At 29.7% G+C, this 243,793-nt stretch overlaps 5 protein-coding genes, 2 long non-coding RNA genes and 1 pseudogene across 15 annotated transcripts; 6 read left to right on the top strand and 2 right to left on the bottom strand.

Moving 5' to 3' along the window:
• The first annotated feature begins 5,117 nt into the window (after positions 1-5,117).
• LOC114121691 (uncharacterized) lies at positions 5,118-37,302 on the top strand. Of its 4 annotated transcripts, none has more exons than XM_050203380.1 (10): positions 5,118-5,433; positions 25,417-25,579; positions 25,906-26,023; positions 26,466-26,539; positions 28,477-28,605; positions 29,944-30,151; positions 32,869-33,016; positions 33,146-33,284; positions 33,626-33,824; positions 36,251-37,302. In XM_050203380.1, the coding sequence occupies exons 1-10, from the start codon at positions 5,348-5,350 to the stop codon at positions 36,400-36,402; spliced, it is 1,416 nt and encodes a 471-aa protein (XP_050059337.1). In that variant the 5' UTR covers positions 5,118-5,347; the 3' UTR covers positions 36,403-37,302. The 4 variants fall into 4 exon arrangements, with proteins under 4 accessions (XP_050059337.1, XP_050059339.1, XP_050059338.1 ...); XM_050203382.1 differs by lacking the exon at positions 5,118-5,433 and adding an exon at positions 15,949-16,099; XM_050203381.1 differs by lacking the exon at positions 5,118-5,433 and adding an exon at positions 21,662-22,219.
• A 4,140-nt stretch (positions 37,303-41,442) lies between these two features.
• Positions 41,443-42,366, top strand: LOC126551092 (venom serine protease Bi-VSP-like; annotated as a pseudogene).
• Positions 42,367-45,631: 3,265 nt separating this feature from the next.
• Positions 45,632-61,513, top strand: LOC114121702 (uncharacterized). The gene is made up of 16 exons (XM_050203859.1): positions 45,632-45,897; positions 47,326-47,402; positions 47,671-47,988; positions 48,196-48,343; positions 48,430-48,596; positions 48,810-48,923; positions 49,971-50,122; positions 50,197-50,355; positions 54,510-54,613; positions 58,695-58,771; positions 59,150-59,341; positions 59,482-59,629; positions 59,763-59,929; positions 60,179-60,292; positions 60,697-60,845; positions 60,918-61,513. The coding sequence occupies exons 2-16, from the start codon at positions 47,333-47,335 to the stop codon at positions 61,077-61,079; spliced, it is 2,241 nt and encodes a 746-aa protein (XP_050059816.1). The 5' UTR covers positions 45,632-45,897; positions 47,326-47,332; the 3' UTR covers positions 61,080-61,513.
• Positions 52,995-56,073, top strand: LOC126550661 (uncharacterized). 2 transcript variants are annotated; one of them, XR_007604741.1, is made up of 4 exons: positions 52,995-53,647; positions 53,726-53,958; positions 54,241-54,428; positions 54,510-56,073. It is a non-coding gene; the product is annotated as an uncharacterized LOC126550661 (long non-coding RNA). The 2 variants fall into 2 exon arrangements; XR_007604740.1 differs by having other exon boundaries at positions 53,726-54,061.
• A 2,574-nt stretch (positions 61,514-64,087) lies between the features above and the next one.
• LOC114128047 (venom protease-like) lies at positions 64,088-69,004 on the top strand. The gene is made up of 8 exons (XM_027992458.2): positions 64,088-64,298; positions 65,292-65,381; positions 65,624-65,770; positions 65,886-66,033; positions 66,607-66,773; positions 67,070-67,171; positions 67,417-67,559; positions 68,576-69,004. Exons 2-8 carry the CDS (start codon positions 65,312-65,314, stop codon positions 68,720-68,722), a joined length of 924 nt encoding a protein of 307 aa, XP_027848259.2. The 5' UTR covers positions 64,088-64,298; positions 65,292-65,311; the 3' UTR covers positions 68,723-69,004.
• Positions 69,005-69,352: 348 nt separating this feature from the next.
• On the top strand, positions 69,353-83,596 carry LOC114128051 (uncharacterized). The gene is made up of 15 exons (XM_050203858.1): positions 69,353-69,659; positions 72,714-72,803; positions 73,724-73,858; positions 73,996-74,143; positions 74,409-74,575; positions 75,044-75,145; positions 75,389-75,531; positions 75,673-75,816; positions 80,016-80,145; positions 80,236-80,430; positions 80,513-80,655; positions 81,163-81,275; positions 81,642-81,901; positions 82,569-82,735; positions 83,270-83,596. The coding sequence occupies exons 2-15, from the start codon at positions 72,734-72,736 to the stop codon at positions 83,444-83,446; spliced, it is 2,094 nt and encodes a 697-aa protein (XP_050059815.1). The 5' UTR covers positions 69,353-69,659; positions 72,714-72,733; the 3' UTR covers positions 83,447-83,596.
• Positions 83,597-85,076: 1,480 nt separating this feature from the next.
• LOC114128048 (uncharacterized) lies at positions 85,077-89,098 on the bottom strand. Of its 2 annotated transcripts, XR_003592725.2 has the most exons (4): positions 88,947-89,098; positions 86,937-87,256; positions 86,656-86,882; positions 85,077-86,502 (listed from the first exon to the last, which is right to left on the bottom strand). It is a non-coding gene; the product is annotated as an uncharacterized LOC114128048 (long non-coding RNA). The 2 variants fall into 2 exon arrangements; XR_003592724.2 differs by having other exon boundaries at positions 86,656-87,256.
• Positions 89,099-103,915: 14,817 nt separating this feature from the next.
• Positions 103,916-215,324, bottom strand: LOC114128046 (mushroom body large-type Kenyon cell-specific protein 1-like). Of its 4 annotated transcripts, XM_050202707.1 has the most exons (7): positions 214,960-215,324; positions 184,789-184,871; positions 162,042-162,148; positions 153,737-153,895; positions 115,939-116,126; positions 109,431-110,215; positions 103,916-108,433 (listed from the first exon to the last, which is right to left on the bottom strand). In XM_050202707.1, the coding sequence occupies exons 5-7, from the start codon at positions 116,098-116,100 to the stop codon at positions 105,613-105,615; spliced, it is 3,768 nt and encodes a 1,255-aa protein (XP_050058664.1). In that variant the 5' UTR covers positions 116,101-116,126; positions 153,737-153,895; positions 162,042-162,148; positions 184,789-184,871; positions 214,960-215,324; the 3' UTR covers positions 103,916-105,612. The 4 variants fall into 4 exon arrangements, with proteins under 4 accessions (XP_050058664.1, XP_050058662.1, XP_050058663.1 ...); XM_050202705.1 differs by lacking the exons at positions 153,737-153,895; positions 162,042-162,148; positions 184,789-184,871; positions 214,960-215,324 and adding an exon at positions 140,788-141,195; XM_050202706.1 differs by lacking the exons at positions 153,737-153,895; positions 162,042-162,148; positions 184,789-184,871; positions 214,960-215,324 and adding an exon at positions 139,350-139,903.
• Between the last annotated feature and the right edge of the window lie 28,469 nt (positions 215,325-243,793).

The raw sequence follows: 243,793 nt of genomic DNA, 5'->3' as shown, positions 1-243,793 counted from the left end.
ATACAATGTTGACGAGCCGAACGGGGAATACATATTATATATTATACTATGGTCGTACAACTATAAAAATATTAAATTATATAGTCCGTATGCTGTGTACGTTTATACGTAATAATTTAACGAATATTGTATTACATTATGAGCAACGTCGATCGAAGACAGCGAAAATAATTTTTTACAGGTACCTGTATAGATAAAAATGTTAATATTTACCCAAAATAACATATAGGTATATATGTGTATAGTTACTTAGCTTTTTATCTATACGTTTTCGTTTTTATTTTTAGCCAATACAATGAGCAATAACATAAAATAATAAATTCTGTAATTGATTAAATATGATCATAATTTTATTATCACTTTATTGAATTTCTCAATGCATATTACAATAATGGACCAAAAAATCATCGATTTATCGAGTCAAAACACTATTTTACAATATTTTTCGTGTTATTATTTTTCTATTTACATATTATACACTTTTATTTCTAACCGTAAACATTTGTGTTTGCAGTCTAGACGAATAATAACGCGTATTTTTAAGTAAATCTCGGATATGCATGTGTGTTACAATATTATATTTGCATGGTTATTGATTTTAAAATATGTAATATGTATTTTATGTTATACTACGTACGGATTTGTCCGCTTTCGCTTACCTAAAGTTTATCAACAACTCCCCTACAAGGGAATATAAGGGTGCAGGAGTATAGAGTAGAGTGTTATATATATATATATTAATATAGCGTAGCTTTATATGGGGAGGAAAGTCCTTAGGGTGAATTCGGTTTAATAATGCGCCAAATTCTGGATGAGTACATTGAACAACCATGGTTGTAGGCAGCGGCCTGAAAGGACCGAGCGACACGTGTACGGAAAGTATAATATTATAACGGCCAATGCACGTAACGTAATCCTATATTTAAAAACAATTTGCAACTGAATTGTTAAGTTTCGTATTTTTTGGCCTATAAGTACACAATGTTGCAATCAGAATTTTAAGGGTGGTATAAAAATATTTTATTAGCCTTCGTCGATAAAACATGTTGATACATGTGACTTAGTCCCTTCGTTGAAAATTATCATCTTTAATTTGAGTTACAACTACTTCATTTCTTTCTTATATATTATACATTGACTTTATAGACATCTAGGATTACACTTAAGGCTCTACTGCATAGACGGAGAATCTATGACACGTGCAATCTTTTTTTTAACACGTGCAAGGCGTAACTTTCCGAAAAAAAAAAAGATCATCAAATTAGTTGAAATGTGGAAAAAATAAATTTCAACCAACATTTTTAATTTCAAATACACTAGGTATGTAAAAAACCATCTCTGTTCTATATTTTCATAGGAAGCGGTGAGATGTAACTCTAGGTTCGTGGAATCCTGAAATCGCCAAATCGATTTTAGACGATGCGGCCGACACACAGAAATTGTTATTAAAAATTTATGAAGGAACGACAGGCTATTGGTGACATGCGCAACATCATTTGCAACATTTACGTTCAACACTGAATCCCGTATTACGTGCTGACCCATATTTTTATAGAAATACCTACATGTGTCCTACATATTTTATTAACAAGAGCACTCCGGCAACGTCGACGAATCGTTTGAAATAGTCAGGATAGCCAAATGTTCAAAGATATAAATGAGGTCTTCAAAAGATCGATTCAAAAAGGTTTCACAATTTATAAGATACAATTGAAAACAATCACAAATCAAAAAATTGCCTACCATATATATAGGTGTGCTAATATATTATAATTTGTAAGCAGTGGAATTTAAAGCAGTTTTGAATGATTTGATACATGATATACTGATACTGTATACATAATATAAAATATTATATATACTAAAAACAACTAGAACTATGAGAACTTAAATTTAAGCGACCTGCTCAAATATTTTGTTTTTACATCGTTGATTAAGTGACGAAATAATAATGATACCTAATATATAATAATATTATCATGTTTTATTACGTTAAAAATACGGGAAAACGTATCTAATTACTTTTTTCTCAAATATCACCTCCGAACGTTGTGTAGCGACGGCTATTGATTTTACACTACTATCTGCAATTTATAATAACATGCAGTTTAGTATCTTCTCAAAACGTTCGTCGAATTTTTTTTAGATACAAATATACGATCGTGCTATAATGTATAAATTAATAATTCGTACCCGTTTTTATTTCAAAAAAAAAAAAAAGAAAAAAATCGCTGTAGCAGAGAAAAAACGACCGGTTGAGGTCGATGTGCAGATTTTACTTTCGATTAGACTCGAAACCGCACGCAACTCTATGGGGTCGCTGCAGTAAATGATGTCCTATAATCGTACCGGTCGTTCGAAATTCGATTAGAACGTATATTATTATATATTATATTGTGCTGTATTAGTGATGCGTATTTGTGAGAATTTCTCATGTATATACTTATACGAAACGACGACTACAAGATATAATAATTGGACAAACGGGTTTTCGCGCGTATTTGCACTATAAGCTAAACGTGATATAGTGTTTATGTATTGTATTTAGTATTAACATCTGCTGCTGCTGCTGCAGAGTGCAGGTTATAGTTGTACACGTCGAATACTGGGTTAGGGCTAGGTTAAATCGTCTGTCTGGGCGGTATTTTATCGGGTCGAAGTTTATAGGTACGTGCACACAACATAATATACTATAATACATATGTATTATACATACGGTGCGATCGTTTGACTTAACATAATATTCAGAAAAACCAATTACGTATTTTGAAAAATATTGATTATAGCTGCAAGTCATAAAAATAAACTACTCGTTCAAAATTTGACTTTTATACGTCAAAGTATACTATGTAGATGTTTAAAAATATTAGATAAATAGTTTAAAGTACCTACTTACAATTAATATATTTGAAATTTGAATCACTCGAAAAAAAAAATATTGAGAAACGTATTTTCCGAAGTGTTATTATAGTTTTTGAAATATTGAGTGTTTTCTCATCACCCGGTATACTCATTAGTTATTAGTTATTACCTATGTATATTATATTATACCAATTATATACTCTCCAATCGATCATAACACTTAACATAATGTGGACGATTCTACTGGGAACTGACGATATTACATACATTTTAATATCTGGTTATTGATCCTACTTATATTGTTCCTATATGATATTTATTTGTATCGATATCGTTACAGTACATTTATGTGTGAACTGTGAGTACTTGTATTGCCTATAACGGCCTTGTTAATTATTGGTGTCACCGTGTCAGTCGCATTGTTGTTTTTGAAATTATTAACGAAACACTAATGTTAAGTGTTAATATGACGTATTCGATTGCCATCGCTATGTATCCTTTCGCGGGAGAAGATACGCAGCATGACGTATAATATAATGAACACATTTTGTCGATGATCGTAATTATGTTGTCGAATAGAGACTTTGAGAACCAAATTGATAAAGTGTCAATTTATTTTATTATACTGCTTTAATTGTCAGCTACTGTCATACGATTAGGTACAATAATTGTGCGCAAATAAATATAAATAAATAAATAAAACATGATATTATTGTTCATTACCATAATAACAAATAACATAATATCAATAAATCGATTAATGCGGGATGTGGAGGTAGAACCCTGTATACGACAATGTAGTAGTCGTATTAGAAATTTTAATCACCCCCTCCACCGGCCACCGGGTCGAGCTTCGGTTACGCAAACTGTTATATTAGCGTAAAAATCGCTCGAGTGGTTCTGTTCATGTACGTCATAATATATAATATCTGCATGTATGTGCGTGATGGGTAGTGTCATTTTGGATTGCGTTTTGGATTAATTAGGTGCTTCAAAATATTATTTCATATTATGTAATAATTTGCGTGAGCGTACAATTTCGTCGTGTACCTACGTGAACGTCGTTGCAGAACACCCGAGATCACTCTTTTCGAGAAAACATAGAAATGCATACTACAAACGCCCAATCGGTATTGTACAATCATTTTCATACGATACTATATACCTGCAGATCGATGTGGCTCATGAGTCGTAGTGGTGGTTTCCGTTCGAGGCCGATTTTCGAGAACAAATGCTGCTGCAACAACGCTATGTATATGCCGCGAACTGATAACTGATTATCAAACATAAAATATAATAATATTGATAAGTGTACGACCTGTATTATATGTTATCTCGTGAGTGACATCAATCCAATATTATCATCGACGCGATCGAATCGGCGTAATGGACGCGTGTTCGATGTAAAACGAGTGCAGTTGCATTGCAGACGTCGTACGCGGTAAAGCCGCATCTCACGAATAATAATAATAATTGTAACGTACCTACCCGTTAAAAAAAAAAAAAAACTAATTTATACTCAACTTCGAAATTTGCTGAAATATCCTAAATAATAAGTACTGTCGATTGCGAGTTGATTTTAAAAATAAATACTCATTACAGTTTTTCCTTTTTCTCGTCCTTGTATATTTTATAGATTATCCAGATAAAAAAGACCCGATAACACTGACATGATATAATGATCGCCCGTTTGTTTTTAGCGATAAACCCGGCGTGGCGGAATATTTTTATCCGCCGTCGATAATGCGTCCAAATATGACAACCGGCCGTGGGAATTTTATTTCATGACATTATTAGCCGTTGGGCAACCGATTTCGTTACCTACGCCCGAGAATAATATTGTTCTACGCCTAATTAGATTGTTTTAAACCGTTTGTGTTTTATTATATATGGCTACGGAATAAAGCAAAAAAAAAACCAGTCGCCTGTATAAAGTATAATAATATGATAAAAGCAGACGATATGTACAAAAAAAAAAAAATTCCCGAATCGTGCAGAAATATTAGGAAAAACGATGCTTGCCGTTCGTCGAATTTTTTTCGCCGGCGCCCGTAATCCGCAGTGGAACTATGAGGCTGCGGAAAAACTGCATCACAACCCCCCCGCCGTTCAATTGCTTTCCCGCGCCGTCGAATTCACGTTTTTCCGACGCGTCTCTGAAAGGTTCTCGGATCGTCATAGCAACGATGCGCGACGCCACCGTCGGTCGTGCTGCGCCGTCGCGATAAGGGTCGGCGTTGCCGGCGTCCGTGCGTTTCGCCGGCACTCGGCAGAGTATGTCCGTCCGTCGATCGTCGCGGTCGTCGTTTTCGTCGCAGTGCGGTCGTGCTTTTCGCCCAGGAAAACGTGGAAAATCAAACGTGCGGCGTCGTAAAATAATTATTATAGTGCCGGAAACGTTTTTACGGAACAAAATGTGAGACGTTCTCTGTTGTAGGACCGATCGCATCCTCTGCTTTGAACTGTGCGCAATCGTTTCCTCGAGATGATGTTGTCCAGGCCCACGACGACGGCGCGTTCAGCACCGTCCGCCAGCCGTACCTCTTCCACCGCTGACGCACCGGAACCAACGTAAGTGCGAATCGTGTTGCATAAAATGTGTTATAATAATTATTATATAATATAGGTATCGTAAACGGTATACCGTGGGCCAATTTATTATTATTCATGAAACCGTTCTATATTATATTCGGTTAGTACTGTAATAGGACAGAGCCGTAAAAGACTTTTTACACTTGCACTTTTATTTTATTTTATTTTGCACAATCATAAAAAATTGATCAACTTGGAATAAATTTATTTCATTTTATATAAAAACTAAATGTGTAATTTTGCTAATTTCTTGTGTTTAGGTATTGCTTTGTTTTTTGGGCCATATTTCATATTTAGGGATGTTAATTTTATACAAAGCTATTTTTAACTACGTTTATCAAAAGGAAAAACAGTTCTTACACAATTTAATTTTTTGAAATTGAAAAATAATTTTTAGTACTAGCGACATGAACGTACGTAACGTTAGCTTAGAAGTATCTTTAAACAGTAGATAATTGCTACCTACAATTTATTAATATGAGGTTCAGTGAGAAAACACAATACTTTTGCTCATGTATATGGTAGATTTAATAAGCGATCACCGAGGCCCAATTTCCCCATACAAGCAACGCGTCCACTCATTGTTGTCACTGACTAAAAATAAAACACAATTAATAATTGATCATTGATCTGATGAAAAGAAATTGTGAACACTTTTATATTATTATGTAATTTTAAACAATTTATTATTGACTAGTGTAGTCGTATTGTTAATTAAAATTATGTATGTCTTGTATATTTAATATTTATAGATATATATAATATATAGGTATTATTTGACATTTTAGGAAGTACCAATATTCTACAATTCATTGTATAAAAATTTTTAAAATATTTATTTATAAAACACTTTTGTGTAGGACAAAAGAAACCCCTGATGACTGCGTGTATTCCCCAAGCATTATTTTACGTATATATATATAATTATAATATAATATACCGTATAAATACTACCTGCGAACATGTCCATGAACATATTCATACAGTTTACATTATAATTTATAATATAGTTAAAGTAAAAATAATTAATTAAGTGTTTAAATTTAAACGACTGTTTGGCAATTTAGTGTATACAGTATACTCGACTTTGAACCTGAATAATTCATAGTCAATTGTCTTTGAGATTTTGTGTTCAATTCGCTAAGAATTAGATCTACAATTAAGAAAACGTCATAAATGTTTAATGCGTTTCTAGTATTTTTATACGATGCTGTGCGTTGTATAATAAATGATGATCATTCAATTTACACTTCAAAAAATTAATTAGTATTTCATGATTGATGGCTTCGTTTTTTTTTTTTTTTTACTTTTATCTATATATTTTAAAAGTGTAGATAAAGTATGGCAATGCCATTTTATTCCTAACATTTTCGGTTTTAAAGTTACAAATGAAATGTTTTTAATATATTTTTTTTCGGGTATAAGACTTTTTTGGAATAATGTCTTAATATTAAAAAAATTGTTTTGCAAACAAAAATCGAATAATATAATATTCTTACCTTTTTTCATTTAAATAAACATGGTATGCATACATAATATACGTTAATAATACGATAGGTATATTTAAATATAACATACCTATAATTATCACATAATAACCATTCATTTATTAACTTGAATTTCTATTATTAATTTAATTAATTATAAATAATATGTTTTATTATTTTATACAAAATAGGCACAATGAATAGTCTTCGGCTTAAACAAATAATTTTAATGAATATAGTGAATTCAGGCAAAACTCTGATCAATTGTATTAAAAAATAATTATTATTGAAATTATTTTTTATTTTTTTATTAGTTTATGGAATTCTAGTTAGAATTTTTCATTAATCTAACTATTCGGGGTTAAATTTATTTTATTTAGATTCATAAACTGTCTCAGAGAAACCATTAAATTAATTTTTATTTTTATTATTCAATTTCTCATAATACTAAAAATTTAATTTGTAAAAATATTTAATATAAAAATAGTAATGTTAGCTTTAAAATCATATATGTCGATAAAGATACTTATATCAAATATTAAGACAAATTTGGGGTAGGTACCTAGGTGTATTATTATAAGGATAAATATTTATTGATTATGAGAAACTATATTTTACAAATTGGTGTTGTATCGTTTAAGAAAATCATTCAAAAATCATTTAAGATTGTCAGTAAAGACAATCAACATTATCAAAATATGCTCATCTCGTTAAAAATGGTCACGTATATTTATTTTTATTTGTTATATATATTTTTAAAAATAGATACCTAATATAATGATAAAAATATTTCTCATTATCTAATTTTAATACTATACATACCTACTTAAGCATACATTTAAATCATAATAATGTGGAGTATTGACTAATTGTTATTTAATGATAATCTTGATGACATTAGAGATTTGTATTATATATATATACAAATGTCGGTCCGTTCGTAGTAATCTAAAACTATATTTAAAACATATTTTCAGTTTTATAAAAATAATAATGAATAATAAGTGTTGGTCGTTGTGAATAAAAATACCATTAATTATTTAAATGTTACAAAAATTAACATATTATACTAAACATAAAGCATAGTCAAAGAGTCAAATCACTAGATAAATTGCGATTTATAAAGTAAATTTGAAATCACGTTCATTGCAGTAGCATTCATGGCTAAGTCTAAAACAAATCAAAAAAATTATAGATAAAGATTTATTTGAATCTTAGGAAAGACTTCAAATAAACTTGATTAAATGGACAAATTTATTCGCATGATCAACCTCCCTCCTTACAATATTTTAAATATTTTTGTTTATTTTATCTTAGATATGACCTATTGTAGTATTGTATAATAAATAACAGTCAATAATATATAGATTCCTATAACATTTTATAAATTAGTAATTATGTTAATAATAAGCAAAATAACCAAAAAATGGATTTATGTAACTGCAATCAAATTAAAAATGAAATTACCATTTTATTTAATTAACAACTAAAATAATAATAATAAAAAAAAATATTTTTTTTCTTGGATGAGACGTGTAATAATAAAAAGTAAAAAAAAAACTATATGACGACACCACACCCGTATTTTTTGTAGTCTTACAGGTGCGTACACTAAATGTACGCTCATTACTATATGTTTGTTTTCGTTAGCATCAGTGATAATACCATATAATTTTACGTTAAGGTAGGTAACATCGATTCCTGTTTTTGTTTATTTTTCAATTTTAAAGTAATTTATGAGTATGTAAAAGGTTGCAACTTAAAAATTGCTAAACATTTTAAATATCCCCATAATTTTACGTAAAAAAAAAAACAATAAAAAATCTTTCAAGTTTGATAGTAGGTAGTTCAAAATAATTTTTTTTCAATTAAGATAATCTAATTTTAAACTATTTTTTTAGGATAGTTTGAGAATTATTTTAGGGGCTAAACTTTCTTAAATAGCACTTCAGTCTTAAGACAGTTAAGACTACCTATGCGAGAAAAAATAAAACAGTTTTTAATATTAATTGTCTAATTATTAAAAATATGGTACGTATGTCGTTATATTTTTTATAAAGAAGCTATTGAACACAAAATTAAATTCTTTTTATGAATCAGAAGAAAAAAAACGGTAAATATATTTTTTATTGGAATTATACTGCCGAATGCTTTCTGATAATGATTGGATTATCAATGTGTTAAAATAATATAAAAATGTTTGATATATAAAAATTTGTAATAACAATATGTACCTACTTATTAATATTAGATTTAGATTAATTAATTTTATAATTATAGTAATGGCAAGAACTAAAGAAAAGTGTAGCACTTTGATTACTTTAATAACATATTATATCAATAGACCTAATTATAATTACTATGTCAATTATTTATTATTATTATTTTTTTTTTTTGAAATTACGACTATATTATTCTTTATTAAGTAATTAGTATTGTATTATAAATAATAAATAAAAATTATAATTGCAACCAATGTTAAATTCAGATCAAAAATATAAATTTTGTTTGACCTACTGCTCTCGCTGTTAATACAATATACTTTAAGCTTTAGTAGGAAGAAAATCGACCCCAAAACACCAGATAACATAAATGGATTTTTATTCTAGTATTTGGTCATATTGCCTATTTGTTTCTTATTTCAATGAATTTATATATATATTATTATACTGTTTTCCTTGTTATTTTAAAATCTATATGAATTATTAACAGAAAAACTATAATTTTTATCACGGAAATCGATAGAGCCGATAGAGAATTAAGATATCTACATTAAATAATACTCAATTTTGACAAAACGGAGTTAATATATTATATAGTTGCTTATGAATCATCACTGCAGATACACCCATCTATTAAAGTATCCTGTATTTAATTGATATTATATTGTTAATTTTTTTAAATAAAACCACACGGGTCATTTAAAAATAAAAACAAAACACAATAATTTTAGTTCATACACTACAAATTGAGACAAACATTGCTACTTGTAAATTATACATCAAAATAAAATATAATAATATAGGTACATTATTAACAGTCTTGTAAATATTTGTTAAATATATTATGAATATGTACGTATTTAAACATACTTGATGTCACTAGTCAGTTAGAAGTAACTACACATATCACATATGCATTTGAAATACATAATATAACGAATATTTTATTTAAAAAGTTTTCAATATATGCGTATTTTATAAATACTTTTTTTTCGTTCAATAAATTTAATATTTATATTTATATTTAATTGAAATATTTGTAAATTTATCACAAATAGGTATCTAATTAAATTTGCTTATAAATGTTTAAATCAAATACTTAATACTTACTGGGATACTTACACAATTTAATAAGTTCATAAAGTTCAGATGTCACTTATTAAAACATAGTTATATTAGTTCATCAAATCAAGATAAACTTTTGATTGGTAAATATAAATATTAGATATTAATATATTATGTCATTTGCTTATTTAATGATGTACCTATATGTTTTTAGCGCCATAAAAAACTATTATTGTAGAAACAAAATTTAAAATAGTAAAATAAGAAAATATTCGCTAATGAAATGCAACGGTACCTACAACAAAAAAAAAGTATTTATTAACCTGTTTACTCAACCTTACCTGTGATAAAAATTATAAAAAGAAGTATTTAAAATACGTTTTTTCAAAATGTATTCAGAAATTATTTGAAATACTAAAAAAGTATTTAAATGTGTATAATACACAAATATTTGAATACTTAATAAAACTGATTATCACTAATCATTATTCTTTTATTTCAAAACGTTTTATGGCATATAGCTAAAAAAATATACAACAATAATTATCATTGTGTTTTCAAAATCGACAAACAATAATTATTTAATAGAGTGCACTGAGTAATGAGTATAGTCTAAACAACAAATACAATAACTCGACGACACGACCTATGTACTCGCTGTTTCCTATGATGTAATAATAGTAATATACGTATACAATTTAACGAAATCCGTGCAATAGGTATACATTATATAAGTACGTATAAAAATAATAGTGATAATAGTTTTAGAGAACCGCGTGCTGTAATTATTATTGCCATTGTCTGTAAATCTGTAGTTATTCTTTTTTTTTTTTTTTTATTTAATTTAATGACGTAATTTACTGATTGATACATCATTATTTTTAATGTAAATTTAAAATTAAACAATTTTTACTACTACTACTAATAATAATAATAAATATATGATAGAAGTAGTTTATTCCCAGATTAATTACTAGAATTATATGTTATTGTGTAATGGATAATAATGAGTTGTTAAAAGTTGTGGTTACTTAAATAAGTATTTATCATAAATAAATGTCACATTAATAATAAATCCATTCGAAAATATATTATGTATATTCGTGATCATTGTAACTTCAAGTACTTGTGTCTTTTATCTCGAAGAAAGAAATTAAAATTTCAACATGGGTGTTCTAGAATATAGCTACCAAATCTAAGTAATCAACATACATAGTATATAAATATTAAGTATGTTTATACAAAAATATATTACTTAAGCAAGTTATCAATTATCATTATTTACCTTATGTTTCACGAGATGGATTATACATTTCAAGTGATAAAAACAACGAAATAATGTTATTAAATATCTCGGAACATCAGTTTACCTATGTACCCATTTTATACGCCTTTGCGTGTATTTTTATAATACCAAAGGTAGCAGTACAACACAGGTTGTATTATTATATTTATTAAGTTATCATTTATAATTATTATTACTTTATGTGTGCATAAAGCTTTTATTTGTAATTTTTAAAAATTGATGATTATTTTATCACAAATGTTTAAAAATATGGATATTAACTGCATTATCTAGTTTATTACGAAAATAAATAAATTTTACTTTGTTAAGTCTTATATAATTTTAAACACTACAATATTATATTATTAAGAATTCTAATAACACGTCATGTAACAATTTCAAAACTAACATCTAATATTTTTCTTGTACTGCTTATAGTGCTTAAAATATTAAGAATATTCTTTAGAAAAAAAAAGTATGTAGATACTCATGTTTTAATATAAAGGTATTATCTGATGGTTTATTTATTCATGATTGTATATGTACTTATATATAGTTCTAAACACACATAAGCTTATCACTCTGCACTATCGATATGAAGACATTTACTCGTATGAATTTTTTATCCCAGTTTTATATTTTCTCTACACACAAACACACACTTAGTATATATATTATAAATTTATCGCAATAATTAACGAATTGACATTAAAATGATAGTACACAAATTATTCGAAATAACAACCTTGGGGGTTTGGATGTATTTTAATGTATGAAGCAATTAAATCTCATTATTACCTATTTTATATAGTGTACACTGTACAGTTTTAAATGTAGGTATTGGTGTTCCATATTTTGTTTTTCAAAATTAGTGGTGACTTAAATGGGCAGTGGCGTATTTACGGGGGGAGATGAGGGAGATATATCTCCTACCTTGACCTTTTTTTTTTTTTTTAACTTATATCACTGCATTAGCTTGTACGAAAATATTAAAAACATATTTGAGAAATTCTATGAAGGAGGGAAATATTCACTATTCCCTTATAAAATATTTGTTGTATTTATTAGTTGTTAAAATTTTGAATATTATTTTATTTTAGTCTAGATTGAATGAGCTTACAAAGCTATACATTCATAACAACATTAAATTGGATGTTGAAAAAATTATTGACGAAAAAGCTAAAAATCCTAGAAGGCTACAGTTTGTTTTGTAAATGATAAATAAATAAATGATTCATTATTTAATATATATTCATAATATTTAATATGTTATATGTTATAATTATAAGGTTTATGCACCTACTATGAACATATTATATAATTAGGGCTCGGATTTTAAAGCAAAATATGTTTCTTTTTTATGTATAAGATAGAAGTCTAGTTTTTATACATAAATTCATTTCACGTCATTCTGATTCCAAATAAACCATTTTTTACTTTTTTTTTATATACAAATGCTTTTATTGCTATTTTTCGGTTATTTCAGCTGTAGAATTTTTTTATTTTTTGAATTCCGCTAGAAAAACAATAAAAAATTGAATTAATACACGTAAAAACCCATAATGCGAACTAAATGCTTATTTTTCATTAGATTATTATTGTTTTCGTTATCGGGTTGTTTATTATTAGATATATATATTATATAGATTGTCAATCTACATTTTATAATCTGCAGTACCTATACGGTCAGTAATCAGTATGCCTATAACTTCGATATCGATCGTTTCAAAATTTAAGATTTAATGTTGTAATAAATTTGAAACCTCTGGTATGAAGTATGCACCGAACACTTCAGTGAATGTAATAAGTTCGTTTTCTATGTTAGATGTTAAATATTCTATCGGACAATAGAGTCAGCTTCACTATAGAAAATCTAAGGAAATATGTGGTAATTAATTCTTTATTTAATTTAAATTAATTTTTCAAATTTTTTATTAATTTTTATAATTAGTTTATGTTAATTTTTTGGTCATGCTTTTTTTAAAAATAAATACTTAGGCTTTTTTTTGCATTTTTAAAATAACCGTGTGGTTTTTTTGTTGCTTATTATGCTTTAAAATTCGAGCCTTACATATAATATATATAAGGTATGAAGTTATAATAAATTGATAGTATTTTCATTTCAAATGGAGGGAGAAAAACTATTTTAGTTATACTTCCTCTCTCAAATAAATCCTAAATATGCCACTGCATTAGGGTAAGGACTGATGTTTTTAATAATTAAAAAATGTTTTCTTGAAATACAATAATTTCAAAATAATATGTATCTATAATATTCTATGTATATTTAAGGATTATTATTTATTTATTTTTTATTGCTTATTATTACGTTTAATGATACAATAGTAAAAATATTTAAATAATAATACATATACATAATATAATTATAGCTACCTATGAATTGATTACTAATTCATAATACAATTTCTCCTGCAACTAAAGGATCTCTTCTGTTTGTTTTGTACACGTAACACTAATATATTATATTTACCATTTCGGCATTTCGCTAGTTATATTATTGACTATTTTTTGAACTTATTGTTCAAATTATGTATGTAATAAAATGCAGATAAAAATGTAAATAAAATGCGTTGTTAGTTAGAAGCTCAATTGGAAGTCTATCTATATTATTTATTAGAGTTTTTCAAATTTTCATCTGGCCTTTCAAACATTTGGCCTTTATTCAAGTTTTATTATACATATGAACATACAATTATTTTTGATATTTAAATTTCATATTATATATTATACTTCGGCTTAGCTTCATTTCGTTTTTTTTCTTTTTTTTTTAATTAAAACATAATATCAATACAATTTTCGTTTCATTAAATAGCGTATTTGTGTTAATTTTCAGGGGGAAGAGTAGCATGGCTACTATACTTCCTTGTAAAGTGACTTGTTATAAAATGTATACTAATAGGAATAACAATCAATAATTATATTAAGTTGTGGGTTGTTCATAATTAGAAAAAAATAAAAATCAATAGTATTTTATACATTTAGTAGCATAAGTATACCCTTCAAGGTATTTTTTATATTATAATGCTTAAAAAATAATATAATCAAATTTTTAGGTATTGATATTTTATTGCATGTTATAAGCAAATTATATGTTTTGGTTTCATGTTTTTTTATAATTATCGCGTTGACAAATTCTTAAAATAGTTTTGTGCGCAAAAATCAAAAAAAAAAAAACATCATAGTTGTTAAGACATGTAAATTTGTGTTATTTTGTGCTCGTTTTAGGTATAGATTATACTCGTTTATGCACTTGTTTTAATAATCTTACAACAAAATATAACTCATTATAAACTAACTCATGTAACAATAAATTTAAACTTTCTGTGAAGATTATATTTTGTTCACAATAGTATTAACTTTTATTTTTTTTTTAATTTATATCATAACAAAAAGTAAATAAACTATTTTTATAAGATTAAATACTACAAAAAGTCTGTTACACATTTTATATAGGTATTGTTTTTATTGCCTACTTAATTGATTACAATTAAAACAAGTGTGATTAAATAAATATATAATAACGAATCTATTTATTATATTTTAATTAAAAATATTATTTGACGAGACCCAAGACTAATAACTTTTACTTATATTATTATATTTTAAATATACAATGCTTTTAAATGAATTCAAACTACCGTAGGTATAGTCAAATAAATAACTCTTTTTGTAATATAAATATATCACATAATATAGATAGGTACTTAGTATAATAGTTTAGATTAAAGAACCATTTTTGCGCAGAATTATATTTTTTTATTGGATTCAAATTATGCACATTAATTGTAGTGACTTACTCAAATCTAACCCATTACTCAATGATTGATATAGTCATTTGACACTTACTGTATAAATTTTAAAAAAATAATATATATTTTAAGAATATCGTGGAATCTTAAAAATATCATTACGTCGTTTATTTTGTGAAAAGTATTTATGTCGATAAAATAACTATTTATTCATCTACAGCGGTATTCTTTGCGAATGTCTGGATTTTTTTTAAAAAATAATATTTATTCATTTCAAATCTAAACACGTTAAACAATTAATGGTTTATTTAAATTATCATAAATATAAAGTTGCAAAGAATTTAATTTATTTGGGTGATAGGAATTAATATTGCGAATATTGACTGCGGGTTGTATGTCTGGTTTACAGAATTTATATTTATCTAACAGTTAACACTCAATTAATTATGTTTTATTAGTTGAATAATGAATTTCTTAACTAACTGCAGTATAACGTTAGAAAGCAACGTATTAAGTTAATTTAAACGAAGTGTTTACTGAAAAATTCAGTGTGTTGAGAATTAAATATCATCTACATGGACATATTAAAAAGAGGAAATGATGCATTGTTAATCATTTCGTCAGAATTATAAGTCGCACAACTTGAAACGAAGGATAAAATAATTTATACTGCGTGGTATTCTAGTGTGTACATTTTTACATATGGTACATTAAATTTGTTTAGTCTTTTGCTAGAATACGTCAATAGAACACATGAATTCTTTGAAACTGTCTTCACGAATTATTCAAGTTTTGTTTAAGAAAATAAAGAGAACTGTGAGTATATTATATTAGTTACAAGGTATAGAAGATAGTTAACAAAAAACTGATTAGGATTAAGTACTTATATTTAAAGTTAAGTATTTATTCGATGTATATTATTTGATAAAATGTTAATCATACATATATTTTAGTATGCATTTCCTCATATGAATAGTCAATAAACTCAATATTATTATCTACTTATAAAATTTTATGTACGCTATAAAATTAATTTTTTTCATGTTCTAATTTCTATATTTTTCTATATTTTATATTATTCAGCAAAAAGTAATTTCTCATTGCTATTATAGGTATTTTCCATTAGACAATTTTTAAAAATGCATATTGCATAATTTATGCACTATGCAAAATAATCGATATGCTATCGTTTAAATTAGCGTTTCAAGAAAAAAACTACGTCGCGAACGTTGATTTTCATTTTAACATATTCTTATTGTTCAAAAAAATATTTCTCAAAGTAGTTTCTTTTTTAATGGAATTTAATTTTACTGTTAGTGTTTCATATGTATTTTACATTAAAACCCATTTAATGGACTGATAAATACCTATAATTTAAACATAAAATTACAAAACTAATAAAAGAATATAACATTAGTGTAAGAATAAGTACGTATAATTTGTGTCGATATTGTGGTGTTATTTGATTACCCATCATCATATTTTCCACTTATTAAATAGGAAAGTCGGATCATAGTAACATGGTAAAGTTGTTTATTACTTAGGATTTTCTTGAGATAAATATATGCTTAAACTAACAAACGTATACTAAAATTCGTATAAACTATAAACACGTTAAAATCCTGGTCGGTGAATATAATTGTATCCGTTTTTTTCACATTTAAAGCGTCTAAAGTAATTATAACTCGAAGAGATATATTACCTAGTATATGTATATGGTGATAATAATGTATACCATTTTCTAGCGCGATATTCGAGTATATAGTGATTGTCTATAAAACGTGTGTCGACCTATAAATAATGTACGAAACAAAAAAAAAAAAATAAATAAAAACTAGCTCGTCATTTCTACTGCACGCCAGGCAGCACAAGTATAATGTTATTATTCCCTTTATTATTACGATACTGTGTCGTATATACTGTCGTCGTGTACATGACGTGTGGACGGAATAAATAATTGTATTAATAATATAATAATAATATGTTCGGATATGTGTATATATATATATATGGTTTACCAATAATCGATTGTGGCAGCTTACATACTGCTGCTGAGTGCAGACCACCGTCGCTTTGTGTTTTATTTATCATCATCGTATGTACACCGTACACAGTGATTCGTTGCAATATAAAATAATATACCGTTACGGTGCAGTGCCATTATAATATTATATATACATAATGTATGTGTGTGTGTGTGTGTGTGTGTGTATCCGGATCGGCGGCGGTCATCACCTTCATGCCTGTTTTTATTATAATAATGGAGTAAATATAACGATCATTACGGCCGAAGTATGAAGTCGTTGGGTACCCGTGCAGATACGACTCCCGTATACTAATAATAATAATATGATAATATTAAATAGTGATTGTCGGTCAGGAAAATTGTTCCAACGCTCCCGTGATCATCAACGTTTACCCGACCGCGACAGATGAGAGAAATAAAACGGTACCGCCATATAACAATATAATATTCGGAACTCACGGGTCCATGTGTTTTTTTTTTTTTTTTTTACTAATTTTTTACACGGTCTTCGTCAGAGCAGTCTGTTCCGGGGAAGGCCCTAAAAATTTATATCATCATATCGTCCCACACGCTAATTGTAGTCAATTGTGTTCAATTTATGTGAAGCGCTATGTTATAAATATATATATAATATCCGATACAGTATTATGGTATTATACAATTCATAAACGTAATTAATACAATATAGGTGGTCTTGTGATTAGTAGCGTACAGTTAATAGTGTTCTACCATGATATGGACGAGAACGAACAATAATAATATATTTACCCATAATCTGAGTTTGTTACACTGGGACGAATGATTTTATGGTTTCGGCGTTGAGAATGGTTTTTTTAAATCGTTTGATTTTTTCGTTATGAAAACTGTTTTTAAAGTTGTTATTCGGTTTAGGTTTAAAGGTTAAGGCTTGGGTCTTAGGTAAAAAGTTTTTAAAAGGTTGTTTCTCTACACAAGTTATAATAATATATTGCACTGAATGATGTATTTAAACTACGAATATAGTTTTTAAGAGTTTGGATTTTTTTTAGTAGTATTTTTACCGCATCCTTTTATTCTAAAATAACAAGTATAATGAACATCGTGAAATAGTAAATTATATTATTATTTTTTATTATATTTAACCCATTTTTTAAATATGATACATCTTACTCTTTTTATGCATGACTTTTTAGCATTTTTCACATAGTTTCTAAGGCATTGAAGTTTTTTTTTTTTAACTAAATTCTTAGTAAATTAAAATATACTATTTTCGTGCAAATCAAACATTTCTTCAAACCTTATTTTATTTAAGGTCTATGAAAGTTTTATTTTAATTTTTAGACATATATTACGATCATGATGATGTAAAATAAAAAACCTAAGTTTTAATTAGCTACAATTCGTTTTCTAAAAATAATATGTACTTTATCGGCGCTATTGTTGGTTTCGTAACATATATAATATAATAATGTTTGATCATAGGACATTCATGTCTCTCGTCTGCAGTAAGAAACGTGCATTTTGAATGGACTAGAAAAGTGAAAATGGAAAAATAACATATTTATTTATATATATTATATCGGATATCATGTGTGTATACATGACACTTGTGACAAATCGTATAGGTGTCTTATAATATTGTCTTCTATTCAGGAAAATATAATTGATACCCGTCACTGATATTATATTTTCTTCGTTTTTTTTTTTTTTGTTGTGCTACGAAACGAACTATGATAATGTATAATATGGCTCAGCTAGAATTTGGATTTGCAATGTTCATACGTGATACAACTCGAACCACTGAATTGTTTAAATGAACGCGTACAGTGTGTATTCAGGCCAGACTTATTGTAAAATATTGAATTTCGAGTTACGGAAAAAACCATGTTTTTTATTATTCAGGACTGGAATATTAGTGTATTTTTTGTGAATTAAAATTTTGGCTAATTAATGAATTGGTTAAGTATCTACTGGGAAAAATGAATTCGAGTAACAAGTGTTTTTATATACTAAAAACAATTGATGTGGAAATTTTTACGTATGTTTTATATGTAGTCGTGACTCGTGAGATAATGTTACAATATAGCATACTCGTATGTTGTTATGTATAATATTATAGGTGCCAATACGTGTGTTTATTATATTACATTTTCATGGATGTTTTTAATAGGTTTGGACTTGGTACTTGCAAGTAGGTATTATTCGCATCATGTGAACTCTTTTACTATAAATATAGATAAGATTGTTGCACAATATTAATTATTCCTGATGATTGAATATTACGAAATACCTTAGAAAATGTGAAATTATTTTTTTTCATTATTAAATATTAATAGCTACTAATTTACAACCTATGCATAAAAAACACAATAAGTAATTTTGATTTGGAAATTTACCTCTTTAAGTTTCTCATTTGTTCGTTTGAATTAATATTTTAACAACAATTTTCAGTTTTATAAGTCAATTTTCTTTGGACCTTAATATTAAGTTTAATTTTTTCCCTACCCATTCATGAAATTATCGTTTTTATAATATTTTTTTTTTTAATTAATTTTAAAACTACATTATAACGATTTGATGACCTAATATTTATCAACACAATGTCATATAATTATCAGTTATTTATAGCGTATTTAGATAATTTACCAAACGTTATTGTCGTATTTATAATAAATTATCAAACTTTAATAAAATCTAAAATTGATAGTTTACACGTTTATTTAAAAAATATTTAAAATTTTAAAAATGCGTGTAGCTGTAATCACATGTCAAAAATATAATATATTAGTATATTACTTTGAAAAAATGTAAAAGTATCTAAATAGAAAAATGGAAGCAGTGTAAAAAGAGTGTAAATTATTGAAATGATCAATATATTATTGTACAATTGCGTTCAATTTTATATCGATACCATTATAATGAAAAATCGAATATAGTTACTATAGTGCTATAGTATACTATAGCTTGATATTTAGTTTGTATTATATTATACTATTCGTGTATAAGTGTTATTATTATTCATTATCAAAAAAATTAACACTTTGTGTAAGTGTCATCAACGTCGTCATAATAATTTAGTGATGATTGTTTTATACATTTTCAATACAGAGCAAAATTCAAACTTTTTATTTATCATACTTATATTTTTATTGTTTGGGTTAATAATATATAATTTGCCTGAAAGTAAATTTAAAACAAACGTATATTCATAAGTCACAATAATCATAAATTGCAATATCTATTAACTATATAAATCTACTTAATTATATGTTGTACATTGTACACAGCTAGTATACAGCATACAGCTATGACAAAACGTAAATGTTTCAGTACATTTAAGCGTAAACAAAATTTTGCACACTTTAATTGCAAAAACAACACTCGAATAATGGGATATCGACGGAAACAATATATTATTCGAAGACTACTAATTATGTATGATTACATCCTATTGTAAGCGTGTATAGAAAGAACAAATCTAGCTACCTATTATAAATAATTTGCAAATTATCATGTTTTAATTGGTATTTAGGTATACCCACCATGTAGGTACTGTATGATACTTAGTATTGCATTGTGTATACTGTATAATATTATGTTATTGTTTACGTTGCGTGTACTTTACATTTTTTATTTATCAACATTTGTTGGTGCCATTTTTCATTTTTTGTTTCACTGTCGGTTAAAGTTTCATCATCTGGAAACATCAACAGCTTTATAAGATTTTCGACACTCCTTCACGCGGAGATCAATTTAATATTAGGTACATCAATGATCAAATCAACAAAAGTCGCTTGTTCGACTGGCAGTCATTGTGTGCGTTATCGAGAGATAAATAATAACCGTATAATATTGAATTTTTTTCTCGCACCCGTAACTAAATAAATAATGAGTATTGTAGTCGAACGAGCTGTTGTTTTAAGTCATCGGTTGTTTACTTGACTAGATTTTTGAAATGGATGTTATACGAAACTTTATGATAAAAATACAAATTTTCGATTAAATTTAAAAACAAACGCTAAATTCTTTATCTGCAGTATACATAATTATTTAAAGTCACATTTTTATTCGTTAATGTCATTATTATTATGGCGTACCGGTAAAAAAATATATGTATCGCACACGAAAACATCATACGCGCATTTAATCATAATCATAATAATAATAATAATGTATATTATAATATATTATGGGTAGCTCTACATCGTTAAAAATGCGAAAAAATTAATAAGTAAAATTTCAAAATAATAAAAATAAAAATAATCATAATAAAAAAACATTAAAAGTCTTGGTAAAGAGCATGCGCACAGGTGTGCGACGATTCGGAACAACAGTCGTAGGTACCTGTGTAGCCGATGGTACAGGTAGGCAGTAAGACTCTGCTCATTGTGCAGCAATCACTCGCTGAAATGCGGTTCGCGCGGTGTCTGCGTGCGACTTCAACACACATATTATTATTATTTTGCTGAGCGGTACGTTGCTCGCGCGCTGACGAAACTCCGTTCGAATTCGGCGCGAATAATATACATAATAATATTTATACATCGCGTAAGCGTTTCGATATCTAAACCGATCTTATATAGTACAGTGTTTGCGGTCATAACAGTAACGAAAAAAATAAATAATAATAACAATATAATTTAACAATACATAGAATGTTTACGGGTCTAATTGTAGTGGTATAACCATAATATTATAATAGTATTGTAGTATAATATTAGTTCCTATAATATAGTGTACCTAGCATTAGTATGAAGTGCTAGACACCGTATATACGTAGTAATGGTGATAATAGGTAAATACTAATTTTTTTTTTTATCATGCGTTCGTTTTGTATTGTTTTTTTTTTTAATCAATCATTAAACGCTACAATATAATATTATTAATATGGTGATTAAAGAACCGCCGTCTAGGCCCGACGTCGTCGAAAGGTTAGTATACGCCTAATTCATTTTTGCTGTATATAATGTTCTGCGTATCGTTTATAAGTGCATTTCTATGGGTGTGTTCGGTCGTCTACTCGTCTTTGAGTGTATATTATAACAAACACACAATGTGATTAAAACAAAATGAATATAATATCGCGGTCTTTTTAGGTACTCTTTTCCGGTCTAATCCGATTAAGATATAGTTACCGAAAAACACGTGAATATACTTATACTGTCCTTATAATATACTGTCGGTTTATCGTACTATAAGTATTATAAATCTGTACACATTCGTTTTAAAACGGTATAAGTACATCCGTTAATATTATTATACGCGATATTATATTGCTTCGAATAATTATTTAATTTTCATGACCATGCCCATTTAAATGTATTAATATTTACTCTTTACAGTCAAACGAATACTTATCAAAGTTTGCAAATCATTTTTATTGAATACAATAATATTATATACAACTATATTATGTATGTCTTATAAATCACGTTTTAATTTATTAAAATTATAATTTTTATGGTTAATTTGTGTGTTATTTATCTAACAATAATTGTTTCTTATTATTTGCGTTATTAAACCATATATCTTAAGTAGTATTGGTAATAGTCAATGGATACAATTATCTATCGATTACGACGGATTTCTCGATAAATACATTTTTTTTTTTTTTTTGAACAATTAGTCTGCTGTTTCATTCTGATATTTAAAAATTTTAACGATTTCATTTGCGTATCTAATTGCCATTAATGTTTTACTAATATAGCGTCGTACAATTTTTCTTAATAATTGTTAAATAATACTTTTTGATAGAATTTTAAATGTTAACGAAATTTGTCAAGTAAAATTTAATATTCTCTGAAAATATAATCACACGTAGATATAATATATATGGTTGTATATTTTGTTTCGCGATAACTGTAAACACTTAATAGTCTTAATTGTTATTAAAGTATCTATTATTATTTTTCAACTATTCGTAGTAATTATGTCAACCTACTATACAATACACACTCTTAGTTAAAATAATATAATGTTTAAATTAAAACAAAAACAAATAATATAATTTGAAACGGGACAATAAATAGAAATCTTAGTATCAAACAGTATATAGTTAATTTATGATTCATAAAACCGGAACATGTACTTAACTCATTACCCTACAGGATGATTCCGTTTCCATGATGGTAAACATGAGCACGTTTCACTATATTTATGATCGTAATTCATTTTATGTTTGATATTAATCGTCCGTATTTACTTTGTTCCGTCTTAATTTTATAATTGGGACCAAATCAAACTACTTATAAATGTTTTTTTTAACGATTTATTTTTGATTTTTAGAAAATATTTGTTTGACAGTGAAAATTATTACAGTAACTTTAGAGATTGTAACTGTTGTACCCAGTTATAATTTTATTTTTTATTGTTTATATCGTATAAATATAAATAATATAGGTTGTACGTTTTTAAGATAGTTTTTATACTATGCAAATCATATTTTCTTTAATTTTTTTTTTTTGTTACTTTTTTATGTTTTATTTATTGCATTAATGCAAAATATTAAAGTGTAATTAAAAAATCATCTTAATTCTTAACAATCAAAATCATAATCATAACTAACTAATATATTATGGTATGTGGTTATTTAGTACAAAGTTAGCGAATGTGGTATATTATATGCTTTTAATTATACAATTTAAACACACGTTTTATTAACAATATAACTAATTTATAACTTAAAATAAATAAATAGCAAATTTTTATAGTCTAAAACTTTTGGAATCGTTCTACCATGAATTGTACGCTTAGATTTGTTACACATGTGTTAATTCTAATTAAGTAAACAGTTAAATACATAATGGAAAATGTTAAAAATAACTGTAGATACGTATAAATATATTAAATTTTTATTTTAAAATAATTACAACACTGCTAACGATAAAAGTATAAATATTGAAAGTTTATGGGTCATAAAGTGTTTCCTGTTAAGTATTCTATATGACTGAATAGATACTACACTATACCATAATATACTGATTCATCTAAAAAAATATATATATATTATTATTAATATTCTATTAAATGTTAATTTAAATATAAAAATAATATTTTGTATGTTTTACACAGTCATATAGGTAATTATAATTATAAATTTAACATATATTTTTACTGAAATAAATGAAAGTATAAAATGATATAACGGTACCCAATCAATATTAATTAATGTCACATCGAGAATACATTTTACAATTTTTGTCTAATAACTATTTGTAAATTTGCAGCTATTTTTACTTTTGAATTGGTTTATTTATGTTTAAAACGGTGTTTAAAAAAACATTCACAAAAACGTCACAACTATATATGCACAAAAAGTAATTTAAACGTCAGTTCCAAGTAGTGTTTCTAAGTAAAGATAAACATCACTCGTGTTGGTGTGATTATATCATGCATTTTAGATTTTCTTTTAAAACTCAGAAACGTGTAAGCACATGAAGCCAGTTTACTGATGAAATGTTATATTTAAAATATTTTAATTCGAACTAGGAAATCGTATACCTACCGGACATCGATTGAAAAACAATTCTAAAAGTTATTTAGAATAAGATTATTACATAACTCTATAAATACTGTAAGAGTACAAATATGTATTAAATTTATCGCTTAACATAGACATAATACAATTCATTTGTTTTTTTTACGTAAGTGTTTAATTCTTTTTCACTATATACCCTCTTTTTCACGTTATTCAAATCAAAAAAAAAAAAAAAAAAATCCTAATGTTATAGATTTATTTTCAAAAATAAAAATGATTATATTTAGTATTTTATAACGTATTGTACAATATAAATAATAATTTATTTTAAACAATGTAATCCGATTTCTGTCACATAATGAATAAAAACAAAAAAATATTGACCCTAAATGTATAGTCCTCTATAACAGACGATAATTATTAGTTAATTTATTATCGATAGATTTAAACATTTTGTCTTACAAGTCAAATGCGGATTTCAAATATTTCGCATTTTTTTTTAATATGTATATATTATATTTATGTGAAATATATGTTATGAGTTTTGACTTTGGATGATTGCGCTGTTACAGTTATCATTATACATAGCTGATATCAAATATGCAATAATTATAATTTTCTTATTTACAATTAGATAATTTTTTTTTTTAGATTACGTTGTTTACCGAGACAAAGATATGCAAGTAGTTCCATCGACTTAACATCTTTCCAGGACTCCACCCATGGGCATGACTTCAATCAAGGTCATAGTCGAGTAGTCATGACCAGAAAAACGGAACGGAGGATATTTGTCGCCCCTTCAAAATTGGGACAGGTGCATTATTAAATATTATATTAAAAACTAAACAACTCATCTGTATAAATCGAATTACTGGCAGATGGCTGATTCAATCGTTAGATTTTATTTTTTAATCTCGTATAACCGGAAACGGGTTAATCGAAATTCAAAAATTACCATTAACATCGGTAATAAAACAATATTTATATGACACAAGGTATATTTAAAAAGGATAACAATTTATTTTAATTTAATCAATGTTGGTATACTTTAAAATCAAAATCAAAATTAGCAATACTGCGTAATAACTAATAAATACTTTATTTTATTTTTATTTTTTGATGATGTCTTTTTCTTCGTAGAAACCCAAGTTTGAGACTCTGACCAAAGAAACCGTGCAGACGTTTCGGGGTAACAAAACAGAAAGGAAAGTGACTTCTGAAACGAAAAACATAGAAGATACTATTGATAACAAATTGGGTACGTATTTAGAATATGATCTGATTCGTATAAAAAGCATTAAAATAATTTATGTTATATTTTTCGAAAAGCTACACAGTTTTTTACCGCCAAATTCATATTATTTAACACGCGTGTATATGAAATTGCTTCGATAATGCATTAATCTTCAAACAAATTGGCATAGGACATAATTTATTTTTTCCGTAACATTCGTGGCAATGACATTGAAAGACAATTGTTTATCTTCATGCAACGGTTGGTTTCCCAATTTCGTTCCAGAAATAATTCCGTTCTACCTATGTACAAACCAATTTGTCGTGATTTTTTTTTTTGTCACTACTGTGAAATTAATACATACGATGTAAACATCTAAAAATAACGATATTTACATCGCTCGAAATGTATCGTTGAAGTTTCGTTAAATGTATAATTTGACATTTGTTTATGTTTATTTTCGTAGATGGGTCTGATGACTTCCTTTCATCGTTGTCGCCGTCAACTTCGTCACAAGAATTAAAACCATCGTACAAACAAGTAAGTCGTGTAGTTTTATAAATATTATTATTTAGAGTATAAACATCGTTTTGGCATTTTGTTAAATATTTTTCTCTAATTTTTTTTTTTCTCCTAACCATTTTCCTAGCGTAAAATTGTATGATAAAAATTCCGGTAAATTTTGTAGTTAATAATACTTACCATATATGTATATCAACGTAATACGATTTCCTAAAACAAAAGTTACTACTAAAAAGTTGATTTAAATTTATGTAATTATGTATAATATTTACATAGCTATCTACAAACCTAATTTTGTTTATAAAATATAATGTATAAATATAAATGAACAAAAAAACAATAAATTGTATCAGTAGTTGTGTTCACTGCACGTACACTTATAAACTATAGGTATTGAGTTTATGGTGTCTTATGATATAAATTAATATAAACAGGACAAAAAAGTCCCGATGTACATTTACAAATTGAAAGCGGAAACGTAAGTTTTATCGAGAAAATTTATTGATGAACGTGTTGAAAATATTGTCATTTTCGTATTCGTAGCTGTTCTATAACTCAATGAAGTGATCTTATGATATGTATTAGGCATGACTGTAATAGGATGTGTTAATTAAACTTCAGATTGATATACTGAAGTATCATGTAAGTGACATTTGTGCATGTTTGATATACGCGCGTGCAACTACCTTGTGATCACGTATCAGTGTTGAGATACATAATATATAGAAACCTTGTCATACAATTCCGACAGATCTGCTCAAGCGATCATGTTGTTGAAAATCAGCAAGGACGCATAATCACCAAGCTTGCATTTGTGCATTAATAACGATATCGTGTAACATAAATAGTACAGTTTGTCATTTTTAAATGTACCTATTATCAAATAAGTATAATATTTGACTTTTAAGTATATATATAACCATAGTTATAAGATATAGACAAAAAATTGCTTTATGATAATATATTCTTTACTCGAAAATACTACAAAATATATATTATTTGTGGTATTTTTCGAAATTTCGGTAAAAAGTTAAAAAACATTAACTTTTCTGTTTGATTGTTCTAGACGAATTTTTAATCGGAATTAAATTGTAATTACCGCAGCTATACTTATTACATATCGAATCTAATCTTATCAAAAACATATCGCTTATAATTGTTGGAAACCACCTCGGCATACTAACAGCTGCAAGAATGTTTTTTTGTGCTAAATATTATATTTTTAAATGTGAAAACTAAGAAGGACATTTATGTCATTTTTTTTTTTTATAGAATAAACTAAAAACTTATTTATTACACGTGTGCCCTTTAATCAAGGCAGTAGAGAACTGCGTGATGAATGCAGAATTGAGCACCAATATATGCATTGAAATTGGAACCCATTGTGATTTGATAGAAAAAAAAAGACAATTGTTGTAATAGTAATTGATAGATATCTTACTATTACGATTATTCGTAAAAAAATATCACCATGACAATAAAAACACAAGCTATAATCGTAATTTTATCAATTTTAACGATCTACTAATATTTTAAATTTAATGTTACATGTAAAACCGGTAGATATCATTAGATCATAATTTATATTATTATATGACACACATTAGTTACCGTTTAATGCATAGGGATATTATAATATATCGTTGTTTGTAATGGTAACCTAGATAATTTCTAAAAATCTTTGTATAATTCTTTCAATAATTAATTAAAATTAATTATTCAAATTAATTTCACGATTTGGCATAGAAAATTTTATTTTATTTGAATATAATATTGATAGTTAGGTATATTATAATGCATATCGGTAACCACATTTTTAAAAAAAATTTCCTGAAATAATACCAATAATATATAAGTAATGTTCTACTACATTGTGTAAATCGTTTTTACTTTAATTTGTTTACATGTGTGTTTGATGATTTAAAATAAAATATTATGTATGTAATTTGTTTTAGAAATGTTCAGCTACAAAATCACAAAAAAAAATAATCATCGACAATAAAACATTTATTCAAGAATGTCTGGAAGCACACAATCAATACAGGAAAAAACACATGGTTCCTCCCATGATTCTGAGTAAAAAAGTAAGTATCTATTCAAATATACGAATATAACTATAGTGTATTGTATACAACGTCATATTATTGGAGAACCTATGCAAATATATATGATTATTTATATTATATTTTAAGTATGTTATTTTATTATGTGCAATTTCAAAATTGAATGAAATCGATGAAAATACTCTATGGCCAAATTATTTCTGCCATGCCTACCGCTATAATAATTTGTTTTTCTTCTTTCCACGTCATAACATGATGGTGTTGAACTTCGTAATAGAAATATTTTGGATAGATTACATGTTGACACGATAACAATACATCCACTCGTCTTGTACAACGAAGGCCATTAAAACGGCCGTCGCAGTAGATAGGGTTTCCGAAGTTAAGTACAAACTACCTCTATATAGTAGGGGGAAACAAAACCGCATAATAAAACGTGACAACTGTGCTTTCACTTCGTGGTCAGTAGACAAAATGTAAAAAAAAAAAATATATATTTAATATAAATATTCCTTGTTTCTCTTGTTACTGTACGTTATATTTTTATATACGTGCATTATTATTAAAACATGATTGACGTAGGTACACGCAGTATAGAAAAGAAAAAAAAACGTAATCGTTAATGCTATAAGAGTGAATGGAAAATCAAAATTTGCATTTACTAGTTGAGCTAATTTGCATTACTCTACAAATATACAGTACAGAATACGTTTTTGTATTTTATTTAGACTTCAGCTGTCTCGGTATTAATTTAATCTTTGAATTGTGTTTTTTTTTCAATTCCTTTGGTTTATGTTTGATTGAAGACTGAAGTGTGTATTATTATTTACCGCTGTGTTGTCATATTATTTTTGTAATAGTTTGATTACATATTATGTAACCGTTATGTTTTTCAAACATAAAACTCTGTTTCATTGTAAAGGTTGATATCTATATAGAATCATAATTAGTTCATTAAACAAAAATATAGACTTTTTTTAAGTCCTAGTAATTCCGTTCTATTTTTGTATTCGGTGAAATCCTTTTCCTTAAAACTTACTTCATAAAAATTCTCCAGATCTAATCTTATGCTTTCGGTAGTTGGGAAATAAAGTTTGGTAATGTATGATAAAAAATAAAAAAATAATTTGTGAACTGTCAGCTAAATATAAGTTTTGCTTGATTATTTTTATTTTTATTTATTTACAACGAGGGCTTACCTATTATAATATTATTTTAATTAAATTAAAGTTTTGGCATACCTAATTTGTTTATAAACTTAAATATTCAAATATTCAATTCAACAACTTGTAATTTCGTTTTACTTCCGTCATAATCATTAACATATAAATTTAACTTTTTAAATTTCTTTGCACGCAGCTCTGTAAATATGCAGAAGAATGGGCGAACTATCTAAGCGTCAAAGGTCTACTGGAGCACAGACCTTCGTCGTCGTACGGTGAGAATCTGTTTTGCTCTTGGACGTCGTTGCCCAACCACAGGATCGAAGGCAGGGAACCGGTGGACAGTTGGTACGAAGAAATCAAATTTCACCCTTTCGGCCGCGAACCCACCACCCTTAAATCAGGTAATTCGCTTTAATCATATTATTTTGTATAATAATTTATAATTTCGCCGTATTTTCACGCCACCTAGCTATACCGTAGTATAGTTCGGCGTGTAGGTAATAATTTTTAATGACTGCTCGTTGGGCCTTTACGAATCCGCGGGTTTATTATTATCGGTCAATATACACTCTGTGTTTGTCTTATTGAATTCGTTTTTCGAATCCTCCCAGAAGAGAACGATCTCGAACTGCCGGTTATTGCGCCATCGCGTACTGACCAATAAGTATATTATTATGCCATAGCCCCGTATTACCGCGAGTGTACTTATTGCGGCCTACGTAATTTGTTTTAGTGCTTACAGGCGTACGTCGTAATATAATAATGGTTAGCGTACTTCTTTATACTCCAGCCAGCGATTGGTATTGGATTGATGTAGTGTGTGTTAGATAATACTTACGCGGCACCGTCGTCGTAAGTTTCTTTATGCACAATACACTGCATAGGTAGGTATACGTTTATTATTTGATATGATACTCGCGACAATACAAAATGTAATTTAAAACTCATTGTAGAATAATACAGATACTTAATGATTTCATTTCCAACGAAAGGTGTGTTATAGTGTATATGCTGCCGTGTACAAAATAATATGCCGTCGTCGTACACTAGCTATATAATAATATTAACACTTTATTTTTTATATATATTGTGAGCGTATTTATTATTTCGTTTGCTTAATTACTTTTATACTAAATGGTACCTATGAACACTTATATTAACCGTTAATACGTGCTAAAAGCTATTATTCATAATATTTCCCGGCTATAGATGAAAAAGTCATAGGTTTACATTGTAAACATTGTAATACATTGTATACAACGTATAATAAATTATCATTTTTTTCTTTTCAAGCGTATAGTTTTTAAACTCGCTATGAGATACACATCTAAATCGCATGTTTGAACAGTAACACAACAAATACTTTTTATCGCTTACCGTTCACTATTATATAATTTATAAAGTTATAACTTGGTCATTAATTTAAAATTCAAATCGATATTAAAATGCTAACATTATTGTAAACAAACAAAATTGTAACATTTCGTTCAGTTTAAAAAAAAATTGGTGTATATTTTACGCTTGATAAACCGTATAGGCAAAAAAATATAAATTCAACTGTTAAAAGATAGGTACTATTATAATAAAACAACAGTGCTGTTCGAATAGGTATTTTAAAATATTATATAATAAAAAATTAAACAAAATAAACTGATGGCACACAAATTAAAACAAATAATTCAAGTAAATCAAAATATTCGCGTATAAAAACTTCTTAAACACTGTGGACAGCATTGAATTAAAAAAAAAAATTATTAACATCTAAAGCACTATAGTCGCAAAAAAACATTATGGTTTTGAATGACTGTCGATTCGAACTCTGTAAAGCGACACCGACGAGACTTCGAATTGTAATGTAGCTGTTGACTATTCGCACCTACGAACTATATGCTCTATACTATAATATCCTATACTAAACATACTATTATATCGTATTTGTAATTTTTGTTGCTTGGCGACGTATACTACAGTACTGCCCATCGAACTTCAAGCCGCCGACATGACTCATTAAAAATGTAAGGCCTGCCCTAACATACTTACAATCATAGACGTTAAATTAAAAAAATCGTTGTTCGCTTATTGTTTGTTTCATATAATTTGTTAAAATCCAGAATAATTCAAATAAGTTAAATGTGTTGGAAACAACTCGACTACTTTTTGATTTTTCCTAAATGTTTGTTTATTACGTTCAATTTTCATAGCAATTTATTATGTTATTTCCTAAAGAATATAAACGAGCATTTATTTTAATTTATTACTCAATGAAAGTGATAAACAGCAGCCACGTCACCAGCTAATTCTTTTTCTATTATGTAATATGTATCGGACTTTTTCTACTAAGTACATTTATATAGGTATACTATTGTTCCGTTTATAACTTATTATAACAATAGTGTTCGTCGGCATTCTCATATTTAACGGTTCACGGTTTTCTATATATTTCGTACTCTGCTATTTTATTTTTAACCCTACGTCGTAATAATAATTATATACCTATATTTTATGGAGAAAAAATGCAGACGAGACCGTAGAGGCGGATTCGTTCACACAAAAATACACCTTCTTGGCAGAAAAAAAATATACAACTTAGGTACGGCTTTAGCGAGTCGCTGCAGTATTCGTATCTATCGGTTTTACACGAAATGATCTTTACGCGCCGTATAATCACGCGCACGCGTATAGTAATGTTTAGTATGAAACGTGTTAAAATAAATCATAATATTATATTTTATTATGGCACTTTGAGACTCGTTTCGACGGTACCGAGTTCGGAAACTACCTTAGACCCGCGACTGCACGCTCTCCGTAAATATATCGATCGTGTTCGCCCGTCCTGCAGGATCCATATCGTCTGTCCGCTGTGGCGTGTATAATGTACTCGGGACACGTCACACGATAATAATAATACCTATCGTAATGTGATCGCGTGCCCTGCAGTCGTGGCGTCCTGAGTCCTGACCGCACCACGTCTACGCGTGTAAAATAATATTTATATACATGCACTGTTGATGTATAGTGTAAGTCGGGTAGTCCGAGAGTACCTACAGATTTTTAAATGTCTGCATCAGTAAACCCTGTCGGAAAACCGTTTGATTACCGTTTATTATCTCGCCCGCAGGTCATTTTTCACAGGTAGTTTGGGCGACCAGCAAAGAGATGGGAGTCGGCGTAGCGTCCAATCGTTCCGGCCAAATATTCGTGGTCGCCTGTTACGATCCGGCTGGAAATTTTCTCGGCCAGTTTAGAGAAAACGTTCCACCTGTCGGGTAAAATAAATCTATTGTTTTATTTTTTATTTTTATATATATATATATACATAAAATACTCGTCGAAGACACAATGGAAGTATAAAATAATATAATATAATATCGTGCGTATAACACGTTTGGTTTTAGTGGTTTTAAGGACGCGCCGCTCAGTCCTCATCTCTTACAGCTCGCGTACACGGACGAACAGTTGTACGAAGACAGTTTAAAACTACATAATGACTACCGACTGAAACACGGTTCCGGGCCGCTGACTTTGAACAAAATGGTGAGCAATAATACGCATATATATTATAATATGTACATGTCACTTTTAAAATAATATATGATACATATTCAATATTGCGTAATAATAACATATCGTATAGATGATATTTTAAAAAGGTGTAGTATGGTTTTATTTGATTAATAAGCTGCAATTTATTCGATCAAAACGCGTTAATTCGTACGGTATAATAATTTATCGATATCAAATAGATTTTCCTTTTATTGTGTATATGTTTGGGAGTTTTTCTCGGGATTTATATAAAAGTTTCATAATTATATGGGTTTAGATTGTTTAGAATTTGTATTTATTTGTATTTTTTTTTTTTTTTTTTTTTTTGTCAGTTGTGTCGCAACGCGCTGACCTGGGCAAAAACGTTGGCCAAAGACGACAAATTCACCCATCAACCAGATACTCCTTTTGGCGAGAATTTGTTCAGCATTTGGTCGTCGAACCAAGTGACGGCCAGAGACGCGATATGCAACTGGTACAGAGTGGGAAAAGATTACGATTATTCGAGAGAACCGAGAATTGTAAAAGCAGGTAACGATCACAGTGCGCGATTAAGCGTACGGCGTAGTGGTTCATTAAACGTTTTCTGAGCATATTATTATATTGTCATGAAAATTATTAGAAAGTCCGCAGAATGTCGTCGATCGCCGGCCTGAGTGTAAAAAACCACTTACCTACCTGCACAGTTCACGTAGTGTCGAGGATTTTTTTTTTTTTACTGTCTATGACTGATGAGTGCATTCTACTTGTCAACATATAGATACAGGAAAATCGCGCATCTTTTTCGCTGTTCAGAAAGTATAAATACTAATATATATTGATTTTTTTTTTTCATCTTGACTTAGAGCTTTTTAATGTATCTACCATATATTCTACACAAGTAATTGAATCGACTACAAATATTGTAAGAAAAAAAAATCCATACAACATTTATATCCTGCAGAGACCGGGTGTTACAATTATCCTCCAAAATCGTCCTTTTCGTTTGGTAAACGGTTCGTTTTTAAGGAGTTATACGTAGGCAATATAAGGAGTCGTAATTAAGTACAAGCCACGCGATTGTCGTGTAATATTATTGTTAAACATATTATTATATAATGCGTAATGTGCGTATGCACATGTCATTAAACGTGACAACCAATTTTTCAATATTATGCTTCAGAAACGTTTAAGGGGAGTTTCAAATCAACACGTAACATTGCTTTTGCGTTAAATTAGCACCGACGGGACCGCTAATGTTCAAGAAGTTTCATATATCGCATTTATGTTTCATTAACACAGATTTAACGTGTCTTCTAATATCTAAATAACATTGTAACAACTATTATACCATCTAATGTTATAAACTTCCTAGTAACACATACCATACTATTACTAGACATTACATAGACGTCATTCAACATAAAATATCTAGGTACATTGAACAACCATAATTATAGAATAATAAGAAAAAATTATATATATTAAAATAAAAACCCGTAGGCGAATAATCAAACCACGACCATCGGGAATCGACGTTCGAAATTAGCTATTGAATTTGGGAATCTATATAACCCCTAATCACCTTTACCTATCGATTATTCTATATTTGTATCTAGTAGGTATATATAATCGGCATTAAAAAAAAAAAAAAATTAAATTAATATGTGTTACATACTTATTACTTACATATTTTAGGAGGTAACTATGTATGCTATATCCGCAACCATCTTAAAAACGATTTCATTAAAATTGTATTCTATACTAGTTATGAATTATATACTTAATACAATTCTATTTTTGAATATTAAAGGAAATTGATCTCAACTGTTATTAAAATTAAGAATAATTAATAAAAAATTCAAAATTTTACTTATTAGTAAAAAAAAAAATGTTAATGTACTTTTTTCTCGCTAACATGGTGTTGTATTTTTGATAATACTTCTGAAAATAGTTTTTAATTTGGAACTTTTTTACACTTTACTCTAAAATATGTCTGTCTAATGATTTATATAAAACTTAGTAACGTTGATTATTTATAGTGAAATTATTTAAATTAAAAAGATATTTTTAAGATGCTTTGATAAACGATATTATGTTATCAGTTTCACTTCCAAACAAAATTATGTTAGGTATAACAATGAGTGTTTTTATTATTTTTATATTATCTATCATCGTCTTTCTCGGGAGCAATAAAAATGCTTAGATTTTTAACTTAAATATTTTTTTTGTTAAGAAAGTGAATCTAAATAGTATATAGGGGGAATATGTTAAATATAAAAAATACATAACACTTTTCTTGATGAAAATAAATAATTATTCAATGTTTAAAAACCCGAATAGCTTAATATTTATGTTCTATAATACGCCACACAGACATAAATATTTATGTGGTAATACAAACACTGACTTAGAATTTTAAATCTTAAACCAGCTTATTTGCACTAGTTGTGACCAGAATAATTTTAGTGGAAAACGTATTATGTCGTAAACGGAAAAACCGATTTTTCGGTAGGTAGGTACTTTAATATGATATTTGGTATGAGCAAAAACGTAACTAAAAAACGTAACGTATGTTCTGTAAACATTAACAATTTTTAATTGAAAACTATAAATAATGAACTATATTTACTTCGAGTTAACTTTTTTAGTTGGATTAATAAGCCTTGGCCGTCGCTAAGCCTAAAATAAATACAATGAACATAATTGTAGGTTAGATTTGTGGTTTTAGTTTATCTTAAACCGATAACTACCTACGGGCGGCTACGATATAAATTTGACAGAATTGTTTTAGCAAAAGATTATAATAATATAGGTACAGTGCACGCCGTCCCATAATAGTTCTTCCGAAAACGAACCGGTTGGAAGTGTTTCACGTTTAAAGTTTTCTGTAAACGCTTAAAATACTATTTCTTATATAGTATATATTTATATGAACATTTTACAGTAATTTGGTACACGATCTGTTTTGATTACAGGACAATTCACTCAACTCATTTGGAAGGGCTCACATTCCTTGGGTATAGCGATGGTGAAAGGCAAGTCTGGAAGAATTGTGATCGTCGCAAATTATAATCCGCCTGGCAACATAATGGGGAAGTTTATGGATAACGTTCTAAAGCCTAATTAGACCATTTATGTGTTATCTATAAACACATTAGTCATACACTTACATTCCTTTTTATATTTAAATATCTGTTTTCATTCTTTTTTTCTTTTTTTACTTACAATCGTTATTATGTAGGTATACTAATTTCGAAAGTATTATTATTGTCTTTCATTTAAAAAAAAAACATAATATTTATGTACATGTATATATATATATATACATATTATACGTAATATGGCTATTAAATTATATTAGAATTGTATACTACATATTATATGCGCAAATTACGGAGTACTAGAATATAATTTATAGACGAATCAAAATGTTCAAATGAATAATATACAATTATTTTTGCCAAATTATGTTTATAATATTTGAGATTAATATTTTAATATATTTATATATTATTAGTAAATATACTTGAAAATGTACAATGCATTGTTTTGATCGTGTCCGTGTTTTCTTTCTTTAATAAGAAATGTATTTTTTGTATTGTATTAGCTATAAGCCGTTATAATATTATGATGTAATTAAGAAAAAACGTTCGTAAAAATGTTTTAAAAGCTTAAATCAAAAACAAATGTAATTCCATGAAATCATTCAATATGTTGTAGACAATTCAATAAAAATATACTACAAAACGTTAAATGCGAGTAGATAGTAATTAGACAGTCGAATACAGAAAAATAGTCAATATTCTATTGAACAAAATATTAATAATTATTGTAATCGATCATTACGTTATTTATTTAAACACAATTATAGATTAGTACTGGAAACAATGGAAACTCGTTTTAAGTAGTGACTAGTGAACTAAAATATGAATACATGATTTGAACTATTTAATTGATTGTCTGGACGTTTATTCGTGTTAATCATGTACGTTATTAGTAAATTAAATCATATAAATTTGTATTTGTATTATCGGTCATTTTCTAAGATGAATAATATGTAGATTAAGTTGCCTATCTTGCATCTACCGTGAGTATAAAAGTATTAAAAATTACAATATTATAAATAATTATTATGTATCTATGCCACCAATTATTGTGTACACACGTCCAGATTATTGATGAATATTTTACTAAACTTGTATAAAAAAAAAAAATATTTATCGTATTTGGACGATCAAAACATCCAATTCCAACGATCAAATGCGGTTTTTATATGTATACAATCTTCGGCAAGTATAAAAACACTAACTATTCGCAATGTTCTATTTTTTTTATTGTTCGTAAAACAAGAGTCAAATAGGAATTATACTTGCTAACTTTGATTGACAGAATATTTTAAATTACGTATACTTGCAAATAAATATCGACAATTCGATCGTACGAAAAACTATTGACACTGGTGGTTATGATTTATTAAAATAAATATAATACATACAGTGGCACATATTGTGTTAAGGTGTGTCTAATAAAATATTGTTTACGATCTAGACAAATCCTCGTGTAGGTAACTGATATTTTTACACTCGGAAAGCTTCTGGTTTTACGCGTTTCCTCAGTATCGGGATAAAGGATAATTATAATATACCGTAAATTATAGGCTGTTACCGATATCAGCGTATTGATGAAATATGTATATATGTATGTAAATTATATTGTATTAATAACATGCGATGTTTAACATAAATTACGATAATTATTTTCAAAAATTAATCAGTTGAATATAAATTATATTGTACTATAGTCTCGGTTTAAATATAAATAATTATAATCTCCGTCATAAAGCTAAAAATACAAGCGTAAAAAATCGACATAAATTACAAATATAAAAACAAACCATTTTAAAAAATAGTGTAATTTGTAAATTAACTAAGAAAAATTGATTGGGATAACACTGTAGACTTAAAATATAGTTGTAGAGTTCACGAATTTATAATAAATACCTACCTCATGGTTAATTATATCTGTCCGTAGTTTGGGTTTTTCATTAACTAGTAAAGTGAGTAATACACTGCTCGCTTATTTATAGAGAAGATTTACCAAGGCTGGAGCCAACAAAATATTTTGGGAGTATTTTGAGAATAAATATTATGCAGTAAAATATGAAATTATGAAAAAATAATAATTCCGGTGGGGGAAGTCTGTACCCTAAAACTCCTACCACTGTCTACGGCCTTGAGATTTACCGTCATCATCGCTTATATTTTCTTTTTCGTTACCCACTTGATGAATTTTTCAATACGACGGAAGGTCCAGTGTCCGTCCACTTTGTTAACCATTAAATTGATAAACAAATATAACTTCCACAAATTATGTTGAAATATTTTAATTGGTGACCACACCCAAATAATATAGTTATTTATAGATGTATTTGAAATTCGCAGAGTAGTATTTTTAAAAGCATGTAAGTATAGAATATATAGCATTGTAAGACAGCAATCGGTTCATCATTTTGCCGCAGACTTGATCGCGGCAATATCGGCATAGGCGTAAACGTAGGGCGTTCAACAACGTATATTAATATACTCTTAAAATAATTATAGGTGAACGTTAGGCGTTATGTCGGAAAGTCAGGAAATTGATTCGCGTACATGAAGTTTCGATAGTTTCATTCGGCGTAAAAATGTATTTTAGCGAATAATAATTACACAGTATTATTATTGTTGTCTCCTGCAATTACGAGGAACACCATTGTTAACGATCGAATAATAGAAATATTGAACCAGTGAGTACATACAACACTATAATACTCGAAGTGGTAATTATTACAATAATGCTTAGACAATGATATCGAATTGCATATTATTATGTCCGTGTCAAACATTTAAGGAAAAATATTCGAAATAGAAAATCGAAAACTAATAGTAATGCGATATCTATTTAAAGAATTTCAATAACCGATTAATCTAATTTTTATTATAATCCAAACTACCCATATAATTATATTATGATATAGATAATAAGATTAATCGCTTTGTATTTATATATTTGCATACAATATAATAGTATAAATAGTGTACAAAACTCATGAAAATAACGATTGAAGGACGAATATTCACGAACCACAAAAGAAATCTATAAAACTGGTTTGTAATATTGAATAATATGAGGTTTTCACATGGTTTAATTTGATAGGTAATTTAAAGCCTGTGTGTTTTAATATTATATTATACTGTTTATATTAGACTATGGTAATTTATATAAAGTACTTGGTAATACGCTATCGAACCGAACATTCTCACTTGTTACGTTAACATCGAGTAAAAAAGGTCTGGTCCTTTTATTGTTATTATGATTTATATAAAAAAAGATTCAAAATTATCATCCTTGTCTAACATCAGCAAACACTCAATGTGTACTTTATTTGCCTATTATATGCGCCGTATTCAGTTAACTTATAAATTATTGTACTACCACTGATTTGTTTAGTAATTAGTATTTGTTACGATTTTCCTAATATTAGGAAATGTTTCAATACTAAAAACTTAATTGGTATTATATAGGGCTCGTATTTTAAAGCATGTTTCTTTTTTTCATATGTGAGATGGAAATCTAATTTTTATACATAAATTCGTTTCACAATATTCTGATCAAGTAAACCAATTTATTTTTATTTTTTTTATACATATAAATGCTTTTATTGCTTTTTTCAGTTATTTCAGCTGTAAAACTTTTATATAATGTTTATTATGCCACTTTAATTATAACAAAAAAACTGAATAAATAAGAAACGTAAAAACCCAGAATGCGGACTAAATACTTATTTTTCATTGGATCATTATTGTTTTCGTTATCGGGTTGTTTATTAAATATATTAAAAGTATAGATTGTCGATCTACATATTAAAGCCTGCAGTACCTTTACGGTAAGTATGCTTATAACATCGATATCGACCACTTCAAAATTTAAGATGTAGTGTTGTTATTTGAAATCTCTTGTCTATAGTATGCACCGATCACTTTAATGTATGTAAAAAGTTCGTTTTCTATGTTAAATGTTTAATATTCTGTCGGACAGTGGAGTCAGTTTCACTACTGCAAATCAAGGAAAATACACGGTAATTAATTCTTTTTTTAATTTAAATTAATTTTTAAAGTTGTTTCATTTATTTTATAACTAGTTCATGTTAATTTTTTGTCATGATTTTGTTTTGCTTTTTATAAACAAATATGTTTCTTTTTAAAAACAATCATATAATATTATATGATATTGAATAAATTACTTGAAAACTTCGGAAGTTGTTGAATTCTAATGTGTTTGTATGTTTTTCATAATTTTAAATAGGTGCTTATCTAAATATCACTTAATCGGTAGAATTCATCATAACAATAAGTGAATTTCATTAAATTGTTTAAATAATTAAGTCGTATACAAAATATTTTTTTTTATTTTATACGACTAACTTTATTATTTTATTTTATAATAGATTATGTTATAATAATCATAAAATTGTAACAAAGCTACTGAAAAATGTATAAATATTGTTGCAGAAGCATTTTTATTATATACGACCATTAATTATTGTAACTTAAAAAGAAAATAATATTAAAGTATTTTGTTATATTAAATATTATATTCGTAGGTATATATAAATAAATATCGTTTGTTTAATGTTAAGAAAGATATTACATTCATGTTTATAATAAAATCAATAAAATCAATAATACAATTGTTTTTTGTTTTCAGTATAAATATGACAAAAAAAAGTATTTTATTATTATAACACTCATGATTAGAGTGGCAACGGGGATGATTGGTCTGGGTTTAACCAGAAAATACCGTCGAAAACTGTATATGAAAGTGGAATAAGCAACGTCAACCGCATTCGATTCGTTGGAGGAAACCCAGCAGAATTAGGTATGAAAATTTGAAATGAATTAAAATGAAAATGAAAATGAATTAAAAATTCAATCGTTTATAATTTATTATTGATTGTTACTCATATAACGCTATTCTACAACGTTCTTATACTCATAGACCGTTTTTATTATGTACTAGATTAAATTTAGCACGTTGATGGTTGATGTTTATAACAATAATACGTTATCGACTGAATCGTAATAATGACTTTTAAAATATTTTATTATTTTATTTAGGGTCTTGACTTTGAATAGCAGCTCTGGGATATCATGGTTTAAATAAAAATAATCATGAGTTACAGTGGAGATGCGGTGGTACATTGATAACAAAAATACTCGTGCTGACGGCCGTACACTGTGTTTATAAATCTAAAAAAACAATGTGTGCAATACTGTAAGTAAATATTAATCAAATCGCCATGCCTTAAATTATTGTTTTAAATCTCATGTCTATTGAGAGAACTAACATTCTAATTTTTCAGTACTACTGTACGATTAGGTGAGTTAGATTTGAACCCAACTGTCATAGACAATGCAACGCCATTATACGTTCCAATCGACGTACCATCATACATTTTATGCTAAAATATAACATTAAATTATATTATATCATTATAATTTATGATTTATGATATTATAATGAATAAAATATGACTACAATGTTCATCGTAAATGCTTTTTACTCACTAAACATTAACAAAAATGTGTAAAAAAATATTATTTTCTTTACTATTATTATTTAGATGCTTCAAAAGAAGTAACTATACTCTGATGAAAGTTCAAGTTCCAATAACGGACACAGCCCAATGTAAAAAAGCATATTCAAACATAAAAGCAGCAGTTATTGATGAGAGTGTCATGTGCTGGATATCCAGAGGGAGGAAAGGGCTCGTGCAGAGTATTTGACTTTCTTGATTTCATATAGAAAATAACATATAACTTATCAATTTTTCAAATTTTAATTTTGCTTTCAGGGTGATTCGGGAGGTCCATTAATGTATCCAGAAGGAATAAACCAATACTATTTTATGGGTATTGTTTCTTACGGATATACAGAATGTGGTGAACCAGGATTCTCAGGCATGTACATTAGGTTAACTTAATCCACGGATTGGGTAATTGATAAAATAATTAGTGAAAACTGAGTTTCATATACGCATGACTCATCGTAAACTCATAACCTTTTTCATTATTTTCAAATTTTCTTGTATCGTGGGGGCAGTTTTGAATGATTAATATTAATGTAATTATTCTATGAAAAGATCAGTCTGTAATATTTTCATTTATTATATAATTTAATATTATTTTTTACAGTTACATAAGAAATATGATAAATTATTTGTACAAAACATTGGTCTTTTTTATCCAGGCTAATATAATGAAGATACTAAAAATCATTTAAATTTAAGTGTTTTAAGAAATCAGTTTAAATACATGTACATATATTTACATAATATGATTACACATAGGTATGTAAATTTTTTAATTAAATACAAACAATAAGGAAGTCGTGTAATACAGTCTTTAAAACATAAAATATTTGGATAGACTTCTTGTAGTATAATTATTAGTTGTAAATAAGTGACATAAAATGTTGGAATTTTCTTTGACTTCAGCATCGATAACTTGGTTTATTGTTACTTGATTATTTTTTTAACAAGTTTTTACTTATTTTAGTTCCTTTTTTAAATACATAGTCATCTATATTCAACATAATCTAAAGTAAAAATTTAAAAAACTACGTTAAAGTCAGTGATTTATTATTTGAACGTAAAAAATATGAAAAATATGATACGCATTATTTGACTAATTCTTTTAATATGATTTGAGTGTTATTTAATTACCTTATAATAACTATTAATAAAATAGGATTTTTTTTTAAAGTCAAGTTCTTAAAAGCATTCAACTGCAATGACTTGTCCAATCTTTAAGCTTTGTGAAGAAAATCTGAATTCTATCAAGTAAAAATAAAGGATTTGAACTTTCCACGCATAAATGACAAATGTCACCCTTTTAGTAGGAATTCAAAATATTATACAATGCAATATGCCTTTAATTATTTATTAATAATTTAAATACTCGTAAAACATTTTTAAAAAAAAATAAATTATAAATTATTAAGTATACATAAATGTATACATAATAAAGTATGCAATTTTTGTCGAACGACCTTTTGGGGGCCGAAATCAAAAGTGTGTGGTTTATGGATACAACATTTTTAAAAATTGTGGGGTTTTAATCTATTAAAATGAGTGCGGTTTTATTGTACCACATAATTATTACTATTGTTATTATTTATTTATCTATTAAGGATAAAAGGATCGACATCGTGGTCATTATAGCTTACAATTACATTTACAATGGTATTTTAATTATAATTATTTACTTTATTTACTTAACTGTATGTATAACTATGGTATTTACGATTTTGAGTTTACAGTCATACATTTTATTTTTCGATTAGATTACATTTTATGTCGTCTTATAATTAAATAATGGTATCGCTGCCAATCATATTATGTATAGATCTTACGGCGTATTGAGGTATTTTGAAATCGATCATAATTTGATGGAATGCTAATAAAACTCGATAGTCACGGACTCGCGTAATTCTCATAGTTTAACGAGTATGAAATAATCACATGATTCTTTACAGTATACGGGATACACCACTACGTCATTGGTAACTATTAAAAATAATAGTAAGTCGTTTGGTTTTTCGCGAACGAGATTTTATAACCACGTAGGTATAATGAGATGCTTTAGTTCAAACTGGCCGAATACTCTAATTATCTAATAGATTTGATTGCTGTTCGAATGTGTATAACTTCTCTCGTAGTAAAGCCTTTAATGGAGTAAATGCGAGTGACACAGAACAACAACCCTTGAATATTGATATCATACTAATATTTTATTCTAAAGTTATTTACAGTAGAGATATAAAAATAGGTCAGGTCCTCAGAGATATATAGGTGTACAGAAAAGTGTTACATATACATATATAGTATATACGAAAAAGAATGTATAGGGAAAGATTCATAAAATACTATTTTAGTAGGTAGCTATATTTTACAATCTACGTTATGGTTCCAGTAGTGGCAACAGGGTGTATTTTAAATCGTGTTGCTTTTATTATTATAATTGACTTAAAATATTAAGGTCTATAGTTTCGTATTCGATTAATCAATAGAGTTTAGTTTCTTAAATACCAACTATAACTACTTATGGTACTTGTTCTGATTAAATTTCAGTTTATTATATTTATGCACATTCACACAATTATAATATGTATAATACTAGAATAATATTAATATGGCTAGGTATAAATAGTACCTGATGAATGGAAAAATAGTAAATTGCACCCAAAACATTTGGTTTGAATTTATTTTATGTAATAAATTGTACCTGTCGTATTTTTAAGTCGCTATAAAATAGAGTATTTTTTCCGATCTTCCAGTGACATCCTCGATCGCATTTCGGTCACAACCTTAGTGGACTCAATGTGGTTAAAAATTTTTGCTCGTCAACTTCGTGGTTATGATTTATATTTTTTCAGTTGTATTACTGACTTTTCCTAATTTTTTTAAAAATACTTAACCCAATTTTATGCTACATCATCGTTTTGTTTCATATGAAAATAAATAAATAATTCACGTTTTAATTTTGATTATTAAACCATAACATAATTTTGTTTATGTACGAACAACTGATTCGTTATAATATACCTCTCATAGCAATATTATTATTAAAACCTATAAAGTTCATTATATACGATAAAAATCGGTTTTACACCAATAAAATGTACAACAGTGTATACAATTGATAATAATATAAGATCGAGGTCACTCGGGGGTGCAAATTATTATACCTACTCAAAATAGATATCGAAAAACGTCAGGGGTATTATATACTATATAACATACCCTTCTCTTATCAGTGGTCGTGAGAGTTAAAAATTATAATCGATCGCAAATATAACCCGCATTGAATTTTAGACACATATTATTAATAACCTTATAAAGTATAGATCCACCGAATATTTTATGAGTATTGAAAGTATATAATTAGTAGAGGTCGAAAATATTGTAATTTTTTTTTGTAATTACCGTTAGTCACACAACTATAATTTCGTCGTTTGATGTGCCTCAATTCTACGTCTTATCTGTGGGTAAACACCGTAACCGTAGCGAGAAAATTCCATAATACGCCTCTCGGTAGAATCAAATTAATCTTCACCCCTCCAAAATCGGATACTTATCAGTGCGCGCGAATCGCCGCCAAGTACACCTGTGATGCGAATTTTCATTGGACGTATAAACACAAACACGCGACGTCACACATTGACCGGTGTTTTCCATACCGGTTAAACCCGTTGGCGGTATAAAATAATAACAAAAATAAAAATTCGCATAGTTTAATATATAACATTGTAAAACAGCAATCGGTTCATCATTTTGCCGCACACTATCATCGCGGCAACATCGGCGTGGACGTACGGCGCTCGAAAATGTACATTGGCGTACTCGAATCATAGGCGAACGTTGGGCGTCATATTGGAGTCGAGAAATTTTTTTTTGTTTCGATAGTGTCCATTGACGTAAAAACTATTTAGCGAATAGTATTAATATTACAATATTATTATTGTCGTCTACTGCAATTACGAGGAATACTGCTGCTAACGATCGCATACCAGAAACATTGAACTAGTGAGTACTTACAAGATCATATTTGACACGATAATCATTACAATAATGCTTTGACAATGATATTGAATTCCATCATACGTCTGAGCCAAACATTTAAATAATATTCCAAATGAAAAATAAAGCGTTTTTAAAAATAAAAAAACCGCAAACGAGCAAAAGATATTAAGTATGAAAACCAAATATCGTCAGTAATGTAATACCATTATAAAGCATTTAAGTAATCGATATTTTATCCAATTTTTATTATAATCCGAACTAGCTAACTGCCTATATAATTATATTCTGGTATAGATAATAATATTAACCACTTTGTATTTATATACAATTTCATACTATAAATAGTGTAAACATTTCATAAAAATAACAATTGAAGGACGAATTCACGAACGACGAAAAAACTATAAAACTGGTTTGTAGTAATATTAAATATGAGGTTTTCACATGGCTTAACACTTTAATTTGAAAATTAAAATCCTATGTATTTGAATTATATTATTATATTGTTTATTACTCTATGGTAATTTATAAAGTACATGATTATACATAATCAAACTCAACATTATCACTTGTGATGTTAACATCGAGTAAAAAAGGTCTAGTACTCTTATTGTTATTATAATTTATATAAAATAAAATTCAATATTATCATCCTTGTCTGAAACAAACACTCACAGTGTATTTTATTTGCCTATTATTTACGCCGTATAATTTTTCAGTTCATCTATAAGGCCATAAATATTTTTACGTTGTCGATAATTTTTTATGTTGTAACTGTATTTGTAATATTTGTAATTAAATTGTACTACTAATAATTTGTTTGGTAAGTATTTGGTACGATTTTCCTTACATCAGCAAATGTTTCAATACTAAACAAGTAGTAGATAATGTACATACTACTTACCATGAACATTGATTGGTGCTAGCAATTTTGTTTATAAGAGATGTTCGATAATATAGGTATTAAGTAAATTTCTTGAAAATCTCGTAATTTGTTGAATTCTAACGTATTTGTATGTTTTTATAATTTTTAATAGGCGTCTATATAAGTATCACTTAATTAGTGGAATTCATTACAAAAATAAAATAAGTTTATTAATCTGTTAAAAGAATCAAAAGTTGTATAAAGTATATTTTTTTGTATTATAAACTACTAACTTGATATGTTATTTTATCATAAATTATGTTTAATAATCATACAATTGTAACAAAGCTACTAGACAATTTATAAATATTATCACACAAACATTTTTTATTATCTACGACCATTAATTATTGTAATTTAAAAAAAGAGAAAATAATAATAGTAATAATTTTAAAGTAGTTTATTAAACAATATTATAAACGTATGTATAAATAAATGTAATTAATTTAATTATAAGAAAGATATTATATTCATGTTTATAATAAAATATTGTTTTTCGTTTTCAGTTTAAACATGACAAAAGAAAAGTATTTTATTATTTTAACATTCATTTTTGGAATGGCAACAGCTCAGTTCAACAATGGTGAGTCATTTTCAATAAAATATTAATATTTATTTATTTTTACAAAACTGATTTATTTTTCAATGTTGAGCACATTTTTAATTTTGCCACCGATGGTACCATTTATTAACATACTATAACGTCTACAACGTTTTAAATTTTAAGAAGATTGTATCCGGTTTGTTATTCAGTGTACTTGACATTTCGAATATATAAATCACCATCAGTAGTGGAAACAAATAACCGTCACAATAATAACACTAATATTTGGTTTTATTCTCATCGACAGAATGCAATACTCCAAATTTTGAAAAAGGGATTTGTGTCGATATTAAGCGCTGTCCAAAGTTACTAACTCTATTAGAAAATCAAAGACACGTGCCGTCTGTTTTGGTCTACCTTAAGAAATCCTTCTGTGGATTTGAAGGCAGAAATACAAAAGTATGTTGTGCTTTGGAAGATAATGTAACACCTACAAAACCAAACGTTCAGCAACAAACTGGAAACATTGGTTTGGGTCTTAAATTAAAAATACCGTCGGAAACTACGTGTGGAATAAGCAACGTCACCCGCATTCGAATCATTGGAGGGAACCCATCGGAATTAGGTAAGCATTTTAAAATAAATTTTGAATTTTTTTATAACTATTGATCATTACTATTATTATATGCTATTTTATAACGTCGTCATGTTCATAGACCGTAGTTAAAATATACTAGACTAAATTTAGTTCGTTGATGATTAGTGGTTATAAAAATTAGTTATTGACTGAATCGTTATAATAACTTTTAACATATACTATTATTTTATTTAGGGTCTTGGCCTTGGATAGCAGCTTTGGGCTATCAGAGTTTAAATAAAAATAACCGTGCGATACAGTGGAATTGCGGTGGTACATTAATAACAAACTCACTCGTGCTAACAGCCGCACACTGTGTTCACAATATTAAGAACGCAAAAATGTAAGTAAATGAATTAGATTGCCATGCCTAAAATTATTGTTTTAAATCTTGCACCTATCGAGAATACGAATGTTTTAATTTTTCAGGACTACTGTACGGTTAGGCGAGTTAGATTTAGATCCTGAAGTCATGGACAACGCAATGCCATTAGACGTTCCGGTCGAACGTATCATCATTCACGAGCAATATAACGAAAACAAGATAGCCAATGACATAGCATTAGTTAAATTAAAAAATAGTGTCACTTTTAACGGTGAGTTTTTAAATATTCTCCTTATTAATTGTTCATTAGTCTGTAATGTGTTATACGATCACTGTACAATAGTCTTAAAACATGACGTGTAAAGCCCCAGAAAGCAATATAAGAGAAATGCTCATAACGTTTTGAAAAGAAATAATATTTTTGTGGTTTTAATATATATTTTTGTAGATATATTATAATATTTATATTCCATATTTTGTTTAGAATTGATACAACCTATATGTATGCCAATGTCTTCAGCTATGAAAAACATAGATATGTCGAGAAGTTTGCCATTTGTTGCCGGTTGGGGTACCACTCTACCTACGTTTTCTTACAGTAAGTGATAATATTAGTAAAAATAACTACTTAGTAATAATACTTATTATATTTATAACGTATTATAACAATTTATTCGCAAGAACAACTACTCAAATATTTGATTTAAAACTGGAATTTTTTATATATTTTTGGGAGTTTATCAATTGCTTTTAAAATTACTTTTTTATACAGTATCTAGGTACCAATTTTGTCCAAAATATTTTAAATAGGTATCTAAGGAAAAAATATTAGTTATACTTATAAATTATAATATTATATAACGAATTAATACACTAACCTATTTTATTGTTAGTGTTAATTCATAATAATATAATATAAATAAGTAAATCTTATTTCTTCATATTTAACAAGTTACTTTTAGATCGTCAATTATTCAAAATTAAAGTCATACTAATTTATAGTTACGTTATAAAAATTCACATTTTCACTTTTTTACGATAATAATATAGAATAATGCACTTCGTTAATTTTTGTAGTATAACGTCTAACAATGTAGTATACAATATATTATAACCAGTAACTTTAACAAGTTATCAATTGATAAGTTTTAAATAATTACGCATTTTTGTGTGTAGTTGTTTATGACGTTTATATTGATGTAATTTGATCGAACAACAATAATTCCATATTTAAAGGAAGGGAAATTTATATTTAAGCACAACTGGTATACACACCTTTAATAAAAATTTTATTTTATTATTTTAGACTCAAAAAAAAAAAAAAACCTTATTTTCCACGTTTTTATTAGACTTTTTTGTAACGGTTTTGTCTTAAAAGTGGGTGTGAAAATTGACTTCATGACAGAAAAATCGTAGAAATATCAAAAAAATATAAACTTTTATTAGAATGTACTATAAGGCGTATATATTATATAATTTATTTTTTTGTGATCTGGCTAATGTTAGTTTATGTTAAAATATAATATTATATATTATAGTGAAGAATATATGACAATGTTTACAGTAAATGCTTTTCATTCGCTTAAAATTGACTACATGTATAAACAAAATAGTATTGTCATTTGTCATTACTATTATTATTTAGGTTTTCCGAGAGTAACTACATTGATGGAAGTTCAAGTTCCAATAACAAGCACTAAGCAATGTAAAGATGCATATGCAAACGAACCAGCTGCAGTAATTGACGACAGAGTGCTATGTGCTGGATTTCCAGAGGGAGGAAAAGACTCATGCAGAGTAATTGACTTATTTAATTTTATATAGAAAATATCATTTAACTTATCAATTTTTCAAATTTTAATTGATTTCAGGGTGATTCAGGAGGTCCATTAATGTTTCCAAAAGGAAAACAATATTATTTGATGGGTATTGTTTCTTTCGGGCATAAAAGATGTGGCGAACCAGGATTCCCAGGCGTGTACACTAGGCTACCTTCTTTCATGGATTGGGTTATTGATAAAATAGGTAAAAACTGAGTTCCATGAATGCATAATTCATCGTAAAGTCATAACTTTCTTCATAATTTTTATATTTTCCTGCATCATGAAGGCAGTTTGGCCAGTTTGGTAATAATCAATGTAATTATTCCATGAATAAATCAGTCTGTAATAATTTGATTTATTATATAATTTATTATTTTTGACAGTTACATAAGAAATATATGATAAATTATTTGTACAAAATATTGGAATTTTTTATATTGGCTAATATAGTAATGATAGTGAAAATCATATAAATTTAATTGTTGTATGATTTAAATTTTAGAAATATTAAGTTTGAACGCTTTCACTTATATGTAACAGCTAGAGTCACCATTCGAATAAACATTATTTCTGTACCCAGTAAAGTGTTTTTTAACCTTTAACGTTTTACTGTAAAAATATATATGTATATTTACATACCTATTATAAATACACATATATGTAAATTAATTTCCAGTTACGGCCTTGTTTGAATAGACTTCGTATTGGATTCTTATTTATATATAAGTGAAGGAAATTGGTTTATTATTTGACATTTTTTGTAATTTGTATAAATATTTTAATGACATGGTTCTTTACATAATATAACAGAAACACATTCTGCATTTTAAATTTTACATATTATTTCGATATTTTGAACATTATTTATTTATATTACACCTCCAAATTAATTTTATATTAATGGACTTGTGTAATTTATTAAATCGTTAGAATATAACGTATAAATATATATTTATATTCCTTAGTAAAGTTTTGGAGAACAACTTATTTAAAAATTGTCGATATTTTTTAGTTATTTATTTTTTTAAATTATATGTTAATAACATTTATATCTTAGTCAAGACTTTGAAAATGTAATAAACGATTCTATAAATAATAGGTTTTTTTAACAGCAATAAATTTTGAAATATAAAAAATATATTTTTAATACTTAAAATATTGTTTTATAACTATTGATCACCTCTGTTAAAAATTAATAAATATTTGTATCGACTATCGAGACTTCACTCTCTGAACGAAAACCATATCCACTCCTAAAATACTTGTGTAGCCAATAGCCATAAGTGTATGGCTTGCCCTTCTAGGTAGTATTAAAGTCGTTTCGTGACGGTTTCTGCTTCATATAATTCGTCTTCAGTTCCAATGTATGATTTATCCAATGCAGAGTTGGATTGTCTAGTCATAACTTATAAGTTTGTCTATATTTATACAAATACAACACATTAAGTGGTTGATTAAAAATATAATATATTATAGACGTTGTCCATATGACGAAAGAAAATCATCTATAGAGGTAAAATTTAGTTTTACAATTAATTTAAATCCTTCAATTATATAATATAAATGAACCGCCGATTCACTCCAATGACTCGACAGGTGATGACTGGTAGAAAATTATATTTAAAAATAAATTATTTTCAGAAAATTGTTAATATAACCTCATTTTTATATCAAATATTTTTAAGGACACAAAATATTTAGGATAAATTAATATTTTGAAAAGTAAGTAGTGTGAAAACTGGGTAATGCAGCTAATATTCACCCATCTACAACGAAACAATACATTTTTTGAAACTATAATTATTAACAAACTTCAGTGTTTTAATATTTATGTAAGTAAAACTCAAAAATGTATTTAAATTCAATAGAATGATAAAATATTGAAGAACGAAGAACTTTTAATAGAAACATACACAACTGGTTTGCAATATTATCATATACATATAATATAACATGAATATACTGAGATATATATTAGTTTATTCCGTATACTCGTGTCAATTATCTGCAGTGCAACGTGAAAGATTTTTGCGGGACATTTTTTTTTAATGTTTCTCATACGAAGTATTATTATAATTTAATATATTTTAAAGTGAAAAAGATTAAACGTTGCCAATTTTTCATGTACTAGAGTATATTATACAAATACGATAACATAATTTATTATAAAAATGGTATCATTTGTACATACATTTCATATTTTAAATCATTAATTAATGTATATATATTATATTTTTAACTAGACTATGGAAAATAAAAGTATCTCAATTTGTTACTACTAAATTATTTAGTAAATAAAATTTTAATTAATGTTAGGTTCTAGGTAAAAAAAAAAAATTAATCGCAGAAAGTTAAAACATTCCACCAGTAATTAAATTATTTTCTATACATAGAGTAATTTTTAATACATTCACACTAATTTTAAGCGATTTATAGGTTATTGAAAATTTTGATTTTTTTCTCTTTTGGGTTAGTCAAAAATCCTTTGAAGTTAACATAATAAAAGTAGTTTTTGTAGTTTGAAACTTTTAAAATGTAATTTAATACATTGTTAGGTAATTTAATACTAAGCTTCTCATAAGTAGTTCTTACTTTAACCTAAAAATTATAAAAAATATTCAAACACGATTTCTCTTATAGACGTTTTAAATTCAAGTATTCAAAGAAGTTGGATAGTTATATAAACAAAAAATAATCATATTAGTTATTTTGTTGTAATTTAAAAATATTCGCCTATACTTGAAATGTTCACGTATATTTTCAAACGATATATTTACTATACAAAATTATAATACCAAAATACTTAGACTATTTTTAATCTATATTCTAATTATACCGTATTACTAATATAGTAAATACATTGTTATTGTATCAATATAAATATATAATGAAATATATTTAATAATATTGGCTGACAAATCGATTTGTCAATCAATATGACCACTTTGCAAAGAATCGTTTTTCGTGTATAATAATGTATTATTTAATTCAAATCAGAACCGGCTCAAGTGTTTCAATACACTTAGGCAAACTTGAGTTTTGCCACCCCTTACATACTACATCAAACATTTTTTTTTATCTATAATACGAAAATATTAAATGCCGCTCTAGGCGTGGGCCTATGTCACCTACCCCTTGAGCTGTGTCTGATTCAAATACATATGCATTATAGTAACTTATATAACTCAACGACTAGGACACGCGACACCTATTTTACAATAGAGTGGTTATACTTACTTGCCTACTTTTATAAATTTCTATTCTTACCAAGTGACGATGATTGAAAATAAAACGTTATGTCAAATATAATAGTTTTTTTTTAAAAATTTGAATTAATCTTTAGATTATAAAATGTAATATAATTTCTGACGTGCAGATTACAATGCAATAGTTTATTTTTGAAGTTTTAACATGACGTGGAAATACCAATATTTCATTTTTACGACATTTACCTATGATAAATTGGAGTGATAACTGAATATCTTAATATTTAATAATGGTAAGCTTATTTTTAATGTTATCAATGTTATAACGAGCTTGAAAATCAATGCCTAATACCATTGTTGATTTTTTTTAGTGATTGTACAATACGACGTTCACCGAACAATGAAAATGACGTTTGTATTGATGTTAAGCATTGTAAAAAGTTGCGAATGCTGCTGGAAAACTAGAGACAAATCCTATTAATCATGGCTTTTCTGAAGAAATCCTTTTGTGGACACGAAAATGGAATTACAAAATTATTCTATGACTTGGAAAATACATTTTCAGATGAATTGAAACCAATCAACATAAAAGAGTCTTTAAGTGGTATAAAGATTAAATTATAAAAATTTCCATCACAAAAAACGTGCGCCAACATATAGTAATTCCATTAACAATCGAATATCTTGCGGGATACAATCTATATTAGGTTTAAACCTTATTAAAATAAATTAACTGAAATTTATTTTAATTATTATTTACTATCCATAATATTATACTTGTAGTATATTATTATATTAATGTATTAACTGATAACATATTATGGTGAAGTAGAAAATTACGAATTCTCCGAAACGTTGACTTCACTAATATTAAACTATTTTATAGGATCTTGACCTTCAATGATGTTCATAGCATACCAGGATTTAAAATATAGTCAAAAATTACATTGGCTGTGTGATGTTGATTAAAAAATATACACGTATTAAAGCGGCGCAATGTATAGCTATTCGAAACACTGTTAGATTCTAAGTAATTACAGTATATCTTAAGTACATTGCACATCCGTTTCAATAGTTATGTATTATTCACAATTCACAAATTCATTAATCTGGTGGTATTTAGTATTTTTAACTGTACGCCCTTTTTTATTTTAGTATTTTAAAACAGTGGTGCGCTTAGGAGATTTGTATTTGGATTTTAATGTCAACGATGAAGCAACACCGTTAGATGTTCAAATGGATAGTATGATACACGAGATGTACAGCACTCGAAAAAACATTAATGCCATTGCGATATTGAAATGAAAAGACGGCGTTTCCTAAGACAGTAATTAAACTAATTTTATGACTGGATGGCATAATATATATTATAATAATTCGAATCTTAAGTTAATAATGCGTTTGCTATATTTATGTAGGTATTCGAAAGATTATATTTATTTGTTTAAAAACGATTTTTTGATTTAAGATTAAAATTTATTTTATTTGAGAACAAGAGTTCTTCGATTGCTTGAAATGGTTATAGAGAATGGCTATTTAGTGTTATAAAATGATTATAGACTAATGAGTAATGATACATTTGTTAAGCTCGTCACGTAACATGAAAAGACCAAAATATGTCCTTTTAAAACAGGATTGTTTATTTTTTGAGAACCATACTATGACCATTATACCAACAAACCTCCATATTATTATAAGGGCATAAAAAAAAAGACTTGTACACGATATAAAATTTAGTGAATATTTTTACAGTTTTATATTATTAAAAGATTATTGAAACGATTATTGTCAATAAATATAAACAACAGATGAACTTCGAATGTAGTTAAAAAATTGTGATGTATTGAGTATGTATATTGCACAGTCTTAGTATTATGAATCTATACGGCTTTAGTAATTTTGATCACAACCCTTAGCTAACAAATAAATATCATTTGCTAAATATTTTTGGAAATATAAAAATATTATATTGTTTTTGGAGATTTTTTTTTTTAGAGTTAAGCTTAAATTGTTTGTCTGTTCTATATTTATATAAATATGATTATCTTACTGCATAACATAATTATACTTAAAAATAAAATATTGAACTACGTTAGCCCAAAGCTTAGTATACGACGACCAACTACACAAATAAAAAACAGGTTTTTGATTTAATAACATTATAATATGAGTAAGTATGTAAATATTTTTATTTTGATCACCGCAAGTACAAAAACGCAGCCAGAGTAATGCTACAATTTTTTTCACACATTTGTTTACAGCTTAAATATTTTTACATCTTTAATAATTATTAACAATATATTATTAATACTACAGGTTTTACATATGAAATATCAGATGGATCGTGTGTACAGATTGCGTTTCCACGTAAAATAAATTGTACCCATACTCAAAATAAGTATTTTTTATGCAGGTGGTTTGTTTAACTGGTAGGTAATAGTTACATACAAATTAAAAATAGCAGTGAGCTCAAAATTAATAATCTTTTCGTTTCAATTTTTATAATGGGATAATCGACAAATGAAGGACGAATACAGTAATTAAAATCTGGTTTGTAACGAAATATCTAAAATAATTTAATGTTCTCATTTAAAAACACAAAAAAACGATCTTACGATGATCGTTAAATTTTAAAGTAATTTATATTTTGATTACGGCATATCATTTTTCATTATCATATTATAAAGCTAAATGCGTAGTATATTAATAAATACATCATGTACCTATATATATTATTATTATATTGAAATAAATAAAATAAGAAAACTTATAAAATCTGTTGTTAGAACATGGAATTCGTAATAATATGAAAAAGACTTCAAGAAAAATTATCGAATAATAATAAAGATTTACAATTATATTCATACAAAAAAAAAAAAAATAATAATATTGAAATATTCTTAAAAAATTATATTTTATATATGCCAATTTATTCAAATATATATTTTGGTTAGAATATTTTCAGAGCTAATTCATTATGTAAGATTATTTGATTCAATAGACTTATAAATGAAAAATGTATTTTTTTCTTGATCGATATATTTAAATCATTATTGTTTATAATATTATATAATTTAATTTGTACATAGTATTCTCGTTGTTTTTAAAACTTAAGTAATTTTGAAAATTTATGTATTTTAAATTACAAGAATATCAAAGAATATTTTAGTTTTATGAATGTATATGCATCACGAAAATTAATCGAAAAAATGTTTCAATTATTGTCAAGTTTGAAGATGTTTTCGAATAGCATATTGATTTAAATTTGTACCAACCTACTACAGAAAGATAAAAAATTAATAAAAAAAATAAATTAAAAAACAGGAATTTTAAGGTGGACCTAGTTTTTCAGTTTTTGACATAACCATTATATATAGTAATAACTCAAAAACGAATTATTTATATTGTACTATAATCTTACAGGTATTATGACAATAATATTATCCTTGTATATTACATTTCAAAATCATAAATTACGGAGAACAGAAACAAGGAAATGTGAAAATACCTAACTCGTATATAGAGTGTAACTTTTCCTCATTTTATTTAATTATTTTTATAATTTATATTTTGTAGAGCTGAAAATTAAACACAAGGTTAATACTAAATCATGTATATGATATGTTGACTATTCAGTATTCAACTATAGTTAATATACAGTTCAGTTAAATTAGCTAATGGATATAATTCATTTGTAAAGCTACTATAATAAATTGCATTAAAAAAAAAAAAAAAAAAATGATTTTCATCTCAGTTTACTAAAATAATTATAAAATCATGGTTTTAAACTGTAGGTTTTCGTTATCCAAACTTTCTAAATAAATATAATTAAAAAATAAAAATATAAAAACAGAATATTGATCCTTCTGATAAGTGTAGACATCTAGAATTTACTATAAAATAGAATGTCTCATGTTTAGGATATTAGATTAAAATTGGTTTCATTATGTCACAGACTTACAACAAAATATCTATGAATAATTAAACCTTATAATTTACTAATATAGTATCCATATTATTTTACTTAATTAGTTGTATATAAGAATTACCAATCAGAAAAAAAATATTGAAGTATATACTGCTGATCTATTATACCTGTGAATTTCAACGTGAACAACGTTAGTAAAAGATTTATATTAGGTTTTTACATCCACTATAATTTAATCATTTAATTATTTCTCCTCCCCCCCCCCTTAAGTTATTCATAACTGCTATCAAACTAAAAAATCGAGTTTAATCACCGGAAAAACCGTTTCACCCCTCCAAAATTGGAACGTAACTGCTCAAAAAGTTCACATAGATACACGAATTAGCTATACCTGTTCACAATAACGGTGTGTTTGTGTACCATAATATTTCAGACAGTATTCTTCGGTGTAGTTAAACTCGTCGATAGTTTGTAATAAAAGTTTTCTTTGATTTATAATATAGTCTTGTTACTCTGCTGATAACAGATTTAACGCTTATCAAAAAATATACAAATGTAAACGACGACATCGACGGAACAGAAAAAACTATACAGGTACCTATCTATTTTATACCTATTATTATTTATATTATATATTCTACTTAAATATGAATTTTTATATTTCGATAAAATAATACACTTAGCCATATTATAGGTACGTTAGAATGAATAAAGACAACAAAGACCTCACAAATGTTTTTGTAGGTACTAAGGTTCCTATGAGAAAGTTTAATTAAAAATTGAATGATGATTAATTATTCAAACATAAAATTATAAAATATAAAATACTACTATTACTAGACGTGTATAGTTAAATGTTATTAAATTTAACACATTCAGCAGATATTAATAATTATTACTTACTATAAAAATTTAGTAAAAACGTATGCTGGTAAAATGCTATATTATAGAACATTACATATTTTATATTTATATTTCTTGTATGTATATATATAAAGAATTATTTCAAAATGTATAAAGTGAATGTAATGGTTGTATATTTTAAACATCAGATAACATGTATCAGAATTTAAATAATTTATAAATAATAAATCGCCCAACATAATTTATTCATTATAAAATATATAGGTATGATCACGGCGTTAGGTTAGGTTATGAAATCGTTTTTTTATTATAGTAAAAATAATAAAATCTACTCAATCAAAAGTGTAGAATTATGATGACATTGATCGGATGTAGAAGAAATATGCATAGTGATAAATAATCATAAAGTATAACTACCATAATATCTACTAACCTAAGTATTGTGTAATGATGTTTTAATTTATATTTGGAAATTAAAAAACTATTGTCTACACAGTTATAAAATTATAACATTTAGACTTTATTATAGAAATAATTTTTATTTGCAGTCTCAATATGAAGAAAGAACAATATTTTATTTTTGTGACCTTTATAATCAGAATGATAACTTCTCTGCCCTATAGCGGTGAGTAAATAAACCATACTATTAAAATTCAAACTTATTTTCAATATTTTCACAAAAATCTTTTCATCGCAAAATCAAAATGATATAAAATGGTCAGAAATATTCGTACTTGAATATTACTTAAATTCGGCGTTTTCGTAGTTTAAATAAAGTTTGCTGAAATATTTTTTTTTCACTATTATATAATATACGTCATAGGTACCTACTCTGAATTTTTCAGCTTTATTTTGAAAAACTCATAACACTTCTTATTCTAAAAAATAACCACAAATAATATTTACTTATACTGTAATATACTATAGATAAATTGATACATATAATCATAAAATTTTCATTGGTCAGTTTAAATTTTGTAAATTTTGTTGTTTTTGTTTTTAGGAATTGTATTTATAGATTCGACTGAATCAATAGGTCAAGTAAGATTAAGTACTTCCTATTTAGAGTTCGCGTCTACAGTTACGACAAAAGAGAGGAGGAAGGATAATGCTTCTAAATTGCCAGCACAATCCATATGTGGCAAAAGAAAAGCCCCAAGCTTTCGAATATTTGGAGGAAGTGAATCAGAATTAGGTAAGAATTTGTTAACTACCATAGATTTTAAATAAATGATATCGATTTTATACTGAGGTACTATGTATAATTTAAACATTTTTAATAAGAAAAATCAAAGACCTAATAATTATTTCTATTAAATTATTATGAATGTCCAGGTGCTTGGCCATGGATGGTAGCCCTAGGATACAAGAATCCAGATGAAAACAAAAGTTCTGTAGAATGGTTATGTAGTGGTACATTAATTTCTAATACACACGTTTTAACTGCCTCCACATGCGTGGCCAACACTGGAAGAAAAGTATTGTAAATAAATCATATTAAGTCAAATTATTATTCAATAATTATCAACTGTTGTTCACGTGTATTTTAAAAATATAATGTACTCGCTACAACACCTATGAGGAACTAAGAAGTACCTATTTTTAATTTGTTACAGAACGGTGGCACGTTTAGGTGAGTTGGACTTGGATAACATGGTCGATGACGGAGCAACACCTTTAGATATTCCGATCAAACGTATTATACAACATGAGGAGTACGACTCACGAAAATCCATCAATAACATTGCAATACTGGTGTTAAAATATAGTGTTACTTTTAACGGTAAGTTTTAGAATAAATATCATTAAATAAAATTTTTGTATTGTAAGCTATTGCCTACGATAGTCATAAGATATGCATTTATACTCATGGAAAAGGTTCATGTACTCAAAAAAATGAGTTTATCATGTATAATATACGACTTAAATAAAACAGTAGGTACTTAAGTAGCAAATAAAAATGCTTAATATTATATTTCCATCATAATAATAAATATTATATTATGTATTAACTATGAATTATTTTTTGCAGAATTGATCCAACCTATTTGCTTACCAACATCGTTGGATATGGGAACTGTCGAATCAGCATATAATATGCCATTTGTTGCAGGTTGGGGAAGTACCAATGCTTCTCCTCAAAAAAGTAATAAAAATATTATATAATTCATAGAACTCCATAAAAATAATTTAATTCTGAGTACAATAAAATATAATTAAGTATTTATTAAATCATTATAATTTTCATCAATAGTTAGCAGTATTTAAGCTTTTATATATTTTTTTAGTCATACATTGACAAACATAATATAAAATGTCTTTAAAAACTCTTTAACTAGGTGATTTAATTTAATTAGTGTACCTATCTAGTTTTTTATTTGAAAAAATAAAACGATTGCTATCAATAAAAATGTATAAGAGTATTGAAAATTGTATGCGGTTTAAGAAAATTAATAATTAATAAGTACATTATAATTAAATTTTTAGTTTAGTATGACAGATTTCAATGATTTGATAATACTTTTAAAAATAAATATTAATTTTATTTAGATAAGACGGGTTCAACGTCTTTAATGGAAGTTCAAATACCGATCTCGAATTTAACAGCATGTAAACAGACATATGCATCTTATAATACCATCATCGATGATAGGGTGATATGTGCTGGATATCCAGAAGGAGGAAAAGACTCTTGTCAGGTATTAATTTTGTATTTTTTTAATTGAAAACAAAAAATTGTTAAATGATTTTTTTATTTCATATTGATTCAGGGCGATTCCGGTAGTCCGTTAATGTGGCTTAAGAGAAAAAAGTTTTATTTGATTGGAATTGTTTCTTATGGTTATAAGGTATGTGGTAATCCAGGTTATCCAGGCGTATACACTAGAGTAGCATCCTATATGGATTGGATTTTAAATACTATAAACAACTAATGCACTTAAACTCTATTTATTTTAAGATTTAAAGTAATTTTAAATAAACTGTACATCTAATAATGATTAATTATACGCTTTATTAATTTATGTAAATTACACTAGAATTTGTGTATTTTATTTAGGTAACAGATAATTATTTTAACGATGTTAAGTATCTAAATAGCTTTTATTAAAATAATTTTTATTTGACCACCGTTATATGGTGTGATTAGCATAGGTACTTATTACTTAATATAATACATAATATTTTCAAATTACATAAAAATAAAACACCGACGACAGATTTGGCTATGAATATCTTCATTTATCGTTTTAAAATATTCTATTTTATTCATTTATATGTATAATTTATGAAAATTAACAATTGTTATTGATGATATATTTGTATACACTTTGCATATTTTTAAATATAACTTTATAATTATTATTTATTTAGTATTCATTATTGAACTGAAAATTGCGAAATAATTCATTTTCCTGATCATTGTGTAAAAACCAGATGTGGCAGAAAGCAAAGTAAAATATCAATTTAATAATTCAAGAAGAGGAGTGTGAAAGAGTCGTTACAAACATCATGTTAAATTTTTCGTCACGAGATGTCTCCTTTATTTTAAAAAGGCTATGACCAAGTTACTAATATGTTTCCCCCAAGACAATTATGATTAAAAAATAGACACTCGGTAGTACAGTAGATCCAAATTTATTTCACAATTTCATAACAATTACTAATTTTTATTATTTGATGATGATGTCATAGAAAGGACCAGGGGCGTAATATTAAGGGGGGGATTAGGGGGATATATCCCCCCAAAACTTTTTTTTACTGCTAACATTTGATGAAAGTATTAATAATGAGTTATCACATTTGCTTATTGTACATATGATACAGATTGTAAGTATATATTTTAAATAAATAAAAAAAAAAAAGTCTGAAAACAGAACATTTTAATATCTTATTATATTATTATCTTATCTTATTGTGATAAATTTACAACAATAGAAGATTATTATCAACAGTGAACCATACTTATTTCTGATGGGAAGTATTTTCTTTGATTATATTATAAAATATAACCGTATGCGAGTTCGTATTTAATCGAATTATTGTTGTCACTATAATAGCCACTAGCCAGTAGGTGGTAAATAGTAAACACCAAACAGTAAATGGTAATACTTGTTGTACACATTATTCATATGAAATATTTCTATTATTCTTTTAGACTATTCAAACGTTAAGTCGTACAATGGAACAAAAAGGAAAAACACTTTTGCTTCCAAAAAAAAAAAAACATTTCATGTTATAAAATTATAATTGATGATCATACCAAGGTGAAAATTACTAAATTATACTCAATATTTTTTTTTCTAATTGTTTGAATGTGATTATTACTTATTATATTAATAATTAAATCCAATAATTAGGATAGGTTAAATGGGTTAAGTATGTTGGCGGTCCACAAAGACATTAAAGTTAATCCTGAAGATGTATTAGATGATGTTTCTAAAAGACCAAGGAAATTTCAAATTGGATCTGGTTTTGTAAAATTATTCAAGCTACCTAAATACCATAAATAAATACTACTTTAATTTTATATTGTATAATAGTTATAACGCAAATGCATGTAGATATTAGAATTAGAAGCACGTCGAGGGAAACTTATGTAATTCCAGTAATTTCTGTATTACTTCCAAACAAAACAAAAATAATTTATACTCAATTATTTGAACTTATAAAAGAGTTTATTCGGAATTGCGATCCCAATATAATTGCTATTGATTTTGAAACTATATTCAAGCTATTAATGATGTTTTCCCTAATAGGTACTCAAATAAGTGGCTGTAATTATCGTTTTAATCAATCTTGAAAAAGTTCTAAATATAGAACTGGTAGATGAGTATAGAGATGATGAAGAAATTTGCCTTTGTACTAGAATATGTTCAACTTTAGTTCTTATTCCACTTAAACATATTAAACAAAGGTTTGATAATAATGATGGAAAGCAATCAAAATAATGGAAAACTTAAAATATTTCACGACTGTTTTGTACAGTCGCTCGAAAGTGCAATAATATCCCAGGATACATTGAATTGTTACCAAAAAAGACACAACTACACAAGACAAACAATACTATTGAAGGTTGGAACAGCAGATTGAACAAAAAAAATAAATAGATCTCGACCAACTTTTTTAACTCTGTACAAATGTCTTAAAACTTGATTTTTAAATAAATATTCTAAAAAAAAAACTTTAAAGCCTGTCAGTTAATATTAAATATAGTATTTATTGCCAGTCTTTAAAAGTGTGAAGGAAAATTATATATTATTGAATTATATAAAAAATATATTGTTTAAAATCCTTATTATTATTATTATAAATACGTCAGTATAATATTGTATATAAATTGGTTGTTCATAGGTATAAAAAAAATGAGTGACCGCAAGAGCTATAAAGATAAAAAAAAAGCAACATTGTCCTCCGCATCTGTACCGAAATCACATAATATAATATTTATATAATAATATTATTCAGGTATTAATAAAAAAATTTACCCATTAATCAATTTTTAATTTCTTTCTCATTAATAATGATAATTATTTATTATACAAGTAATTAAAATTTATGAAAAAATGTGTGATTTTTAACATATAATTTAACATCACTTCAATAAAAATAAATGATTTCAGCATTAACAATAATAAATTAAAAATTAAAAATATATTTTTGCTAAAATTTAAGATTTTTCATTTTAACTACCTACATAAACTTGTATTTTCGATGCAATGACGGTCATCATAATATTTACATAATTTAAACGTGATTTTTATAATTGTCTTATTATTACTCCCCTCTTTAATCAATCACACACCATAATGTTTTAATTTTAAATATAAATTGTGAGTATTATTGACGAAAACAAATCACCCCTCCAAAAAAATCAACATTATATGCTGTATTCCCATACACGATCGACCAATGGTGGTATTCAAGGATTGAAAAAATAACATCGTACCAAAAGGTGTAGCCGCAGTTAAACTTGCTGGTAGTTCGTTACTTTTAGTAATAATAATTAAGTATAGTTATTAATATAGTTTGTATTTGGCTCGGATTGCTAAGACAGTGCTTATCTGCTGGCAACAATTTTTTACAACAGTTAGTACTAAAACAGAAATACGTTCATCATCAAGACCGTGCACGGAAGAAAATAAATAAATTAGGTATTTTATTTTGCATATAAATAATAAGTAATATATTATGTATTTTATTGTTCAATAAACCCGATAAACAAAATGACTATTTATTCATATTTAAGCCTTAGAAAAAAGTGCAATATATAATTTCGAAAAAACCGTAGGATAAAAATACGTGCGTCCGACTAGTTTCGTTTGTTCCGTGTATTGCAAGTCATCAAAAAAATAAAATATACCCTATAACTATCTTGTTTTAGTACATACAAACTGTATTTAGTATAACTAAATGTTAAATATTATATTAACATAAAAATCTTATTATACATATTCTCTCGTTTAGTATTAATCTATCACTGATATATCGTACCATGAACTACACTGTTTAATAGTTACCATAATATTACCGGTAACATAAATTAGCATGTACAATCAATCACTTAAAATGATACTAGTTAAAGTAAATGTTAAGCGAAGTGCTTATGTTTCAAAAAAAAAAAAAATTCGATCATAATATTAAATATTAATTACTATGCATATTAATAATATAATGTAATACAATGTAATATAATTTAAAAAGAGTATTTAAATAACATATAATATTATAATAATTTAATAATTATAATAGATATTCAATTTTTTAGCAAAATATTTATCTCAATGTTAGTAACATTATATTGTATTTACTTATTTTTAATATAAATAAATTATAATTTAAGGTGACTTAGAGAATAAGGAATGGTGATATGAGTAAGTGACCACTATTTATAATCCTCAAGACAAATGTCTACTTACGATTCTGCTAAAAATACTGTATTATATTATGATATTCACAATGCAAACTATACAATTTTGTTTTTTCTTAAAAAATAAGAATCTAAGTTAATCTAAACTACAAACAGCTACCAAATTTTATTACGTATATTCGTAGTTATTATATATTCGTATTTGGAGAATAATATCTACATGCGTCGTGCTGTATAATATGTCAATCGAAATAATTAAATTAAATTTTACTTGCAGTATTGAGTTCAATTATCAACATGGGAAAAGAACAATATTTTATAATCACAACCCTTATAGTCGGAATTGTAACTGCACTTCCTAAAGACCGTAAGTAATTTATGTTTTGTACTTAGAAACTAGGTGAGACTTTAATAATTTTCAAATAGTTTTACAATAATTATAAATTTGTTTAAAATTTACATCTCACCAAAGACTGTATAGCGTAAAATGAATAAATAAATAACTTTTATTTATAATTAATATCCCAGTTCTTATTTTGTATGTGTCGTTCCTTAAAATAAAACTTTATCCAATTGTTTTGAGATCATTATATGTTATTTATATTCTAGATATTGTGTTTATGGATAAATCTAACATACCGAGCAAGACATTTGTTGAAGAATCAAGTTTTGCATCTAAATTGCCATCACAAGCTACGTGTGGTAAAAGAAAGGCACCAAGCTTTCGAATAATGGGAGGAAGTGACTCTGAATTAGGTTGGACATTTTTGTGTATTATTTTAAACTAATTTGTATTTATTCACGAATTAATAAATTACGAATTATTAAGTATAAATTCAATTAAGTTATCTTGGTGTTCACGATCTGACAGGTGCTTGGCCTTGGATGGTAGCTCTCGGATACAAAGATGTAAATAATATCAATAGTTCTATCGAATGGCTATGTAGTGGTACATTAATTTCTAACACACATGTCTTAACTGGCTCTACGTGCTTCAAGAACCCTGAGAGTATGAAATTGTAAGTTAAATTTATAAAAATGTGAGATATTTAACGTGTTGAAGAAAGCTATTTATTAAGGAACAATCATTAAGATAATTTTTCATTACGTATACAATAAGTTTTTCTATACGGAAAATATGCAATAATTTGGATTTGATATTTTTTTATTTAAAAGAGGAACACTTTATTCAGATCGTAACTGAACTCTGATTTTAAAATAAGCTTTTAATGTTGATTGAAAAATACGAATGTTTAACTATCTAGAATTCATTGTAAATCCTAGAAAAATTGAATGAGATAAGTTAAAAAATGTGACCCACATACTGTCATAATATACCTAGTAAAATGAAAAATAAATTATCGAAATCTGATCATTTCACTATATGTCTCAGAGTTTTTTCTTCGAGAACAGTTGAAAAGTTTATATACTAAAAATGCATCAGTTTCCGACACCTTTTACTTTTAAGTTAAAATTTGTTTATAGTTTACACTTTCTTTATGAATTTTAATAAATTACGTTTTGAAAACAACATTTAGTTGCCAAAACGCTAATGAGAATCTCATAAAAATTAATTTTTAAATTTGTTACAGGACAGTTGCACGCTTAGGGGAATTGAATTTGGATCCCACAATTGATGATGGGGCAACCCCATTAGATGTTCCAATCGAACGTGTTATACAACATGAAGAATATAACACACCACGTTTTGCCAACGACATTGGATTAATAGTATTGAAAAATAAAGTTAATTTTAACAGTAAGTATTTTTTTAAAAATTAAAATTAAAAAAACTTGTTTGATATCCATGTCTACATTTATATTATCTATTTTTATCAGACATTTCAAACATATATTTTTCTTTATTATTATTAATTATATACATCGATATTATTAACCTGCGTTTAAATAAAATAGATTTATAATAGTGCATTGGCACAAACGTGCAATGTATACTGCGTGGTGGGTGAAATTCGTTTGTAAAAAAAAAAATGTTATTATTTATTTTTAATAAAATTTGATTTATTTATTATTATTTTTTTTTTTTTTTGCTAGCATTTATCCAACCAATATGTTTGCCACTATCGCCAGATATGAAAAATATCGATATGGGAGATAGCTTGCCGTTCGTTGCCGGATGGGGAACTACTGAATCGAGTAAACCAATTATTTATTTACAATAAAATAATTATCGAATATATTTTAGCAATTAGAATGAATCAAATTGGATATTTTTATAATCACTCTTTTTTTTTTTTTAATTACTATAGATTCCAATTAATATTCCAATTATTGAGGAAAAACTTTTATTAAAAAAATTGAATGTCTGTTAAACTTAAAAATAGATATCAAAAAAAAAAGAATTTCATAGTATTTTAAAAATAATTATAAATATTATTCAGGTGGCCCAAGGTCTTCATCTTTAAAAGAGATTCAAATCCCAATTACAAACATGACGGAGTGTAAAAAGTTATATGAAAGCCTAAAGTTTTCAATCGATGACAGAGTAATATGCGCTGGAGAAAAAGGAAAAGACACATGTCAGGTATTTGGTGATGATAGTTCATTTCAATTTTATTTTTAAATTGAGAAGAGTATAGGTAACCACTTTGATGTACATTAGAAGTCAAGTATATATCATCATTGAATATTTCCACTGTATAATGTATATGTATCAATAATATTATAATAAGCCATTGCACACGAAAAATACGAATTTTGAGTAAATATGATCTGTCAGTCCATATATAATTATTAAGTTTATTTATTATATATATAATGTTATTATAAAATAATTTATTCTAATGTATTGTTCGTAGTAGATTAAATATTATTGCTAAAAACTTTGAATATTGTGTGAATAGTATATAAATCACAAACATTAGTTAAAATTCTTATTCTTATTATTTCGTTCATTTAACTTAAAATTTTTAAAAATAAAATAACTGTACTTAAGTAAAGAGTTTTTATAAGTTTAAAAAAACATTTTGAATAATTTTTTTTTTTTTTTGTTCTTACAATATTTTGTAATCAGTATTCAGTACGTATTAACTTTAAAACGTTTTGACTAAGATTATTAATTATTATTAACATCAGAAAAAAAATTTTCTGGTTATGACTAATTATCGTCAAAACATTTTCATCATGTATTAAAACATCAATTTAAATATATGATGAAAATTTCAAGATTTCAGTTTTCTTTTTAATTTATAAGATTCACTAAAATATTTGGTTTTCTTCATATTATTTTTTTGTTTTTATCGATTATTATGAAGAATACTGAAACAATAATTTGTGATATAAGGATCTTTTAAAAAGTACTAAATATACGTATCTAATTAATCTAAAAATCACCATCAAAGTTGAAGTTGAATGTTAAATTATATTTCTGACTAATTTTCGTGTATACAGAGTACAGACAAACGAATTTATTCACATTTATTTTAATAAACATATTGTTATAAATTGTAAAATTTATTAATGAATCTAAAAATTGATAAATTGATAAATAATAATTAATAAGGTATAGTTATAATTACAATTAATTTCAATACGTTTCAGGGTGATTCCGGAGGTCCATTAATGTGGTTGAAAGAAAAACAATTTTATTTGATGGGTATTGTTTCTTTTGGTAAAAAATGTGGAGTTTCCCCGGCCGTGTATACCAATGTGGCTTCATACACTGATTGGATTTTAAAGAATATATAAATTTTAATGTGAACAATTCATACGCTGTAAAATTTTCCAAATATTATATTAGTGTACTAACTGTAGAGGTATATACATATATAACTAAATGATTTATTCACTTAATTAATTCATATAAATTAATTGTGCAATACTTTTCTCGAATGTTATTCTTATCTCATTACTGTTATTAAACTATAATATAATATTTTTTCAGAGAACAACATTTTTAAATATATTATTGATATTTGATTGATTGAGGTATATTTTATGATTAATGAATATATTCATATTTTGTTTCTATGTCTTCTTCCTACTTTATTGATAGTACTGTGTTTAGAATAACAGCATTATATTTATTAAATTTGTGTTATAATCAACTATGTAATTATACGTATTAAGCACTCTTCCAAGTACAAGTAATATTAAAATATATGAAATAATTTGTATTTTTCAACAAAAATTAAACATTTTATTAAAAATCAGTATCACTTAAAATGAAAACGAAATCGTTTCACATTCAGCATTATAAGCAATAATAAATTAAAAATTAAAAACATTTTTTTTTTTTTTGCTAAAATATAAGATTTTTCATTTGAGCTACATAAATACTTGTGTTTTCGATGCAAATTACGTCATCATAATATTTGCATAATTTAAACGTGATTTTTATAATTATATTTCTCCCCTCTTTAATCAATCAGACACCATAATGTTTTAGTGTTAAACATCAATAATTGTGAGTATTATATTGACGAAAACAAATCACCCCTCCAATAATAATCAACATTATGCTTTATGCAACATTATTCACAAATAGTTTGTTATTGGCTCGTATTACTACGACAGTGTTTCACTGCTAGCAACAATTTTTTTACAACGGCTACTGCAGGCTAGTACTGAAACAGAAATACGATCATCGTCAAGACCGTTCACGGAAGAAAAATAAATTAACTAGGTATTTTTTGTATTTTATTTTACATAAATAATAAGTAACATGTGTATTTTATTGTTCAATAAACCCGATAAACAAAATGACCATTTATTCGTGTTTAAGTCTTAGAAAAAAGTGTAATATGTTATTTCAAAAAAACCGTAAACGGTTTTACCTATTTAATATAATAAATATAGTCTTGAATTATAATTTACATATTACAGTAATTTATTGAGTTAATAGGCAAGAAATAAATTAAACAACATAATAGTTATTAAGTCATATAATTAAAATATAAAATTCATTGTCCAACAATATAATATAGGTATACCCTATATATTTAATCTAATGGTTTTCAGTTGGAATTTTGCATATTATTCTGTATTTTGAAAAAATACATGTACCTCTAATACTTATTTATTTCAGACGCAACTCTCAAATAATAATAATTATCATCATAATGAACAGTAGTAGATTGGATATTTTTGGTTTTCTGTGGTATAAAATTGAAGTGAATATTATGCATTTTTGTTAAGGATTATCTATTATAATACGAATATAATATACTCTTAACATCTTTTGTATTCTGTACTTAAATCTGTTTTACTATAATCGCTCATTTAAATTTTAAATTGTTTTTTTCGGAACCACTCACTCGGCCGTTTAATTTTTTCAATCTCTGTTGCTTATCATTCATTTTTTTTATAGTTAAAGGTAGATACTTTTAAACCGATTCACTCGTGGCAGTCATTTATTACGTACTTAAACCTTTTGCTAAATAGTTCGTGTCTTATTTTATTGATGCTAATGGTCCACCTCAGTCTGAGTGGTCCACAAAACAATTTGCACTAACACTGCAAATTACAGCCTTTGAACTTATATTTATTATTTTTCCCGAACAGAGTTGGATAATACAATTAACTAAAATTAATTCCTCTTTTTGTACAAATTGTATTTCTGTTTATTTCGTGATTTTATTTATTTTATATATTGATATAGTCCAAATATTTTAATATTTATAGGTAGTCTAAACGTTCTCTTCCTATCGGTATATACTTTTCAATAAGATATTTTGCATATTTCTTTGTTTCAATAATAATTTTGTATACTGATTGACACTGTTACTAAAAACATTTAAATTATAATTTTTCCATGGTCTAGCCCCTCCTGATTTCGCCTCTTATGAATGTTAAACATAGTAATTTAACCATGTATTATTAAACTGGTTTGTATATTAATAATTTCAAATTCGACATTGCTATACACTATACACGTTTTGAATTGTTTATTTTATTTTGATTAATGTTTCTACTTACGCACACTACAAATAGGTATATACATGTATAATATTATTTATATTAAGTAGGTACCTATACGCTCAAAACTTCATAGTTAAATATCCTGGTACACCATTTTAATTTCTTAAACCCAATAACCGAACAAACAAATATTTATAAACTTAAGACAATTTATATATAATTTAATAATAAAATGTACAATCTCAAAAATATACTTTGTACCATATATCATTGTAATATACAATACACAATATAATGATTTTCAATCACACAACAAGTACGATGAATGATATAATGCAGGATCCAAAACATTATATTATACAGTCGTCGCCTAATGCACACCGTTAACAGGTACATATGACTATAATACATTAATACTATATAGTGCTCATTAGTTGCAATAAATAATAATTCAGCACTTTTCTTTGTTATTGACCATTCTCTAGTTTGGGTGTATTATTGTTATAATTGTCATTATACAAATGTTTCAATATTATTTCACTATAAAGATAAATTTCTTGCTCTGAGTTTAAATTTATTGGTGGAAAGGACAATCTTCACTTGAAGCTTACAAGTTAGTAATCGTTTAATCAAGTATAAAAGATTATCTGGAATGTATTAAATAAATTTAAAATATCATTATTATTCTTTTAATCTATATCTATAGAGTATAAAAGTTTTACCAAATAAAACCGTGTAGATAACCTATACATAAAATCTTTACTCGAGGCTCTAGAGTCTAGATAATAACAGTGATAGAAGTATATATAGTCTTAAATTAATGATTGGAGTAAAGTTAAATATTTTAATGAATATTCCAAGTCCCATCAATTATTTTTTAATAAAAGTACCTACTTATAAAATCCTAATTAAAATATTATTATATTCAATAATATTGTAAATCTTAATTGATAACAATACTATACTATATGGTCGCCTGAATTAAATTCATTCCAACTTATGTTTACAAATAATTTAATATTAACCAATAACCATAATCATCCGTTTATATGTCTTTTGTATTATATTATATTGTATATCAAAATAATCCAACACAATCAAAGAAATACATTATGTCACTCGAACAATATTAAAGTTATTCAAATAAAAATAGTGATTTTAATTTTATGTACTATATTTAATAATTATTATAAATTTTAATATATAGATATGGCCATTAGTCATGTGGGAAACAAAAATATGTATTAATTTTTATTGTCATTATGTCGTTTTTACTACATTCTATACAATGGGTGAATTTAATATCAGTGGAAAATTATTAGTGGGGATGGCGGAGGAATATGAGGGTAGGATATCACCATTTTTCTTTTACTGTTTTCGAGAAAATGTATTTTCATAGCAGGATATTTCTATAATACAGAAAGTGCACAATGTAAGCAATACTTGGAAGCGTTTGTTGTGATGGCGAAGGGATTGCGACAGTAATTAAAACCCTCTTGCTCAATATTGGTAACATATATATTGTATTTACATATTTTTAATATACTTAAATTATAATTTAAGGCAACTTTGAGAGTAAGGAGTGGTGGCACAAGTAAATAACCACTATATTTGCAACGCTCCAAGACAAAAATTTAATTACGATTCTGATAAAAATACTGCTCAATTTACTAATAATTATGATAAGTTGGGTTAATAACAAGGCAAACTATACAATTTTAATATTTTAAAATATTTATTTAAAAACGAGAATAATAACTATATGCGTCGTTCTGTATAATATGCCACTAAACATAATTAAATGTATTTTTACTTGCAGAGTTGAGTTCAGTTATCAACATGGGAAAAGAACAATATTTTATAATCACATCCCTTATAGTCGGAATTATAACTGCACTTCCTAAAGACAGTAAGTAATTCATGTTTTATACTTGTATACTTGGAAACTAGGTGATACTTCATTAGTTTTTAAGGATATTTTTGGTTTCAACTCAGTTATTAACTAATTAACAATAAACTCTTTCTTTGTGTTGTTATGAGTTTGGTTTTTCTTGAATTACTTGATTGTATTAACTATTAATTCTCATAAGTTTTATTATTTGACTAATACAACTAATGCAACTTGTTCTTATCAAATTTGCCCTTCAATCATATTCTCTATACTATAATACTATGAAAATAATCTTTTTTATTTCAGTAAAACCTATCTATTTACCTATTCATTTTCACATTCTGATTCTTAAATTGCAAATATCTCTATTGCCTACTTTGTTTATCGTTTTATTGTTTTATTAATTTTTTTCAGCACTTAATTCACAAAGTATCTAGTACCTAATCTTCATTTTTATATTGTGCCAACACTTCTCTCTTTCATGACGTAACACTCGAAATATATACTTTGTTTTTATTTTCACATTTTTTAAAAATTAAATAATATATTTTTATTTTATAGGAATGGCTTTTTCCCTTATGTCTTATTCCACTTAAGTCGATTAGTAAATACATTTTATTAGTATATAATTGTAATTTCTTCTTACAGCTAAACTCATTCATTAATATAACAATAATAAAACTAAATTTGTTTAAAATGTAGGTACATTTAACGCAGTAAGGTATTAAACACCGTACAGCGTAAAATGAATAAATATATAACCCTTAATTAATATTCCAGTATTTATTTTGTGTGTGTTGTTTCTTTATATAAAACTTTTTCCTATTGTCTTGAGATCATTATATTATTTATATTTTAATAGTTTTTAAACTAGTCAATACATATCATATAATTATATTTAAGTTATCTAATGATCATTATTTTATTTATATTCTTAGAGATTGTGTTTATTGATACACCTAACATACCGAATAAGTCATTAAATCTTGAAACTATATTGCCATCACAAGCTACATGTGGTAAAAGAATGGCACCAAGTTTTCGAATAATGGGAGGAAGTGACTCTGAATTAGGTTGGACATTTTTGTTTATTATTTTTAATTAATTTGTAATTATTCACGCGTTACAAAAATTGAAAATTATTAAGTATTATAGTAAGTATATACATAAATTCAATTAAGTTATACGTTGGTATTTACGATCTTAACAGGTGCTTGGCCTTGGATGGTAGTTCTCGGATACAAAAATGTTAATAATATCAATGGTTCTATCGAATGGCTATGTGGTGGTACATTAATTTCTAACACACATGTCTTAACTGGCTCTACATGCGTACACAACATTGGGAATAGAATATTGTAAGTTACTGCATTATAACGTGTCGAAGAAGGTTATTTATTAAGGAACAATCAATCATTAATTTTTCATTATGCATTCAATAGCTTTTTTTATACGGAAAATATGCAAACAACGTTTTGATTTTTTTTTTTTTTTTTATTTAAAAAAGGAACACTTTATTCAGGTCATATTGAACTCTGATTTTATAATACACTTTTAAATGTTAGTTGAAAAATTTTACGTTTATGAGAGTCTCTTATAAATGAATTTTTAAATTTATTACAGGACAGTTGCACGCTTAGGGGAATTGAATTTAGATCCCACAATTGATGATGGGGCAACCCCATTAGATGTTCCAATCGAACGTATTATAAAACATGAAGAATACAACTTGCGCACTTTAACCAACGATATTGCATTACTAGTATTGAAAAATAAAGTTAATTTTAACAGTAAGTATTTTTTTATAAATATTAGGTATTACGCTATGTATTCCGGGAGGAAGCAATGCGAAAGCGGTCCCCTCCCGGTCGTCGATTCAACCCCCCCCCCCCAAAAAAAAAGGTATACTATATGTATTAAGTATCTGCAGCATACTTGAATGTAGTTCTTAGTTGATTAAACTTTTTCACGACTGAATCGAGTGAATATTATATCGTATCTTTTTATTACTATTATTTGTTTTAGTTTTATAAATTAAAAAAGCTTGTTTGATATCAATGTCTGCACTTATATTATCAATTATTGATAGACTATTTCAAACATAAAATGTTGTATACATATATGTTTATGCGTTTAAATAAAATAGATAGAATAGTGCATTGTGTATTTGTGTGGTGTGTGAAATTCATTTGTAAGAAAATGTTATTATTTATTATTGATACAATTTGATTTATTTATTTATTTTTATTTTTTACTAGCATTTATCCAACCAATATGTTTGCCACTAACGCCAAAAATGAAAAACATCGATATGGGGAATAATTTGCCGTTTATTACTGGATGGGGATATACTGAATTCAGTAAATTAATTATTTATTTATAATGAAATAATTAGTGAACATATTTTAGCAATTAGAATGAAGCAAATTGGATATTTTTATAATCACTCAATGTTGTTTAATTATACTATAGATTCCAATAATTAATATTATTGAGGAAAAAATTTTATTAAAAAATTGAATGTCTGTTAAAGTTATAACTAATAGACATTAAAAAAAATAGTATTTTGTAATATTTGGAAAATAATTATTAATATTATTCAGGAGGTCAATCATCTTCATCTTTAAAGGAAGTTCAAATTCCAATTACAAACATAACGGACTGTAAAAAGTTTTATCAAAGTGAACATTATTCGATCGATGACAAAGTTATATGCGCTGGAGGAACAGGGAGAGACTCGTGTTTAGTAATTAGTTTATTTAATGAATATATTATTAAAAATTGTAAAATGTATATATTGATCAAAGTAATAAAGCAAAAAAAAATATTAAATTCATAAATAGTAAAGGTATAATTATTACAATTTATTAATTGCAATATGTTTCAGGGTGATTCCGGAGGTCCATTAATGTGGTTGGAAGAAAAACAATTTTATTTGATGGGTATTGTTTCTTTTGGTAAAAAATGTGGAATATTCCCAGGCGTGTATACCAAAGTGGCTTCATTTACTGATTGGATTTTAGGAAATTTATAAATTTTATTCTAAACAAACATACGCTGTAAGTATTTTCAAATTTTATATTTATGTACAATTGTAGCTAAATACAACCAAATGATTTGTTCACTTAAGAAATTCATATAAATATTGTGCAATGTTATTCTCGAGTACCATTATTCTTATTTCATCGCTCTTTTGAACTAAACATTATAATATGATATATTTTCAAAAACCAACATTTTCTAATATATTATTGATAGATTGAGGTATATTTTATGGTTATAATTTATGAATATTGAATATATTTCTATTTTGTATCTACGTATATTTTTTACTTTATTGATAACATACTATATGTTTAGAATAACAAATAATTACAGCATATTTATACTATTTAACTGACATACTTCAAGCAAGGTAAAATAGAACATAACATATTTCTATAATTAAATTTATAAGTATCTAAAAGATATAAAATATTTGTGACTCAATATAATATATGATCTATTGTAAAGTATTTATAATCGTTTAATTTCAATTTTTATGCATATATTAAAGCTACTTATTTATAAGAAAACGTTATTTTCGATTATGAATATTGTAATTTGAACCATATAAACGGCACATAACCACGATCTTAAGTTAACTACAGTTTAATTATATTTCTTAATAATAATAATTAATAATAATTATGAAAACATGTATACCATTTCTTAAACTATATTATTCTATAACATACAATTTGTAATACAATTTTTTTTCAGATATATTAAGTTTTTTTGTGTATTCTGAACAATTTAAGATTTGTTTATATATAATATATATATATTACAATATATTATATAATTATTATTTAACAAAATTATAACGTCGTTGAACGAAAAACAATAATACTGATTATTAGACAACAACATTGGGCAGGGCGTACTGTGGGTCTTCGCATCGTGCAGCCAATCAGCGCTATGAAGACTTACAATACTACTTTTCAATTGGTCGTTATTATTATTTATCATTAGACGCGTTTTAATCTATCTTAGCATTTTGAGAGTCCCAACATTAAGTCCGTCAGTCGTAGTTAGAACGCAGTGATCGAAACTCCTAACTCCGAAGAACCGTTCAGAGCCCCGAGCCGTTGTCACAACTCATATACGCCGACCATAATAATTGATTCATCGTCGATTCTCTATACACGCATTTTGAGGTCAGTCGTAGGCGATTGCTTAACTATACGCTTTAAACAATTATTTTAATATATTATCTATACTATAAAAGCAAGTCCCGATTTTTTTTACACGCATATAACTCCACACCGTTCAACGTATCGTCACAAAATAATTTTTACTATTTTACCTGACAGTTTGGTGGAGGTTTTAGTACCACTTTTGTTAGTTAACATGTCCAATACTTTGATATTTTCAGATATTTTCAGAAATATTTTATTTGTATTTAAACACACTATTTGGCGTGTAAAACGAAAAATATCTACGCGTTCCTATAGTAACAGTATATGTATCTTTATTTAATTTATTTCGAAGAGGGAAAATAATAAGTTACACATACTGTTACTATAGGAACACGTAGATATGTTTCGTTTTTCACACTAAAACGTATGTTTAGATACAAATAACATATTTCTGTAAAAATCTAAAACTTTAAAAATACTGGACATGTTCTCTAATAAAAGTGGTACTAAAACCTTCAGCAATTATTATTTTACTCAAAACCAGTTTTCGACTTAAATCGATTTTTTATATGGTACCTAGTAACTTAAAAGCTAATCACTTTAAATACTTGAAATTTTCACCAAATGTTTATATTAACGTTATCTATTTATCTACAGTCCAATTTTAAAAATATTTTCGATTTTTTTTAGTAATTTATAGACAACTGAAATTTTCAATTTTTCTAAGAATTTTTTTTTTTAAAGTATCGATAAAAAAACTTTGGGTGCCAAAAAAACTTCAAAATTTAATACAACGTTCCTTATGAGTTGCTCTTTTTGTAGTTAAAAAAAAATCAAAAATTTATAGCCACAATTTTTTTTTTTTTGATTATTTATAATTTAAACTTTTACGAAATTGAGTAATGATAACGATTTATCCTCAAACGATTTTAAATATTTTGTTGTTATTCAAAAAGTATAAGTCGTATATTTGAAAATATCACCAGTTGGTTAGATTGGCATTTTTTTTACATAATTTAATTTTCAAAATATTTCGCTTATTATTTTAATGTTAGGTATTTATAGGCATTTGAAATATTCGTTTTAGTTTATTTTTTTTTTTTTTTGTATAAATATCGATAACATTTTTTTAGCAAGTCATAATTTAATAAAAAATTTTACATAAGTTAGTTTTATAGCGATTCAAAAATTAGTCAAAAATAGTAACAATTTTTTTTTTATTAGCATTTGAATTTCAAATGCTGACAAAAATTCATCAAAATCATGAATATTTGCAAATTATTTTGTAGGTGTAATTTATAGATATTTTTTTTGAAGAATTTAAAATTTAATATAAGATTTTCCTTAAGTTTGGCTTACAATAATTTTAAAACAACTTAAATTATTTTGGTGTGATCAGGCCATTAAAACATAAACCACCTTTTCACCAACCACTGGAAATAATATCCTAGGCTGACAAATCATCTCTGTTCAGAATTGTTTTTCGTATACAATAATACCTATTATTGGATTCAAATTTAATACAACCATTATAGAGACCTATTATACAGCAGAGCATTACTCACTTGACTACTCCTTTTTTACTTTTGAAGTATGTTGGCTAGATCTGTTTTTTTTTTTTTCATTGTCGCTCTGTGTTATTCTAATGTTGTACACGGAAAAGAAGTATTATAATATCTAGTATAAATGTGATACGTCAGTGGTAACTGTAATGAATTTATTAAATTATAAATAATTCGATAAAAAAACGATTCTAAGCGCTAAGACGATGTACTGTACTATATATTTTTCTATTTCCAATTTTACGGGAACATAAAAAATATTCCTTGTGACCCGATAAAATTCAAATATAATTCCTTAATATTCCAGATAAACTATAAATTTAGCATAAAAATATTCCTCCTCTAAACGTACCGTCGGATCTATTAAAATTAATTGTACTTTTGTAGTTTGAATATTATAAATATTTTGATGGACATGAGTAAAATTCTTATACAATGAGCTGTATATTTTTTTAAGTCGGGGAGTATTCACTGTTCAGGCATGGAAGATATATACAAGGTAAAAAAAAAAAAAAAAAATACTTCACTGTTACTAAAGATATTTTATTTATTATTATTTATACATAATTTATACATTGCTATAAAATTCTAATTTTTATGTTATTAAATTACTAGCTATTATATTAACTTATATAACTTAGTTATTAACATTTAACCGACATAGGAATAGATAATATATCTTATAGGCTGACCACCTATAAGGACTACTTTAAAAAAAGCAAAACCGTTTCAGCGTTGACGGCTTGATGCATTACATTATATACGGATTATAATTTTTAGGTTCATAACATGTAAAAAAAATTGTAATGTATTGTTTTCTTATACAAGTATTCAAACATTTTTAAACCATGATTTACTACATTTAAATAATAAAATAACGCACAGAAATACCGATCAATTTAATTAATTCGAATATAGGTACATAAATAGATTGTCGCATTTTTAGACATTAATAATTAACACTTACAATGATACTACTACATTCGTTTATTTTTGTATTTTAGTTTTAATAAAATAATTATAATAAATGTTAAAAAAGCTTTGCAGTATACTTTTACAGTTTACGTATAATACTCTGTGTAGGTAGGTAAGTACCTATAATCTATATATATATATTAAGTGTTACGATGCTATGCACATTATGTGATTTCCAGGAAAATGTTGTCTTTGAGCATCGCATTTAACGAAATCAAGGACTTGTTGTGTGTAATGATACTATTTTCTGTGTGACATAATATAATAATATGACAATTAACATTAAATATATTACGATGGAGGATATTGAAAAATTCAATCGATGACCACTTCTCCGACAATAATAATATAAACTATATAGCGGCAAACCGGTCTGTACCTACTTATAAAGATCGATTCGGAACGGTTGACGTTTCGATTGAAAACAGCAATAAACTATAGAGAATATTATTATTGTCTATTTTTTTTTTGTTTTATGTATATAATCGTAAATCATTCGCGTGCATTTGTGATTCTCGTACGGTGGTGTGATCTATCGTTTGTGTGTACGTTTTCTCGTTCTTGACATGTCGAAACGCGCTATTGTATGGTGTTTAATTTTTGCGTACACCGCCGATTCGCAATCTTGGGACCGGAAAGACGGTGAGACTGACAAATCGTAATATAATTAATAACTACTCGATTATGCTTGCTCGTACGTCTTATTATTTCGACCGTTTGTCCGTATTATAGATGACGAGCTGTGCAAAGTGATCACCAGGACCGACAACGATTACACGTGTAAGCCGATCGACCAATGTCCGGTGGTCCTCCGTGAAGCCAAAGACCTTTCGGCGTATCCAAAGATATGCAGATTCCGGGGACGAGTACCGATCGTGTGCTGTCCGACAACTGCGCGAGATGTCCCCGATAGAAACTCCACCGAAAGTGAGTGAAATATTATTGTTTGTTTTTTACTATCGACAATACCGTTTAAATCCGAATACTAACTCCCAGCGGTTTCGTGTAGTGTGCAGAGAATACTATTCGTTGACTACGAGAGGCGGTGGAACTATCGAATCCGGAGGTTGTCGAACGAACAATAGGGTCAGAAAAAGTCTTCTCACCATCGTCGGCGGGACCAAGGCTGAAGAAATGGAATTTCCTCATATGGCAAGTACCAATGAAAGTAAAAAAAAAAAAATTAAATCAAACTTAAATGAATAATTTTATTGAAATAACCAATAATTTTAATAATAATTGTATTGCCCGTGGTATAAATATGATGTTGGTAAACTCGTAATGATAAACTTGTCGTTCATTTTTGCAACAGTTCTATAGTGTACTTTACTACTTTATAACAAAAACAAAAATATTCATAAATATCTCATGATAATATTTTTATTTTTCAAAAAGCTGTGTTTCAAGGGTTTGTCTTACATTATATAATATACTTATAGAGCAATATTATCGCTGCGTGTATCTACCTATAACTTATAATGTTAGATATCAGCTATGTTGTTTCCAGGTACATCAATGTATGTATCCTTACTAAAATATAATAGAACCGTCAAAACCTAGACATCGAACGATTTGTAAAACGTACAACCTTCAAACAATAATAAACAATTTAAATGCGTGTGTAGCTAATATTTGTAATAATTAGTCATATTTATTCAGGTTCTTTTAGGATTTGGAGAGAAAATTAAAAATGTTGAATGGGCCTGCGGTGGGTCATTGATTAGCGATCGTTTTGTGCTTTCAGCAGCCCACTGTTCTGAAATTGGAAAAAAGTAAGTTACTGTTATTAATTATTATTGAAAGTCTACAGGTATCTATCTATTTTATAATTATTCATTAATAGATACACTGTTAAATTAATCTAATATATTGGTAATATTAAACGGGATAATATTTAACGATAAATATTTAAAAAGATAAATATTATTCGTTATTTAAGTGAAAACTAAAATTAGTTTTTAACGTAGATACCTATGAAGTGTTTTAATTATTTGTTTTTATGTACATACTTACCTACTATAATTTAGTAATTTACTACTTTATTTTTTTCCCTCAATACACGTTTTTATACATAAAATAATATATTATTATGAAACGAATTGTTACTGTACAATATATGATGGTTATTCTTACTTCAGAACTCCAGTTAAATGGGCCTTGCTGGGTGACAACGACATAGGTTCCAATGAAGGTGCTGCTGACCCTAAGATTCGTGAAATCGTAGAGCGCATCTTGCATCCAAATTACAAACCTCCTTCGATGTATAACGATATCGGTCTATACCGGTTAAGCACACCGGTTAAATTCAATCAATTTATCTTACCAGTTTGCTTAAACTCCGAAGAACAATTGACCACTAAACAAGCAATCGCCATTGGTTGGGGAAGAACTAGTTCAGGTTTTTATATAGTCTTTTAACTTTTTGTAAAAGGTTACTGTAAAATTGTTCATACATATTACTTATAATATGTTATTATAGGTACGATTGAAAAACCAAATAATATATAATATGCATACAAATTACAATATGCTGTGGACGATGTCTTAAATTAGATCACATACCACATGCGTACTAGTATCTTTGAGAATTTTTAAAATAAATCTTAATAATTTACCATTTTATTATTTAAAAAACAAAATTATCATATTATATTCTAATTAGTAATTATCTAATTTTATTTTATAAATGATATTGACTATACCCAATATAGGTACCTATGTTTAAATTGATATAGGTATTTTACATAAATATTTATGATTATAAAGTACCTACTTTTTAGTTTCAATTAGTGATTATCGTATGATTTCTAATGTTTTTATATCATGCATATCAATTGTTTCTTTTATCAAGTAGTTCTAAAATTATATTGTGCTCAAATATGTGATAATATTACACTTTTAAAAGAATTCTAAATTATTTAAATTTCAGTTTACCAAAAATAATATAGATAATATACTGCTCCGTATTGTATATAAACGGTTTCGAGCGTTATTTGTAGACTCGTTAAAATTATTTGATGATTTATAGATAAGTATTTTTTTTAAACTATTGTTTATTTTTTCAGCTGGTCAAACGAGTAATGTTTTAATGAAAGTATCATTAGATTTTGTGGAACAAAATGAATGCAATCGTAGCTATTCGTCTACCACGAATCCAAATTTGAAGTTTGGAATAAATCCAAGCAATCAAATTTGCGCCGGACAAATGGAAGGCGGCAAAGACACATGTCAAGTATGAAAATTCAATTTAAATAGCTATAAATACGTACCTAATTATTAGTTATTACCTATATAAGTAGTAAAAATATAATACATCTATAATCTATTTTTTATTAAGCCTAACTAGTCGGATTGAAATAGTCAGAGCCCAACTTAAGGGGGGGGGGGGCTAAGGGGGCTGCAGCCCCGGGCCCCGATATTATTATAATTTAAGTTGATAATTTAGAATTTAGATAATAATTATTTTTGGGGCCCCATTAGAAAATTTAACCCGGGCCCCAAAATTCCTAAGTTGGGCTCTAGAAATAGTCGTTAGTATATTTTAGGTATCTACTGTTGAGTATATTATATTATAGTAGCCAGTAGGTACCTATATATATGTCCTATATACGATAACTAACGTTTGTAAACATTTGTAACGTTTTTTGTTTATCAAACGATGTTTGAGTCACCTGATATTTCACCCAAGTCCAACCCTATTTTAATCTACGAACGTTTTAAAATTATTACGTTATTGATTTTGTAAATATTCTATGTTCCTATCTAGGGTGATTCAGGCGGACCGTTACAGATCGTACATCCTGAATTTGAGTGTATGTACACTCAAGTGGGTATAACGTCGTTCGGGAAACTGTGCGGTGAACCAAATGCTCCTGGCGTCTACACGAAGGTATCCAATTACGTGTCTTGGATCGATAGCATCGTTTGGCCGACCTCTTCATGAATATCGATTGGAGCGACTTAAAAATTATGATTATACAGCAAAAGATTTTATCCTATGTTTTTCTCTTGCCTATAGGCATATAAGCGCATATTATATTGTGTGGAAAATGTATATTCTTAAAAAATATATACCAATATTTTATTATATTCACGTCTGCCTTTAATTATTTTTTATGCAACAGTAGGCAGTTCAAGTATTATATAGGTAACAATACTAGCTAGCTACCTACCTACCCATCTCCTACCTCCTACCAACCTATCTCTCTCTACTTACCGAACGTTATTGTAATAAAATGTAAAGATGGACAACCTTTACAGCTAGGTAATAATATTCAATAATTAATAGATACTATAATCTAATACCCACAATCTATATGAACACCAAAACAAAACTTAGGTAGTGCAATGTTTAGTATTATAGCACATTTTTTTAGTAAAGTTTTAAATTTGGCCTAGAAAAAATTAAGAGTGTATACCTACATCGACAACACTTTTGTAAAAATCGATTTCAAATTAGTGTTAAATTATACAATTAAAAATCAGTTTACAACGGTAGATATTTTTTAGGTGTTATTTTTCTGTCATGTCAGTCATTGATATATGACATAAAGTTAATTTTTTTTTAAAAGTGATGAAATCACCAAGAGTATAATACCTAACTACTACCAAATTGTCTAAAACTAAATGTTAGAATTAAGAAAGTAAGCAATATCGATAGCACGGTCGATAGTAAATAGATTACCTACCTACAACCTACTGATTTATAAATTTTTATAAACCGTCTACTGCAGTACTGTGGTACTGTGGTAGGAAAATAGTATTAGTGACTAGTGACTACTGTTAAAAAAAAGTATAAAATAATGCCAATAAAAAAAACAAAAAAAAAACACATACTGGTAACTATAACTTAAAAATAGATTATAAATGTACAAGAGAATAGTTAATAAATAAAAAATTATGAAGAAAAATTATAAAAATAAAATTGTATATGATAACGCCATCTAGCGGTTAAAGACAGTGACCATCATAAACAGTAAGTTGTGAATAGTATTATACAAAATATTATTTAATATGATTCATACACTTTTTGTGTATGAGAAATTGAGAAGAAAATTAAAAAATTATAACAAATTAAAAAATATTAAAAGTACATAATAAGCAAAATTTGTATACACATATAACATACAATCTTGATAACATTGAATAATTTTAATGAAAAAATAATAACATATTAAGTTATTTTATTGTAATTAAAAAATCTCATTTGATTCATAGAAACTTGACATAATTTTTTGTATATTTACTACACATTAGAAATTTCAAAGTAATTAGATTAATTTTTAAGTTACTTATACCACACAAACATTTTCCTATTGATCTACAATATTATGATGATGTAATAGTATGAAATACATTTGGAGTATATGTATATATTAGATATAATAATATTTAGTTTAATTTTTTAAATTAGAAAAGTCAATATTACATTAATAAATTTATCATATTAATAATTTATAATTTTCTCAATAACAATTTCAAAAATACTTTTATTTGTTTAAGGTAAAGTAGAAAAAAGCATCTAAATAAGATGAAAGTGAATAGATTTCTATTTTAGTAATAGGAAATTTTTTAATAAAAGTTAAAATTACGATACACAATAGGTTATAACTTTATAAGTAAACATTAGAAAGGAAGTATAATTATCATAATTTGTAAGGGAAAAATAAGTTAAATTTGAATTCATAAAAAACCATTCCAAACGCAAAATAATAAGTGAAGATAATGGTTAGCCTGTTAGTTGTTATTAATTGTATCTATAGTTTGATTAAGTACATTACAATTTGTTGTTAATTTTTCTTTACAAGACAAGTAATATACAGAAGGTTGAACTTAAAATTGGCAAAAACATTATCGTATTATATAATAATAATTAAAGTATTATATCATATAATATTGTTATTAATTTATTATAAATAAATGTCATAATACTGTCATACTGTTAATGGTGTGAAGTCTATAGTATAATAATTGTTACCAACGTTAAATTAATTTAAATATTTTGAAAATGTAATTGCATATTGCAATAATAATAATATGCATAATAGCAAAAAGTTTCAAATATTTATAATTTTATACTTTTTGAATTATAACAAAATATTTTTTATGCTTCACCTTGCTGTATCTATAGAAATTGAAGACAACTATGTAAATGTATCAAATAGAATTTAAATGCTTATAAGGACAATGCATAATTAAGAGTCAAATTACCTATTATGTAGGGAATCTCATAGCATCTTATTGATTATTTTAACTTTTAAGTGAGTGATGGTTGTGAAAAAAAAATTAAAACTTTAAAATACACAAACTCATTTTAAAAATTAAAGTATCAATAAAAGTCTTTATGAATTTCTTTAATGCAAGCCAGATAAAACAAATTTCATTCAGTTGTTTTTACACAATAGCTGATAATTCAAATCTTAATGAGATATTCACAAGTTGCACACATTTTCAAAAAATATAAAATAAACTCTGTTGTATAATGCAAGGGTTAAATTAATAACTACTGATGTGACCATAGTGCTTTTGTTAAATTATTTTTTCGATGGATTTAGTGGAGGAGTTAGTCATAACTTCTTAAAGTTATTGAACAATTCAAGTTCTGTTAGTTCTTAATATTACTTAAAGTGAAAAAGATTTTTAATGAATTGTATGACTAGTATGTATCACAGTTTAGATAATTTACATAATTCCTAAGCGTTTTAAAATTTATGATAACCCCTAATACACTAAGGCAATATTGCACTAATTAATAACTAACTAATACATTTTAAACATTTCCTAGGAAATGTAGTTATTTCCTTCCTTAATCATTATTATGGCTAGTATATCTATTATATTATGCAGGTATCCACTATCCACACACATACTTATACATATTATAGTACCTAGATAGTAATATTTTTATGATTATAAAACTTGACGGTTGGACCACGTACAGTATACAGCAATTCCGGTCGTGAGGGTGGTAACTGTTTTCAATGTTGAAAAATGTTGTCTCTGAAAGAACAGTTAATTATTAACACACAAAAATACTAGTTACGTTAGAAGGCTAGGTACTAGGACAATAAACAATTTTATGAATAATTTTCTTTGGTTAGTTTATAACAGTAACGCCTAATAAATATAACATGAATGGTGACCAATACTCACAATCACATATAACTGTGTTGAATGGTGGATTTAATCTCATGCAAAACTCACTAAAAACCAAGGTATTAAAACTTAATACGATTAAAAGTGCAAGTTTCGGGTGTATGCGAATATCCAGTCACAGCTGCTTTCTGTAAAATCATCGAACAAGAAGTATGCTTTGGCGTTCGAACCACGAACAGGAACAACACTCCATCAAGACAGTTAAACACACAAACCATCCTAAACTAGAAAAAACAACATTAATACATAATATTGGCTGTTGCTCGAACAATAGTTACCAGAAAACATAAAATTCCACTGAACGAATTGATGACTGTTCATCGTGTGAGTGTGTTCTGTTGTCTGTTGACAAAAACAATAAAAAAACGGAGCTGCGCCTATGTGTTGTAATGACGGTCGAAAAACTTACTACTCACTACTCTTAACTTTAAGAATGAACAATGAACATGTTGCATAGTTGCATGTATGAGGCAGTTAGTTTTAAATCGTTACATGAGATAAACATATTGGCCACTGTCCACGCTCGTCACTCGGTATCGAATGGATAACAGCTGAGCTGTTATCATACCACAACAGTGATACGACAAAGGCAGTCTACCTTAAATTTGAATTTTTAGATAAATACTAGAAACTAACAACTTACTATAGTTATCATATAATTTGTAGTTATTTATAATTTACATAATTTATTTGAGTTAATTAAGTTAAGTTAACGTTTTTTAATCAACAAGAATTTTAAATTATTTGATGGTACTAAACCGTTATTTAACAAGTAAATAAAAATTTAAACTAAGGATATTTTTTTTTACTTTCAAGTTCTTTTATAATTATTGTAAGCCAAACTTACGGAAAATCGTGTATTAAATTTTCAACTCTTAGCTACTTATTGTACAACAATTTTTATGAATTAAACCTACAAAATAATTTGCAAATATTCATGATTTTTACAAATATCTGTATGTATTGGATTTTCAAATGTTAATAAAAAAAAATTGTGCCTATGTACCTATTCTTATAATTTTTGAAATGACTGTAAAACTGAGAACTTTGTAATAAATTTTCAAGTACTTTGAGCCAATAAAATGTTATAGATATTTATAAAAAAAAAAAAAAAACTAAACAAAAACGAATATTTCAAATGCCTAGAAATACCTAACATTAAAATAATAAACGAAATATTTTGAAAATTAAATTATGTAAAGAAAATGCAAATCTAAATAATTGGTGATATTTTTAAGTATCTACGACTTATACTTTTTGAATAAAAACAAATATTTAAATTCGTTTGAAGATAAATCGTTATCGTTATGCGATTTCGTAAAAACTTAAAATTCAAACGTGCATAAAATTTTTCCTATAAAGGATGTTTCGAGTTCTCTATAGCTTTTTGTAGAAAAACTTATGAAAAATATAGTGTTGACCTTAGATATAAACACAAAAAATTTATGATTTAAATAACTATAATAAAATTGCTATCAAATTTTCTCAATTTTGACATATTTCGTAAAAATTTGAATTATAAACGTTTATAAAATATTGTGACTAAAGATTTTTGATTTTTTTAACTACAATAAGAAGAACTTATAAGGAACATTATATTAAATTTTGAAGTTTTTTTGGGCACTCAAAGTTTTTTGTCGATACTATAAAAAAAATTCTTAGAAAAATCGAAAATTTAAGTCCATAAATAACTCAAAAAAAGATCAAAAATACTTTGAAAATTAAACTATATATGTATAGATAATACTAATATAAACGTTTGGTAAAAATTTCAAGTATTCAAAGTGATAACCTTTTAAGTTACGACCATATAAAAGAATCGATTTAGTCGAAAACTGTTTTTGAGTAAAATAATAATTGCTGAAGGTTTTAGTACCACTTTTGTTAGGGAACATGTCCAATATTTTTAAAGTTTCAGATTTTTACAGAAATATGTTATGTGTATCTTATCATGTTCTTTTTTCGAAATAAATGAAATAAAGATACATATACTGTAGGAACGCGTAGATATTTTTCGTTTACCACACCAAATAGTGCGTGTTTAAACACAAATAAAATATTTCTGTAAAAATCTGAAAATGTCAAAATATTGGACATGTTAACACGGTACTAAAACCTCAAGCAAACTGTCAGGTATAATACTAAAAAAAATTTGGGTGACGATACGTTAAACAGTGTGGAGTTATATACGTTCAAAAACATCGGGACTTGCTTTTATAGTATAGAATATTATAATATTTTAAAATAATTGTTTAAAGCGAATAGTTAAACAATCATCCACGACTAACCTCAGAATGTGTATAATATAGAATCGACGATGAATCAATTTTTGTGGTTGGACGTATATGAGTTGTGACAACGGCTCGGTGCTTTGAATGGTCCTGAGGAGTTTTAAGTGTAGATCACTGCGTTCTGACTACAACTGACGGACTTAATGTTGGGACTCTCAAAATGCTAAGATAGATTAAAACGCGTCTAATAACAAATAATAATAATAACCAATAGAAAAGTAGTATTGTAAGTCTTCAGAGCGCTGATAGGCTGTATGATGCGAAGACCTACAGTACGTCCTGCCCAATGTTGTTGTTTAATAAAGAGTATTATATTTATACATTCAACGACATTATAATTTTATGAAATAATATTAAATTAATATTAATATATTATATATATAAATACTTCAATAAAAAATACTCAGAAAACTTGAAAATTTCAGTTGTCTATAAATAGCTCAAAAAAAGTTAAAATATTTTGAAAGTTTAATCATGTATATATAATGCCAATATAAACATTTGGTGAAAATTCCAAGAATTTACAGTGATTGGTTTTTAAGTTACAACCATATAAAAATAATCGTTTTTTTTTTTAAAGTTCTGGAAACTTCTTACTTTTGACCTCTATAATGCATCAGGGACTTGCAGTCGGAAACCATCTTTAAAGTTTTAAATTAAAGCATTATTTCGAAAAGTTATCATGTACACAAACACAAAAAATCACATATCATTGTAGAATCAATACATTCATCAGTTCGTTCAAAATCTAAAACAAGAAATACGATCACATTGGACATGATATCTGCGTGGTAGGTACCTATATAATATTATAGTCACATAGATCTGTATAAACTATAGACTTAATATTACATATAGTATTACGTTTTCTAGGTGAACATTTTTCACTTCATTTATAGATTGTCGATCAAAATATGTTATGTGGTTTTATACTATTGCAATTTTATACAAACGTTTGTACACAATATGTTTTAAACGACTAAAAAATCCGCTAGACACAAAATATTGACTAATATATTATTATATTAAATAATACTGCAAAAGTATAATTTTATCATAACATACAACTCGATACAATACCGAACTGAATTTGTTTCCTTTGGGAAAAAATTAAACCATTAAACCATTTTCTCTAAATGAATTTTGCACGTTACAAAAAAATAATTTGTGTGGCAGAATAATATTTTATTTGATTAAATTGTATTCAGAACGAACAAAAAAAATCAGACGCGATTATACAAATTTATCATAAAAATATTAAACGACTATTAAATAGACCCAAGCGTGTTTGGCAGGCGTTAGTGTGCAGTGTGTACCTACACACTGCATACGTGTTAAAAAAAAACATATAAATATATTACGAGTATATTAATGATGCTTAAAATAATAATCATGATAGAAAATATATACTCACGTTAAACCGATTAACGAATTACAATGTTTACCATTCTACGAATTTTAAATATCCGTAAAATACTTCAAAAATGCACGCACACGTCTGATTTTAAGTTTCTGTGGAAAATTATTATAAAACATATATAATTTATATTGTATTATAGCACATGACGTTGCTAGTGTTAACTCAATAGACAATAACCCATCAAATTCGTATAATATTTGTCTGTTTGATATATTTTATCTATCAAATGCCAAAAAATACGTGACTTAACTCAGCATTCAAATCACAATTTCACATAATAATTGAAATCACTATTTAATTTTAATTTATAATATATTAAATTACACAGTACTGAGTACACATACCATTTAGGTGCGACGAGTGATATTTGGCACCCAATTTTTAGTGTTTCAGTTGTAGTTAGATAGTTAGAAGAACCGAAGAAGGAGGAGTAACTTAAATGGCTACAGATAACATCAATAACAATGTAAAGTCAGAATTATTTAAAATAGGTACCTCTAATAAATGAATAATACCTAACTTAAAGTTACTTATTATTTTATCGTTTATTTATATTTATATTTAATAATTTCATACTGTATTCATATACCTACATTTTTGTGACGAAAAATTAATTTTATTAATTTTGATGAATTTTTAGTTATAAAACTAAATAGTATGTCCTTTTATTTTATTATTTTATTAGGTTTAAAATATGTTTTATACAAATTTATTATAAAGTAATAAAAGGTATCATTTTGATAATATTGTTTTTAATTTTATAAACAACTAGGTATACTGTTCGTCCGTTCAATAAATTGTTATAAATTATAATTTAATTTTAAAATAACGAATTTAAATATTTTGTTAAGTGTATTTTGCATGCATTTTCCAATATAATTAAAGTATGAGTTTATTTTTTCACCTAAAAGTTGAAAATATATTATACATTATTCAAAAGTTTTAAGCTACTGTAGATTTTTATTACCTTCGAAAATTTAGTTATTAGTTATACTGTTTTGTATGGTAGGTATTTGAATAAAATATTATATTCAAATACTTTTTAAACGAATTATTTTAAACATTATTCCCCACATTTAGATTTTTTTTTATATAATTATTGTACCATTTTATTGATGATTAAAATAAAATTATTAAATATTTATTTATTTTATATTTTGTTCACTAATATTCATTGTTTAATTAATGTTTAATAAGTGTTTTATAATTAAAACAATAAGAAAAAATATTTTTCAGTACAAAATGAATAGAGGTAGTACCTACAAAGTTTTAATGATCCTTGAATAGTTAAATGTGACATAATAATTTTAAAATAAGTATTAATTAGGTACTCTAACCAAAAAAAAAAAAAAAATTCTTGCTTCAGAGTCGAAATCATAGTTAGAACGTTAAAAAAAGAAAGTTTTTGCTTTGTGATAGTATATATTTGTAGTCGTTTCACTGACCCGGTAACTATTATGATATTCGTTTATCTAATAATTATAAATTTTATTGAGTAAATTCCGGATTTGTTTATTAAAAGAAATAGAAATATTCTTTAAAAAGAAAAAAAGAAATAAAATCGATGAAAATCAAAATATGCTCGCTAACACTTTACACTCTAATTTTTAATTAGTTATGTCAGCTGGGATTTTAAGTTCATGTCCTAAAAATTGCATGCACTAATGCACTAAAAATCCAAGACTATACATTTAAAATATGCCGATAAAAAAAAAGTGTAGTCAAGTGAGCAACGCTCTGCTTTATAGTAGATTATTACTAGCTCATTATAATGGATTTTGAATTCAATGATATAGGTATCATTGTATACGAAAAACGATTCTAAACGGATTATATGTTTTAATGGTCTGAATACACCAAAATAGGATAATAAGAATATAAGAGTATAAGAACGATTTATGAGACATTGAGACCTTACATATAACCTTGTATTAAATTTTCAAGTTTTTTTGGGCAGCCAAAATTTTTTATCGACGTTTCAAGTTAGAAAAGTCAAAAATTTTAGTTGTCCATTAAAAGTTACAGAAAATAAGTTTTGTGTTACTCTTGTAAAATTTGAATTTCTACGTATAAGCGTATTATATATTATAATGTATTAAAATAATTATTAAAAGCGTATATCGTTAAGCAATTCAAATTTTACCGGAAAGACACAAAACTTATTTTGTGTAACCTTATTATGTTCTCATTCGAAATAAATGAAATAAAGATAGACATACTATTACTATAGGAACGAGTAGATATGTTTAGTTTTTCACACCAAATAGTGTGTTTATATACAAATAACATTTATAAATAACATGTTCCCTAACAAAAGTGGTACTAAAACCTCCAACAAACTGTCGCGTATAATAATAAAAAAAATTTGGTGACAATACGTTTATCGATGCAGTGGATTTGTACAAGGTTAGGCATTGACGAATTAAAAGTTAAAATTAAGTTAAAACGTTAAAACGTTGACTTGTTATTTATTTTTCAAATTAACTGTTAACTTAATAAGTTATTTATTTTTTAAGATTAATGTGTTAACTTTAAGTCGGTTTTATTCAAGAATATCTAAATTAAATTATTTTTCGTCCTAAGAATAATGTGAATTTTTAAATGAGGTTTTTAGAAAAGTAGGTTTTTTGATAGCGAGTTAATACTTAGATGTAACATTTTAAATTTCCGCAGTAATTTTTTTGGGCGTAAAGAAAAATATCTAATAAACATTATTACGTGTCTAGAATATTTTATTTTAAAAACTAGAAAATTTTAACTTTAAATTAATTTAAGTTATTTTTTTCAAAGTTAACGTTTAACTTAACCATTTAACGAAAAAAAAATTATGAATAACTTTTAACTTGACTTAACTTTATTATTTTAAAACAACTTAATTTAACGAGTTAAAAAAAAAATCATTTGAATGCGCTGTGACAAAAAATCGACAAAAAATCGATATTTGCTTTTATAGTATAGATATTATAATATATTAAAATAATTGTTTAAAGCGTACCTTAAGTTAAGCAATCGTCCACGATCCACCTCGGAATGTGCATATAGAATCGACGACGAATCAATTATTATTGTCGACGTATATGGTATATGAGATGTGGTCAACGGCTCGGTGCTCTGAACGGTCCTTCGGGGTCAGAAGTATGCCTATCGATCACTGCGTTCTAACTACGACTGACGGACTTAATTTTGAGATTCGAGTAGCTAAGATAAGTTAAAACGAATCGAACAATAATAATAACCAATAGAAAAGTAGAATAATAAGTATAGTGCGCTGATTGGCTGTATGGTGCGAAGACCCACAAGAACGCCCTGCCCAAAATTTTTGTTTAATAATTATTATATAATTATTGTTATGCATTTAACGACCTTATTATTTTTTTTAAATAATAACAATATAATATATATATATATATATATATATATGTGTGTGTGTGTGTGTGTATATTTAATTGGTAAATAATATGACATATATACACATGATCGACCTTGAAATTTTCCGCGATCGACTGCAGTTTGGCCGTCCCTGACATAACATACCGAAAGATAACGAAAAATAAACTTATATACAAATCACTATTTCTCAAAGATCCTGCAAAAACTAACCATCAAAACTAAACGGTGTCAGTCGGAATCCTTTTTTTTTTTTTTTGATCATAAGTTTTTTAACGAAATTAATAATAAAATAATGTCTCTTCTATATATAGGCGCTCGAAATAATTTATTATAATTAAAGAAAATTGTTAGTTTTAACGTTGACATGGGTACCGTAAAATCGATATTGTAAATTTTAGTAGGTAGGTATTCGATTAAAAAAAAAAAAAAAATGTTACGTACGCCGTGAAACACAATATACTTATATTACGGTTAAATAGACGTAATTCGAATTTGCAGCCATACGTGCAGTTTACGCAAAATACATATTGATTACCTATAGGCGCCTACCTATATATTGTCAGTTATCGTTCTGCAAAATTTTTTTTTTGATGCGTTCAAAATAATACAAACCCAAGATTATATTATGTACCGTTGTGGTTCAGCGGTCGTACCTATTTACCACATTTAACATTGTATTGTGCACGTATAATGATATTATTACATGTACTAGCCATGACAACCGTGGCTTTATAAATTATAGGTACCTATGAACTATCTCTGCGAATAACCGCCAAAGCTTTGAACGCGCTGTCGTAATATTCTGTTCAGCGGATCGTAAATCAAACAGATACCTTCAAGTGACACTCTCTTCTCCCGACGATATCTGATCTCAATCGACTATAACGTGAACGTATGTATATGTACACTGCAGGTCGTGTTAATAGGTATTGTATACGGAGTGGTTCGTTAAACCGATTACAATAATTTGCTAAGTGATGTTTTTAAAATTTTAAAAAATAAATGTATAAAAAAAACACAGGGTTTAAAGTTTTAAACCCTATATTTCTACTAAAAAAGTGTATATGATGTTTTTTTTTTATTACATATTATTTATTTATTTTAGATTCTAATGAACGGAGTAAAATATCAAGGGATTACGTCCCGTAAAAGTGTGGTCCACGGTTACTGCGCGTTAGCCTTTAATATTTAAATTTTTTATGTTAGTTAACCCAAACCTATATTATTCAATATATTTGATATTTATGCATCAACATTTTTATTTATTTATTTGTATTATAAGCAGCTTTTAGAAAACTATCTATTGCTTCCGATTACATCCTCCAAATCGGATCCAACCAAAACTGCAGCACATGACGTCTCATGAAATAGTATAAAACCTTAAAATACTTATTCGTGATGATAAAACACTAAAAATAAATATAGATTTTTTTTTCAGTTTTATAGTTAGACGTTTGAAAAAATTAATCTCGGGACCTATAACCCTGATAGTTAAAATGTTCAGTTAAATATGTATATTACTCTGTAGAGATAAATAAATAATATTATGTAGATATTATTGAACACAATATACCTATGCGCCCGTCCGAGTTCTATAATATGTAACACGACTATGTAGTTATGATAATATTATATATTTTACAAGGGTAAACCTATACAGTCTGTATACGTAAAACAGGTTTGGGAAAGTAAAATAGTAAAATATAATGTATCGCACCTATTCGTTTACGTGCCTATGTTTTATTATTGCGGTTCGCACATAGGTACCGAAAAATGTGCGTGTACGAGACTAATACGAAATTGTATACCTGTAGCATGCTTGGTGTGTGGCACACACCTGATGTACATCGCGAATTTGCAGATCGGCTGCATGTAGAGTAGACTAAGTAAACGATTATAACGGTTTTCACGTAGTTTTTCACAACATTTTGAGATCTATCCACTGCGATGTTTTCTCATGAGGTTTTCGCGGTAAAAACGCACCACAAGTCAATTTTCGATATTTTCGATACATATATATATATAGCTAGTAGGTATATAAAACATAAGTATTTTGTTATAATATTGTGTATTTTTTTTTTAAATTTAATCTATATATTGTCTTATATAACAACAACTGTTAGCTGTATATGTCTAGTGTCTACGATGTCTTAGAAGTATAAAATAATAAAACAAAATGTTTACTTTAAAAAATGCAGTATATGTTCACAAATATTATGATGTGCTTTCCTGCGTCACAGCATAGTTCAATATAAAAACATCGAAACAATGAGTAAATATTTGATTAAGGGTATTAAATCTATTTTATATTTAATGAAAAATTATTACTATTGTTTATTATTAGGATTTGCATCCGTATAGTGTACATAATACATTTTAATAACTCAAAATTATTCGTTGGGATTTTGAATTGAATATATTTAAAAATAAAATCATCTTCACATAACAAAAAAATAAGGTGGTTTTTATTAAAAGAAAAGAGGTTTGCATCGCCACTGGATACTCCTTTATTGATATAAAAATCTAATTATTTGAAAATATATAATCCTTATAATAAAAGCTCCATAACAAACAGACTTTAAATGAATGAATTATTATTAGCAATAAATAGCGTTTAATATAAGAATTCGTTTAAAAGCCGACAAAAGCTTAAAAAATGTCGGATGACAATATGAAGCGAATGAATACTATGAGTCATATTTGTTATTATTACTGTGTGCCTGTACATGAAAATCGTTATTGGATAACATTTATAACGATGGCTAAAGGCTAGAATTTAAAAATTCGTTTCAAATTTGTGATATTAATGTTTCAAGCGTTCGCGCCTCGCGCAGTACGTAGGTACAATATTCACGCGGTGGTATCTGTATAGTGTGTATATATATATATAGGTACGTGATGATGAAACGAGCAGCTCTCGTAATCTCGAGGGCGGGTGGAAGGGTTGAAAGGAGAGAAAAAAAACGAAAATTCGATAGCGACGCGCAAATAGACAATTTCCCTCAAAGTGCTAACGCATACCTATACCCGTGTATAATATGTATATATATATTATATATATATTATCGTGGAAGAGATGTGTTTGCTGCAGTGGCGAGGAAGAGGAAAAGTATACGAGTGGTGTATAGGAGGAAGTGCAGTGAGAAGCAGTGTATATAGACGTGGAAGAGAAAGAGATGAGAAGAAGTTGGGCGGGAAAAGAGTAGACGACGATGATGAGGTGCATACGGGCGCGTGCAGGTGCGTGGAAGGATTGCGGCAGCGGCGCACAATTAACTTTTAGGCCTTTAGTTTCGGTGCGCACAGCGAAAATTGCTTCCGTTCGGCGGGGCGCACACGGCCGAGTGCGCGGTCGACAGGGGTGGACGTGTAATATACCCCCACCGACTCTTCACGACTCGGCAGCAGCGTTTCGGCGCCGGCGAGAGGGTTAGGCCGGTGTAAGGGTGATTGCGGGGCTGGGGGAGAGAGCGTCTGACGATCGGCACTCACTGCGCTGCAGCTGTGGCGGCGCAGGAAAACGCAATTACGACGTAAAAATAAATACGTATATATATATATGTATGTGTGTATAGCTGGTAAAAACGTAAAACTGAAAAAATCCACCCGAGAGCGCAATCACTTCCGGATTTTCCGGGTTCTCGTCCGCCGTCTGCAGCGTACGACGCGTACCTAAATATATAGTGTATGTGTGTCTCTACACTACATATATATATTATATTATTATTATCAGTTCCGTCAGCCACCGTCACACCGTAGTTACATCTCCTCGTGTCTTCCCGTGCGACCTTCCTCGTACGACGCTCGTCGTCTTACACTGCAGCTGCAGAGCCGCGGCGGGAGTGGAAATGAAATTCAAATTCTCACGCGCTCACGGCTCCGGTTAAAACCGATTTACGATCCGTTCGAGTCACACACACACACTGGCGTAAAATATTATGAGACCTACGCGACCAATATACGACGATGATCGGGATGACATACATATATGCTCTCGTGAAATCCGAATGTAGGGCAAACAAGGTTCCCGCCCCCTTCGTCAACTACATAACCGTCGACACCCCAACTGACGACTTAGGCCGTATACACTGTCCCACATTTTAGCGTCTTCTCCCCACATTGACACACTGCGTTACTGATACACATAAGGGTGGACCACCGTAGGTAGGTATATAATATGATGTCACGATGTACATGCCTCTATTTACTGTGCCAATAGTGCCGGTGCAGATGATGCAGGTCATATAATCGCGAAATCGGGTCACCGCTGCATTGAACTTCCACGACGTGTGGACTCGCGGTGAATTTGTTGATCGCCGCCGCGTTCGATTTAAGACTTTGACCGGAGTTTCTGGTAGAAGATCGAGTCTATAGTTGCGTTGCGTTCGGTCAAATAAAAAATCAAAAACGTTAGAAACGCGTAGCCGACATCTTTCAAGTTCAAATTGCAACGGTACTATAGAAGTTTGAACAGAAAATAACGATTTTTAGTTGTTTTGATGTAATCTAAAAATAAATTTCTCAGCGACTTTCAGATTTTTCGTAAATCATTATTTACTGCGTAAACCACGAAATGTCAAAATGTTTAAATTTGAATTCAAGCTTTTTATAAACCATAAACTTAGCTATTCGTCCCGCTCTATATAGAACCTATATTGATATTGCAGACTTGAGTAAATAACATCTATATGGTCATATACGTATTTGAATACTATATGAGATTATATATTAATAATTAATTTACAAAATATCATGTTATTTAATATGCGCGTGCGCGGGGACAGCAGAGGCAGGATATGTTGCCGCTCCTGAACTTTTTTTTGCAACGTAAAAATATTTAATTATGGGTCTCGGCGAGGTAGATATATATAGGTGTATTCACTTTAGGCTTCGGTAAGCTTTAGCTTCATTAAGTTTTATTTAACACAAATTATGTACTTTATAGTGAAAAACAACTATTGATTATGGAATTACAGCTGTTAAAATCCAATAATATTTTTTAAAAATAATTGTTGATAATTTTAAATTGTAATTATATTATCGTAACATTAATATTATTATTTATCGGAAAAAAAAAACTAAAAATAAATTTGGGCTTTTGAAAAGTTTATCTCATTCCATACAACTCTATCAAAATAATAACATTAATAACTAACTAAAACAATTTTAATTTTGATACTATATAAGTAAAAAAAAGTGAATTTATGGGCCTGATTTCATAGAGCAAATCTAGAAAACGGGCCATATTATCTTTATTCTACCTCTGAAACTGGGATTTGCGTACATCTATGTTTAATTTATTTTAGGCGAAAATTAGTTCAACCTGCTACTGTATAGCAGTGACCTACTCAACGACGCGGTACACTCAAAACCAGCAACTTGCCTACTTCACAGGTTTTTTTTTTATTTTTCTTTAAGCGTGAATATAACGCTAATCGTCACTTGTATTTACATTTGTTTAATATCCTTTTATGTCGTATGTATGCTGTAGTGTTTCGTGTGTTTAATTATTTAAAATAGGAAGCAGCTGGCCTGCAGTTTGTGCTTCACTACAGTTATTTGTAAATTCGTGTACATGCAAAATGTGGTATGTGTGAATTATTTTTAGGTAACCGGGCATACTGTCTATAAATATTGTTGTTCGTACCGGACCCGTACACACGTGCTACTACTCTTTTTTTTTGTTTTTTGGCTTAGTTATTATCCCTCCCCTATGTTTTCCGAAATAACTACGTATCTTTCTTTGTAATATTTTCATTCCAATAGTTTCTTTTTTTTTTTTACGTGAATTATACAGTTATAGTTAAATAATAAAAAATATTATATAGAACAACGAGATTTACCTGTATTTATGTATATAATATAATTATTATTGTACCTACTAAGCATTTGTAATTTTTGAGAAGTTTATCACATTATAATATTTATGTCTGATATATAGCAAAAATTTAAAAAACGATTTTCGACGGTTTATTTGTAACAAAAAGCGGTCCGTTTGATATATGATATATGGTGTATAAATGCATGATGTATGTATATATATAATATACGTTAACCTGGTTATTATTGACTAAGACAAAGAGCAATTACCGATTGCTCAGTATTTTGTAATTATTTTGATTTAATTCATGAATCATATATACACTCACTCGTGTATAATTCAGAAAATGATTTGCATAACTTTTATTAATGACCACGACTGCATTTATGAATATTCTTATTAGATTAAAAAAAAATTGGTTTTTACTATCTATATTGAGTTATAATGTACAGTGTATTGAGCTTTGAACGAGGAAATAAAAATTTGACGTTTAATAATTAATATTGGCACTCTACCTTTCTACGTATATTATTCGTTCTATCTGGCGTTATTAGTTTCACTATATTGTACAACTTTTCTATACAGTATTCCGTATTTATTTTGAAACAAATTTCAATAATAATAATATATTACAACAATTTATATTTTTAATGAACAACAATAATTATTAAAAAGAAATTTTATATGACACATGAGAATTTGGTGATTATTATTATTATTTTAGTACCTATTTCATAATAATAATAAATATAAATAATATACTCGGTTAGGTTCTGGACAAACTGAATCACTTTAAATAGTAAGAAAGAAAGTAGTCAAATTAAATAGGCTCAAAATTTCTTCACATGCGAAGATCTTGCATCGATACTTGATTGGAAACTTAGAATCTCTATTATACCTGACATAAAAGTATATGCAATGTAAAAGTTTTTAAACTTAATCGCATTGTCGTACACCGTTCAAAATTTTAAAGAACTTAGAAACAAATTCCATAATCCAAATAATGAAAATATAAATTTTCAATCAATTTAACCATTTTCAGATGTGTCTATTTGTATCTTTTAATTATAAGGAAAAAAATGTTTAAAAAATATGAAAACGTATAAATTAATGTAATATAAATCTAATTTAAGTCCTAGTTTATTTTAGTAAACCGTGTTATAGTTGAGGCTCAAATGTTATTAACAGTGGAAATGAAAACTAATAAAATATAATATGAAAAATAAAAATATATAATTACAGTTATTGAAATACTTACATGAACATTTAAATGTCTAAAAGAGTAACTCAAAATATACTGCAGTTAACGATGTTGGGAAGATTCATATTATGCTTATTTAATTATTCTGTGTCGATAATATTTTTAGGTACGTAATTTTTAATACAGACCTAGTGTAAATTTAGAAGTCGTTATGTGGTGCCGTGTTTCTGAAAAACCAGAAGAATAGTCGTTAGATATTATTTCAGGATAAAATGTTTGAATTTTGTTAATGTAGTCTTCGAATCTGAAATTAAACTTAAATTACAAGTTACACTTAAAGTGTAAAAGAACAAAGAATATAGGTAGGTAAGTGGAAATTTGATAAAATTATGTGAATAGGGGAGGGGGTAAAAAAACACTTAAAATACCTAAATACAATTAAAGAAATATTTTCAATTCATTCGATAAAACGTTGTTATAATTTAGATTAATGTTAGAAAGTTCTATAAGTGGTTTTTTAGAGAGTATAAACTAGAATCAAAAATATTTAAAATCACAAAGAAATCGACAGTTCTTTTGTGCTTATAAATTAATAAAATATTTCATTTAAATTTTAAATACTTAAAACTTGAAAATGTAATACAATAGTTTCTCTTCGTAGGTTGTTGTATGCGCAATTTTATTTGATTAAATTTTAAATATAATATTTGTTAAAATTGTCTACCTCAAACGACCAGAAAAATTTTTCGTATACAATTATTTATCATGGAATTCAAATAAACAACGCTGCAGCAGAAACAAGCTTTAGTTATTTTATAATTTATTAAAAAAAAAAAAAAATAAATTATGTCAAAAGTATTACTGACTTATTACTGCTAGATAATTTCTTTTAATTTTTTTTTACATATTCATAATTTACATTATCTACTCACATAATATACATTTTCACTCGTTTTCAGGTGTGCTTGAAAGACTTTTGAGCGGCCTCAAGACCTCCCCAAGACCCCTTACGATTCCCTACAATGACATATATAGTTTGTTTATAATGCAATAGCGAATACATTAAATTTATAATTTATAATATTTTGCAGTTTTCCGGTTTAATAGAGGGTATATACGATATATATAAAATACATATAGCACATAAAACAATATTTTATCGAACATTTTATTTTTCGTACAAGTTTTCTAGTTATATAGGTACCTATACGGTTAATTTTTATTTTATGCACAATAAATTATACATACGTATTTATAATAAATAATATTATACTCGTGCGTGCATAACATAAATGCGTTCGAGTGGTCATTACACTAATACATCTTACTTGTCGATGACATCTACAAAAACGTCCTAAGTCGTAAAAAACTACGTAAATACCTGTACGAGACGGTTGAGATCAGCATAAAAATTTATAATAATATAATTTATACACCTACATGGTATAGGTATACCTATTATACCGTGATCACCGTAACATACGCATTATCACATGATTTTAATACCTGCAGTACTTTATAGGTAGGTACACGCGTGATCGACCGGTGTCCGATGCGCACATCTCGTTATATGCATGCGTATAGATAGGAACTTATGATTTTTTTTTGTCAGTTGATTTCGATTAATCGATATCGTAATTTCCGTTCGATTAAACATTGTTTTTCTATAGTTATTTATAGACACCTGCACCTCGAGTTATTCGTTCGATCACGTCTAACCTAACGTTTCAAACTCACACTCGTTATATAATAATATTTAATGATTCATAATAAAATCAATTATACTCACAATAGTGTTGTATGTGTCTTGATCGTAGCCACACTATAAAATCATAAATCATATTAGATTTCATTTTATCGTAGTATACGTATATAAGGTGAAATACATTCAAAATTAAAATGTTTAGACTACTGCAGATGATCTCGCAGATAGGATACGATAACTCGTAGGCACGACACGCATAATATTATACGAGTGATATCATTTAACCATAAAAACCATAACCTATAGTACTATATTGTTAGAAATTTATAAAAAATTCATTTTTATTTGTACATTAGTATATACCAATTATTATTCAGCTCGAGCCATGACATCGAGATCTTATTCAGGATCAACTCCATACGAAGTGAAGAATAATACAAATAGGTATAACTCACAATACTTTATAATTTTTATAGGTATACACGAGGTATGAGAAAAACATAAGCGGATTGTATAAGCATTGTAGGCAAGTGGTTTGGTAAACATGTGGACATTTGGTTGAATTATTTTTTTGTCTAGCGCATTATTTTCAAAGTAAAACAGCTAGCACACCGTTTACTATTATCGTGATGCAATAATATTGGATTACCATTGTAAATATATTATATTGAATACCGTAGAAGGGGAGCAATTGAAGTTTCTGGATGCTAAGTCTTCAGAACAGTCCCCTTCCCGATGACCATTTTGTATGAAGTACACACATAAACACGAAGAAGCAGATCCTGAAAACGTTGCAGCGATGACAACGACGTTGAAATAATATAAGATACATGATGTATATAATATGTACGATCATAAAAAAGAACGATTTTATTAGTACAAAAATTGACCTCAAAGAAGTTTGTATTATTATTAAAAATAATATTTTTGTACAGAGTAAAATGAATGACACAATTCGACAGTAATAATAATTATCATATACGATATTATTTCAATAAAAAATAATAACTAAAAACGTAAGGGTACAAATTGAAAAAATATTTTGTTTTGATCATATGAAATACACAGTTTTACACATTAGCACTACGCATGATGTCTGAGACTTAAATAATTACAAAAAAAAAAAATAATAATAATAATAATAATAATAATAATAAAAGAAAAAAAACACTGTACAACAATGCATTTTAATATAAAGACCATAAAACAGTTATAGCCTATATTTTAAAAATATGTTTTTTTCTTTAATGAACACAAATTATTTGATTACACATTAATATCAATAACAATATACAACATTAAATCCATAAGTTCCGTAACGCTCTGTCATATTTTCATATATCCATTTATCCCACTCCCCCCCCCCCCGGAAAAATTATAAAATGCAGTTGAACACGATACTCGTTATAAACGTACGTATATTTTTCAAAAAAAAAAAAAAAAACGTTTTATTTTGGAATGTTTTGCTGTCTTTGGGTTTTTTAAAAATAATGTCACGAGAACTGAAGATGAAAATTTGAGTTTAGCAGTTATTATATATATATACTATAAATCGCGTTGTATGGAATGTAAATCGATTTTATCATTCCCCTTATACACAGGTTTGATTGCGGTCGAATGAGTACATAATACAATCAAAGCACAATCTTCCTCTCTATATATATTATATATAAAAAAAAAACAACTACCTAATGTCGTAATGATATGATTAGAGTTTTAAAAAAAAAATATATATATATTAAAAAATCGAGAAAAAATTACAGACTTTCATGTGATAATAATATTATTATAAATCGAACACTAAAATAATATATTTACATTTATTTGTTTTTTTTTTTGTGTTTTTTTGTTTTTTCTTTTAATATTTGCTCTTTAATTTTATATAATCATCGTTTTCCTCGATACGTTTAAAAGGAACAATAATACAAAATAATAGTCTTAAAAATTATTCAATTTTTTATATATATATACATACAAATATAGAAGTGATTACAAAAAAAAAAAAAAAACAATTCCTTATTCCTTACGTATATAAAACGAAAAAACTTAATAAATTAAACGTTTTGTTCGTATGGAACACGTGATTAGAAAATATAATCAATTATAAACATTCGTTAAGCGCAAATACGGCTCTACCAATGAAATATTTCAGTACACATATTATAATATATTATACATACTATCAATATTTTTATGGCACAAACATTTTCATGCATGATTTTCGAGTACATGTATAACGTGTATATTGTATTATATAATAAGATATAGGTATATACATCCCTCTAGTCCGTGTATCGATTACCATTAATTTTAGATTAAATATCGTATTATGATATACTATAGAAAGGTATACGTGAGACCTTGATATTAATCAATACAACACAATATGACATACTATACGAGTATATATACCTACAAATAATAATGATTTATGTAATAGTATTGTATATATAATATAATATATATTATAATAATAAAATAAATTATAAAATTTTTTACACTGTACATAAAAACGGGACGTTTACAACCAAAAAATATTCGTAGTTTTAAAACATGGTAGTGCAATAAAATTTTAAGTAAAAAATCGTAAGATTTTTTTTTTTTGTTTTTAAAATCACAATAGAAAAACACAACGTAAACGAATATAAACAATTTTTTTTTTTTTTTATCACAAAGACGCCGCGAAATAACAATTCATGGTGGTTTTCATTACCGTCAGCAGTTTGGTAATGTGCGTTATTCATGCATGTATTATTATTTCAATTTTTAACACAGACTACGTAAAAATTGCACTAGCCGATTATATATTTTTAAACTATATCGTTCTCTATCCTCAATCGAAATCGTTACCGAAACAAAACAAACAAAAACTCACACCACCCTTCTATTAACAAGAATACATATTATAATATTTTTACTCAATCGGCGGCAATAGAATTCTGCAGTATACCATCATAATGATAATATTATATATTATTATATTATGTATTTTACACACTCACACAAAATCGTCTCACAAGACGTTTATATAATTATTCGATTTGTTCCCGATTTTTTTGTTTTTATTTTTTCAAACGCGCTAATTATTAATATATCATGTTATATGCATACCAACGGTTATACCTCTCAGACGACCGCATCGGCGATGTCGTCATCGTCGTTTTCTGTTTCGGTAGCGGCGCGTTCGGGCGACGCGGTTGACGCCCGGTCGGCGACCGTTTCGTGTTCGGAATCGTCGTGCTGCCGATGACGATGACGATGTTCCTGTCCGTCCGGTGACTCCAATCGTGACTTCTCGTCTTCGCTTTCCGCGGCCGAGTCCTGGCACGACGGTGGCGAGGCCGGTCGGTCTTCGCCGTCGTCTTCGGGCCCAACCGCTCGCGGCGAACCTTCCGGACTGCAGTCGTCGCCGCCACTGCCGACGCCGTCTCTACCTGCCCCACCTCCCTTCATGGCGTTCTTGGCGGCCGCTTGGACGGCCGCCATGGTGGCAGCCGACTTGAGCCCCGTCTCCAGACTGGACCTGATGATGCCGTCCAGGAAGCTGCCGTTGTCCGTCCCGTCGTACAGGTTTTCGGCCACCTCGCGGGCGTTTTTGCCCAGGCTTGCGATGGACGCGGCGGCTACGGCCGCGGCCTGGTGATGGTGCAGCCGCGACTCGGCTTGCATCCGTTGCATCATCGACATCGGTGGGAACGTGACGGGATTGCGCTGGAACTCCATGGGAACGTGGAACGGGCTCGGGGCCCAGAACGGAAACGACGGTTGGTACGGGCCCACCGGGCCGCCCGCGGCGTCGAACATTTTCAGCCCGTTGGGCGTCGGAAGCGACGACGGCTGTTGTTGCGCCGCCGCCGGGAACTGGACGTGTGCGGGCAGTTTGATAGCCGGTGGGGTGGCGGACGACGAGGACGACGAGGTGGTGGTGGTCTTGTCGGCCGGCCGGACGGCCGACGATGACGAAGACGACAGATCGGACGTCGACTTTTTCCGGTCCGAGTGATGGTCGGCGACGGCGGCGGACACAGACGACGATGACGGAGGGTTCTTGGGCTCGCGTTTCCTGGGCCGCATCAGATGTCTCTCCTTGACCTTGTACTCGAGCGTGGAGTGTGGCACTCCGTAGTAAGACCCGGCCCGGTGCACGCTCATCTCGCCGCGTTGCACCGCTCGCACGGCTTCCACCAGGCTGTCCCGGTCGTAGTTTCGATACTTGCCCCGCTTTGGTCTGGTTCCCTTGCCACCAGCCGCCGCCGCAGCAGCAGCCGCAGCCGCAGCGGCCGCGGCCGACGCCGAGTTGGAAGACGACGACGAAGAGCCGCCGGTGTGGAACCCGCCGCCGGCCGACGAGGGCGTTATGACCGACGACGACGATTTGTTGGTGGGCGTCGGCACTCGTTTCCGGCAGTCGTCCTGCTGCAGATTGTTGTTGTTGTGGTTCCTGATGACGGAGTTGCCGGTACCGAAGGAAGCGGACATGCCGATCGGTTGTTGCTGCAGATGATGATGGTGTTGTTGTTGTTGGTGATGGTGGTGTTGCTGCTGGTACTGTTGATAGGCCCGGGCGAACGACTCGACGGCCGGTATGGGCGGCGGGAGCGGCGGATCCGATTGGAACCTGTGCGTGATGCTTTTGGCGATCACGTCTTTCAGGTTTACCGGATGTTTTCCGCCACCGGTTGACGACGGAGGCGACGACGAATCGCTTCGGGCACTGTTGGCTCGGCCGGGAGACGAGACGTCCCTGCCGCTGGCCACCGACTCGTAATCGCCACCCTTACTGCCGGGAACCGGCTTGTACGAAGGTATTCTCAGGATGACGTTGGACGGATTGGAGTCGTCGTCGTTACTGCGACCCGTGTCCATTGGTTCGGACGAACTGCAACCGTTCGACGTCCACCGTCTGGCGTCTACCAGTTTGTTGCCGTACTGTAGCTGCAACTGCTGCAGCTGTTGCTGTTGCTCTTCATCCAATATTTTGCGCATCAAGTCCTTGACGGTGAAGTCTTTGAGGAATTCTTGCTGGTGGTGGTGAGCCGCTGACACGTGTTGCTGCGGCGGTGGCGGTGGCGGTGGCGGCGGACTTCCAGTCGATTGCAAGTGCGGCGACGCCAATCCGGCCGCGGGCGACGTCACTGATGAGGACAACAAGTGCGACAGATACGTTCCCATGTGTTGAGGGTCCAAGGCTGCCGCCGCCGCTGCGGCCGCCGCAGCCGCCGGCCACAGGTCCGCGGTTATGGGAAGCGGAAACCTGGTGGCGGCTGTGGGCGGTGGCGATGGCGAACGGCCGTCTACCGGTACGTCGCGTCCGGAGCCGCGGTAATGCGTTTCCGGTCTGTTTTGCAGCAGTTTGTTGTTGGCGTAATGCTGCAAGAACATCCGGAGCGTCTCGGCGTTGGGCATGGTCGCGGCCGCCTGTTGCTGTTGTTCCGCCGTAATTCGCAGCAAGTCTTCGACAGTCATGTACGACGACGACGACGGCGTTCTGGGCTGTTGGCCGCGATGCTGCGGCGGCAGATGTGGTTGGTGTCCCGAGTGGTGGTGATGGTGTTGGTGGTGGTGGTCCTTGCCGTCCGCCGTCGCCCTGTTCGTGCTGCATTCGTCTTCGACGGACGCCGTTTCTCTGTCTTCGTCGTCGTCGTCGTCGGCCAGCATCGGCAACATTTCGGCGGCTTGTCCGTTGGACGGATCGTCTCCGACGGTCGACGCGTCCCTGATGGCTACTCCAGCGCCAACGGCAGTACCGCCACTTCCGGTGCTGTCCCGTTCCAGCGCCAACTTGTATACCTTGTTCCGCAACGTCGACCTGGGTATGCCGTATATGACGGCCGCCCGTCTTGTGCCCAACTTTCCGCTCTGGATGTCCCGCAGAGCCTTTTGCAACTCGTCCTCCGTGTAAGTCTTCCGGCCGGCTAAATGACTTGGCTGTTTCCCCGGTCTCGACCTGCAAAAGCAAAACGTATTGTTTTAAATGAGCTGGTACGTATCGCGCAACATATTTCGGCATGTCTGACATGCGCGCGATATGTAGTGTTGTGGTCGTTACTGTTACAAAATATGTTCGAGTTGCACTCGATCGAGTCTATAACAAAAATCCGTCTGTGTGGGGTAAGTATGTATCATCGCATCACCGCGAATACGATTTATAGTAGTAGTTGTAGGACGAAAAAAATACTATAGAAATAATCGACCGATTTGTAATTATTGTATCTAGACAAGCTAAAATTTTAAGCAAACCGATTTTACGGCATAATATTGAACACAGTCGTGTAATACCGACTTTGGAATTTGGCCTATGTTTCGATTTGAGCGCAACGTGCACAATAATAGACAAACCAGCCGTATATACATTTTAAAAATGCATCTCATCAACGAAACCGGACATCTGTACGCCACAAACTCAATGTACTAAATACGTACGCGCATTCACGCACTCGTAAAACCAAAACAAGTGCTTATTACGGACATAAATCACTTTTAAAGTGTACGCACGTTTACATGTATACGAGACCGCCTACGTACAACTACTGCAGCGTGTGGCCGCGTGCCGTTTAACAACAACAACGACGAAAATAATTGCAATATGTAACCGCACGATAATTGCCGGCCAGAATAAATTATATTTTTTCATCAGTATACATGTAAATTCGTCGATGCAAATCACAATATTATATAACGAAACACGCCTTGTCGAATCGATCGAAAACGGAAAAGAGCGAAATATGCGATACAGCTGAAATTATTTTGAACCTCAAAGACGGTCTACTCCATTGACGGAAATATAATATTAATATAAATATTATAAGCTGTATTATGTTACACGAGTATAGTGGACCTACGGAAGTGTGGTACCAAACATGACGCGAGTAATAATTATAATTATAATGTATATATACAACGGTTTGGTATACGAGTTTTAAGGTTAACACACGGTCACTCACTTAAACATGTTCCGGTTGTTGGTGTTCACCATGGGCACGTTGAGCGTTGCAGGGTGCGGTAGGAACGTGGACGTGTTCGGTAACAGGTCGCGCAGCTGGTTCACCATGTCCGAGGCGATGAGATCTGACGTGAACGGGTTGATGGCTACGGTGGCGGCGACGGTGGCCGGCACGTTTTTCAGCTCGGCCGACGGCGTGGACGACGAGCTCGGGCACGACGGCGTGGACGACGCGGACGACGAACCGCCCGAACCGCTTACGTTGTTGTTGTTGTTGTTGTTGTTGTTGTTGTTGCTCTTGGCGCTGAGGTCGAGCGGTTGGTCGAGCGACTGGTTTTGTTGTTGTTGATGGTGACGGGGCGGTGACTTGCGACCGGTGGCCGCCGACGTCGCGGCCGCGGCCGCAGCCGCTGCAGCCGCCGCGGCGGCCGTCGTCTCTTGGAGCCTCAGCGTGGCGGCGGCCAACAGCCATTTCGGCAGGCCGGCGGCCGCGGCCTCCAGCGCGCCGGGCGACGGTGGCCCGCCGGCCGGTGTCATCGTCGTGGTGGACGACGACGACGACGAGTTGTTCAGTGACGCGACCGCGGCCATTGCGGCTGCGGCGGCGGCGGCCGTGGGATTGGGCAGCAACAGCAGTGGAGGTGGCGGCGGCGATCGGTCATCGGCGCAACACGGCTCTGATGCCGCCGTCGGCGGTGTGGACGACGCCCGCCTGCCCGGTTCCGGTTCCGGACTCTCTGCGCTGCGACTGCCGCCGCTCAAGCTTCCGGTTTCAGACGATGGCTCCTGCGAACACGGCAAGTATATTATTATTATATAGTTTTTAAGTAAACGATATCACGTATATTAGGTATACTTGATATTATTGTATTATATTCGAATTGCGCTGGGGTACGGTTTTGCAAAAAGAAACCGTACCTGCAGCGCCCTTTTAATTTAATTGATTTGCAGTATTTATATGCTTTAAACAATTATTTACTTAGACTAGATATTCAAACTGCGATGATCGGGGAGTTTTGGTCAAAGAGGCCGCAGTACAAAAGGGGAAAACTAATTATTATCGACAATATAGTAACGATAATGATTGCCATTACGGAGTTGCGATTGTTTAAACGATTAATAAATATACAGATATTCTATTTTTCATCACTATAACAATTTGGTAGCCGTCGACATAAAATATTATACAGAGATCTAGTCACAGTGGGATGAAACAGTTTGGAGAATACCTGAATACTTGCTTTACACTATCGATTATATGGGCGTCAAAAAGAGTTACATTTTTCGTGTGGGAAGATTAAAATAATGTTTTATGAACATTATAGGCACATGGATTGCAACGTATTTTACAGTATTATATATCTACCGTTCGTGTCGTCTGGCACAGATTTTCAAGAACTATCGTAACGAGGAATGCATTACACCTCGGATCCTGCAATGATGCACTGAAATTTTCCTATAATTAGGATATTATTTTACCCCTACAGGCTCAAAATTCCTAACATAAATACCGAGGGGTTGAGGAAGTTTAAATTCTCCGGGAAAGCAATACCTCTTTGTGGGACTACAAAATTCCTAGGATACATATAACGCTGAAGGCATTACAAAAAAAAAAAAAAAATTAGACAGCTTTTGCTGTATAGACCTTCGCCGCATGTGATAAGAATCTAAAATGAATCCGGTGAAACTGCTCGGCGATTGGTTTTTATCGTGATAAAACGAATCGATTATAATATATTATTTTACATAAATGACTTCGCATCACGCGGTACGTACGTGAAACAATAACGATAATAATAATAATAATACCACAAAACCGTATAAATATATTATACTATTATAGGAAACGCCAAATCGGGCGATCAGATGCAAGCATACCTACCATACTATCGAGATAATAATAGTATATTGTTTCAGGGATAAATAATATTATAGCGAAACAAGCGAAACTTTTCCAACGAGTCACGAAACACCTCAGTAGTGATACGGTCAAAAGTTTAGAGTATAAAATATTTTACACGACGAATTCCTATATCTGCACATTAAAATCGACAAATAAAAATGCCGATGAACTCGAAGGACCCTGCTGCATCCTCTGATCCAGTTGCATCGGTGCGAAACTTTTCTGTGATAATTAGAAATATATATATATAGTGTTCTCGAAAATAATAATTTATGCCGATAAAACGAGATCATACGTATATTACACATTACACAACAATTTAATCAGTTTTAATTTTTTTATTCAAATATTAAGTATAATAGAAATTACACTATTTTACAACTTATATATAGGTAGGTACACAATTTTTGTTGAAATAGTATATTTGAATCCTAATAAAGTCTATAATTGTATTTGTATGTGCTCTCCAAAAGTAATTATTTAGCAATAATTGTATTATAAATCAATTTATATTCTTGAAATAGTAAAATGAATGTAACATGATATAGAAATAAATCTCGATAATAAAAAAATTCTTGAAATTTCAAATCGGTTTTTTCTTTGATGACTTGCGCAATTATGACGGTGCAGTATCTATCAAATTATTGTATTGAAAAAAAAAAATAAAAAAACAACATTATTTTGCTAAATATTCTATCATTGATTATGCTTAATTAAAAGTATAAGATGTAATGGCATACATCTCTTAAATATTTTATAAATTATTCGCGTTTATACTATTTAATCAAAGATTTATAAAACATGATAAAAATTGAAATACTGATAGTTGAAAAACGAATGAAAAGGTTTACCGGTTTTAATACATTATTATATAGTTTTAAATTAAATATTTTTCAGTAGTTTTATTAAAACGATTAAAATATAGTACATGTATTTCTTTTGCAATATACGTATGTCTAATTATAAAAATATGCTCAGCCGATTAATACTGAAGTATGTTATTTATAGGAAATTATTAAGTATATTATACAGCTATACATACTTAACACGATGTAGATATTACACGAATTTTAAGCAAAGCCCGTACTTGTATATAATATAATACATCACATAAGTAATATAATAATTAATAAGTAGATTATTATACAGGTAAGAATAATTATATTATGGGTTGAAGTACACACCGTAGTACTACCTATTCACTTTAATATTACGCATTAATTATAATGTTTTCCTTAATAATTGCAATTTTCATAATTTTTATACATACATAATAATTATATTTTCAATACTTTCGCTTTTGACACGTTATGATTAAAATCATTGGCATATTTAGTACAGTATTGAATTTAATATTAAAGTGTATACATATTTAAATTAATTAATAATTATATATTGATAATAAATTGAAGTACACCGTGTTTCTTTTAGATTATTCACTGCTGCAGTTGTATATATACTTGTCGATATAATACGTATAAGTTAATAGTTACGGCTCGGTGATTTTCGATCATCCAAATAAGTTTATTAATTGAATACTTATAAAGTTTATTAATATTATTAATACGAACCAAATAATACGTTGTTATAATGTCATCATATAAAATGTGCATTACGATCTCTATATTAACGTCATGCCGAAACATAATTTATATAAATACATATATGATATATATTATATTATTATAATATGAACAATATATTTGTGCATTAAACTCAAATTAAATTACTCACAACGAATGGATCGAATGCATTAGATAATGTTGAACATATAATAATTATAATAGACTTTTTAGCAGTAAAGTCCTATATTATATTATAATAGCCTGCAATACACCTAACAAAATAATAATGTCTCATAACAATAACAATAATAAAACTCAACGCGATCGTCAATAAATTTTAAAAATATAAACATACATCAGACACTCTATATAGCTTATAGAGTTTGACAGTGTTTGTCGTGATTTAATTGGGTTGAGCTTACTGCATCCTACTGCAGCGTATAATATTTAATAAAATCGTAAGCGATATCGAGGCAATAATAATAATAATACTCTAAAAAGAGGAGCAAAGGTACGTACTTACATATTGTTATGTGTATAATACATAAATATATACTCGACAATAACTCGTAATTTGTATAATATGTTTTTGTAATTATTTTCAGTAGGTATAATTCGCTTTATTTGTGTTATTATTGTTGTACCCGCACTGTTCAGTCTGCTACATCCACGATTCATAGCGTCTGTAGTTAGGTATATATATGTATAATAATTTATTATATATTATTATTATTACGGTCGAGGCGGTCGTTCAATAAACTGTACTTGCGTTTTGTATTTATTTAGTGTTTACAACACTACAAACGTGCAATGCAAACGCTCGTTGTTTTATTTTAGATAATATACGAACCGAACGAATGAACGCGTGATTTTTCTTTAACACGATATCCGATTGTCGGAACACGCTTTAGATATTATAATAGGTATATACCTACCACAATTTATGCGAATAAAAAGACCGCGAAACGTTTTCTTTTGTTACACATTATATTCCGGTGTTTTACGATTTATGAATAAAAAAACAACAAGAAAAAAAAAAAACGACCATGAATAATAATAATTTCTCGGGAGCACCTAACCTCCTATCAGAGGTTAAAAACAAATGAATAAAATGGTACCTATATACGCGTATATGACGACCGCGCGAAATGTAGGTCATTTGGAAACGATGACAAGTGCACTCGATCGTATATATGTATATACACACATAATATTATGTGTGGACTGCAGTCATTTAAAAGGTAAATGTCCCACTGAAAAACTTCGCGAGCTTCCGCGCGCTGCAGTTATATTATACGACAACAATAATAATAGTATAATGTTATAATACATAGCAAAGCGGCTCGTGATAGACGTTGTTCTTAATTACGAAGATGAATTAAAAATTGGGTATAGCATTTAACTGTTGTACACACACACACACATAAAATAGTTTAAATTACGCACTAAATTGTTGTACTCGTATAGCTATAGGTATACAATGTGTTACATAATAAACTGTGTATTTTACGCCGTATTAGTGTTGTGTTCCCTATATAGATTTACGTCAGAGCAAAAGCATATCAAAGGGTGTCTAAATAGAAATTAAAACGATCGGTTAATATGATTTATACACTGCATATAGACGAATAACTGTATATAAACATTTTGGGAAAATGAATAACACTTGAAACTATAATTCTATAGGATGTACCTATAGCATAGATACCTATAATAATTCTAAAACGAAAACGGAGAAAAATATCATAATATTATTATAACCTATTATTTGGTAAAATAAATTGTATGTCAAATATTTTTGAAAATAAATTACTTATATACAAATTTATAGCCACTTCTGCTCATTTTTAAATCTTATTGGTAATAAATAGTTGTACGTACTACAGCACATATTATAGTCGAACCATAGTATAAGTATAATAAATTTATACATCTACACCATTTTAAATCAATAATTTATGAGTAGTCATTGCTAACAGATATACGTTTACATTTGCTAGTTAAGAAGGTAAACATTGAAGTGTCAAAAGACTATGATCAATAGACACTGGTTTAAAATAATGAATAAAAATGCATTAATATTTATTAAACTTATTTAAATACTTGCTTAACGTGGTTATTAAATATTTAAGTAAAAAGTGCTGCAGTGCGCTGAGTATTGCTTTCGTTATTTCTAACGCCAATTATTGCCAATTTTGGTACAGCTAAATAATTATATAGGTAGGTACTTAATAATAAATTACAGTTCATGTAACATTATTTAAAATATTTATAGGTATGTAAATTTAATCTAAATAATAAGAAAATTATAACTATTATGTCGATCGTATCTAAGCATATTATATGTTTATATGGTTTTCGTTCGGCATTTTTACAAATATTAAAATTTGTTCCCGTTCAGTTTACGAAGGTTAGGCAAATCTATATAATGATATGGGCATATCTCCCCCCCCCCATTTGTTGTTTTACGTTTGGACTAAAATCCAGTTTAAAAATATTTATATAAAACTCAAAACATCCAAAGGAGTCTGATTTTACAACCAGTCACATAGAAACCAAAACAAAGAATAAACGCCTATCATGACCTTGATTACAACAAGACATACACATATATTATTATTATATGACACTGAAAACTGACGACAAATAATATTATATACTGCACACAAACTTAGTTTGGTATATACTTTAATCCTATATTTATTGTTACTAATTAGAACAAACAATTTTTTTTCGTGCATTGTAGGTATCTTTAGTTGTAAAATTTTTACTAAAACTATTTAACTACTTGTAATATAGCAAACTACGCGTATATTCAATCTCATATGTATGGTAATGCTTTTAAATACCGATTGTGCAGACGTTAAGAACGAACGTTTATCGATAAAATAAAATCATTATTCCTATATAAGTACAATATAGTTAATTGACTGCCTTTCTCCAATAGTCTAAATTTAAAAAATCGCAATTGTCCGACATCATATAATAAGATAATTAATATAATATCAATAAGTACCTATCTATGAATTTGCGTTATTTACCAGTTCTGCAGGTGAGTGATCCGCTATACTCAGGTCTGTGTTCACATCACACGAATTACACGTTTTGACGGGAACCCATTCTCTCCGATCCATCAATTCTTCTTCCAGTAAATAATTTTTCGCCAAAATGTCTTGATACTGGTGCCATTTTCTTCTTCCCATTAACTCTTCAGCGATCCTTTCCAATCCTGTGAACACATAAAGAACGTTGACGTTGCAGTTAGGTACTCACAATAGATAATATAGCCTGCACGGTAATATAATAATTATAACACCGTAAATTATAAATATTATAATAAACGACGATGGCGGTCTGCGTATCGTGTGCAACGAAAAGTGTATTGCATTAAAATATGCATATAATATATTATAATAATATGAGCTCGGCAGCGACAAACTAGAATTTCCAGAAATAAAATCGGAGCGCACATACGAAATTGTAATACTGCACTGTTCGTTATACACGACCTATATAATATTTAGACACCAGATATGTATATTGTGTACCTATATGCACTGTAACAGCACACACGCACACAGCTCTGCACGTCATAATATTATATATGTTTTATATTATACGTATATTCAGTGTACGATTTCATGGTTTTCGACTGATTTGGTCCACGAATTTTCTGTATTCACTTATACAAAAAAAAAAATAAAAAAAATAATCTAATATAACGCTATAAATTCTATTTCCGATTGTACATTATATACATATATGTATAATATAACACAAATGATAATAGTATACGACGAAAAAATTTTGTTTTATCTATAATAATAATAATAATAATTAGTCAAAACAAACAAAATTGTATGACTACGATTTTTTATTTTAGAGAAACTGTATAAGGTCTAATATTATAGACAATTATAATATATATTATATAGTACCGACTTTATTAACATAATATTATATTAAATTAATAGCAATAACTGCAAAATATATAGCCGTTATGTGATATCGCAATTTTTTTCTAGGTTCTGCGATACTTATACGATTCTGTTTGGTCGTTCTAATCCAATATACCTACCTATGCTTATCCTATTGCTAAATACACCTGCTTATCGACCATATTTCAACGTCTACTTTCAAAGACGTTGAATGGATTATAATTTTTTTAGTACCGGCTATTATATATTATTATCTGATTAAATGTAAATATCTCACTATATTACATTACAAGCATAATATAATACAGGAAAATTCAACAATATATAGAGTAGCATAAAATGTCCTATCTATACTATCTAATATCTCTGGTAACTGTACATGTATAACAATATATAACATGCGTATATCATGAATACACGATTACAGAACATAGGTATATGATAATGATTTAAATTTTTAGTCTTATCTCACGCAGATTATTAAATCGTATAATTTTCAGCGTTATTTCAGATTATATTCTGATCGACGAAATGCTGCAAAGATATGTTATTATAATTAAAGTATTATCTTTGAAAAGAAGTATTTTTTTTTTTTAATATTTCCACTCGAGATTAAACGCATTCTATCATAATTTGCGTAATAAATTTGAGTTTATGATTTTTTATACTCTTTTAAATTAAATTTCTTATTTTCGCGATGTGTGTGTGTGTGTGTGTGTGTGTGTGAAGGAGAGAGACGCCACTTTCTAAATAGTCAAAATTTGTATGTAATATATTTAAACAAGTATAAGCAAGAAATATCATACGCGGCGTATGTTACGTTACCATATACTACTTACAAGAAAATAAATTAATGCAATTTAACTATATAGGTATGTATAAGTTAGTTATATATAAACTTCAAAACAAATATCAGACTACAGCACCAAATGTATATAATTAAGCACATCGCCAGAAACTCCAAGGATGCATCGTAGCCAATTGTATTTTACATACGAGAAATAATAAGAGTATATATACTTAAATATATTATATTCTACATCATCCATTGCACCTTTATAGTTTCAAGACAATATAATTTTAGATGTTTCTATTATTGATTATATATTTTATATATTATTACCTAATATAACCTATATACATAGATATTATTATATGTTTAATGTGACATATGCGTGTGTCTGACTTGTATATAATAAATTGGAGTATATGAGCATTCATTAAAAATAAGAATTATTAAATTACACTATAAATTAATCCGATATGAATTTATAAAAAGGTGAAAGTTAGCGTTCCTCAAATGCGATCAAATTTTCCAGGTAGGTATAATATACAATATGTTACCTTATATATTTAATCAGATTGGACATCATCGTATTAATACTGCAATGAGTTTTAAATTATAACAATATTTCGGTTTAGATCATTATATAAAAACATAATATAGTTATAACTATATACATAGATATTATATGTATGTATATAATATTATTGCAATAGCATAATTATTTTTTTATTCTTCTACTGTGTTAAATTTATATTACAATCAATATATTATAATATACCTATACCTAATGACATTATACTACGTGTATAAATTAAATTTTTAAATGTTATTATACGAATTGTTCAATAAAAAAATAACGAGGAAAATAATTTGTTACTACAGGTTCAGCTGCGACAGGTGATAAAATTGGTCGAGCCAAATGCGTTTACTTATTATATGAGAGTATATTATACTCGATTTAAAGTTAAACCACGTTTAAAAATAAATAAATATTTGTTCGTAAAATCAAAAATAATAAAAAATACATATTAATTTTACACATACCAATCTATTTGGTCAGATTCCTATTTATTATATAGGTAGTCATCATAATATACGAATTACGAATTTAAAAAAATCGCCGATATTTTAGGTTTTATTATAGAACATACCTATAATATAACTCGATGATGTATAATAATATTTTATAGTCGTTATTTATATACATATAAAACGTAGTTCTACAGCAGCTCTGGATGAACATCACACGACCGCCCGCCCGACGGTATTCGTTTACAATAATGTTATTTAGTATATAATATATTAGTAAAACGCGTATATACCTACCAAATAGGAACGCCTACAGAACAATATATTATATAACGCTCAGGCGACGAAAATATATCGGTAAAAAACACTCGTTTATGAACATGTTTTTTGGTAGATACGGTGACGGATTATTCAACGCATATCTATACATAGGTATTATAATAGGTATACAATATTATATTATATTTCTAACTCAAATAATGTATACGAGTACCTAAACATGTACAGATACATCATTACACGTATATAGTTACGAGTGGTTTGTCTGCGAACGGATCGTCTCGTCGTCTTCATATAACTATATATAGATATATACATAGGTATATTATATAAATACGATATATATTGTGTTTTAGTAATATTTTACTTAACTCGGGTATACGGGAAAAACTATACACCGCGATAATATAGGCGTGTCGTGTGATCGTCGAATGTCGGTCAATTATTGTACATATACCCTGCCCACCGTCTTCTCGACGATGGCGCTGCAGTTAACACTGCGATATTGCCTGCCGTACATATAATAGGCGTACATAATAATATCACCTGTACACATATACCTATATTTTATATTAAATTAGATATCTATATACTATTATATACGTGTGCCATATCGTAGTCGCAGCCATCTAAATCGCGCGCGTTCGGGAGGTAGACAGGTGGTAGGTAAGTATAAAAAAAAAAAAAAATTAGAAAGGAATTGATGACATTCCGTTTACAATGATATATTCAATTAAAAAACTCGGCGGTGGCGGCGCCGCGGCGGAATGAACGACGTCGTCGTCGGCGCGCGCGATACGCGCTCGCGAGCAGATACGCGAGGCCTACATATACATATATATATATAACATAATAATATTACTATTTCTATTATTATTGTGTGTACATGAAAACCGGGACCATGACGACGACCATTTTGAAAATGAGGCGGTGCGTTTGTCGTTTAGCGTAGACCGGTTCGCCATCGATTGGTCAAATCCGATTCGAGCCTATATATACGCGCATGTTATATACCTACCTATGTGTGTGAGTACCTGTATTTACCTGTTTCGGCCAAGGCGGCGTTTGAAAATAATATATTATATAAAAGTGTGTGTGTGTTTGTCTATATTTGTGCAAGTTACCTGCTAGGTACCTACTTATATATGTGTGTGTGTACATTTTTTATATATAGATACGTATTATTGTGTAGGCATACATCATCTCATGTACCTAGGTATATATACCGCGACTTTGGTGACCCCAAATAGAATCGGATTGGAAGGTTCCCCTCCCCCGCGAGTCGAAACAACTGCAGTGCTGCAGTAATAGATACTATACGTATATAATAACTGCACGTTCAAAGTAAACGGGAGGTACCTGATGCGTAGGTATATACCTATAATATAAAAGCCGAAGTACTGCAATAAATATATTACACTGCGACTGCAGCGACGTCCTAAGGACCGCGGGCAACAGTGCCGTCGTATACGAGAAAATGAGGAAAACATAATATAATATAATACGCGTGTCGTTTGGTGCATTATTATTATAGGTAGGTATGTGATATGCGTGTACAGGAGGAAAAAACTGGTTTTTTCTTTTACGTCGCGTTCAATTGACAGCCAAGGATTAATGTAAAAGCCAAACGCCGAACACACAATCGCCGTTCGACTAAAAACGCCTAAAACGAACATGGAAAACGCGTAGGTACTTAAAATATACGCTTTATGCTCGTGTCCATATTATATAGATACCCATACTATGTGCAGTATACCGCACTCTGTATATTATAATGGTATAATCTCGTTTTTCGATCGTTTCGTTTCAGACCTTCGGAGTTCTGACTGTGAAAACTCTGCTTCGATCGACTGCACGATTACGTGCTGCTGCAACATAATATATTATAACGTGCGGTCGGATAAGGCGATTGCATTCAGTATATATAATATATAGGTATACTCTCATATATTCTGTGGGCGGGAAAGTCCAAAAGCCCAATAGACCTCCATCCGAGAGACTATATAGGAAGCGAGTAAAAAAAAGCCGGCATATTAGGTTATATCTGTATAGTAATCCTATATTATTACGATTGCAAACGTCTATCTCTCGCCAAAACAACCATACTATCATAACATGACATGTATGTATCTATATATACTGCAGTTTCTATATTCTAACACATTATATAAAGTTATCAGTACCTATATCTATTGGCCTATATGTACATTTTTGTGTTCTAAATATAACTTCCAAATCATTTTTTTTGGTATAGACTTTTTTCACCTATACAAATCGATTGCGTAGGTGTACCGTATGTACCTACACATGTTTATACAAAACAAACGCAATATTACAATTAATGTTTTGGTTATAAAACCAAATCGATCTCGTCGCGCGCGCACGGTCCATAACAATAATAAATAAATTGTTGACTTTGCATGGAAGTCGTACTGCAGACATAATTATATAGGAAAGCTATTATTCAAATTCAATAATAGGTATACTGAAATCGATTTCAAGTAGAAAATATATTTTCTTTTAATTATACGCGAATAGACGCAATATAGCTATACGTATTTACTTGCACAAATGAAAGTTTACTAATCACTTCTTAAAACTGCAATTTTCATTTTTGAAATCGCATCATTGTAACCATTTCGATAATAGAAATTTGTGTGCTGCATCATACGCGTTCCTATATTATACTAAATTGATGTAATTGCAATTATTACTTTAACTATATAAACGTAATAGCATACCGCGAACGGTCGTTTGCAGTATAATATGTAGGTAGGTGCAGTAGCCGTGTATAGGTAACATATATAGTACAATACGAGTAACGACAACTGCACTTGACAATATCATATACCTACATCTTCATATATATATTATTATTATGCAAATCAAAAGCCGTAAAGGTCGTCGCCATTCGGCGTTTAAACAAAAAAAATGCCAGCATCTGTGGATCCTTACAATATTTTTACTACCGTTCCTACACCTATATTATATAGGTAAGTACCTGCGCGCAGTGTATTATAATATAATGTAAAGGTCTGTGATGATGATAATAATAATATAAAAACGTGCATCGTCGGCGGTACATTATACGTGCGCGTGTTATGCGTTATTTTGCTGATGCGGGTATAGATCAATTAAATATTTGTCCTCAATTTTTTCGTTTTTATTGGCAAGGCCCGGCATTAAAAAAAAAAAAAAGAATATATATTGTACGCCTCATCGCCCTGCAGACCGTGAAATATGTGCGTGCGTGGTGTGTCGGGGACTTGATGCACACACAAAGAGATGAGCAACGTAATCATATATAATATAATATACGCACATGCGATATTATAACATTATGTGTGTGTATATATATACATATAATATCGTGGAACGCGCTGTAGCAAATTTTAATAACACACACACACACATATGCCTATTTTAATGTATAATATTTTATATTATATTATTAGCAGAGAGCGTCGCCGCCGCGTTCTCGTGATGCTGCCGTACTCCGCAACGTACCATCATAATATATACGAATAGGCGAATATTATACGCATACATCTGAGGGTTTGGCGAAACATCAACGAAACTCCCCCGAGTGCATGTGTGAGTGTGTGTTCAACAATATTTGCCGACGACGTAGAAAATTTCGAATTCGCCATATGTACAACAATAATGTGATTATTATAATATCGTCGCGTGTCTAATATACAAAATATATAGTTCGGAGATCTGTTTGGGACGTATCATACAGTATAGGCAGGTAAATTATAATGATTTATAATATATACGCTCTCGTTTGAAATCGGTAAGTCGTCGGTTTTGTATTTTCGAGTTATAAACTCGCAGAAAAAGAAAAAAAACTATACATATAATGCGACGTTAAGGCTATCGTCGCGGTGTTGAAGCCTTACACGCACGTCGTCGTCTGCGCTATATAATATAATATACAAACAATATATTATATGCTTTTATAACGCGTATTGGCTTTTACTGCTGCACATCATAACGTATTATATATATATATATATATACACACGCGTACATTGTGTATATAATAGTCCATTTGGTACTCGCAAACGCGTTCGCATTATATGGACGCGGAAAATTGGACCGTTTTGCGATTACATGGCGAAACGTTTCGATAATCGTTTCGTAGCAAAAACAGCAGCCACGACCGCGGCAAGGCAGTATATATATATATAACATACCGGTGGCAATGCGATTTCATATTACGCGGTGTGTAGGTGTCTACATATATCTATATGTGTGTGTGTGTATAGTAAGTATAGGCGAGCCCGGAATCGCTGTAAAAATATATATATATTATAAAGTGAAGGGGGAGAGAAAAAACAATTTTAGTCACGTAGTTAATTGTGAAAAAAATAATATATATATATACCGAGAGAAGGCGAAATTGCTTATCAAGAGGTGAAGCAGAGAAGGCCCCCTCGTACGCGCACATATATAATATACTATATAGTTTGAGCGCGCTCGCGCACCGCAGCTATGAGAGATGAATAGACTCGCGTGTGGGGTAGGTTGCATGGCGTATTATAATAATAATAATATATGTGTGGTAGTTTATAAAGCATATATTATTATTATAGGCGTAGAAGATATGTGCTGTATGTATATACTGCACAAATCTGCAGCGTTCCTAGTATACGCAAGTTGTTAGGTAGGTATATATATACGTACAGTGTTTAATTCTGACAAGTCGAACGTGTATATTATAAAGACGCACCCCCGTTGGGTGGGCGTAGAGACGTATGAGGTGCGAGTAGTAAAAAAAATAAAAAAAACTGCCGACATATAGAAATACTTAATACTTATATTTATATTAGAATAGAAAACCCGCCGCGCGTCGAGTTTTTATGGCGTCGTCGACGCGTTTTAGACCTACACAAATATCGTCGTCGTCGTCGTCTCCTTCGTGATGTATAAATTCGACCGAATACCGGGTACATATAATAAAACACGAGCGTATATGAATAAATAATAACGAGAATTTAGCGTGGATATAAAAATAAATGGAAACAATATTTCGTATGTGTGTGTGTGTGTGTGTGTGTGTACCTAGGTATAAACACGTGAGTTAATAGAATATTTTTTTTTTTTGTATACACATTTAACGCACTTGTTGCAATATTTTTAATTAACATCAATATACGTGTATACGTAATATATACAATAATATCGAATAAAACTATATAGTTAAATAGCGTCAATTTGTGGTTAAAACGTTATACTAAATTACATTTTTAATGAAATTCTCGAAATTATACTTTATATGCAATAATATTACCAAGTAAGTATTTGTAGATCCACGAATACGAGTGCTTGAAGTAATATGATGTATAAATAGTAATCGTCAAAACTTAAAATACGCAATGCATATATTATAATTATTATTGAACTTTACGATGATAAACTATACATGATGTCAAATCAAATAGTAGCATAATTGATCTATTTGATCGAATTTAAAACAAACTGTCAAAGCGGTCTTCTTGAATAATAATATTAATTATCTGTAATTAAATTTTTATTAAGAAACGATTTAGACTTATGGGCAAAATAATTAAAATCAAATAACAGTTGTATTAGGCATAGCGTATAAAAATATACCTGACTCATATAATTGTTATACATGCATAGGAAGGTATCTATTATGTCATGTATAGAATTTAGACGTCTCCGGCAATTTTTATTCGTATTTTAAGTAATAGTCACACATCATGTATAAATATTATAAGTAGTAATAATACTTTGGTAGGTACTTATAATGTTATTGTGAATATAAAATTAAGATAAAACTTAAAAATAAAGATAAGGATATACCTATTATGTTATTTGTATTTAAAGCATTCATCTTAAATACATATATACATGTATTTATCCTACTTAAAAATGTTCAAAACAATACCATCAGCAAGAAAAAAAGAAGCGTTATCACATAATGCGAGTTGAATAATTACTTTTTAATGTCATTACTACGAATGAACTCGTGTAAATAATCTGAAAATTTGGCAATATTTAAAAAATTGTAATTAAAAGCACTTATAATGTATGTATACCTATTATAAACTTGAAAGTTAATAGCAATAAAATCTTTATCACTCTTTGTTTTTACCGAACACAATAAAATATAATATGCGCACGAGTGTTATTTGGCGATTCTTTATCTATTATAAATAATAATCGGACGAAATTAAATTAGTGTTTTTGTACATATGTAATTTTAATTGATGAGCGTTATTTATAAGATAATAATATGTTATACGAACATAAAAAATAACGCATTATAAATTATAATATGTTGGTAGGTAGTAGCAGGTATATATACCAAGTGAATGTATTATATAAGTTAGTATAATAACGAATAAGCGGTATGTATTTTGTTTAAAAATAAATACGCAATCGACCATCATTATATTACATGGTACAACATATTATACATTGCACAGCAACATTATTACTATCTGAATATCGCATATTATAATACGTCCTGCTACCCAGTACCTATCTACGAGGGTCACAACGAAACCTTATTACCGAGTTAAATAAACACAGCCGCGACGAAAGGATTGTAATAATAATAAGTACGTAAAATGTATTAAAAATAATAACGTGTTATTTTTTTGTTTGACGAAAATCAAGACGCATTACATACCTACTTTATTATAAATTATAATTTACGATTATGAATTTTAATTTTTTGACTGAATATTAAAATTTGATTAATAAAATTATTCATGCATGCAAATAATGTAACGTCGTATTATTATACATTATATCTATAAATAAGTTATAAATTATTATTATATGTATAGGAAAGTACCTACCTAATGGTACGAATTAAAAGCCAAACCTTAGTCGTCTGCATTCTCAAACGTAGATAATATTTAAATATTGTGCAGGTTCCGAGTATCGTATACTATTGAACTGACGTGTACATATTATAAATAGCAGCCGATTGCAAAACTTGAAATTCACTTAAAACAATAATTTACTTATTATTCGAGTTAAACCGATTTATAGAATAATTTTACACTATATAACGCAGAATATGTGCATCGTACACCAATATAGTGTATCGTTTTAATTGGTACTGATTTCAGCGCTACTATTGTCGAAATTATAAATATTGACCTTTATATAGGTTACCAGTTAAAATAATAATAATAATTATAAATCCGAAAAAAATCTACAAGCGAATATATGTATATTACACTTATATATATAGACGTATGTGTGTGCGAGTGTGTGCGTGTGTGCGGAGATAGTTAATCGGTAGCTCTTTCGGTTCGCAATAATATATATACATACATAATACATAACCTTCGCGAGCTGTGTTCTTTTAATTAATTTGCACATTGCAAATAAATCACTTTAACGATAAAACGAATTTGTTGGGCGAAAATAGGTTTCTTATCAGTATATCGAACCTTAGCTCTTGTCATGCGTACACATATAGGTACACTGTATTATATAATAGACCTTTTTAAATGCCCAATATACAGTATAATGTACGCTTAATGTTGTACGTTATTAGTTTATTACTTATTGTATTACAATCAATAATGTAGAACAAAAGCTGCGAGTAAAAAATATTATAATAAAAACGCGACCGCCGCAGACTAAGATAATATTATGTGATTTTGTTATTATTAGTATACCTAGCTGTGCTGTAGTGTTATAATTCATTATATATTATATAATAATATGCATATTCAAACTACGGTGTTCAGTTTTTAGGATTACCTTTTTCGGTATATACCATACCGTATTACCGTCTTATATATCAGTAAAAAGTCATCCCGGTTAGGTTATACTCAAATGCCGCTTGAACAGTCATTGCCGATATGTACAGACGAACCGTTTAAAACCAAAATAATACCGTACAACATACAAATAATATTCAATATATAGATACTATATAAGTATGGGTTGGCCGTGTTGATGGTTTTTTTTCGGTATACCGCAATATCGGTATCCGATTTCAATATATATACCGTCAACACCCTATACCTATAGGCTATATGGTGTATTTGAGTGCATACAATATGTAAAATAAAAATACGTATATAGGTATTAATTATTATAGTTTAACGAGCTATAGGGCTTTTTCGACATAAAGTGCCTGCGCACGTTAAATTCGTAATTATTTTAATTAAAACTAATAAGCGGTTAAATTAACGTTATCAGAATATAAATATTGACTAACTCAATGGTACATATTTGAATAGACAATCGTGATATAAAAAACAAAAAATTAAATACAATTTTTTAAATTTGGCAGTGTGGACTGAGTCAGCTGATTTAAGTTTGCCATTTATCGATCATATGGGCTCAACTGCAGCACATGTTATAATATTATGTGTGTCAGGTTTTTTGACGGTCGTAACTATACAAGTTCCATTGTTAATATTGTATCGTAGTTATTGCGGTAGTCGCTACTGCCGTTATTATTATTATTATTATAAAAACAGTCAACAATAATTATTAATAATATTATATTAACGGTCGGGATTAAAGTGTGTATTGTATAATAATAATTGTTGCAACCTCGGGCGCGAAAAATTCCGGCATTATCCTATACACACACACACGCCTGACGTCATTTCGCATGAAACTCGATATTTTATATTACACCCGATGAAATATTCGACGGCGATAAAATAAAAACCATAATAAAAGCGTCACGACGCAGACAGGGTACACACGCGCACACACACAGTATATATAAATACATAATCGTATAAACAATACTTAATTTACCGCACTATCTGATCGATTCGTATCATAGGTACCCATTCTTTGTATTATTGCAGTCGACTGATATCGTACAGGCGCCCGTCCCGCGGTCGCCCCGGTCAGAAATGAAATAATATTATAATATACGTTTTTAGAGACGTATATAGTATAGACAATAGCTGTTAATATATATAGATACGAGCAGTGATGCCCTATAGCCCGCGAGGCTGTTTGAGAACAGTCGTTTTTCGAAGAGGCCGGCTGAATTTTTTGGAATCAAACCACGTTTGAATTTGTTCTCGAAAAGCCGACTGCAGATTTTGAGACTTATTGTTACCAATACGCAGACTACATAGTACCATATAGTGATGGTATAATAAATAGGTACGACCAGAGGTGTTATCAGGATTTTTTTATTAGAGGGGGGGATAAGAAAATGTATTAAAAAGTGAACCAATAATGCAATATCAATACGCCTTGATACGAATATTGTGAAAAATTATATGACGTGTCGAAAAAAATGTTTTGTATTTGACTATTATCACTAGATATAAGTTAAACAGGAAACCCTATATATATATATATTACTTTAAAAAGACCATACAACGCCCATGGGTACAACAGTCAACAATGCATTGTGTATTATTATATTTAATTAAGTAATTGTTAAATGAAATAAAAGAATATATCTACACAATGGCAAAACAATTATTCTAAATTTACTATCTTACTATAATAATTAACAAAAGTCCATCTATGGCTATTTATTCTGGAATGAATGAAGAGTTGCGCGCTGAACGGTTTGATAAAAATTTGTCTCAAAATATGTTGCAATAAATTATCAGCTGAGGATAATTTAAAGAATCGTTTTATTTTTAATTTATCGATAGATTAGCTAAAAACTATTATATTTCGATATAAATCAATATAAATGGAAAATAATATATATAGATAGAAGCATAGCGTACATGAAATACTACTTTAGAACATTGTGTTATACGAAAAACTATAGATTATAATATAAAAAGTATTGTTATTAATTATTATTATGGAATGAAAACAACAAATGGTGAAACATTGTTTAATAACGATGTTAATAAGAGTAGTAATGGGTTAATAATGAATTTAAGTTCTTCGTGACGTTTAAGGATTGTACTTTCTGGTTAAACTGATGGTAATGCGTTAGGTGACATGGACAAACTCTAACAGGGTGTGTACGAGAAAATGAATAACTTATTTTCGATCCGCGTAAGAAATAGAAACAGCTTCTTTGCCGAGATTAATTGTGTATATAATGTATGAGACATAAATTATGTACCCAAAAGTATGTTTAGTTAAGACTTATAACAGTTTACGCGTCGTCACTGAACTATACGCCGTTCGTGTACCGTTTTATTGTATTATACACACATACACATAATAATTACACGCTTTTACATATTTTATTTTAAATACAACTGTTAAAACACATTATATTATATTATATTATACCTTATTATATGAGTTATTGCAGGTGGGCAAACGCTCGTTATCTCCGTCGGATTTGGTTTGGTCGTATATATTGCATGTATACGATCGAGAACGAATACGAACGACGGCGACGGACGTGTTGAAAACGATTTTGGAAACGATCGCGTACTCCGCGGTCATAGAACGGCTACTGTATGATAATATTATAATAATACAGTCTATAGACGAATCTATATGGCATATCGTACGATGTTGCGATTTGATGCGACGGTATAGAATATGTATACGTATATATATTACACGGCGAAAAAAAAAACCGCACGTATTATAAAACGGTCGCGCCGGATGTTATTGCGTGCGATAACATTATATTATATTAATATATAATACACGGCATCGGAAGCTGTGTGTGTGTGTGCGTATACGAATAAGGCACGGACGGCGGCGCTGAGAGAGAGAGAAGTTTAGGCAGCAGAACCGCCGTAGTCGTTAGAAAAATAATATATCGCGTACACGAAACGCGGTCCGCGTAGACCCATTAATAACATATCGATACATATAGTGCACAGAAGTGTTTAACAACGGAGAGATAACAACGTTTTTTAGAAGAAAAAAAAATGAATATCACACACTTTGGGACTCGTATTATGCGCGCCGCGGGTATTGCGTCCGTCTCTTTCTAACGGCGACGTTGGCGCTGTATATTTTTCATAATATTATAATGTATATTATAGGCGACCCTCGGCACGGTTTACCGGGAACGCGTCGCGTATAAATTTTTCTATGTACGTTCAGCGTATACACACCGGAACTGGAAATCGTTTAGCGCGATATTATAAGTAGTCGGCTGTACGTATATAGGTACAATTTTTTTTGTTTTTGCAAACGCACCACTACACGCGAAAACGACACACTATTGTTAAAAACATGTACACGCGATGTTGTTTATTTTTTCGACGTTCGAATCGTACGCGAATCGTGATATAATACCATACTATAATAATAATAACAGTAATATAAATTACCTATACCTACGTATTATTATTAAATTATTATATATTTTATCGTTATATACTAATAGCGGGGCACCGAGTATAGGCAATATCCGCACACACTTATACTAAATTATTATTGACTGGGTACACTCGACAACACTAAAAAAATGGCCGTTCGCGGGCGACGAACAAGACGTCTATTGCGGACTAGAAAACTCATACTCGACAGCGATGCGTTTTTATGAGGTGCGTGTAATATATATATATGTATTGTTTTAAAATATAAGTTGGTAATAATGTATATTTTGTAGCGTGTCGTTTAAAAAAATATTCGAATCTGTATAATATATTATATATATAGACTAGTATTTAAAGAGAATTTTTAGTCGTATGTGCGTCGCAATTTCGCGGCACAGCCCAAATGTTTTTTTTCAGAATTGAAGTCCGATTACACTGTAACTGCTATAATAAAGATTTTTTAGAACCGTTTAGGTCTATTCGCTATAAACTAATTATCGGCAATATGCGGTATCGAGATGTTTAGTGACCCCTTCAAATCAGACTGCTGCACACACGCGCACGCACACACACACGTTTGCAAGCACGCGTATGTTATGTGTATTTGAACAGAGATTGTGACTGTCTTATAAAAATATAACTTAAACGTATAGTACATAATGTATATATAAATGACAATAATAATAATAATAATAATAATAGTTAGGAAACAATTAAACGCGTTTATGCCATTGACATAGTTTTATATAGTTATAATAACGTTGAGAGTTTTGCATAACACGATTTATTAATTTATATATTATTATAAGATGCTAATGATTATGATATTAAAAATAAATAAACATCATTTCGCGCGATTAGAATAGCGCGTGTTAAACATTTTGGTATTTTTCAACAATCGATGTGATTATTTATAATAGTATAATAATTTATCAAAAACTCGAAACCCAATTTACGAGTTCTGGCAGCTGAAAACTGATTATAGTTTATTCGTTATTAACTTACACTGTGGTTTAGACGCGTACAAACTATACAAACTGCAATTTAACTTCACGGTGGGCTGATAAAAAGTATAATGCACAATTTGAATGCCACGCGTAATTTTATTATAAATAATAGCACAATCGAACTGCATATTAAGTATTGGCTATACCTATTTATGCTTTAAAATAAATAGTACCTATACTTTTATACTTTTGCACAATTAAAATTGTTTCATGATTGTGTATCAGATTTAAAATGAAGTACAGCTATAGTATTTTTTTTCTATACAATAAAATTTATCTTGTAAATAATACTATACAATATTTAATAGTAAGACCAAAAACAATAACGATTTTTTAAAATTTTATCAAATGGATATTTTTGCACAAACGAATTAATAACTATATTGGTAGATCATCTATGCGTATTCATCTGATAGAACGAACATTTAACTACTCGTCAAAAAACAAATTAAACAAAAATTTAAGAAGATAAGTTGCTACTTTGACTTTTACAAATTTTGCAAATAATTGAGTGCAATTGTACTCATCTTCCATGAAATGTATCTGATACGTAAATTATTAGAATTTTCATTTAAAATGAATAATGTTTATGCAAAATCAACTTTTATATTATTTTTGCGATTACTATACATAATAATGTGTTACTGTGTCCATTTTTTAAAATATTGGTCGAGTTCAGTAAAATAAAATTAAGTTAGCAATTTAATTATAATATAATATTATGTATGATAAACATAAACGATTAAATGTAATAATAGCATGCCAATATGCCATGACCGTATTAAATTAGCATTTAGCAGAGTTTAATAATATTGCATAATTTTTAACCAAAAATACACCACATATTATTATGTATTCATCACAGATTTTTAAAAATTTAAGTTAAATGAATGTGAATCATAGAGGACATCATAGTACCTCATCTAGCGATTCATAATTATTTAGATTACAATTCAATGCGCAAGTAAAATTAAATTATATAACCTTATCTTTCCGGGGTATATATACATATTTTAAAACATTCATCTTTATATTATATAAAAACTGTGAGATTGATGAACCTACATATTATAAAATAATATAACAAAATAATATGATGTATAATCAACATAATTATGTAATATGTATTATAGATATTTTAAATGTAGAATTTTATTTAAGGCAAACCGTTATAGATTGGACGTTTAAAATTATAAGAAGAGTGAAAATATTTAAATGAATAAACATTTTTTTAAGTATGTTAAACGACTAGAATCATTTCATATTTCATATTCCTATAAGCAGAATATGAACAAAATTTAATGGAGTTATTTTCTTCACAATAATTTTGTTTTGAAATAACTTCAAATCATGTTTATACCTACCTCTATATAGGTATAAAACCTTTCGAAAAAGTTAATACTCCTGAAGACGATTAGAATACTAATAATGTTAACAGTTAAAATAATTACCCAACGTATAATAGCACAACAGAAACATACACATCAAATATAGGTACACAAGCACATATTCTGATATTCAACAACATTATATAGATAGGTAAACATATTATACACAAAGCACATAATACTATTTTAAATCGTGTAAATAAATAAATAAATGAAAAAAATGAATATAATATAGCAATTTTTAAAACGTACCTATTGTGTGTAATTTTGGAGTCGCTCGTTTCGTCGTATAGTTTGGGAAAAAATTTTAACAAGTATAACACGAAATATTTACACGCACGATAATAATATGTTATAATATTATTATATAATATTTAAAACCATAACACATCCTATAGACGTTTGTAATACACAAACACGCGGTAACGCAAACTTACACACACACACACACACCCATATTTTATTACAATATTATACGTACTCGTATAGTATGCCGGACATTCTTCATTCAAATGCGATAAGGTTGATTTTGCCCAGCGAATAACATCATTAAACGATAACAGTGTGTTGAACTTTCGTCTGATCGGCGGAACAGCTGCGCGGTATTTTATAATATAATAATATATGTATAAAACATAAGCGTTTAGTAGTATTTTGTCGTTTTACGCAATGTCATTGCACTCGAGTATTACAATATTTTCGGATTAACTAACAATACCACCGCCGCCGCCGCCGCAGAGTCCAACGCGAACGACTTATTACGAAAAACAATATATTGACTCCGTTATTATAATGCGCTGAGTACCAGCTATATAGTAGGTGCACCTTACTGTCGTGTGGTTTATATTATAATAAAAATAAATTTTATTCGGCTTGACACGCGGCCGTTTAATGTTTAATTTTGCAAGTCTATGGTGTGATGTACGAAACAAACAGTTGACGATAAACATTATAATAAATATGCATTTTACATAATATTATTATTATTGTGTATATTTAAATCGTCGTTTTCGAATTATAAAAACAATATATTAATGACATTTGCCCGCACTGAAAATTTGCGACGATTCGCGTTGTTTTCGTCGCGCACGCGCACACGCGTCGTGTGCGTGTAAGTACTATAATACGCGGTTTACCAAATGTGTCGTTCTCGAGTATAAGAGCCCAGCATTTATTATCTAATAGAAAAAAAATCCTAAAAAAAACGTACGAAGGCGTGTTTGACATAAAAACTATTCAGAGCCAAATAAAATAACATTCGTCTGCAAAACTATAAATTCAACCGAGCCGACGTCCCCGAACGAAGGAGTTAAAATATTACGTTATTAACTTTTCGAAAATTCTCACAAAATAATAATCTTATCTTTCATATTTTATTCATGCAAAAATTCTATTCACTCGTCGTACAAACAAACAACAGTTTTTTTTCTTTCTTTTATACACTGCAGAAATGTATATATTAATTGCGATGATGAGATTTAGCAGAATTGCACAAAAGTGCGTATACATATCATCTATTTGTATAACATATTTTAGTTTTAAACGTATGTTATTAGGTATACAAAAAGATTGTGCCGACATGGAACAACATCGTTTAAGCACAGTATAGGCACATCATATGCGTACAATACGGTTAATCTCAAATATAGACGTGCGGATTGATAGACTTACTGACTTTATTATATGCATATAATAATGAGCATGTACCTGCAATAGACAATAATATATAACGTGTGCACAGAACTTGATCTAAATTATAGAATATAAGTACCTATGGCTACTTCAATCTTTAATTTTCTCGTCTCGAAAAACGAGTTGTATATTATTACAGTAAATGTGGAAATAAATCTACAATCGTGATTTAGCCTGTATTATTTTACTTCAATATATATTATATAAAATGACAATTTTACCAGCAATTACTTATACACTATATAATATATATAATTACATACGTCTTATATACATATATATGCGGTAAAATTATACGGATGCCAACAATTATTTTTCAGAAACTTATCGAATTTTATATTTTATTATAGTTTAAGAATAACATATAATGTTATTCTATTATACTTATACATATATATAAGTACATTGCGCGCATTGATCGGTTAAACACATCATATATATATGTTGTATTATGTGTATATGACAAATACGTTATCTTCGCGAATCTCAGGGAAACAAATCGATTTGTGCAGAGTTTTCATCGGTATTGCAGCAGACCTATATATAAGTGTGTGTGTGTGTGAGTGTGTTTGTAGGTATATTATATATACGAACGACGATATGTGAAAGTCTATACGGCGCGGTTTCCCGGAGGAGACGCTATAGAAACGTCACGAACTTTGAATCGTGCGTAACGAGACGCTATTTTATAATCGTAAATTTAGGCCATCGTCATTATATTTTAAACACAAAAAACAGTAGAGGAAATATACGCGAATTATAATAAATTGGTATTATGGTTATAGGTGTGGTGATGGTTATACATCACTATAAAGGTATGTATGTATATTATATTTACACCTGTGCGGGTCGAAAACGATGACGATTGTATAATTATTAATAAGGATAATAATCAAATATGTATACGCGATATTATTATAATATATTAAATATATATATGATTATTATGTCGTTAAAAAATGCATAGAGATGATGTGATGTGCTGTACAACGCAAATGCAGTGTTTGCAGCTTTGAACATATATTATATACGAGTGTATTAACTGTTTTTTTTTTGTTTTTTTTTAGAGACTTTATTTTTTTCGACTTTATTCCCGTGCCCGCCGAGGATTTTAAAAACAATGAGTCACATTTTTTGGCACGAATCCGCCGGGAAAACGCGCTCGGTCGGCCGACCGTACAGTGTATATAATATTTTATCCTCGTAATAACAATTTTTTCACTTTGTTTTTTTGTATACAGACGTATATTATATTGCATTATTGTGTATGCGATCGGTTTGCTCGCGGTTTTTATTTCAGCAAAGAAACACAAACGTTTACAAAATAATAATCAAATCCCGAGAAAAACGTGCATTATGATGGACGCATATTATTATTATATATTATATTATCGTCGGGCGTGCGAGCGTTATTTCATTGATGATCGAAACCATTTGCGCGATTTCTGCTATCGAAAAATATACGGCCGTATACATAGTGTGTAACAATTAATTCTATTATATATGTAAATGGTATACTATATGGTTATATGTATATATTATAAATAGTGGTCAGTGGGCGAGCACGTTGATCATTAAAAAAAAAAAAACAAACCATAAATTAATCTGCGCTTCAATCTGCACACTATTCAAAACGTCAAATCACACCTTAAAGAGGCCAATTTCATTTATTTAAAATTATTATATACATATATAGCGTATAAATTGTTAATATTTCTATATGAATATGCGCATATTATATACCTTGAAGTAATGTTTACATTTCCTTCTCGCGACTATACTTATTAAATTCCTACTCTGCAGCTCCTCTTATAAATTTGACGTAATTATGATTTTTTCTCGACTTAAGAATAGCCGTTTAACTATGTGTATACATACAAAGCAAATAATTCAGTGAGTTCAACTAAACCATTCGAGAGCTTGTTTGTATTGTTAAAATTAAATTCACTTTCAACTTTTATAAAACTCGCAAACATATTTTTTTTAAAACGGAATTTATATAATAAATGTACCTATATAGTATATATATATATACAATATACATATATACTGCAGTATATTATAAGACTCTCGGAACACTTAGAATATGATAAAAATTACAATCACGTCTTTATAAAGCTGTTTTTATGAACTTCAAATGAGTCGGAATATCATTACTGTGTTTCATGGTTTTTTACTTAAATTTGTATAATATGCGCCTATAATAATGTACTGTTTATTTTGCGTCGGTTGTGTATATATTTATCTACTCTCTATATATTATAATCATATATACCCTTTGGCCTTTAAATGCATTACCAATTACTATATTATACATATACATTACGGATTTTCATTAATTTACAATACATTTATATTTTATTAGATAAGTACGGTAATAATGCAATTGCGCTGTATACCAAGTTTATTATACGTGTTATGTGTATATTATTATATACTATACCTATCATATTATATATATATATACGAGTATTATAGATACCTACCTATACCCGCACAAATTCAAATGCGATTCGTGCAAAATGTTTCACATCAAATTCGTATAATATCAAGTCCGTATCGTACGCGTGTCATTGTCACGATGATGGTGCGGTCGGTCGGCAGGCTGTTTCGTGTGATTTGTCTGCTGCAGTGTGTATCGATACCGACAAAAAGTTTCATAGACAATAAAATGCTGGATTTTACGAGTACTTAATCGGACAATATCATAATACGTACTGCGTCGAAACGTGTATAATATTTTATTCCGAATTGATCACGGGCTTGTTAAGGGGCACAGCAGCGTATTGGCGGCGGTATATATAGGTCTGAGGTCACGTCGCAGTCGCGCGTATAGGAACCGAATGGTAAAGCATTTATTTGGTAAAAGGTTATCAGCAGGTTTTCTCGGTTATTTTTTTTTTCCTACAGGCGGGTCAAATTCGTTATCAATAATACACACTACACATATTATATCCATATAATATTTATAATATTATTTAAACTATAAACCGAAAAAGAAATGGCGTTATTCGTTATGACAATAAATCATATACATTATTATACATATACTATTCAATATTTGTAATGTTACGTACGTACGGAGCAGAGGAGTGGGGCAATTTGTAAATTATTGTTTCAAACCAGACTGCTACAATATGTATAATGTATACTAGATATGTATAGGGAAAGAGAGAGAGAGAGAGAGAGAGAGAGAGAGCTATACAAAATTATGATATCAAAGCAATCGACAGCAGCTTTATAAACATTTAACTATACGCAGCCTTCAAAACCAACGATGATTTAAATAAACGAATGTGTGTAAGACAAGACAAGTATAATAATATTATAATATGCGATTACAATTATTATTTATAAAATAATTATTTAGGTAACATACACGTATTATATCTATATGATAATATATTAATAATTATTATTATAAAAATATAATGTATGTATATATTTGTTATAATATTTTTACCCGACGACGATGACGGGTTGTTGAGGTGGCTGTGCGTGTGTGTGTGTGTGTATAATGTATACACGTACACATGGAATAGTCGATTATGGCGGACAATTTGCGATAACCGTTGAAAAACTGTCGTTTGTTGTCTGTGTGCTATTTTTTTTTTAACTATTAATCAGTTTACGGTCGAACGAAAAAAAAAATAAAAACTTGAGAACAAAGCGATAAATACGAGTTTAGTATTTTATAGTAGTATATATTATAATATAATACTATAACCCACAAAATATTAAAGCGAAAAAAATAATATATGTCATCGGAAATGTTATAATTTGTAAAGTCTCTCTCCTAGCGCGTCTACTTTATGTGCAGTGTTTATACAACAATCACAACTATATACAAGCGCGTAAGTATACTTAAAAAAATACATAACGCAAAAAACAGGTTTTTTTGGAGGGTATTTTGTTCTATCTAGCACATATCCGATTCCAAGTTATCGTGTCTATTGGCACACCGTATACGTAATATATATATATATAGTATTATAATGTAATATATTATATTCCCCCGTCACGTGACATCGCACGAACCCATCGTATATTGTTATTAGTGTTACACCTATACAACAACAGTATTATAGTGCTCAAAAACAAAAACAAAATCACGGAAGGCAAAAAAAATCGATCGGTCGAGCCGTATTAGGGCTTTTCCTTTATATTTCTGCAGCGATATAATACATGAGAACCGCGCGTGTGCGTAAGATTAGTTATAATAAAATGTGCATTGACCGTTTTTACATAAAATAATAATTGTCCGCGATGGACAAATACATAATATTACATATAAGTTTACCAAAAATATAAATTCAATAAAATGGCAAGCGGAAACGTCCTGAAAAATTATTGTTATGGACCGATTGGATTGTTTTTCGAAAACATTTCGTGCGGCATAACGTTGTATAGAATCTAATTTGGCTAATGACCGGCAAATCACGGGGCCCTTCGTCCGGCGGCGATCCCATTTGCATAATTGCTATTGCATACTGGACCCCCTACCCCTAGCGCGTATTGTAGGTACCTACACATAAACATACGTTTTTTTTTTTTTAAAAAAACGACCGTTTTTATCCACGTGCGAGTTCTCCGTTATAACACATATAATATAATAATAAGAACCGTGTAAAAACGAATAACCACTTATTCTGTACACTTAAATTCTGCATGTAATAAAATTATCGAGGTGACGAAGTTACACGATTCGTTGTATCGAAAACAACACTCTTTGAATTTAATCGTTTTTAAATAAACAACACACTCGAGACATATTATGCATATATAAATATGTATACATGCGTATATATAGAATATGTGTAGATAGATTTGGTAACGAATTCGGTGATAATAATTATACGATTATTTAAATATTCACATATACACAAATAATTAAATTAATTACACTGTCAGTAATTACATATTATGTTTTTTAATTTTACTTGACGCGGTTCAGCGAAAAAGAGACAGAGAGACAGAGGGAAGGTCAGTCGCAATTTCAATAACGCCTAATAAATTTAACCTAATCTAAGGACGCGGTTTAAACAATGGTTGACCTAAAATCACATGACGTCAAACAAATTCATAAAAATCATAAACGTACCGTGCCTGAACGCTCTGGATCGCCAAGTTTGAGGCGACGAAAAAAAATTTGAATTTTGCGGCGAATTCGGTGTCCAACAAAATAATATAGTTGTTTGTCGCTTGCAACACGAACACGGACTCGTCGAACACGAGTTTAATACATTTATTACGAAACGAAAATAATTAATTATTTACATAGAACTGGTATATAATCGCACGAGCACAAACAAACGAACACTGCGAGTAAATAAAAATAACGACGATAATAATAATATAATAATAATTAAAAAAAAAAAAAAAAATTAAAAAAAAATAAAATAATAATAGCAAATAATTAAAACGATTGAAATAATTATAAAATTTTATTTTTGATATTAAAAAAGTAAAACGAGCAAAACGGAAAAAAAATATTAAACCGATTGGTAATAAATTTATTTTGAAGTCGTTGCGACCGCCCGTTGGTGCATCCGAGCACAGTGCATCTGAATGCAGGAGGACCGCTCATTTAGGTTGGTCGGGCCGTCGTCCTTGGAGAACACGAAATGTGCAACATGCATTAGGCTGTCGAAAAACTGCATTTCGCCGTCGCCGCCCGGCGCGCACACACGCACACCCGCCCGCCCCCACCCGTCCGAACAAACGCTGCCGCCGGGCCGGAGGAGGGAATTCACGAAGACGTCCGATGCACGGCCGGCGCCGAAGACGGCCGAACCACTCTCGCGCAGGGAGCGGTGGGGCACCGGCAGCACCCCCGACCCGCAAGTCTTTTTTGTCTCACGCCCCGCCCCGCCGCCGGCCCACGGTGCATTTCCTATAAAACCCCGCCGCTGCCGTTGCCACCCCCACCCCCCCGACTTCAACGCCGACAACGTCGTCGTCGACGCCGCCACTACTGCCACTATCATCACCGTTACCACCACCACCACCACCACCATCGCCGCCGTCGCCGCCGCCACTACAACCACCATCACCACCTCCACCGTCGGCGTTGTCGACACCACGCCGCTACCTCCTCGACCGCATCGCGCGCGCCTACCCTCGGCCTACTCGGATTGACCAGTGTGCGTGCGCGGTTTTTTTACGCCTAAAAAAAAAAATAAAAATAAAAATGAGAGAAAAAAAAGAGGGTCCTGGGCCGAACGAAATAATCGATTTTTGTTGCCGAAACGTCGTCGTCGTCGTCGTCGCAGTCGCCGTAGAAGATATATTATTATTACTGCACACACTATCGTCGTCGCGGCGGCGGCGGCGGCGAAGGAAAACAAGATAAAAATAAAAATAAAAATACGTTACAACGCGGATCGCGTTGAGGCAGGTCATAGTCACACACACATACCGCATAGTCGCGCACAATATTATAATAATAACGTTCTGTCGTGGATCCTATACCTACCTAATATACCTATCAGACCTACCTATATTTTTACTTATACGAGATAGCGATGCAGCTGACTTACCGATGATGAGCACCATGTTGTGAGACCACCGGCGCAAGTGTTTCCTGACCGCCTGACGGTCGTGCGCCCCGGCCGGGCACGGGCCGCATCCGACGGCCGTGCGGCGCTGCAACTGCATCGTCCGCGCTCTCCTCGGCGTATACGATCGCGCACACGCACACACACAGACACACACACCCCGTGTACGCGCGCGTATTATATTGTGTTATTATTGTCAAAAGTGCACTGTGCACTGTGTGCAGTTGCAGTCGCAGTCGTCGGCAAACACACTCTCTCTCGCGCGCGCGTATCGATAATTGGCGGGACGGCGCACGCGGCTCTCGGCTACGACTCGCGGGCCACACGACGACGACGGTGACGAGACGGTACGCGCGCACGGCGGACGGTCGCGTAGTATATTACAACACCGCGCGCCGGCGATCCGACGTGTGCATGTACATTGCATGTGTGCGCGCGCGCGCGTGTGTGCGTTTGTAAGTCCTGCACCGCGTGCGTGTGTGTGTGTGTGTGTGTGTGTTTGGGTAAATCTGAGCGCGAGCGTGTGTGTGTGTGTATTTCGTCGGACGCGTTCTTCGGCAGTGACGTCACGAGTCTGCGGATCGGGCCAGGCGGGCGGGTTGGCACGTCGTGATGCAACACGTAGTTGCATTCGTTCCCCACCAGTAGTAATAGTAGTAGTAGTAGTAGGTATACATTGCAACCGAACGTGTATATAACACATATATATATATGTATAAAGCGTAAGTGTGTGTGTGTGTGATGCCGAGTATACGGGGGCGCCCCCGCCGGCCGCCGTCGACTTCCGCTTTTTTCCGTTCCCCTTCTCGTCCGGCCGAATTTTATTTTTTTATTTTATTTTTATTTTTTTTTTTTTGTTATAATCACTTAGCAACCGAAAAAAAAAAGGGGAAGATAATCAATACTTCGGGTCTAGCCGGGCCACGCCAAAATACCGTCGTCTCTACGCCGCTTGCACCGCGTATATATATATGTACACGACCGCTTTTTTAAAAACTTATTTCACACACGCGCGTACGAGGCCGTTTTTTATCGACTCGGCGGCGGCGGCGGCGGCCTATACGCTTCGGCGGCGGTGGCGGCGGGAACGGTAGGGAGAGCGGCGGCGGTCTGCGCGATAATGCACTCGAGGGAAAAACGAATACATTGCACAAAACCGAATCCCCAAAACGCGTCGCGTCTTGTGCCCTCTTTTTCCGACCCGTCACCGCCCCCGTTAATATACATTATACTTATACGTACTGCGTGTATGAATATATTATAATACGTAGGCTCTTACACCGTATACACTCGTATTTTCAACGAATTTGACTCGATGTACACTTCCCGTATTATCACGTCCGTACAGTGCACGTATACGTTTAGACAACGAAGACCTTATTACTTATTAATATATACTTAAATAAAAAATGTAAATGGACGTTTCCTTACGTGAGATCCGAAGACTTTTATGGGACCTTATATATACTATTTTAACCTACACGCAGCCACGCAGATGATAAACATATCCGTGTGTATAACGTCTTTAATATTATGTATTATATTAATATAAATAATATATAATGATATTTATTATATAAGTCGAACGAATATAATATACGAGAGTTATAGAATACACGCGATGTCTTCTATTATTCATCTTTTCAGCTTTTAGTGTACCTACCCGAGAGGAGGGGGGGAATTCTTGATAATCCCGTTTATAAATAATAAATGTTTGTTTCTTCTGCTTTATTCGTTCTAGCTAATTTCTCCGCTACCAGATTTTTGGTATTTATCACCTATATTAATTTTAAGCATACACGACATAAGAAATTTGTCTACAAATTTTTAGTGTAAAAATATTATGTATACATTTTTCTTTAGTGTATAAATTAAAAGAATATTATAAATTAACTATATAAACATACTTCTAATGTATTTTTATTTACACACACGTTTTTTTTATATTTAAATAAAGGCAATTAAGATTAAAAGTGAGAAAATTTCTCCTTTTATCCCCGCCCAAATGACGCCCCTTATAAGTTTATATAAATTCTTGTAACGCGCGCATATCTAATGGACCGACCGAACACGAAATGCGACGGGGTGCATCCCAGACAGATCGCTAACGATTCTCGTTTTTTTTTTTTTCTATACACATCTTCAGGGCATGCAGTTTTCGCGAATCGGCCTAAAACAGTTTCTCTCGTGAAAAATTTCCATTTTTTTTTTGTCGTTGGCGTGACAACCCTCTTTGTTCGGATACGTCGTCCCCTCTTCTTTTTTTATTTTACTCGAAATATGTATTATATACAGTGCGTGCAGTATATATACGCATATATATTTCGTTCAGACATTGTTCTGAAGGGTCACAGCGGCGGTGGCGGTATTAGCGGGAGGAGGATGTATTTATATATACATAATATATATTATGTACATATATACTGCAATTTATGTATTACATAGGCCTGGCACACGTATATATAGGACGAAGGGGGTTGCGCTCCGCGCGTGGTTGCCGAATTTAGCTGGGCTTTTCTTTGTCGTCTCGTAGTGCATGGGCCCCGCGCGCGCACCGCCCGCCGCCGACCCGTCTGCCGTCGCTGCCGCCGTCTGGTGCCGATAGCGAGCAGCGGCGGCGGCGTAGGCCCACGTCGATAAAATTCCCGGCGAATTTGCATCTTCTCTCTGGCCGACGCCGCCGCCGTCGTCCCGAACGTTTTGGGGCGGCGTCGGCGGCGGCGGTGGCGATGACGGTGAGTGTGCAGTGGCTGAGAGCGCATTGCCGGGCGACGGAAGTGCGGCGGCGGCGGGGTTGGTGCAGCGGGCAAAGAACGCGAGTCGGCGGGTGGCGGCGTCCGGTGCGTAACCGAAAAAAAAAATATAAAATGCCGCCGCCGCCGCCGACGAAAATTAAACGGCCGCCGCCGCCACCGCCGCCGCGAAAAAAGAATTTCGTTGATCGATCGCCGCCGCGGCCCGCCTGCGTGCAGTCGGCGGCCCATCGCACCCTGCACTCGTCTCGCCGTCAACCGTCGTCCCAAACGCAGCACGCATCGCGCGCGGCGGCGTTATCGGCGCGTCTGGCCTCTTACGAGCGTGTCGGCGGCGGCGAGTGCATAATATTGTGTGTGTACAGGGCGAAACAGATGCAGCTGCGAGCGATATCGCGTTATTTTTAATTCATCTCCTCGCGCCCGCATCGATTTACGAGCGTATAATACCCGCGCGGAGCTGCTAAAACGTCGTATACCGTAATAATGTTACCGTTTTGAATGACGAGCGGGGGCGGTTTATACCTTACGATATTATTTATACTATATATTATATTATTATTATCGTCGTCGTGTTTACCGTAATAACATTGTGACACGAGTTTACAAAAGTCGCTATATATATACTTATTATTAAACAACACATAATCGTCATATTATTATTATTGTTATTTACGTATATATTATATTATTATACAGTAGTTTACACTCGTATACACACAAACTTGACAGGCTATAATACAATGACATCAAGAATATATACCGCGGTCGGGGTATGTGTGTACGGTCTATGCTGCAGTGTCCAAAACACATTATATCGTCTCTCCCGTTTTATGTGTATATAATTTATTGTACGTTTTCGCGTTTTACACACATTTATGCTTGACTCAGAGCTAGAGAATTTTGGCTAAAACGATATGATGACTATAGAATTCGAGAAGATTTTTTTCCACGTTATATGGCTGAAGAAATTAAATTCGAGTGGTTATTGTTATATCTACGTAAATAATTATATAAGTTATATATATATAGTAGGGCGTATAATACAACAAAACATTTTGATTTGTTTTGAAGAACTAATTTCCCAAATCAATCGAACAACAAAGCTTTTAAATTATTCTAATTCTGCAGACGCGTATTTATATACCATTCAATATATGATTACGAAACAATTCGTTTGGTATTTTGCTGTATGAACTATGAAGTTTAATCTAAAATTATAGAAGATATATATTTGGACAGTGTTATACTGTTATCTAATACAAATCACAGAAAATAGTAAAAATGTAAAAATTAGTTACCTATAATGTCCCAGTATCGTAATAAGATAATTATTGTAAAAACCAGAATATATCAATAAGTCGACACGTAAGTATATTATTTTATCAAATAACAAAAAAAATAAGTGTATGTAAAAAGTTAACTTAAAAACCAAATGAAAATATGTTTTTAATTCAAACAATTCTACAAACGTATATTATGATAAAATAAATATTTTATAAAAATTCAATAATTTAATATTATAATGTATGAAAAATTAAAATTTTTGTAAACTCAAATAATGCTATGAATACTTTTATTATTTATAATAGTTAAAATTGTATTCTATATTAAGTATAGGATGATTAGTAAAATTTATGGAATATACTTTGCAAAGGTATTGCTCAATAAAATCTTAAATAGAACGGTAAAGTGGAATTTTCACTTAAATTCAAACAAATGAATATACAATATAATACGTATGCAGATTATATATATTATTTCAAAAACCAAATTAAAATGTTTTTCTACGCTATTATTAATTTGAGATCTAAGGTTGATGATTAAAGTTTATTTGATTTCGTAAAATGTAAAAACCAATAAGTACATTATAATAGCTATATAGTAGACTTTTATATAAAGCAATTAAGATTTGTTGATGGGGTTTTAACACGTTTTTTCTTAAAAATGTATAAGGACGTTAAATGTTAAAACATTTGTAACGAACGTTGAAAATGACAAAAAAAAATGTATAGTATAATAAATACATATTTTTGAATACACCAATAACACCATAGAACTTTTCTACTCATTAACAAAGGGTAATAACTATAATTGTTCCAGGAAATCATTCATGCATTGCAGTGCATATCTCAAAGAAATGCAGCTTTTTTTTAATTTTTACCTAAATATATGTAACAGTTCAGAATACATATTATACTCATGTACATCATCATTAAGAAATATGTACATCAGTATTCAATAAAATTATTAGTTAAATTAAATTAAAATAACAATAGTCAAAAGAATTTCCATAAATAACTATACTTATAACTATAGAGACTGGATTTTAAAGCATAATAAGCAACTAAGAAAGCATACGATTGTTTTAAAAAGCAAAAAATAAGTAGGTATATTTATTTTTTTTTTAAAAGCATGACCAATAATTAACACGAACTAGTTATAAAAACGAATAAAAAAATTTGAAAAATTAATTTAAATAAAAAAAAGAGTTATTTACCATGTATTTCCTTAGATTTTCAGTAGTGAATCTGACAGAATATTTAACATTTAACATAGAAAACGAACTCTTTACATCCACTGAAGTGATCGGTCATACCTACAAGAGGTTTCATATTACAACACTAAATCTTAAATTTTGAAATGGTCGATATCGATGTTATAGGCACACTGCCCGTATAGTTACTGCAGGGTATTATGATAATATGTAGATTGACACTATACGTTTGATATAATATTTAATAACAACCCGATAACGAAAATAATAATAACCCAATAAAAAATAAGCATTTAGTCTGCATTCTGGGTTTTTACGTTTCTTATTAATTCAATTTTTTATTATTATTAAAGTGACACACTTAATAAATATATAAAAATTCTACAGTTAAAATAACTGAAAAAAGCAATAAAAGCATTTATATATATATAAAAGCCAAAAAAAAAGCAAAAATAAATTGGTTTATTTGATCAAAATGACATGAAACGAATTTATGTATAAAAATTAGATTTATATCTTATATATAAAAAAAGAAGCATATGCTTTAAAATCCGAGCCCTATATTCATTACTATTTATAAAATACAAACGTCTAGATATTAAATAATATGTTTAATAATATTATAATATACCTTAAAAACTCCGTGACGAATGTATTTATTGGCAGGTCGAAATCCTCTCTTAATAAATACAATGAAAAGGTTTTATTATTGGTCTTAATAGATAAGTCGTTCTTAAGAATAAAACAAAAATAAGTAAAAATAAAATATTAAGTTCTGAGGTCATAACTATGGATCAAGTGGATCAATATTTTTATTAGAAAACTCTAAAGTTTAGACTTTTCAAGAAAAATTGAAAAATGTTGATTAAAATAAAAGTTTTTACTAAACTTTTATTTTAAGTTTTTTTTTTAAAGGAAAACACAATATATATTATATTTGTCTACAAGTATTAATTTAACATTTAAAAATAAATACAAAATATTATTATAACGATATTTTTTTGTAACAAACATCTATATTGATAATATCGTTAAAACGGCATTTTACTGACAACAACAGTAGGTATAGCTAGATTATAGTACCTACAATACATTTCTATTTTCTACATTACTGGACTGCACCTTTTTTCTAACTTGTGTATTTATTGATGCTAAAAATGATAGTCAGAATTCAACGCTCAGCGTTAGTTTTACCTATATAGTAAAAACTAAAAGCTGTAATTTTAAATTAGTTCGTTCTTTGTAGGTCATATTACTGTAGAATACATAAAATGGTTTTTATGTAAATAAATAAAGTTTTGTTTATTTGTCATTGTTTTTTAATCATATTTGTTAAACACTTTTGAAAAATTATTTTAAGAGTAAACGACCTACATTTTATTCATATTCCGAAAAATTCAAGTTTTTTCTGAAATGTATTATCTAAAAATTCTTTAATTTTTCCATGTTTTTTGGGGCTATTTTTACTGATTTTTCTTTGAGAATTTCATCTCTAGTTATAATAATTTTTAAAATATTGAGTATAAGGTAATATTGTTTATAAAATACTCATTACTCTTAAACAAATTTGTAAAAACGTATCGAAGAAACATTTTCGAATATTAATTTTAAGTTTATGAATTAAATGCAAATAATTTGCAGAATAAAAAGTCCCACTTTATTATTAAAACATTTAAAGATAAATTATTTAAAAGAGTCGTACTACTGCAATATTATATGAAAAAAAATTAAAGAAACCAGATGAGCAATTCAATAAAATCTGCAGTAAAAAATATTTATGTTTACTACTGTTTTTTAAATAGTTATAAATAATTAAAACAGTACAATGATAAGTATTTTTTTTTTAATAAAAAAAAGGCAACAGAATTTTGACGTAATAAAGAGACTTTAGTACCTAATAACTTACAACTTATCTACAAGTAATTTCTTATTTCATGACTTTAATTAGCTCGTATTCAAAAATGAAAAAAAGAACATCGTACTTAAGTACTTCATATTATTATTATTATTATTTATATATTATAATTAAAAAAATAGTTATAACTTAAAAGTAATTTGATTACTATTTTTATTTTTTAAACTAGTAAGTTATAGTTACACAAGTGCATAAATAAATTATGTTAATTATAAACTAATAAAAAGCCACCAATTACTATATAGATTAGAAACTAAAAAGTAAATACTCGTAAAAGTATTTCTAAACAAATTCATTGAATTAAATTCTACTTTTGTTGTCATATTTTCCCAATTCATTTATATTAAAACTTGGTCACTCTAAAATTCAAAATGGGAAAACACGTTTCTATTAATACAAATAATATACAACTTTCTGCTCCTCTTTGAATAGATTCAACTTGAGAGTATAATATTTTATCGAATTGAAGACTAAAAATAATAATTTAATATATGAGTGTATGGCCATTGCAGTTAGCTGGAGCAGTTATTCAAAGTAATGACAGTATTAAAAACGAAATGCATTGCGTAAGAAATATTATTGATTAATATCAAAAAGTAAATATCAAGCTTAGAAATATAGCTATGTATATTACAATGACATCACACGTATTTAAATTTTAAATAACAGTAAAATGTATTGTGATTATTATACAGAGCTAAGTTCCATTACAACGAAACAATAGACTATTGCTGGATAATTATACAGATTTGATTGTAATAATGTATAAATCTATATTATAATGTGCACACATTTTTTTAAGTAATTTTCTTGTATCGCGCTTTACTACAATATGAACGTATTTAATAAAATTAATTTAACCATCAACGGGCATCAACTCATTTTTGCAACATATAATATTATACATAATTTACATAAAATGGATTCAATATTAAACGCTGCAGGGTTCGATTCCTTTTGATATTTTGGATATTATATCGATTGCCGAGTAGTAGGGGCATAAAACCATAAGAGTGAAAAAGAGAGAGTGAGTGAGGAGGTTAAAAGTGCGTTTGCTGGTTCTCTCGTTGAAATTCGATTTTTTTCCAATTATATATACCCGGCCGGGATTCAATTCAGCGAAAACCTTTTTGAAAACCGACATCAAATGAACTCTTCCTCTTGACATAATTATTATTGTACAAAAGGTCCAATAGCTATTTTTGTAATTAGACACCATTCCTTGAATTGAACTAAGCATGAACACAGCAATTAAATTCTGTATAGTCTCTGATAATAGGAATATATTATATATATTTTTTAATTAAATACATTTTATTTTAAACAATATAATGATAGTAATATATATATATATAAGACGGAAAATGAAAACTCTATACACACACGTACACGCAACATTTTCTAATGTTACTAAATTACCCAAAAATAGAACAATGTTGCAGTGCTATGCTTCCGGAATCATTCGCTTCATCACTCAACCAGGACCCCTGTATACTATATATTTCCGCCTCGATGAAATTCAACATAGCCGTCAATCCATTTATATATATACTCGACGAGATATTACTCTCCAGTCTCCCCGGCTCCCCCGCAATATTATGTTATTTATGTAGTCTTTTGTTATAATATTTGAGCGTAGTTACCTCTTAGACATTATACGCATAATATATACATGCAATTAAATCTTATCAATACTCAATGACAGTGTCCGTTCGCCACTACATCATCCGTGAACTTATTTTTAATGATTTTTTTTTAAAAAATACGAACGATATCCAAATAGTACATGTTATATATTTCGATAATCGCGATATTCTTATTTAATATATACATATATATATTAACTGTACGGTTTATTATAAACATAATATTATTATACTATTGTGTAATGTGTATACATCATTCGCATTAAATAACATCAGTGCAGTTTCCGCCTATCTGCAGTACCTATATATATGATATATATGTTATGCACAAAATGGAAATTGACGGTGTAATTTTAATTGACGTTAAATATGATGATATACAATATACGTAGAATAATGATTTAAGTTTATTTACCAGAGTGTAAAAAAAAAATTAATTCCAAATCATTACAATCTATTTCATCTCCGTGGACTTGGGAGTCGACGGACAAATACACGCAACGAGGGGTGGCTTTGCACCGCGTTATATTTTAATATACTGTGATTAAACTCACATTTATTTACAGTGTGCGCATTTAATCAATGATACACTAGTAGTCACCGTGATAATAATGGCATGAAAGAGATCAAAAGAATTGCGGTAATGCATACACACTTTATATTTAAACGAATACAAATTACATCAACCCTATGTAATATTTTACGTAACCCTTCGTATTGTTATTGTAGCGCAATTTATTTCTACCAGTCTTTTAGTCTATTTTTTTTTCTCCGTATATTATATCGGTTTCATATACCTATATAATATTAATAAACACATTCGCACACGTACACTTTACATACGCACACACACAGACACACATACACATCTGAGTTCATTGCGAAGTGTAACGAATCGTTTCTCATATAAAAGTGTACTGCAGAATATAATTATTTCATTTTCATATGTGCACGCGTATATGACTATATGGTCGCGGTATATAACATGATTGTCTAATGAAGTGTTTCATATTGTGATAGTTAAATACGGATACACGACGATATTCATGTTCCACGATATTCCACTTACATATATATGCATGTGTTTGTGTATAAAGTTAATATAATTAAATTAACACCTAATTGATATTAAATAAAATTCTAGCTTTTTTTTTATATAGATACCTATAAAGGAAGTAATACAGTTAATGGTTTGAATAATAAATACCGAATATAATAATTATTTATAAAACATATTATAGACAATAGTAACCTGCAACTATAGCTATATAAGATGTTACCAGAGACCGTGTACCTATAGGTACTGCGGTTGCAGATCACGTCGCTCTTCAGCCACCTATATAATATTTACCTACTCATCCCGCGGCGGACGTTAAATTACAAAATAGCTCCTAAATATTAAATACCATTTTACTGTACTTACGTCTCATTCAAAATATTGTAAATAATAAACTCGTATTGTCTTCAAAAGTATACTATTTCTGCACTCCTATATATACTTACGCTGTTTGTAACTTATAATTACTAATTAGCAGCATTTAAAGTACCCACTTTGTTAATTCTGTTGAAAAACTACGCGTTATATTTTGTACGTATTATAATATAATATTATTATGAAATATTTGCTGGTTTGGCGTTTGCTATAACACTTTTTCAGAGGTGAGCGGGCGAGGGTTTAGGTGCAGTATTAATGTGCCGAGGCACGCAAATTTTTTATAAGTCATCAGAGAGTATATAGGCCCTCTCCTGCATTTTTTCAATTCAATTTGCACGGTCTATATAAACGTCGTGGAGAGCGTATAATTGTATTTTCAAATGTTGAATATATTATTATTTATTATAGCATTAGACTGTTTGTGTGGCTATATATATATAAGTACACGGAAAACGGTGTTTCGCTAATTTCTTTTTCGATACACTCCTCCGGGGTAAGTATATATACACATATTGCATATTTGCATATTAGGTATATACGTACCTACTAATATATACCAACAAATGGGCTGCAGATTCATTAATTAACGTGTATCGTGGACCACCGTTTGAGATAGATAATAATACGATAGCGCAATGTGGTCGGACCCCAGTGTATTACACTGTATATATATATACTATGAAATATGAACGTGTACGGACTTTGTCCGCAGGTCATGATATACTGTTATGGTGTGTATATAGACATTTTAAAATCCTACACAATATAATTATTACAATAACAGTTGAGTATGTACAAAATATAATATCATAGATTTCCCGACTCAAGCAGATCGAAATTTAGGCGTATAAACAATGACATCATATAATGTATAATATAATGTAACGTTACATTGCCGCCGATGGAAAAGCTGCTGTATGTATATATAGGTGCATGTACAATGTTGACATGCATAATATGGAAATAAAGCTAAAGTATATTCAGTTAGTACGTGAATCCACGTAATATAGACATTAAACGCCGCGTGTAGGGTGGGGCTCGAAGGGTTATAAACTATAGTAAGTGGAAATTAAAACCCTTATAACGCTATATATACCAATATATGAAATATATTACAACTCTTATTTCGAATGTAGTGAACTGGAACTGTAAAAAAAAAAACGTATAAAAATATGTTTCTATAATAATAGTAATGACATTATTAATAATTAACTAGGTACTATATTATAATACGTCGTTAGACGTGAGTAATATTAATCATCGTGCTTATAGGATGTAACAAATAAGTCTCTGTTTAATAAACACTATAAATTATAATAGTAGTAAGTAAATATTCGGAAAATGGATCATAATATTATATCTACAACCACGTCTTTATATATATATACGTCATACAAGTCTCAGCCAGACTCGATCTCGTCTTCTCGCGTGCAACGTTTCGTAATTGGTATGTTTCCTGTGCAGTTTAGGCTTGCACGACGACGATTACACCGTCTGTATTGGAAATCATTAAAAGAAGATTTTAACCGTTCGTAGACACAATAATATATTATTTATAATACACATAATATACCTATATATTATTATAATATATATTATTTTGCATGTATAACGTGAGAGTGACGACCGGTTGCCCGCGGGAGCTACCGCGCAAAGACGATATCACGATAAATAATATTATAATAAATAGGAGAAAGTGCAGCGTTTATAGATATATCAAAACGTATACATATAGTTATATATACCTACACGATGTTATATATTATTATATATTCGCATTATAATAATTTATGTATATAAAAAAAAATAATATGATGTATGTTAAAGATATATATATTATATGAACGGTTTTCGACGAATTTTTGTGTACTCGAATAGCGGTCGAAGTACGCAGCTGTCGAAAAAAATGCAATTTCATGATGTCTGGAAAACATGTGCCAGATGTCTAATTACGTTATTGTATTTCTTAAGCAAAACTATTATATATATATATATTTTTTTTTTTTGGTTGCAGTAAGTATACCTAATAAGTTATATAGTATCCTCTATATGGCCCCACAATATTATAATGAATCCCGGACAAAATGTCCGAGTACAGCATTCTGTGAGTTATAGCCTATATACTGCAATTATATTACTTGTATAGAATATTAAATACCTACATTATATTTTAATAATTTTGCAAATTTTTAGCAACAAAAACGAATCGGGATTCGTCGTTAAACTTTTATAATTATCGCAGAACTTAATTCCCAGGGCTTTTCGGCTAATTATCATATATAATAATATAATATACGTATATTATAATATAGATAGGTATACACGCGTACAGTGTACACGTTTACAAGAACAATTTTCTCATAGACCTAATCACGGTCGCACACTGCGACTTATTGTCCCATTATAATAGTGGAACGCCGAACCACGCACTGCATGTTTATGCGTTTTCTTTTGGCTGCAGTAAATTGAACCAATTAAAGACAAATGAAACGTACCTACCTACGTATAATACGTACACGCGCGCACCGAGTCCAATAAATTCGAGTATACTTGTACACGTATAATTAGTATATTTATAGGCGTATTGTAATTACGCGTACAATATTATATTATACATAACATATATTATTAGTACTTACATATAGGTAAATGATTAATACATAGATACAATAGCTCAGTACATACCTCGTTAAAGACGCAGTAAACGCGCGTACTTGTACAGCTATAGAGTGTATAGATTCTAATGGAGATTTTTTTTTTATTGGGGACTAGATAGTAGTTGTTGTTCAGTCCCGTTCCCCTCCGCCTCGCCGTTTATTTGCTTTTTAAAATTACAGTGACTATCTGAAACATTAAATATCGTTCAATAGCGTTTGTTTTAAAACCTATAAACCTATATAGTATACTTTCTATTCTTATATATACGACTATATATCTAATGTTTATTATTAGTATTATTTTTACCTACTAAAATTATTTCCAACTATAAACAAGAGATAGAATTTCGATTTTTGGCGAAAAGGAAGACTATTACTATTTGTTGAGTGTTCCTTTACACCCCCGCACGCACACATATACACACATTTATATAGAGCTGCATTTGCGACCGGAACATGTATTAGGTATATCGAAATGAATGGATTTTTTCGCGCACATGCCGCGAAACGGTGTGAGAGAAAGAAAATTTACTCGAACTACAGCCTAGGTCGTTCGCCAATAATGTGGGAACGTACAACAGAGTACAGTATTATTCAGTAACAATTTTGCTTAGATAACCTTAAAACGTAGATAATGACAGAATAATACACGGAGCCGACAAAGACGCGGTGGTTTCGTGAAAAATTGGTTTTGAAAACAGACGAATTGTTTTTGAACGAAAAAAAGCACCAAGAGAGCAAAAAAAAAAAATACAACGAATAACCAAACATACGCCTACATGTTTTTTTTTTTTTTAAATATCATTCGGTTTTGCCATTTTTTTTTTTACACACACACTCCACTCGCACAGTGAGCCTATATCTACTATAACATATACATGATACCACGTTGATATTCCTATTTAGTTCTTTTAGCACTACGCTGAGATTCAGAAGTTTTCAATAGACCTACAGCATATATGAATGCTTTAAAACAATTTTTTATGTGCGTTATAATAGAGACGCATATATAGCGCACGAATTTCGCCACGACGGCAACGCAAGGCCAATTATACAGGGAGATTCGTCAAGCATGCTCACCTCCCTATTCTCTTAACCTTTAATAATGAATTTATGGAAGTTCTGATTTTTGGATTTTCAAGTATCTAGCTAGATTGCTTATGCGACTTTAGGAATACTTTTAATGGGCAACACACACTTCTTTTTTTTAAATATTCAAACCTTATTATTTTCTAGGTACTTAAACTATTATGGAAATGTATTTTTTTTTTTTAATTTTAACGTATATAAATCATTATTGCAAGAACGATTATTTTCAGAGTTGTTTATCTTTAAGAAGGCAATATATACTCCATGGTAATAAATAATAATTTTAGATAATACTTGTATATAGTTGTATATTGATACAGGGTAATGATGATGATGATTTAAAAACTATAATAATCTATATAAATTTGTTAAAGTTTTTTAATATTTTGTAAAAACTGTCAGAGTATAATATAAATTAATAAATACTACCTATACTATTATATATATATTAAAATAAAGACGGTGAGTTCAGAATTACCCCTGTGTATCTGGAGGTTTTAAAGATTTTACTAAAGTTACGAGTATACGTATATACGTACAATAGTTACAATAATATTTATATTTATATTGTTTTATGATATTTCAGACATATCGTATTGTGTCCTTATATATCCTAACTAGTTATGTCCGGTGATAAAAAAATACATAACATACGTGCGTATACGAAACTGAAAATCTAGTGTATAAAATACAATAGAGTAATATGTAATATATAGGTACATATCGACGATAATTTATTTCAACGTATATTCTACTGCTGCAGTAAACGTTTTAACGTTCTATAACTAAAGCTAACCTAGACGAAACTTGTGTTCAAATATTTTAAAAATCGAAATGGAAATTAATGATTTTGTTCCTCTAGGATGAAGATGAACAAACTCGAAAATTCATAAACTTTCTAATCCCTGTAGGTTTAGAAACTTGTATGACGTATAATAATTAAAATAACTATACGGTTGGTTCTTCAGCGTTTGATTATTATAATTAGAAAAGACATTCTACTAAGTTTTAGTGAATTATTGAAAAATATTTAAACGAAATTCGATTAATTCGAAAAAAACGTACGGGCGCATACGTTTGGTCAATTATCACTTCTGACTCTAATAATAATTAATACATATTACACATATAATATATTATTTTAACGAAAACTATGTATTTTGTGAGTTTGATGCACTATTCGACAGTTCGGTGCGCGTATTATATAACGTTTTTATTTCAAATCGTCAACAATAATAACGTTATTGACTGCATTATTCGCATTTTATTCGCCGATTGTATTCGTATATTTTATATTGTCATTATAGATTATACATTTATACCCAATATTAGTATTGCACGTTGCATATTTGTCGTGGCCCAGGAAGACATCTTCCTGCATATAAAATATACACAATGTACGTTATAGCACTCGATCACGACGACGACGACGACGCAGTCGTATGCGATCGGTGCTCATATAGTTTGAATATTCAATTGCGTATAATATCATGCATAGAAACAAAAAACAAAATTGTATTATTATTTATTATTCATATTACGTTACGACACATATATTCGTATTCGATAATGGCACGTGTGTGCATACTGCACATCCTTTGTGCAACTATAAAATAATTTATACAATTATCATAACATTATTGCGTAATAGTTTCCGAAAAAAAAATGTGGTGGGTACCTATTTTCGTTATAAAATCAAATCTGTATACGAATGCATTATAATAATTATCATAATACGCATATTATATTATTAAGCTGCAGCCGTTTCCACGTTGCTGCTTCCCGAACGTTCCGTGATCTTTTATTGTGCGTTATTCGAAAATTGTTTACCGAGTTTATGATGTTTTCGTTTGACAAGCCACAAACCTATCACGCGTATAATTTTTATAGCAAACACAACATGTCTTTATTTTTTCCGCACGTTTTGCACAGGAATCTTATCACAATATATTCTGTTGCGTATTTGATTCTTATAAGAGAACGCGACATCCGCATGAATTGTCGCCGTCTTACAAAATATGTACAATATAGCAAAAATGTTATGTTTACAATAACCCATTTTATAGTTTGATAATTTTAAAATAACGGTGAATGGATCCGTCAAAAAAAAAAAAAAAAAATTGTTTAATAAAGAAACTCGTCGTTATGAGCATTTTAAAATGTACAAAATATTTAAAATTATTATACGCATACTTACTGTTTAAAAATAACAAAAACTTTTAATTGATCAAAATAATTACAGCTCCTATTTATATTATGTTTGTATACTTTGTATATTTCTATTATGTAATTATATAAAAAGAAACCATTCAACATTTTTTATATTTTAATTCTTTATTATTTTGAGTGTTTTTATATTGGCTGTTATTAATTATACTTAAGAGTTGTGATTAAAGTTACTTAAATAATTTAGTATTTTTATTAATTAAGTGTAGACAGAAATTAATTTGATTTATAATTTTTACAGTTTTCAATTTATTAAGTATATGCCTATTAAAAGTTTTTATTTGGTTTTTTTTTTTTTGTTATTATTATGTTATTAGATAGTTTATTAGTTATGAAAAATTATTAGTTAAAAATTCTTTTCTATTCTGCTTATTCTAAGTCTAGAAAATGTCGAATAAACTCAAAGTTATTACTCGTAATAATTAAATTATAATATTACTTAATTATCAAAAAAGTTATAGAAAAATATGTTCATCAAAGAGGTGAGTAGGTATATAGGTATCAAACACAAAAACTTTTAGAACTGATAATAATTATTTTTCAGCTAAATATTTACTTCTATACCTATTAGTATCAGTTTGATACCATATTATATAAACAATTATTATTTTGAGTTTTAAAATACTTTATAAATAATTTTTTAAGAAATAGTTTACAATTTTAAAATAGCAAATTGTGTTAATAAGTAAATAGTATAATGTATAGATGAAAAGGTACGCACTGCACACTTAAAATAAATTCATCATCAATGTCGACTTTTTAAGTAGATATCTGCTGTTAAAATTAATGATTTAACAAGCCTAGCTGCAAGGTCTAAATATTAAAATATAAATTGGCTAACTTGTATTGTCCAAGGGTAATGTGTTCAATTTCGATTTTCATACAAAACAAGTTTTACACTAAAAAATATTTATTTTTTTTCCACTAGCCATTAATGTCATCGCGGTTGTATTAAACGTTACATGTGTATCTAATGATAATTAAAAATTACGATCTACTATACTACGCTAGTTTTGTGCAAAATACAGAGCCAAAACACTAAAAAAAACAAAAATATATATATAACATATATAGCCCATTCTTCACGATCATCTAAACAATATGTTAATGAATATTAGCGTGTTATACATTTTATATAAATCTGTTGGCCTTTGGCTCTATGTTTGTACACTTACACGTCAATGAAAATTATATACTCATCGGTAAAACGCGTTAAAGTCTGGACGCGATCAAAACTTTAAAGTTGGGAACTTTATAAGCCAATACACTATATATGTATAGTATATAAGTGTATGGTTCGTGAGTTTAATGTACATTTTTGAAATTTTTCAATTGCACGTGCAAGATTCTACAATATATTATTTAAATAAAACAATTATCGTCATAATAGGAACTCCATCTGCTGCATCCAGCTGTCGTTCGGTTGCGTATTTTATAATATATTATTATTATAATATTAAATTTTTCTCATTAGGTTTCGAATCAAGAAAATATCATACTAGACACGCAGTCGACTCATTTCCATTCAACACGGCAAAGATATAACATTACAATATTTCAATAGATATTCAAATATATTTTATAATTATTATTACATGACGTACGGAAACGCGAATACATATAATTAAAACGATGGAGTAGTAAATATCAATTAAATAATAATTAGTCACAGGAGTTGGTGAATAGTATAATTTATAAAACCTACATATTAATAATATATTATATTGTTATTCGCGTTTGAAAAATCCATTATAGCGTATAGCAGGCTGCATCGTTGTATTGTAACAATATATATTATATTTAAATTTATATATATTAAGCATAATGTATAAAAAATTGCACACCGAATGAAGAAAGTCCAATTTCGATTAAATTGGCTGAGAATTTCGTTTAGGTCAGAGGTGCTTTGATGTAAACAAGCCATAATATCGTACAAAGGCGATGCGTGATATCGTATTAGCCAATGCCAAACCGCGGTGTTAATATAAATATGTTATCTGCGAGTTTTAAGAAGGTTTTTTTCATTTCAGACACTCATTATGCATTCGAACGGATCTATTACTTAATTTGTTTTTATTTATTTTTTTAACATCAAATACCTACCGTCAATAAATTAATATTCATGCGTATTTATGCTTTTTAAAACTTACACATTCGCATGTATAATAATTACATAATAATAATCGTTATTTAATCCCCAGAGCTTTTTTAGTATTATCTAATATAATAATAACTGCAGAAATCAAATTTTATAACGTTGGCTTTGGACTTAATAATAGTATATACTATTGTTTGTATTTATTTCTACTTTCCAATTTTTATGCATTTATCGCAATTGTTTCGAAACCCATAAAATATGTAGTCGATGATTTGTTACTATATTATGTTCTGTTGTCGTCGAATATATTTTTTATTTATATATACGACATATAATACCTATATGCTTGGCTACAATTCGTGTTTACCCGTAAAAAATAGAAATTTATACAAAAAACGGGGGCGTGAAATAAATTAGCGAGGGACGTGAAAATCTGCAAAAAGGTATATATAATCGTTAATTAATAAATAACGATAAGAGAAACACTATATATTATAATATTCTCACACCTGCAGGTCTCGTGTCAATCGGAACGCGCAACATAAATTTACCGTCGTACAATACATAACCATACCTAACCTAACCCACAATGCGCAATATCAAGCACAGGTATTTTAGGTAGTTATAATATCAGTGTGCACACTAAATATTTATAGGTACACGTATATAAGCCACCGTATATAAAATACGCACACGAATCGACAGGGTTATCGAACCGGCGCAAGATTATATCGTTTTACGGTCCAGTCACACGTCATGTCGACGACCGTTTTATCATAGTATATACATATACGTTATACACTAATAATAATATATTATAATACAGGTAGTGCATAATTTTTATCGACACTTTGGGGGCCCCGCAGTGTTGGCCGCGTAAACACAATACACAATATACCTATATAAGTTCATAATAATATATACCTATATATAAGTTCATAATAATATATATATATATAACAACATTATCTCGGCGGGATAAAACGTTACGAGCAAGTCGAACGAGCACGACGCGTATTTATTATTATTATTATTATAATTTTTTTTTCGGCACTTAAAAATTACAACCTAAAAAAAAAAAACAATCACGCCAACCCGCTCACCGGTTTTTTACACGAGTCCTCCCCCCCCCCCGGTCGTCGCAGATGGTCCATTATAATGTGTGTACTTACGGTGGTGGTGTTTGTTATTTTGGAACGACACACACACACACATAATAATATCATAACGCGACGACGGTGCGGAGCTCGGGCAACCGAATGCACGTGAAGTAAGGTCAGGTCAGGCGGGCGGGTAGGCCGCCGGTCGGTCGCAAACCGGTCGTGTTCCCGCAGCCGTTTTTTTATTTTTATTTTTTTATTTTCTTGCCCGATGGATGCAATTTATGTATTTATTGCTTTGGTCGTTTTTTTATTTTTTTTTTTACGCTCTTTTCGTTTCGCTCTTTTTGTCGAAGATGCGAGCACACACGCTGCTATTGCTGCGGCGCAGACGGCGACATTAGTCGAAAACGCATGTACGTCGGGCTTTTTATTTTATACTTATATTTATTATTTTATTTATTTTTTTTTTAAGACCGCATTCCGGTTTGTTTAAAATTTTTTTTTCAGCACAAGACCCAGACCTACGCCAAAAACCAAACCAGTTTTGACCTTGGTCTTTGGCCGCCTATAATAATTTTTCTCTCTCCGTCTCTTCGTCTCTCTCTCTCGTTCTCTCTCTCGCGCCGTCGTTCATCTGTCTTTTGCGCTGCGGCCCTCCGTACGCGTACGCGCCTTCTCTCTTAAACCAGAACCCATTAAAAATAAAAATAAAAATTGTAAAAAAAAATCGTACTCTCGCGTCGCCTCCACGCGTGCGCCGTTGTCGAACTCGGCGGGGACCTTGAACCGGCACCGACTTCGCGCACTGTCGGGCCGAATTATTTTACGATTTTACGCGTTAAAACCTAACCTTCCACACAACACGCGCACCGCACCGCAGCAAACGCTTATTAAATAAGTCTAGGGCCCCCCATCATCGCGGACTGTCGCTACAAAATTCTCGCCGACACAAAAATGTATATTGTCACGTTTGTTCATTATAATATGTCTGTGTTATATACGTTCCAATAATAGAAACGAATAACTACGATACGTTATACTGTCGTGAGATTCACACGAATATCATATAGGCGTACTTTTTTTTATATGGACCGTTTTACATTTTCGAATTACCCTATTCAATTGTATCGTTTATATATGTTATTTTATTGTATTAATACGGTTTTCTTTAAAAAAAAACATTAAAACATGTAAATATAATGAGCGAATTTATTTTACTATATTATTATAGTATCATTTTTTTTCTGTTTTCTATATTTTTTAGCTCGCTAAATTTTGAATTCTTAAATCCTGTCTCTCTAGTAACTCTGGGTTGACCATCCCTGACAAGTGTATAAATGATAGCTGCACCGGAGCCGTACTCAATGCAGAATAAGAGGGCATAGGTCAGGGAAATATAATTTCAGAAGTATATAAACATATAAAAATAAACGCTCATTATACCATTGCAGTAAGCTTGAAATCAACGCGTTAATAATTACTTTCAAATGCAGTTCTATATTGTTATAATATTTATACTGGATAATTATTCAGTGGTGTAGCCTGCAGGGATATAAGTTTGTAAAACAGTAAATAATGAAATGATAGATTACAAAAAAATGGTTTATAGGTCATATAGAATACAACCTAACTTTATCGCCTCCTTTGAAATCCTCTCAACCACGTAAATATAATATGATGTAGCTGCGTGTAATATTATACATAAATTGTGTACCTATATTTTCGGATATAGAGTTTACACACAGCGTATATTTATATAATATATAGGTTGGTAGTGTTGTTACACGGTATACATAATACATAAAATATGTACTTACAGTTTCTACAGCTATAACATCGGTTTAAATTTCGGTGTCCTTTCTCTTTTTCGGCTTCAATGACAAATCATCTGCAGCACCTATCTGCCCGCCACAGAGTAAAATAGCTGCAACAGATATCGAAATATTTATTCATGTGGTTCAAAACTCGCTTGATTGTACACCATTTAAATTGCGATAAACGCTCGTTTTGACAAGGGCGTCCATCGGTGGGTGGGTGGGTGGGTGGGTGGGTGTGAAGAGGCGATTTCTCGTTTAGGTATTTCGCACTCTGATATACTATCTATGTATATGTATTTTTTTTTGATATAATATTATAATTTAGTAGGAAAAATATACGTTTATCAATTATTATCGTAAATCAAACTATAGAGGTATTATATTTTTTTTTTATACATAAACGTATGTACCCGTCAGCAATGTATATTTTTGTAGACGCCCTCTTGAAAACTACTGTGAAAATTGCAGTATCATAGAACAGCAAAGCACTTATAATAATATACCTTGAATCTATGTATAAATTGTTTAAAATTTCGAAGCCCGAGTGCACATTAATATCGGCTATTATTATATACATTATTTTAGCAAACGTATAATTTGTCAGTATATAAATCGCAACAAATCCGTTATTGAGTAATCATATATATTATTCCCCTCTCATCTAATATTGAGATTCCCCTTCTTGACCCAGGGCTAGTTTAAAGCTTGCAAAAACCGGTTTGTTTTGTTTTGTATGTATCAAAAATTATCGTACAAAATAATTTAGCAATAAGACAACTTTGAAATGTATATGCTTTTATATCAGTATGTGCCAATTATATTACATTGCACCATTGAGCCCAATGACTAAAATAATATTATTCTAAAAAACATAAAAGTAACTGTACAACTTAAAATATTATACTGGTGATAAGCATGGCAAGATAGGTAAGTATTATTATTTTGTTATTTTTACCCAATCTAATAATACACAATATGTCAACATATTATATTATGTGTGTAGTAATTATAAATAAGTATGCAAGTATATTTTTTTTTTTACAATAATCACAAATAATGCTCATAAGAGTATTATATAATAAAATAAATTGATAAGCTACATTTTAAAAAGTCTGAGGACTTAGGCGAAAGAGTTATCTATCAATGATGGAACTTTTTGATGTGGAGTAGGGAGAATTAAAGACCTATTGATTGGTAGGTCACGGCACAAAGTTCGTTTTAGTCACCTTCTGTGTACAGTCAACAATAAAGGGGACGAACAGTTTTTAGATCAATTAATTGCGACTATTGCGGAGATTCAAGTGTAGGTGTCTGTAGATTATTTAACAACGTTTTGTACCGGTGAAATACAGACATTCTTATGAGTTTGTGACATACTTTATAGAATTTAAGTAATTTATACGAAGTAATTTTGGTTGAAATTTTCGAATTTAATTGATGTTGATGGGTTTGATAGCTCTCTATAGTTGGATATCATAATTCATAAGTCAAAATTGGTCTGAGAAGCAGTCTATACACGCGGGAATTTTATTTTTGAGTTAAGCGTGTTTAAACGGGAGAAGAAGACGTAGCTGTTGAGAACATTTGTTTAAGGTGGTGCACTTAGAATGGATATGGATGCTAAAGCTAGTCGATGATGTAGTAGTATAGGACTAGATAATGAAAGTTTTAGACAGATGGTAGTAATAAGTGATTGAAATATTATTATCTCATACAGAAGATGTATTTTGCTTTGTTGAATTCGTTATTTCACTCATTCTGGTATAAACCATATCAGAAAAAAAATTAGCCAATTTTGGATGAGGTTTGGAGGCTAAATATTACTGCGATAATTTGAGTACCTACGCATTTATATTATAAACGTCTAAAATATTATTGAGACGTGTTCGGTCAATTTAAAATAGAAACGTGAGCCATTATGTTATAAAATATTATTATTATTATTACTCATTATAGATTACCAAACGGCGGTTTGAATTTAAAACCAATTTTTTTCATATAATACTTAATTAATGAGATTCGCGATAAAGTATTACAAAAGTTTATATACATACGTTCATAATTGTTTATCGTACAGACGAAATAAATAAGGTACAGTATACATAGATAAACACAATAAGGTATATACTAAAAAAAATTGGTTTTATACGATTAAACTGCCGTCGTTGTATAAGCTATTCTAAAATATCAACAATCGTATTAATTCCTGTTAATTCGCTTAAAGTGTATACCTAAACATATAATATGTTTCAATACGATATTTATAATAGATAGCTTAATTATTACATCACGCGTATATTATCTCGCATAATATATGTATATGGCGTTCCGGCGGCTGGCTGCGTGAAATCAATTTTTATTTATTATAGAAATCCACCCAGTATATAAGAAGAGTACATATAAATGAGCCTTCTTTATATGTTCTTTCAGATTTTGTTTTTCGTCATTATATACACACAAATTTACAAATAGATGTAGGTACGTACGACCGACTACCGGCCGTATATGTACATCAAATAAAAAATGTTAATTTTTGTTTTAACGAGGAAATGCGAAACGTTTCATCAGCGAATTTTTTTAATTACTTTTATATTTTTCATATCTATTATGCCTGATTTTTCAGTTTTTTTAAAAGCGTTTTAACACAGTTTAACCGTATATCAGAATATACTATAATAAGATTATATAAACATTTGGCTAGTAATGATATAATATTTTCGATAAAAATTAATAATAATTAACAATATAATATATATACTATATAGTATAATATAGTTTTAAATAGGTACGTATAATATTATACCCGAGATTTATCGAAGTTATTTCTGAATTGTTATTAAAAAACGACGCATTAGCGTAATTTTACTGTACCTACTTGTGAGGTTAAGGTTAATGATATTTTTTGCACATAATGAACAATGCATAAAAAATTTATATTATTATATTATTTATGTATGTTTTTGTGTTATATAACAAAACATCTTTAAAATTATCGTACACATATTTAAATGATAAACAATAATGACACAACCGTGATGACACCAAGAAATACAAATTTAATATTTTAGTTGTCAATGTCGCAGACCGCAACTCAGTGTAGTCAGTGTAGTGTTTCAGTCCCTAACGCGATCACTGCCGTAGACTATATTGTAATGTTCTAAAAAAGCATACTCTATTATCTACATTCTACAACGTTAAAACTCTATGTACTATGTTATTATTATTGTTCTATAAAAAATGGCCTGTATTGTAAATTAATAAAACCTAAATTATAACAGCCAGTATAAGGACTTGATATTTTGTTTGTATTATTCCTATAAATTATGAATAAGCAGTATACCAGTAATAATAAAAAAAGGAAAAGTTTTTTGTGGGATACCCCCTAATTACGCCGTTAAAACGATGAATATTTATTTAAAAAGTAAATATGATTGTTTTTTTACGACTTACAATAATTATAGTTTAAATTAATTTTATTCCGCTCGTTAGTTCAAATAACTTAATTTGACTTGTGGAACTTTCAGGAATATCGTTGTTTGCATTTAATCGATTTAATTCTCCGCAATCTGCTATGCTACATAATGAAAAATGACATAACTTCTGATTCGAGCAAATATCTATATGTATAAATTTCAAAGCAAAATTATTGCTTTTAATATTAACTGCAAATAATATTTACACGCAACAAACTTGTTGGACGCTTATCCGCGATTTCAATACTACACGTTTAATTATTATTAAACGAATAATTATTTAGATCAAATTAATAGTATATAAAATATTTACACATCAATGTAGTCATTGTGGTCCACATTTATTGTCATATTGTGTTATTGACTATTACAGGGCGAATATAATAATGTGAAATGTGGATACAAACGGCCAAACTCGTCGAATGGAAACAAAACAAATAGCACTCATCGTCACTCACCGATCGGACTGCGTGAAGTCGGTATAAATAAAAAGGCATTATATTATATTATATTATGTACAACAGTTGTCAAATTAATATTTAAAAAAAAAATTATCAGTGCGACGTTGGGACTATAAACGCAGTTACATTTAAATAGGTGTTTATCCACCAATTCATATGTGTTTATATATAGCATTATAGTTACATTATATTATTATGATACGAATTATATAAGACTATTATTGTGTGTATAGACGTATACGTTATATAACAATATTTACCTTAAACGTTTTCTCGATGAATTATTTGTTTTGACGAACCGAATGAGTCGACTGCAATAATGGCGTCTGTGTCTATATATATTTATGCATACCTAAACTACAATTTATCATAACATAATATTATAATAAATAAAACGCAATTTTTTTTTTTTTATGTCTTTATCCCGATTGAGTATCGTCGTAATTGTATACGTTAACGACACCATATATCTGTATAATGTAGATAGTTAACGTTAAATTATTTGAAAAATTTGACATTTTATTAGTATATTAATCAGAATAATAAAAATATACATATACGGTATAAGATTTCCTTATCGTTCATATATATATATATATATACACAGCACTTTGCACTCATATCTATGTACAAATATAATATACCAATATATTATATAGTTCTTTTATTATATGAATATCGGCGGTATTATGTGCAAATATATATTTATGTGTGTATACTATTGATTGATTATTATTTATTACATATAATATTATGGTTTGTATAGCTATTTCTATAGTATAAGTACATAAATAAACGATTAAAGCGCATTGTGGGTAAATAATAATTAATAAAATAATCACGATTGTTATAAATTCCAATTTTTATAATATAGTCAACGGTAGGTATGAGTATGAAATGTTTTATAATAAATTTTTGTACTATTTGTCCAAAATAACGTTTCAAATATAAATTATGTAATAATATATAAAATATATTATTATATTCTAGTGGTTTATATAATAACTAGTAGCCATATAGATATCGATATTTCAAACCCGGAAACTTGAGTAGATACGTATAATATATAAATAATACTGTACCTAATTAATTAAAGATAATTCCTATATGAGTAATATAAAGCCAAATCAACAAAATTCAAAATGCTTAATAGAACTGTAAAATCAATATTATTAAAATACATATTAGTATATCAATAAACCCATGTTATATCAATGAAATATCAATAAATTGGTAATAGCTTGATAAAATATTATAGGTATATACTTATGTTATACATATTATACAGGGTGATTCTTTAATCGAACAAATATATTTTTTTTTATTGACAACGTTCGTTTTTAATTTTATTTTCTAATGCAGAAAATTCAATGGAGTATTTTGATACATAGAAATTAAAATTCGAACAACTAAATAAATTATGAGTTATAACTTCTAAGTATTTAATGTTTTGGTTAGCGAAGTGTAATAGTATAGGTACATAAATGTTGATCTACTAATCCACTGGCATGTAAAATTTAAATGCTTAAAAACTACTCGTCCAAATTTTGATTTATCTTTATCATAATACATACTTCAACAAATATTCTGCTTCTGAATATGAATTTAAAAATGTAGGTATGTTGTCCTTCAAAAATGTTAAACATAATAGTGATAAAAATATAGTCTTTTTTAAAAAAAATTGAGTTTTATTTAGACTGGAAATAATATATACTATTAATAGATTTTGAAGTAAAAAATGTTCAGTTATAAAAGAATAACCAGAATATACATAATGATGTATATTGATATACCTATATACATTATACATGTAACCTTATAATATATATAAGGTTTCGAAGTCTTGGTAAAGTTTGTTTCAATTTCATCTTTAATTACAAATCAATTGATATATATATTATATATATATATATAGTATATACATTAAATTTATAATTTATTTACTTACGAAAATGTTATTAAAAGGTTTAACCGTTCTAAAATCGTATGTGGGTAATATAGGTAGGTAAGTAGCACATCATAGACCTATACTTTATAATATATATATAATATATATATTATGTATAACAGTATATGTTTAATGTTTATATTATACTAATTAATTACTATTTCCATAAGTATGATTAATATGTTCTGTTAATTCAATTACATTCGACAGTGAAAACCGTAAAGTGAATTAGAAAAAAATAAATAATAGACGTTCTTTTGAGTTGTACGAATTTCTAATCGCGTTGTCAAAAATATTAGTTGGATTGCTTCTTCCCAAAATTTAAACGGTGTTTTACTATTATATTAAGTAGGTATATTCAAACCTTGTAACTCTACAGAGTGCACATAATATGCAAAAACATAATAATTAAACAGTATATATAGTAGCCGGTTGAATATACGCGATTAATATTATTAGTCGGTAGAGGTACCTACCTATATTTATGTATACTATCATTAGTATCTACAATACGACGTGTATAATAATATTTATATTATTATTGAATATTGGTAATATTATGTACCTATAAAAAAGTGGTATATATCGACGTGATAACAACTGTTATATAGCCGGTGCATCGAGTAATGGTGTACAGATGAATCTATTATCCATAAAGTCTTTACACCGTTTATATGTGTATAAATATAAATATTATATATGCATATAAAATGCATAATAATAACACAATGATTGGCATCGACCGTGGTTACCTTGTACACACACACACACACACACACACACACACACATCGCATATTATATGCTATATGAATACGGTTAGCATTTCAATGATATAATTAAGAGACAGCTGCTGCAGCTACCTACTTACTGCAGAATAACGCGCTTAAAAGCAGCATGAGGTCAAAGATAATAAGTAAAATAATAATAATACAAACAAATTAAACTTTTTAAATCAATCGACGAAATAACGGGAAATTACTGCAGTGTTTTATGTTGTTGTTACTTGTGGTGCAAATTTGTTCTAAATTTGTCTAATTTGTTTCGTGTATAAGTTTAAAAGCGAAATATATACGTTTTCGTGTATCAAAGAACGTACAAATGTTATGTAACTTGTCATATAGCTTATTATTATATTTTGTATACAACGCACTAAATAATAAGACGTATCGCTACAGTTGCGAATTTAAGCCATAATACGCTCTAAATTTCACAATAATTATTCAGGTAATACTGTAAAACAATAAATACATTATACGAATCGTCCAATCGTATATAAGTTTAGATTGGATACGTACATAAACATAGCTTTTAGGAATCATACGTAGTTATAATATATTATTATAATTGCTTAAAGATCGGTATCTGTGCATAATATTTAATCTAAATAATAGACACACATGACACGCATATATTATAATATGATATATAGGTACCGCGAGTATAGCGCAAAACGAGCGTTGGCGTCGTAGTCGTTATGAGATTCATCACCACGAGAACAATTAAAAATTATTCGTGACGAAATATTATATTAAGCGATTTACCAATCATGCACACAATAATTTAAAACCACGTTTTTATGTTTAAAATATTCTGATTTTTGGAATTTTTAAATATATCTTTCATCGAAGGCTATCTATTTTCGAATATACATCGATCACGCGGTCTATATCGAATATCTAGTATAGAAATTTGCATAGGACACTCCCTAAAAAGTGTACTACATAAATTATTTAATATACGTATCATATAGTATAGCGGAGTAGGGGGGATAGCATGCTTGGTTAATCACTCTGCAATATAGGTGTGACCGGCCACTTTAGCACATTTCACGTAATGTATTACACCTAGGTCCTGAAAACTTTTCAAAAAATCGGCCCGAACAAGTTTATATGTTGTAGTCTAATATTATATATATAGTGAGCTTATAATGCGTAAAATAACGACACACAATGGGTGCGAGTGCATTGTGCAGTGTACGATGCAAATGGGCGGGTCGCGCGAATACTTTTACTCGAAATTTAAACGGAGCAGAATGAAAACAATTGCGAACACAAACGCAATCACAATATATATATAATATTATCATTATACATTATAATATATCCGCACCCACGCACGTTTGTCTTGGACTTGCTGCAGTGTGGTGGCGACGATATTGTGCGTATCAAATGATTTATAATTTATGTGCGGCGGCTGCAACAGACTGCTGCAGTATTCGAGCCAGTTCGAACCACGAACTTTTATAATGTTATACGATATCATGTACGGGAAGACAACACGAAACTGCAGTCTTCACGCTTTGCATTTTCAGAGAGAAATGCAGCGACATGCAAGGCCGGTTAAATTGGGACGTTTTAAGAAGAGAATATCGTTGAAACGATCGTAGAGCGCACAGTCCTTGACGCGCACGAAAAACGCAAAAACTCGATTAGCGCATGCGCGATTACGTCGATGTAAAAAAAAAAGAGATGTTTTTTCTTAAAAAATCTGTATAGGTACACTTAATGGTGGTGTAGTGCATTTTTTTTCAAAACATTACAGATAGAAACTCGGCGGCGGCGGTGGCGGAGGATCGCCGTCGCATAACGCTTATATAACAGAATAATATAATTATACGCTATATATAGACGACTGCACTCGCGTAAAGGATAGGCCGCGGCCGGTGATTATCCGGTCGGTGCAACAATGCCGTCGGTGCAGCGTAGGACAAAAAATAAATCTCCTCCGTCCGGAGAGCCTATAAGGAGGGCGTAATAATAGTATTAAACGTATATAGGTATGGCGTGTGCGAGTGTGCTGTAGTAATTGGTCACCGGCGCAGCGATCGACCGAGGTCAGTTATTTGCGCGCGTCTGTGTGCGTGTCGTCTTTCTTTTAGCGCTGTGCACCACACTGCGATATCGTTGCGGTGGACGGGTATGATGGTTTTTTGTTTTGTCGTTTTTTTTCGACGCGGCGGAATACGGTTTTTGCGAAAACGACGCACGGGGAGAAGACGGGAAGAAGAAGAAGATTTGGAAGAATACTGCAGAGGAAACGACGACGACGACGAAGGAGAAGAAAGAACGAGAGAAAAAGACGTTTGTGTGTGGAATATAATACGGGCGATATCGTGTGCTCGAGCGACCGGTTTGGTCGTCGTCGGAAAAATCGACACAGAGAGAGAGAGAGAGAGAGAGGAGAAAAACGCTCGGTGATGGGTACCTACGAAATATAATAGTAATACACATTTATGTGTGTGTATAATATATATTTATATTATTATATTAAACCTATAATAGCAATCGAACGAGCACGCAATCGTCGTCGTCGACGAGAAGAAACAACCACGCGCGAGACGCGCACAAAGAATATACGCGCGCGGGCTCGCGTTCAACGCACTCTGCGCCGTCCGCGCACACGGTCGGCGCAGACAATGGGGTCCTTCCGCCCCCCCTCCCCCGTATACGCACACACACACACATGACGTTTTTCGTTCTCTCTTACCGTTTTTTACTTTTTTTTTTTTTCGGACGCGCATACGATATCATTTTTATTGCCGCATTCTGCGCGCGCGCGCAAACCGGACGGACGGACGGACGAACGAAACCGAACCGACCGTCGGCGGGTCGACGACCCTCCCTAAATAAAAAAAAAAACACACACACACAACACATAAAAACCACAGAAAACCCGTTTCCCTTTTGCTCTCCGTCGCCGCCGTCACAACGCGCGCATTTTATATTATGTAGGTACCTACCTACCTATATAACAATAATAATATTAATATCGTACGTTTTTGTTTCCCCCCCCCCTCGACGGCCATTACAGCGATGCGGTGCGCACGAATGACCGCAGTGACATAGGTCGGGACGCGACTGCAGCCGCCGCCGCCGTCGTCGTCGTCGTCGGAAATTCGGCGTACGTGCGTACGTGCGTTTTTTCACAGTCGCGCGGTGCAGTGTGCCGCCATCATTGCACCGCCACCGCCGCCGCCGCCACTGCCGCAGGGTCTGGCAAAATGCGTGCCCGTCAAACGCGCGATACACCGGAACGATATCCTCGTGTTAGGACGAGAAATTGAAAAATTACCCGACCAGCTCCGATCAGTTTAGTACTCGATTTCGTTTAATCTCCGAAGAATCAACACTATAAAATATAATAATAATTAATAACGCTGCGCGTATCAGCCGATCCCACATCACGACAAACGATTAAATGGCCGGAGATTTTAACACTTCTCAAACGCCTAAAATTCGTTTTAGGCTTTTGATTTTACACTGAGCCGATATATTTATTAGTTATTATAACTGATCCTGCACGACTGCGTTTAACTACATTAAAATAACTTATAGTGTGTAAAATTATATGAAATTTGAATAGATTACTATTAGGTATGTGTTTTATGTATAAACAAAGGCAAACAAACAACGAAATATTAGTCTTTCCGGAGCCAACGAATCCCTGCGTGAACAAAAATGTAAAATTTGAAAATTGGCTTATTTGCATTGATTTATGTATATAATATAAGACTATATGTACCCTTTTATTAATATTTAGATAGCTACAAAAACCCAAGAAACAACGAGTCTGTTTGCACTGCGTTCTCGGTGTATGAAATAATAAATTGACAGTGGTTTGTGTCTCCATAAAAATTTGAAAATGACGAGGTACTGAGGACTCGTGTCCAGCGATAATCTGCCTAGTGCGTGGGATTTCTTTTTTTTCCCTATATGATGCTTTTTCGCAGCGTAGTGCGGTGGGTCTCGTGTGACGAACATCAAGGATTTAGGTATACAAAAAATAAGGAGTAATGTATTCTTACATATTACGCGTATGGGAATATAAGTACGGTAACTGACGGTCCAAGCTATTACTGTTTCGCCCACGCTACAACGACATATTATATCCAATGAGTGTATTGTACAGGGTGACTTATATTGTGAAGCGCCCTCCCGTTGTGGGGTCGAAATACGATGGGCGTGACCGCGACGATACACTGCAGCATCATGACACACAGAACCCCTCATTCGGGGAGAAAAAAATCTGTCCATTTATACCGAGAACGCGTTGCGACGAGCCGCCCTCGACGACCCACTGTCGAGCGGACATATACACATTATACCTACCATGGTGTATATTAGAATAATAGCCGTAACGTTCAGAGCAGTGAACCGTTTGTCGACGGGCTCGGAAACAGATCCACACCCCCACCCCCTAACGCTCAAAATGGACGCCGCGCCTTCTCGTATATAGCAGCTGTGTATCTAAATAGGCGCAGGCAGATCCTATGAAAAAATAAAGACGACACACGGCATATTAGTGTATTGTTAGTATATTTACGTTTTTTTTTTTATAATTTTTAACCTTAGCACGATTGTTTAAAAAGCAGTGCAATCGCCCGCATCCTGTGTCCCACGCTTACCTAGGTATATAATATAACGTGTACACATATTTTATTTAAAACGTAAATATTATAAATATTTTCTTTCGTAATATTATAATTATATACGAAAACAAATCATCCGAGACAATATTGTGATATATAATTAGTGTACCTACTACTATTGCGGGTTTCGCGATGCTCTGTAGGATTTAGTGTGTACAATTTCGATACGATTCTGCTGTAATCGTCAGATCGTCCACATTGTCGAATTCGTAAACGATAGAGTATTACCTATATAATTTTGTCTGCTATACATCATGTACCAGTACTAATATAATATTATGAAATAATGATGATGCGCCGCCCGCGCCAGACTGCTGTGAAAAAAAAACGTGCCTTAACGTTTGGCAAAAACGAAAAGAAATACGAACGGTTCACCGCCGCCGTATAAATAATATATTATTATTATTATTATATGTATACTTAAAACGCATATACGACGAAGACGGCGACATAACCTAACCCAACGACTGTGTAGTTATTGTGTGCAGACCATTGGTGAATGGTCGGGGGGGGGGGGGGGGCTGTGGGACACGCCACGAAACAATGCACACGGACAACAAAAAAAATATTACACACGGCTATATTATAGGCGTATAGTATATATATATAAATTATTGGCGATTTGCACGCACTATATAATATTATTGTTGTGTAGTTGGAGCAAACGGCCTGAATAGAAATTATATTAGGGACGACGCTCGTATTTGTTCTGTTCCAGTAGTCGTATATTATATTTAAAATTTTCATGCATTGCGTACCTATATAATGTTATGTGCGTGCTATATATTATTATATTGTGTGTATACCTACACGCGTTTTTACGGCGTCTATGTGCTGAATGATTCATTTATCAAACAACATACTCATTATTTCAAAATCTATAAGTATTTTTGAAAATGTTTTTTTTTTACTCGATTTCCAGTCGATAAGTAAAACGACGTTTAAAAATATATACATGTAACATGTACATATTTCTTATCGTTCTAAATTTTTAAGTTTTTTACTTTTTTGAATGACAATAATTACGTTAGGTATACGTTTATGATTTCATACTTCGAAGCAGAATATTTTTTGGAGTATTTTGATATTTGACACACAAATATCTCTAGATCTATATTTAAAGTATCCTGATGAGCGGAGTAGAGAGGCACGTACTAGATACCTGGTAAAATGTTGGTCTACTATACCTACTCTGCTTACATAAACGTTGAGTATGTACCTACTTATAATGCATAAACTACTCATCCCAATATCGATTTTTATGTAACGAATACTTTGAAAAATATTCTACTACAGAATATTATGAAATTAAAGCTATATTTTTTCGTCCAAAAAAAAAGTAAAAACTTAAACAATTACCTACCCATAACGATAAAAAAAATTTTAAATATGTATTTTTTAAAATTCTGTTTTATTTTGACTGGAAATTTTAGATAAAAATATTGGTATATTCAGAAACATTTATAGATTTTGAAATAACGATTATTCGAATTCGGACACATTAATGTGTGTAATCGTTTTTAAATTTATTCACCAATAGTGGTATGTCGTTTGAAGCACTGTAGTTTCAACCAAGAATAAACTCAACGTGTGTAGGTACATATAATTATTATTATTATTTGGAAGAATTCGAGGGAAAGTAACATTTTGTTTATCATAAAGAACATATTTTCAATGAAAAAAAAAATCCAACACAAAAATAAGTTTTTCGCATCATAATAATTAATAATATTCATTGTAGGTACACGGTACAATTTTCTTGTGTATTTTTGTATTAAATCAGTGTAACACCGGGGATATGATGAATCATTAACTGTCATAAAATATTATAATTTAATGTTAATTCTATAAATAATAACGCATGTTGATTACTGCATCGTTTTTAAAGCAGTTATCGTGATCTTGTGACTTGTTAAAACAATAATAATAATAATGTAATCTGCGCACAGTGTATGTGTACCCTACACTTGTATTCAACTAACTCAATCCATTATACTGAAAGTGCGGTAGTTTAATGAGATTACAAAAATTAAGATAAATTCTATTAGAATAATTTTCCCGAGCGGAGTATAATAGGTATGCCTATAGGTTTACATGTGTGTTGTATTACACATAAAATAATTATTCACCAAGCATAAATACTCCTATTTTTTATGTGATATACATTTATACAAAACTTTTATTTTTTGAGTATACTATTAAGGTCCTTTACTCATACCCCATGTTTGAAATACTTAAATTTTTGTATGCGATTTGAGAAGTGTCCTGTAGTAATTTACAAATTTGATTTTTTTTAACGAGAATAACGGTTCTGTTTTGTGAATTATTAAAGAGATGATTTTTTAAGAATGTTGATGAAAATAAATCAAAATTTATTAACGAGTAATTATCGAGTTATTAAATTTTAATTTATGATGACAATATTCTACCATCTATGTAAATGTTTCTATGAGGTAATTAAATAATTAATATTAATTAATTATTATAATTTTAAAATGTGTTAATATAATTAATATTATCATATTTTAATAATAATAAAAAAAAAATAGAATATATTGCGTTTATTTTATGAAAAAACATTATTAAGGAAGGGCCATTACCTATATCTTCTGTAATTCATAAACTTTAATAATTTTTTTTAATTTCGATTTCAATAATGAATCAAGATTTTAAAGAAAATCATCTAACTTAGAATTTACAGTAAAAAAAGAACAATTGCTTTTTTATTTATTTAAAAAAAAAAAAAGAGGATAAGTTAAGTTTGCATTATCACAGAATAATAGTAAAAGGTAAAAAGTCGAAGTATTTTAAAATACTGTGCTTAGTTTTTAAGTATATTTTAAAATTCCAAAAATCAGATTGTGAATAAATGCATTTTTTAAGGATAAAAGTAGGGTTGAGTGTACTTGGTGAATCATTTTATATAAATACATCTACATCGTTGAGCGTTCATATATCTATACATGTAATGCTACCATGGTAGCATTATTATTTTTTTTAATATACTTTTTTACATGTTTATGAATAACATAAATATGTATATTTTGTGTGAAGTCTACAATATTTTGAAATAATAATAAATTTTTACCATTTATAGTGATATTAAATATTGATGATTCCATAGTCTACGTAACCTCCTGCTCTCGACTGTTCATGTCGAACTATAAAACTCCGTCTCCAACACCAAAAATTAATCGTTGTCGCCAATCTTCATTACCAAATTTAATATCCTTAACTGTTTTTATAGGTACTGTTGTTAACACCGTTTATCCATTTTTATTTGCATAATCGATGTTTATTCAAATAAATATAATGTGTAAATGTTGTAAATATATATATATACAAATAGCTACTGTTTAAATAATAATAAAAATTTATAATTTATAATGGTTAAGTTTAATATTTATTTGTTCGTTTATAACATTTAAATATTTTTATCATAATAACAGATGTGATAGTCACAAATGAATAATGACAAATGTTCGTTGAAAAAGACTTACTAAAAAAAGAAACCTAAATTTATTAAAATATTATTGTTGAAATATTTCACAATTGTAGGTACATTTCATGAAACTTTTAACCTTTGCAGTATTATTATATAATAATATGTATATGTATGTAATTCGTTCTAATCGTCAGAGGTCATGCGTTTATATAAAAAAAAATCTACAGTTCGACGTTTACTGCAAATGAAAAAATGCCTTAAAAATCGTTAAAATTCATTACACTATTTGAAATATGAGAGGAATACAATATGCGCATATGGCTAATGCGTTTACTTTTTCAGAGAATTTGTTTCTCTGTTGAACCAACCCGTTAAAAACGCTGCAGCAGTCACATAACTATATATATAGATGCCATATTATACTCATTAGCCTAAGAAATCTGTTAAGTTTTACTAAATTAATAAACCATTGGAAGGTTTTCCGCAAAGCACCAGAATGGTGGCGTAATAAAATACATCGAGTATAATATTTAAATGCATTATATTATGATATTATCTGATTTTATTAAACGTCTATGCACATAAATGATCGATACTTGCGAGTAAAAATACATCGGTATTTTTTTTTTAGAGATTATAATAGATTTTACTTTAAATGATTCAATTAGTCGTTTTTTAACAAATATAATCGTATTATTCATCCGATATTTTTGTTACATAATTATTATTGAAATTCGTTACTCTCATACTATATATATTATAATGCAATCTTTAAACTATAACGGGTTAGTTTTTTTGTATTTCTTTATAAATGAATCGATAATTTTAGCATAAATGTATACTGTACCTTTGTACTTTTACACACATACATTATACATAATATGTGTGTGTGTGCACAATAGTTTGTCAGACATTCCGTATGACCTGAATACCCTCAAATATAATATTAATAACCGTCTCGCGGAGTAATAAAAGTTAATAAAAATTCTACACTGTGTGTATATTATGTTTTTCGTTATACGCGAGTACACGACGCATCGACTGTACAAGCGTTTGGATTGATCTACTATTTAAGAATATATATATATATATGTTATATAGGTAATACACGAGTCGCTAATACCTCTACAAACTATAATAATACCACACATGATATAAAATAATATTAGTATTATTAGATATAACTACTGCAAGCAGAAACGAGTCAAACGCGTACGACACGAGCCGTGTTTCAAAACGATTTCGATTTTTCGAATCGATTGCGTGCAACAGTTTAACACCCGCGGTTTCATAATCTGTAGCTGAAGCTGCAGTAGTTATCGGCGATATTTTTCAAACACTGTAATGTCTTACATACGTGTGTGATGTTAATTAATTCCGGAAAATAATTTGTACGATTTGTTTTATGTCGCAATTATAAAAAATCTTAAACATCCCCTCTCGTAATCGACTCGCGGCGAACGTCAAGCATAAAATAATTAGTAATTACACTTTTGACACATCTCATTATTTTCGTTGAATAAACTAACATATGTTTATCGTTTTGATTTAACATATTATTATATACGTATTTATATATAGGTACCTACGTACATTATAACAATTATGTTTTTATTATTATTCAGACTGTCAATTATTGAGTTCAGCTGCGATTGTCCGTCGTAAAATTTCATTTTTCAATTCAATTATTATCGTATAATTAAAAGTCAACATTAGATCACATGCAATGCTTACATGGAGTAGGTATCAACATTATAAATTAAATTTTGTTTTGTATAATATGTACATGTTTTTGATGTTGAAATGAATAAAAAATAAATACAGACTTAAACTGAGAACATATAAATTAAATTAAAAATATCTGTTCGTTAGAATGGGAAAAAATATTGGAAAAACCTAATCAAAAATTAAGAGAAATAAAAAAACAACAGAATCAGTTGTTTGAGACACTATTATCTGATAATAGTGTTTCATAAATAAAAAGATAGAAAATACGAGTGGTCATTAGGTAAATTAAAGTATTTACAAATTTAACTCACGGTTTCTTAGTGGCTAAAGAAGATCTGCCAACAAAATCACCTGAATCACTATAAAAAGATTTGAACAGATTGTTGTCGATACCAAACCAATAGAAAAGAAAACATTTTACCAGATCATCAACGAACAATAGATTAACATTTTAAGTACAAACAAATATAGTAATAATTAAAAAATAGACTTTGTAGATAAAAAAAAAAAAAATGTAAACTCGACACATTTTTCGAGTAGGTATTATAATAATGCTAATATAATCTTTAAAGATTAAGCTAAATGATCAATAAAAAAAAAATAAAAACTCTATGCTCATTTATATAGAGAATCAATTATTTTATTCTTAGCGCGTAGTTATGTGTGTCTTTTTTTCTTTTTCTTTTATTTTATGATGTATCGAAAACTCGGTGGCAATTCGGTAATCTGCACTTTGCAGACCATGTACCATTTTACTCTAACACAATTTACTATTTTTACTCTAAGTATTATATTATGTGGTGTTATATATGTGCATCGTGATTGTTAATTTTTATTCCTTATCGTAATATACATTTTTTCAACATTAAAACGAATTACTTATTGCGTAGTGAAACATATATTTTTAAATTATAAACATATATACGCTACCTATTACTTACCTACCCACCTCAAATTATTAAAATAGGTTTTTTTACAATAATATAGATTATAATATACACAATATACAGTTTAATAATAAGTACTGTACTTAATAATTTATCATTTCATATTATAATTTATAACAATATAATATAATTAATCTAAAACATACTTATATACATATATACACAAATACATGATAAATACATACATTATAAATATGTATATTAAGGTTATTCTCATAGGTACCTGCAGTGAGTGCAGTGTTATTTATAGGTATACTATAAAACTATTATTACGTATACTTTTCAATATCGCAACAAAAAAAACGTGGATATGGGCCAAAAACAGTTACAATGTTACATTATATAGATCGATATCCTGACCAGCAAATCATTCGTGAACCGCACCTTCACGCATTTTGGAATATAATGTGTGACTTGTATAAAACTATTAAATGTGTAATAATTTTAAATGTTAAACGATTCTTATATAATAATTATATTATATTTTTATAGTTCAACACATGCACGGATACACATATGCAATTAAATATGTATATTTTAGATAAAAATCATCAACAAATTATTGAGAACGAAAAAGTAGACAGCAAACTTGTTACTTGTATTATATATTTATATATTTTATATCATAGAATATTCAATATACCCAGTAATCTGTAGGTATATAAACTGTCACAACTAAAAAAAAAATTGTTTTGAAACAAATCAATTTGAAAATTTAATCTTCTATGAAGTGTAAAACTGTAAAGGTGTAAAAACCATACTGAAAATAATATACACCCACTTAATCTGAAACAGTTGCAGCTGAAGTTATTTATTAAACAATCTTATATACGTGGTCTATGAAAATCAACCTCAGTAACAAGTCATAAAAAATCAGTTTATGGTAGTTTACCAATAAAGATTGCAGCAAAAATAAAACTGCCAAATTTGGAAATGAGGCAGTTAAATATTTCCTCGATGAGCATACCTACGTAACAAAAAAAGTATGACAGTATTATCGGATTTCCTATAAATTAAATAGCGATTAATTAAATTAACGATTGTCAAAACTGTTATAATTTTAATAAAAATCCAAATTATTCAAAACCAAATAACCTTAAACCGAAATACGATCGTTTTTATTTTAGTGATATTATTGTTCAAATTTACTTTCGAAAACGCTTAACGTAATGATAGGTACGTGTGGAAATATAGTGATATTTTTGTTTTAAGCATAAAAACTACATTTACATTTAGACCGAAACTAGTTTCTTGTCGAGATAAAGAGTTTAGTTACAGTTCATGGCACTACAAAACACTCCGAGTAGATAAATCAAACAGTGGCCATAACTCCTCTAAAAAAAACCCAAAAATTTGTGTTTTCTGCAACCAATAGAACACATATTTTGTCGTTATTTATTTCCATACCTATTATACACGTTTATTAGCATGCCGATTTGACTATAAATTGTTGAATAATATATATATATATATAAATAATAAGAATACAAATGCACATTAAATATTATAATGTATGATATTTACACATGCTCAATATTTTATGTAAATATGTATATATCCATATAGGTTCGTTTGAATATTATAATTAATTTTTAAACAGAAGTTATTTTTATTTTATTTGTATAGTAGATATAATAATATGGCTGAAAATAAACAAGTTATGATACATTCCATTTTTATATAGGTACGTATTACGTATATATAATATTATAAACGTCATACGTGTGTTAAAAACAAATTGCAACTTAAAAATATACATAATATACCTGAGCTATACACAGACAAATAAATTAATATACAAAAATCTCTAAAAGTTCGATTCGATTAATATTTAATAATGTATTATAAACTGTAAAAAAAAAAAAAAGCAGGTACTTGTATACAATCTCGACAAGTACAACAATATTATAGTCAACTCGATTCCCGTTTATATTATAATTATTATTATATGTTATAATATTATGCTTTACAGTTAAAAGGCAATTTGTAGTTTATTAAGTGTTACACAATAACAATAATAATAGTAATAATATAATCGTGTTTCGTAAATTCTGTTTTGTCTCTTTCGCTTATAATATCATATATTATGCTTTAACAATATCAGAGTTATTGACGGGAAAAATTCAGTTCAACCGTAAATAATAAAATGTAATAAAACAATTTCCTAATGTTTTATACCAAAGCTCATTCGGAGTCGGTATCTAATCGCCGCATGCTCGTATCATGATATTTTGTCAGCGATACGTTTCGTGTGTTTAAAATTTCAACAACTCCCATACTGTCGAGACGTGAAACGAAACAGAACAAATTTCATTCTAAGGGTTCGGCTCCGATCGTAGGTAAGTATATATCGTATACTACCGGAGCCATATAAATGATAAACATATGTATGTATGTATTCGTGCATGTACATGCATACACAACACTATAACAGAGAACACATAATATTATAATATTCGTTTGGTTGCGAGAGGTTATCACATCACGCATTTACTGTAAGCCGATACTACCTATTCGTCGTGGTCTGACCGAAAACAATCCATCACCAAATATGTACAGTATACTACTGACATTTATACCAGGGGTGGCCAAACCTTTTTCGATAAACCGAGTTATTAGGTATATTTTCCTATTTGAGGATCAATACTTCTATTCAAATATAATATGACGATTAATTGTTATAAATCATACTGATATTAATAATAAAATATACCTAAATTATCATTGTTAGTTAAATAATAACGATGATTGACTATTGAGCGTTTCACTAAGGGGGGTGGTAATCGACTTCGAAATCGTCCCCGATCGACCGCTGGCGCCAGACCGCCTCCTGCGTTATATAAATAGATGTATAATATATAATACATCGCACTATATTTGGCGATGATTTTTATTTTCGTTTACATATTATTATGCATTTTAATGCCACATATCCATAAAGATATTTTCGAGTTCTGTGGCAGACGGCGGCGCCGAGGTCATTCGTTCGATAAAAATAAAGAAACTACCCAAAAGGCTGAACGCTGAAATCGTCTGCAAGCGAGTACAATATAAATTTTACATATATTATTATATATAATATTATTACGACGTATTGTATTAAATATTATATGTTATACACTTGATTTCAAACAGCAGATAGATTGGGGGAGGGGGTGAAGGACAACTTTCGAAATCGTATAATATTGTACACTGCACGAGCGTTACGTGTATATTAGCCGGTATAGTTGTGTGTATATATGTATAATGCAAATGGCATGTATTATTATATATGTACAGAACTACCTACGCAAAACGAGAAACAACAAAAAACATAAACATCCCGATGATGTATATTGGATACGCTCCACTGAATATAATAATGGTCACCAAAATAAATATTTCAGGCCACAAAATGTTTAAAAAAAGTAAAAAAAAAAAAAAATAGGTATATCAATAAAACTCAAGAAACTCGATCGATTTTAGTGTACACACACATTTTAGTATATATACGCGTAATAAGTATAGGTATAATAGCTATCACCGTATAGTTGCATATCGTTGCACGTACAAAATGCATCCGTGTTAAATTTGGTTGCCTAATGCTAACATTTAGCGTAATGCGAGTGTATAAAAAATAATATTTTTGTTTTTCTGATTTGGCGAACGAGTATTATATTATTCTATAATATATATTTCCTACGTATCATTATTACATAGTTGTCTCACCCAGCGTTCCTTTTTTTTTGATTATTTAACAGCAGTATTTTTTTTCTTTTTTTTTCTTTGTTGAATACTTGAATGACCCAAATTTAATTTCCTCTCTAGAATTCGATTCTGGTCCAAAAAATCAACAATTCATTTAAAATTTTTATAACATACGTATACAACGTAGTAAACCTATATAACTATTTCTAAACGTTGATAAAAGAACCATACCTTATTGTATCTTTATATAATGTATTGTTTTTTCCCGATATATAGTTGTTGATATGAATAAAACGTCAAGAATCTATAATAAGACAATATATAGGCAGGTAAGCAGGTTAAACATATAAATCCATTATTATCCTTTCCTATTTCTACAAACTGTCCCTATGTTTGTAATTTATAGTGACGATATATTATTTATTATAAGTGTATCTATCTATATATTATGTGTTGTTATATCGTCAAATCTTTTTACATTTAATGGTATAGGTACCTTTCAAAACGAACCGAAAAATATACACCGTATATTATAATATATTTTTACATCAGTTCTATACGATAGCGTTTTTTTTTTATTATTTCCGCAGCGAACACCGTTTCGGGTAGGAGGGGCGTATATACTTCACTCAAAAGTTTCAAGTAGTCGTATAACATATAATATATATATATAATATGTATTATATCGCGACCGGAAATCGAGTATACAACAATTGGTACTTTGGAGAGATCGTTTTTCTCTGCAGCGAAATAATTCTAAGCGTGCAAAGAAGTTTAAGCGAGTGCGGTTTTGACCCACCATCAGCTCCTTTCGAAACTGTTTTTCAAATTCGAGGACGATATTATATATTTTACGAAACAATCGTTTTTTTTCTTTCAAATCTATATATGTATAATATCACGACACTAATAATATAATATATATATAACACACCCGGGGCTGAGTCCCACCCTATTTCATACCTGCTGCAACTCTTTTGTTGTATTATTTTCTTCGATAATACTTTGGTATATTGTGTATATATTAGTGTGTGCAAAGTGTGTGGGTGAGTGTGAATGTCTAATAATAATGTGTATTATGTTTGATTATTGTCCAAGAGGTTATAATAATGTTATGTAACACGAAAATATCTGTACAAACAATATCGGCCCTATACATAAATTGCAGTATGCACTATATGCACATTATTATTTGATACCCATACCACATAATATATGATATGTAAAAATATATACCATATTAGATATTATATTAATATAAACTGCATTTTAATACTTGCGTGTACGATTCTATATAATATACGCGTTTGAAATGTGACTTCGACGTACTGCAGGCGACTTGCAGTGTACACGCACGGCCATCATTATGTCTGGAAACTTATACATGGAAATAATGCATAGTTTTGTTATTTGTGAGTGCCACAATATATACGTAGGTACATATATTTGAGTAGGTATTGTTTTTTTAGTATTTCACAGTGACACTTTTAGGTAATATTTTTAGACTTTTCAATGCATTTTCAAAGACTCCACCATTTAAAAATAATATTATGTTTTATAATGTATAAAACGTAAAATAAAATAGGGAATTATTAAATAATATACTATAGAGTATTGTTATTACTCACCCACTATGTACTCTGAATTCCAACAAATAATGACTCACAGACTGTAATGTTGTAATGTTAATTTTCCAAAATCTTTAAGTGTCCTGAAATAAAAATGATCTAGAATAGAAAAATTACTCTGAAAACAACAAGGCATATTGTAAGTTATATTATTTAGAAAATAAACGAGCTACAAAAATATAATTTCTGCTTCCTATAGTTGTTAATTATTTTTATATAATATAAGAATAATATTATTTTACTTATAGAGAAAAGGATTTCAGATTGTCAGATTTCTACTGTCATTCTAAATGCAAACAGAAATCAAAATGAATAATAAACGATTATCATTAGGACACGCGTTCGTTTTAAGTAGTTTTTCTCGAAATGTCAAGACATAATTAAATTTAAAAATAAATAGTATTTTCAGGAGAAAAATCAATAAAAATAAAGCAGTTTCACAAGCAATTTAATATGTAGGTAGGTACTATAACGTTTCTTTAGTGCACAAGTCACATATTCGAACATATTTTCCACGAAATCGTCATTATTTTCGTCATTTCCGATTAATTTTATAATTTATTATTATGATTTAAATACAAAATAACGCAAATACGTATTTTTTTCTACTTACACGACGTATAAAATAAAAATTATTAGAGTTGGAGGAGACCGATTGAGTTATAATTCGAAAATATATTATTATCTGAATTCTAAATACCGCAAAATACCGAAACGTCGATTAACTGCACTGCAGATAACGGCGGTTTATGTTTAAGAAGACAAATAACGTATTTACAGTGGGTGCAACGAAGTGGGGGGGATGGGGGTATCTACCCCACCCATAATGGATTTAGTTTTTATTTGAATTTTGAAGTATAACTATAATTTTAAACGGTACTAATAATGTATTTTTATTATCATCAAGGTTATTCGTGTATCAAAAAGTGATTATAATGTGTTTTTCAAATACTTATATGTACAAGTGCTACAAATATTTTACTTGCTTTCGACAATAATTTACAGGACTTATTGTTTTTCACCGTGGTTTCAATTTATAGACAATTATTTTAATCTATTTAATCGTGTTTTTCATTTGATATTATTATGTGATATTACAATTGTACGTGCAATTCTCATTACTATAATTTATTATAGGTATCCACATAACGAATATTGGTGTTTGTCTTCGACAACAAAGTTATTTCGTACTTATAATTTAATAAGTATTAATAAGTGAGGAGAAAAAAACAACATTCAATTTTCATTGTAGAATTTTATTCAAACGGTCTTTGATGTTTTTTTCTAAAACCATTTTTTATCAAACCGACAAACCGTATGCCCACAAGGCACAGACCTGCAAGGTGACATTTTGTAAGTGTTGTAATGAACAAAAATAATGGCAAACGGCAATGCACCCATACATATTTGAATGTTTTCACCATATCTCTTCATTACAGCAGTATGTGATTTAAATGGCCTTTTATAAGAATCATATTATCATTTACGGAAAAGCATTCCCGGGGGAGGGGGGGTGGGGTAAAGTATAGTACCTATATTATTAAATTATATTGTTTTTAATCATTTATTTTGATGAATTACTAAATGGCAAAACCTTATTATACTACAGAAAATAAAAATGAACCAACACCGTAATAATAAGCAATAATATTCATGTACCTACGACTTTTACTTAAAATCTATATATTAATTATTAATTTATTTAGATTTTTATATTATTTAAAAAGTGTTCTATTATGATAAAAACATCTTTTTTTTCAAACGAAAATCGACCTTTTTTACTGTAAATTATTTGGAAGATTATAATTTTTTTTTAAATTTCAATGTATTTTAGAGAATAGATTCCGAGTTATTTAGTATATAATATATTTATAAGGATAAAGTCCTTAAAAATAGTCTTACAAACATTTTAAACGTATATGTAATATTAGATCTAGTATAATCATTATATATATACTTAGACAATTTTTAAAAATTGTAAAATGTTTATAGATTACTATATTATTATCAATTACTTTAACTACATTTAAAATCATTATATTTCCCAATCCTATATTATTTTAGATCATTACCTATACTCCTATTAGTATACAAGTTTAAACAACTCTACAAATTCTTGTTGAAATTTTGATTTAGACGGTAAGATACACTAAAAATTTAAAAAAAAACAACTGATAACCAAATTTAAAAATGTGCAGTGCAAATGTGCCTAATATATATTTTACAATATTAACTCATGCAATTGAAATAATAGTTAATAGCATTACCCTATAGAGTATAGACCAAGTTGAAGAAAGCGTGAAAAGATATTTCGTGTAATATTATAATGTTAATTGATGATGTATACCTACATCACTATACAGGGGTTAAACTTCATTAAAATATTAAAACAGCTAAAAGTACAGCTTTTATACTCTGTTGTTTTCTCCACAAGAACTTTGTAAATGTTTGTATTATTATTTATTACTATAGGACGATAATCTATTATTTTACTTCGCAATATCCTACTATAAAAGTTTTTATTGTCATCAAAATGATAATTTCTATATAATATGAATTAAGATAATGATTTTTCAAGTATACCTACATTTTAACTTTAAGCAAAATTCTGGTTATAAACTTCAGATTATATTATACATACAAAATAATATCTTTGTTAATTTTTTTCATTAATTTTAAGCTTAGCGCACATACAATTTTCTAGATATCTATATGTTTAAGCTATCAAAATTAGTAAGGTAAAAAAATATACTAAATCTAAATAAATAATCGATCATTTTTTATAAGCCTATATTTTTTCCACGATTTTGACAACTTTATCCAAATTATCATGCAGTCAATAGGTGTTATAAAAATCTACACTTAATTTTTTTAATGGATTGATTGTGATTTGTATTCATTTAATCATAATCAGTCAATTTAAAAATTGGTTCAAAATGTTAAAATAACTTTTGTATTTATATAAAATGTGATTTAACTAAATAAAATTCTCGATTTATCGATATCCCAATTTGCGATTATCAAACAAAGATTCGCTTCCAAATTTTATTTCTAATCGTCAAAATGATTTTCTTCTAGTTTCCTAAACGATTGTATTGCACGATACAATATATTATTATACCAATGGAACCATTCACACATGGAATACCTAAATATGTGATAGGCGTGGTTTAGGCACACCATTTTGTTAAAAGGTATTCAACGGCATAATCGTAACAAATATAACGTATCGAATTACTATAGTTAATAATGTTCGTAGTACATCATATCTACCTACTGTCTACCAATAACACAATTGTTTTTTTTTTTTTTTATAAAAGAATGCTTAACTCAAACAAAAATAACTTTTTCCGAAATATTTGATAATATGAATAAGTATTAAGTACCTATTTATAGGTAAAGATAACGAAAAGAAAGATTAATATTCTTGAATTCTTTTAAATCATGATTCACGATTTATGAGTATTTCAATTAAAAAGTTTTAAGATATACTTTAAAGAAATTTTATCATATATCTGTGAACTATATTGTTTAAGAATTACATTTATATATTGCTTATTGTAATCAAAATAATTAAAAAGTATAAAATAATAAACTTGAAATTAATTAAATATATATTGTGTTTGTTTTTGTTTGATAGGAATACTGCCTTTAACCAAATTAATATTTAATTCATTTTCATTTCTGTACTTAGTCACAAGCTCAACTTAATTGGATGTATTAAAAATAATGATACATTGTGAATTTAGTTTTGATTTTAAATTATTTTTCGATGTTATACTGTATTAATTTTCTTTTTAATATAATATATATATATATAAATAATTAAAATTATAATATAATGCTGGTAATACTACAAGATACTGTACTAGATTTTTTGAAATCGAGTACCTGATTAGATAAATACTGCTTCGAAATTAATCAAACAGTCGATTGCTGATGTTTTCGAAGTCTGCAATTGTCAGTTATTTCTTTAAAATGTTTTTACGTTAAGAGTTATAAAACTTGACTTGATTATTACAACTTTCTTTGATGGTAGTTTTAATCACGATAGTCTTTTCGATACATTATATTTCTATATTATTATACAACAGATTATTTAACTCGTTGATCATTTTGTACAACAGACAAACAGACAGTTTCGTATAGTCCGCGTCAACTTTTAAATTTAAAAACACTTACAAAACACTTAGAACAGTGCAGACTTCCATTAACATCGAGCAATTATACATTCTCAAAATGTCAAGATCTCAAGAATGTCACACTTCAACTTCGACTTAACATCATGTTAATATATATATATATATATATATATATATAATTATATAGACATATTTTATCATTAAACGCTTATTTCAAAGTAATTATAAATTTTAATTGTATAACAGCTAGCTAGGCTACCTAGTTATACAGTTGTGTATATTGTACATTATATTTGTCAATAAAAATTGCTAGAAGTAATAACTAGAATTCGGATTTTAAAGCATAATAATAGCAATTAAAAAAAAACACACGATTCTTTTAAAAAAGCAAAAAAAAAACATGACTAAAATTAACACGAACTAGTTGTTATGAAAATTAATAAAAAAAGTTTGAAAAAATAATTTAAATTAAAAAAGAATTAATTACCATGTATTTTTCTAGATTTGCAGTAGTGAAACTGACTCTATATTGTTCGACGGAATATTTTTATACATAGAAAACGACTCTCTTCATCCACTGAATTGATCGGTGCATACTTCACACAAGAGATTTCAAATTACAACACTAAACCTTAAATTTCGAAATGGTCGATATCGATGTTAAAGGCATACTGACCGTATATCTGACCGTAGGTACTGACGGCTATGATATATGTAGATCGATAATCTATTATATAATAGTTTAATAAACGATAGATAACGAAAACAATAGTAATCCAATTCCTATAACGCATTCTGGGTTTTTACATTTTTTATTTATTCAATTTTTTATTATAACTATAATAGCATATTAATAAACATATAAACATTCTATAGCTGAAATAAATAAATAAAAAGAGCATTTACATAAAAAAAAAGCCGAAAAAGCAAATATAAATTGGTTTATTTGGAATGACGTGAAACGAATTTATATATAAAAATTAGATTTCTATTTCATATATAAAAAAAAAAAAAAACATATGCTTTAAATCTGAGCCTTGGTAATAACTGTGCCGGCTAATATAAACATAAACGAATTCAAAGGAAAAATATTTTCTCAGTATATTTTTAACAAAAAGATTTTGGATAATAAGTTGTAATTGAAGTTATCTTATACGGTCATTTGGGCATACCTATTAAAATATAACATATAATATATGCATACAGAATTTTTAAATAAGTACTGATTTTCAATGTAAATCGTTTATTTGAAAAACTTAAAACCTAACCTAACCTATCCTGAGTATAAACGAACATACATTAAATAATTCAGAAACTTCTCATCCGAATATTTTATTAGTTATTATTTTATACCGGAGTATTAAATTCACCTAAAATCGTTTAATATTTTAGATTTATAAAAACACGCCGGTAGGTATGCGATGTGGTGTATAAGCGTATGTATATCAAATAACCATTAATCGTTATACGATTAGGGGCGTTTTTATCGAAAAACTCTCACCGGTATGTGTTACTTGTCCGTTACATAAAATTTGAATGTATTAATAGTAAATTTAGTTATGAATATTTCAATAATCGGTAATATCGAAACAATAACCACACGCTATACCTATAATACCTCGCATAGTAGTGTTATAATCGATTTATTTGCAAGTGAATGATTAGCTTATCATGTATATACAAATACAGCAGTTAAGATCACAGATGTATCTATATAGTATATAAATCGGGGATTTCGATTGAACTACTGCACTTTTGGAATGATTGCACGCGGTTAGCATTCGAGCGAACAAATAGGTAGATATAATCGTATATTTATACATATATTGGTATTCTATAGTACCTAAATACCTAAAAGAAATAGTACCCACCTATTTTTTTTATCTATTAATTGTAAAAATCAGAAAAATAAAAACGAGTACCTACGTATTATAAATTCCAATATACGCACAATACGCGTACAACTAATTTATTAAAATGATATTAATATATAAGATACGTTTTATTATAATATATATACGTATATGACAATAACCGCGTTTGATGACGGTGTTAATAAAATAATTTTATTATAACGCAGCGTGGCACGACATCCGCAGTACCTACATATACCTACCGCGCGTTTTAAATGATTTGTACCTATATAATATTATGTAATAACGATATAGTAAATAACGAAGAGCGCGATTGACGGATGGCAAAAATCGCAGAGGCCCGTCACACGACTTATAATGATATATAATGTTATAAATTATTTCGACGAGACTTGGCGTTTTTCTCGGTACTCCTATTAACACTGCAGAATGGTATATATACCTTAAATAATATTATATATACGTATAATAAGATTTCGACCGACAGTAAAATTACGTTTAATCTGTGGTCGCTCGCGCTTCGTACGTGGCACGGCCATTACTACTCATAGCCACTTATACAGGTGTAAAGCACATTATATGCACCTCTGTAACGTTATTATCACATTATGTATGCGGTGCATTCGTAAAACGCGCTTAGAACGATTTCTGAAATCAATTATAAAACCGCCGCGTTAAAACATATATAATTGTGCGAATATATATATATACCTATGTGTATAGTAATAAAACTCGCAAACGAGGAGAAATAAAAAAAAAAAAAATTAAAAATTAAAAACTTAAAACTGCAACAAATAAGTGCACGCGCTGACGTCTATACATAATATAATATATAATAATATATATAATAGATACGCGTCATTAGGCGTCAATTACATATCTACAGCGTATTATATGGTTTTATACGCGTGTTTTTTTATGTGCTGGATTTAAACGTTTATAATTGCCCGGGTACGCGAGTAACGGCGGCGGCGGCGGCGGTGGTTTTGTACGGAAAAACGTTCGAAACGCATACAGACAGTATTAAAATATATATATATTATATAATAGTATATAATATTAGCGTATAATATAAGATAAACCGCATACCTGGTATATACTCGCAGCAACAGCTGCTGCTGGGGGTATGTGTGTGTGTGTTTGGTGAGCACGCGCGTGCGTTCTGCAGTGCATATAGTATACATATATATTATATACGCATCAACCGCGTGTTAGTCGGCCTTAATTAAATACGACTATTATACCTATGATACTTTATAGCCTTTAGCTAGGTACTCGGCGAAATATTAAAACGCGCGCTAGTAAAATACGCGATGAAAAAATAAAAGAGAAAGGAAAAACGTACGACGTTAATTATTCCATTATATCGTATATATAGGTAGGTACTACATAGGTTATATACGTTATAAATCTATGTGACGACTAGAAAAACAATATTGTGTATAAATGGTATATATTATGTTTTAAACCGCTCACCGCGAAGGATGCGTCGTACGTTGAAGAACGCGTATTATCACGGTATCATATATATAATATATATATATATTGTCAGTTATTCTATAATACAGCACTTAGACGTATAGATCGTACGCATATTATAATAATATTATGCATCATAGTATATTATATTGTTTATAGGTGCATCCCGAACGTTTTGTATTCGTACGATATTATGTCATATTGTCGTGTGTATACCGTATTTTTATAATGAGATCATTCCTAGGTATTACACATTTTATTATCATATCGACGAGTGCACGTTAGAGAAAATTATATTTGACTACTGTGACTAAAGTCGAGTTAATTGGTACATCGTAAGCCTAAGTATCAAAAAATCGTATATCACGAGCACAGGAGTATATTACTATTATAATTAATACTGTATAGAGTGTGATGTACGCCTTTATTTGCAGCAGTGTATACACCCATAGCCCGTTTAGACAATCGTTCTATTATGACGAATATATATATATGAGGGAACTTTGGGATATTTAAATAAAATAAAATTCTATGAAGACACTTTAAAATACGTGTCTCGTTTTAATATTTTAAACATTTTAAAACAAACAGAACAGCTCCGTTGGAGAAAAGTAGAAAAAAAACTACCTAGTCAAATTAGACAACCGTTAGCGATGGGAAAACCGATCAATTTAGAGAGAAGAGACAAATCGTGATAATAACAACCTAATAAGGACGTACACACACTGTAATATAATAATATAAGAATAATAAGAATAATAATAATGTATACGCGATTATACATTATGCACAGCTATTTGTGCAATGTGAAGTAATCAACTATCAAGCATCTACTAACGGAATTATATAGTGAACATGTCGGAAAAGAAATTATTAATTAATAATTTATGTTGCCGAATTGCTTAATCGGGTGTACTGTGTGCAGAAAATATGCGTACATAGTTTGTTGCAAAATGTTTGTAAAATTATGCGTCTATTTAGAACTAGGGTATAATTTTATGATGATGTAATGAAAAAAAAAATGATAATATGGAATCTAAATTATTATCAGCCAGTGACCGATTACAAAAAAATTTAATTTTAAACGACAAATAATAAAATAAAAAAAATAAAATAAAATACGAACCGGACGAACACCGTGGTGTCGTCGTGCATACGCGATTATTTTATTATAAATATATTATAAAAAATATTAGGAATGTGCTAGCGGTCGTTTATGCAATATACAGTATAATATAATACATACATCTATATTGGCGTATTGATTAATGATTATTATTATTCACGTTATATACAATTTAATACTGTAGTACCTATTAGAGTGGTCTTGTCCGAAATGAAATATCCAAATATTCACGAACTATTTGATTACAAGACACGACCTTTTGATTGAACAATAAATTGGATTATTTCTCGACGTACCACAAGATCTACTGTGGCACCTGTGCGCTGTAGCACACTGAGTCTGTCGCAGCACTCTTTGCCGATCGAGCTCTTAATATATAATACAATTAAGTGTTATTTTGATTGACGGTCGTATATTATAATATACATTTAAGTAGTAATATAATATGCTGTATGAGATCGTAACTTAAAAATCCCGTATTCATCACTGACACCATATACAAACAAGATATTTCACTCTCCAACAGTGAACATAGCCGGACGTACATACGATTTTATTATATTCTTTGTATTAAATCAGAATATATAGTACCGTACATCGGTGTTAGGAAATCGTGCAAATGGTACACAATATTATTTGATAGACAGCAATCGATGGTTCTCAACTGGTTATTGTTTATCAACTTTTAATATTGAAACAAAATGTCTACATAACATAAGGTCACATGCAAGTAAAAAGTGAGAGAAATTTTAGGGGTTGGAATCAAATCAAGTATATAGTGGTCTATGGAAATTGAACATTTTCCAAATTGATGCATGCCTCAAGTTGAACTGGAAACCTCTGTAGATTGATATCAAACACCAGTACACTACTGAAATATTTTATTGTTGCAATAATATAAAATAATTATTCCATCATAATAATATTTAATTGAAAAATTAATAAAAATAATTAGGTATTATTAATTATTAATATGTAGATTGTAGAGTGATTTTATTGAATCCAACAATTTTTTAATTTTTCAACTGGCCCACAGCTCTCTCATATAAATAATGAAATATACTCGTAGCTAATGTATTTGTATTTTGTTAGCATTTCAAAAATAATGTCAATTCGAATATTATTATATAATATTGTATTTGTTATATTTTGTAGTGGTTTAATATCGTTGAATTTACGTTATGTTCATGTTATTATTGTACGAGCGTGAATCATCTGTCATGCACACGATAGATTTCAAAAGACGATTATTGTCAATTCTGACACATGCCTTATTCTTATAAATATAATAAGTAAACCTTCTGCAGCCATGTAAGGCTGGGATTTATAAATAAATTCATAATTTTTTTTGATTGGGTTAAAAAAGTAACTGAAATCTGTAAATCCACAAGAATGTAGTTACAAGTGACATGTAGAAAATACATTTACGATTTCTGAATAGTTTATACGCTTGAAAAACTATCAACAATTTTGATAAACATAAAATGGAAAATTGTAAATTGTTTTGATGGTAGAACGATGCTGTACCTATACAATAATACTTAATAATCGTCTTCGTTGATTTTTGATACTCACATCGAGCTATATTATAATACATGTTTATGTTGCACCCTTATTATAGGTCGTGTATAGAATATGAATGATCTATAATGTCAAAACCTTGAACAATCCCTCAAAATTAAGCATTAAACAGTCATGACGTTTATACTAATGTATTCACGTAAATACCGATCATTTGGTTTGATATTTTTGTATTAGATAAGAGTCTTTACAACATAATATAATACAATAACATAATAATATATGCGTATACAACATAAAAGGATATAGAACATATTACAGTATGTAAAAATATGCATGTTTTTAACGAAATATAATAAATAAAAATATGTAATATAAAACTATTGATTTATTTTATTCAGAAGTTTTTGAAACGTATCTTGTCAAAGTCGGTATAAATATTGTATATAATAAAAATTAATACGATATTTAAATCATAATAGCCCTAATGATATACAAACGTCGGAACAATACCGAATGAATTAAAAAGAATAAAAATTTACGTAAAAATACCTACGCTCAGTGACTGCATATAATATAATATTATTACTTATTCACACACATGTATATATATATAATATTATAGGCGTGCATAACGATATTCGAAAAATAAAAACGAACTATAACATTCTCTGGTGGTCGTATTTATTGAAAAAAAATCGCTTCACCTTAGCATTTAGACATCTGCATTTCACGCACAATACATGTACGTTCAAACAAACACACACACATAATAAATTATACATCTGCAGATGAGATACCTCGGTAGCAGTTAGGTTAGGTTAGGTATATAAGGTTAGGTCAGGTCATTCGTTCGTTCGTATATACGTATAATAAATTATAATATACGAACGAGAGATATTTTCGATTCATAATTATGTCGACGTGTATAGGTAATATTATATGTTATTCGTTATAAATTCGAGTGTACGCCTCGCGATCACAATGGTATAATTTTTTTTTTTTGTACAGCACAATTTACACTACAGCCTTGGGCACGTGACCTCGTAAGAGATTCTATTATTTTTGTTTGTCAAGTATATAATATAATATTATCGACCACCGCGTTCGGTTTTCTGACGGATAACGCAAAACACATACAATATGTTATATAAAATATACACAAATGTCGTTATGTGAGAATACAATTTAAAGTTTGGCGTTCTGCAGCTGCAGGCGTTCGCGGCGGCAAACCGAAACGACGCGCGCGCACGCACACGCGTATTATAACGTTTTTCCGCCGACTTATATACATGTATACAGTAGTACAGTACGAAGACGAAGAAAAAATATAAAAATAGTTGTGGTCGGGTTCACAGTGCCGAGAAATAATAACAATAGAAAATTTCGTATTAAAGTTTTTCCGAGCTCGCTCTCCAAGGTCTATACGGTTATAATGATATATAACTAAACCTATATATAAATGAAAAAAAATAATAATAATAAATATGTATTTTATGTTTTACACGGTGTTGGCGCTGTAACCTTTTGTAATCTTTTGATAACCTGTACAAATGAACGGCTTTTTTTTTTTTTTTATAATACAGGTACACCGTACGCAGTCAATGTCAATAGTATGCTAGTCCAAAATAAATTAAGGTCATAGTTATCGGAACGAGTGATGCACGCACGTTCGATTTATATATTTCGTGAGTGCTGTTTGAATTTCAGATTATAAGCCCTTGTGAAATAGCGTGCCTTAGCTCACATACATTTACCTATATATATATATTTTGTGCAACAAAACAACAATATAATTGTTGTGCATTATTACAGCTGCTAATGCAGTTTGAAAGATTATATCGATGCACTTCGCCGTACTGTTGCCGCCGCAGTCGTCCTCGAATGTCGTTAACACGACGTTCAGATTCGGACTATTAAAGATACTATTTTTTTATTCCAATACAATGACGATTGTACTAAACACCGTGGTTATGCTTAGAGCGTGGTACGTTTTCAACTCCAACTGCCAAACACCACACTCAGTTTTGGTTTTTTTTTTTCATTAAAAATATGAATACTTACAATTACGATCTATACAGAAAAAAGTACGATATTAACCATCTAAATTACATGTAAAAAAGAATCGAAATAACAGAATTTGGAAATCACTCACTAGTTGCCATCCGTCACACGATCAAACAATCACTGTTACTAAACGATGTAAAAAAACAACGAAACAAATAGTGTGGTTTGATGCTAGTCGTCTAAAATTAGGTTAAAATATACAATAATATACTGCCATCCATTTCTAATAAAGTTTTATCAACTATAGCAGCAAATTAAAAACTGTTACCAGACATAAATTAATAAAATTCTGTTTAATCAAAATATCGAATATATTATCCCTAGCTGAAATATAATTAAATTATATTAAAATATTTATTACTATTTATTACAATATTATGATAATATAATATATGATATTGTTATATAATAATAATAGGTAACTACTTATAATATGCTATCACAATATTATGCTTTGGTTACAAACTCGTAAATTTAAAACAAAAATTATTATTTGCATAATACATTATAATTTCTCGTACGCAATTTAGTAACAATTCGAAAGAAGAAAAAAACAATGAAATTTCTTATCTATATGTAAATAATCACGCGTTATAGGTACACTTAACAGTTCAACAAAAATATAGTATAATAATAATAATATGATAAGGAAAATTACCACAAATACGTCTTTAAATCATCTTAACGTGTCACGTGATTTGCACCAGGAACATTAAAACTTTATAAGTATATACTGTGTACCTATTTACTATACAAGTGGGTATTGTTGAATTTAAAATAATACGATGTTTAAAAGTTCAAGTATTACCAAAAAAATATTTATCGCACTGTGTACAGTATATACACCTACTATATACTACAATCATAATCATTTTTATGAGCTTTGTTTTAGTGTTTAGATAATTATTCAAAATATCATTTTTTATCGCCGTAACCTAACCTTTTTATCTGTTTATTTTGATATATTTTATAATTTTAACAGTATTGTATTACTCAATTTTGCACAAAATAACGAATCTCGGATAAGTTTTATGTATAAAATATAAATTAAAAATTTTACTTAATCGATATAATTGTTACGAAACAGTTATATATTTTAATAATTGCTCTAACCTAGTTATTTCTATAAATCGTTTAAACATTTCAAATATAACATAAAAATACTTTATGCTGTGGTTGGCCTACAAATCAATAAATTATTATATAAAATCCATTTATGGAACGAACACAAATAATATATGTTTGGTCATATCGAGTTTATGAAAAACTATTTAATTAAACTGCGTGTAAAAGAAATTTAGAGAGTTATAAGTACCTTCGTAAAAAAATAACATTAATTTTATCGAACAGTATTTTTAATTAGGTAGATTAATAGATTATTATTACCTACTTACTAATTACTAAACTGCAGACACATAAGAAGTATAATATAATATATTATATTTAAGATAATGTAAATTGTAAGGAATATATTGCTTTGGACCTATGTGACTTTTTGGGAATCAAAATTTTAGTTTACTTAATTGATTATAATTTACACTCATTCATATTTGAATACTACAGTTGTTATACATTTGTATAATGAACTAAATATAATTCAATTTACTTTGTTGGAAATGTATGTAATACATTTGTATTAAAAAAAAAATCAAGCGTTATCGTGTCTATATATAGTATATACATTATAAATCAAATAAGTTTAATACCTACGACTACGGTGAATCAAGTTCAGAAAAAAATTTGTCTTATCTCTAAACATTTTAAACAAGAACAGATTGTATTATTACTTCATTCGAACACAATATTTTATGCAATGTTAATTATTATATTTTTTGAGAATATCGCATTTACAGTTGCCTAATTTCTCAGAACATTAATTCTAATTTATTACACAGACTCAAAATGATATAATACTATTTTAACCTTAACATTTATATTATACATGATGTATCATGTATAATGTTTTAATTGGTGTCGGCCGGCTACACCAATAATTCAAAACAGAAACGAGTTTGAAATATAAATATAATTTATAAAAATTTATACATTTTTTGAACACAATATAACTAACGAGATGTAATACTTTTAAAAATAATATCTGCATGTAATATAATCTGAGTATTTTAAACATTAATTTGATTTTTTTTTTACAATTACGACATCCGACACTAATCGAGTAATAATTATAATACATATTATTCGAATTGGAAACAGTATCGGTAAATACTACGTACCTATATTGGTCACTAAGCTTTAAAACACATCATAATATTTTTTATAACAATGTGATCATAATTTATTATGAGTGCAGTATTTTTTTTTTAAAAATTTTTACATCTCTAACTTCTAAATTCGAAATTGTTAAATTGTTACGAAAACCTGCCCCGGATACGAGTATCTTTATAACTTATAAGGCTATAACGGGGCAAACAAAACTATTTTCACTGACAACGTTACTTCGCCAACACTCGGGAACCGGGCAGGGTTATGTTAAAATAACTCGATCATGGATTGCGGTGTAATTACTAATTGCAGTCTATAACACTATAAACGGGTGCAAAGTCCGCGTGTCATTTGTCACTGGCTTTTAGTAATAAATTCGTTAAAAATGAAAGTGACGCTTTGATTGCTGTCCGTGTAATACACGAATCAATTATAATATAATACCCAGGTTTGTAATAAACACTATTGTTTATATGGCACATGAACAATGGTAATATAAAAATAGTTAAGGTAAGTAGTAAAAATATTTTATAAAATATAGTATACACAGTACACACATTATATATAAAAATATATATATATTATACTAATATGGTACCTAAATCATAATTCATAATATTAATATAATGTTATCATTTATGAATTATAATATAGTTTTAAGTAAACTATTATAAAATAAAATAGATTCTGTATGGACGTAGTTACCAAAATTGTAAAGTTTTTAAATCAATAGATAATAAATTGCATAAAGCTTGATAAGCGTGTTAGAACGCTTATAGTCAACGTGGTAAAATAACATTTTTATAGTCGGAGGGTGGGTGATTGGATAAATTATGATAAAAAATACTACGAAACAACAGTTAGATATATTCAATCATAATAATTATATCTATTATACATTTATACCTATATTTTATTAAATAATCAAGGGTGGAAGGTATCGAAATATATTATGTTGTGCACCATGATTTATAAATGTTCACCACGCCACTGGCATAAATTATAAACGATTTCAGAGTAAACTTGTTGTTCAATGCTGTCTTTAGTTCTCCATACATAGGTACTCGTATATTAATATTAAATCGTACCTATAATATAGGTTAGGTGCCTATTATTTAGAAAAACACATTTATTTTTTTGCGAAACAAACGAAAACCCCTTTTGAACCGTGCATTTTTGACTTCCGGAAGATTATTGCATGCGTCAGTAAATATTTTATAAGCTTCGGTACAATTTTTCTCTCCGGAAACGCCATATAATAATATGTATTCCAGGGATCGGTCACAGCATTATGAGAGGTCCTTTTTATTATTAATATAATATAATAAATTTTCACGTTTCGTATTCACAGTCATACTTAATTGTTTTTCAATCAAAACACTAAAAATGTTTTCTGAAAAACTTCCACTGTAAGACTTCCCAGTAGCGCATAACTGCTTGGTACCAGACTTACAGAGAAATTATGAGCCAGTGCTTTGAGTTATTGACGTTATCCTGACCTCAGTCAATATATATTTTATACTGCACGCTATATATTATACGTTAGTAAATGAAATACATTTCATCTAATAAACATTAATATTTACCACGTGAAACGAAAAAAAAAAATAATGTAAACATGTGTCACGCTGTAATGTTAAAGCAAAAATTGCTATGCTGTGACAATTCTTTTAAAACAATTATATGGTGAAGTATTTGGAAACATATTTTAATCTCAATTATTATATATGTATACATATATGTATTAAAGACAAAATATTTGTAATTTTTCATTTAAAAACTCTTAGAATTATTTAACTGGACATACTATGATAATATGTCATATTATGTATGATTTGAATTCATAACATGTAATACACGCACAATAAATAATGAACGGTTTCAACTAATATTACCTACGTCTTAGATTCCATTCGAAGGTTCAATTATTTATAATTACTCATAAACCGAGACCGTTTGTTTCCGGATACGATTCAGACTGAACAAATCGAAATTCGACACAAATTTCCTGTACACACACACACACACATATATATATATATAGTCATTATATGGACGTGTACCACGCCATCCGTCGTGTCCTTCTCCTCGTTTAATGTTTTTCAATCGATACATTTGTTGCTCCACGGCATCAGGGGCTACAACAAGTATAGATTGTGGTTAGTTAGTTACAAGGGAACGGTAAAACGTACACGTAATAATATTTTAATTAAAACTGCAGTTGAAACGAGTAATATGTTTTATTAATATCCAATCAAGTTCGTATACCGATGAGTGCGGTTAATATTAAATTATTATTTATTATTATATAGGTACCACTTGTGTGTATAGTGAATGTATTATATGTAGGTACACATATATTTTAAGAACGTTTGATCTTGAAACTCGCGGGAAAAGTATTGTGTACACGCATTATACTATTACTATTTTGTACGCACAACACAAGGTACAATAATAGAAGAAACCATAACATTACCGGGTATTCGGTTGTATACGGTTACGCGGAAATTATCTACCGTGTTTAAAACCTAACGTATATAATAACTATATCGAAGCTCTATGATGATACAGATGGTAAATAATATGTATGGACCAAATTTTGTTTGTATTGTTGTACATGGTAAGTATATAACAATCTGCATCTGCCCCTTCCTTGCGCATAATATTATTAACTGCGGTTTTTGATCGAATCGATTGGAAAACAAAACGGACCTTAACCGATTTTCAGAGTTGTGTATATTATGTACTCGTAATGATAATATCATATAAGCTCGAGGTAACGAGCTATTAAGTGGCAAAAACCTTATGTATGGGGAGGAAAAACACGCCGATCCCTCACAACAGACAACCTCCACCACTATCAGAGTCGTTGCATAATATAATGATCGATTTGAGGCTAGTGGAGGAAGTACCTATAATGTATAAAGCCGAGCACTTGGCTCACACGTGAAAATAATTTAATTGATTTAAATAAACACCGGAAAGGTACAGGTTATCGCGGGGGCGTAGTCCCCGTCGGCGAAATCAGGTTAAAAAAAAGAAAAAAAACCATTTGTAGATGGGAAGACTATTTTTTTTTCTTTGTAAGTAAGTTGCGTCCACCTACTACCGATATATAATATATTGTATAGTCCAATTCGAACACTGCCAGTCCACGTATATAATATATACATACCTACCTATTCTTTTTAAGTTATTATTAAGAAAAATTTATGTGACTCAATTAAAATTAAATACATAAATATATGTTTCTAATCGTATAGACGTATTATTAAAAAATAAAAATAAAAAATAGAATAGTAAAATATTATCGATACGTTATTTCAGGATAGATATAATCTGAACAACACAAGAATAATGTGTGTCTGAAAATCTAAGTACATTTATATTTGCTAGTTACTATTAAAAAACATAGCTATACCATCAATATAATAATATATTATACTCAGGACAAAGTAGTTTTATACAGCCGTGATTAAAAATATGTAAGACCCCGTATATAACGTAACATATAATTATTCGTATATAATAATACTGCAGCATTTTACAGAGTACTCCAATAAATATTATTATATATTTTCTTGTTTATAGATGTATTGCATACATAATATATATTATATTGGGTATATATATATAGCCGGCAAGATTTACCGTTTTCACCTTCACTGTATGAAATAGTAAATCACAGTGGGACGATCTAACCCTGTACGATGTGATATATAATATACATGAACTCGAGTCTTTTTGGTTTTATTTAAATTAACTGGTCTGGTCTCGGTGCTTCGAGACGCCGACAAAACCGCGAAACCATAATATAGCGAACAATAAAAACAGCTAAGCATAAAATAACTGAAACACACAATAGCTATAGGTAAGTAGAATGTTAAAAATGGCTAAACAATTTTATCGTACAGCGGCATACTAGTTAAAGATATCAACGATAAAATATTTGCTAATATTAATACCAACAGTTATGTATACGAGTACACCTAGCCACACATTTAAAACTGTCGTATTTATCGCTATATTTCCATATAATATTAAATATTACGAGTTTGTTTTCTTAACCCGAATGGCAGAATATATTATTATAAACGATTAATTCATAAAAATGCCCAAATTTTGTACGATTGATGTTTTAAGGTGATTGTAGGTACCTATATAATTATTTCTTAATAATTAATGAATATAATATAATATACTTAAAAATTTAAGTCGTTTTGAGCGTTTTCTATTTTATGCCAAATCGTTTTGTCGTTTTAATACAACGGTATATTGACTTGTAAACCATTGCTTTAAACTACTCGCAATTATACGAAGACAACAATATAAAACAACAATAAAATAAAATGTGACCGTGTATGTGATTAATAGACTATATAATAATAATAATATATAGTCTAAGAAACTAATGTCTATCTACACGTAACGATATAATACACTTTATATATAAGTTTATAATGTATCTGCATGAATAACGTGATTAGCCTGCAGTACACATATTAAACAAGTGTAATAGAGACAGGTACCTATGTACCTATACAAAAGAAGTATATTATGTTTGCAAAATTGTAAACGAATTCAAGTTAACCTTTTATCTGGTGGACAACCGATATTATCTCAGCGTCGCAGTAGCAGAGCTATATACACTGTATTATATACTATATAGATAATAATATTATTATAATTTATATTGTACAAAGCGAAAGTCAAGGGCGCGTAAAAGAATCGTCGTTCTCCTTTTCCAATCCACAGGCCGTCGTTCTCGTCCCCCCCTTCTGTTTATCATTTTGTCTGTTTTTATTTGCGTCTCGCTCTACGCGCTTATGGAAAACCGTCGATTTTTTTCTGTTTTGTATAACGTATACACTTAATACGTATAGGTAACAAGGTACATCGATATTGATCATATAATGCTTACCTGCACACAATCGTATATTATACTCAACGGTAAAAGGCAATAACGTATAACACGAGTAGGTATATAAGTTTATCTGGTCGGACAGAGTGTGTCAACGCGCGTGGATATAATGCCAATGTATAATATGAAAACCTCAAACCGCAAATTTTTATTGATATTTGATCGATTATAAAAAGTCTGACGTATATTAAAAAAATATATTTATTTTTTTTAATATGCCCGCCTAATCATATATTTAAGCAAATTCACATCCGCAACGAAGTTGCGTGGGGAACAAAAAAAAATTATATTGTAGAGGATTAACACATTGATTTGTCTGTTTTATTCGATCGTATTATAAATTCTAAAGTTTTACCAAAAATAATGTAAACAATAAAAAATAAAAGTCAAAATAAATTTTTCGATCGTTTGATTCGTGGAATACGTAGGTATACTCACTAATATAAAATATGAATTTTTAAAAACAAAATCCCAAACCATTCGAGTAGCTTTGCATTTATATTGCGTACATTTCAGGAAACACTGCCGCAAATCACGTGCACGATTATCACTGCAACGAATTCGATTGTCACCTAATCAATAAATAAATAAACATTAAACGGCTAGAGACCTATCTATAAACACATTGTTATACCTAATAATATTTTTGTTCATTTATGCAATAAAAAAAAAAAATCCTTTTTTGACAAAATTATAATTTTAAAATACACAACATGCAAATGATTGAGGTAGGTATATGTTTATAATAAATATAGTATACTTGTTTTGCGATATAAAAATCAAGGCCCCACCATTACAGTCTGTAATGTGTAGTACACGATATTACTAATAGCGAGTTTTATTACACAATATTATACCTGCCATCGCTATAGGATATATAGTTTAGTGCTTATATATTTTTGAATGACGTCAATATTTTTAATTTTATGTTCCTAAAAAAATATCTTTTAGAATTCCAATGAGTATAGTAAATTAGTTTTATATACTTTAGAGTATTTTAAAACTATGTTCTCTTTAGGAGTATGACATAAAAAATATAGGTACGCTGTTATTTGAAAAGTAAAAACTTACGACACGAGAATGATAAAATTAGTTTTTCGATAAATTGAATTTCTCAAAGATAAAAGTAATTTTCAAAAATGTTAATCACGGTGTATAAAATGTGTCTTTGCAGTTAAAACTTAAGAAAAATCGTCCTGCAGTACACAAACAATGGATTAATTGTCAGAGGAACGTATATAAAAATGGAAGTGTATATTATCATTATAACTTCTTTTTATGATCATTATTGTATTATACACCCGATCGGTCACTTTTCTAGACGTCAGTAGGTTTGGAGCTAATAAAAAAAAACGGTCACACACGCAGTGTGATGGCGCGGTACTTCTTTAGAGCGCGTCGTATGAATAATGAATGGGACCGACGCAGCCGGATATAAGTATATTTTTTTTCGTTTTTATTTTTTTCACAAACCCACTATTATTATTGTTGAACATATACATAATATAAGTACCAGTTGTGTCACGCCTTTCAGAAATTCGTACAACACAATATAATATATATTATATGCGTTTATAAACCCGCTTGCGCACACGATGGAGCTGCAATCAAAGGCTTCAACACGCGCGTAATAATGATGATAATGATAATATTTAACTCGGGTACACAAAACCCATAGGTATATAATACAACTTATATTATATACATGCTATGTTATAATAACATAATGACAGCTGTGCGAATATTATATGTATATAATAGATATACGGCAGTTATATCGTTCGCTAATTGCGGTCGTTTCGTGTTAAATCTCTCGTTGTTTGTCGAAAAAAAAAATTATAATAATACAACAACAATAATACAATATTATAATAATATACAAACCCGCCTACACAGATAACAAAACGTCTAGCTGTAACGGTGTACACGTTTTAACGTACATATATTCTTATATATTATATATGTATATGTCATAACACATGCAGGGTCGTATATTTAGCACCAAATGTTATTGTCTGTATAGGTTTTTGTGCAGGAGTTCTCGTGCCGAGTTATTATATAACATAATACCTGCTGTTTATAATAATTCAAAATTTACCTATAAATCGACCAAAATGGAAAACGATAAAATATTTCTGTTCGTTTTTCGTTCAAACGCGTATGGACGGTTGGCCGATGAGATAACACTACAACTTCGTACTTTTGCTACAGTGGAACCCGTTTCGACGTCGGTCGTCAAGTGTGGAACCGCAGGATCGACACAATCGGCACATTATAAGTCTACCCTCCCCAAAGTCGTGCCGGTGCAATAACTAAAGACGGATAATATAATATACCTACAGCAATTATAACTTTTCAATTGAATGTTTCTATGATGTACATTATATAATATACATTTATTATATTATGTGAAGAGTCAGACGTCGCAGCGGTGCGTAATAGGGATGGGATCAAGCCAAATAACAACCCTTATTTAGCTCCTAGCATAATATTCATTTCTCCTAAACAGTCGGAAAAAAATTGTATCCCATAAAAATGAACTATTATGTTAGGTATATAACTTACACTACATGCATATATCGACTATACTATTATATAGATAGAGATATATCATTATTACAACGATGTTCGACGACTTGGTAAAAAATAGTCCTCGTCTATAATGAAGTCTACAAAATTAAATCATAAAACCTTTCATTAGTTTTGAATAAAAACGTTGTTATATATATTATCATTATATTTTTGGAATAACATTTTCTATGTTATTTTAGCTAAAACCCAATTCTTTTCAAAAACGTTTATACATTTAAACAAAAACAATAAATTTAAGTATAAATGCCTACGTAATTTCGATCTATTAAAGTCATTATAATAAAATCATTCACATATAAAACCCATACCCATAGTAATGATTTACATTTTAATAAATGTCGTATGGTTTCCAATTTATTTTCACGTTATATTTTTATGCTAAAGTATCAGAAAGTTGCGTATAGCGTGATCAGATTACAGGCTAGACATAAAAAAACAACTTTTCTTCATTATTATTTGTCATGCCTAAAAAAAAAGTTACTTTTATAACTAAAATAAAAAAGTCTAGAGCTCTAGGCGCATGCCAGATACGCATATACAGTGTTAATCCTACAACCCTGCAGAAGTAGTGCGGTAGGGTGTAGTAGGTCGTTGTAATATACCATTTATATACGTGTGTATACAGTAAATTTCGATAATTATGATATCGCTTGATTATTATTACGAGTATTATACGCTATTACATCAGCGTTTCTCGACCTGGGGGCGCGCCCCTCCAGGGAGACGTGATAAAATTTCAGGGGAGGTGTGAAAGTTAAAAAAAAAACATTTATATTATAAATTGGACACGATTCAATGGTCAGTCAATGCTGGTAATGAGTAGTGAGCATTATAGCAGTAATGGTCAATTGCAGATGCGGTGAGGGGTAATGACACACTGAGCGTGGTAGTCGGTAAACTGTAGGTATACCTATGCGGTTTTACTATATATGAGACAACGCCGAAAAAGAAAAGTTTTCGGGTGGACTCCGCCGTACGATTGGTCACACGACGATTACGTACAGATCGTTATCATAATAATATTTTCGGCGGGAGAAACTGCCGCGTCTCGCCGCGGATATAAATAACGGCGATATTTTGACGACAACGACACGAGTACGCGGCGAACGCGGCCGCGGTCATTCGCACTCTCGTATCATGATATTATATACTCAATACTGTACGGTAACCGTCGTTTATTTTTTTCCGATTTCGTTTCACGCGACTATTACAATACGCCTAGATTCAAAGCATAATATATAATATTATACGACGAGCACCTCGGCATCTACATAATTTTTTTACCTATACTAAAGCTGTTACAACGTGTTTGCTCACACATTCGGTTATAGGTATAACGTTATGATGATCGTCGAACACTGCATACGCGTACATATACGCGTTGGCGCGCCGGTAAGTATATAATATATTCGCGAGTATACGTCAAACTTATGTATATTATTATAATGTAGCAGGTTTTTTAAAGGTAAAAATGTCATCGCACCGCCGCTCGGATTGACTTCTCGAAATTTTTTTTTTTTTTTTCGTTGTTGTTGTCGCTACACTTTACACGCCGCTTTCATTTAAATCTAAAAACCGGTGTCGCGACCATAAAGCCGTATACAAATTCAAATGTTCAAAACACACGGCTATATTATTATTATGTTTACCAAAGGAGGTGAAAGTTCGATTTTATTCACTGCTCTTCACAAAACGTTATTGTTGTATAAAAGTTTGAACGTTGAACCCGTATATATAGGTAGGTATACGAGTAGTGTATAATATATTATTATACATATTATACACACCTGAGAAATCTACATGTTGTTATTTTTTATTTTTACTCATACATTTGATAAATATTTAAATCAAAAAATTATATATTTTAAGACGTACGACCGCCAACTTCCATGATATTATTATACTATTAATATGTGTTTTTTGCAAGCATTCGGGTACGTGGAAATCAAAAACCAGAAGAAAACGCACTCTTCAGTATGCACACTACCACTTATACTACTGATAAATCGTTTTTATTTATTAGATCGATATTGTAATATTAAAATCGATGATATTTATTGTGCATCTACCCGACTACCTATATATTGTTATTAAATACTAATAATTACTTACAGACATCGGTATCACGCACTTCATGGCACGATGCGATCTATAAGTATAAACTAAAGACAAATCACGGACGGATGGATGTAATAAACAATATCATACTTATATACTGTGTTATAATTTATAATAATAGCGTTTGTTGTGTGGTCCGAGTTCTGTTTAAGCGTAAGTATTATAAGTATACATTTCTCTTTGTTAAAATATCCAAACGTTAAGTCGATTTAAACATACGGAACATTCAATATTGTCGATGAATAGATGATAATATAGGTATACCGATTTGACTTTTGATTTGATTGTTACGCAACTATCACGGCGGTCATCTAGATAACCGTGGTAACTACTACAGGGAGGAGTAACTTTCATGTAGTTTCCACTTTCCAACCGTTGCCTTCTATTATACATTTATAATATTATGTACGTAACGCTCTCGGTGATTATTATTGTGACTCGAAACACTCATTATGTCGATCAATTTGTGAATGTAGTGATTGAAACACTTTACCGTAGAACATTATCCAAAATAAAACATTTTTACAATAACAAACTTCAGTTAATTTAAGTTGATTTACTAAAAAGTGATTAAACACAAAGAAGATGTACACGTTTCAAAAAAAGAAAAACATACAATTTATTAGTATGTCATCATAGAAAATATGTAAAAAATAAAATTGCTTATGTCTTACTTAAATTAAACATTTACCATATTAAATATTAATGTTTGTGGTTAGTTTATGAGTTACCATTTTTTCTACTCTAAATATTATAATAACCAATATAATATTTATAGATGATTCGACGGCATACCGTATGCAGCATGCAGCATAATTTTGTTGAAAATTCTTTTTATTGTGTTTCCTACCACTGCAGAACAATTTGATTTCACTTATTTTGCAGTAGTATATAATCATTGAATGCTTAAATAAGAAAAAAAACTATTGGTATCTCCCTCAATAATTAAATATTAGAAAGTTTTAATTATAGGTCGAGATTTTTGGAAAAAATATAGCATGCAATGAAAATATTAAGAACTGTTTCGCATTAAAAAAAAAACCCCGTGTTACTTAATGCATTTTTAAATTATACATAATTTAAGTACTTCAGAAAACATAAAAACACAAGAGTTTTAGTTGGCTGAAATAATATAATAAGCGTATATAGTTGTTCCGTTTAAGTTAAAAGTATTCGCAATATAAATGTTTTTCACGATCTATAATATGTGTACATTTATTACACTATATAATAGGTATCTATATAGACGCAATATGTTTTCAATTGTTCGCCATTTATTTGCAGTGTTACAGGTGGGTAATGGTAATATAGTTAGCTAAGACGGTAGGTACCTTACAATTTGTCCGCCGTAAAAGTGCCGGTCGTGATTTACGACGACTCGAATTTTTTATTATTATTCCCTTATAATAATACGAAGCAGAATTTGTCTATTTTTATACACCTATTATAATATTCGACGAATAAAAGTCTAACCGAAAGATTGTACTAGGACTTTGTTGCGCTAGTTGATTTATCGCTCAGGTTTTTTTATGAATTGATAAAAATAACAAATATTGTATACTCATACAATATATTATTTCACTATTAAATTGCGCATTAATTAAACCCCAGGACAGTCGGAAGTATTTAGAAATCTACGATTAATAGCAAAAATTAACTTATAATAATAATTGTAATGTAGTAAATTATTCTATATAATATTTAAAACGTTTCGGTTGCAACTATACGTACAGGGTGTATCACGACAATTATTTTACATATTCAAATACAATTCCAATGTAAAGTCGTCATATCTCCTGCATGATACACCGTGTATATTATATTATATACATTATTATTATTATAAAAGTAGTATAAAACACATTGTTGTAGAACGCGGTAATTTATGGCATGCAGTTCCCTACGTTGCTGGGGTTTCTTCTCCGGTGTGCATCGTGTAATAAATATAAATTGTGAAATAATATTATTATAAAATTATTAAAATTATTATAACACCGTCGTGCCTATATATAATATTATAATATTATAAAATATACGATGATATGCATGATGTTTAATAGTAATAATAATATCATATTCGACCGGGGTTGTGGCTGACATACGTACGTTTAAATCGTTTTACATGGTTCGTCGGTAGAAAAACGAATAAAATATAATACTTCACCGGGACGAAGTAAAAAATATAGGTATAAATCACTGCAGTATACGTCTCGCAGTCGTATGCGCATTTTTAGAAACCGATTCGCGTTGGTTTTCTTACGAAACAATATAATATAACTGTAAATCACGGAAAGCTTCGTTATTATCTCTCGGAACGCGTATAAATAATTTATATATATATTTGTAACTCTATGTGCGTGTGTGCGTGAAAGAGTGCAGTTTTTTATATAAACTAAACTGATGTCCAATAAAGGAATATTAGATCTATACGACATTGAAGATAGACCGCGCACATTCAACACATGGTTCACCCGGACGGCTCGACACTGCGCTATCGTAGTGATTCGGTCTATAATGGCGAAATGAGCATATTTTAGAAAACGTGTTCAATAATTGATTCGTCCGTTGTTTGTGTACTTTTTATTGCCATAGGTGTATATAATATTTAATTTAAGAATATTACACGGCGTTAGATTTCGTATCTCTCTTGACACGATATATATATATATATATACTTTTTAATTGGAATTATCGCGGTAATATATAAAAATATAGTTATGCACATTTTGTGCGGCCAAATGTACTTTCTAGCGAATAAAAAGTACATATAATCGCACACGGGCAGTGTTTGCAGAGGAGTCAATTAGCATGAATTTATTATCACGCGAGTGCAACGACCTCGCTTTGTGGACGTGCAAAAATAAAAATAACTTTTCGTTCAACCAAAATTTATACAATATAAACGTATTATACATACCAACCTATATTGAAAAAAAAACAATTCCTAGTAAATGGCGTGATTATCAACCGCACCCAGTTTACGCCATAGACACGATGATCTGCGCCGGGCGAGGACCGGTGCCCATAGATAAGGGGGACGTCGACCCCCCTCAAAACGTTTTTGTCTAAAAACAACAGCTTCTTTTTATCCACCAATTCGCTATACGTATTATACATAGATTATATTGTTTTTCGATTTTTAAATAATGAATAATTATTAAAACGTATATCTTATTCATAGTACGATTTACTTATTCACTGTACTGTTATTTATCGATACTTTTGTCTACGACAGTATATTTTATGATCTATATACAGTTCTAGCACGACCCCCCCCCTTTTTCGTATTAGCTCATTAAAGTCGCGCCGTGACTCGACGTCTGTACAAAAACCTCATCGTCGGTACATCTGAGACGCGGGTGAACCGGTAAATCGTAATTAATTAATATTATGCATATTATAATCACGCGGTGCAATCGAAACTTTCGGTTTTCACGGTATAAATACGTAGGTTTTTAATATGCAACGTATAGATTCAGACGTTATGTATATAATATATTGATTGATACCACCATTCATTCAAAACGGTCAGCGAGTTCCCCCGTAATAGTATAATATATCTATATATTATGGCGTTTGCGGGCATAACTTATTGGCGAGTATTCCAACGTCGTTTATTTATGTAATAATATTCACAATACATATATATTATATAGAATACGTTGTATGCATAGTATAAAATAGCTAAAATATATTTATTTATACGTTTACACGCATTTGTTTGTATTACACGAGCCTAGACAAAGAAGGAGGCAAGTAGGTCACTCTATACACACATATAATATAATAGTTTCAAGAAACCCACTTTGCGTGATCTAACCGCGGCGGCAGCTGCAGTGTGCTCGCGCGCCAGCGGTTTTGCAGTAGATAATTAGGTACCTAGGTAGATAGGAAGGAAGGTACCTGGGTAATAGGTAAGTACTCATTAATATTTAGACGCTCACTATAAAATAAATACACACACTAATATATAATAATATACAGTAAATCGCTGACGCTGCTGTACACGAACACTCGAGCAACGCCAAAATTTGAAAAATAAATGCGGATATTCGTGTCGAACGTTTTATTTTTCCCGTGGAACATAGCACGAACGAAATGTGTTTTTACAAAACCCTCGAGTCACATTGGCTAAAACGAATATTTTTTCTTCTCCGAGAAAACATTTGTTTAAAATGCGCGTAAGCGCGAACAAAAGGCGTTCCGCCGGAAATACGCGTATATTTCGGGTTTGTCTTTGCTTAAAAATTAAAATCCATTGCAGCCGATAGGTATTGAATAATTATTATTGTCGGGAGCAGTGTGCGGTGTTATAAGGAATATTATTTACTGCTATAATATATTATACTGAGTTACCTAAGCTATCATATTATCGATGAGTGCTGTATTTCGGTACCTTTATACGCATATTATTAATTAACCAAATTCTATTTCCGCAATTGCGTTATCAAATCGTTGTTTGTGTACGTGTACGACATGAAAACAAAAAAATTATGATTATTATTAATGATTACTATCATAGATATATTTTGAAGTGTAAACATAATATACGTATCACGGCGTATAATTTTATTATATTTGTTGAGAATTAATCACGCAGTAAACAAACCGCTGCAGTTGTAGCTCTGTGCCCGTTATATTATTATATTAAATACACATAGGTAGATGCGTAAAACGTGTCGGCCAAAATTCGTTCGTATCGAGTTCGAGTCTTAATAGCGTACGTATATATAGGTACTTATATGCGTCATCGAGTCGTGGTTATCAGATTTGAATTTTATTTCGAGAATAGCAGTCAAAGTTCAACGAACAGCTCATCTCGACTGCCGTGCGAGCGGAACGCGTTACCAATAATAGGTAGCTCTACTGTACATATAAATATTATTATGGGTATTAAGTAAAGGCACCGCTCACGTTATATACACATTTATAACATTATATGTGTACAGCTAGTACATTATACGAATCAGTCAGTTCGTGAGTGTTTTTAACACAATACATATATTATGTGTGTAAAAAAATATCGGCAATAACGTTAAAGTCTGCAGTACAATATTTAATAACGGCGAATCGTTCGTAATAATAATATTGTCGGCGCGACGATGGTCGACGTACCTGTACGGATGTATTACGTATATAAATTTAATGCGAGCGCGTGGATTTAAATTTTAAACCGTCTCGACGACGACCGTATTATGATGTGTACGGAATCGAACGAAATGGAAAAATAAAAAAAAAAAACATAAAACCTATACCATTTTTTTTTTTCATAAAGTACATATTTCATTCTACACACACACACACACACAATCATACAGAACACGCATACATATTATATTACGTGACCCTGTTAGCGAGTGCTAGTTAATTTTTTTTTTTCGAAAACACTGCAACGCTATATGTATATATACACTTGACGTGGATATATATACGTATGTATAGGTATGTATACGTTTCTAGGACTTAAAGCGCACGAAAGTCCTTATTACGACCTATTTTTTAATATACACAAATTAATTCGGCCCGAGGAACCCGGTGTACGTAAAACAAACAGGAAATAAATTGAACAATGTCGAAATCAGCCTAATGTATTCGACCTCAACGTGTTGAAGCGGCGGCAGCGGCGGAAGGGAAGTGTTGGGCGAGTATGGGATACGGCAGAGGGGGAGGGATAGATCGCGATAGATCCGTACTATATATTGCGATTGCGAGTGAATTCGCGAAAATATCATTGATATATGCATGCAAAAATTTTATTGTTTTATACGTATACCTTATATTACCTATACTATATATGTACACAATATATATAAAAGCGAAGCACACATAACCTGACTTAAGGTGTATACTGGTTCGTGTTACGGCCAAAACTTAAAATACCCATTTATAGGTATATTTACATTGTTATATATGTCATACGTATAGGTGACAAACGTTTATTGTTATATTCGTGTGGTGCGCGAATATTGCACGTCATTACAATAATATTGTGTACGAGCAATTTTATCCGTCGACCGGTTCTCGTGTGTCGAATTTGCATTTTGACTCACGATAAGCATATATTTAATTGTAAAAAAATTGGGCAGACCTGTATATTTTATTACTGACCTCGTATATACTGTGACTGTATTCGCTGCCACCACTGCCGCCGCCGTCGCAACGCTCCGCGAATACGTCTTATAATAATAGTCGCGTTGTTATACTCACGACTATGATGTATAATATTATTTATTATTTTGTATTATTGCTTAAAACGGACTTCCGCAAATCGACAAATGCGTTGATAGACGTATTACGATACGGACACGGCGCGGAATTATTATTGTGAGTGCTTCTCAAAATGATGTAGGTACGTGTACAACTGTGCAGCTATAATATCGTATAATATTGCAGTGTTGGTTTGTTTAAACGTATTATTTCGTATTAATATGTTACGACGCCATATTTTATTATTTAAATCGCGTAACTTTATGTAATTTATATATATATATATATATATATAGGCAGGTAAAATTATGGTATTATATCGTTTGAGCGAGTTTTACGCGGCGTGTGCGCCTATAACAATAATCTATATCGAACCAAAGTAACAATATTACTGAACTCGATAAGGACCGCATCGTACAATATTGTTATAGGTAAACACAATCGAAACGAAATTCTAATAATCTGTGACTTATAACTGTATACAATATTATGAGTAGGGATAGGAGAGATGTCGAGACGCGTGAAAAAAATAAATGTATTCATAGCAAAAACAATAATTTACTACAACGATATTGAACTATTAAAAAACCACTGGTCGTTTAATCGTATCGGTTATTTAAAACGACCGTACAAAATAGATATTATATGCGTACATACATTTAGTATATATATATGTAACGAACGGGTAACGAATAAACTTTTTTTATTGTTATGTGGATCCCTCCAACTATAAGATTACTATATAACTTTTAGTATAGCGCTTATACTAATGTTCAATCGATATATCATTATAAACGGTTACATGTAAATATTAAAAAATATCTGCAATGACATTAAAAATAGTACTAAATACTTAAACACACGATCCAATTACAGTGTACACAAAAGTTTTCAAATTGAAAATTCTAATTACGTATTCCAATTTTCAATTACTTTCAATTACAAATTGAATATTAATTGCAGCTATTGCATTATAATTCATTTGCAAAACAATTAAGTATTAAATTATTATAAAACACTGTTAAACCATCGTGTTCAAAATAAAGTAGTGCCAATTAATAATAACAATATACCTATATATATATATATACGTATCTACCACAAAAACAAAAAAATATGTTATTCGCTTAAACAACATAAGTCAACGGTGTAAATATGTACGATTTATAAACAAACGTGAGAACCGACGTGATATTTTATTATAATAAATTTACTACATGGCAGTAGACAATTTATTTACAATAATATTCTCAAATTCTATATAATAAATGTGTTTTCGTCTTGTTTTTCTTCGGTTTTTACTCCTAACCACAAGCGAGGTCTTACGCCCTTAACTTACACCTCTATATAAGGCTCTATCTCCTCACCTCTTCTTCACTATCCCGCAGGTACTTTCGTTCCGTTATCTATTCTGTCCATCCATCTCTTCTTCGGACTTAAAATGTAAATAAAATTGTTTATAAAATGTTTAAACATGAATTTAATTTTAGTACGTTGATTGAATAAATACATAATATTGTTGTTAGACACTTGGACATTATCATACCCACTTACCTACTTATAAATTGTATTATAAATATTTTTTAACCTATTATATGAAAAAATATACGCTTTTATCACTATAAATAATAACATGCAGTTTATTAATATAACATGACAAATGAGATGAATAGTATTATAATTAATCGCAAGATGAAACGATATAAAAAAAAAAAAATCATAATATGACTATTTTTAAATTTAAATTTATTAACTATAAAATATTGCATTTTATACGAAAACTACTTAAACGGTATTTTATAAGATAAGTACATATAATATTAATATAACTAGAACTTTGTTTTGTGGATAATAGACAAGGAGAAACTATAATAAAATATAGGTAATAACGCGATGCGTTAAATATGTATTGACTATATTGCACATTAGACATATGGTATATGTATGTATAACAGTATACGCGCATGTAAACCTATAAGTGTTCAAATTAAATGTCAGTTTAAAAGCTATATACATCATTGCGGTGTTCTATGTCTATACAGCGCACGCATAGAGCTATTTAATTCTATTGGAAAAAAAGCTAGTTTCCTGCAAGGCTGTGGCAGCTAGCTCTTTATTACTACTATTTTTTAATATTATTATTATTTTTTTTATTATTAACAAACACGTTATCCTCAATATTGATAGTAATCGATTTGACATTATAGTCAATTAGGTATATATGAAAAATATTATACATATAGGTACGAAATCGCACACAATCGCGACCTGCTATGCAGCGCACACACACAGAAAATAATGCATCATGCCCACGTACCTCATCGTACAGCGACCATAATATAATATTATACACACACGCGCGTATTAAACATAATAAAATATCCACGACGTTTCACGTGATTATAAAATCGTTTTTCCAGAAAATTAGAAACCACGTCCGATCAAATTTATATTATATTATACTTGCGTCGTATGCACATAATGTATATTATATGCGCGTACACGTATATTGGGTATACTTTATCGAGAGAAAAAAAAGTAAATAACCACGTCCATACATTAAGTTAATGATATAATAATATATATTATATATATTTGAGAATTTAATTTCGACGCCGTGGGTTGATGGAATCCGTATATATGCGATCCCACTCTACGCCGCCACTTTAAATCTGTAAATCACCGAGAGCCGATGTCCAACTCGTCTAACCTATATATAATATAGCTATACATATGCGCATACCTACAACTTATAAGTACATATAATATGTATATACGTATACACGCGTATCGAAAAAAGTTTTAACCTAAGAGTTGTGCACAAACATTACTCGAACCGATGTGCAATAATGTACTCTACACAAGATGAAGTTTCCGTATAAAAAAATGTATATGAATACCGATATATTATAATATACACGCTCACGTTTATAAGCATATTATACAATACCATCCGAGCGATGATGGTTATTGACCCGGTGAGTGGATGTATATATATTATGTTTAAGTGCAGATTATTTTTCGAATGTCAGTTTTTGCAGGTAGGTATACCTATACGAACATGTGCATAATGCAGGAAATTCAGTGCACCGGTGCAGTTATCGTTGCATGTCATTCCTATATAATGTTATATAGGACGAGTTCGCGAAACCATATTATATACCTGCAGTGTTGCACAATAAATATAATATAGGTACTTGTTTTCGATCATTATTGAAAATTCACGGACGACGACGACGACGACGACGACGCGGTCGTTATCGACTGCTGACGCACAACCATACAGCCGCGCCGTGGTTTAAATATAGGTGAAATATCGTATATGCGAATTCCTCCGTCTCGGCCTTCGGCGGAACGATTATATTATTACTTGTATAAATTGGTATTTATAAATTGCCTCGTTTCGGAATAATTTCGTTATTTTTTCCTTGCATTATCCGTAGAATTATCCATTCACTCGCGTGCGCAGCGTGAATTGCACCGATGCACATGCATTTGTCGGAGAAGACTTGCACAGACACAACGCCCGTAAGGACAAGGACTGCGCTGCAGCGTATACATACAAAGAGTAAAAAATACGTTCTTTGTGGAAGAGACCGCCGCCGTGTCGGCGCGTCCAAACCGATTCTATTGCAGTTGACTAATACGATATAATAATAATAATATGTATAAACACGACGCGGTCGAAATAAATACGGATTCACGTCGACGATGAAACGTGAATAAGATTTTTTCGAAATATTATTAACATGATTATTTCCTAATAATGTGCCAAAATTTGGTTATTCGTATATTGCAGTATATATAATTACATCGCACTGCGTTATAAATTATTTTAATAAGTATATTCAAATATGTGGGTGACTGTACATGAATATGAAACAATTAAACTTTAAATTATTGTTTTAAAATGCGACTAAACATTGTTAAAACAAATATTGTACAATACTACATAATATTATTCACCTTAAGGCTTAAATCTAAATTTGCCATATTCTGAAATAAATAAAATATTTTTAAAACATGTGTTCGGTGACGACTTGTGACTAGGAAATAATTGTAGAAAACGTGTATCGCACATTAGCTCGATGACGGAATATCGTTGTGTGTGTGTGTTTTTTTTATTAATTTTATGCAGTATAATATTATATTATTCTATCGCGTGTGAATAATTTTTTACAAATTCAACGGTTTGGTGCAGCACTGTGGCTGCTGAGTGACGGTTCGTAAATATAATATGAACGAAAAATAAAAATCATGATAATTGCATATTTTTTAACACAATATTTAGACCATCATTGGCGTTATTTTATGAATGGTGATACTACTATACAGACATCAGTTGTATATAGTATAATAACTATACACGAAGATGAATTGCAATATAAGCGTAATTGCACGCATCACGCCAATGCGTACGAGGAGAAGATTCACTTTTTTCTCGCAAAATAATCAATTTTTTGACAGTTATTATTATTATATCCGTAATGGAGATATATTGTCGTGTCTATAAAAACGTCGTATAGATTGTACACTATATATACAGTCGGACCGGAGCTGCAGCAGCGACTGCAGACGTACAGACGTTAATAATCTACCAGTGCGATACAAATTTTAATACTAATACAGTACCGTATAGGTAAATGTGTGTTTAAATATTTTATACACAGAGACATGTAAAATATTCCACCCAATTAAGAATAGTATATACATACGAAGCGATCAAAACCAATTACACCTGTTCATCGTACTATATGACTGACGAAGCTAGTCGTGCATCGTCTGCCACGTCCATTATCTATATATATAGGTCGAAAGATTCAACGTTTTGACGTAGGTACGATTTCGAGGTATACGCGTCACGTTCTATAATCGCGGATCGCATCAAATCGACTAAAACAAAATTCGATTATCGAGACCAAACGAAAATTGTAATCGTATTTTATCCTGCACTGCAGCTGCAGCGAGCAAGACTTAAAAGTCTAATTATTAAAAGGAGAGAGCTATATAGGTACTACGTAATATATCTGAAATTATTTCAGCCCAAACGGCGCAATATATTATTCGATTATTTAACAGCGACCATGTACAATATGTCTATCTGTCGGGTTTTAGCAAAATATAATTATTATATAATCATTCTTAGACATTATATTATAAACGGCTGACAAAAGATATGCACATTATTGTTATTGGGCTGGTTTCCTGTAGTGCAATAATCAAATTTAAATTCAGAGTACCCGCGTACGCGCAATATTTGAGTCATCAACTCAATTTTATTTCATTATTTATACGTTTAAAGGTATACTACGTTTACCGCGTAAGTTGTCGATTTAGGCATTACGAATTTAGTAATCTATAACCGATCGATAATATATTTTGTTTTAGTTTAACGCCGTGTTATATATGTGCAGTTTTTTTTTTTTTTTTAGTCGTAATAGTTTATAATTAACATGTAATATTCGGTCCTAGAAAATGAACATCCGCAACGATTCGTCTTGAATTCCGGACAAGTATGCTCGTGGGCATCTTTTATACACACATAGGTGATAGATATATACTACACTACCTATAACATATAGAACACTATAGTGCACTATACTGCAGTATCATTATATTATAACATATGCATATACGTGTACACGTATACCCATTAGCTTTTTCTCGTGAATATTGATTTACATGTACGCGATGTACCTATATTACACACGATGTCGGTGTATAATATTTGAAGAAACTACAACAACAATATTATCGAACTTGCCAATTAACGTGATATAGTGGGAGCACCATAATAGCCGAGGGGTAAAAATTAAAATATTTCGGAACGTATCGAATAACATACTAGACGTACATAGATAGTCGAAGAATTTGCGGATGTTTCGCCTTGATCCACTCCCCCGATTTAATCTCAAATTCTTTTACGCATCTCCGACCTTCGAATAAAAAAAAAATTGCCATCAATTTTTTTCATATTATACAATTTTTTTTACATTCCGTCAGTATCCGTTCGGATAATCAATACATTTCGCGCTTATATTGTATTATATTATATTAGTTTGATAATTAAACGATGTGATATAAAATAATTATCTGTACAAATCTTATGCCACCCTGTTTATAGTATTTCGACGTACACTTCGTATACGAGTACCTGCAGTAGCAGTGGCGTAGTTATGGGGGGGGATATGGGGATAGATCCCCCCCAGAGCCTTTTTTTTAATGTTTAAATCATTGACTTATTGAGCCCCCCCACTTTATGTTTAACCAATAAATTGTATATCCCCCCCCAGAACAAAATCATAACTACGCCACTGTGCAGTAGCAATAATATAATGTTACTATATCTTACGTATTATAAGTACTATCGGATCTTGGACCGTTATAATTTTAACGCTGATTCGTGAACCGTTAATGTGTGTAAATAATAATATGGATAATGATATTTACTAAACACAACGACGATAATATACCATTACGCTCTATACGTACTTCGCATATCATATACCCTTTCCTCTATACATCAATTTTTGTATACACGATAGATGATAGACACTGCAGTTGTGTACCACTAACGATTATATAATATACAGTCGCGAGATCGGAAAAAAAAAAGAAATGACTTAACGTTTCTGAAATAGCGTCAGTGCAAACACCGTAATCAAAAATTTGATTTAAAATGTCCATATAATATATGTATATTATAATAGGTAGTCATTATCTAAGTAGTTTTTATTCATAACGAGTGTTTCTGTATGTTATGTACGATACTACCCAGAAATTAAATAAATAACATTCATGCTTAAAAACTATATCATAACCTCACACCACGACCACCGCCGCCGCGCGTCGCCCGCAGACATGACGTTTTATAGTATATGCGAAAAGCGCAGCATCAGCGTACTACGTATTGCTGTTGACCTAATTTTCGCGAGTAGAGATACTCGTAAAACGTATTTTCAGTTTGATCCGTGCGGAACACAAAACAAAATATCTCAGAAAGTTTTTTTAAAAACTTTTCAACCTGTGTCCGCCGCCGTGTACGAGCGTACATATAGATAATCCTAATATCCGCCATAGTTATTTATGAAATATGTAAACATAACTGAATTGATGTACGTATAGCAGTGTACGTAAGTACATGCACAATTTTGAACCGGATTCCTCGCTATCTGAGAAATTCAATTACCATCGCGCGCCGCCGCCGTCGTTGTGTCGCGCGCGTATAATAATAATAAATTTTATAATAATGATAATAAATAAACGCGAAAATATCTGCACACGTTAAAGCGGAACGCGAAATCGTGACATCGCTCCGCGCGCGTTTAGAAAGTGATTATTGGGTCGTTTCGTAGGCTTTTCGATATGGATTCGCGGCTCGAAAACAAAGAACCGTAAAAGATTCCACGTAGGCCTACCTGCTGCCAACAGGTCGACCTCGGCCGCGTATATTAATTAAATGGAATAAAAAAAAAAAAAAAAAACTTCTTATACTCTCCTCAATACATATATGTATAAGCATAATGTTTAAGCCACTCAAATTGTTCTTTATGCGCGCTGCACACTGCACCGCTTTTCTCTATACTCTGGCGCGCGGGGCGCACGCCCGTTACGCGATAAATTACACACGACAAAATTATTCCCTCGCTTTGTTAATAACACAAGACGTTACGACTTATACAAGTTTATTATTGTGATTTATTTTCTACAGTTTGTTCGGTCCTAAAACGTCATGGTTTTTCACATCGAATATACGTTATGGGTTTTCTTATAATGCATATACGAGTATATGGTTTACAACCATCGGTACTTTATTGCCATTTCATAAACTATATATTATGTTTGAAGAATTTCGTTACGTAATATTATATTATATTATTATTATACACATACTTAACGTCTTTAGAATACCTTCTACATAACTGTACATAAGTAAAATCTACGAAAACTCTGCAAAAACTAATTGAACAATATTTCGATAATTTTCAAATCACGACCTACGCCGATTCGATCGGTAAATGCATAATTTTCCGATTCCCGTCAGAAACATTATATTATTATAGATATTAATATAATGATGGATCTTTATACTTTAAACACGATTGTCTGTGCGGACTTGTATACCACACTTATTATATATATTATGTTTGTAGACTTTAATAGTGCAGTGTACACAAACACATAACTGTTCTCATCCGGTCATCGTAACACCTTAAACAAAATTATAGCAAATCTCTACTATAATAATAGTACACTGGTAAATCTGCACAATATAGATACGTAAAATTCAAATGTCTGATAAACGTTTGAGAAAAATATATTTAAATTGGTGTCAATAAGTGAATAATATCAAAAAGTCAATTTATATGGATAGTGGGTACATACATATAACTATATAAGTATTGTATGATAAATCCGTGCTAATGAAATTAGATAGAGCAAAAATAGATTGGCATCCATCGTGTTTGAAGGTAAATCTAAAAGATTAAAATATAGGTAAAATAATGTAAGGAACACAATCGGTTGATCCTAAAATATAATTTTTTTAAGACAACTGATCCATGCCGTTTTATATTCCTGTCACTGTTCTCATTTTTCTATAAAGGTTATTTTATTATTCTTATTACTATATATGCGGTAGAAATTCAGAAATTTGTTGTAAACTTCAATTATTGACTTTTGTCAAAACTGATTTATAACGGTTAAAAGAAATAAATCACTATCGTAAGTATTCGTAGATAAAACGTTTGGATTTTGGAGACGAACCATATTATATATTATATTAGGTATATTGCTGTTGTATATAGGTACTGTGGTGTGTCGGACAAGGACATAAATCTGTAGCTGGTCTATATAATATACGTAATAATATCATACGCACACACGACACACACGATGGTATATTATACAGAGTGATTCACCGATCATGCTAACTCCTTTTTCTTCTTTTTTTTCTTCAATAATATACAATAATTTAAAATCTGATTTTCAGAAATTTTAAATATAGAAAGTTAAGTAATACAATTTATCAAATTTTCAAGATATTTTTTGTTTTTAAAGAATGTACCCTATGTTTCTACAAACTTCCATTTTTCAAATGAGGATCTTCTCATTTCTACTGTAAATTTTTAAGTGGATACTTTTTTGAAAATGTTAATACACCTATAACTATTGTTCTAATTCAAAATTTGAACGAGTAGTTTGCTAGTTATTAATATAAGATAATCAACGATACAAGTCGAATGAATTAATAAAAATATAAGATATGTGTAAAACGTGTTAAACTTGTACTGTTTAATTATAAATTATAAATATTGATAGATAGGTATTTATCTCGAATACTGCAAATTTCAAAACACCATGTAACGAACACAATAACCGTGGTCCTGATATCCTATAATAATTATATAGTATAGTCGAATAACTCAAACCGCCCACTCAAATTTTGATTTTTATACTTCAAAACTACCAGAAAAAATATCCGCTAAATTATTTATTTATTTACAGTATAGAAAAGGGAGGGTTGTCGTTTGAACCGTTTGAAGTCCTGCACCATAATCTCGACAAGACACTCTTATAAAACATAAAAAAAAAAATCTCAAAAACTATTGAAATCGCGGAATGTAAATTTCAAAAATCAGATTTTGAATAATATAATACAACTGCATTATATTATTTCGAAAAACATATTATATACTACAGAAAAGGGGTGAGCTCGCTCGGCGAATTACCCTGTATAGTACATACAGCACACGGCACGATGTACAATAATGTGCATAATAACATATTATAACACTGTTATAATATTATACTTACACGTATATATATATGCGTGTGTACGGATGATATATATCGAACACGTTTCGTCCGAGCAGATTCCCACGGAACCGCATCGCGTTTGGATTTGCGCAACGAAAGAATGTCAACTCAGTATATCGAGAGATCGTGTGCGTGCGTGTGTGTTATATACTCATGAAATTATATTATTATTTAACACTATACGGAAACTGCGCTGCTGCGGGATATGCATTACCTATGCGTTCGCGTATTATAAGAGACGTGTGGACACACAATATACCCATATGTATATATTATTATAATGTATATTGTAAGTCGTGTTATATACCTGCAATACCTATTTTGTATTATAGTATAATAATAATATAAATAAATCTAATGTATTCGTCTATAATAGATCACGTGAATCGGTAGATCCGATTCAAGGCCGACGTATATTTATTATTCCTACATTGCACATACTATAGGTACTCGCTACTGCATTTCAGTGCACTCGGTGCAGTGTTTGTGTGTTTGCAGTGTTTGCGCGTGCGCGCGTTCGATTATAATAATATTTTATATATACATTTTATATTTTCATCGTTTTCTGGCGCCATTATTTAATGAACTGATTTATCGTTTCCTCGTGAACAACAATCGCCGTGGTGCACGAGGGCGGTGGCGGTGTGTGTGTGTGTATGTATACAAGTACACACAATAATACGTATATACATACGCATTCTATATGGCGTGCGTCTCGCGCGCGGGGCGAGGAAAAAAACGGCCTATTGATTTTCGTCGTCCCGCCGCCGCCCGTCTACAGTGCTTGTGCTTACCTTGTGCTTCACCCCCCCTCGACTGCCTTCCGGCAACCCCCCGGCCGCGTTCGCCGACACCACGACCGTCGTCGTCGTCGTCGCCACCACTAACCTATACACGCGCGCGTTTCTCCGTTTTTCCACAATCGCCGACGTCGTCATCGCCGTTGCGCCACCGAATCTCCTCGGCGGCGATGATTTACGATTGTGATGTCCTGCTATCTCCCGCAACCGCAGCGCGTGCAGCGCCCACGTCGACGATGACGATGATGATTTATGTCTGTTTAAATAATCGGACTCGCCCCGCGGGATGGCCCGAAACTGCAGACGAGAACGCAATATTATAATACCGAGCACGGGAGACGAATATCAGTATATACGTCAAGACGCGCTACAGTCGTCGATCGTGTGTCAAACGGTTAGATCGAGACTTTATCGCGGGGAAATCGAGAACTCTATGCACATTATAATTTATAAAGTGTTAAATCTTACCGATGACGAGGTCGCCAAAGTTGCGGTAGAACCGCAAAAGTCTCCAATCTATCAAACGGCCCGTCGAGCTAAATATTATGTTTTGAAAATAATACATATTATAATAGGTATATAATATATTGGTTTTCGTTGGTAAAACGTTTTGTTTTTTTTTTTTTTAATTTGTCCTCGATGTCAAAGCGTATCGCAGATTTGGCCAGCCCTAAAAAAAAATATTGGAGAACCCTGTCGTATAGAAGATGTCGGCCAAGACATGTCTGCACGACGGGTCTATGCGTTGTTTACTGTCTATACACAATGTTTTCTTGTACCCGTAATGTTGTACGAGGATTACATTATCCTTTTCCGTTTATTGCACGCAAAACACGATAGTTCCGTTAACTTCCATACACATGACGAATAATTGTGTGTTTAGTAGGTACACAACTGTACGCGGTTTACGAAAAACAAACAGTCGTTATCGTCGAGATCTTTAATAACTTAATATCCAACGACCACGATTTATTGTCGGACTATCCACTAAAAACTCTATTGGCCTCGAATCGATAACAAGACCTTTCCATTATTATTATCCTATCTATTTACGGCGCCACGAGAAGGTAAAAATGTTTTGGTTTTTACAGTTTTAATTTCCGTAACGATTCGTTTTTAAAATATTATACCTATTCTAATACACATAAATAATATGAAATCTTAAAAAATACGTGTATGCAAATAACGGCAATAACAACATTACAAGTAGCAAAAAAGCGATTAAATTATAATTATAGTGGGTATTTTCGCTCCAACTATTCGCACGTCTAAATGTATATATTCTAAAAGTGTTTAAATAGCATCCTGCTTTAGATTATAGTAAGTCAAAAATATAATAGTAGTCAAAACTGTTGATATTATCTCCATTACACGAGAATGGGAATCGTTTTTTATTTCTCAAAAATATAGTGTTATGTTAAATAATAGGTACCTACTATTTGAACCAACTATAATACATATAAAAACGTTTTTTGAACCAACACAAAAATTGACGGAGATAATGAATGGTTCATAGTGGAAAAATTGCAATTATGTATATTATTATATGTCTGTATGCAAACTGGGTTTGAACGTACGTGTACTAATATACAGTATAATATGTTATGTAAATTAAATAGACATTTCCGGTAGCTTAAATAAAACACGCACGCAACTATTATAGCACTAGTTACAATATATTCGGTCTTGGTTTGTATTTTTATAATAACCTAACGACGAAAAATGTATGAATTTTAGTTTACAAGTATAATAAATTAAATTTTATCAAGTGTAGTGTATATATGTATAAATAATAAATATATATATATATATGATTTATTAATATTTACTTTATGTTTTATTGTTAGACAACGGAATTGGTATACAAATTATTATTATACATATTTTAACTGACCGGTGATGATGGACGTTTCCTAAATAAAACTAAACAACGGCCATTTGTACTCAGTCATTTTACTCTAAATAAAAAATAATAGATTACATGGTCTCTGTATTTCTTGTAGATTATTAAACATGTGGTGAAGTGTCGTCCAAAATAGAATCTCATGAACTCGGTTAATTAATTACCTCGTACATAGTTTATGATACAATCATAACCGCTGTAACAGATTGCGTAACCGACCATCAATTGCATGGTAAATTTGCGTATTGAGACCCCAAAATAATAACCTTATGACTACTTTAAGAGTTCAATTTTATTCAACTCGCCTAGATAGATGATTATCATTGTCAATTTATTTTTAAATTCACTTCATATGCGTATAATATTTTACACGGATATTTATTAAATTTTAACCGTTAAGTGCAGCGTGCAGTTAGCTATTTATATTTCATATATACTCGTTTTCCGAGATCCTTATTTTTAATTAATATTTCAGGTTTTTTAGATTTTTTTTTCCTGAGCAATGACAAATGTAATCAATTTTACGTTAATGCAAATGTTTGCACATTTCAATCCCTATACTTCGATAGCGAATCCATCAGATTATACCTATTTAATTAATAGGTATAATATATAAGTATTATAAATGTTAAATGCAATATTATCTATTAATCACTATCTTTATGCACGATTAAGTAATGTTTTTTTAATGTTAAAACTATTTTTAATGGGTATAATTAATGTGAATTATCAGACTTGACGTTGAACATCATTTATTTCAAATGTTTAATAAAATGCATTTATTTTCGACCTGCAAAAGATGCATGTAACGGTTTTTAAATTATTTAGTATATATTATATTATCGTATTTTGAATGTTGAGTGTATGTCTTATAAGAAATGTACATGCGTTATGTTTATTCAACACTGTATTTACAGAATATATCTTTATTCGTATACTCAGAGAAGAATATTGAATGCACGCATGCACTCGTATTTAAATGTTTAACTTTTATAATGTAGTTTTGCACTAGAACTATAAGAAGTATTTTATTTCGATAACTAGACGATTCTAGGAGTAATGGTAATTAAAACCACACGACAAACGGTATAACTTTTGTTAACTCACATTTTAGAATTTCATATAAATTAGGTTTTTAATACGTTAAATAATGAATGACTATACACATCAGGGACAACGGTACAAGGTTTTTTATTCATTCGTAATACTTTTCCGTATAAAAAATTTTCTTAAAAATCATGGCCTTATAAATTACCTTAGACCAAGGTTCAATATATATTATACCAATGCAATATATATACTGCAAGAAATACCTAATGTGAATTTTTATTGCCATTTTATATGAAAACGTTTGGTATTTTAAATTGTTCTATGATACTTTTCAATATTATTAAACAATAATTTAATAGGTTTCAGTGGGTAAATTTACTCTTAAACACTAGTCTATCATTCATCATATTATACAATTATCGCTGTATTGACATTTTGTATAATATTCAATTATTTCCGTTTGTAATTTGTTGACGTTTAAAATTTACTTCTAAGTGTTCCTAGTTATTTATAATTTATAATAATGTATAAATTATTTCCCAACACAATATTTATGATGGATGTATTGTATATATTTCATGAAATTATTTATTTGTACAAGAAAGTTACTTTATAGCTAGGTAAAGATAATGTATTTTTAATTGAATATAACGTATATTGTATTAAAGTTTGTTACATGCCTAATTTATATTATATAAAGTAGTACCTATGATTAAATAAAAACGATTTGTTTCATTTGTTGTTATTCAAAAAATAATAATTGACATTATTTTATATAGTAAGAAATTGAAATTAAACATTTTTGTTTGTGTAATCATATAAGCAAACGTGAGATTTTCCAAAAAATTGATTTTTTTTTGTGCGCGTGTGCAATAATATTATAGACCATTGATTTGAAATTTTTATAAATGCAAAAATGTATAGATAAGTACAAGATTTAATTGAACATTATATTTTATATTTATATAAATTTAATTAAGTAATCTTACATTATTTTATTTTCTCTACTTGTACCTAATACAATTTTTTGATAGACAGTATTAATATCTAATTTGACATAGTTAATAACTCATTGACTGGAACAAAAATATTTTATATTTTATAAATAGCAAATTATTAATTTTTTTTTTTCATAAAGATAATTATGCATTAATGCATTCGTATGCAAATAAAAATGAACACATAATATTGATTAATCATAAAAAAATACGTGTGAATATTAAAAAAAAAATTATTACTAATAAAAATAAATACTTTAAAAGATAAATGTGACGAGATCTAACGTAGAATTAGTAAAACTAAAAAAAAAAAAAAATGTTGATATAAAAGAAATATTTTATAAAAACCGGTAAAAAAACGGCATTATTATAGCTAATGATGTAAATATTCTATATAAATGCAAATTTATAATGTCGAATTAAATTTTTGCACACAAAACACGATACAAATGTTTGTATTCAATTAAAAGTGAACAATTCGAAGAGGCCTGAGGTATTGGCAGTTTTTCATATTTTTTTTTCAACTCGTCCTAAATACCTATATAATTTACATATATATTCAATAATTTAATTAATATTTAACTGATACTTTTATGTAAGGAAAAATAATTTTTAACGTTGAAATAAATATTTACTTATATATATTTTAAATTAGTATTTCTTTGAAGAATTCTTGAGTGAAATTAATTGACCAAAACACAAAAAACTAACAATTTAAAAATAATTTTCATAATGAGTATAATATTCATATTATGCGTCCATGTATATAGTATATACATTATACAAGAACATAATACATTTCGTAAGTTAAATAAGAAATTAAAAAAATACCACATAGAACAATAAATGTATAGTTTTTATTGAAATGTTTATTAGACGTATTCTCACTATACCGTCTTATAATATTATACAGAATGATTTATCAAGCATATTATGCTCAACCTCGTTTTTTTCTTTAACAATGAATTTATTCAAATTCTAGCTTTAAGAATTTTTACTTAAATACCATATTTGAAAAATTATGATATTTATTATACTACTTATTAAGTCTTGTGGGTATACGAAATTCTATATTTAAAATAACCTTCCACTTTTACAGTAAATAATTTAGAAAATATTTATGTACTTAATTCAAAATTTAAACGAGTAGTTTCTTAGTTATTGAAATAATTATACTAAGAAAAATAGCAATTAAAACTTGTATCACAAAAATGTTATAGGTATATAAATTTAATATTGAGTCTAATATTTGTTATACTTTAACCATTATTACAAATGTCGATAGATTTATATTTAATAACTATTTTCAAATCACTATAATATAGTCCATATTTTCCAGACCCGACTATCATAGATATATTACCCTAAAAACACAATGTTAAGAAATTCAAAAAGTATTGTTTGGATTTTCAGGAATATTTTCTGCTAAATAATTTATTATAGGAAAATGGAATTCTTATTTTAAGAATAATATGTATTTTTACAACAGTCAATCAGTATAAAAAAAAAAGTTTCAAGAATTTGAAAATTATGGTCATTAATTATATTTTAAAAAATTTCAAAAATCAATGTTTGAATAAATGTATTATTAAAGAAACTTTGCGTGAGCATGGTCGATGAATCATCATATGTATACCTAATTATACCTACTTTTACATTATAGAGCTTAAAATCAATCGTATCGATATAAAAAGTATAGGCCATATTATGTAGGTATTAAAGGGAAAACTATTTCAACATAATTGATTGACGTTAAACATAGTACAAAATACGGGTTTTACGTATACATTAGTTATTCTAGTTTCTTTTTTTTTTTTGGTTTATTTGAATTCAGAAACTTTAGTAATGATTAAGAAAGTATGTATGTCAATTTAAAGGTGTGGTGAATTAGACATTGGACAGTGTTTTCGAGCTCACTACTTCGATTTAAACTCTCTCGCGCGCACACATTTGTACATGCATATTATGAATATATATATATATACAGCTATAAACGGGAATTTATATGTAAGTCAGCGGCACATGATTAGGGTTAATTGAATTTTTCGTAGGTCACTAAAATAATTTCAATATCATTCGTTCTTTTCACTATATATAATATGTACTCACAGTTATATATTTCTTTTTGGCTACTATTTATATACAATATATGTATATAAACATGTAGACTAATATATACACAATTTATACACATATAATTTATCTAAACCGCGTTTTACATTCGAACATCACATCACATATATTTATACTGCAATACATACACTTTATAATGTCAAGTAGCATATTATTATTACGATGCGTTTTGCTATCAATTACGAACACGCGGACTGAAATTAAAATGCATTTTTCGTATTCCATAGAATAGTGATATAACTAATAATAGAAGGGATCAGAGGATGAGGCGGTTTAATAGCACAAGCTACGAATGCTTATGCTAATAACCCGTTATTAAAGTCCGATTGTTTTTTTTATGAAATAAAATTTTAAGTTTTAACAAAACATTTTTAAAGAGTACAGTCTACTACTAGTCATTCAGTCTAAAATAGTTATTGACAACTAATAAAACGCGTTTTAATACTCGAGAAATTTGTCAATTTAATAGAAAACGAAATCCAGCTCTGCTTTATCGACGGGTAAAAAAAATGCATGACGTATATATAGTGGAAAAAGGGTATATATTATATAGATATATATATGCTTTTATTAAAATCTGAACGTATAAAATCGCTTACTCCGGCGATTTCCTTCAGTTCGCCCCACCGAATATATTATATACAGGGAGAAATTTCGTTCCTAAAACGTCGTCGAGGTTATGACCCTAGTAACGGGTGTCGTTGTGTGTCAAACATATAATATTACGGTTCGCTCTTTTCGCCAGAAACCTATAGGCCGTATTATACGGCTATGCTGCACACACATCACACAAGAGACGTAGAATTTTTTTGCAGACGAGTTGGAAACCACCGTTATCGTATGTATTATAGACGTAGTCGTTCAAAATACCACTTTGGAAACCTGCACCGCGTGATGTAAGTATATATATCTACTTATATCGCTGTGTCGTGATCTAATCATCACCGCCGCATCGACAGCAGCATCATCGTCGCTGCAGCGCTTTACGGTTTTCGTTTAACGATTTTCTTCTGTAGATCGATTTTTATCGCGTACATCGCGACCCATCGCGGTGTGGGGGCGATAAGCTATATGTATATATATATATATAGGTACGAACGAGCGACCGCTGCGGAGATTTCGACGACGGCGACGCGTCGAAAAGAGCCGTTCGACACGAATCGGCTATTACTCACGCACGCACGCTCGGGCATCGGAGATTATTATACAGCGACTGTACGTCAAACGTGGGAATCGCTGCACAGAAATCGTTCGGCGCGGAGGGTATTAGGCGCGGATGTGGCGAAGAAAATTCAAGGAAATGCAAATTATTCGTTTTAAAAGAACCGCGGGCTCCGCGATCGTTGCCTTCAGCGCCCTCGTTTAAAAACCGGGTTTTTTGCACGTTCGCGAATAATGACAATTATTATTGTATACCTATACAAGAGTATAAAAATCGCATTGTTCCTTGTGCAGAATCCGAGGAAGGGGGGGGCTCAAGTCAACTGAAATAAACGTCGCAAGATAATATATGTAATACGCGGCGACGGTGCACTTATTCACATATAGATTGTGTACATATATATTTTGATTGTCGTTGTGCACAATGCAACGCGCTCGCACAATGTGATTTACACTTTTTAAACGTGCACTCAGTGTAAACTATGATTTTGGAGAAATCGCGTGCACCGAATTGCAATAGTTGTATGCATTTTAACGGATGTTTGGGGTGTGGCGGCGGCCGCGCGTATAATTGCAGGACGGAAGAGATCGCGCGCGCGCTTCAAGTCCAAGACGCGTACAACACACATGGTACAAATCGTGTGTGCCTTTCAACGTGTGTGTGTGTACACTATATGAGCCTAGGTCATTGAGAATTGTTCACCTCAAATTGAGTTTCTAACGGAGTTTTCACGGTTTAAATTTAGCGTGCGGTGTCTATTATTGTTATTATTATTTTTTTTTAGAATGTCACTATATAATAGGTACTGTATGCATATACTATACAGTTACCATGATAATGTATAAAAAAAAATTACATACAGGACACAATAAGCGGGAGTCGAGATAATTCGACTGTGAAGTTTGTATAAATGTATACGTGTGTGTGTGTGTGTGTGTTTGTGTTATGTGTACAGTACTACAACAGTGTAAAGTGTCTGCTGTAGTTATTATTTATATTAAAGCCCTCTTAAAGATTTACGTCGAATCTCTTTGGAACAGTATTGCTGTACTTAAATTATTATTACACTGTTATAATAAAAATGTACAGTTTATTTTTGAAATAATAATAAACCATTTATTAGATTGAATAAGAATTATAAGTTTATTTAAAAAGTATAATTTTTTTTTTTTAACTTTATAAATCTGTAATTTAATACACTACAATCTTTAAATCTCATATTCATAATCATCAATAAGCATAATAAGTTATGTGACTTGACGTAAGTGCATAAAAAAATAGCCACCCAATATGGTAACACATTTAATAATCTGATTGGTCTAGATTTATTTATTTTTTCCTGAATGACGGGTAAAATAAAATTGTTTTTTACTTTATTTTCTTATAGTTTATACCTAAGTGTTGCATTTCAGTTTACTTCCTCGTATTCAATTGAATACTGAACAGTGAATAGTTAAGAATGACTAAATTTCAGTAAAATATTTTTTTAAATATTAATACTCTATAATTGAACAACCATGACAAATAACATAAACACATTATTATCAATGACTTTGTAAAGAGCGTTGGACAAGTCTCCACTTTTCTGAGAAATAGTGTTTTATATTTTATTAATTATTACCATGGAGTATTCAATTATTTATTGTATTTTTTATTATATTCAATTAATTATGTTTAACTACGTAAATCTAATATTTATATAAAATCAATATTTTATTCTATAAAAATTATTTTAGATGCAAAATTAATTTAATATTGTCGAAGACAATGTTATTTGTAATTATTACTTCTCAATATACATTTTTTAATATTAGATTATTTTTTTTATAATTTAATTTTTATAGTAACTTAGTACCAACGTTGTTTATTATTTTTTAATATTGATGAAAAATCTGTTCAATATAAAGTGATGTACCTACGAATGATATTAATTTCCCTGCATCGAATACACTATTAGGCATATCTATTTAAACATAATATGTATAATGTATACGCACCATATATGTTTTTTTTTTCGGAAATTATTTATTTATTTATTTTATCATTTAAAACATTTAGTGTCAATGATATATACTTTTTAATTTATTCTTTTTTTATAACTCCTTTAACTTTTATCACTGCAGTGTAGGAAGATTTCTATTTTAAAAACTGTCGACGAAAGCTAACTTCCATTGTTTGTTTAATTGTTTTTCAGTGATTCTTTCAAAATTCAATCATCAACACTTTTCTAAAACAGATTTCTAGGTGTATAATTATATAGATATAATTTATTCCATCATAAGGTTAATAGGTTATACCTTAAATGGATGTGACAATCACAAAACGTGAAAAGTGATACACGTGTCAAAATATTTCTTCTAGTGACGTCATAATAACTATAGCTTTTTTTATCCATCTATATATACTTTTTCGACTTGATGAAAATTCTAATAATATATTATTGTTATTAAAGCTCAAACAAAACATAACACATGGTAATTTTATTGTAATAGTAGACGACGTGTCAATATCATTTATGAATTGTAATAATTGTACAATGTACAATTCACTAAGAATTATTTTTAAAAACCGGCGGTACCTCAAACGAACGTATTTAAGCTATATTTTATGTACCTAGTTAAAATCATTAATATTTGAAAGTATAAATTACATATGGAGTGGTCCAAATGCAGTTATTCTCGTCACTTAAAAAAGTAATCAAAATTACTTATTATATTTATTTTATGAATATTATTTTGTTATTATACTTTGAAAAAAGGAGAATTAAAAATTACTGCTTACGAAATCTATACGACGACCTGTTAGATTTTTTCTTTAGCAGATCAACAAAATATTCCAATATATACTATGGAATACCGTAAATAACAGTACCATACACAACACACACAACTGTATACTTATCATTTATGTATATTGTATATAATAGTAAGTATGAATCCATTAATTATACAGGAATGTATTCAACTAATCATTCACAACTGGTATTATTATTTAATATACGGACACCTCATACTCGTACCGTAAAAGTGTATTAAAAAATAAATATAGATCTTGATACTGTCGAGAGTGGTACTTCCAGAACAAATCTACACATGAATAATCACTACTACATAAGAATATCCATGTGTTTGACCACTGTTGGCTACTGTTAATTATAGTTCTGTTAGAATTTAATTTATTTTGCTCTTACGCTCGAACAGATTTTATTAATTCCTGTCACAATTATCTGCGACATCGTTCTTAATTTTAGTTCTTTTTTTTTTTCATTCGATCGGATTTAATAATAGTTAACTTTATCGCTATAATTCACTATACTGCAGATAAGTCGATGCTATCGATAAAAGTTGGTTATTGAAGCACAGCTATGGTGTCGAACGAATAAAAATACTGATTATTAAGATGCTTTACGGTGTAATTTTACCATATACTTAATTAATTTTCTATATAAATATTTCATACTGAACACACTTCGGTCAATTGAAATATTATATGTTTGTATTGTATATTATTATCATAAATACTTCTGTTTAATTTGTTCAAAGAGATTATATTATATAAGAGGGTATGTTGGAATGGTATGGTGTCCGTTGGTATTTGTCTACGTAATATTTAAACGTAATTTCAATGTAAAATGACGTTCTGTTAAATCCACCAATTTCAGATAATACGCCCTGAAAATACCCATACACAATTAGGATGATTGATTGTTTTATAACAATCAATGTGTATTGCAAGTGTTCGAATGAAACCACTAATAACTCAATACGATAGTGATGGAGGACTAAACTGCTACTGCAATATACGTGCATGCTAATAATACACAATAACTATATAGTTCTTTGATTTCGCGTGATTTTTAAGGTGGAGAAGCCTCTCAATAGCGGATGTTCGTGAGGAATTAAAAATGTGTACGCCGCTGCACCCAGGCGTGTCCACTGAAAGCTGCAGCAGTGTCGTGGACAATACACCCGAAATCGTATTAGGTAAGCGAAAAAAAAACTTTACGAAATGTTCGTTGGCATATACCTCCTACTATTATTGTATCACGTTTCTGTCCATTACGAGATACGTATAATATTATACCCATTCGCGCAGTCGAGTGGTTTTTACACCGCTGCGATTTCGGACAAACATTAATCCCAAGTGCTTACCGCTATTACACTAACTACCCATAGTTAGCATATTTACTGTACGCCACCGCCGTAGTGCGATACAATATTCAAATTCTACGATTTTTCGGCGGTTTCGGCTAAATTTTTATGCGATGACATTTCTAATGCACACTGCTAACGTCCCAGATTTCGTTTAATCGATATCAGTTTCATTCAGATCAAAAAGTTCATAGCCTGTATTTGCATGTTGCATCGAAGAATTATTATTTTTTTTTTATATAACCTATAATGCTTATAAAATCGATTATTTAGATGCACTTTGAAAAAAATATTTACGAATAATAATATATATTCATATTTTTCCATACAGTATACTGACATTATAATAAATATATAGTACGCAGTAGTTATACTAAGAAAACAATATAGACTCTATATTATATATATTATAGAGAAATTTTAATTGTATTAAACATTGCTTGTATAGGCTATAAGTATAATAGTTATTATATATAGAATATATAATATATCAATATCCAAAATTAATTTCCATTAAAGTAAATGAGTGTATATTATATTATTATGTTTATTGAACACTACAATATACTTCCAAGGCGTTTAGGACACAAGTGACGACTACGAATTACGATGATTACCTTATCTATATAATTATTGAAATATTTATGCGCTATAAGAAGGTACTTACAGTAAATTAACGCAAACAAGAATATTATAAAATCGACTAGACGTGGTGAACTGGTGAATAAACGATATTAATCCATATAATAAAACCATGGATTGTAAATACTTTGGTATTTTATAACAAATCAGCAATGAATATAACTGTAGATTTACATCGAATATCGACTTGGTGATGTATGTATATAGAACATCGGTAATAATGGTATTGCCGACTTGCGTGTCCTAAAAGGGGAGCAAGTTACCCCGCAGTCGAATTACTGGAATTAACTACACTTGAAAATTATAGGTTTTCTTTTTTTTTTTTGTTGGGACGGAAGTAGTATGCGCAGCCGAAATATCAGTCGGCTAGACCAGCTATTGAGGATTGTGCTCATCATGTATCATGGCATAATACTATATACTTCTTATACGTGTACAATAGCGTGCGGAGGAGGGGCGATTCTACGTCCGGTAGTCTTAAGAAAGTCCCTGCTGAGTACTATAAGAAGGGATAATTATAATCTTGTGTCTTATCCGTACGTATATTACTGTGGGGAATTTAAAAACGATACTATTCTGCTGTCTCCGTACTGGAGACTATATTTGATCACGTTTACGTACATCACAGTAGTTATAACTTATAATATATTATTTTTTAATGTACTTTATTTTCGAAAACCGTATACGAGAAAATTAATTTAATAATAATCTTAAATATTTATTCTATAATAATACATAATGTACTATAGACACTCGTCTTGTATATAATATTATGTATACTGGGGATATTTATTAGGTTTTCCATATCATATGTATTTATCGGTTTCAGTTTTTTACTGAAAGAAAAATAATAATTTTGTAACGCAGTTGCATATATCATGGATATATTAAAGCAAGTTCAATTGGAAAATTTTGTTCGACAAAAAAACTTTTAGAAGTATGTTTTACTTTTGTACGATACATTTCATTAGGTATTCGACTTTTATATGCGCCCGAAGAAATGTTATATACATCTTTCATAAGCTATTTAATTCCATAAAAATACCGAGTTTCCCCATCGCAAATATTTGTTATTAATTATTATGGTCTGACAAAGAAAATCCTTACTAATATATAATGGGGTTTACTTATGGAATTAGTATTTACATTATATTATATATTTAAGAAAATACAACGAAAAAAAATCTGTAATTTTTCAGTTTTTATGAAAATCGTCGTTACACTAACGGTTAGTTAACATAATGATTATTATATTATAGTGACAAAAACTGAAAAATACAACAAGAAAAATAATATTCTAAAAAAAAAAAACAATATTCATGTTTTTTAAGTATAGGTTAAAAATTAAGCTACCGTTTTTAAATAATTTCCGGTGTATGTGCAATGAAAACCTAAAGCGTGTAGAATATTCGATTAAAATAATTTAATTCAGAAATAAAAATACTAAAATTATGCAAAAGAGTGCAAAGAACCAAATAGTAATGAATATTCGTTTTGAATTTAGGATAAATAAATAGGTACAATGTACATGTATAGCCTACACAGGTGTCTGCCATAATATACACATGTGTTGACATTAAATTTAATTAAGTAGCCGTAAAAATATTTATATGAGTGTTTATTAGCTATACAGATTTCATCGATTTACACAGATCTATAAAATCAATTTCTAGATGGCCAATAACATAATTATGTTTTATATACACGCGTGTGTATTTATTTCCTATAGATATTATTAGATTTTTGGTACACAAATTAATTGTATAATATTATTCAGGACCGAGTGGACGAATAATATCGTGTATGGGCTCCTAATAAATATTAAACGCTACGCAGTATACACCGACCAACTGAAAAATAAAAAAATTAAGTACGTTGATTTACTAACGTACATAATATTATAATATTTGATCTCTACACAGTTAGTGGATGTGTGTGACCGTCGCAACAATTCTGTCGCCGTGATAAATGCTGCAGACGAGGAACATCGCGCAAAACTTTCCTGTATTAATTATTTCAGTAATTTTTCTACTCAAACTCGGGTTTCTCTGTACACAGGTTTTCCACGAAACACGTTGGTATGAAAGTATGGAACGGTAACCGACAACCATCCCACAGCCGGCCGATGCAGTATTTGTCACAGGCCCCGGACCGTCCAATATATAATAATGAGATATCTTACGAGTTATTTGCCAACAATGATAATATAACACGATAGGAATTTATTATTTATATTAAGCCTTTAAAAATACGAAGGGTGGAAAACTGTATAGTCACTGAGGTAGGTATACTCTCTCCAATCAGACTCTGATAAAATAATAATTAAAATATTTATGGAATGTTGAGAGTAAGTTAACGTTAGCAAATCCTATGCTGCATATATGCAGGTACAGTTACATAACGTGTATAGAGCCAAATCAATTTATTAAGTATATACATCGTTGAAATGGAATACTAATACTTAAATTATTTACATTAAACTTTTGATTAACTTATGGTACCTTGAAAACTACTGTTGGTTCCGCCTATTTGTAATAAACTCGCAATTTCACCCCACTCCACACGAAAACAACTTTTATAAAATTTAAAATATTAATAACAAGTACTATACGGTGCCAATTTTTTGATTTGTTTTAATAATTATATTACTATTCATCGATATGTTGAATGTTAGGTAATATTATACTTTATATAGTCATTGCACCTATAATACACGGCTATACATCGATTATATCGTTAAAAGTCCTGTAATATTCACTCTTCCCGGTGCTTTTGTGCTAATTATTTGAAAACGGCTTTGCAAATTATAGTTTAATATAGTTTATGATTCGGAATTGTAAGTGTTCTTACTTTTTAGTTTATCGATCTAAATATTATTCACTTCAATTTATAAATGACATTGGTCCATTATGGCCAACTCGCGGCGCAGACATTTGTATAATTTAAACAATCCATTGAAGTTTGCTCAAAGACCGGATGATCAGCCGGTGGTGGTTATCCGGGGCGGGAGGGGAGAGGTTTAAACGTGATTCGTCGAAATTAGGACGAAATCCATTAACTTCGTCACACGAGTACACGCGAACGACCGAACAATGATCGTGCTACAACGGAACGACAGTGATATGACTGCAGTCTGCACCATCATCCACATTAAATAATAAATACAAACGTTATGATGCGAAGTAAAATAGGTAATAATAATAATAATATACAACATGAATGAATGACGTGCAATGATCGACGTCCGATTTTCCAACGAACAAGTCTCCGAGTCAGAGATATAATTTATGCGCATACTGCACGTATTATTATTATTATATATTATATAGGTAATACGTTTTACGGCGAACTGTTGTATGAGCTATTTTTGTTATTATTATTATTATTACTACATGTCCGTCGACAGAGGTCTACAGCTGCAGCAACAGCGGTGCAACGACGGTGCACTTGCAGCGACTGCAGTATTATCGGCGGCGGCATTCGAATACAAAAAGCTAACAAATCACGAAATTTAGTGTCCGTCCGTATAGTACATAGGTATATATATATATATATATACATATGTTTGTATGTATATACTCACTACTCGGACACCACCGTATATAGTGCGATATTTTACGACCGCTTACGCGGTTTGTGTTTAACCGTCCGTCCCACGGTGTACACGCGGTATATATATATTGCATTGCGCGCGGAAACATTCGCCGCGACTTCCACCGTACCCTAAAGTGTATACCATTGATGATCTCCGTTGTAAAACGGTTTGTATTTCATAAAACGGATTTATAATTTATCGTACACGCGTACCTATTTTTTTTTTTTTTTTTTATACAGGAAATATATTGTGTACCTACACTATACGTTGTAGTTGTTGTACTACTCGTGTACGACTATTATACGGATCGTCGGGCCAAAACGTGATTCGCAATAATGCACAATAAATAACGATTTTTAATATATATATATATAATTTTTTTTTTCATTTCCAGCCTTCGAAAATATTTCCGTCCGAGTGTGATTGTTTGTTATCTATCGGTCGTGGGCTCGCGCGGAGAGCGTAGGCCACTGTGTAAATAATATATTCCTACCTATAATTTATACATATCTATACGCGTGTCGCGTTCTTCCATATGATAAACGTACACATGTAGGCATAAACTATACGTATGTATTATATTGTACCTCAGTAACTTTATAATGCCTTTTATTTTATTTATTTATTATTATTATTATGATTATTTCGTCGTCCCGCCACCGCAGTAATCTCGAACGAGTGGGTGTCGTTCACCTAATACGAAAACTTTCACTATTGTATCCGATAGCGAACAAATTGCGATGAACGTTTACACAATCCCAAACGGATTATATGCCATATAAAATATATATACCTACTATATTTCAAAACTCTCACGGGTACACACGGTTTTAAGTATTTTTTTTCCAGCATCAGTGTAAAACCACAAAAACGTATTCAGTGAACAACTTTAATATCGTGTATGTATACGCTCGAACAAGATTTTCGATTATCACATTACTAAGTTCCCATCGTCTTGCTAAAACGAAAAAAAACGACTTACCAGGAACCGTAGTTGTATTTTCATTTGGTCTGAGTCAGATTTTAGAAGTTCAACGCCACTGTGTTACTCGTTAAATCGTCTATACTCGGTAGACGTATCATATTATATATATTAGCTAGACATAATACCAGACTACATAATATTGTATATAGTGTATAGGTACAGACAATGTCACGATTGACACCTGCTATAGAAACTGTTATTTATAAACGACGATATGCACAATTATAAATAGACACATAAAGATACATCTATATGGTATAATACGAATATGTATACACATAAAAACGATCTTGTACGTGATGTTATTGTGTTATATAATGATTTAATACGTCGACATAGCCACTCGGTGAACTTCATTATATGCATATATGTATATTAATATATAATATTGTTATCACGGCGCGTCGCGAAAAAAAAACGATTTTAATCTTATTTCGTCTGTCATTGACTGCTGCTGTTGTGGTCAGTGATACTATCGTTTGATATTATAATAATATAAAATACATCACAACGAACAAAACCGTTATTCATCACGCGAGTCGTGTGACGGCAAAAAATAACTCGTTTATACCGCAACCACTCCGTATAACGTAATACGGTATGCGCCGTGCACATGTATATAACTGTAGAAGTATAATATAATAGACTCGTACCTATCATATATATATATATATGATATTATACTATACTTCGGTAGCGTGTTGCAAATAATAATGGCTCGGATGTTGTTAAGATATTATTACGTTGTCGTCGTAGAACGTTGGTCATCGGTAGTCAATTAAAGAGGCTGTTCGTATTGTACGAGGAGAATATACGCTGAGCGGAGCGAAAATCGTTTTCTCCGATGATGACTGCTGTCACTGTCGCGGAGATCTCGACTGCTGCACCGCGACGGTTCGTTCACCAAACTGTATAATATAGGCTCGTAGCTCGTGACACTCATACCTATATAATATAGATACCTACCGACCCATTCCAGTGAGTAAGCCTGTATTGAATTATTATAAACTATTAGACCGTCCAAACGATTATTTTTATGTTTCCCCATAAAATGGTTTGTTATCACGCCCGTTTCCAACACATTATAACGTATGAATGTTAACTTAATTCAAATTTGTGATTACGTTTTATTCGAATATTACGTTTGTTACTTTGATTTCAAAACCACTGAACAGATAACTATTTATACTATAACACTTAATATATAGCTATAGTAGCTGATTTTAAGTAATATAGGTGTTCGGTAGATTATTAAAATGCATTTAGAATATAATCGTGCGGAATTGCATGTGAAATATATTATACAACTATTTTTATTAAACTATAAAATATATGCGTGTATATGATAAGATGTTCAATTAAAATGTGCATTAAAATGTTTGATTTTATTGCAGCGAAATTATTTTGATTACTTGTTAATTTTAGATGTGCGTAAGAACTATAAACTTAAGTTCTGTAATTGCATACCTAGTTTAAATTGTATTCCGTTGATACGTT

The sequence above is a fragment of the Aphis gossypii genome, chromosome 3 (assembly GCF_020184175.1).
Source record: "Aphis gossypii isolate Hap1 chromosome 3, ASM2018417v2, whole genome shotgun sequence".
Lineage (NCBI taxonomy): Eukaryota > Metazoa > Arthropoda > Insecta > Hemiptera > Aphididae > Aphis > Aphis gossypii.
The sequence above is the reverse complement of the archived record's forward strand: the minus strand, read 5'-3'. Positions and strand labels throughout refer to the sequence as shown.

Coding starts and splice junctions, on each gene's coding strand:
- LOC114121702 (XM_050203859.1), top strand. CDS start 47,333: ATGACAAAAGAAAAGTATTTTATTATTTTAACATTCATTTTTGGAATG. Junction 47,403..47,670: donor AACAGCTCAGTTCAACAATG/GTGAGTCATTTT, acceptor TCTCATCGACAG/AATGCAATACTCCAAATTTT. Junction 48,597..48,809: donor AAATAGTGTCACTTTTAACG/GTGAGTTTTTAA, acceptor TATTTTGTTTAG/AATTGATACAACCTATATGT.
- LOC114128051 (XM_050203858.1), top strand. CDS start 72,734: ATGGGAAAAGAACAATATTTTATAATCACATCCCTTATAGTCGGAATT. Junction 75,146..75,388: donor ATGGGGATATACTGAATTCA/GTAAATTAATTA, acceptor AATATTATTCAG/GAGGTCAATCATCTTCATCT. Junction 80,146..80,235: donor ATCTTGGGACCGGAAAGACG/GTGAGACTGACA, acceptor TCCGTATTATAG/ATGACGAGCTGTGCAAAGTG.
- LOC114121691 (XM_050203380.1), top strand. CDS start 5,348: ATGATGTTGTCCAGGCCCACGACGACGGCGCGTTCAGCACCGTCCGCC. Junction 26,540..28,476: donor TAAAACCATCGTACAAACAA/GTAAGTCGTGTA, acceptor AATTTGTTTTAG/AAATGTTCAGCTACAAAATC. Junction 33,285..33,625: donor CGCTGACTTTGAACAAAATG/GTGAGCAATAAT, acceptor TTTTTTTGTCAG/TTGTGTCGCAACGCGCTGAC.
- LOC114128047 (XM_027992458.2), top strand. CDS start 65,312: ATGGGAAAAGAACAATATTTTATAATCACAACCCTTATAGTCGGAATT. Junction 66,774..67,069: donor AAATAAAGTTAATTTTAACA/GTAAGTATTTTT, acceptor TTTTTTTGCTAG/CATTTATCCAACCAATATGT. Junction 67,172..67,416: donor ATGGGGAACTACTGAATCGA/GTAAACCAATTA, acceptor AATATTATTCAG/GTGGCCCAAGGTCTTCATCT.
- LOC114128046 (XM_050202705.1), bottom strand. CDS start 140,905: ATGCAGTTGCAGCGCCGCACGGCCGTCGGATGCGGCCCGTGCCCGGCC. Junction 110,216..115,938: donor ATCACTCACCTGCAGAACTG/GTAAATAACGCA, acceptor CCGTGTTCGCAG/GAGCCATCGTCTGAAACCGG. Junction 108,434..109,430: donor AACAACCGGAACATGTTTAA/GTGAGTGACCGT, acceptor TTGCTTTTGCAG/GTCGAGACCGGGGAAACAGC.